General features: G+C 39.5%; 1 protein-coding gene across 2 annotated transcripts; it reads left to right on the forward strand.

The window, feature by feature from the left end:
• Positions 1 to 1922: 1922 nt before the first annotated feature.
• fstl5 (follistatin-like 5) lies at positions 1923 to 197622 on the forward strand. 2 transcript variants are annotated; one of them, XM_022202159.2, is made up of 17 exons: positions 1923 to 2526; positions 35420 to 35561; positions 44300 to 44330; positions 69656 to 69904; positions 101163 to 101359; positions 107189 to 107309; positions 127218 to 127384; positions 131202 to 131213; positions 136367 to 136487; positions 153783 to 153944; positions 155106 to 155240; positions 173685 to 173711; positions 173932 to 174050; positions 180389 to 180538; positions 185546 to 185653; positions 187706 to 187830; positions 195162 to 197622. In XM_022202159.2, exons 1-17 carry the CDS (start codon positions 2504 to 2506, stop codon positions 195862 to 195864), a joined length of 2592 nt encoding a protein of 863 aa, XP_022057851.1. In that variant the 5' UTR covers positions 1923 to 2503; the 3' UTR covers positions 195865 to 197622. The 2 variants fall into 2 exon arrangements, with proteins under 2 accessions (XP_022057851.1, XP_022057853.1); XM_022202161.2 differs by lacking the exon at positions 131202 to 131213 and having other exon boundaries at positions 1924 to 2526.
• Positions 197623 to 288358: the final 90736 nt, after the last annotated feature.

Genomic DNA, 288358 nt, shown 5'->3' on the forward strand with positions numbered 1-288358 from the left:
CAGGATGGTGCAAAAATATAAGACTATGATGTCTTGAAGTGTAAATAGAAAAAGAAAGTAAAAAAGAAATTAGGTTAAACAATGGGCTAAACAGGAATACATGCATGAATAAATAATAGTAAAATACATTAAAAAATGCATTTGCATATGAGACAAATACAAATAAATGTGGCACATGTTTATGCATCACAGAGAGTATGGACCTAAGGGAAACACGACTACAAGTCATAGTCAAAGATCTCTGTGTGTTCAATTGCTGTTTGTTCACTTATAGTCTCAGCAGCCATGATGGGATTTAATGGTCTTGCTGTATAGAGGAAAGGCTTTGTTCGCAGTGCGTAGGACTAAAGTCCATTTTATGTTCTATTGCTCATTATATGAAGATTTATGGGCTCTATTTTGAGGTAAATGTAATTTCTCACTCCACGCTTATGCTGTTTGGATGATTATAAAACACTTGAGTTGTTTTAGGGAAATGGTGCGATTTTTCCAGCTGACTTTGTTCATAAGAAGGTTCTGTGTTTTGTAATGCAATGTTACATGCAAATGAGTTATATCTAGCCAGCATTTAAAGCAGAAGGAGGATGTCACAAAGCACAATCAACACACTCATACTGCAATATTTAGGAACTTTCTGATTTAATTCCTTCCAGAGGGAGGTATTGTAATTTTTACTCCACTACATTTATCTTGCTGCTGTACTTATTTACATTATAGATGATAATCACTCATTAAAAAGCTGAAGGATATGATAAAATATCTAGGTTAAAATAGCCAGTTGTATAGCTAAACGTTCCTCAGATATGACATTAACATGCTGCTTACATGGAAATGCATCAGTCATAATAGAAATTCTAAAATAACATCTAAAGAACCCGAACTACATAATGAATACTTTAACTGTCAATATTGTAATTATGTTTTGTGAAAAAAAAAATCCTTCTTGAAAAACTTAACAGTACAATTTTGGATTGCTGGATTTAAATTGCAACTGAAAGGTCATGAAGGCCGGACATTTGTGTGCATCTACTAACTACTGCTATAATAATATATAACAATAACAATAATAACAATAACAGCAAGTTTAATGACTAACCATATTAGAAGGAGATTTTAGGTAGTGGAGGAAGTTTTTGTTTACCTTAAACTACAGAAATAGCATCAGAAAAATGTAAAAGTGCTCATTATGTGGAATTATTATTATTGTTATTGATAATATTATTGTTGATGAATGGAGAGCGAACAGTGTTTCAGTACAGAAGTGGAGCAGATTTTGAGCACTTAAATTAACAGTTGCTTAGTTGAATCTCACCAATGCATCATATTTTATGAAGTGAATATATCCTGTATATGTAAGATGTAAAAAAGAAAAAAGTAATTTGCTAAAATTACTATCAAGAGTAAATTGTAGTGACACGTAATGGAGTTGAAAGACAGAGAAGCACGAAATGAAATATTCAAAGAAAGTGTATGTACCTTAAACATGCACTAAGGTGCAATACTTTAGGAAATCCACTCTCCTCCACTGACCAAAACTAATGATAATGAATTATCGCCTCTAAAAATGTTGCCCACACTTTTCTTATCTGGAGCTGGTTTTCCTTCTATTCAGTGACCAGTGAGGCATGTAAAAAAAAAAAGAAAGAAAGAAAAGGAATAAATCTTTCTCTTCGAAAATATGCAATCATTCTCCCTACGTTTAAATCAGCTGGAGGTCACACAGTAACAGTAAGCTGTGGGGATGCAGGGCTGAATAAATGGAGGATACAGCACCTTTTTATTCACCACTCCATCACTGGAGTACGCACGAGTTGGTGTGTGTGACTGTGTGTGTGTGAGAGAGTGAGAGAGTGAGCAGGGTAGCCATAAAGAAACCCAACTCCCTCCCTCTCTTTCTCTCTCCCCCTCTCTCTCGCTTCCCTTTTTCTCCCGTCTTAGTCAAGGACAGTTTCGCTTTGGCACGCTGGGACCGAGGCGCGTCTGTCAGTCCGTCCTGTTTTTTTTGTTGTTGTTGCCTGCGCCGCCTTACTACACGGGATATTTCTGATTGGCTCGTCCCCCTTCCTCTCCTCTTCTCTCCTCTCCTCTTCTCCCTCCTCCCCCATCTGTGATTGTATGTAAATCCGGTCGGGACTGAGCCAGTAGGTGAGGTTGGGGCTGGTGGCTCCTACCTCGGTGGCGCACACGAGACCCGAGAGCGGCCGAGGTGAGATCGCTGCGCGGTCGGTCGGAGCTGTCCACTGTGTCCGTGGTGCTGAACTCTGCTCTGCGTTATTCTGGGAAACGGATTAACAACCTCCCCGTTCGGCTGCTCGTAGGCGCAAACTTCTCCCGAGGACAGATCCCTCTCTCTGTCTCTCTCTTTCTTTTTCTCTCCCCTCCTCTCCATCACATCGGGAAATACTCTACACCCGCCGTGGATCTGACCGGAGATTATCATTAATTACACTTTGTTGAGAAGTGTTGCTTCAATCGACTACTCTTGTTTGGATTATCCATCTGGATGCTTTACATTTGGACACACAGGTAGGCACCCTTGTGTGTGTTTTGTTTGCTGTTTGTGGAGTAAATGTTAAACCCCCCAGTCCGAGCAGAGAAGTCCCCCCGTTTTCTTTCCTTTTTTTCTTCCCTCCTGCTATCAGACACCGAATGTTATCATGGGTTCGGCGCCACAACTCTTTTCCTAATAATCCAGCAGGTCACTCTCCTCAGAGAATATCTCCTAATCTACTGCCTTAAGCTTTTACCATTTCAATTTAGCGGGCGCCAGGTTCCCGGAGGCTCACATCAACTGATATCAGCACATCTGAAGTTGAGATTACAGTTATTCTGCCAGGGCGCTCACACTGAGGCGCAAACGCTCCCCACTGTAACACAATTACTGTTTTATTTTGAAACGACTGGAGGCACGCCACATTGCCCAGAGCTTTTAATTTATCCGCGTAGTACTTAGTGTGTTATTTTTTCCTTGGCACACTAATCCTTGAGTGACACCGTTAGCAGCAGAGGGATTATACTTTTGTTTTTCATCCTCAGCTTTGCGTCCTGACTCATTTGGCAGTATGTTACAGGCTGGCCATGGCCATTAGCTGCGTTGTTAGCTGGTTTGGGAAGGAAATTTCGGGTCATTTGTGTGGTTATTATTGTTACTATTTGGCTTTTAATCTCCCCTATGGTGCAGCAGATGGAGTTAAAGTGACCACAAAACCAGATTAAATGCTGTTATCGATATACGACTTAGATTTGCAGCTTAAACCCTTTGACATTCATGATTATATATTATAATGTAGAATAGTGGTGTAACTGTGCATTGACGACTATTTCTTTCCACCCAAAGCATTAGCTGACAATCCTTTGACTTAAGCCACATTTTCAGTGCTGCTTTCACAGTGTGGCATTCCTTCTTTTACGCAAGTTACTTGTCTGAATACCTCCCGGACCTTGCATTGCAAGAACATCATGGTGGCTTTTTATCCTTTACTTTGAAAATGAATCGGAGTGATTTTGTGGTCAAGGCTGAGTCGCCTTTTGACAATTTTCTTTATTCACACGAAGTGCAAAAAAGAAAGAATGTGCTCTGATACATACTTTAAGTCTTTAGCGGACTGTGTATTGTACAATTTTGGGATTCCTTGTAACTCATGAGGCTCACAGACACAAGCAGACCCAGCACATTCCTTAACTAATTGAAAGAGTAATTAAAATTCCTGCCGAGAAGGAAGTTTGAATGCTACAGAAAGCATGCAGTTTGAACGATCAGCCATCTGTAGGCCTCTACGATCCAACTTCAATCCCTTTATTCCTGCAATGCATTCACTTTATCTTTCAAAACCCTGTGAAACCACATGATAGAATCTATTTCCAATGGTGCATTAGATAGATCTGTGGCTCTGGTTTTCAAGGCAGCACTCACTAATTGATTCTCCACTTGAATACGAACTAGGGACTAAGAAACGTATAGTTGATAAGAGCTATAAATTGAATATATATTGTACAGAGCAAAGGGGACACTCTTGATAAACACGCTAGTTTTAACAAATAAGAGCCTTGGTAGAAGTACTGATATATGACTGTTCATTTTCACAATGACTCTGGAATGATACCATTCTCAGTTCACAGTCAGTTTCAAACCCACGACAAGGCAGACAAAGCCAAGCAGCAGCCTTCAGAAAACCTCCACAAACATTTTGCTCCTGTACACCAAGAATAGAACAAGTCTTTGAAGTTATTAGTTTTTTTTTTTATCCAATTAAGCCATTTAACAACAGGTAGGAGGTACTTGCCAGCTGAGCAAGTATGGTGTTAATGGATCTGCTCTGCTTTTTATTACAATGGCTTTCTTTCAGCACCACGGGGAGGCAAAGACTTTTGAGTCAATAATGCTTTTCACTGGAAAGAAGGGAAAGGGGGGAAAAAAATGCTGGGAAACCAATCAAAGCATTTTGGATCTGAGAAGAAAAACACTCAAGGGTGTGGGCACCCGAGTAACGGCTACAGGTAGTGGGGGGCAGATTTGGATGATATGACAATAAAGCTGCACGTTGTGGGGAGGGGGAAATTGCCCTGCTGCTGAAAATGGCAGCGTTTTAGAGTCGTCACAGTGATCTCAGGTGTCCTGACATCACAGCGGGCTCAGAAATCTTTGCCAATTACCCTCTGAGTTGTCTTTATGGTCTGTATTAGAGAGCAAACTCATTTGAAAAAGTATATCCTCTCCATATTCCTCATGTGGATTTCTGTACATGATGCAGCCACAAAGGCTGCGGCTCACTTCTCCATGCCAAGGATCAAAAGGTTTTTCCGTTCCATCACTAATATTCAGTATTGCCCTCTTATGACCACTCTGCTGCCTATTATAGCAGCTACGATTTGCAACAGGGACACTGAACAAATGTAGTGGATGAAACTACAACCCTGACAGCTTCCATTTAAAGAACAGACTTCCAAAACCCATTATGTATGTGTGTGTGCTATCTCCGCATGCCCCTACTGAACTACATATTGACAAGATGCTCTACTATCGCATTACAGAAGTTTTTGAAATAGATTTTCAAATTAACACATTACTTAGCATGACAGCATTGACAGAGAATTGGACGACAGACATAAATTAGAACAAATTTACATGGATTTGCAAGCAACACAATGAGATAAACACTGCAGAGTGGTATGTTTACAAATACTGGGGGCTCCATTGCAAAGTTCATTAACTCCTTAGAATCAGGCCAACACTGACTGTCAGCATAGATGTAGATTTTGGAGGGTGAATATGTCACAATCAATATTTAGGATGCCTGTATTTGTCCACCCATATATATATATATATATATATATATATATATAAACAATCTTTTAATCATTTATGGCTTAAAAGTGTTTTATTCTTGCTTTCAGTCAGACTCTGTAATGCGTGTGATTCCTAAAAACCATCCCAAAGCAACTATCAAGACTGGGACAGGTTCTAAATGTGCAGCAGGTTTTTGGAAGTGAACAGAAATGTTGCTGAAACACGCATTCCTTTTTAAAGTCCACAAATTCATGTGTTAATTGAAATTCCTCATTGACGCCACATGCACATTTAACGAGGTTACTTCCCCAAACAAAACACACAAAAGAGGACACAAGAGTAAATTATGCCTATATGTGTGCTGGCAAAGCAGAGATAATATTAAATGAGAAAAGCTGATGTACAGAAGAATACACACTTGAGCACAATATGGGATGTCTGAGAGCCTTACTGTATTATATTCTGTTATTTATTGAGTTGTCCCCGGCTCCCTTTACATAAATAAAGACTTTTTCACCATAGTTTGAGGTAGGAAAGGCACTAATTGGTGCATAAAAATTCAACCAGAATGCAGGAAATTAAGTAAAAATGTCCTGTGGAAAGTCTCCAGACACTCCACTTCATTTATCCACACCAGTGCTTAAATGAAACCTACACTGATGGTTGTCAGACATTATATAGACATATATAAATTGTCATTTCTCTTCAAGGTACCAGAGAGATGTTCCACTGGGAGAATAGCCAGCATAGGTGTTGCATGTGTGGTAATGGATTCCAGTAGTGAAACAGCTGAGTGACATAAAAAAACAGAGTCTCATTTGTGCCTCCATCACATTAAAATAAACATAAAAGAAATCTCGTTTGCAGTAGTAAAAGCCTTAATGGGGACTATTTCTTTCGTAGAAGGTTCGTCTAAAGTGCAGGACTTCGTTCCTTCAAAGACACATCACTGTTGATTTCAACTCTTCAGCTCTGTGAGCTTCACAAAGTGTCTTCAATTCCCCTCTTTTGTATTGAGGAGTGGAAGTAATTTCAAAGATGAACATCTCAAGACTTAGGCAAACAAAACAAAACCGCTCGAGCTACATTAAAAAAATAACTTCTTTTGCAAGTAAAAGAAATAGCCTCTGTATGAACCCAGGGCTGGTTAATATAGAAAAAAAAAAAACACTGTTTCCAAAGTTTCTGTCGACACCTGCAAAGCTCACTAATTATCAGGTTGTATCTCATTTGTTTGTCATTTGTGGTTTGAGATGTAATTTAACAAACAATGTTTTGTCTTCAGTGCAGCATCTTTACTGTCGGCCTGGCAACCAGATAGTGCCAACGAGACTCTAGGAACCACAAACTGTACACTACCAGTATCAAAAAGTGGTTTTGCTTTTAGTTTTTACATGGTGGTGGTTATACAATGTTCATTTGTGAGCTATGGAGTTGCTAACAGATGTATTTTTGAACTTTTTAAAAGAACCAGCTGCTGCAGCCCCAACTCAATGTCTATCATACAGACTTAGTCGTGGCAACAATCCTCTCATTTCACACTTGACAAGAAAATAAGCAGAAAATAAGTCCCCAAATATGCAACAATTCCTTCGGTTTGAATTCTGTTTTTTTTTTTTTTTTTTTTTAGAGAACCCACCGGTGCTGACTGTGAATTTTATCCTGAGTACTTTCTCAGCTCTTACAAAGTGACGCCTGGTTTCAGTCACAGTTCTATTCACACCTGAGAGTTGCCCATTACAGCCACCGTGACTCCACTGGAGCAATTTTGAGAGTAAAGCACTTGTATAATGGTCCCAGTGCTGTTTGTAGAGTGTTTACGTCTTGAAATCTCTCCCAGTATTTTGCTTGGTTGGTTAGTCTGGGTTTGACCAGCAACTCATGGTATGAAACGCTGCTGTCCACCTTTCTGGCCATCACACTGAGGCCATTTTCCACAACAGGAGTCACACACAATACAAGAAATCGACTGTATATATACAATTAACATTGAAACAGTTTTTAAAAAACAGAAAAGGCTCCTTGAGCACACGGAAAAATAAAAGTTAACCCAATGAAAATCTAAATTTCAAATGTCTTGTTTTGATACGCCAAGTGTTTGCTTTCATGTTTCATCCCTCAATAGCACAACCCACCTCAAAAATGACACTTGTAACATTGCTTTCCCCTTTTTCATCTCCCTTCTTCCCACTCCGTGCCGAGCTTTAACTGCTGCCAACTCCCATCTGTACGTCTCTGTGTCTGTCTTTGTTGTTCTACTCTTCAATACGTGGAATCTTTATTGTGCAGTAGACCCACACACACTGAGATATGTTATTCTGCTGCCACGTTTAGGAGACACTACCTCCTGACACTCTTTTCTCCTGGCAAGCAGAGGCTTGTTTGATGATGTGAAAAACATTTTTTTCTCCCCCTCTATTGTGCACATTGCATTTTTCTTTTATAGGACTTCACTGTTGCTTGAAAAGATGTACACAAATGGAAAACCTCCTTTCATCGCTGTGCTCTATTTTTTAAGATGTGGCAGTTATGGATGAGAACAGCTAGGATGTAATTTAGATTATTAGTACAATTTGCTGTCATGTGCAGGATTGTGCAGTCTGTGTACAGCCACATCAAACTGGTAACATTTCCACCGGATCATATTTCTTCTTCTTTTCTTCGCGGATCGGTAGCAGATAACAGTATGAGCCTCTATCTCAAACAGCTCTGGATTTCTGAAGCATGACCTCCTCCAATCCATGTCCTGATTGAACTCCAAGTGGATTGTTAAATTGTTATTGTCATCACCCATTTCATACAGTGCAGCTGAACAAGGCTTTTGTGGCTTCTTTTAAAGATGTAGCTGGGTGAAATATTGACACTGCTCCTTGGCCGCTGGTTAAACCAGAGGAGGAGAAGCACAAACAGTAGCGGCATGGGCTTCTGTTGAGCACGCTGATGGCGAATGTGGCTTGAGGTGTTTTGAAATATGTTTGAGTGGGTTGGGATGTTGGCGGCATCAGCCAGAAGCAGGTAGGAGACATAACAGACTGCCTCCGAGATAATAATGCTGTTGTTTGCTGTTTGTTGGAAGCGCATGACACTTTGGGAGGCGGGCGTCAGGGTGGTCTGACCATGCGTTGCATTTTAATGATATCGCAGGTTACAGTTCACTGTTCACCGCTGCTGTGGCCAAGTGTGACGGCATTGTCCCGGGCACAGTGCAGTTGATCAGATCAGGGTGATTATGTAATGATAGTTAACAATGGCAGAGCCGTGTGCCTCTGCCAGACTTTTCTCTGCAGTGTTGTAGCGACAGCCTGTACGTCTCCACTTTCGAGACGGTCCATAAATTAGAAGCCGATAATAGAAAAGTCAAGGTCTTTCCTGCTTCTACCTCGTATGGAGGGACTCCTGCGATCATAAATGATTGTAATGTGCACCATATAACGTCCAAGTTTCTGTCACACGTTTGTCACACAGAACTTACAGGTGCACTCTGAAGTCGGTGCACATGAAGGTTCTCTTGGAAGTATTTTGCGATGCTCACTCATGCTCTTAATTGGTAATAATGGCATTTTTTTTGGATGAATTTGACGGGAAAGTTGAAAGTGCACAGTCGGCTGTTTATAATTCTCAGATGCTGAAGTCGACGGAAATCCCGTGCGTGACAAAAGACGTATTAGAATCACTCTATTTTCTCACTGCCTGCTTTTTCAGAGCTGTGATGACACACACACTGTGCACACACACTCCGGGGATGAATTAGTTCAAATTTTCATACAGTACAAGCTGGCAGCATGGAAATGGTCACAGTGTGCTATCTGGCATTTCTCGGACTGCCTGGGTGGATCAAAGACACACGATACACTGTGAGAAAACCTCGAGCCTCTTTACAAAGCCGGGAATACTCCTACTAGGAGATAAAGCTCTTCTAGTTTACACTTATTTTCTAATCGGAATGAGCATTTAAAAACTTCAAGCACATTCTGATCACACTAACTTTGATTCTGACTCTAATTTCAACAACAAAAACTTTGATTATTGTCTTCCTCAGCAGGTAAAGCTGTGATGAAGTCATAGATGTTGATTTTGTTTAATCCACACGAGCAATTTGAGGGAATAGGTTTGACATTTTAGGGGAATGTTTTTAGTTTGCTTGATCGACTCTCGTGTGAACGATAAATACAAGCGGCTGCCAGAGCCACACTAGTGTAAGTAAGCAGACTGAAGGTTCACTCCTGACAGTCCAACCAATGTCATAATTTTAACAAAGTAATTAATTAGCTCGGTAAAACCCTTAAATCATTCACGTCCAGCAATTTTGCACAGGGGACGAGAGGGGATGAATCTGGTCTATTTAGCATGCAAAACATGTCTTTTCTCTCAAAATGTTTCCACCTTGTCTAGACAGAAATATTACACATCCCGTTTGCAAAGTTCAGGAAGTAATGTTGAGCGCCTGCGGGGTCCCTCAGTCAGTCTGAATGAAAGCCCACGGCCCATAACGGCAAACATCTACAGTCCTGCTGAGAACAAAGCAGGCTGCAAAGTTAGAAAGACATCAGAGGCTCATTAATGTTCGAGTGATTGGACGGCTGAACTCTGGTTACCCTCACAACTTTCTGTATGTTTAGTCTCCCCTAATTCCCTTCCCTTATGTACCTGTCTCATATCACTGTGATTCCAACCGAAATTCTTACATACACCACGTTCAGTGTAAGACTCAAGTCTGACTTAAATGAGATGCTGATGTTCCCCGAGAAGGGAAATACCTGGCTTGTTTTGTTCCCGCCGTTGTTGTTGAATTCCAGTGAAGCACCTACTTTCTGAGTGCGAGGATCATTGAAATTCCACATTTGATTTCAAAAGTTTCTCTGCCTAGATTTGGACTGCCTGCCAGGATTTATAGCAGATTAACTTTGAAAGTGATTTAGCTCCCAGGCTCTGCAGTCGCTACCAGGGCAGAAAAATAACTCTTTCTCCTCCTCTATTTCCATCCTTACTGGCTCATATATTCCCACGTTCACTGAATATTCCCTCCCCCTCAAAAAAATGCAAAATGGGATCTGTTTGTGTGCCCATAATCGTGGCAGACTGAGTGTGTCAAAAGTTAATTAGTGGCTTGGGTGTGAGAACAGATAATTGACAGCCGTGTAGGCATAAATATAGAGGAGACAGAGTGCTATATAGGCATTATCCAATCACACACACACACACACACACACACACACTGCTCGGTAAGCACAGACGCATCTGTGACGTCTCTCCTTCGGTGGTGAAATGTAACCCTGGTGCTCAGGGGATTTAGTGGGGAGGCACAATACGCCAGCGTCAGTTCAAAGCTCGGTGTTATCACATTTTATGCGTATGGATAATATCTGAATGAAATAGATAACAGCCTCATAAAATGGATGGGGGATAATGAATTATGTCATCACAACATGCAGCCAACAAATTTACACAGGGGCCTATCGCCTTCTTTATCCGTCATCTGGTGGCACAGGGATGCACTGCTGTTATCCACTTGGCATTTGGAGCCATCAGCCTGTCTAATGAGTCGGAGATATTGGAGCAGTGCTATCCTGAAGGGTTCCGGACAAAAAAAAAAAAAACTGCAGAAGCTCTTGAAATATTCCCTCTTGTTATCATTAATTCATATGATAACCACAATATTTAAATCAACTGAAACTGATGGAAAGGAAACATCTCTGAAACTAACAGATAGTGTAATTTTGGGGGGAAAAAAATTAAATGCAGCTCAAAATAAAGACATACATCTTGTCTTGAATGAATCTAATGGTAAAAATATGTCATGAATAAGATTTAACAACCATGGAAAAGCATTAATTAACACTTGATTTATTCCACATTTGTATAATTTGAGAGAATATAGAGTTGAATGTATAGAAATGACTAATATATGAACAAACAATCTAAATAATCATAAATTCATCAAACATATGTCACAACATATACTATTATCGCTTCAGTAAAATAAACTCTTGAAAGTAAATGAAAACACATTAGAAAAAAACTTAAAACTTAAATCTCTCTATGATTAAAAACAGGCTTATTTCCATTACTTAATTGGCATGGAGACGCACATACAAATTTTTGTCCTGTCTGTGGGTTCATCTATCTTTATATACAGGCAAGGCAACTCCCTATTGCCTCCACTGAAAAATCCATCAAATTTCATTGATATTTTGATGATGGAACACTGAAATGCTGTCTCACATTAACTATGCAATAACCTGCCTTTAGTCAGCTAGCCTGCCTCTATGCCCTTTGTTACATCTTTGATACATTTGTTTTAGGATGCTTTTATGTTTTGGGGATTTTTGTTCATGTTTTTGATGTTTCCATCTATCTATCTATCTATCTAGAAATTTAAAGCTCTATTATTGAAAAGGGACAATGTTCAATAATCAACACTGAAATAAATATAAATGTATTTGAGTTGGCCACGAGGTTAATAAAGACTCTAAAATTAATACTCATAGTACAGTATATACAATGGTTAAATCAAACTAACTGCTGATAAAAGCAATTACGATGCAGACATAAAGCAGATACAGTTAATAAATATACAGCCTGAAATCGAAATGAGGAGCCCGCTAACAACGGAGCAGCACCTATATTCTGGCCCTCCTCGTATTTATGAGCAGCATACTGTGGATTTGCCAAACTCTTCCGTGAGCAATAAATGTGTAGCAAAAAAAGATGGATCCCTTCTACTCATTTACAATTAACTTTTTGTCCTGCTGCCAAGTCAACACACAAACTAATCTCACATAAGCATCTGGAAATGTGACTGACTTAGCTGGAAATATGAACATTTTTATTCATTCTTCCACCTCCTGTAGAAGACGTTTCAGTGGTGGAGGCACCGGGGGATTCTGCTCCTCACTCTGGGAAGTGTCTCCTCCTCAGACAGTGGAGCAAGTCGAAAGTTATTTTATTTTGTGTACACTTACACTCCAACCACAGACACATTCCAAACAAGTAGCTCTATTAAATCATATAAGAGAATTTTGTAAGAATCCTCAAAAGAGTCACTCTGTGGCCATGTGGAGCAAAATCACTTGATCACAAAATAGCATCATGCAATAACCTGTACTAGTATTTCAGCAACTAAAGCTGTAGGTTTTTTCATTTCATGTAGAGATAATTCAGGTTTTTTTTTTTATTTGACTTCAGCTAAATCCATATAAAACTAAATTTTATGGCACAAAGTTGGAATAGGCATTGCAATCATGTTTTAGATCTGGCTACTCAACCAAATATTATGTATATACAAGCAATTAAATCTTAGAATAAAGTCTCTCTCCTTTGAATATGTCTATTTTAGACCACACATCTTTCTATCTCGTTCTCCGTTTCCACACTCACCCCTCAGGCTGTTCTCAACACATCACCTGGGATGTATCTAACACACACAACCCTCAGCTCTAGAAATCCTGCTCACACATCCAAACATGCACAGAAATGAGGAGAGAGTAGCGGCTTCTAAATCCCACAAAAACTCACACATACTTTTAGATCAGTTAACCCTCACACACACCAAAGACCAAAAGTCACAATCTGTCAAAGATCAAAGTTCTTACGCAGGCGAGAAGCCTGGCGTGAGTCCAACTCACGATTTTCATGCCTTATTGGAGATCTACTCTCCCTGAGTACTCTCGGAAAGGGACCCCAGGGCGAAGTACTTCCTTTCCCATCAGCTCTCTACCAAATTTTCTGTCCTACTTTACTGTGGAGCTTTACCAGCAGTCTGCAAGCGGACAACTGCTTCAGAGGAAGATTTGCACTAAAAACAGCAACAACAGCTGACTACAACTAACAAATAACCGACAACAATCATGCTTCAGCCCCTTGTAATCAAATTTGGAAGACACAAAGTCAAATCAATTTTGCTAAATATGATCATTTGTATTTAATAAATCATCAGAAATACAAGGAATAAATTAATGCCTTTTAGCTTGTAGAAGAAAACAGCCTGAGGCTTTCTGGAAAAAAAAAAAAATCTCTACATGTCCTCTGGATGTTCTCTAATCACTGATAGATTGGCCAAGGTTTGACCTGTTTTTCTTCAAAAAAGCAGAGACAGGGTAGGCATCCCGGATGAGCCCCCAAATATATCCAAATACTGGCCACACATTCGTTTTTTGCTAACCATTGGTAAAATGAATGTTACTGTTAAATCAGAAGACATTCTAAACATTTTCAGTAATATCTAAAGAATTACAAGGTTATTGCTCTTAAAGTCAACTAGAAAAAGAAGCTCTTTACTTTGTCCTTCAAAAAGTTAAGCATGCAGAAGAACACGAGTTCTGAAATCATTTACATCAATCCCATGACCACAGATCATCCCGAAAACTAATGTTGTTCCACAATTCCATACAATTTTACATATGTCCCATCTACAAGGCTGCTATTGTCTTCTGTAGTTGCCACACACATAGGCTATAATACATAGTCGATGAGCATCTAATTCGGAAAGAAAAAATAAGTTAAATAAACAACAAATAACAAGACTAAACTTTGAAATAGAGTTTGCTTTCCCAGTTCAGAATGAGGATTGTCGCTGTCTTGAAGCTCCTTATATGAGACACTGAACTGTGGCTGGTTAACATCGTGGTTGCGAACGATGAAGTCAGTTTCTTGATTTGTGCTTATACTACACAATATTCTTCCATTTTTGGTCACATGAAGGCGTTATGACCAGATGTAAAGATAACAATCACTTATTACATACCCTACATTCATGAAACAATACAGGGGGTCCTCGGTTTACGACATCCTCACCTACGGCGTTTCATCATTACGTCGGAACTGATTACGTGGAATTTGTTGGCGAGTGGAGCAGATGAATACCTCATCAGGCGGTGCTATAAGACAGCTTTGTTTACATTTGCCGGTTGTACGCCACCTTAGATTGTGCTATATTTGCTAACTTTTTGCCCTAGCTGCAGGTTTCCAACTAGTTAAACTCGTGTTTGCAAAATGAATCATGAATCGTAGTAAACTTGACTTCTTTACTGTGGCTCTTGATACACATTCCAGAGTGAAAACTGCAACAAAAACAGAATAAAACAACAATTATGCATGTCAATAAATCCTTTCGACTTAACCAGTAAGTCCAAAAATTAGGTTAAGTACTTATGACATTGCCTCTGTGGCATTTACACTGTACAGAGCCGTGCATCCAGAAAGGCGCGTACGTGTGTGAAGCTAAACATCAAAATAGCAGACAGGTAGCGGCAATTGTTCACCGTCAACTTAAAAAAAGGCTTTTTCAAAATAAAAGTACGTTGATAATTCTGCCTTAAGGGCAACACACCAAAGAAGTGAAATTAGATTTAATAAAATGCTCGGGGATAAGACGAAACACCAACGCACATCAGCATTATTAGATCAAGTTGTATAAACGGTGCAATACATTCTGGTATTTTCTTGGAAAATGACTCATACATGTTGGAAAGTTATTGGTATTGATGACTTTTATGAAGAACTGATCAATATCGTGATGCACGTAACGTCATTGTTTACATTTTGACTACATTCTGACTTGCAGCAAAAATAGACTTAGACCTATCTGTAGGAATGGAACTTCAACGTAAGTCGAGGACCCCCTGTATACCTTTAATTTGGAGAAGAAGCAAGTCCAGTGTTCACTTCCTTTTCGCTTCGTTTTGGTCTCCACCGCCTCTCACACAAATAGCTGCAGGGATAAATGTTCTACTGTGTTCTACAGCTAGTTACTAACTTTGTCTGTCTGCTGTTTGGTGCTGAGGAGGGAGTAGATGCTGAGTTTGTTGAGAACAACTGCCTGCTGCTGCTGGAAACAACACTGATTGCAGCAGTGACAATGAACCAAAAGGGGAAGGTTGTAGAGAGTAAGTCCAAAAGAAAGATGCTAAAATGTTTTGTAGCAACTATGAGCAACATCTATAGGATGATTATTATTAGTCAATAAACTTGGGGGCACGCCGCTAATTAGTCGAGCTGTTGATTATGATTTTCACAAGTCAGTGTAGTTTGACAGTTGAAAACTCTCAGCTAAAAGTCCACTTAGCAGTAGTTTCGGGCATTTCAGATGTTCATTTTAATTGCTGCTCGTAAATACTTTGTGGTCGCTGCCATTCCACCTTTGCCACCCCACTGTCCCACTCTTGATTCAAGCTATCTGAAGTTTCAAGCAGCAAGGCACACAATAGGTAAACACTGTTTGCCAATTTGATAATTTAGCAGAGCCTTGTAGTAAACTTTTTAAAGCTAGGTTCATTGGGCATGAAATCAACGGCATGCTTCATAACACACAGTCACACCTGAGAGCTGCCCTGAACAAGCACAGTTTTATCGACTTCTCGCTGAGCAGCCCAACTCGAGCAAATGGAAGCTAAGTGCACCTCAGTGATGGGCAATAAGGAGGCAGCAAGTCACTAACCTAATCCCTTTTACATGTATCTTTTATTATTTTTGGAAGCTTTTCAATTTTGACCTTATTTGCTAAATCATATTTGTTTATTATTGACAGTATCTGACAGTCTTTGTGGTTATTTTGCATGCATTTGTGGGTTTTTTTTGTGTCTGTGGTTGTTTTGGGTCTCTTTGTGGTTGATTTGTGTGTCTTTGTGGATGTTTTGTGTCTTTTTGTGTTTTTTGTGTGTTTTTGTGGTTGTTTTGTGTCTTTTTGTGGTTATTTTGTGTCTTTGTGGCTATTTTGTGTCTATTTGTGGTTATTTTGTGCATCTTTGTGGTTGTTTTGTGTGTTTTTGTGGTTATTTTGTATCTTTCTGTGGTTATTTAGTTTATTTTTGTGGTTGTTCTGTGTCTATTTGTTGTTGTTTTGTGCATCTTTGTGGTTATTTTGTGTATAACTGTGGTTATTTTGTGTGTTTTGTGGTTGTTTTGTGTGTGTTTGTGGTTGTTTTGTGCATATTTGTGGTTATTTTGTGCATATTTGTGGTTATTTTGTGCATCTTTGTGGTTATTTTGTGTGTCTTTGTGTTATTTTGTGCATCTTTGTGGTTATTTTGCATGTTTGTTTGGTTGTTTGTATGTCTTTGTGGTTATACTGTTAAACGCTAAAACATAGTAGGCATAAGAGGCAAAATAATAAGTTTGACAAAAATAAAAAGGTTTACTGTGGTGATCGATTTTTTTAAGTAAATTGCAAGTTGTTTTTAAAGTTTGTTTATGAATTATGTTTATTTTCAGTGACACAGCAGCTTTGTGATGTGCTCCAATGAGTCCCATAACTGCCAGCTATTTGTTTGGTGCTGCTCAGTGGCCCACAGAAGACTGTGATTGTAATGGACAGCTTCCAGGTGGGATTGTGTGTAAAAATGAAATAAAGCTCATTGTTGCATTCACAGAAGACGATCGCACGGATAGTTAAAGGTGAGAACACTTTCTAATGCCTCCATAAGCCAGAGAATAGTGTTTACATCAGTCAGTTATCGCTGATCACAAACAAATCCAGGGAGAAGTCTGCATCAGTGAAAATATCCATGTCGCTTAACCGTATTAGTGGGAGTTAACCACTGTTGCTGAATGCCAGAACTAAAGCAGGGTTTTGTTTTCTGCTCTCGTCTCCCATGTAAGTTAATTCTGCTTGTTTACCAGCCCCTTGAAGGATGTACAGTGTCATAAAAGGAGAATGTTTTTAGTATCTTCTACACATCTTAGACTGTAAAGAAACATGCAGATGTATGATAAAGATAAAACGTACGAATAAAAAAACTGAACCTGTTCTAAATGAAACCAAACAAGTACCTACCAGACCCAGCACTGACTAAAGTATACAAGTCAAATGCATGAAAAATTAAGGCTTTATGTAAAGTCCCAGTAGGTGTTGTTAATTATTTGATGCAGTGCAGATGACCCATCTCACTTCAAGGACTCCCACTTCTTCACTCTGCACTTTTAGGACGATGTTACACTTCCTCCTCATCAGGGTGTTTTGACCTCCTGCCAACACATGCTGCATAATCACGCTGCCGTCCGTCTGTCATACTTCATACTCCTACAGATTATTAGATGAAATGATTGGATTTTTGGACACATAAGTGAATGTATTTGCATATTAATGTGGAAAAAACATATTTTCTTCAAATTGGTGAAATTCCTTACTGCCTCACAGTACCTTACAGAGCTGACCCTAACACCCACACATCATCAGAAAACTATCACGCTGAGGTGGAACATACACAAATTAGTGCATTAATTGAGCGTAATGAATTGCACCATTAGCATAGCTGGACATTTTGATATCATCTCGGGTATAGTGGGAGCTGAATTCCTCCTTTTTGGACAGTATCCTAACAAAACCAATAAATGATGGAGGCCATGCCAGATTTGGGCTTCAACTAAACGGACTAATTTTAAGCTTCGCAAACAAATCAGCCCTCAGATGAAAAGAGACAAAGAAACCAGAGACATTCTTTTCCAATCCTTTTCTATTCTTGTGTAAACTGGGGCCACCAAGTCTGTGAGGATTCTGAGTGATTCAGTATATCTAAGTAAAACTAATCTACAACAGGTTGAAGGCCAGTCAGTTAGAATTGAAGAAACCTTTGGATGAGGTGTGAAATATCTTTAAGATTCTCAAGCAAGTCCAGCTGCTTTGGTTTTCACACTTTTAGTTATTATAGCTACTATTACTGCTCATTGTTGTGCTGTGAATAACACAACTCAGGGTGCAGTTAATGAAGTCCATTTGCATTTTAACATTAGAACAGTAGTCTGCTGTTTGAGGTACGTTGATTAATCTATCACGAAGTTCTGAAGCAAATCAAAATGAACTGATTGCACCTATTTCTCACTGTTCAAGCCAGAGTCAGGCAAAAATTGAGAGACTACTGCAGCACAACCAAAGGTCACATGTGAGCGGGTCTGTGTAGAAACATGAGCTAAATATATTGAATGCAAATGTGACTTCCAAATATGGAGATCACAGGAAAATTAGAGGCTGCGCACAAAGCAGAAACCGTGTTAGCTGTCAGCAGATACAGCTGCCAGCACAGCTGGGAATCTGCAGAGGAAGTGCTCTCACAGCAAAAAGACAGCGTACATCCTCTCACCAAAACATCTGTCACCATGTCATTTTAGATGAATGGCCGGTGATTACACAATGATGGTTTTGTCAGAAGGTGGCATCTCACCACCAAATTTCTGGATAGATGACAAGACTGCTCATGTTGATGCATTCTTCTGAGACAAGGCTGCAAAGATGAGATGTCAGAATTTGAAATCTTTTTTTTTTTTTTAAAAGCTGTCTTTTCATTTCAGACTAAAATTGATACGACCAAATAATTTCAGGATTTCAGGTTCAAAAGAGAACATGGAGTAGCTCAAGGACTAAACATTTCTACAGAAAAAGTTAGTTTTTCTGAGCATCTCAAGACTGTTGAAACCAATTAGATAAACAGAAGAAGTGAGGAGAAGATTATAGATGCAGAGAGGAAATGTGTTTCTATACATAGTTTGTCTGCTTTCGAAACAATGTGTGAATTAATGGCTTCATTTAATTTGCAACGCTGACATTTCAACAACAAAGTAAATTCCCTGCACAGACCTACAGTGTTTGCTTGATGTCTGAATAAACATTGTGCGCAACTTGTAGCTGTCTCTAGACTTGTCTTGTATTCGTTACTTGTGACCTTTAGTCCTACAAGCTCCACCTGCTAGGTCCCGAACCAACACAAGGTACTACCCTGGGAACATAAACATTTCTAGGGGTCAGTTCCAACTGCAAGCAACCAAACATTCCTGCACACATTACACAGGGGAAAAAAATCTATATAACAGCTTTCATGGGTTCATGGAAAGGTTCCTGCTGAGAAGGGAAACTGTGTTACTCTGTGCTCCCTGTTGATATCACAGGATTGTGATTCAAAGAATATCACATTCATGACAGTTTTCACATTTGCAGTTCTAAGCACCTTGTTTATAGTAGTTTTCCTCTCGGAAAAATTCTCTGGCACATAGGAAGTAATGTGTTTTATGTTTCCAGCTGCTGCAACAGCTTGCAATAAACAGAAGGACTGGGCAGTTATCATGAGCAGCGACAGCCACGATGTCAGAACAGATAAAACAGCACAAAAGCACAGAAACCTCCAAGTTCATCAACAGAACATCAAAGGAGAAAAAAATGTGACCGTCTGGGCCAGAAACTTTGATGAACAAGTGATCTCTAGGAGCGCAGAGCCAAATTCTACACCAGTGGTAATGTAGCTCCCTGGTTGCTGCCAAAAAACAAAGCAGCTGTACTTATGCTTTACTGCACAGTGATAAAACACTGTGATAAACTACAGGGAGCAGCGCCGCAAAGTAGCACAGCACCAGCTATATTTGAAATCCTTTAGCTTATTACTACAAAAGCAATGTATTTTTACACATCAAAATTAATTATTGATCTCGGAAATAGCAGTTTGGCAAAACAATTCCTACGTGATATCCGCTTATTTGCTTTCGCTGGAGCTTTCAGCCATATCAGAAATTGTTTTTGTCATTCGTGGCATATAAAAGAAGTCCTGCCTGAACAAGATGTCCTGTAAGTGCCGTGGAGGAAACATCTATTGAGCCTGAATATCAAAATGGATGATTTTCTGTCTCCACTAAGACTGAGGAAACTCTAGTAACTGATGATGATCATGTCACAGAGCTGAAAATGATCAGTTTTTAGTTCTGAATCATGACCATGAACCTCAGATGTAAAATGTAGTAATAAAAGTTTAATAAACGATGATTCTAATTATGAATAGTTTTAAAAGATTTCAGACATTCTCTTAGTGAAATTTGACAACTGAGAATGGATAAATAAAATGTTAAGTTACTGTCTTGGTACACCTAATGATAAGATTCTTAAAGACTGAAATGAAATAAATCAGTGCCATTATGTGACTGTTAATTTTAACTCATTCATAGGACTTTGAAACAGTTACTCTCTTTTAATATCAGGAAAAAAAACACTAACAACTGGAAATTCACTCCTAACAGCCCCACATTTATCCTACACCATAAATGAATTGCCGGCACAGGCTTGTTATCGGTTTGGTAATTAACAGCTTTGATTTGTACCATCTGGAAGTGCACAGAAGATTTTTGGGACAAGTGAGCTGAGGAATGTTTGAAAGCTTTTGATTAATAAAGAAAAATCCGATCCTGAAGCTTTACAACACAAATATATCTCTGTTTTAATGAATGATTTACAGCCCGCACAGTTAATAGCATACAGTTATGAGGCCTGTGTTTGGAAATATGAGACTTGTGAAATGAAATGTGCGATTATACAAGCACAAATCTCTCCCCTCTCCCTATAAAGGGCAGGTCAAATATTAAACTGTCGTCTTTTCTGAAGGGACCGCTCTCTCTTGTGCTTCGGCCGTTGACCAGTTTGTAGTTTCACAGTAGAGATTTGGGGCTGAGCGCTTTGCCCAGGGGGAATCTGTGCAGTATTTTCTGAAGATTTTTGCCCCCTCCAACATCCTGTTTCTTTCAGCTGGTATGAGAATGTAAGCTTACAACCTAACATTCACCAGCTGGCTCCTCTAACCTCTAGGCAAGTGCTGCCACCTTTTTATGAACCCACTTTGACATTTATTAACTGACTCACTGACTGCAAGTCTTGCAGAGAGAAATGTAGTACGGTCTGTTTGAGTTGTTAGAGATTTCTACTCCTCTAGAACCACTAGAAAACCGTCAGAAAATGCCTTTTTTCCGGTGTCCTATGCAAAACTTTTCAGCATGTCCTCTTCAAACCTCAACTGTTTCATTTTCATGCGCATCCTAAATGCACGGACCACAGAGGCTGTAAACGTTTCTTTGATGCGGCGCAATATTACCAAAGCAGTCACGGTATGCAAGAAATTTTCTCAAACCCGAATTCATACAGACATCATGCAGAGGCATTACATGAATACTATATGAGAAGCTCATTTAGGCACGCAAGCCATTCAGAATCATCCCTCTGTTCTTTTGTTGTAAGGAACTGCTCCCTCTGAGAGACTGGCACAGTATTTCCAACATTTGTAAGAAGGAAGAGGGACCAAACGGAGGCACTACCCTAGGGGGAGAGTGTTGCCTGTGGTTCTGGACGTGCTTTGAACTTGAAGCAGTCCTTTATCAGTATACAGTGCTGCTGGTGATGTATGCGTGTGAGCATGGACTGTATGAGAAGTGCCGCGATAACTCTGCCAAATAAGACATGCTACGGCAGGGTGCTTGGGCAGCAAGCACTCAGCAGATGCTCCAGCGTTCTCCAGATATCGCAGAGGCAAACTGTAGTACTCCAACCGAAATTGATCTGTACATAGAAATACAGCTGAGCATGCTTAAAGAGATCAGCCCACAGGGGGTCAGGGATGCGTCAGCTGAAGCATATGGTGGGGGGTGAGAGGGGCTGAGCAGTTTATCTGCTGACTGAAGTTCCCCTCCAGTGACCTCACTGACAATTTGAATAATTTCAAACAGGCCTCTTTAGGAAATCATTGGTTTACGCAGCAAACTGGGAGCGACCGGCACATTCAGCAGCGAGCTGAACAGGCCCCCGTACTCCTGCTGCAATCCAATTTCTCAGCTGTACAGGCGGGCTTCATTTTGCCTGGAAATTGTCCTGGTGTAGATAGTAATTTTTGATGCAGGGGACCAACCACAGAAGCTTAGAATGCCAGTAAGGCCACACAAGTCTATGCACCTAGTCTGACTCTAACAATGTGTGATCGTCCTCACTGTGCAGATTTATAACTTCTGAAGTCAATATCAAGCCACACCCTGAGCAAATCCCATTAGTTCAACGACATTAATGTGTATTTACAACAAAGTAAAGCTCTTGGAAGTAGTTTTTCAGCAGCAGTGAACATTTCTAAAAGAGAACAGAGTGAGAATAGTTGTTTATATGGCACTAGGTATTTGTAGAAAAAGTGTGGATGTGACATCAAGCTGACAACAAGGAAGAAAATATTTAAAGTATGAAAAAATTAAAAATCCACTTCACAATTTCCCTCCAAGAAGTTTTATATTCTTAAATAAAGAAGAAGAAAATGTACCTCTTTGCAGTTTTACGTACAGGCGACAGAGCTGCACTGACTAAGTAAAGGTAACATGTCAATTGTCAAACATTCTGATAGTCAATGAGTTTCAGTTACTTTTTAAAGAAGCTTCTAAAATGTAAACACTTCCTGATCACTTTCCTCTGTGACAGCAAACTGGATATCTATGGGTTGAAGAGAAAACAAAAAATTTGAATCCATCATCTTGGACTTTAGGAAACACTGATGGACATTTTCCACCATTTTCACCAGAAAATGTAATATAAACCAAACAACTAAATAAGAAAAATATTGAACAGAATATGGAAATTATCATTAGTTGTAGCCCTAGAGGCAATGAATGGATGCATATTTCAGCAGGAAAGTTAAGAATATTGAATAAAACTTGAAAATATGAAATTAAACTTGAAAACACGAGATGACATTTTGAGAATATTAACTGTGTGCTCGATAACCTCGAAAGTTTTGAGGAGTTGGCTGTAAGTCATCCTTCATTTTATTGACAAACATTTCATATTCCAAATTAATTGCAATATTATCCAGTGTAAAAGAAAGGAAAAACAGAGTTAATCCCCTGCTTAAAATAAAAGCAATATCTGTGATTGAAAACTTGAAGAGTTTTACAACCTCGCTTGCAAATGAAACGGATTCAACATTAAATCAGGTGTTTATGGTAAAATAATGTCAAAAAGAACTTAGGCAGCTGGTTAAACAAAACTAACTGAAGCAAAATTCAAGATAAAAAAGAACTTTTCGGTGATGTTAAATCATAGACACAAATATAAGCATAAGAGGACTTTTCAAAACTTCAACATTTTGCTGAAAACAAACCAAAAATGAAACTAAAACCTCACTCCTGGACCTTATTGAAAACCCAGAGGAGAGTGGGACAGCACCCCTGCTCCTAATGTTGCTAAACAAATTGAATGCTGAGTGTGTGTAGATCAGGTTTAGTGTGTGGGCCTGGCCGAGGCCCCGAGTAGTTAAACAGGTACCTTTACAGTAATACAGCAGGGTTATCAGGAAAACTATACATCAAACCCATAACAAGAGGCAAGCTGCTTGTTTCTGCAATAAAATAGGCTGTAGGTCCTCATTTCTAGAACGATTGTTTTATTTTTTTGTGACAGTGTCTGGATATCTAAGGGAGCACCATATATTAGTGATTATTTATGCATAAGGGAGCATTTTGTGCACAATATAGCTTTTAAACCGTAGGTCGAGCACTGAAGCTGCCATACAATCTACATGTGGTGCCGCTCTAGAAATGCGGTTCTGAAACGCCATCCTCCCTCACTGCAGAAACATAATTGTTACGTGGAGCTGAGCAGGTTTTAAATTGTTCTGTTCCTCAGTTGCTTCCAGTAAATTGGAAGGTAGAGGCTCAGAGGATGGATTGACATTTTCTTCAGAAGAAGAGTGAAATGACATGGAGTCCGACACATCAGATGTAGACTTTGGGTATAAGGCTGCTTTTCGGCTGCATATTTTCATGTGACTTTCTTCTCCCCTTCCACTCTCTCTGTCTTGCTGTTCTGAAAATCTCCCTTGCTTTGGAAAAAACCTACCACTATAGCAAGTTCACCTCCTAGTGTTGAAACAATTCCCCCGTTGCTATTTTAAAGGGACACTGTCGCAGCATCCTGCGTTTAGCACTGCTCAAAATGACCGTAATTGATTTAAAGAAATACAAACAAAGCCAGAGCATTTATTTCTCCCTTAACCCTCCTGTTGTCCTCATTTACAGGCACCAAAAAATAATGTTTCCTTGTCTGAAAAAAATCCAAAAATTCAGCAAAAAACATTCCCCAAATTTCTGAAAACTTGCAAAACTCCAAAAATTCCAATAATTCCTTAAAAATTTCATTTAAAAGTTTGATTTTTAAAAATCCCCCAAATTTGGCAAGAAAATTCTTGTAAATATTTTCAAAAAATGAGCAATAATCTTCCCAAAAAAAAATCCTAAGAACATCTAGTGATGACATTTACATCAGTAAAACTTCTATTTTCTTTAAAAACATTCACATAAAAATCAACCAAAATCCAGTGAATGTTCTTAAAGAAACATTTTTAACATTTCTTTTTTCCACCAAAAAATGTTCAAAGATTTCCCAACAATGTTGAAAATGTGGACATCAGAAGTTTCACTGTGAAAATATTATTTTCACCCACATTTTTGAACTTTAAAACGGCTCAATTTTGACCAGCAGCACAACAGGAGGGTTAAAGCAGAATGATAACGAGGTGCAGTCAGACATTTCTCCAGCACTGACACATCACTGTGGCAATTGGATCTCACCAGGCGAAACTAAATGACATGTCCCTTTATATGGGAGCTTGATGAGAAAACCTGGGTTTACAAAGGAAATTGGTGGGCATCCCAGTAGCTAAACTGGTTGAACGGGCAGCCCATGAACAGGGGCTATAGTCCCCAATGCAGCAGCCATGGGTTTGAATCCCGTCCGTGACCACTTGCTGCATGTCCTTCCCCTACTCTCTTCTCCCCATTGTCTCTCTCTACTTACAACTATAACAACGACTGAAAAAAAAGAAAAATTGGGAGCCTCTGTCCTGTTATCTCTGACTGACGTCCTGTCGAAGCAGCTGGCACAAAACAAGCCTGGCTGTGATGAACTGACTTCATAATACACCCCTCAGCTCGACCTGCAGCAAGATCCTGTGAGCAATATTCAATGAACTGTTAGCACAAGGCGAATGCTCTTTAATTTATTGCTTTTCGAGGATAACATTAACCATCCAAGGTCACTCAATAGCACTCAGATCATATATTTTGCTCCACCTCCCAAAGCATTAAAGTTAATATTCACGTTTTAAAGAGTATTTTTTTATTTATTTATTCATGAGTACTTATGTGTTTAGCCACAGTGACATAAACAGCTCAATAAGAGTTTGATTTGCGGCATTTGTTCTGTTGAAACACGGTGTGGAGAAGTTTCGACTTTTCTCACAGCAGACAGACGTTTGACTTGTCATTGCTGAGGTGGAGCTGCTAACATGAACCATGGCTCTGGTCAAATCAGCGCATAAATGAGGTGGGATGTACAATACCAGCCCTGGAACTGGCTCACCTCAACGACACAGAGCCATCATTAATGTGCTTTTCCTGCTCTTAGTGACGGCTCAGGAAAGCTGCACTTGATTAAGCTTATTAGGCACTTTCCTGAAGGTGGAAGTCTCTTGCTTTTTCGTTGAGGCTAATTGGCACCAGTTTTAATCTAAGACTCAAAAGGTCAAAAGTGTGGTGCCACTCTTATAAACGGTCCCATATTTGAATTCTTTTTAATAAACATTACTGACATGCTGATTTCTAGTGAATACGAAACAATCGACAATCCACTCCTTGCCTAAAATATACCATAAAAAAATCACATTTTAAGTCATTTAAAGGCAGCAAAAACTGCTTAAAGCATCCTCTCCTCTAACTGTTGAGCAAGGCACTACAGCTTTGACAGGCAGCTCAGCTCTCATTTGCTGGACCTGTTAGTGGTTTAAATTTGCATGACTTGCTGACTTTGAAACAGAGTGATTGCAGGGAAAGAAACTTGTGCCTGCACAGCAAACTGGATAAATAAAAGTGAACAAATGAAAAAGCGGTTATTTTCCCTCCTTGGACTCAGAAGAAAAATAGGATACACCTGCCAAAATGCTGAGAAGTTGCTGCCACAGGAAAATGATGAATGAAGCTTCAAATGTCATTTCAACACTTGACAGGATCCAAACACAGTTTGCAAAAGTGGCATTCGCAGAAACTATTCAGAATAATGTTGGTGTAAAGAAAATTGTCAGTGCTGCAGAGTTTGATTTTTAAATTATCTTCAAGGCAAGCTCAAAGCATTTTCTGCAGTTTTCTTCTGTCGTGTCTGTCATCATTTCTGTTTTGGGTCTCATGAGGATAAAAATAAACTAATGTAGCAGGAGTATGATCTTATCTCTGTTTCATAAACTGGATATCTAAAAGATGTGACATGGCATCCATGAAGCGTAACAGCTCCCAAAGCATATTGTGTTAGTTTAACTTTTAACCCACTGACTAGTTGCAGCAGTTCAATTGTTGAATTACCACATGTCATGCTGGGCAAAACTGTTGTATATTTAGCGTTAAAATGTCAGAGGCCAGTGTGCTTCCCTTGTGTTTAGATGTGATGTGAGAAATCCAACCAGCACAGTGACCTTGAACTGGTCTTAACCCTCACATTGAGTGTTTTAGTGGTTGCTTGGCCACGGTCCATTGACTGAACGTGCATGTTTCTCTCAGCAATGCCCTGTTCCTTATTCATAGACATTTACTCCACCCACACTTGGGAGCTGTTCAGGACAACCACAGCGGGTTCCTGTTTCCAGTCGGAGAACTCAGTGAGATCTTAAGGGAGTTTAAAGGTGTTAAACACTGAAACCGTGCATGTTGTCAGCTTCGAATAGCAGAGAGTAGATAAACCTTTAGAAGTTGCAAACAGCAAGTTCATATTTCTACACCAAGAGGAACGAACGCTGTCAAACATCAGTGAGTTCAGCTTCGTCTGAGTTCTCTGTATCCGGCTGCTGTTTAAGACAACAGTTCCCTGCCTGGAGGCCAGCAAGCCAAAAAGGGCTCAGAAGATAAATCTTTGGGGTTGCAAAACAGACAACAGCAGGGCAGAAAAAAAAAGACATTTCTTCAGCTCAAGTTCATACTCATATCAGACATGTCTATATTATTTAGGTTTTTTTTTCTTTTTGAAAAAATCTCACTTGTTTTATATTATTCAAATAAAATGGTGAAAAAAATGATCTCACTTTAGCTGCTTACAACGAAATGTGAATGCAGTGATGAGGAACTGTGTGCAGACAAGCTGAATTCGTTAGGCTTCTGTTTGCATGGAAGCACTGTTTTCTTGCTGTTCTGTTGTACCACACTGTGACTTTGACTCAACAGGTGTTCATGACATAAACAATGTGCTAATAATAGTATTTTGTAAGGGTGTGGAGTGTGTTTGGGGTGTTTTCTACACTCAGTGGCCTCTTTAATATGTAGAACTGGTCCAAATAAATACTGTCAGATCAGTCTATTAATGTCTAGTACTTGCATTCCCTGAGTGGAAATTCAGCAGGAGTTCCTCCAATTTGGTTTTGTCCATTGACAGTTTCACCAAATTTTCTTGACTGTGTTCTTACTGTTATCAAAAAACAGCAAAAAGCAACAATACTTTGAGTAATTCTAAAGCTAAAATTGCACTGCTGACACTTAATTCAATTGTGAAAATAGTTGACATTTTTAAAAATTTGAATTATACTTGAAAGTAGTAGTTAGAATCTTACACTGGAGCAATAATAACATTTGAGTTATTCATCTTTTCAGATTGCCAGTGTGCCATCTTGTCTGGCATTAACTGTTACAGTCAGAAGTATGACCCATCATCTGTTGTAGGTGTACATCTTTCAAAATAAAGGATTTTTTTTTTTCATTATTCAGTATAACACCTCTTTTAACTGTTCCCTCAAAAATAAACATACAAGTAAACTGACAAACTTTTGACAGCAGCAATAACTATTCTAAACTGTGTAAAGGTTTAAATAATGACAGAGCTGTCAGGTTGTAAAGGTTACAAGTAAAATGGTCAATAAGTATAAAACTGAAATTGTGCACGAGCTCAGGGATTTAAAACTGTAATCTTCCGTCCTATACCTATGTTATTCATGATGTTATACTTTCTACTCCAGACCTTTTTTCAGCTGGCTGAGAAATAAGACAAACCCCTTAGTCGTTCTGGGAAATTTTAGAAAAGAAATGGTAGGTAGCACTGCAAAAGAGATGCTGGAGGAAAGCCTAGGATGTGACTTTTTTTTTAGTCTTCTAAATGATCTGCTAGAGGGTTCAGTGCCCTTTAGCAAAAGGTTTACATGTGTTAACTTGTACCATATGTTGTCTTAATTGCTTAAACTACACATTCTCTATCTTATTTTTTTAAAGTCATGAATGATTCTGTAATTCATACAGTACTATCTACCAAGAAACAGTGAGAGAAGACACTCAGGGATGGTCCCAGTGGACCGTCATCCATATTCAGAATTTCTCCTTTCTCAAGGGATTTGTTTAATTAAATTGGAGACAAGCTGACTGTAATTAGAAAGTTGTAAACTGAAGAGTTATCAGCAATAAGTCAGAATTAGTCGAAGATGACTTATGGTAGTTGTGTGTTTCTGAATGAGGGCCTTTTGGAAGAAAATCATGCACGGTGTCAAGAAAATGAATGGCATGTTTTAATTATGTATTCCTTTCTTTTCCAGAGTTATGACTTACCAAACATGCATGACAGCCGATAGTAAACTACAATGCATGCATTAATTCAAACCCAGCTAATGCCTAGTGTGATAAGGCCAGTGTGATGCATGTATAACAACGGACGACAAGTTACAGAAAAACCATGACTAAATAAGTTGGAAAACAAAGGGAATGCAGATACTTCAACACAGGTGCACTGCATGGTTGATAAAAAGAGGAAAAGATCGAACAAACTTTGAAATGGGGTTCATTGTTGAGACACAGCTGGCAGGAGCTTCAGTCGCAGATATCTATATCTTGCCTGTCTAGCTAGTGTTTCAAAAGGAACAGTGAGATCTGCATTGAGCTGCATGGGAAAGACATGAGTAAATACCATCAGGAATTGCTGTCAATAATGTGCGTTTGATGACTGTGATGCTTGTTTATTAGTGTGATGTGAAAGAACTCGATGATCAGAGTGTGTCAGAAAGATCAATACATCTAATGTCCTTTGACTATGTTCCATATAGAGGGATATTATAGTATATTTGCAGTACATGAAGCCCTTTATACAAAGGTGAATGCACAGATGAGATCTTTGTGGTGAAAAAAAAAACAACCCAGCTCTGGTTTACAAAGAGGTGGGAAAAAAACAATAAGGTCAGATGAGTCACCTGTTACCCTGTAGGTGGATTAGTGCAAGTGAGGCGTACACTAAGAGAACAGCACAGATCAGAGTGTTTGACCCCTACAGTAAGGGGATCTGTTATGCAGTGGGGGGGCATTTAGCTGGCATGGCTTGAGTCCACTTGTCTCCTTAAAGGGAAAGGTCACTGCAAACCAGTACACGTCTGTTCTGATTGATTGCCTCCATTGTTTGATGAAGTGTTTTCTATCTTGAAGTGTGTGTGGTCTGTTCCAGGAAGACCGTACCTAATCCATATGGTGCTGAATGATTTGATGAAAATGCCATGAATCAAATGTTCAATCCAGTTGAACACCTATGGGAGGTTTTTGGCCTATATGTTCTCTCCATCAGAGCACCTAAAGTGGGAATATCTTTTAGAAAATGAAGTTCTTCCATCCAGCAGGTTTCTGGAGACTTGTAGAATAAATGCATAAAAGCCACAAAGAAGCATTGTGGCACATAGTGGGAAACGCTATACTAAGACACTATGCTGGTTTTTCCTTTGGGTTGTCATCTGTCTGTATACACACCCACTGCATCTATACGAGGGGCTGTATGGACATTTCTGTTGTTAGCTCGCCCTGTGCATTGAATGGCAAAAATCTGCTGAATGAGATAGATGAGGGAGGTGGGGGAGAGCGGCTGAGAGCTTGTCAAGACATGATTCATTGTGTACATAGTGGGAAATAGGTAGTCTTCATTTGAAAGTCAATGACAAAGCTTAGACGTGCTCTGGGGGATTTAAAACCACACGCCAAAGTTATGATGACACTCCCTAGGGGGGTCCAAGAAAAACTTCCGGACTGTTCCTGTCTCCTGTGCTTCCGACACAGATAATATAAGGCTCAAAACATGCAGCGTTTACTCAGTCGTGCATATTTTCTGTCACATTCGAGGACTTGTTATACAGTATTATACACACACAGGAGTTGGTGTCAGCCAAAATTAGGACCGAAGCTATCACATGAAGTCATATTATTTTCAATATAAAACAGTATTTTGCTTCCACTATTAAAGAGCATTTTAGAGTTTATGATGTAATGTATACCTTTGTTTATCAAGCGAGTATGCAGGTCTAAAATCAAATCAAATAAACAGAGGGTAGCTTATGGCAACAAATGAAATACAAGAAAAGCACTCTGAGAGCACAGTACTCTGCCAAGGCTGCTCAGTCGTTGCATCATTTCCAATGGCTGAAATCTTGAAAAACGGTTGTTACACAAATCATCACCATGGAATGTGGCCATTTAATATAGATGAACATACAAACAAAATGATGTTACGCTGAGCACAGGCGTGTGCTATGCGTGTGTATGTTATGTATGGATACTGAATTGCATGACCTAAATATGTAGCAGTCAATGGGAATTGATGGGACTCAGAAACACTCCCACAATTGAATCAATTGTTCCTTGTATCATTTCCGATGGATAAGTCCCGATAACTCTGAAGCGGCGGGTTTTCAGTTGGATCACAATCATGTGATCGTCAGTAGTCAGATGACGTAGTGCCACAATCTCACAATACAGAAATCTTTAACAAGTCCAAGGATCCAGAATATAAGCCACATCACTGCCACAATCTAATCACTTGGTCCTTGTGTCATTTCTGACCTTCTCTGAAAATTTCATCCAAATCTGTCAGTCTGTTTTTGAGTAATGTTGCTAACAAACAGACAAACAAACACCGATTGTCACCTAACTCCACAGAGACTCTGCCTCCTTGACAGAATAAGAAGACCAGGCTTTCTTTGATGGTAGCAATTCTCTAAATACATTACAGCTTAATATGACTCACTTTTTGTTCTCTGTCAGGAGTGCTTATTGTGAGGAGCTGATGGTTAAAACATCAGAATCCTGTCGATACACCTACAGCAACACGACAAGCAGAGACAGTTAATAATTCCACATTATACTTTGCTAGCATGCAAGTTGCACTGACATCAGGATAAAAAAGTAAAATTTCCAAGGTTGCAGGAATGGCCAAGATGTTACTTCACACTTTTCAGGGGATTTGCCAAACTGGCAGATTTGTGCTGGCAAATCTGGTGTTTCCAAGTATTTCATCATTCCGACATGTTGCTACCATAGTTATAACTCGTGAGCCGCTCATCAGGTCACTTCGGTATCAGCGCTATTAATGTTAGATAAGACCTGAGAAGCCCAAAACTGCCACTGCGATTAAACGTGCTCGTCAGAGAATGACAAATAATTAATGCTGATGCATAATGAATGATGTTGGATTACTGTTACTTATTTCACAGGTCATTTGGGAGTTTTGTATGGCAATAATACTAATAAAAATTAAAACACATCATTCCAACACCGATTTGCCAATTATCATGGCATGGCAGATGCTTCAAGGCATTCTGGCCAGCCTTATATGCTGTGGAAAGGAAACCCTCAGTTTAATTTTGGGAAAATCATGTAAAGAAATAATGAACTCAGTTGGCAGTTAATTACCTAGCTAAAACTGTTTTAGTCTACGAGAACAGTTCTGCATTAACTCCTATCTCATAATGTTCAGGTTTGTAATGTTTAGGGCTTCTACTAATGACTATTTTTATTATCAATGACACTGAATTGATCAGTGGTCTTGTTTTTTTTCAACTAACTGTTCAAAGACATTCAGTGTGCAATTATATTATATAAATATTCACATTTTCAAACTTAAAGGCACTACTTATTTGGCATTTTGGCTCAATTTTTTGTTTGTGAATCAAATTTTAGTCATTTCATCATTTCATTTTCTCAGTTTAAGAAATATGTTCACCCAATATTTTAAACACTTTGGAAGTTAATATTTTTGTTGTTGTATTGACTGTTTCTAATGTTTACTTTGCCAAGGCTCCTTCTTATTGCTGGGCAGGTCAAAGACTTACATGGCAGTCATTGTTGTTTAATGTTAACAGGTGAATAAGAGTAAAACATTGTAAAGATTTTTATCCCATTCAGGTAGTCTAGTATTATATCAGTGCAGTCTGTTTACTATTTTTCGTCAATGATACAAAATATTACAGACACTTCTCAGTTCAGCAGCACCACAACATACTCTTTCCAAATGCTCTCTTTAGTTATTCATCATGCCAGATTTCTTCGATTAGGCTCTTCTAATGAAATGCGGCATAGCTCAGATGACAGTTAGAAAGCTGTTCGGAGCACTTATAGGGATTACGTATCATTCAACAGTCAGCAGAAAATGAACTAGAAAGTTACTTGTTTATGTTGCAGTTGTGACTGATCATAATGAGCTGAATGCCTCTGAGGAACTATGCTGTATGATGCAGTTAAACTTCTTAAAACTGTGCATATGTCTCTGCCTCTGACACAGCTTCCTGCAAAAGTTAGTCCATTAATAACCCATTTAACACTGGGACGCTGCAAAGAAGTTGATTGATTGTGCTAGCAGATATGGTAATCCACCCAGTGTGGCTAAAAGACTGTGTTAGCAGAGAAGTGGAGCAGCAGCAGCTGCAGGCATGGTTCCTACCTGGATCTGGAGAGCTTAGAAATGCATAGAGAATGAGTATGATCACATTAAAGAAGTTCCAAGTGAGACTTTGAATGCCCCACGGCCCAAAACGACCATAATGTGTCTGCTGGGGGTTGGTATGGCTGTTGATCATTTCCAGCTTTTTAATAATTATTTTTGCAAGTTTCAGAGATCTTTTGAATTTCTAGACTCATTCTTTTAAACCAGGGGTCGGCAACCTTTAACACTCAAAGAGCCATTTCGACCCGTTTCCCGCAGAAAAGATAACACCGGGAGCCGCAAAATCCTTTTGGCATTTAAAATGAAGACAACACTGCATATATCGCTTTTTTTTTTTTTTTTTTTTTACTTCTATGCCCTTGTTAATCAGTCGTGATTAATTAATTACAAAGCCTCTAATTAGATTCATTTTTTAAAATTGTGTCCTTCCACTAATATTTATCTTACTTGGTTAATGTCATTTTTTGCTCCTGGACCTCAAATGTTACATAATGTTAGCTGGAAATCAATATTTTGCGAATGTCTATTTGACTTGTAAAATCTATTTATCTATTTATCTTAAGCTAATAACTTTTCTCCGGTAAGTCGCTGCCCTGTTTTCCAAGACGTCACTCCTCTGACTCTCTGACCTGCTGCCGTGTTCTTGCGTGTAACGTGTATTACCCTACCATGAGTACTTTTGACTCAAAGACAAGACGTGTCTTTCTTGGAGTGGAGCTTTAATACACAGGCTTGCCATTCTTGAGTACAAAACGACGTGAAACTACAGGCGTTGCTTCTCCATCTCCTCCGCATCAACCTTGCGCTCTCATGTCCCAGCCAGGGGAAAACCCCAGCAGCCCCAACATCCGGTGAAGTGACACGTCAAAATAAGAGCGGTAATTTCACAATAATTTCACAATAAAACTCTATATTAAAATGCATTGAAACGCGCCTGAAAGGCAGAACAATTTATTTTCCAAAGTTACAGGGAGCCACAACAGAGGGCTGAAAGAGCCGCATGTGGCTCCGGAGCCGCGGGTTGCCGACCCCTGTTTTAAACAAAAACTTGCTGACCACTAGACTATCAAGGTTTCTTCCCAGTTATACTGACAGAAACAGAAAAACAGGGAATGCAATAAGACTTATCGTCTACAGATACAGATTTGTTTTCAATCAGGCTCAATACCGAGGCTTTAACAAACAAGATTATGCAAAAATGTTGCCCACTCCCTGTACATTACTTTCTTTTTGCATGTCTCCTTAGTTTAGCAGGTTTGTTTGTCTCAGTTGTGAAGAACAGTGCTTTTATAAATTCAGTGTGAGGAGCTTAATGGGTTTGTAGGTGTGCTGATGATGGGTCTATTTTGTGTAGGAAGAGATTCTATCAAGATTGTCTCAAAGTGTGATAAAGAACATAGCTTTTAAAATGTCTCTAAATGGTAAATGCACAGTTTAAAAAGACTCAAATCAAGAGACAGTTATACACACACTACAGGTTTAAAGTAAAGGAAAGCTGTTTAACGGAAAGGATGTGTAGAAAATCTGCAGGCGTCAGGCAGCTCAGGAACGCATCAGAAGTCACATAAAGTCATAAAAATAAAGTTTCAGAGTTCCCTCATCGTCCAGCACATCACAGTGACACGCCGCTCTGCTGGCTCGACCTCCTGACCTCCGATGCATAGCATGTGTGGGCCCACAGAGCTGCCACAACAGCTCCTCTGTTGTCTGACTCAGTGTCACTCCTAAGAACAAGGAAGCAGGGTCACCATCCTGCTGTCAGTCATCTCGCTCCGCTGGAGGATGATGAGCAGGCACTGGTGGCTTGAGACGGCTTAGAAAGTACAGCTCAGTGTTTGTCTGTGAAAATCAACAAGTCAAGTCGAGTCAAATTTCTAAAGTGCTTCTGACAAAGGGGATTTTTGCGGTGAGATGCACCAAAGAACTGAGGGCACAAATGCCGATAAAGACAAAAGATAAAAATAAGAAGCAGCAAACACATTGTGGGTAGGAACATAAAACTCTTGTGCGTGTGTTTGTGTATTTGTGTGTGTTAAACCTTGTGTTTGCCAATTTAAGAGTCCTGGCGAACACACATCCTCTCCTCTGTGTCTTTCCCTCATCCTTGCTTGAACATTGCTATTTCTGTGACACAGGCGTTTTCACAGGGCATGTTCTTTTCCTTCACAAACTCTGTTTTGTTTAATTCATGTCATGAAAAGGTCAGACTTGTTTTTACACTGCATAATAAATAATTTAAATGAATATTCTCCCTCCTTTCAATAAATATATTTGGGCTGCATCTCTGCACGGCTGCGAGGAAACTGTGTAAGATGTAATCTCTCCGCTACATCGCAGTTGCTTGACTTAGACACTCAGCCTAATTAATCCAAAGCCCTCACTTTAATTGCCTTAATATATTGGCTCTTTGTCTTCTTTATCTTGATTTTCTCATGACGTCTATTTGCCCATAATTGATTCAAAAGGAGATCTAATCTCCTCACCGTGCGTGGGGCACGTATTGATAGCTTTAGTTTAAACCAGCGACAGTTTTGCGGTTCCCATTGTCTACACTAATTACAGCGGACTTGATGTATTGTCTTGGCCAACCGGTGCTGAACCTCCAGAGTGTTGGTGGGGAGTACTCACAATTCTTGTTTGGTTTTTGACAGGAAAAGACCAATGAAGACAGCCAGATGGTGGTCGGCTGCAGTTTTACTGTTGGGGCTCGCTGCGCTTGGCGCCAACGGGAGACCCAACAAGGAGGGATTCGGGTCACCGCCCTATCGACCAGTCGTGAGATTCCGACACAAGGTATTGATTGCCTTCTTTTTTCATTTGCTGTCTATAACAAGAGGGACTGTGTGCTTTTGCCAAGTATGAAACTAATTACTGTGGGGCTTTCTTCCTGCATCAGATGACTCTCCTGTGGTTGTTGTTTTTCTGCCCACTGAAAAATACTTGATGAATCATTATCCCTCCCTCTGTGCCAGGAGACTGTCGTTTCAAAGACACCATCAGATTAATGTGAGGCACAGCTGAGCAAAGACGAGGACGAGCGCCGAATGAAGTGGAGATGTTGGCATGGCATTTTAGCTGAACAATTTAAGTAAAAGATGGAATTGAATGCTCATTGAGTGAGTGATACAGGGCAGGTCCCGCAAGCAGAATCTGCCACTTTTATTATCCTGTCTCGTTGCATCTCGAAGAACACGTTAAATACTTTCATCTTCCAAACTAGTCGCATAATCAGTTTTTTCTCTGATTTGGTTTCTTGGCATGAGAGTAGGAGACATGGATCAATTAGAGCCAGACTGGGTAAAAAATTGATCGTTTTGACAGATGGAAAGTTGAGGGAAACAAAGTGGTTTGTCAGGAGACATTAGTCAGATTGTGATCCTTCAGTACACATTTCCCATAAGCCCCTTCTTTCCCATAAACACTTCTCTCAATCTACGGAAACAAATGGTTGTATATTTACTTTTACTTTAAGGAAATCTGTCATCTCCGGAATAAATGTTGCTTTTTAACATTTGTTAAATTCAGCTTTAGTCACTTCAGCATGAAGTGAAATGCAAAGATGGTGGTATTAAAGGGTGAGAGGTAGTCAGAGGGAGCAGATGGCAGGAGCGTCACTGGACTGTATCAGAGTTGAGGAAGGAGCTGGAAGTGATGAAAAGCTGTTGAATCGACACAATGGTCAAACACATTCTGACCTTTTCAACAAGATGTATTCAGAGAGATGTTCTCTAAACATGGAGACCGGAGATAGCAACTATCCAAAAAGTCTGCTTCTTTTCTAGCAGCAGCTACTCTGAGAATTGAGTGTGATAAAGAAGTCAAGAGATTTAAACTTCAAGTACCCAAAAAAAACCTGCAATATGATGTCAATAACCTGCAGAGATAGCACCTCTGCCAGGCTGTGCTGCTCTATACCAAAGGGACGAGAAGCAAATGATCAATCATCCACCTCTGCCAGGACTGTGTTGGATTTCAGCCCTGAAAGACCGGCACACATTGTTTAAAACTCATTTTGGTTGTGTTTTACGTGCTTTGTACCTTCCCAGAACCCTCATATTCCGGGCTGTGTTGAAGTAAGAAAAAAAAATAGCCTCCAAGATTCCAGTGTTTCATCATGAAATGAGAATTCTTTGAAGCCTGTGGAGGATAAAATGTCTTTCCTTAGCCTGTGTTCACACTTTTAGGTGTAGGATTTCAGGGACAGAGCCTTTCCCTATCAGCAAGTGTAAATGATCTAGAGAGAGAAGCGTCCCAATGTGAGAATTTACAGAATCTGCTTTAGGAAAGACTGGGTGCCCTCATTAAACAGGACTGAAACTGAACGTGGAAAACGAAGTTCTCCTTAAATGTTAAAAGATGGAACAAAATTTGAACCGTAGGATCATTTTGCAGTAAAAGGACATTACTCCACAATGAAATGATTTAGGTAAGCTTGCCCATATCACCAAAAAAAGCAAAAATATCCGCTCTTATTGTACTTTATAGGCCTGTGATTTATCCTGAGGTATTTTGACTTTGCATTTAGAAAAGCATTCTGCTGTTTAGTTTTCAAAATGCATTTTTAAAAATATTTTGAGCAGCAAAAACACATTTTATTATATATGGTTTATCTAATCAAAGTCAATACAACATCTTTGCCATAAATTCGAATCAACATTATTTGTCAGACTTAACCAAACTATTATTTGTACAAAAGAGAATGTTTTTTTCATTGTTTGGCTGAACTGTCGACTTTAAATTGGACTATAGCTTCATATACTATCAAACTAACTGGTTGTGATCGTGACTAAAAGCTCCTCGTGAAAAAAATCCTTTTCTTAGTTTATTATTAAAATTAGTAGCTTTAGAGTTCCAGATGTAATTAAAAAACAAAAAACAACACTGAAGTTAACACAAGAAGAGCAGTGGCTTGTTGGTTTGTTTCTCCAACTTTGCATTTCCATTTTTTTTCTTTTTTTCTTTAATACCTTTCCTGGTTCTGCTTTAATCTCCTTCCTCCAATACAATCCTTTGTACTGTTGCTTTTCCATTATTCTCGGTTGAACTGTATGCTATTTTTTTAAGGCTATGCCATAGGAATAAAGCAGACATACCTTTTTTAAAAGAAGGTTTAATTCAACCAACAGCGTATTTTGAAGTGACACTGCACTTGTCTCTCCTTTGTATTAATTATCTCTGTTGGGCAGTGACTACTTTTGACTTTGTCTCTTTTTACTGCCCTGATTTGGAACCAGAGTGACTTTAGTAATTAACGTAATGTATGTCCACATGTAGCGGGGACTTGACGAGAAGCTACAAAAATGATGCATGTGCTTTTCCACTCCAATGAAGTTAATGTGCCAGGCGCTGTGATTACATCGCAGAGGAATGTCATTACAGCATCTGCATACCATTACAGTTCGTCTTTCGAGAGGACAGAGGTAAACTCCACTCATCTATCTGCCTGTCAAATGAGCCTGTGGAAATTTACAGCCTTTTTGTGTAAAAAAAAAAAAAAAAAAGCCACACTGTAAGACCTTTTTCAGCTTGTGTCATGGGCCTTTTTGTTGCTTGGAGAATTTTCTCCGCAGTTGGCGAGACTGCAGAGAGGCTCGGGTCATCACTTGTCAATACAGCTGAGTGAGCAGCGCTAACAGTTGTTTCAAAATGAGATGTTGTAGACAAGCAATACCAAGTTTTAGAACATGGCTGGCAGCTCAGTGCTGGAGCTTTTTGAGAGCATAGTAAATAATCAAAATCAAGTGGTGGCAAAATATCCATCAGTTCGAGTTTGCATAGTATTTTAATTACAGCCTTTTCACATAAATCATTCGTAAAAAAAACATGATGGTGTGAAATATTACTTCTAAATGCATAACTGCATTAGAATTCTCATCTACACATTTAGAGAAATGTGCTTTGCTTCGAGCTGGTGGTGTAATGATGTGCACTGAAGGACAGTGTTTGACAAGGGTAACAGGATCGGACACGACCTTATAAGCTTTCCTCACAAAGACTTCAATCACCAGGAGGCACTCAGCCATAAACAGCTGGTCACATGTTCTGCTTGTAATTCCCATGATATTGTTTCAGAAATTCACTGTGAAATCCTCCGCGCGGGGTCAGGTACGGGACACGGATCCCATCCAGCAGAATTCTGCACTAATTGTAATGGGTTTTAAAGTGCATACCGCTCAAAGTGATGGTTGCCTTTCTCAGTCCTCCTCTGGTAAACACTTCCCTCACGGTCTAACATGAGGAGTTTAACTGTAAGCATGATTGAGTGGGTTCATGTGTAATTTGTGAAATTTGTGGAAAAAGCGGCCAGACTTGCCCGACATGAGGGACAAAAGCAATTTCTGTGAGTTTGTCGCTTTGACATCAAGCTGTTATGTCAGGACAAACAAAATGGAGGCAAGGACAACTGTGTGCAAAGCCCCGTCCATCCAGCACTGGCTTGGCCACATGGCAAATCTAGATTAACAGAGGATAAGCAGGGAGGGAGATGAGGGAGGGAGGGAGAAAGAGAGGGAGGGGGGAGAAAGACAGAGAAAGAGGGGGCAGTGGGCAAATTAGATTGAGATAAAGAGGCAGGAAATAGGAGAAATAACATGAAATTAACTACAAAGTTTAAAAAAGAAAACCCTTTTGATGCACAGTAGCGTCGGTTAAAGCTGCAGCAGTCTACATTGGGCTTAAATGTGACTACTGACAGTAAAATATCCACCCTCCTCCTCCTCCTCCTCCTCAGCTGGTCAGTTTTAGCCCCAACCCCTGTCACTCATCCAGATGAGCTGTCTACTTTCAAATGGCAGCCAGCCTCGGGGTGAGGTAACCACCTTCTGTATCGTCTCCACGGGGGCTTAAGAAGCAGATACTGTATGGAGACAGTCAGCTATAGCAATAACAAGGTGTTGACGTCCGTGCTGGAGTTCTGCTGCATGGTTACGTGTGCTGTTCTTTGGCTCATTTTCCTTAGTCGTTGCTTGTTACGACTTTTAGCAGTGCGGCAGCTACCACATCCTCTGTCATAAATAGCTGCAACACAGCTAACCACAGGACACGTAAAGGTCACACATTGTGCCCCTTTTCAGCAAAATCATGAAAGTCTCACCAGAAGGTGTCTTTTAATCTGTCAGCTAAAAATACTGCAATGATGTTTTATTTCACCCTGACAGTATAACCCTGGTTTTAGTCATGTTGTAAATGTAGCTTTAAATACGACCCTGCTGCCCACGCCTCCTTCAGTAAGAACACTCTCTCTCTGTGTCAGTTGGCTGCATGGCAGTGGACAGACATGACTTTCTCTCTGAGCAATAATTTGACCTAGAAAAATGTTGTACGGCTGGTTTGAACTCATTTGTATGGAAGGTTTATGAGACAATCTTGTGGTTGTAAACTTTGTAATTTAATTGTGCGGCGCTGTAGCTTGGAAATAGCTCTGAAAGTGACTGCTTGTTAACATATAGTCTTAATGGGTTGCTTTTCAGTCATTATTATAAAGCTGTTTCATCGTCGAGTAACAAAAATATGAAAATATGTCAATGACAACTTTACTATGACTTCATGTGTATTAAAAATGTAGTATAAGCGAGCACAGAAAACAGTCGAGAAGCTAACAGATGCAAACACCAGCTGAGTTTCGGCTTAACTGAAGCACGAGAGTCAACATTAAAACACAGTAAAGCAGCCAGTCCTTGATTATTTAATTGAAAATTGCTCCTAAATTTCCATGCAATCAAAGCTAATGGTAACATTAGTCACAATGCATGAACACTACGATTTTTTTATTGTTGTGGAAATGTCGTCATCAAAAGTAAATCCACTGTTCAGCCTGAGGAGTGACAGAGACAAATGTCTTCACATCTAGACCGCTTTTACCGTACACCTTCAAGTTTATAGCAGCAACCAAACACATTTAAAATAGATTTTCACCATATGGGACCTTTTAACATATTCAGATGAAAATTACGAATAGACAAACACACAATACACTATATAGAAAAGTGATGGTGCAAAAAGGCACAGCTGCATTTTGCATTCCCATGATGTTCCTGCCTATGTAGCCAAACATACGAGGGCCTGCATTGGTATGGGCATATTGGTAAAGGTAAAGAAACTAGTGTGTATAATCCTAATGAGGTGCAGAACAAAAAAAAAAAAGCCAATAAAGGAAAAAGAAAGGTTGTTTGCACATTGGCCCTCTTTTTAAAATTGATGCAGGTAATCTCCTGGGAATATGCACTTCCCTGTATCTGGTCCGCCAATGCACATTGTTGTCGGATGACCTTACATCAGCCCTGGCAAAAGTTCAGCCAGATTCAGCTTTTTCACAGGGTGTCCTGCCTTTTTATAGAGCCCTCTGCATCAGCAAGTGCACCAGCCGTTCATGAACAGCGGTCATGTTTAGGTGAATGACAGAACTGCGTGTGAAACAGGCCCGGCCGATAAATCCAGCCTTGCTCGTGGTGCTCTACGCTGTACTCTGCTCACTTTTCAGAGATGTGTTGCAATTTGCAGTCATATGATGCAAGTGTAAGTGTATTTGGAAGTTGGTGATGTGGAGAGGTGAGGATCACAAGATCTGAAGCAGCAGCAGAGAGAGAGAACAAGGAGGAGGGTGGTGCTGGTGGAGCGAGGACGGCTGAGAGACAGCGAGAGACAAAGATAGAGAGAGAGAGGGAGATAGATGTGGGCGGTCAGCCAGCTAGCTGTGACAGGGGCAGATGAAGCACGAGTTGTACAGCTGGGTGCTTCACCGTCCCCAGACTCTCAGGGCAGAAGAGACAGGCCCGCCAGTGGCCCAAGGGAAATCACTCTCTTCAAACAAATGAAGTGTGAACACTGTCTGCCATATGCAAATAAGCCCCTTTTGATATCTTCCCTACCTGCAGTGCAACTCTAAATGTCACCTCCTCGAGAGGCGGGCGGTGAGGGCAGACAAAGAATGTCAAACAGCCACAGGTGTTTTCTGTGATTTGTGCCGACTTGGTGGTTGGTCAGCAATGTTTGTGAAACATACAGATTGTGATATTTAACTGGTCTTATGTTGATCCTTTGCGTGGCAGTTGTCTGGTGGATTATCACGAAAAGTTGGACGGACTTTTATGATTGTTTCAGGATGAATATGACAAACTTTGGTGGCGCCCTAACTTCACCAGGAGCTTGATGGTACAATTTGTATGCAACTTTCTACATTTGTGATCTTTATGAATTTTTGTGATTCTCTGTTTTTTTTGTCTAATGCCTCAATAAAAGTCAAATCTTATATTTGTTCAATACGGTGTTTACATTTCATAACTTTAACAGACTTATTTACATGTTTATAAAACAATTTAGTTTGACACAGTTAACCCTGTGATCCCAAGCACTTTCTGGCTGTTTTGTATTTGCTGTGGACTTATTTGCGAATTCCATTGCAATGTAAAGTCCTACACCTCTATGTAAACAGCAGTATCACTCAGTTATAATATTACAGTTCCATAAATCATTAAAAAAAAACTTGATTCATTTATTTTGAAAAAATAAAAACAACATTTTCAGGTGCCCACAGGTGGGACTGATACGGGGGTAAAACTAGTGTCACAGAATTGAAATGAACTGAATTGAATTTTTACTCTGTTTTGTTTTTGTCAGTATCTGGTATATGCATACAGTTTATTTCTATTTTTTTTAATTATTAAACTTTATTTAGAATAAAGTTCTTGGGATAAAACATCCACATTTTAGGCTTAGATTTGGTTAATTTTTCAAAGAGAACCACGTCACAGATGAGCAGCGTAAGGACTGTTGGAAAGTGGAAAATCCACAAGTTTTTGGTAAGGCTTAGATTAGATTCCGACAATGGTTCCGAGGGTAACGATGTCTCTCAATCACAAACTCAGCATATTTACTACTTCCAGTGTTTTTGTTTCTCTGGTTTTTAATGGAATATCTTTAAGTTTTGGACTGCTGTTGGGACTGACTGATTAAACGATCCTTAGTCGCAACCATACAGCATTACCAAAAGCGTTAATATTGTTTTCTAAAAAAGTGTTTTCCGGGGATTTGTTTCTTCAGAGGGTGCAACTTGTTTGTGATGATGAACAGCAGGTGCCATTATTCCTTGCGTGGTGATATTTCCTTCTGAGGTTTCGCTGCAGTTCATAAACACTAACGGTTACATTTAACAGCGGCCTGGTTGCCACAGAGTCTTCACACTCACCTGAAGACTTGTTTAAGAGAATATAATGGCTCATATGGGCGCTCTTTCCTCTGATAAGCTTTTCATTAGCTACTGCAATTTTAAATATGTACAGACTAAATACAGCACCATACACTATATATAGGAATGCAGAAAAACAGGTGAGCTGCAGTGCTGTTGCAGTCCAAATAAATGCTTAATCAGTGACATAATTATTATTAAATGCTTTAAATGCATTACTTCCACTATTAATTAACTTAAAATCAACTGACCATATGCTACGTACACAAATACAGTATGTAGATTTTCTGCACAAACCCAGAAATTGGGCAATCTGCTGTTTTCAGTTGGCAGTCAGGGACGACTCTTGGTTATTGACTGTAGACCTGTTGCATAATGCATCTGGTCCGTAACACCAGCCTGCTTGAGCTCATAGAAAGTGAGCCTGACTTTTCAGCACGAGCACGAGAAGGATGAGCTATGCAGATTTCACTGTGCAGACATCAAATATTTATGCCTCTTTCTTTGGCATTCATGGTTTGTGGAGAGCAGCTACTTAGAATAGTGGTTCTGATGTCGGCGTTTTCTGCAACCGCGATCACTATGCATGCTTTAAATGCAGCTGATTTTTAAGTGCAGCTACTCAGAGGGTCAGAGTGATTTGCTCTTCTTTATGCGTCCCTCCGCTGTGTGTGACGGGGAAAATCTGAGCTGCTTGGTAAGTGGCAAGTGATTAAAGACAGAATGCGCATACAAATTCTCATCCAAACTGAAAAAGTAAGAAAAAGTAAGAAAAACAGGAAGAAATTTGTGAATAGCTGAACAACAAAGAGATATATCCTTCTGGATTTCTGTCACTCTCAATAGAGTTAATAAACCGAGAAATAATTGCGATAAATCGAATGACTGAAAACAGCACGGGTCGAGTGAGGTCAGGAGAAATGTGATAAAATGAAAAAATTAAAATATCCGTTGTGCTCAGAATAGTACTAGGTGAAGTGACTATGGTAACCAATCCAAGGTTTTTCACTGTGAATATGAGTGAGGCAAATAACCATACAAAATAAAGGCACAGAACAGCGTGACTTCATATCGCAGCATTAATTGCCATTCAAACAATCAACAACACATTGAGTCAGAGTGAAAGAAATTCTCCAACCTGTATGTCATGCCTGTGTTGACATGTGAACTCAATGGGACATTATGCTACTTGCAGAGTGTCCTAAAGGGTCAATGAAATCATTTCTGTGAAAGAAAAACCAATGATTTCACTCATTCAGCTCAAGTGGTGATGAGTTTGTGATGATGCTGTCATCTCTCGGATTATTATAACTCTGATCTCTTCTCCTTTTTCTTTGCTTCCCGGCAGGATGGGATCCCGGAGAGCTTGAGAATAAAAGGTGAGTTTCCTTCCTTCCTCTCTAATGACATGCAATGTACAACCATCCTTAAACGTCACACAGGATAGGTGGAGGGTCTAATGGAGGCCGCAGTATGGGTTTAACCCTCTGAACCCGAAGCAGTTTCTGGGTGGTTATTTGCTGCCGTTATATTTTCACTCACCGTGGACTCATTTTTCACTGCAATATTTATAAGTCCTGCACCTCTACGGAAACAGCTCAGGCATGACTAGAAGTGGAGGGAACTCAATAACGTCTTCTGTGCTGTGTAGCAAAAATTAGAATACCAAATCATAAAATGGGATTAAAGTTGAATTTCTTTAATTATTTATTTTACAAAAAGGGGAAAAAAAGTGGAATCACCATTTTGGCTACATGTGTAGCCAATACTACAAAAATCAATAAATGAGTAAATAATTAAATAAATCAAAAAGAGGGTGACTTGGCACATTACAGATATGTTAGTATTTACTTTTTAATTTTTTTTTTTGTCAGACTTACTGCCTGTCTACTGTGTATAAACACAGCCTTCAGTAAAGCACAGTTCAAGTTGCACCTGAGACAGTCTGGTTAAACCAAACGGTTATTTTTAGCGAGTTTTTTAAAAGCAGACATTTATAATAAAGTAACTGAACTGCTCTAGTTTAGTGACCACTGGCAAGCTGACATTTTATCCTGTTTTTACAGTTTCTGGCTCTGATAAATGGTGTAACAGTTTCTCCAAGACAACACGCCTTTCAAGCCCATTCGGGGTTCAGCGGGTTAAACACATTGGATCTTTTCAGACCCACGGTGGAAAGGATTTATGTGTTTAATTTTTATTAAAGACACCAGACAGTGCGAGCACTAAGAAACTTAATAAGAGCTCAGCACTTTCCTGTCTCTTCCTTCGACCGGTTTCTCTGGATGAACAAAGAGATTTCACCTGATCTCGCCTCTCTGCCAGACACACTCAAGTTCAGACATTCGCTGTAGTGGTCTGTTCTATTATTCAGTTACCCAGGTGTGTGAAAGCCACAGATAGAAGACGCATAAAGCAAGTTTGGCATCTGTTGCTGCATGTGGACAAATGCAAATAGTTTCAAGTAGAAGCAGTGGGTTGAAGTGGGTTTGACACATCTGACTCATGATTGAACTTGTTCATATGTTGAAAAATCTTGAAGCTGCGTCACATTTTGGCAGTTAAACATGCTTTTCATGTTGCTATATGTCCATTTCTCTCGCCACAACATTTTTTCTTTGTATTTGTGATTGTTTCCTTGGATATATTTGTAAGAAACGTGTTTTAAGTGATGGCAGAGGTGCACAAGGTAAGCTCTTTATTCAGCACCAGAAGTGGGAAACGATCATTGATCTAATGTGTTTTCATGTTTCATCATCTCTGAAGTGAGTGAAGTTGTTTGGGATGTCTTCAATAGATGAAAAGAAAAAATAATTATATTTCGGCAGCAAGGTGGAAAGTCAAAACTTGTGTCGAGTTTTTACATACATTTATTTTAAAGAGAGAGGCTCATCAAGGCCACTGTAGAAAAAAAAGAAAACTAAATAAGAACTACAGGGACATCAAGAGGGTAATATTCTGAGGAACAGAAATGAATTTCTAAGATTAAACTTTCACATTTACACGAGGAAAGCATGGGAAAAAAGTGTTTTGGGTTGAGGTGAAAGTATCACAACACTTCACATCACAAGAGTCACAAAAATCACACCACTCAGCCTCCAATCTGGAAGACTCTATTTGTAGAATGCTTTTCGTACAAATAGAAAGGAACACAGAGCGCTTTACACAAGCAAAAGACAAGGCTCTGCCTCCCCATGTCCCCTGTTATAAATGAAAAACCCAATTAAAACAGGGACTGAAGAAGTGAGGAAACACTATCATAAATAACTGTCATATCATTTCCAATGTGGAAACAGCAGAAGCAGGAGAAATCAGAATAGCAAAATAGAAACAATGATTAAAACGTGAAGTGTTAAAAGATGGATGAAGCACATTAATGGGTATAAATAAGCAAACAAAGAAATAAAGTAAATTGAAATAATAAATAAAAATGAGTGATAATGAGTGAAAGCCAGAATAAAAAAGTAGGTCATGAGTTTGCTGATAAATACATAAACATTTTCTGAGTTACTTTTTTCCCCTCACAACTTTACGATTGCAATGTCAGAAGTTCAGATTTATTTTTAATAATATTACCCCTTCCAAGGCTCTGTAAGTTTATTTATTTTACCTGAAATGGCCCTAATACACCACTAGAAGTTCTACTCTCAGCATCGAGAACAACTCCTACGGTGAAGATCTGAGTATCAAGAAAGCTAAAGAACATTAATTTCACCCAAATCTTTTTAAAATGTAGTCAGGGAACAGCATATTAACCATTTATAGCACCAACAATGTACTTTTGAGTCTGTATTTTCTACAAAACTTCAACATAGTCAGCTGAATGTTGTAGAGGACACCAAAAGGAACTTTTCCTCACAGTCAAAAGTCAACAATTTCAGCTCTAACTGACATTTACTATATTTAAATTTGCACTACTTTTCAAGCACCTGTTTCCAGATTCAACAATATGAGGAATATTTTCATAGTCGTACATTATAAAACTGAATATTTTTCAGATTTTGACTGTGCTTAACAACCAAAAAGTGCCAGAATGTCAACCTGGGCAGTGACAAATTGTGAATTTTCTCTATTGTTAGTCATTTTCTAAACTGCTGGTTGATCACTTGATGGAAATAGTGAGAGACACCATTAGTTTCAGCTATAGTTGACATCGTTATCTCCAACTACCATTGAGGTACTGGACAGTTTGAATGCGTGAAAGCCTCGTAGTCTTCTTACTGGTTGACAGATGCATCTCATCTGTCAACCTGTCACCTTTCTAATATCTTCTGTGTCTCCTCTAAACAAGAGTCAATGTCAGTCAAAAGGTGGTCCTGCTGCCCAACATGTCTGCCACTAAGTGTCTGAACGGGCCGCTAAATGGACGTCTCCCCATTTTTCTTCACCGGGGAAGGTCGAAGCAGTAATTGTAGAGGGTGCATTACCATAAAGGGCGGCCCCAGCTGTCTGCTGTGATTCACTTTAATGCGCCATGTTCTGTAAGCCGAGAGGGGAGATCTCACTTTGGCCAGTTTTCAGCAAACTCATTTCCAGCCCCGATAACGAGAAGGCAAGCGAACTGAGGAGAAAATCATAAATAATTCAGGCATCAACACGCACATTTCGGGCTTCTCATTATTGCGCAACTGAGGTCAATTTAGCATTAAAACTCCAATTTTACAAGCTACGTCACTATCTACATTTTGAAGGGACGTCTGCCGAGTCGATATGAGAGGCGACACAGAAGCAGCTTGAGGGAGCACAATGCGGTGCAGTCTAATTCCTGGTGGACGATAAGTGAGGATTCGCTCAGTGTTTTACTCGCAGAATACATTCAATATGGCTCTCAGCTTTCTCCATAACCTAAAGCAATACCACAAGCCACATTTAATTTAAAATGATTTGCCTGTCTGAGCTTTTTAAAATGGTTTCTCCCTGAAAATAAATATCAGTTATTAGTCTGTTGCATTGTATTTTGGTGGATTCCCTCTCAGTCTTGTGTTCATTCATGCATACTTAAATATGTCTCAGCGTGTTATATTCCTACACTTATGATGGACCGGCGACCTGTCCAGGGTGTCCCAACCCAATGTGTTCTCCAGCCTCGAACAAGCTGAGAAGTTTGTAAGGATGGAAATTACATTCCTACATTTAGCGCAGATAAGAAAACAAAATAAATACTAATAATTACAGATGGAGAGAATGCAGTGCCCCATATACTAACTGAATGTCAGCGCGGAGGAGACAAAGACAGACAAATGCCAGCCGTTTTCCAGGAAGCTCTGTAATTGGAGTCCCAGAATGAGCAGGGGCCACACTAACTGAGCTTGTTATGCGGGCTGTAGCAAGACCTTGGGCTGCCGGCGAAATGCAATTTTACTGAATAAATTCTACACACTGATTAAGCCGTGTGAAAAACCTGATGGAAATTTTCTAAGATAATCTAACCATACCCATTAAATGTTTTTTTTAAAGGAATTGGTAGCCACACTGTTGAGAGGGATGATCAGTTCATGTATGATGTGCAAATGAGGGACAGTGAAACGATCATTGGCTTTAATAGAACACATTCAGAGCGTTGAAACCCTTTTATTTCAATTATCGTCTTGTGTCTGCTGCTATCAGGTTTAAAAAGGTGTTTTGCACAGGGTTCCTTGTAATTAGAGGTGTAACACTTTTCAAATATGGAAACATACAAAACTCCTTTCACATTTATCATTTGCTTTTTCATTTCAATTTTTTGGATTTGCATAAATAGCGCGGTCATTGAAAAATTAAACTTTATTTCATTATAAATCTGAAGTGAAAGTGTAATTATCTTTTTTTGAATGTCTTTTCAATTTAATATATCTTTTGTCATTCATCTTAACACCACTTCAGTGGTTTGGTAGCAACCAGTGTGCTCTTCACTTCTTTGTTGGTTCTGGAATGAAAATAGATAATTTTTAAAAGTGTTTTTGCATTGAAATTGAATAATTTCAGTGTGGACAGCTGAAAAATTAGTTTAATTTTAGTCGATACTGATCATTTTTATCATTTTAATAATTCATTTTTATTAGGGAGCAGGAAAAAAAAGTTTAATTTGGATTTAACCACTTTGGACTATCTATCAATTGAGGTTAACAGGAAATTATTTTAATGTTAAGAAAAAAAGTATAACACACAGCACTTCAGTTAAACACTTTTCTTCCTGCTGTTGATGAGGTGATTATCCGGTGCAATCATGTTCCTGTTTTGACACCTGCAAGTGTAAAAACCTCAGCACATATAATGAGGTAATGCTGCATTTTAATGACAGCAACACTTAATGACTTATTAATAGAGAAAGCAAGCATGTTTATCTGATCCCATACCTGCACAAATTGTATTCTACTTACAAGGCAAAGTGCATACATGTAAATATGTCCACAGAGAGAAACTGTAATATCAGCCGTAAATAATAATTGAACATTCTGGACTGTTCCCATCAGCATGTTACAGCCTTTCAGAGTTGAACTCTGCACAAGAGCAAACATCTTGTTTTGTCGCCTGGCACAAATGTTATGTTCCCCTAATCTACGTCGTCTCCCATTCTCTCATATACTGACATTAAATATTAATTTGTATGCATAGTAACTGCCTTACCCACACCAGACCCAAGCCCATAGCAGGAGTACATTTGAATAATTCAGAAGCTGCAAACACCAAGCTCTAAATTGTATATTAATTCTAAAATTACACACCGCCCCCTGGGACTGCGTTACACTTTTAATAACTCGTCACAGCTGTACTGAGGAGCAGGGAACGCCGCGTTGCCTTGCACTCTGCTCAGACGGAATTATAGGAGGACTCCCTGTTGTTCCATCCAGCTTCACTGTCTTGCCACAATTTAATTTGTAATGACTTTCATACAGTAAGCCTTAATCAAGTTATTGTAGATTCACTGGGCAGGGAAGGAAGCGGTTCTTTAATAGCGAGGCTGCTGGACTGCACTGCGCCATCTGCTTATGAGCACCAATGTCAGACTTAGACGAGCTTAAAAAGAAAAAAAAAGTCCTGCAGAATTTGCCTTTTGAATCCCCACAGGACTTCCTGGCTAGCTTTACAGGCCACTTATGCTCCTTGACCCACTAAGCCATAAGACGACAGTTACGTTTGGCCTAAATACTGCACGATGCAACTCTGACACCTCCTCAAGGGAAAAAGCCGGTTATACCTTTCATGGTCACACTGCTCTTCCAAAAGCATTAGGCTGTGTTGGCACTGCAGGTCTTCATGTTCAAGTTGAAATCACTGCCCATATCTTTTCTTTTCTATATTAATGTCCAAATCCTTGGATATAAGTTATCTGATAGCAACATGACCTGACAGCAGCATATTTAAAAAAAAAAAACACCCACAAAAAGATTAACATAATTTGACATTTAGTCGTCTATTCTCCATTTCTCCTCTTAAGCTAATCATCCACTGACTTGGAAAAAGTATTCCAGTTCAGATCAATGTACTTTCACTCAGTTTTTGTCTAAAATGTCACACTGTACTGTAATTTATTCACCATTTTATGATGTACTATCCTCATATACTACATAGTGATACGGTTGATGAATGTGTGTTTAGAATGCTAATGAGTTTAGTAAAGTATAGGAGGAAACTTGTGATGGATTTTTAATCCTCTCATACCCCTAAATTTATGCAGAATTTATTTGACTTCTACAGTGAAGGAACTGTTAAAGATGCTACGATGGAGAAAATGAGTTTCACTTTAGACTAGAGCTCAATACATTAACATATAATCATTCCTAGATTCTTAAAATCCTCTGTAATTTGCCTTCAATGTCCATTAAAAGTACACTTGTCTCTTTGCTCTTGATGTAAAGCATCTATTAAATTAATGTACGACTGTAACACAATATACAGGAAAGACATTGACGGTTCCTTTTGACGGTCCGTAAACGTGTCCCTGAAGATGAAATACAAAAAGTCCAGTTGTGGGACATTATGCATATTTTAAAGGCTTATCACAGGAGTTTATGTTAACTACGAGTTTGTAAATACAGAAAGTTATCCTATTGTAAACAGCAGAAACTAGATGGTGTGTTTTAAAGTATTCTACACCACATTCGTACATGAGTTCTCCTTTTTGATTGGCCAACGCTGCAACAGTCATATGAAATATTTTGCTGGGTGAGTCTGGGCTCCCTCAGGTACTTCGGGTCAGGACTTTTACCGTCCCAGTGTAGAGGTTGTAACAAAATGAATGTGGAGGAGGTATTTTTTTTATCGCAATGATGTTGCTGGTCTGACCCTAAAAGAGGAATATGGCATGGGAAGCTAAGAGGTGTGTCAGAAGCTGCTCCACAAGTGTATTCAGGGAAACTTTTTAATACTTTACCCATCTTATTAAAAAAACAAATAGGAAAACTGAGACAAAACTGTTGGAACTGCGAGATACCACCACTGAACAGTTAGGATTTTTCTTTTTGCCTGGAAATTTTAAGTTCTTCTACATTCAATAAATGAACAACACTGTTTTCACTGAACATAAAAGTGCACATTGTTTGTTCAGTTGTATACACATTTCCTAGTTATAAAACTGTCAAGCAAGGATTTTCTTTTCATCTGGAAGTACAAAATACATGATGACAGATATTTCTTTAGAAACAAATGCTTTCTTGTGTGGACTTTCAGTATCAGATTCTAAACATCAGTACAGATGTTCACTTTAACCATCCGAAAACCAGTGTGTCTAAAAGCATGTTATCTGTACAAAATTCCCCAAGTTGCACCATTTATCAGAACCAGAAACTATAAAAACACAAAGAATTGTTTGATTTTGAAGTGCTACTCAGTCAGGACACCAAATATCAGCTTATAATTGTGATCTGTCAAATAAAGACCACTTTATGCAACAAATCATATTTAAAGTAAAAGCCAATAATAAGCCATTTACACCAATCAGAGTCTGTAAGCTAAAAATTTAGTTCTTCTTAGTGCAACTGTAAAGTCATTTGTGTCGAAGCTGCAGCCAAAAGCAATGTGGCAAAAATGTAGGGACTTTTCAGCTAAATTAGGTTGAACTGCAGGACGTGTTTACACAGAGTATATTGGAAGCGAACAAAAAATGTACATATATATATATAAAAAATTGTATTTTGAATGAAAAAAAGTGTTTTCTCTCGTATTAATGACATTTTTGGACACTTTTTGATAGAAGTTCTTTGAATTTTGTAAAAAACAGAAGAAGAAATCAGCAGAATTCGTGTTTTTCTGATTAATGACAGCATGACACTGTACAAAGCACATTTTTATTTCTCTCTACTGCTTACATGTAGGTGCAGGACTTTATACTGCAGTGAAAAATGAGCTCACAGTTAACAAAAATGCGTGAGGAGCAAAAAAAAAATGCACCAGCCACTGCTTGAGGTTCAGGGAATTAATAATCACTTGGAGTGAAGACAGGAGAGAAACTGAAAAAGTTGTCCACTGATATAGTACACGAGCGTTGTTCTTGTTGACATCAGCTGTGATATCTGCAGACAGCTGGCTAGCCACCATTAGCCAAGTGGCTGGGGGATATTAAAAAACAGTCCACACACTGTTGACTCGACTTCCACTGCACTATATCTTGTAGCGAGTGGCACCTTGTCATTAACACAGATCAGATTGGAGTTTTTTTCAGTCCATCTCTCTGGCAAATGCTACCTCTTGATTAGTTGTGAGGAAGCCAGTGTCTGGTAACCATCCTGCTTCACAGCTGTCCCCCTAAACTGCTCTTCCACATTGACTATAAATGCTCACGTCACAGTTTATGGGATTTTTACTTTGTGAAGTAACAAATATACACATTTTAATAGCAGAGTTTCCTCAGAGTGCATATTTTATGCATCGTGTAGCACTAACTACACCTCGTACAACTAGTAGCGGCAGCATGCACTTAACATTTAACACAGATTTAATGATTATACAACTTTACTGCTTGAGAATGTGCAGATCTTTGCAGCCCGAGCACACCGGTTCACCTATGGCTCTGCTCGCTGTGAAACTACTCTAGCTAATAGAAGCTAATGGAACTATCTGTCTAGTGCTACTCCAACAGGTGGATTGTAGTAAGGCCAAAGCCTATGGCTATCCAGTGGCATCTGAAGAAAATATATCCACCAGAGATTCCACTTCACACTGAATTTGTTGGTCTTGCAGCGTACCACTAGCCTAGCCGCGCTAGACAACCCACGGCAACGAATTTAATTCTCTGCCAGGGTGGGTCTAGTTACCCTCCATAAGGCTCGAGGCTGGATGCTCCTAAAACTGGCCGGACGAATCACCATGAAGTGTAGAGTCAGAAGGCGGGCGTAACTAAGTGACGACAGAGGCGCGACGATTCTGACAGAAACAACCGGCGCACAATAAATTGTTATCTTTCAACTCGGCTTGGCCACAGCCCTTAAAGATTTGAAGCTAAAATTCAACTTGAAAGATAAACAAAGGACGGCACTGAAGTGTTTCATTGAGAAGAAAGACGTATTTGGACTTATGCCGACGGGATATGGCAAATCCTTAATATACCAGTTGGCTCCGCTGGTTGGGAAGCTAATGGGACTTAGCCACAATCCGCTGGCGCTCTAGGAACTCCGTCAGCCTATTCGTTGTGCTGATTGGTTGTATACCTACCCAATTGCTGCAGAGTGATTTGAAAGACAACCTTTTAGCCCGCCTCCCTCCCTGTCTAGCGGCCCTAGACCCTTGTGCCTTCAGAACATGGGTCTAGCGCGGCTAGGCTAGCGTACCACTCATTCAGGCTCAAATGAATTAAAATCTCATACATCAAAAACACAGAAACTCACATCTCAGGTAGTGACATACTAAACACCGAACTGACTTGGATTAGACGGGATAAAGGACTGGACTCTACGCTACACAATGGCAAGTTGTAATGTTGGAGTAATTTAGCCAACCCATGTCCAAATCAAACACTGCTTTTGAAGAAGAACGATGATACAGAAAGTTCCACGCTGCAGGTTGACAGCATTGGTTCATTAGGTTTGTTGAGTATGAAGCCACTCAAGCCGGAATCCAGATATCGACACGTTGCATCTTCAAGGGAGTAGAATTCAACTCCAGGGAAAGAAATACTCAGCCATGGCATTGACTGCTTATTTTGCTCATGATGTGTCCTCCAGCAAATAAAAAAACACGGCATGGAACTGCAAACCAGTTAAAAACAAATTGATTTTCACTGGAGGGGGAGTTTAAGAAACAATATTGAATCATATGAATAAAATTCACAGTTGATCAGAAAATGTATGCAGTGTTTATACCGAGCACCTGCCCTGATAGTCCTTCCTTTACAGTGAGTGATACAAACGCAGCCGGTGTAAGATGAAATTTAACCATTTTTTGTGATTTCATCTGAGAAAAATCAAGTTTTTTCAGAGCTATAAGAAGATTTATACTGAACAATCTTGATTTTTGAATGGCTCAATGCAGCCTGCAATGGCATTCCATCCAGCCGGCGTGCTGATTGGGCTCAACTTGTGTTACAAGTGGAAATAAGTCCCTAATTAGATGACTAGCAGGACTGAGGGTTGTGTGAAGCATAATTTGAAACACTCACATGCTTCCTGCCTGGACACAGACAGAATGAGCTACTTCTTGAGAGAATTGATGGTTCAAATTGCACTTCTTTAACTGGCGAATAAATTCGATCGCTCCCCTCCTCCCTCCCCCGGACACACAGTTTTAGTGGCGAGTTAGCTGTTTGACTGACTTTTCTCTCTGGTTTGAAGTCAAAGCACATTTTTCACTGGCAAAATCTATTTGCATCTGTTTGAGAAGCTTGGCATTGCTTTTTTGAAAATTAATGGGAGATTTGATTTCTTTGAAAACCAACTGAGCTTCACACTCGTCAATTCTGATGCAGGAGGTAATTCACTGCTACGTAGGAAACAGAATTATCTGGCTGCTTTACAAGCCACTTTCACCATCATTTCTTTTTATTTATTAGACTTTTCCTCCTCTAGATTTTGAATCCTGTTTATACAAACAGTTCAAATCACAGTTGCGTGTCTGTTGGCTTCAAGTATTATTGCTCATAGACGTGAAATGACTGGCTGTCCTGGAGTATGAGAACAACATTTATGAGCCATATCGTAGCACACCGTTGTGACAGACAATTTATTTTCAAGTCTTTGAATTGCTTAATGAACTTTCAAAGAACGTGGAACTGCTTATTTGAAAATAATAACACGCACAAGGGTAAAAAGAGAGTGATGGGTGTCATGGCGATCATCAGCACTGCCAAAGGAAGCATAACGTGCTGCACACTTAGCAAGATCAACAATATTACCATCAACACTCATCTTCAGCGTATAAATGACTCCCAGGATGTTGATGCCCATTATTTTTGGCAAACCATATCCCGAATATGTAGAATTAAATGGAGCGAGACGAATCTAATTGAGATTCATCAATAATTCTTAGTGATATGCATGAACCCGTGCTACTTACAGTGGATAATGATGAAGGCTTGGCAATAGCGGTGCTTCTTTTTCCACGTGAAGGTCAACACAGTAATCACAGGAAGGAACATTATCCTGAAGGTCGGCTCTTGCTTTCAGCCAAGATTAACTTTAATGTCCTTTTTATCTGAATGGCAGGACCGCGTCAGTGTCCAAACATGAAATAAGTCCATAACAGATCCACTGGGGCTCATTCACATTACATTGTATTCTATTGTGCGTAATGGCCAAAATGAATGTGACTTCTTCGGCTTTTGTGGAACGTCCTTACATTTCATTTATAAGAAACAGGATTTCTTAGATGTCTTTATCCAACTTTTCCTCACGAGTCTGACAGTAATCACCTCACAGCAGCGACAACAGCTTTAACATCTAAGACGGCATTTGGAGTAAAATTCAGAAGCATGAATCGACCAAACGAACAAAACCAGCAAAGGTCTTAGTGTTTCTGCCACACTCAGATTCCATACTATGTTTCAAAGCTCCTTTTTCCTATTACCCTGTTAGTATCACTGTTTGCACGTAGAAAGAGATAAACCGTCTGTCTGAGTGACAGTAGACTCTTGTTGTATGTTCTTGTTCTCAGCAGGGGGTTTAGCTTATGGCAACAGTTTAAAAAAATACAGTTACAATTGTGTTTTCCTTCTGTTCCTTTCTAACTTCAAAACTTAGTTGGTCTTTTTTGTGTGTTTCATCATGAAAAACTGTTTTTTCTTTCTTTGTCAGACAAGAAACAATTTGTGCTTTAGTGTCTTTACTGTTTAGTTCCTGTGTTATTTTTGGTAAAAGATGTTTTGCCTTTTGAAAGAAAAATCCTCTTTTGAGTTTAAATGGATTAAGATTGAGACCTAAAAGCCTTGATGTTGAAACGGGGGCAACAAAAGCTTTTCATTAGCCTCCAAAATGAGTTTGGTTTCTGATTGAGAAGTTTCTTTGTGTAAAAATTATATCTCTTTTTGGTCAAATAGTCATAAGTGATTTGTTTTATGCCACTTATCCAGGTTGCTTTCTCCTGACTAGATCCTATTCTCAGATGGACATTGCTTTGAATAGAAGTGTCTGCTAAATGAAATTGCAGAATTGTAGAAACTTCACTGTTAATTTTTCTCTATTTTTCCCTTTATATGAAGCATTTTATCTGTTGATCTCCTCACAACACAGGCACTGCAGTGTTACCTTGAATCTGGAGAGAGCCCCTAATGCTCCCAACAGGAGCATTGTGAATGGAACATCACGATTATTCTGAGTGTTCGGATGAAACTTATAATTAAATAGGTCTCTGCTTTGATTTACGTTGAACGTATCCAACGAGCATTCAGAAGGAAAAGCAAACACTCACCCAACAGTACATCATCTGTCCACTGTTTCAACCATGTCAGTGAACCAATAGCCTGAACTCTTCCTTATTTTCACATTTGCATCGAAATATTTAATCCTAAAAACCTTCAGAGATACAGAAACACAGATTCATGAAATGACCCGAAAACAACTCTCACAACAGAAGTAAGCAAAATATCAGACGAGGAAAGAGAAGCCACTTTCTGCGGTTTGCCCACCAACCGGCCCACTGTGATGTGAAGGAGCAATGGGAGTAGCGTGGGGTGCTTACAATTAGCCGGCAATCTCTGATAAATGAGGTTGTTGGTAGAAACGCTCTCAGTGCTGCATCCTGATGTGGACAGAATGAGAGAGGAGCCGAGCCCACGTTCAGTCATTAGGCGAGGGAATGAAATGGGACGGAAAGTTGCCAAGTGGCTGCCAGGTGCTCTCATCCACTCTCACGCATGCACTCAGCCAGGAAGCAGCACACACACACACACACACAAACACACTTACTGTAAGAGGCTGGAAGTAACACATTTCTTCTGGTCTTGTTGCTGAAATGGGATATTTTTACGTTTCCTTTTTTTTTCAAAACTGTCAAGAATTTTACATCACATCCATTACACAGTAAGTTACATAATGTCGATGGAGGCTATTGCAAAAATGGAATAAATGGGAAAATTGTGCCGAAGCACATGAGCGTCGACTTCATCGTCTGCGGAACAGTCTATTGTGCAGCCTAAAAGGGGAAAGTTACAAGGATAGTAACACAATAAAAGCAGGTGCAGATTACAAAGATAGATTTTCAGTGTAGATTGATTTCTTGGTGCAATTATGCCTTCTAAAGCATAAAGGCTAGAAAGTACAAACTGTGAAAATGGATGAACAGCATTATTGAATCAAAAGCCAAAATTGTGCTATCCGCTAATATTTGGCAGATCTTAATTTTGAAGTCCAGTCTTCATTATCATGACAATAATAACATCAATACGGTTACTGTAAAAGTTCAACATGGAAATTCCATCTTCTAAAACACTTTTCTTTTTTTCCATTTTTGAAAGGCAGACAGGAAAAATAGAGGGAGAAAAGAAATAGGGAGAAGATTGAGCTGCAATTGAACCAAGGTCACTGTATTGGGGAATGTAGCCCGTTTATGAGTCGTCTGCTCAACCAGTTCAGCTATCTGGGTACCCCCTTCTAAAACAGTTTTACTTGAAGAGGTCGAATATGCTTTTCTGCAAAAAAGTCAATCCACTCACAGTTGTAGAGTTGCTACAGAGTGATGTGAGTTCACTTCAGGGTATAAATACCAAGTAAATGTTGCAGTCACCTGCAGTTGCTGGCTCTGTTGGCTAGCCTGTCAATCTCTCTGCCTAATCCATCACAGGCACACAGGGGTGGGAGCAGCATTCAGCGCAGCGGCAGAGTAGAGGGGAACTTGCGCTCTCTTAATGGATCAAACCATTATCCAAAGGGGGGGGGGGGGGGGGGGGGTCAAATTAGGGAGAACTTTGCCAGATTTTACATTTGGTTTGAAACGGTAAAATAAATAACACTGTTAATAATTATTTCAGCATTTATTATAAACATAAATCAATAACGCCCAATAATTCTAGGGGTGCTTAAAAAAAATTAAGGGGTGCTCAAGCACCCCTGAAAATGGTCTAGCTCCACCCCTGGTCTCGAACTAATTTTTGGTGAGTGCAGCTCATGACTTTACTGTTGCTCAAGTTGCAGATAGCAAAATAATGTGAATTAGTTTGAGCAAATCCAATCTGCTGTGTGACTCCAGTGATTTCAACCAATGAAAGTTATGGTCAACATTCTGCAAAAAAGTGCAAATGTTGTCTATGTTGCCCACTCTTTGCTAAGAAAAAATATCAAGCAAGGAAAGAAAGTTTAAAGTTGTTTTTTTTCTTGATAAAATGACCCATATAACTCAATGCTCCTCAATGCTTTCTGATGAAGAGTAAAATTTGGAAAACACAAACTATAGGTTTGACAAAATAACCCTATTTATGTCAATTTATTACTCCGCCAAAGAACAGCAGAGTTATGTGATGATCAGCACGTTTGTCTCTCCGTTTGTATGTCTGTCCATTTGTACATCTGTCTGTCTGTCTGTTAGTAACATTACTCTAAAACAGATACACAGATTTCAGTGCTTTTCTTGTTGGCTTTTTGTTGAGCTTATAATGGTCGCAGGTTTATTTTTCTACCAACTGAAACAAAGTTGGATCACATTGTTTACAGTAGTATGCATTCATTGTCACATGATATTGTCATAGTAATTTGTGCTGCAGCCTTTTTTTAGCTCAATGTGAAGATAATTCATTCAGGGAGAGATTGAGAGATTCTTATGTGGACAACTAAAAAAAAAAGTCTTTGTTGCATACAATAATCTCCACAAATCTGTCACCATGTTTAAAAGACGTGTGATTAGTATGACTAGAACAACAACATCAGAGAGCATCAGAAATCACAATTAAAATGGATGTAATTTCTGAAATAGAACAAGCGTGTTTACAGAAAGAACAAACCTTATCTTCTGCATACATTGAAAACCTTGTGGGAAAACAAGGATTTGATGTTTTCATTCTAAAAGAGATTCTTCGACACATTAAAGAGTCTCTTTTTTGCTGTAGATCAGTGCCAGAGTAGGCTGATTAATTCACTGTGATACAAAGATGTAAAGCATTAAACATTCCATTGTTGTGGGGATAGTTTTATTAGCCACTCTGCAGGACGACTCTTGCTATCCCTCTGAACCAGCGACCAGCCAAAGAATGTTTAGCATGCAGTTTATTTATACACTGTTAATGTGTATTTACACTGTGCCCTTTGTACTGCAAAGTGGTTTGTGATGAATGTGTCAGACGGCATTTTATCAATAAATTGGATGTGACTTGATTGGGCTGTTCTGTTAGATTTCTCAGACACCAACCGCCGTCTATTCATGGGCTGTCAGATGTGTTTGCAGAGAGCTTCAAGATGGATGTTCAGTAGTAAACACCCCCTACCTCATACCTGTCTGCTATACGTGCCCTGAAAATGTTCCCGTCTTGCTGTATTTCTTTAACAAGTTTCAGAAGGCACACAGGCGTATTTCTTGCTGCTTCCTCTGTCAGCATGTAGTGGCTTTGACCCTTACACTTTTTCATTCTGGCTGCTTTGACTGTTAAAGAGAAAATTGCATTTCACTGCTCAGTCGTCTCGTATAAGAGTTAAATGTCTAAAACGTCTCCTCTTGACCATGAATATTATATCTTTATATAAAGTAGTTGGAGACACAGCGGCTGTCATGGTTTACGATCAGCAAGATGCAGACCTCAGCTTTCATTAAAATAGAACAGGATTTCCACTTTATTAATGATACCAAGGACTCGTCCTCTGTTCACTAAGAGATAGACTGGATTGAAATCAGTAAGCACATCAAAAACAGCAAATGATGAAATTAAAATGTGCAGTCCAACCATACAACAGTAGAAATCTAATGTCATATTTTGATCATTTCTGTGGCTTTTAATTCCTTAAATGGCCGTTATCATTGCTGATCATTCGATACGTATGGGCTGATAGGACCCCCTCTACCTTCTATTACCCCCAGTAGCCATGCTATGACACACATTTATTGGTGGCGACACAACACTGATAAACAAAAGTCCCCATTTGGAGGTTGGAGTGGATGGTGAACACTCTAATCACCTAAATCTTGTTTTGAATTTCACTTTTAATAGCAGCTGTAGTCAGTGGTTGGTTAAGTGTATGCACCAAAACTACTTGGTGTGTAGAAAGCATCATGCTGCGGGTTAAAATACACCTACTAGAAGGTAGAGGAGGTTCCTAATGGGCCATGCGTATGGGAACAAACAGCAATAATTACAGTCCTATAATGGTCCAAACTGAGTAGCTGCTGTCACGGGATGAGCCATGATTGCCTAAAAATGGAAGAATAAGAAGTAACATCACATCTTTTTTTAAAGGACTTGTTCTTTGCATTTTAGTGGAAGCACTATGGGATAGACTCATTGAGGTGGAAGGAAAGCCATCAATGTTTTAAACATAGTGTGTTACTGTGCTCCAAAGGGTTGAAAAAGCTCTTATGCCTCAAATAGATTCTCATAAAATGTTCAAGAGTTGTTTATGCCACCAGGAGTAAAACTGTTGTTGCGGTGCTGCAATTAGCATACGTTGGAGGAAAAGAAGTGCATTTCAGCAGGTGATAACACAACACCTGTGCAACTGTGCTGGTGGATGCAGGCCTTTCAGCAGATCTGCACCTTGCGGGCAGAAAGAAATGGGTGCTTGACTAGACATAGGTAAAGTTGGAGATAACAACACTATAACTGGCTGCTTTTCCAACAACTTTGCCACCAGACAGAATTTCTTAAGCAAATGAGGGTCTTGATCTTTGCCAAGTATTTTCCGAGTAAAGTTGTTGCATATATCTCCATATTTCAGCACATAGGACAGTGACAGTTCACTGTGAAAAAGGGAAAATTACGCACATTTACACTTTTATATATGGAAGAAAGTTAAGCTGTACAAACTTTCCATGAGACACCGGAGCTGAGGTTTAAACATGTTGGAATAAACTCTCAGAAAAACAGCTTCAAGCCAAATGTTCCTTATAGAGCACTTGTCTGGGCCCAACTCAAATTGCTAGTTTCAAATTATAGAATCTGCTGTGTTTTTTGGGGGCACATGTGCTGTGCGAATAGTTAGAGGGTTCTTGAGGTGTCCGTAGGCAGAAAAAATCCACCACTTATTCCCTTAAAACAGGTCTAAAATGAAATCTGCAAGATTTTGCCTTCGGCTCAAGGTGGCTGAAAATAATGTTTTTCAGGGCCATTACATTTCTTTCTCCATGAATATGTCACAAATAATTCATTGTCAACAAATTGGTGACATTGAGAAGGTTCCTGTTCCTGATTTGCCACTAATGGTCACAGTTTAATTCAGTTATTGTGGGTGGAACACCATGAGTGATGGCAGACTGAATGACGTCAGACCTGTAACCACGAATACATTAAACCCTTTTGTTTTGCATGACAACAGGTTGACTAAAAATACACTTAACTGCTACAGTAAATGCTTGTCTTCCAGCGCCTGCAGCTCTCCAAACAGCCTTATATACCTGCTCAATGTCTGCTGAGACTTCCAAAGACCTTAATCGAGCAAAATGTCAGCTGGTGTGAGAGAAAGTGACGTGGTTTATGTGCCATGTAAAGTTTTAACATCAGTCTCGTCATGGTTTACTCTGATTTGCATCTCCTTGTTCTCATTCGTGGACCTTGTGGGCCGACATAACGTGGTGCACTGAGGGAGCTCAGAGCCTCTGACTGTTGTTTACAACACTCTGCTCTCTCCCTCAGGACTCTGAGCTGATGTAATGGAAAACATCAGATAGGTACCGGACCAACACTCATAGTTTAGGATGAAAGGAGAAAAGCCACGGCAGAAATGGAAAACGCAATATGGAGGTGCATGTCCAAGAGTAAATCTGTTTCAAAACACTGAGGCATATTGCTTAAGTGGATGTGAGCATTTAGATTCCGCCTGAGATGAGGAGGAAGCTCGGACGGCTTTGCAAAGGGAGCAGTTTGTTACACATCTCTGGTGTAGATTTCCTTTACCATGTTTATTTTCGCTCTCTCTCTCTTTTAAAGCCGGTCTTTTGCTGTGATAGTGCGGCTCTGATCCATCTGCAAAGACAATCTGATTATGTTGGCCATGTCCAAGTACGTCTGTTATCCCTTTGCACAGTACTCAGCTCATTATGCATGCATGATGAGCTGGGATGATGCCCTTCAAATAACGCACACTGGACTCACATCTGTCAGGACCTCTGTGTTTCCTACACGCCCTGACGGAAAAGGTTAGCATTTCACTTGTATAGGGCATATTTTCTTTATGCTTCTAATGAGATAATTCCGACTTATTGTCTTTGCATCCAAAGCCATTTTCCACAGCCTCTAAAGCCAGTGTCCTCACTGAGTTTTCACTGATTTCAAAATGCAGGAATTTAGCAGACATTACAGGCTTCCCACAAGGACATGGACGACCCAACCAGTGGGAGAAAAGTAGCCAGAACTCTCAGAGAATAATATTGGCCATAAATGAGCCAAATTAGTGGGGTCTGGCATGTTCTAATGCAAAACTTTTCCACCACATATGCTGATCTTAATTACTCCATATTGTAATGAGTTTGCTTACTCAATTGTAAAGATGCAGTGAATTATTGTATTTTAGCCTATAAAGTCTGTAAATATCCACTAATATTTCACACTATGCCTATTCCTGACTAATCTGAACATTAGTAATTAAAAATTAGTAATTAAAAATTCACTAGACTTCATTTATTATTAATTTACTGAGACCTTTAAGGTTTATCAAAACATGCCACAATGACAGTTGTTTGACAAGCAAGAATGAAAAGCACTCTTATTCAGTGAGTGAAAATAAAATACAAGTTTTCTTTCGGGGAGCATATGTTTTTAACTGCATATCTTATTTCCTGTATTGGTTTATAAATGGAATTATTTCCAGAATAAGGCTATTGAGACAATAATTTATAAATAACAAATTACGTGAACCTGCTGATTTCGCTAAATGCGTTTGTTGTTTATTCTAAAAGCACATAAATGTCTGTGTGCACTGTAAAAAATGTTCTTTTTTAAGGAATAATTATTTTTATTTATTTGCTTCATTTTGCTGTTTATTAACAGTCAAACTTTGGCAGTAAGGTTACCAGAAAAAAAACACATCAGGCCAGGAAATTGTTTTAAATAACGGTCATAATGACATCATAATGACAATGGCCTCTTTTATTGTACAATCAATGTGCAAATTAATACATTATTTTGTAAATTTTATTAGATTTTCTGTGTAATTTAACAAAACTGGGTAAATCTGTAAAAACACAATAAAATAATTTAGTTTCAAACAATAATATACTTTACAAATATCCAGAAAATTTAATTTTTTTTTCGCTGATGTAAATAATTTTCACAGTCAAATTTAGATTTGTATATATATTCTTTTACTGTCCGTTGTTGTTGCTTGTTGCTAAGATCTGCAACTCTGTACACCACATCAAATTCCTTGTGTGTGTGAATTCACTTCTGATTCAGATTCTGTGTGTGTTGCATGTATTCATATTTGTTTCATTTGATTTGATTTATGTTACTTATGTTTAATTTCTTTTTTCCTACTCACTTTCTTTCATCATTGTTGCACTGCCTGCTCGGCCCCTGGGGACAAATAAAGTTTTCTGGTGGATATGAATCTGTAAAATCTAATTTCTGCCACATTTTAAAATGAAACATGTAGAACAAAGTAATTTTGATGAAATATTGAAATTCTAAGCTTCGATTCAGTTCATTTTTCAGAGAATGGCCCGTCAGAGATGAATAATTCCAAGTAACTGAAAATCTGCCAATTCTTTCTATTGTCAGGTTGTCGTGTTGTTGCACTGACGCAAATGCAACTCTGTTAAACTCCATAAAAGTCTCTAAATTTATAGCAGAAGTATCACCAGTGGGAAATATCGTTTCTTTAATTTTACTTTGGGGCAATGTCAACAAACATGCAGTTTCTATGCCAGTGATTATTAAAATTGCAGCTATGGCTCTCTCCCCATTCATTTAGAGAGGATAATAGAGGATTTGCTTTCAGTTGGGATGAAAAAACTTACAAAAGTTACAAATTTTGCAATCTTATTGTGTCTTAGTCTGTTTCGTATGATCACTGAAAACATCAAAATTAACTAATGTAACTGAAATGTAACAGCATCTGCAGTGCTGAAGTGTTTTACTGACCATAATCTGTGCTCTTTGTTGGTGTTTACAAGTGCACAACAGCAGCTCAGAGGGGGTCACATTGAACACCAGGCGTTATGGATTTCTGCCCATGCTTTGAAAAGTAATACAGTGGGTCATCAATAAGTGAAGAGCTGTGCACGACTCCCCATTTGTCTCTGATGTCAGCTGATGACCAGACAGTTGGATGTGCATACTGATAACAAATGACTGCGCCCTTCGCTGACCCTGCTGGTGGTAGAGGATGCCTGGCTGTGGGACACAAATTCACTGAATAATCATTATGCCAGGGCATCGCCGGGAATTAATAAACTAGCAAATTGACTGGCTCCAGTCAGGTCACAGTGTATCTCATCTAAATCCTCTGTGACGTCCAGAGGATAATGCAGGACTATGTGTGGTGAGATGTTCAGGGCGTGAATGAGATTTAACACTTTAAGTTGGTTTGTTTACTCCGACTGCTGAAACTCGGTTAAGATATTCATGAACACATTTTATCCATAGTCAAATACTTCTCAAAAGTGAAATTGTGGGTTTTATTACCTGGTTTTCCACTAGTGCCCAGGAAGGTTTGAAATTATGCAGCGTGTTTTTAAGTCCCATGGTGTTGAAATACTTTCATTTGAACAACAAAACCCTGCAATTACAAGGCTTTTAGCTGGCAACAGGATAAAAGGGTCTCTAGAAACACTTCAAACGTAAGAATTGCTTAATAATGGAATGGAAGACAGACACGGATGCGAACTACACAATGTGTAATGCGTCTGATCAAAGAAGCAACAGCATTTCTTTAATGCTTTATTATAAACGTCTGCTTATGCTGTCTGTGAACGCTGGGTGTTCATCTTGCAGTGCGTGCGATTTTATAGATTAGGAGGCCATCCAGCTCAAAGCTAAATGCATCATAGATTGTAATTAATGTAGTAAAGCGCCGCTCTTTAGTCAATATTTAGTAATGAAGGAGACTGTGTGCAGGGTGAGTAAAGTTCCTGCATGTCAGCCTGCCCACACCTTAATGAAGATATCTTTCTATTTTCTATGACAGTGTTACAGTTCAGTCGGGCATTCTTGTTTACAGTAAAGACAACCCAGTGATTCATTATGATTGTATTGAAACTGCTCTGCTGTGGTTAATATGTTGCTTACATTATGTCAGTGGAGTCGGTGTAGGTGTCCGTTAGCTCTAATCGAGCGCTCTGAGTGGCCTAAACACAGCTTTAAGTTCAAGGAGTAGACATTAGGGAGGGAAACAAAGACGCAATGATCCTGACCAATTGTAGATTTTCATCATCAGCGCTTTATAGTAGCATTTGAACTTAGGCAGATATATTCCATTTTACTTTTCTTCATGAAACAGTAATCTGGGAGGCTCTATGTTTCCACATAATGGTAATCAAGTAGTCCATCTGCAGTAAAAAGCAAAACTTGGTAACAAAATTTAGAACATAAAAAACATGACACTTCATTGAAATGTCTTTGTTCATTCAAAATTTTTAAATGAAAGAAGCGTTTCAACATTTATCCCTCAGTGTTAGTAGACAGAGGTGTACTGTAAAATAAAATAGCGTCTTTTACCTGTTTTGAACTAAATATATTTGGAACAATTTACTGTTATTCCACAGAATTTCTTCTTTTGTGGTTAAATAACAGATAACATGTAAAATGACAGAAAATATGAATAATTTATATGCTACCGGGAGTAAACAACAATGATAATTAAACAAAACAAACAAAAAAAAGGCATGTATTCATCAAAATTTGCATTTTTCCAATTGGAAATGAGTTGTTTTTACAACATGTGACTATGAAATAACAGTTTACTGTCTTTAAATGAGCTAAAAGTAATGCAATCAAAAAATACATGACATTTTCGTAAACTTCAAAATCATAAATGGAACAAATCAAAACAGAGGCAGCAACAGAAGGTCAATTTAACCATAATGCAACACCAAGACAAACAGTACATTTTCACATTTCAGAGTAGAAAGTGTTTTTAAAACTGTGTCTTCAATCACGGAAGACATTTCTTAAATAATTATCAAAGTAGCTTCCTGTTAATTTTCTGCTGAACTATTAATTGAGTAATCATCCAAGTTCTACATAAAAATACATTTCTGCACTTCACAACCTCCCTAAGGAAGCTGCGGTTTAAAGAAAAATTGGCAGGAAATGGCGATGTCACTTGCAGACACACAACATGTTTTCTGGTGTAAAGAGTTCAAGCTAAGTTCAGTGAGATCCCTAAAATCCTGGTCTGCTCAGACACACCTGTTTTAGATGTTATCAGCCCAGTAAGTGTCTGCCATCACTGCTGATCATTCCCATTCACACGGGCCAATAAGAACCTCCTCCACCTTCTGGTCGGGTCAGTGGGTGCATTTTTACCTCATTTAACAGCAGTAGAGCTGCAAGTTTGCATGTGTGAGGTAAAAGGAAGGCTTTTTCACTTCCATCTAATTTTGTTTACTTGCATTTTGAGGAACTAAAACAATTTTGTATAGGAAAGTATTGTAGTTTGGGCTATAATGCACGTTTACACGTGACAAAGCTCCATATTGTGTGCCGTTCGGTGTCCATACCACTGGAGATTTTTCATGCTCTTAATCACACATCTGCTACTTTCTGTTTATCAGTGAATGGAATAAACGATAGCGCGACTACGAGAAGGTGGAGAAACTTCCGACTGGGCCGTGAATGGGATGATCTGTGATGATAACGTCTGCACAAACCAGTGTCTGTCTGTGCATGTCTCCGCTGCATTATTCTTTCCTAGCGATGAAACAAATGCCACTCACTTAATATGCACGGGAGAAGTTATTTGATTTATATTGTATTCATTAAAAAGGAATTCATGACACTCATTCATGGGGCTGTTTCCTGTGGTGCTGCAGAGTCTGATGCCACAGTTTTCTTTCATCAACGCTGGCTGCCGGTCTGAATGTAAAATGCTGCACTTGTCATGTGAGCAAAAAGGAATGCTGAGACAGACTTTTATTGTAATCTTATTACTTTGGCAGATTTTAAAATGACCGTACACCAACACTCAGGAATACAGTGACCTTTTCACAAATGGAGTAAGTGGTGGACAAAGCTATAATCATTCTCTGTGTAGTTACTGCCAGTCTCCTCTTACATTCATAATCGTAGCGCGCAGCCTTGAGAGGCATTTGCCCTGATGATTAAACCACTTTTTTTTCTTTTTTCTGTGCTCAACACACCCCTCCACTCCTCGAGGACCATTCCAAAGGGCAATCTAAGAGTGAGCACGCTGCTATTAGAAAGCCAATATATTTGATGTGGTTCATGGGTTACTGTACAGACTGATCTGTGGCTTGTCAAGACTTGTTAGTGTTCATGCAGGTTGAAAAGGCAGACCACAACAGAATCCCGTCCTCAGAGAAGATCACACTAATTATTGCTTAAAAGAAAATCTTGCTCTCGTAAAACCTTTCGTAAATGAAGTCATCCTCACACATCCTGCAGGTTTATGATTTTTTTTCCACACATTTCTTCTCTCAACCGCAGCTTAATCACTATCCGAGCTACAATGTTTGGCTCTTTGATTCCTTCCTTTTCTGCTTTATTTTCCTCCATGTGATGGTTAGACGACAGTGTTCGCTGCAGAACGGCACCTCTACAGCCACACAGAAATAAGAGTCTTGCTCAAGGACAATTTCCACATTTCATTTTGCTTTTCTGTTCATTTCAAACCCTCAACTCCTCAACCCTCGAATTCAATGAATTCTCAGGGACATCATGTTCCTCGGCATTTTAAGGGTCACTTTGTTTGAAAAAGTATCGGCAAATGCAAATCCAAACCTGCCACTTCTCCTCTAGTCAATCACTGTGAAGTGCTATTTCACATGAAGTCACACTTACAGCGAGGTAGAGGGTACCGATGAATATGTAAACAGCTGCTAACATTTTCTGTTTGAATTGTTTTAGTGCATTAACTCTTTAAAGTGGAGCAGTGGCTAGTTGAGGTAGATTAGCTGTCATCAATGAGTTCAGCTGAGAACTGAAAACTTTCTTAAACTGCATTCCGACATTTTAAAATTTGAAAAAAGTAAGCTGTTTTTTATGAAGTAGGATTTCTTTTTCACAATGTTTAGATATCTTACTGGCCATCTTGTAACTTCTGAGATATATATATAGTCTATTATCAAATTAGTTGAGCTCTACAATTCATATTTTAAGTAATCTATCAAGCAGAATATTGTAATTCACATTTTTCTAAACCTTCTTTGATGTTTTATTGAGATTTAAATGACTGATTGAGAAAATATTTGGCAGATCAATCAATAATGAGACTGATCTTTAGTTGAAGCCTCAAGTTGTATATTACCTTTTGATTCCATGAAACCGAAATCCATTGCCTAAAGATCGAAAAATTGAAATATGGCGAGACAGTACTTGAAAAAGCAGCGGCAGAATTGTAAAACTTTCTGATGTTCCACTAAGACGTGCTCTTCTGACTCAGTGTCAGAAGGTTAAATAGTGCACTTCTTTTTGCCACTAACCACCACACTGAATGAGAATAGCTCTTAAACTAGTAAAACCTCGATGCAAATGCACAGCCGGAGATGGGATAAATATGCGTTGATTTATGGGCAGGAGTGGGATTTAGCCTGAATTCAGCCAACCTTGACCTTCACATCACATATTATACTTATATATGCCTGCATAAACAGCATATTTTCCTCTTAATGTAAAGCATTTTGATTAAAATATGCATATACTGTGCTTTTATATGACTTCTTTGCGGTCTTCACTTTGTGCATGCAGTTATTAAATGATAAAACAAAATGGATTTCTTCGCTCACTCCTACTGTGAAAGCTTAGTGGTGAACTTGACTTGCATAATTTATGGATCTGACTGACACTTGGTGAGCTGAGAAAAACACCCTCCAGTATCAATGGGGATTCCCTGAAGGCCAAAGGAAATGAAAAAGCCTAAATTAGATCCAGCTTGAAACAGGAGCTTAAATCCCGGCTTTCCATCCATTTTAGGAGAAACACATATAAATCGAAGGCTGAGGTCTGACAAAAGTGTAACACCGTTTCTCCCCTTTGTGTTCTCTCCAGGTTTTATGGGGCACAATGGCTATCCAGGGCCGTGTGAGCACAAGTACTGTGGCCTGGGACGCCATTGTGTGGTCAACTATGAGACTGATCAAGGGGAGTGTAAGTGCTTGGATCACTGTAAACCGCACTACAAACCGGTGTGCGGGTCAGATGGGAAGCTGTACCAGAACCACTGCGAGCTCCACCGGGCGTCCTGTCTCCGAGGACACAGGATTACCATCATGCACAGCGAGGAATGCTTCTACAAAGGTGAGAACTCACGTGACCTTTCTCTGATGATGGACGTGTGTGGTGCTGTCGATATTTCTTTGACTTCCATCAGACCCTTTGTAATGTATGTGAAGTCCTGGTGGTCATGTTACTTATGGGATTTTTTATTTAACTGAGTGCAATTCCTGCTGTGACAGGCACTAAAAATAGGAGAATATTATTGGATATACCCCCAGTGTGCAAATTTAAAGTAGTTTCTTTCTTTATTTTCAGCATAAACAATGACTGCATTTTGTGGACATGGACCGTGGGCTTGCTGAAATGGGCTAGTGGTGTGTTTGTACAGAAATAAGGGAAAATGACCTGCTTGCCTTCAAGATTCCCTGAGTAGACATGAATTTCCAATATTTTCTAATGGCAGAACACATTTCAGAAATGCAGAAATTGGTGTACACCTATCATTTGGTTATTGAGACATATGTGCACTTTATCTACAAGGTTCTGGTTGATTTGGCACAATGCATTGGGATTTTTGTGTCTGTGGAGATTCTCAGTCATCCGGGTCATGGTATTCATAGGAGCTTCAGTAGAAACCAGCTGGAACTCTCCTGTAGGTTCTTGAACCTACAGGAGAAGTCAAGTCGATTTCTACTAAAGCTCTGACGATTTATTGGGATTTTTGTCACATACAGGCACCCAGAAATATGACTTCTAAAAATCTTTATGCTGTGCTGTAACTAAATATAGCTTTGCTGCTTTTGGCATGGTTTCCAAAATGGAGAAAGACTGAGAAAATAGCGAGGGGTTCAGCTAAGAGGCAGACTGGAAAGTTTTAAAAAATAATTCTGACTAGTGTATTTATTGTTGAAATTAATTAGCCTTCGACAAAACCATGACGTCAGTGTCTTAGCATCGCAGCAAAGTCTGCTGAGTGGGTCTGACGCCAGGTCATTGGCATTTAACGTAACTCAGTATGATGCTCACTGAGATGAAGGGAGGAAAAGTGCAGATTCAAGTACAGAAATCTTCACATTCTGACAACAACAAGAAACACATTGACAGCTAAAGTTCATTTACCTACCAGCAATAATATAAACACAACACAGATCTGTCAGACTCACGGTCAAGGTTATCAACTCACTATCCAATCATTAAAATACCCATAACTTTAAAACCCCACAAATACCCTGTAAAGTTAGCTGTCAAATCAGCAAATTATTATTGCTTGGGCAATTTTTAACACTTTATGAGCAGTGGATGCATTCAATAATAAAAGAAAAAACACTCAAGCACTGTTACATTGTGTTTTTGCTAGTTTTGAGTAGCTGTATCTGACACAAATCCCCCAGAATCGTGTCAAATCTGGCAGAAGCTTGTACATGAAGTACATATCTGTCCCCTTTAGCAAAATGATGGAGATATACAGCTTTTCTCAGCAGCATTATGTACACCTCCATGCCTCCTTCTTCTGCAAATGTGGCTGTAATCAGATTTATAGCGGGATTTCTCTAACATACTAAATATGTCAGCCATTTAACAGGTACAACCACAATAAAAATAATGCTTGATTTGACATGTGATGTTCGCATTCCAAATTGCATGTGTTCAACAATACACGTCTCTTGTCAGAGAAACTGTACATAGTAAGAGGGGATTTACTGTACCATCTGCATTTTCATCCTGTCACAGTGAAAATAATGATGTTTGGTGAATCCATCTGGGAGCACTGTACAAGGTAAAACATGAAAAGCAGCGCCGTAAATAGGAGGGTATCTCCAGCGATGTCAACAAAACAATTACCATCCTGAGGTAGCTGCATTTTTTAACTGCACATCTAGATACTTAATGCCGAGCTCATACAGCAAATCAGGTGCCAAAATGCAAAAACATACGACTGCTGCTAAGAACAACATGCAGACAGCAATGACATTATTCATTGGTAAATACAGCAGTCTATTAATGCTGCAGAGTCAATGCAACATAAAGAACAAAGGACGTGATGTGAAACCAGTCATACAGCTCTTTGAGTCTGCTTTGGAGGCAGGAGCAGGTGGTAGTGCTGTGGCGCTCATATTTCCCCAGAGAAGGTTGACTGCTCTCTACCATTGATTGTATAAACACACCAATTATTCTTAGTCTCTGGAAACAAGGCTCTTCTCCCTTCTGTAATGCTAGACGTCGGTGAAGTGAGAGCTCCTGACACCCTGCACCTTTGTTCCACTCAGGGCAAGGGAATAAGTGCGAAATGCTCACAGACAGCATATGCATAATATTCATGAGCGATTGCCTCTGCATTGATTCGACAAGCATTCTCCGCGTCTTCTTAACTTTGAAAAGTAACTTCATAGGAGACTGGGAATGGTTCTTGGATCTCTACTGTTGCACATGAAACTCTCAGTGGTCCCCCTTGCAGAGAGTTTTGGGGCCAACATGCACGGATTGTAAAACCAAAATAAACAAATCAAACGCACGTCCTCCGCTCCAAGTACGTGCTTCTCCACAAGTGTAATGTTCAATTTTGGGACGAACAAAGCCTCACTGCAGGTAGGGAAACGTCTACAAGCTTTTTTCGACAATTCCCCACGCTATACAAGCATACAAAACCGTCTTAAAACTGCATTTTCATGACTTGGCATATGTTAAGAAGGCAAAAAAAACATCTCAGGTGGGCTCGTGTTAACAATCAAAGCATCTGTTTCATCCCAATCACAGAAAAAGCATTCAGATCAATGATACCCCGCTGAGTGACAGTTCTAATCAGCCTTTTTCATGCCCCTCATCCTGTCAGACCACCCCCTCCCACCTCCCCTGCACCCAATAAGCATCTATTCCAAATGCACAGTGGGATATTTGACCAATGTCAGGCAATCAAATAGCAGATCAACAGGAGCCAAAAGAAGGAATAAAAAAACCCCCCAAAAACACAAGTCCTCTTTTTTTCCCATCGCATCCCCTGCTCAGTCCAGGCGGTTTTTCTTTTGGCTGTGACTGATGTGTAATCAATTTCTCATTGGACGAGAGCTCCACGGAGAGGACACAAAAGCCTGCTGGAGCGATTAGTAATCTCTGCTATAGGCATTGTTTTCGTCTCAATATTTTCAAATATTTAAAAGCCAAACCATAAATTATAAATCAGTTGTTTACAGTTATAAGCTTTGCATAGGAAAAAACTGACTTACTGCCTAAATATTACCAAGCTGCAGGGAATTTGTTCTTTCTTGCAGCTACTGTGCAAAATGCGCCACGGCAGTCAGAGGAAATTAATAATTGAGCAAATGTAATAGAGCTTACAACCAAATCTAGATGTAATTATGATTCAGAGGTTATAAGTGGGTAGAATGGAATGTGCCTGAAATGGCATGTTAAATATGTCACTTAATTTTTGTCCTCCAGGTAATGGGTGCAATTTATGCAGCATTAAGGAGATATATAGTTCTTATGGTGGCATAATAAAGCATTTTCTCCACTTCTTTCAGTATTAGTTACCTCAAAAGCTTATTTTTTGGTCCCAGTTATTGCTCGGAATATCTTAGAGACTTAGATATCTATCTAGCAGCTTTCATTTAAATTTGGCAGACAGTTATCAGAGATGAATAAATTTCCATGAAACTAGAGACAGCCCTTGTCTCAGAGGGATGAAGCTGGTGACCCTCATGATGAATTGTAAATTGGAACTTGTCCAAAATTACACAACCAGATACCAAAAAGCTAACGTTATTCTTATCTGCCAGTTAGCAAACGTCAGTATGCTAACATGCTAAACTAGTAAAAGCTGCAAAACATCAGCATCATTGTCACTGTGAGCATATAAGCATGCTAATGCTAGCATGTAGTGTGTGAGTTACAAATTGCAGTGCTGCTCGTATAGTTATACTTGGATGTGTTGTTTCTCGGTATGCTTCCCATTCATTGTTGATGTAAGTAGCCATGCAATGCATTCTGATAGTGCTGTGATGCATTTCAAGGAATGAAGCATCTCACTAGCCATCCACGTTTGCCTAATATTGAGGTCTGAGCTACTTTATGTAAATCTGGGGTGTCTAACCACCTCTTGATGCTGCTAGAAAAACCTACAAACTAACCGTTAGTGATCTAAAACGAAGACAGACTTAGCAACTTTATGATTTTTTTTGGACCTCAAATGCATTCACAAACACACCTTGGTTAACTGTTTTCGTAATATTAGAGAAAGGTTCCAAACAAGCCGCCACGTTGGTCTGGTTTGAAGTCAAGCATTTGTCCAATCAGGTGCCGCCAGTGTTTGGACGGCTGTAGGAAGGTGAAGCCTGTGTTGGTTTGCGTCTAAAAAGCAGCTGTTAATCATTAATTGTGAGGTTAACTAGTCAAACGTCCATCAAGCCTCCAATAGAAGTGACACAAATGCTCACATCCACATATGCCCTAGTAGACACGTACTATCACCATAACTTGGTACTCACGGTGCTTTCATGTTAATTTTTTAAGCCGAGTGTGTCATTGTAAAGAGAATGGGGGAAAAAAAGTGTATTTATGTAGTTCACTGATCCAATTAATAGAACCAAACACAATGCTTTCAAACAGATTTTAATGGGTTTATACTGCCAGTTTTTTAATGGCATACGTGACCTGTTGATCACTGAATAAACCATTTCTCAGTAATATTCACAGTGACCCCTTTTAAGTGATACACTTGTCTTTCTCCACTGGATGTAAATCAGAGGAGTAAATCAGTATTATTCTGGCGATGTAATTACATGCTAGTGTGTCCTTGAGGACTGGGTTACTCATGCAGTCGTTGGGATCTGCTACTACGCAGTAAGTTTGTCATAACAACAGCATAATGCCCTTCTTCTGTCATTGATTTAACCACCTAAAACTCATTACTGTGCATCAGAGGTACACATTTCAAAGTTTTTTTCCTCTAAAATAGTCCACGACTGCATTAAATGACTAGCATGTAATTCTACATCATTGCTTTCTCTAGAGCAGAGGTGTCAAACTCATTTTAGTTCGGGGACCACATACAGCCCAATTTGATCTCAAGTTGGCCGGACCAGTAAAATTATAGCATAACAGCCTATAAATAACTAAAAATCAAATTTTCCTCTTTGCTCTAGCACCAAAAAGTACAATTCTGAAAATGTTCACACTTAATGAATTATCTTTTTACAAAACATTATGAACAACGTGAAATTTGTTAAGAAAAATAAGTGCATTTTCACCAATATAATGCTTCCGTTTATCATTTGCACATTACAATTTAAAGATAATAGTTTATCTACAAATGCACAAATCATTTAGTCACAGGTACCTGGAACTGAATGCTATATTAGATCTAGAAATTAATTTAAATTTCTAGTTTTACAAATTTACATCTTGCAATTAATGTCTTATCTGTAATTTTTACACTTTACAAAGTCGTCCCAAGGGCCAGACTAGACCCTTTGGCTGACCAGTTTCGACCCACGGGCCGTATGTTTGACACCCCTGCTTCAGAATGCATACATCTACTTACTCTCTGCCTCTTCCTCCACTCATTCCTCCCCACTAACAGCAGGTTGAGCACACCAGCTCTTCAAAAGCTCTTCCCAGACACTGTAAAGCTACTCCATGCTATACAATGGCAACTTGTAATGCTGAACTTATTTCGAAGAAGGATAATGACACAGAAAACCTTTTTTTACGAGGTGACAGGACTGCTACACTGCACTTTCATGAATTGCCATCGCATTTGCAGCTTATTTAGCTCATGACAGGTCGTCTCGGAGATACAAAAAACATCCATGCCATCAAGGTTAAAAAAAAACTTGATTTTCACCCAAAGGGTCTTTAAACTAGTTGTGTTCAATGACCATAGGCTGTTAAACTCAAAACACAATGCCATAAATGAACTGTCAGTGCCAGGTGGACGACATACCGGCTCCACTAATGCTCTGCTGACTGCCACAGATTGGGTCACACCTTCCTTGCTGCTAGATATACAGAAGCTAATAAAATGGCCATCAGTCAGTCACCGATAATCTATTTCCATCATTTATCAGCTGCTTATATTTGGTGGCTCTGAACAATCCGTGCAAACCAAGCTTTTATTCACACATTCAGCAGATGTAAAATCGAAGCAAAACCCTCCAGTTGTCTTTTGCACTGCTGCTGATCAAAAATAGAAGATTCTCTAGTGCACATATTGAGAAAACTATTTGTTAAAAGGATGCCAATACACATTTGTACAAGTAGAGTTATTCACACATTCTGATTTTGCTCAGGCACTGTATGAAATTGCTGCAAAGTTAGAATCTGTATGCCTTCAGCATGCTGCTTTCCAAAATAGCAGCAGAAAATGATCATGCTGTATCATTCTTTCATTCACTAACAGAAGCTGTGAGATTATACTATTATTTACTGTACTCAAATGCCACAGTGATGTCTTAATGAGACCACATATCACAAGCAGACAAGCTCAGGGCGTCTCTTGATCACTGAAGAGATTCTGCTTCATATTAATTTGACAGACAGACAATTAGTCCCCTGGGCAAACTTAAACTTGGAGCTATTGGAAACGATTGCTTTTGAAGTGACATCCATATGCAAAGAGGTTGAGTCACTATTGGTTCTGGTCCCAGCTGGATGGGTCTACGCTGGAAATGGACAGGCCTTGTCAACCAGACCTTCACTGTGCCTCTTATCTGTTATGGAAGACAGGATAAAAAATGACAGCCATGTGTTGACTGAAGCTTCTCATTAGCACCGGGGAGAGCATATGACCCCCATTTTCCCCTCACGCTGCATGGCAACTTAACCAGGATCGGATCTGATTGAAAATTAAGTGGTGCACAAAAGCCTGTCCAATCTGCGGAGGGCAATGTGCGCATGAAGGCGAGCAATCTCTGCAGCAAGCAATTGCCACAAGCGCAGGCAATTAGGGTTAAGGTTGCACCACATAAAGCGAGTGGTTTCAGTGCATTCACCACATCCAATTATGTGGGAGATCATACATTTAGAAAACCTTCAGACGTTTGGCTCCGAATAATACTTCCGTGCCCAAGCTTCTCAATTTTGTATTTACTACTTACTGTATCATTGCATCATTTACTTTGCTATTGCACCATGCCGTAAGATGGATCAAAGTTTTACTCGTCTTTGTTTTAACACGGTGATGAGCTAAGGTTATTGCGTTACATCATACCTGTATAAAGTGAAATGGCCTGCTGCAGGATTTTGATGGTTGCATAAAGCACCAGCTCGAACATCTCAGGGGGCGTTTGTCCTCCAACACTATCGAATAAAAAACTAAAGATGCAGCCCCAAGTGGAGATAAATGCTACTGCGATTCCAGTGTTTGTGTGCAAGATCATCTGGTGACATCAGGTAATTTTTCAGCTGTTTCAAAGGACGTTGGATTACAGTGAATGTAAAAATGCAGTCAAATGTGCTTTGAAAAACAAGCTTTGTGAGGCAAAGATTCCGGATCTTTTTCAACACAAACTACCATTCAAAAGTTTGGGGTCACCCAGGCAATGTCATGTTTTCCATGAAAATTCTCACTTTTATTCATGTGCTAACATACGACACAAGGGTTTCCTAATCATCAATTAGGCTTTCAACACCATTAGCTAACACAATGTAGCATTAGAACGCAGGAGTGATGGTTGCTGGAAATGTTCCTCTGCCCCCCTTTGTCGATATTCCATTAAAAATCAGCCTTTCCAGCTAGAATAGTCATTTACCACAATGTCTAGAGTGTATTTCTGATTAATTTAATGTTATCTTCACTGATTTTTTTTTTTGCTTTTCTCTAATTTTCTAGTGTAATTAGACAGCCAAATTAAAAAAAAAAAAAAAGACTATGTATAAAGTTGCTACTCTGTTTTCAGCAGGATAATCTCATTCTACATGTATGATGAGGGGCAGTAATACCACTGTGAACCATTATACTATATTCCGTGTAGTACAACAGCTGGTACATTTCACCCAAAGCACTGAACCTAATCCTTGAAGATTTTAACCATGTCTCTCTAACACAGCATTTGACAAACTTTTACCAATGTGCAACTTGTCCGTCCAGGCAGAATAAGATGTTATATGCTCCCTTAACTGTACAGAGATAACAGAGATCCAAGCCCAATCCCCCTGCCTCCCTTAGGTTCCTCTGACCACAACTGAATGCTCCATAAAAGAGGAAAATCAGACCAAAGAGGTAAAAATTCAGTGCTGCTTTGAGACTGGGAGACGTTCAAAGACTCTTGCAAGGACATCGATGAACTCACTGATGTAATCTGTTCTACTTTTTTGTGAGAATATGATTGTTCCTACTACAAACTTTAAGGTTCACCCCCGTACCAAACCTTGGATGTGTAAGGCAGTTAAACTTACTCTACAGAAGAAGAAGAGATTTGTCTGTTAGGGCGAAGCTTCTGAAATAATTCAGCCAAAAGGGAGGTGAAACTAAAAATTTAAAAGGGGTAGAAAGAAGTATAAAATTAAAAGGCAAACTGGCTTAGAGGAACCTTGCATCAGCTTGGTCTGGTGTGAAAACAGTTGCAGGCTTACAGCAACGCAAGAACCAAACTTACATTACTATGGATGGCTTCAGGTTAGATAGGGAATTTTCCAACTCCGTTAATAGAGTCTACTCGAGGTTTCATCAGTTTCACTTTAGTGATAAAGTGGCAAACTTGGCTGTAAAATCCAAGATAACCAGCACTAGAGCTTATGCAGTTGCCCTATAAATTACTAGAAAAAAAAGAGTAAAATTGTCCATTCCATTTCCACAAGAGCAAGCTAACAAACTGCCAAATCGGAGGCAAAATATGCTTGCATAGAAACCAGTGAAAAGCAGCAATTTTTCAAATGTGAAAGGCCAAAATCATCAGAGAGTAAGTTGAAAGGACCTCCCTCACTCCAGAGAAAAATAAGAGCCCTTATGATCTGGACAATATCGCTGGCAAATTGCTGACGTTTTGCAGAAGACAGTTAAACTCTGTCTTCTGTGATATTTTCAACATGTACCAAATCTATGGGAGCTGAGCACCTCTCTGTTCCTAAAGACAGAAGCTCCAAAACTTTTAATGACTACATGCCTGTCATTCTCGCTTTCATTCCCCATAAAAACCTTTGAAAAGCTTGTGAAGAGAGAGCAGGTAAGAGAAGCTGAGCATGCACTAGAGCTTATGCAATTTACCTATAGGCCACACAGAGGAATTGAGGATCCTACAATCACACTACTTAGCCTTTTCTTTAAACACCTAGACAGGAATAAAATCCATGCTAGATTTATATTTGCTCTTTTTTTTTCTCTCAGCTCCAGCACAACCCAACACCACATTTCAGCAATTAGGCTGACGGAGCATTTTGAGTTGACTCACACTCTGGTGGGTTGACTTTTGAATTTTTTTCATGAACAGACGTACAGAGAGTGAGAGAAAATGGCATTTGATTAGATCCATTATCTTCTCCTACTAGTGCATTCCAGGGCTGCGTACTCTCCCTTCTACTTTATATATTCCGTGCACAAATATGCGTAAAAGGGGACTGGAACATACTGAAATTTGCAGATGTTTCTGTAACTGTGAGTCTGCTACATAACATTGAGTCCATGGATCAGCCAGAGAAAAGTCTTTCTTGAAGATAAACATGTAAAACAAGCAACGTGATCATAAGATTAAGAACTTGTGGCTCAATCGATCAGACTGTGATCCTTAAAGATGGCTGTAGAAAGCTACATGTATCAGGGGATAGTCAAAGGCTCTTACTTTGCTTTTGAGAAGAATTTTGAGACAGCGGATAAAAGGGACACCAGTGTTTGCTATGTCTCAGAAAACTGTCCAGTTTTCTTACAGATAAAAACATCTTTCATTTGGCCTTTGTGTATCTATCTTGTGTCATGGTTTTGGTAATCTGTCTCTGGAAAGTAAAAAAATCCCTGAATCAAATTGTCAGATCTTCACCTCTCACTGCTGCAGGGTGAGGTGAGATCTATTCTTAAAGACTGTTGCAGCTTCTTCGCTACGGGTGTCAATTTGTGACCCTTATGTGGAAAACAAAACAGTACAGAAAAGCTTTTCTTCCTGTAGCCATTCCACTACAAAATGTACGTTTTATATAATTACAATACCAGTGCAGCTACTTGATCACCTAGAATCTGCCAATGTCTCTGTGCCTTCAGCCTGCGTCTGTTAAGTTAGATCACTACTCCCTGCAAGGATACACTTACTGCTTCTCTTTATTTCAGGTATTTCATTGATTAGCATTTAATCATAATATCATTTGCCCTATAATTTATCAGAAAAAAGCAAAATGGCCATTTACACCCGAGCAAGATAACAAACTGCAAAAATCAACAGGTAAACATGTTTAAATAGAAATACAAATTTTCAGATGTGAAAGGCTAAAATCTATATATGTATATATATATAATTTATATACGCAAGTCAACTGATTGATTTGATTAGTCTGACCTGTAATACTTTTAGCTTGGATTCATTGATTTTTAGCAACTGTATTATGAACAAAGAAAGGCTTAAGCTAAACTACTTTGCCATATTTGGCATATATTGTACAAAAAACAGCTGTACACTCCATGTACATTCACCTAAATGAAATGACATATAGTAGGTCTTACATCTGAAGTTATGCTAATGATGATAGTGCTGTTTTTGACAAATGTGTTTCCTGAGTTTTGCAGAGAAATCATGAGGGATGTGAAACTTACGATGACTGGCAGGATGCTGAAATACAATCCAGTGGAGAGAAAGAAAGACAGAAGGGGTCAGAAAATCCTTTGTGAATGAGAAAACGCTTCTGATATTAAATAATAATTAGGAGAGAAAACTTAATTCACATTTGACATTAATGAGGGCTTGTTCCTCACCAGTGAACCTTTGTGTTGGAGATTTATTAGCTGCTCGAGTTATTTATTTAGAATGTGAAAGCAGAGTCACTGTCTGTCATGTATCTTCTGTCTAACTTGGATGTCAAGCAGAAGAAATGTGGTTTCGGGGTTAGTCAGCATTTATATTATTCCAGGTATTACTTATATTAGTCAGTCATTGGCTGATTAGTGTGCAGCTATGCAGCCATCCATTGTGTCCTGCGTTTGCACTACAGAGGATGATGAATTTTTACAAGCATTTAGTGCAGCGCTAATTTTTCAGGGGCTTAGCTTATATTCAAAAATCAATTACAACCTCTACTTCCCAAACAACTCACAAATGGATCGTTTAAACTCTTATGCAGGCGCATAAAGTATTACAGTCTTCAAAATATCAGCTGTCTTTTCCAGTAACATTATTTTTTATGTGTGCTGTTGAAATTTAAAAAAGATTTATTTTATTCATCTCTTGCATCAATTTAGTGCCATCAGTTAATGTTGAAAAGTTGTGAATATGCATCACCAAACAGATGAGTTTTTTTTTTTTAATGTGTGCACTGCTTTTGTTTTGAGCATGTTGTTCTCTGCAAAACACAAACGCACCCTGCTGTTGCTCAGTTACTACTGAACCGCACAGTTACATCCTCAACTTTGCACCAAACTAAGCATCTAGGCTGTAATTAGGCTGTTTGTAAAAGTGGGGCTTGCTGAAGTACAGTGCTTTTGTTGTTAGCTGCTTCCCTGTCATTCTCAGTAGAACAAACTCTTTGTGGACGACTCCCCTGGGCTCTGCCAAGAAAAACATGCTCATGAAGCATCATAGCTTCCGGCCTCCAGAGACCTTCTACCTTAACGATGTGTCTGCGTCTTTCCCACCGGAGGACCACTCCACGGAGATCAGCTTGTGTACAGTAAAAGGGCTTCAGAACCTCCTGTGTGTTCCTGCTTTCTTTTAATGACTCTGCGGCGCCATCAATGCTGCGACCTCTGTATGAGACCTGGCACTGTCATCGGCAGCCGTGCCAAAGAACAAGCTCCTCATTAAAATCTAGACCTGTGAATCATTAAGTTTCCAAGGACGTCCAAACCATTGTCGGCTGCAGGGTCTTGGTGCCAGTCATCTCTGAAGCTACATCATGATGCGCTTTATTGATTAAAGGTTGTGATCTGAAATGAGACAGATGTTGAGACCAACTCAAAAAGCACATATGTAAAATTCTTCCTGTAGAAAAAAACATGCAGGGTATTTAATTATAGGTAAAAGCAGGCTCTATACTCTTTTATTTTGCAGATGTTGAAAAATATCCTTGAAATAAATTTCCTGAAGCATTATTCGGAGTATTGGACACGCCGTCTCAATGCTGCAGCAACTAAATGTTGAATTCTGCAGTACTCAGGGCAGAGGAGATTAATGTTCCAGTTCAATCTATCCAGATTATGTGCTCATCTGCTGTGTATCAGATCAGCTGATGCGGGATCAGATTGGGTTTTTTTGTAACTAAGAACAGCCACACACACAGAGGTACTACAGAGGCTGTCGACTATCTTGGGCGGGAGTAAACGTATACCACAGAGAGACAAGCTTACATGCTATCACACATTTTTGTGCTTTTGTTGCTCTGAAAATGGATATTTATGACAAAAAGCCTTATCACAGTCAAGGAAGTGACAAACTAAGGGCAAACAAGCCATTACCTAAAAGATAAAGATGCTAAGAGAGCAACATATCCTCTGCCTTGCAAACCCGCCGCTCAATCCCAGTTGTCATTTTCCATTTTAAATGGTCAGCAAGAGAATTAATGTTTGGCACAATCCAGAGAATGGAGAAATACAAGGCCAGGTTTGTGACTTAATACTTGAAAGAATGCACTGAAATTACTTTTTGGAACAGGAGCAAATGCTGCATCCATGGCTCCCTTCGCCACATATTAATAGGAGCTGTTTAAAGGGCTATTATCTGGAGCAATGACACTGCATATTCACGCGTGCCTTTCTAGTGGACAAATCAATGTTTCACAAAATTTGGCCATCGAGAGACTTTGAGAAACAGAAGACAGCCGTGCTAAATCAGCACCAGAGCAATAAATGAAACAAAGATGTCGCTTTTTTTCCTCCATTGATTTCTTTTAGCTTTTTCCTCTGACACGGGCATCTGCTAATGACAGTCATATCGCTGAATACATGACACCACTGGCCTCCGTTATTATGGCTGAATGAAGACAGATGCAGTGGAAAAACAGTTCAGAAGCATTGCATAGCTGTAGGGACTAGCACTGGCCCATTTGTTGAAAACTGATTTGGTAAGGGAAATTTCAGAGCACAACGGTCTCATGACTCCGTGTCTTGGTTTGCAGGAATAGCTCTTCACAGGCGGCAGTCAGAAAGATGCACTGGAGATAGAAAGAGTGTAGCAAACATTAATACTCATGAAATTAGGCCCACAAGTGGAAAAATGCAGCGAGGATGAAATGTTATGTCAAGGCGAATCTGTGATCTCATTGTTTTCTGATTAAAGGCATTTACTGTATATTTCACACTTAATTTGTGCTGTGTGACAAAACGTGATCAGTTTTCTGCCACAGTCACCAGCGGGACTCAGATGTATTGTAGATCAGAAGGCAACATTACTGACATCTGCAATTTTGGACTGTGTTGTACAAAACATGGATGTAAATCAAAGAGGGATTGGGATGTATGATACTGCAAGAATTGAAAAATGTGAAAACGAGGGTAAGAACTCACTGGAGATGGTGAGTTAATATTTACTGAAGGCCGGGGCCTGGAGCAGCTTTCCCTTGTGCTGTTTGACAAGGATGAGCAGCTACAGTAGTCTAATTTTAAAGGCGACAGGTTCAGCTAGTTTATTCGCAGCCCTGACTCCTGTCAAAGTGACAAAACACTGAACCCCGAGACTTACCAGCTAAATTAGCTGCTAAGTCATTGGCGATAGGTCTGTATGGCAGCTCCTGCCATAAATAGGTTTCATCACAAGCTCATACAGTCAGTATCAGCAGTAAATCACTCATTCCTGAGTTGCTCATATTCTTTATGTCGAAGGTCTATTTTCCAAAAGCAACTGAAAGTGAAAAGTCCATGATCCAAATGTGAACCATTAGTCCCAATGTCACTAAAAACAGTGACTGGCAGGTCATTTAATGTCGGGTTCAATGGAAGGAACTTTCACGTCACAGCAAGAAGGACCTGGAATACGGGTCTAGCCAGGGCCCTGTAGAGCCTCTGATGTATAAGACTTATGCTTGTGCAAGTTTTTTTCTCCCCTACAAACCAAGCAACATGCAGTTTAGTTGTTAGCAGTCTCAGATAGCCAGACCTGTGTCCACAACGCTGTGTCAGCACTGGAGAAGGGTCTGCCTGCACCTCATTATCATTCTGCTATGGGGGAGACAAATGCTGGTGTGTTTGTATTTCTTTAAACTAGTCACAGTCTGTGCCACGCCTAGTGCCACTGCAAAACAGTGGCATTTGCATGCATGGAAGGAAGCACTATTATTAAAACCACTAATGCTCTGAAGAAGAAAAAAACATCGTACAACCCAAAGTGTCAGCAAAGCTTGCCATTTTCAGCATGCAGGTCACTGTGTAGAAGTTATTGTTCATCAGAGCAAATTTTGAAAACAATAGCATCCAGATAGCAGAAAGAAATGAGAATGGCAAATGAAATGTGAGATGGAAACGGCAGGCTAATAACTGGAAGCTGACATTATGTGAATGGGATTGTGACAAATGTACATGTAAGTGCTACTTCATGAAGTAGTTATTTGGATTATTTGTAAGTTTTCAAACATAAAAGTACATAGAACAGCACTGCACACTTGAGTCTAAACAAATACAGCTATTAAAAGTAATTGAGGAAATGACTTTACCTTGCTGACCTGTTTTGCACTGGGCTGTTTCCATGCCATCCAACTTCCTCCTCTCGGTTATCGAGAGTCTCCATCAGCCGTCCAGCAGTAATCTGCAGCAGAGTCATCATGAAGCACTGTGATGAAGAGATGCGCAGGACACTAGACATTAGCGATGTCATCCCATACTTTAATTTGATCCATAATTGTCAGCGTGCCCTTGACTCCAGTAAACATGATGGGCTTTGCTGTCAGTCGTTTTTCTAATGCGGTTTTAATCTCATATGGCATAAATGCTTCTTTCCTTGATCTGTTGTCTTCAGTGACCATATATTGTGCTCATATATTTTTCCCTGACGTTTGGATGTAGTTGTTTTCCACGATGACTGAATGACAGCGAGTTTACTTTGCTATAAGCTGCTTACTTTATCTACATTATCAATATTATATATTATGCAACAACTGGAAGATCTGTGGTATATTGAGCTCTATGCATCTGTTTATTTAATATGTGCAACGTGCATTCTGTCTCTCCTTCTTCCTTCTTGTCTGTCCCTATTACAGCATTGATTAAATCACCTCATGTAGCTCTGTTTGTGTTTACAGCAGCCACATATATAGTGTATTGGAAAACACCATAACAAACTTTTTAAAAGCAGCTGTTTACATTTGGCTCACTGATCCATAAAAAAATCTGAGGTGGCTGGGGCTGAATGCAGACCATGTTCTCAAAATTATACAGTTTTGATTCAGTTTGTACCAGTTCCATGATCTCTCTGCCTATGTCCATAATAAATATGTATTAGGTTCTGTTTTTTTTTTTTTTTTAGTAAAGAACCTTTGATTTTTTTCCACAAAAAGACTTTTATTTATTTAGTGTGCATTTCACGTTTTACTTCCTTTTTTAAACGATCTGTATGTTCTTCGAGTACAATGTATCCGCTTTGCACCGTATCAGAGGAAAGACTAGACCGTGGTGGTTTGTGATAGAGTGTGTTGACTGTGTTTGTTTACAGGGCTTCATTATAAGCATGTCTCAGAGGCACTGTGAAAGAAATTACCATATCTAACTCGAAATCAAAGAAAAACTTATTTAACAACAGTGGATTGTCTAAATGCTTATCTATTACTGGAGAGAGGATTATTCAATACACAAATGAACAAAAAACAAAAAGAAAACCCACACAGGCTCAATAAATAAACAGTCTGAGGACAGTTCAAGAGGTCGAACCCGAAGAGGGATGTCCGTACGGGCTCGAACTGTAAATTGAACATGAACATGGATTTTGGCAAGAAGCTGAGTATGAAAGACAAAAAACCAAAAATACTAACGTGTTGGTGCACAGATGCCTTTTTTTTCTTGAACTAGCTGGATTTTTCATTGCATTAATCATTAATCATTAGAGTGAAAACAGATATTTATTTATATTCTTTTTTTTTGGCGAAACTCGGCAGTGAAGAGATAACGGCAACAACAAATAATAAATATTACATAAAAACTTCGAGCGGCATTGATTTGGCAAAACAAGAAGTTGGGTTTTCACATTAAAACATACCCTGTTACATTTGAAAGAAATGTTTTAAATACCGTGCCTCACACTGCCAGAGAAGAGTCTGAAATAATATCTACAATTATTTTTCGAATTCATTGCACCCCTGCCGTTTGACTACAGAAGCGTATCTATTTATACGCGGTACTAATAAATACTGTTTAATGCTGTTTCTGTAGAGTCCGGTTCCATGTGTACAACATGAGAACCCCTGCAGGTTTGTGCACCTCAAGACAAAGAACGGGTGTCTTTGATCGATGGATTTATTTATAGCTAGCTCAGCTTCAAAGCAACCTATATTCATCTGCATGTTCATTATGTGCCTAAAATGGCCAATTATTCCATCAAAGGCGTGTGCAGAGGACTGGGCCACGGATCCCAAACAATCATATGACAAATTAGCCAATTAAACATGTTTGATGTTTCTCTCCCCTGTAGTGCTGACTAAGAGGTTGACCATGCAGAAAAATTTCACTAATACTCACAAGAGGAGTTCCTCAAAAAGATAGCACTGGACGTATCTACAATTACAAAATACAATTTATTAAAAGGATGAGAAATTTAAGGACCAAATATCTGAGATCCACAGCAGGTTTTTATCACTGTTTTTGTCTTTAATTAATTTTTTTTTCATTAAATATAGAGTGTGAATTAAACTACATTTAATTCACATTTGGTTTGACCTCACTGTTTCCCTCTTACCCTCTAAAACTTTCCGACAGGTTTGCAATTCTATATAACTCCTTAAAAACTCTTTAGGCTGTTGATGAATTGGCCAATTGAATTCTGTTGCAGGTTTGTTGACTTTAAGTGATTGGACTCCAGTCTGCACAAGATGGCTTTCCATTAAAGTATTGGTTGAAAGCCCTTTTCCTGCGCAGGCCATCATCCTGAAAAGTTTTCATCTTATTATTGCTCCCTGCATTTTGTTCCTCCTTTGTTTCCACCTACTTTGTCCATCGTGGATATGAAGCCTTTGAACAATTTGGCGAAATAAAAGTGAACAATAGCTGCCAACATCGCTTGAAGCAATGTGCTGTGAGTAAGTCATAGATGCAGAGAAGGAGAGTGTGTGGATGGGAGAGGGTTGACTGGGTTGCAGTGTTGTGGGTGTCTTCTAATATCAAAGCAGCGACTTCGTTCTATGTTTAGTGCAACTCATCTGACCCAGTGACACGACAAAGGTGTTGGATATTCAGGTGCTGGACAATACAAAAGGAGCAAGGCATCGGTGTAGGGGAAGAAAAGAGAAACATTGCTGCGTAATACAAGCTGATGGCCATCTTTTCTCATTGGCCTCAGGAAGGAAATCTGCTCTAAACAATTAGCAGAACAGAATGCTGTCATTAACAAACTATGTTATCTCTGTGCTTTAGACTGGAAAATGTAATGTGAGTTGTTTGTTTTTTGCCAAGCAATCCACTGCAAACTAGCAGGATGGCTGTTATTAGAGACATAATTAATGGGGGTATTTTTGCTTTGACGTCAAACTTGATTTGCAAGATTGATTCTCTGTACCTTCACAATGAGATTTTTGAAACAGCTGAAGAACTAAACCTGGCAGTTCATTTATTTTTTACCTTTGAAAGAGCAGATGACAGAAGGAGTCTGACCATACACAACAATACACTACAGCATTAAAACCACTGACAGGTGAAATGGATGCCAATGATTATCTCAGTATGATGCCATGTTCTGCTGGGAAACCTTCGGTCCCGACATTAATGCAAATGTTACTTCGACACGTAGCACCGACCCCATGACAGTGTCTTCCCCCAGTAGGACAATGCATTCTCCCACACCTCAGGAATGGCTCAAGGATCATGACCAAGAGCTTCACGTGTTGACCTGCTCTCCCCACTACCTAAATCCCAATCTTATCGAGCCTCCATGGGATGTACCAGAGACCAATCAACCAACACACACAACCCACATAGCTTTAAGGAGACACCACCGACAACCCCAGCCAGACACACAGTACACCTTTAGAGGTTCAGTGTCAACATCCTGATGCGGCCTACAAAATGAGACATTTTACGCACTACAGGAACGTTTGGGCTGTTTTTGAGTTGAGCTATGCTGTTTTCTTCGGTGCAGGAAACAACAATAACCTGTAAGTAGCAACCTACCACTCGGAAAATTTCAAGCTTTTTGTGCGTTTTGTTGGGTGGATAATTCATTGTAATCACAGTTCTCGCCTCCCTGCATACAAACGTTCCACCAAAACAATTCCACCTGCCACTTTTTTGAGTGCACTCCGAACCCTAGTCCTTCATTTAGCCACAGCCCATGATGACTTTGGTTTAAAGAAAGTGTGTTTTTTCCCTTATAGCACCATGATAGTTGACTATTGTGGTCTGCGCTGGCAAAGTGAGACTAGATTGCACTACCTTCACACCGACTGCAAGAACTGTCCCTATAGAACTTCAGTCAGGGCAACATCGCCATCTTTAATGTAAAATTCCACATATAGGATAACATAACAAGCCCTGATTTGTTCTTAAAGAACTAGAGTTACGTCCAGTACTTATGTAGTTTTATGACACATCTGGAGTTAATGTTGCAGTCAAATTTGTCACATCTTACAGTGGAATAAAAAGAGAAAGGCTGATTTGGAAAGTTCAGGGGTTGTTCCTATAAACCTTTGCATTACCATCAGTTCCTGCTTTCAAAACCTGCCAAATATTAAGCAGGTGGTTTTCATGTTGCTGCTCAATGGTGTCTAATATGATCCCTTTCAGCAAATTTGCTCAGTTGTCAAGGAACTATAAGTGTTCAAAATGACCATCATTCGGTGCAAACTGCATTTGCTGGTCCAGCTCCTGAGTAAGTGGGCACTGAGTGGGGATTGTTTAATTAAATGAAAAACTGTAGTCCAAAATGACTGTAGAGTGTATATCCTCATAGAAATGAGCTTTAGGCTGTCTCGCAAGCAGTGAAATAATCTCCACAAACTCATCATGACATAACCAAATGTTTAATGAGAAAAAAGGATTCATTGCATCAGCTAAACGATGCCATATTTCGGTGGCCAAGAAGATATTATTAGATATTATTGATAGAGCTTTAAAATTCCTCTGCTGACTTGGTGTACTATATTATAGCTTTTTTGCCTCTTTATTGGGAAATTGGAGTGGTTGAATGCTGCAGTTAAATCAGTTAACTGCCCGGCACATATAGTGCGGTTCACATCAAGGCTGTTGATTTTAGTGAGGGATTTTTTTTTTTTTTTTTTAACTCACGGCTCTTTCAGTTTGAAGGAGGGTCTGTCAAAAGCAGAAATGACTGAGCTCACAGCCAATATGGCAGTTTACACCATACATCAGAAAACATTCTGGTTCCTGACAAACCTTCAGCAAGAAAAATGCATGTTGGGGACATAGATGAAATGCGTTACCGTTCGGCTGACCTGGATCCATTTGCTCCTCCCTACTGATGGTCAAAGTGAGCACTGTGTGAGAAAGAATGAAGCAAAGATTGATGAAAATGTACCAAAGTAATGGCATATGCTTCCTGCACATTAAGTTGAGGGTCTCGCAAGGCTGTTTTTTTTGTTTGTTTGTTTTTTTTGGGAGCACACTTTGTAATAGATTAGGAAGTTAATTTCAGCCATGACAGCAAAATGTGGCTTAATATTTGGCTGGAGTTCAATGGCACTGGAACAAAACCAGACAACATTTGGAGATGTCATGACACTCAGAAAAGATGTGTGTGGGTAGGTGAACGCTGTGACAAAACAGTCCAGTTTTCCATTCCTGCTTGTGAACCTGAATGTTTTATGACCCGATCAATAAAGGCTGCAGAGTATGCCATATGTAGGGCAGCAGATCTATTGGAATTCAACTCTTTATAGTTCCCAGCTATGAGTGGAGTGACTAGATAGATGATAATAGAGTCCTTTAACCTAATGCTGACCTCACTATGGGATGAAAAGCAGGACTCTAGAGGCATTGTGATAATCAGAGTGTTCCCGCCAGTCAGTATAAGGATCTGCTATACACTCTGAGTAGAAGTAGCAGATGGTGGGTGTGTGTTTGCTTCCATTAATGTCTCTAATATAATACTAGCCACTACACAAAGTGGAATAGAGCCCTGTACGTCTTTAGAGCACAAAACAGACTCATGGCACACTATTCATGAAATGTTTCTCGGGAGCCGAGCTTCACTGGGGAGTGAAATGAACCCGCTGGCAGAGATATACACTAATATGCTGAGTTAAGGAAGCAAACATTTTCTGAGTGCAATGGCTCTTAGTGGGTAAAATGTCAGTGTCATTATTCTGTAGTTGTCAGCAGATCAGCTCTCTAGTACTCTACGTTCAAACATGCTGTGCCAAAACAGCACATAATGAGAAAATTATTACTCACAGTTGGCAAAATACTTCCAACTCAAGGTCAGCCGAGTGACCATATTTCACCTCGTTTTTGGAATCAGCCAAAACTGTACTATGCTCAGTTTTACACATTGGAAGCAAAAACTGACTGCTATTATTGGGAAAAAAACTGACCATCAATTTTAAAGTATTTTTTCTTGTGTTTATGCCATTGAATTGTGGTGAGAGTGAGTAAAATGGAGAGAATAGTGAAGGGGAATGGAAGTCAGGAAATGGGAGAATTCTTCCAGCAGTAATCATCCATGACTCAGCGAGTTTACTAACCTGCCAGCACTGAAAGGCAGTCTGACTAGTTCAAACATGTAATAATACCTACATTTATCTAGTTAATTTGCTTACAGAGAGACAAACATGCACACTCGCATTCACACGTATGGTCAATTTAGAGTTACCAATTAACCTCAGCATGTTTTTAGACTGAGGAAGCCGGAGCATCCAGAGAAAACCCATGCATGCACAGGGAAAACATGCAAACTCCATGCAGAAAGATCCCTGGAAGGCGGGGATGCGAACCAGGGATCTTCTATAGCTGGAAGGAGAAAGTGCTAACCACCGAGCCCCATCTAACATTAAGTCTTGAAATCAACTAGAGATTCAACTCTACTTGAGGGATGTTCTTAACAAGTAATTTCCCTTTAAAAATTAGTACAATGTCATACAATTCATATTTAGGCTTGTTGGTTAGTCTTCAAGTAAGGAAACGCGATATATTGTGCACAATTTAATCAATGTTGTCTAAAAAAAATTATGTATGTGAAAACATTCATCACATTCCACAGTAACCAAACCATATAATTAATGCCCTTACACGATCCCAAAAAATATGACAACTCACTACATTTAAACTACTTTGCAGGCATTAATGTGGGCAGTTGTCTGCTAGAACTGCAGCCCTGACATGTGACACAACATCTAGCTGGCCTTATTGCACATCATCAAAATGAAAGTATTTCATTTACCCGACTAGTATCTCAGGTGGCGACTAGCATAACTAACAACCATTTAGTTAGTTATTTGCAGACATCCCCTCTCCAGATCTGGGACATGTTTCCATGCTTGCTGTAAAGCCCCTCATCAGAGTTCGGCCCTACCATGAAAACAGCCTATTCCCCCGTCTGTCTGCTGTAGGCCAAATATAGACCTGCAGCGGTGTTGATTTTATGTCTCGGCCTAGGTGTGTTCAGCCCCTGGGTCACTGTCCTCTATCATGTCATCAACAAGACCTGCCACCGAAGGAAGTAAGCTCTATGTAATCAACTCTACTGGGATCAGATTGAAAAGAACAACAAAGCCTCCTTATTTTCGCTATCTGCCCCTCTTCTCTTTTCTCTCTGTCCGGCTTGTGTGTCGGTCTACCTCCATCTCAGTGTCTTTGGGTGTGTGTTGGCATTAAATGTGTTGGAACAGCATCCTGGATCTTTAGGAACAAATCCATCCATTTTCTCTCAAAATGACTAAAAAAAACAAAAACAGTGATACTTTAAAATAAGTTTAGAAACTGGTTCTCGTGATTTAACAGGAGCTCCAGTTTGCCGTGCCTTAGACAATGCAGATGTCAAGATAAGTCTTGTGTTTCACATTCGCTGTTATTAAAAATGAATATGATCCATCAGAATGTGCCAAACAGCTACAGATCTAACAGTGTTAGATCAAAAGCTCAGTAAACTGGGAGTTCTCCAGTTTTGGGGGTAGTGTAGTATATAGCAGCAGATGGCAAAGAGGCAGAGAGTCTTTATCGAGGAGATTTCGAAGCCCTGAGCACCTCCTTAGGTTTCTGTAAGCCAAGTGAAGGAGAGGAAAGCGGGAAGGGCGAGCCGGGTGAATGGAGTAAAGTTTGAGTAAAGTCTCCTGGATGATAATGACTCCATTCAAGGTAAGGGAGGAGGGCAGGGGTGGCAATACATCAGAGATTAAGACATGAGGAAGATCAGCAGTCCCCGTGAAAGATGAGGGGGAGAGAATTACACCCGCATGCAGGGAGGAAACAGTGGTGACAGAGACTGAATGAAGGGAGGGAATCTGTCTTGAGCTGCAGCACAGACACAGAAAGTTAACAAGTGACACAGAAACAAAGTCAGATTCCCAAAGAAATCCCGTTGTACAGAGACTTTCCTTAACAGAAACATTACAACATTGAATTTATTATATCTCCCATCAACTTCATTCATCATTTGTTTCTTTAAGCCCCAATCAGAATATGTTCGGAATGTAATGATATCTTTGTTGCCGGAACTTAACAAGAAATATTAACACAAAGAAGCAACAAAAAAGGAAGAAAAACGCTGATTATGAATAATTTTGTTGCTTCCTGGACACTGACACTCACCCACTTGTTCTTAGGCATAATTAAAACCTTCACAAGCTTCATATTCACGATCTCAATAGAAATATTCAGTTGACTTATTGTTTTTTTATTATTATTTGTCCAGATATTGTTAGCTACTGTTTCAAATATTCAGCCACTGGCCAAACACTGCCAATCCGTTTATCACGTCCAGCAGCCACTTTGACATGAGACTAACCATCATTTAGAGACCCATTCCTTGTAGAAATTGGTTTGGCTAGTTTCCAAAAACTTGACTTCACTTTCACTGCAAGAGTTGGTGGAATTTATTTTTGGGTACAACGTGAAAAACGCTCAGTACACTGTGTCAGCGGCACATCAGACAGGCCGGCATAACAGAAAACAAATTGCAGCTTCATGATATCTACTCGAAAGATTACGATTCAAAGATCAAGAACGGCTAATAAACGCAACCTGTGGTCAGACTCTGTTTTCAATATTGGTTGAAGTCTCCTCTCTGTGCCTGGGGTCCGCTGTGAGTGTTTTGCATTCGTATCATCCTGGGCAGAGAAGCTGCGAGGGGGTTGCGACTCCACTGCCCAGATATCCATTTCGGATTCAGTCAGGTGTTGCGGCAGTGACACCTCTAGTTGCTCTTAAAGATTGCAATCAGTGACCTCTGATTTGGGTAACCCAGTTGTCACGCTGTGCTGTCTTGATGTATTGTGAGCCGTGGCGCTGCCCAGGACCCTGGAGACGGAGATGGAAAAGCCGGGAGAGGTGGTGGTGGGGGGGGGGCAGGTTCAGCTTGGCAGAGATGGGGCAGCTTCAGCAGGGTTGACTCTAGCTATTCCGCTGAGCCACCTTTTTCTCTATATAAATAAAACAGTAGTGCTTTTAAAGGGGCTGTGTAGGCGGCAGGGGGTGGGGGCTTCACTCACAGTTATGGCCTCAGAGGACAGGGTGGAGAGTTTCTTTTTTCTCCCTTATTCTACTGTGAATTCTAGGAAGATTGATCGTGTATTTGCAGCACTGTATAAGACCACAAACAGACCGGGACAGTGAAATAACATGAGCAGACTTTTGCATGTCGAAGAACTGTTTCTTTCTGAGCATTCTCCGTCATTGAAAAGTAACTTTTCACGAGTGCCACCTGGATTTATAGTGATAGCTCATGCAGCAGCTGTTCCTCCATGCTGTTAGGCACAGTGTTTGCACGAATGGCTCCAAACTCCCGGTGCACAGAGGAGCTCGACTCAGGTGCTTAGAGAGCAGAGTTTATCCTCTATGCAGTACTCAAGATATTTCCCTATATCCTGATGGCATCGCCGTTTCAATACTCACACGTCTGAAAAAGATGTGTGAAATAGTTACTTTGAAGCAAACATTGCTTTTAGGCTTCATGCTTCATCAAATTTGCTCATCTCGAGTGTACCAGCATTTCAATTCTGATGGGTGCCGTCGTACCCAGGAGAGTGCCATTATGTTCTGGTTTGAACGCAGAGTTTTGTTGTTCCTCTTGTGGTTTTCCACTGTGTGCTACACAGTCAGACTGATGAATTTGTGATAGAATGATAGAATCCTTCTATCATGGACTCAAGCGTAGGTGCAGCAGTGATATTAATCTGTAACCTAAAGAAAAAAGCAAGTAAAGTCTATGCATTTGAGTGATAGTTAAGGATTTTACATTATGTAAAATATATTGATATATTTTTAAGTGAACATTCAGCTTCTTTGGCATGATGCTGTTTTACTGCATTATTATATAACATCATGCTGTATGTATATTGTATGACATAAACAGGACACAAAAAGCACTGTATTTAGATGACATAACATATTTATAGTGCGTTTACTGAATATGGGAAGAAGAATGTTTGAAGGACACTGAAGTTGAAAACGTGAAAATATGTTCACAAAGAAAAGTGTCGGATTTCGCAAGATATACTAACATTTTTGTAGATCATGGTTGTAAATGTCTAATAGCCCGTTGGTTCATCAAGTTGTTCATTAACGTGCACATATTTGCTGAATATTTCCTCAAAGTATGAACTACTTTGAGTGAAAAAAATACTGAAAAGAGTCTGATGTAAACAGCCAGAAAATTCCAGCTTCCACCAAGACCTAACAGTTCTTTTCACCATGTCACTTCAGTCAAAGCCCCTTCTGTTTGTGCCTCTCTTCCAATAAAAACACCAAATGAATGGGGAAAAGGAATATCAAGGTCAAGAAAATACGTACTGCCATATCGCTGCTTGAACTAGATCTGGCACAGAATATAGATTCTTTCAATGGCACTCAAGTTCTCAGATCATTAAGCGTTTCTCTGCCATATTCATGACAGATAGTATAAAAAGCACCAGCACTCCTAGAAATGCAACATGACCGCTGACGGCTCAGTTGGGGATTTGGATGTGTGAGGCAAGTGATGGTTAGCAGCTCGCTGTGAGGAGCAAAACTCAAATAGTCCCGCAAACTGACTTCTTTCCAATGCCACAGAGAGTTTTTTTCATTTGTATAACTGTAACTGTAAAAAACTATAATAAGAAGCCTACAAGCAGCCCTTTCAACATTACATATTCCATAAACTGTAAAACAAAGAAAAACTGAATCTTCCAAGTTAAATTGTTATAGTAATAAAACAAGTTTACCATTAAAGTAAGATATGATAGCATCTGTAGCTGCAAAAGTTTTGATAACAAAACTGTACACTAACAAAACAGTAAAACCATACAACTGTGTTGCATGTATGGACAAGTTCTTCTTACATTTAAATTTCATTATAATTTACTGCATAATAATTATAACAAGAAATCACTCAGAGAGTGCAATACTCCACCAAGACTGCTCAGTTGTTGTATGATTTCTGACAGATAAGTCCCGATATGTCCACAGGAGTGGATTTGTAGTAAGATCGCAATCATATGATCGTCAGCAGGCAGCTGATGTAGCTGTGCTGCTATCTCGCAATGATACAGAAATCTTTAACAAATCTGTCGATCCAGACTATAAGCTGCATCACTGCCAAAATCTAATCACTTGGTCCTTGTGTCATTTCTGACCTTCCCTGAAAATTTCATCCAAATCTGTTTGTCCGTTTTTGAGTAACGTTGCTAACAGACGGACAAACGTACGCCGATCGTCACATAAATCCGCTGCGTTCCTTGGCAGAGTAATACTAATCAAAATAAATGAAATACATTTAATTCTAATAACCAAACGTATTTCATTTAAACAAATCATTTGGTCCCAATTAATAAAGAACATTTGAGTAGTTTTCAGGCTGGTGCATTTCCTCCATGTGGATATTTTATCCCCCACATCATATGAACAGTTTAAGGCAATTAAAAAGAGGCAGACGCTTTTCATGGTTGAATGTGGACGACCTCGTGCCTCATATGGAGCCAATATGACCATGAGAGACATGAGACATTTGTCGCATGCAAGGTCACTGAGCAGTCAAACAGTAAAGCAAACCATGACAGGTGATGTCCTTTATCTGCTGCTGCCAGAATCAAGTGTGAAGTTTTCCATGAAACTACCACCACATTTTCACAAAAAGCCACTCATTAAACAATAGCGGCAGATTAACAGTTGCTCTAAAAGGATACTATTAGTTTGTTGGGTTTTTTTTCACGAAATAATGAAAGGAATAGTGGCATATTGAGCATAAAAGCTCCTGTGACTAGATGAGAAACTTTAATAGCCTGACTCCTCATGACCCAAATTAGTAACATCAGCTGCTTCCCACAGAACCTTCTGTCCATGGAGAATGTCATTTGTTTCATCCATGAATAATATTGACGAAAGCAGCATCCTAGTAAAGTGTTCTATTCCAGCACAGTTACCTCTAATTCAACAGGGTTTACTCAGCTTGTAATGGGATGCTGCAAAAAATTAAAAATTAAAAAAAAAGACAGTGTTGTTAGTATGTTAATAATAAACAGACTTTAGATGACACTAAAAGAGTAAATTTTAGGATTGCAGCGACGGAAAAGGGAATATTGGGTCACACTTTGTCATCAAGCAGTAACAATTTCAAGCAAATAATATACTGTCCGTTGCTGCATGTAACTCCTCTTTCTAACATGAATTTAAATTTCAGCCAGTCCTCTTGAGGTTGTAACAGCCTGTAGAAAGTCTTCTTTTAGAGCGGCTTATATGAAGGTCACACTGTAGTGTTGAATGTGTGTGAAAACTAACAAGTGCAGAAAACACTTGCATCTAAGCGTGTTTTTTAGATATATATTCTTGTGAAAATCACACTATTCTGTTGTCTGTGCAGAGTCTATGTCCCATAAGTCATTTCACGTGTCATCAGGTAGAAGAAGCAAAGATGAGGAACTGCTGCTGATTTAATATCGTAAAGTAAAACAGAGTGCCAATTCTTGCTGTGTATATTTTTAATACTGAACATTTTTAGCATCAATAACATCAACACTGCTTACCTCAGACTATGAGAAATGCAAATTACAAAATATATTTTGTCTTCTCTGTGTTTAGCTGGGTCTCCCACACTAAACTCCAACAGCAGCTCATAAGTTAAGTCTTAAAGGTGCTATTGTGAGTGTCCTCTTTTCACTATGCTTTGTTACTGAAACATATTGTGTGCATCCTCGAGGTCTTTTATTCTTAAGCCCTTTTATATAATACCATTTTGTTTACTTCTGTATTTGCTTGCGATCTTTTTCTTCCCCACTTTTGTTGGCACAGTTGTATGGTCCCCCCCCCCCCCCCCCCCCCCCCCGCTGTTAACACCACCAACTGTTGATCACAAGAATAGCTTGAAGCTGGCAGGGAAACTCTGTGCCACGTTGACCTCTTGCTTGAACACTGTCCATGTTTGGTTTGTGTGATCTGTGTGCATGAATATGTAATGTGTGTGTGGTGCAAACAAAACAGGGATCCACAACATTTTTCTCCACAGTGGTCAGAAACTACAAAGGGCATCTTGTGTTTGGTGTGTAAGACTGCAGTTTTCCTTCACTGGTATCTGACCCGATCATGATCTGTCATCTAAAGAAATCAGAGATGCACACAGTCAAAGAAAGAGCATCTTTTACTGGTATTCAGCAGGAAAAAGCACAAGCTTCCGTCTGCTCTTCCCTCGTATTTCTATTACAGTTTGGTAATACTGAGTCTAGAGGCGGTTTGTAAAATCTCATAGCTGCCGTCCTGTTTTTCTGTGTCTCGCTGTACAATAGCACAGTGACAGAAAAAGGCTGATGATTCGACTGACAGCACAGAGTTGGAACTGGGAGCTTCTCAACTGGTGATTGATGATTTGAATCCTCAAAGTTTATAGGCAAGCCCGGGTTTGTAAAAGGAAAGGATGATGGATAAAATGACTAAATTAGTTTTTGCTAGCTGAGTGATTATCCTACCGCTTACATAGAGTAAGCAGACATTTTGCATTCTGATATGTCCTATTTAGCTCAAAAGCAATTTAGGCGGTTGAGACACTCACAGAAAAGTTTTACCAGACTGAGAATTTGTCTGGATTTGACTGAAAAACACACAATTTTGCTCAGTCATTCCTTGTTCACTCAAGTAAGGATTGCTGGCTTAGTCAGTTTAACAAATGATACTGGCTGTTGCCTACTTGTTGCCGATACTCCTCTGTGTAGACGTGTACTGTCTGAATAATTGGGGATGTGTACAAGCATGTGTGAGCATCGTATTTACACACATACACATATGTGTGCACACATGTGCTAGTGCGTGCTCCTTTGACGCAGGTGACCTTCATATATCCCTAGGGTACGCCAGCAGCCAGCTATCTTTTATTCATTTTGCCATTTGTGACCAAGGCAGCTTCTCTGGCACTGGCACTTGTCAAAACAGACCCTGTTCGGAGATATGCAGCTGGCTGCAGTCTGTGCTCCAACAGCTGAGGCAGTTTCCAGGGCAAGTATTAAACTTGCTGTTTTGACTCCCAAGAAATCACCACCCACTCTCACTGTTTTGACAGGCAAAGCAAATTTTGTAATTCAGTGGATTCTCTACTTGGTTTGTTACCTGCTGTGGCTGGTAGAAAAGTCCTTAGGAGCCACCACCGTTCCTGTTCACACCCTGCTAGTTGCAGGAAGCCTCAGACTGAGCGTGTAGCTCCAACATCTCAGTTTGTGTCTCACAGACAGGTGTACCTGCTAAAACAAACTGAAGCATTGTTCCAGAGCCTCTTGCTCATGTTTAATTCTCTCCACCTGGCAATGCAAGCTCTCCGTTATCTTGGGCTCCAAGTTAGCAGAAAACAAAGACGTACAAGAGTCTATTTCATTTTTAGATGACATTTCTACAGCCCAGAAAAAAATTTCAACCCCTTTAAAATATCACATATAGAGTTAGATGACAAATTTAAGGAAAAACAAACCTAAACATTTTTAGTAAGTTTTGAGAAGATTTTGGCAGCTTGTTGGCATTCCATCTCAATCTCTGAACTCTACTGGAAGACCAACATCCATACAAAAGATAATCCATCATTTAATGTTTTGATAATTGCAGTGCAGATCACAATCTCTTACATGTTGGTCTATAATCTCCCAAAGCTGGGCATTTGGAGACTGCAAAGTTAACAGTAGAGCATACATTCTTTTCTTACTCCTTACAGTCATTCATTTGGCCCTTGTGACCTGTGTGGAATAGGAATCCACAAACACTAACCTTATTAATCATCTTTTTATCGCTATGCAAGATGGACTGACAGATTAGAAATATGGGAAAATATTAATGGCAACTGCCCTGAGTTTAATGTATTGTAATCAGTATTTAGACAGAAAAAGTTCTGTGTGAAAGAATGCATGAAGGAATCAGCATTTGTTTAAATGTTTTCTTTGATTTATCATCCATTTGAAGCTGACAGCATTTGGCACCATTTAAGTTTTTTCCCCTCCAAGAAAAATAGCATTATTTACAGAAGCCTTAAAGCTCAGGGAATCTGTCTGTAATCATTTAAATTTACAGTGAATTGTACTGTTTGCACTCTTCCTTGGGAAAAGAATATTATACTGCCTCCAGTATTCTTTGAGTTCAAACCAAAAAGAGGCTCATAACTGTTTTCTCTGTCACAATACTAAATATTGCATAAATGCCAGGAATAAAGTTTCTACACCTTGGGGACGTTACAAGGTCACACAGAACTGAGATGAAAATGAAAATGTCTTCATAGTGTCTGAGCAAAGCCCCCTGATTTCCCGAGCAGAGTTAGCAGAACTTCTTCCGGCCTCTCATACCCAGATGATGGTTGGCGTCAGAATTACATCAAGGGTCTCATTTAAATGCGCTCTGATTGCTCAAGTTGTTCTGCTAAAGGAATGCTGGGAGACAAAAATGAGATCCCATCCATGTCATCATGATGCGTCATTGGATTGTGCTTAACCAGTCATCAGCTCTCAGTGAACATCCAGTTCCACCGAGCAGAGATCTCATTACCACGCTCATTCTTGCCCGATCATTTGCAACAAAGTTAATTTTTTCTTGCAGAATACTTCATGTAGAAGCTATTATTACATATTTTTCCTGAGTTGGTGATCACACCATATGTGGCAGAGATGTCAGCGTCCTCCCAGGAGATTTGAAAAGCATCCCAGCGAACACAAAGTTTTTCTTGTTAGCTGGTTGACATCAGTTAATATAACCGTTATTAGGGAGAAACACTTCCAGATCTAACAATGAGAACTTGATGTGACATATGTCAGCCTCCAGTTCTAGTCATTATTTTCTCTTTGGCTCCACTCTACTCCGCCGAACCTTTCATGTAGTGGAATTCTTTGATCTAGAGCCTTTGATGGTGGATTGTAAATACAACACCATCATGTTTTCTGTTGCTGTCACGGTTAGCTCTTGACACCTGTGTGATGGATTTGTTCGTCAGTTTCTTTGTGTTGACGAGGCTGCTGCTTTCTTAGTTTGAGGCAGTGAAATGCCGCGTGTCTGTCACTGCTTGCGCTTCCCTTGGGAAAATAATCCTTAGCATTTGTTATTGTGATGCAGACAATCATAGACATGCTCAGATTTGGGTTTTGCTGAATATAAACAGGAGCTTACTGTTTATTAATGTGAATCTTCTGGGGGATTCTAGTTTGAACAGGCGCTAATTGGCTGAGATATAAAACGCTGCATCCAGTGTTATGAATCACAACTTCAGTGTTTAATCATGGGCTTTTTGTAGCACCTTGGTGTCATTTCAAGTATTTACGTAATACCTGTTTTCAGGCATCTCGCTAACATTTAAATTATGTTTTTATTAATCCAAACAAGGTAAAAAACATTCCCTCTTCTCAGTAATTGCTCTAAGTTTGTGATAAACATTGTCTTTCTCTTGTAATCATGTCGCTTCTCTTTGTTCTCTGTATTTCCCAGATGACAACTGCAGACTGAGCGACTACCGCCGACTGAAAACCAAGGTGCTGGATTTGTACGACAAACGATACATGGGGTCAACCATCCATGGGACCCACAGAGACAACATGGTGGCCAAGAAGCAGCTGGTTGATATGATGTTCAAACGCTTTGATGCAGACAACAATGGTCAAATAGAAGCCAGTGAACTCTCACAGGTAAGGACCGAATGATGGGTTTAAACATTCCAAGAGATCCAAGAGATTTTAAACCTCTGGGCCCCAAATCCAGGTGAAGACATATTTAAAAAAAAACAGAATCACTGGAGTTCCAACTTTCTGACAGTCCTTGAACTTGTCAAATGTGTCTGTAGGTTACATTGAGAAAAAACAACCAAATCTTTGCTTTTAAATGATCTCATTTTAAAATTTACTGAAAATGAATAATTTACTTTAACCTGATTCTGAAAAAAGATAATAGTAAATACAATTCCACATCCTTGGCCCAACTGTCATTCACATAACCAAAATCCATGGACATGGCTGTTCATCCACACAGAGCAAGCAAAAATAAGTAGTTAATAAGTAGTATAGTGTGTCGTCACCATTTTTTCCCATTGTTGGTAAGATGTGTCGGCACTTGGAGAAATGTTGTACATGTTGATTTCAGGCTTTTGAATTTTGTTCAATGAATAATCATAGAAATGTAATTTTATCTCTGGAAGTACGGCTATGCAGAAGTTCAGAACTTTATATTACATTGAAAAATGAGCCCACGGTGAGTAAAAATGTGACAAGAATAGAAATTCTAGAAATATTGGGTGGTTCAGAGGATTAAAAACACTGCATGCTTCAGTCAGTCAGTTATCAACAAGATGGTGAGATGCAACCTGACCTTGACCCAAACTAACACTGATCTTCTGAGATTTTTAAAAGCTGGATTTAGAAGTATAATGGTGTTTACCATTTCGTAAAGATATATCACAGCATCTCTTGTGCCAAAACTGCCTTTGTTTTCCTTTAAATATCTAATCAAAAGGAGACTATAAATGAATAAACCATCTGTGTGCTCAGGTGTTCAAGCCAGTCGCTTTCATGTGTGCCATAATCGTGTTCATTTTCCTCCTCTTACCCTTCCCTGTGGTAGATGTGGTACGTGGCTCCAGGTAAATCTTTTGAAAAGCAATGTGGGTCAAAGGAGCCATGTGCTCCTGGGAGGCTGCAGCCTTTGACCAGAACTACCAAGGGGGATGTCGTGAGAAGAGCTTTTTGTGGCCGCTGTGAGGAAGGAAGGTGTTCTGTGCATAACAAATAAAGTCTCCCAGTACCTGAGGACTGATTTAATACAGAACATATTTGAATAATTGAAGGGGTAAGCAACCTGCAGTGGTTTTCAGAACTATGATAACAGCAGCTCCTTTTCTGAGGCTATCTTCCCAGCGATCCAGCAGGATATCCCATCTGTACAGAGGTCACCTTTGTTAGTTTTGTCTGTTTCCCTTGATGGAGGAGGACTGATCAGATTAATATGAATATTTTCTGGGATTTTGAGTTTTCATCTAAATACCACCTCAAAAATAGTGGTTTTTTTTGTGCCATATTTTCATATCATTTACATATATTTACATTAAGTGCTGCCCCATGCCACTACTAGAAATCAATGCTTAGTAAGTAAAATTCACAGTCAGCAGACCATGCTGTGCTGTGTTTTATGAAATAATATTTTCAGTCTTCTCCGAGTGTGAATATGAATGAGACCTTTCAACCCACTGAATATTACTTTGACAGATCCTCAAACCTCTCGGTGATGTCAGATGCCAGATTTTATCACACGATCTCCCCTGGATGTTTGAGTGACACAAGCGAATATTAATTAATATTCAGAGGGAGAAATGGTTTTCAGTGATTCCTCAAAGATCGCTTTTAGCAATCGTCCCCTATTCATCCTTTACATGTGACAGCTTCAGCATCACGAGAATAATTCTCAGAGAAAAGAGAAGAGGGCACTTACACAATAACAATAATAAAAATCTATCTGTGGAATGCATGTGGTCTTTATGATGATTTCAACTGAATTCAAATGATTCAAAGGTTTGTTTGTTTACAGTCCAAACCACAGCTCCGTTCTACTGCAGTGACTGTAAATTTTACAAATATTTATACACCTTTACAGCATCGGAATAAAGAGAAAACTTTCTCCGTGTTTTTACTGCACATCAAAATGACTGCATAATGATCACATGATATATATCAGAGCAAAAATAGCTTCATCAGTCTGATAAATCATGTAATAAACAAACAGTTGTGGGCTGACAGTGCCTCAACATAAGAGCGCCTGAATGCAATTATGGATTGGGGCTTTAATGAGTTTTTAAGCTTGTGTATTAAACGTTCCATCAGAATGTAATTTCAGAGTAATTTATCGCCCAACTTTTAGTTACTCTCTGAAAGATGCAAACTCTAAACATCATACACAGTCAACAAAGGCTCAGATTCCCTTTGACTGCATTGCCATGGCAACATGATTGTTTTCCTAGCTTCTGCCGCTTGAGGAGAGTTTTGCCGTATTAACAAAAGATAAGTTTGAAAGAAGACAAAAAGGTTAATGCAAATTAAATTTGGGCGTGAACAAGAGCACTGTGCAAGCAAATCACACACTCAACAGAATTTAGAAGTACAACACTAAGGCTGCTGTCCTTTGTGCCCTAAAGTGCCTTTTATAGTTGAAGCAGTCCGTGATCTCATTTGAAGCTCTGGGATGGAAATCCCTCACCCCGCTCAGCTGACGTGCCAGAGTGTACACATGAAGAGGCACAGGGAGCAATTGTTCCTGCCCTTTTAGTCTGCGGTGCCCTTTTAAAATGGCAAATCAAAACTTCTTTTTTCTTCATTCACTGTCCGTATCTATCATTTGACTAAAGACAGTCCCAGCCGGAAATTTTTTTTACCTTTTACCAGAAAAGAGATGAGAAGGCTGCCTGGCCCTCCACTGACCCTGATCCTGCCCTGTCCGCCCTGACTGCTGTAAATGCAACAGACACAAAAAGGATAAAAGATGGAACTTGGTTGGCAAAGCATATGTTATCTTGAAGCAAGAAGAGATTTCCTTTTATTATATTAACACAAATGCACATTTCAAGGTCATTGGTTTTGCAAAATCGCTCTTTTGAACCCTCCACAGACACTGACGTCAGGTAGGCAGTTTGAACTGAAGACTGAAGATCTAACTGAAGTAATAAAGTGAAAACGTTTGAGAACAGATAACCTTCTGTCATAGTGTTTTACAGGGCAGAATAGGTATGAAGAAAGTACAAATCTTGTGAAATACTCTACCATCTTTTATAACAGGAACAGTACTAAAGATGTTGACACAGACAGTGTCTAATCTTCACAATTCCTCAAAGAGTCAGATTGTTACAAATCGATGTACAGAGGTTTGAAGGTTACCCTCTGTACACCAGTATAATACAGAACTGTAGTTGGTGAAGTTGAAGGAGGAGGCAGACAAAGCTTGGATTTTGAATGAACAGAGTAAATGTGTAAATTGTTGTGGTTAGGAGGGAAGAGCACTGAGTGAAAGTGGCAAGAGCATAAATGTGGATTTAAAAAAAAAAAGTTTTGAAGGGTTGAACAGAAGGAATAAACTAGCTTAGTAACATTACCTGATCAGAGTCGTGTGGCTTTGTGTAGGAATAGTGGCGTTCTGCTGGTTGAGGGCAGCAGTGCACAGATGTGACCTTGCCCAAGGCATCTGAAAGCCGGCCAGTGTTCCATCCTGTATTTCTAAATGTGTATGTTCACATATAGCTGTGCTGCATACTGTCTGTATGAAACAATGGGCTGTGTGTAATTACTGGAATCTAGTCTATATTGACATGAAGTAGTAATAGCTTAGTGTAACTGCCAATTGTCAGATAGGTGTTCTGTGTGACTAACCAGCCAATGTTCCATCGGCTTTGTAAATTAGGGTTCGATTTGAAACAGGCAGAAGCTGCAATCTCAATAAACATTACATCTGGTTATTCCATCAATGATGTGCCTCAGATCATTGAGTTTACAGGGTCTGCTGAAAGCTACTGAGCATGTCCCGAGTGCTCTTTCGCTGTGTTCAAATAGTCCTTTACAGAGAAGCAGAACAATCTGAAAAACAGCAGGAATCCAAGTCTGTGTTTGCGGAGGAAGGCCATGTCAGACAAAAAAGTTTAGGTATTCAAAATTACAGCTTCAATACTGTTGAAGGTCGAAGGAAGGTTGAAGGAAGAAAGGACCACAATGACTGTTTCTGACATTCTCTTTCCTGTCAGAACTACTTTGCATTTTGAACAATTTCTTATATGATTGTTAGCTCAGCTATTCTTTAGTTTAAAATGAGAGCAGATGTAGCAGCTCTGTTATTGTGCCCACAACAGCAGTTTGTTACCTGTAGTGTTTCCAGGATGCACTAAGGATATGTCATTACAGGAGCCTCCTAAATTTTGGGTGAGTCATCTGGGTAGGGAAGTGCACTGATCCGATGGACAGTGTGTGATGTATAAAGCTGTCCCTTGTGATCAGCTTTTTGACAGCTGATCTAGTATGATGGATGTTTTACTGTCGAGGCCATGCAGAAGGTGTTGAATAGGATCATGTTTTAGCAGAATGATGATTTTAAAAAAAACAAAACAACAAAGTGCAGTGTTTGGCGCCTTTTCACCATCCTTTGTGATGAAACTTGAGTGAGTTTTCAGTTTAGCTACAATAAAAATAAGAAAACTAATACTAGTCAAAGTTTTATCCCAAATTAAATGTGTATTACATGTTTTACATTAATGTTTATTATGTTGTAAGTATCAATAGTTTGATATTGTAGACAAGCCTGCACGTGCATTCACACTGTGTGGATGAACATGAAGTGGTATCATGAAAAAACACAAAACTATTCACATTAGTTTTATTTATATAGAGCCATTCGTGATGTAATTTACCTCAGGCTACTTCACATACTAAGGTTGAGACCTCATATTATTATATTAATCTGCTGATGGAGTGAAAAGGAAGGGCCGCCATCTGCCTTGATCAGTTGGGGTGAGGATGAAGAGGAGGGACAAAGGAAAGGAGAGAAAAACAGAAACTGTGCCCTTCAGTGATAAGTGGTTCTATGTACTTTTTGTTTCGTTTTCAAATGAACTTATCAACTAGACAACAATGTCCACAGCAACAAGGTGTTCAAACATTATATTAACCCTGTAGAGCCCAGTGTATCACCAAGACACATTGAGAATGTGTATTTGGACAGCTATATGTATATTTTTCCTTCATGAGTTTATGATTTTAACATTGCTTTTATTTGAGTTCATCTATTATAGGCTCTTTTTTTTTGGATTTGATGGCTTGTGCAGTTATAGATCCACAAGTGCGATGTTTGCCATCTTATGTTGTATTTTTCTTTCCAGCTGAACTTTATTCTTCTCTGAATGCAGTCACATATCCTACAGTAATATTGTTATAGCATTCTTCAGCTTGCACTGAAAAAAAAAAAAAAAGGTCCGCAGGCATTAACCATAACAGACTACTTTCTCATGGTGGCAAGATACAGGCTAAACTCCCACAATGCTCTCTGTTTGCCTAAACAGAAGTGATTGTCTCCTCTGGTCACTTCATTACAGCTGCTACACAAAACATTTTCAGACATTCATGTTGTAATTAATTAATTACAATATAGTAATTAATACCCCTTATACTGGTGCATATCAGACAACATATGTGTTGATCCTGATCTACCTGTGATTGGCCAATAATATCAGCTGACTGAGACATTGGTTGGGCTCAGTAACTTGCAGATATAATATCACAAGGTCAAATATTTGGGTGAAAAACAGATGAAATATGTTGTCAAGCAGTGTTCTGCCGGTTTGTGAGACATTTCCTTTTTGTCCTAACATGAAATATAAAAACACATTTTGTTGTATCATGAAATTTTTGGGAGATAGTGCTCGATAAAAGGAAAATACTCAGTCCAGAAACGACTGTCCACCTTCTTTAACCAAACATCAATGCTTTTTCATTTAGGTCATCAAGCAAGAAGGTCTGTCCAAGGACATCTCTGAGTGCACTCTGTTCGACCTGCTGAAATACAACGACATCAATGACGACGAGCACCTGAACAGAGAGGAGTTTTACACCGCCTTTGGTGAGTTTCGGTCTCAAAACATTTTATATTTCTAAGTCTGAAAATGTGAGACTTTTAAACTCAAAGCAACCAATTACATTTCTAAAATAAACACAGTTTAGATGTGACAGAATTAAATCTATTATTCACTGTGTCTCAGTCAACACTTTTTATTAGCTTGTGATGTGTTTAATGACTTGTATTGAAGTAGATTTTTCAAACCATCCTGGTGTCTAAACATTGTGGCAAAGGTGTCTGCATCATTATCTTACCCATCAAGTATCAGTTATTTGGGCTGTCATGTAATAATTATTGATCAAGTCGCAGCAGAAACACAAATAATTTTCATTCATTTGCAGTTAAACCTTTGTTGATGCTCATGCTTCTTTCTCTTTTTTAATCTTTTCACAGCATACAATATGTGTCATCTGTGCATAAACCTTGCAGACTCCATAAAAGGAGAAAAAAAGTCTAATTATGTTTTGTTTGACTAACTAAAATTTGAACTTTCTGATTTTCATGACCTAGCTATGCTGGTGATACACTTGAATTGTTTCCAAAAGAAAGCAGGTCACAACTGCAGAGAGACAACAGCTCAAAGCCGCATCATTAGGTTAGATAATGATGACAGGTGCTCTGCCATATCCGAGTCACACAAACACATGTGTGCCAGTTTTCTGCTTTTGTTTCCTCCCCTTGTTTTCGCTCATGGTTCCTCCCCGTCTGACATTTTCAGTCAGCTCGATATCCTCTGACAGAATATCCTCTGACATTTGGCTGGCGTGACACATTTAACAATGGGAGAGAATTCATAATCAACCTTTATCTCATCAGTTCTTTGTATTTAAATCGTTTCTTAGTGCAGATGAAAAGAAGTCATGAGAGCAAAGTGAAAGAGTCTCATCTGGCCTACTGTTTTTCACACCATACGTGAATGAGTGGGAGCAAACCCCTTCTGGCAAGTCACAAAAAAGAAATGAACATGAGCCAATCTGGGGAGAGATTTCCTTGAAGAGTTGAGTTGCTCTAACTCCAACTACTTCCTTTCCAGTTTTCAGATCTTTTTTTTTCTTTCCAAGCTTCCAGCTTAACTGCTCACAAGGAAATGGGATATTTAATGTGAGTAAATCTCCCCCTCAGTGATGGAGCTGCCTCACTCCTCTCTTTGACCCATTTTTTTTTTTTACTCTTTATCCTTATGTGCCACTAAATGTTGTCATCTAGCAACAATAGAAAATTGCCTGACTGTATGGATTAATCACTGCATTGGCCATTTAATTAAAACTCATTGCTGGGAATTGCTTTTATATTCATGTCAATATTGGCGGCAGCAATCAACAATACTGTGCTTTGTACAACTGAAGGAGTGTCAACAACTCGGCTTGACTCAGGATTTCCGTGTGCACTACTGGAGCACTCAAAGCCATTCGGTCTCCATTCACCAAACACTGAATTTAGATGAGTGTTTTACATACTTGGAGGTCATTGTAGTTCTAAGCTGGTGTCTTCACTTTATTCAGCGCTAAACCTACTTCATTCTGCTGAATGCTTCGGTTCTTCAAAGACCGGCTCTCAGTGTGTCTTTGGAGCTGCTGAGAAAGAAAGGGTCGTAACAAGGCCACCTTCTCAAGATCATATTTTTTTGTTTATGTTATTTCAATAGAAATGTCTTCATCTAAGAAAGGAAGATTACAGTCGTGGTGGAAAGAAACCGACTCATTAAAAACTGTACTGATGTTTCTTTTGAACATCATCACCCTTAGAATAAAAATGGGGGAAAAAAATGAGTAGATAGTAAATCTGGGTTAGATAGGTTAACCATAAAAATTATCAAAAAAGCATCTGAATGCTGCACAGACCCAAGTGTCAAACCATTGCATGCAGCGCCTTCAGACTGCTGGAAGCATTTTAACCCTCAGAACCCTGAAGCAGCTTCTGGGTGGTTTTTCTCCCGTCACATTTTTGTTCACTGTGGGCTCATTTTTCACTGCAATATAAAGTTCTCTATGGAAACCGAAGACACACGGCTAGAGGTAGAGAGAATTCAATAAAGTGTTTTGTGCATTACAATAAAGGTATAACGCTATAAATCATTACAAGAAAGAAAAAAGCGAAAGTTGAAATCCTTTCATAATCTCTTCTACAAAAATTGAAAAAATGTGATCATCTTGCACGACATTTTTACCACAGTGCCCACAGGTGTAAGTAATACTGGGAAAAAAAAGTGTCTTTAAATACGATAGATATTTTATTGTTTTTGAATTTGTTCCCATACTTGTCTCCTACCTATGTTGTAGAAACACAGCCTGCAGTTCAACCCAGCTCTGCCGAATAGTTTCTGAATATTTTCACGACTATCAGAGCTGAGTCATTAACTGGCTTCTTAGTTGTTTTTTTGTAAAGACTTTAGTTAATGTGCATGGTCTATTTTTGGTGAATATTTAAACAAGACGTGTAGAATGAAGCACAATTTGAAGTTTAGATGTGGTTTAAATTCATAACTGAACAACATATTACTCATGTTTGGTTCAAGGACCGTTGGCAGGTTAAAAGAAAATCTATCAATTCTTTGTGTTTTTCCAGCCTCTGGCTCTGACAAACAATGTAATTTTGAAGTACAAAAACACAGATATATTTTTTAAACGTAGGTTTTTGGTTTCAGAGGGTTAAATCAGTGTTTTTGCCTTTTTTTTTTCCTTTGCTCAGAGGTTAAATCTTACAAAGCTGGAAAACTCTTCTCCTGCAGGTACATATCATAGCATCCAATCATAACTCAGCATGTCCTGCTGCTAGGGAGCTCTCACCAATTTGAAATATAACTTATTTTATCCAAAACAACTTGCATCTCTACAGGATCACAGCCGTGTATACAGTGTCCAGCCCTGATGCCTGTAATCATCTGACATTATCTCTAAGATTCACATCAGGAAATAAACGTTAATTGGAAAAGCATTACTTTTTATTGTGTTATTGGAAAAAAAAAAAAGTAGTCTATCAGATTTACTGAGCATGGCTAATCTATTTTATTACTCTTGGTGTTCTTCCATATACAGGTAGAAAGCAGCTATATAATGTAACATACTGAGCAGTTTTTTAATCTGAATGGGTGCCCAGCTGCTGATGTAATGCAGTAAAAGACACCTCCAGTAATTCGGCCTCAGCACTGAATATGCATTTCATATACAGGCTGCAGGTGTGACCGGTGGCCTCACAGACCACGGTCACACTGCCTGAGGCAAAAAGATACTGCAACGTTACAGTTTTTCAGTTCATTGCTGACATAATCTCTGAGTGGCAGCTATAAAAATCTATGCAAATTCCTTAAGCGTTGTCGTAAACTGAGCCCCATCGTAAAGTAAATCCGTTGATCCAGTGTGTCCAGAATTATGGAGGGGCTTAGAAACGAACAGCAGTAAATGCAGAATGACTCCCCATGAAAACGGCACCTGTCTGACTGCTCTGCTAATAAGGACCCTTTGCGCACCTTTCTGGAATATTCAAAGCATGGCAACATTGTTTGTCAGGACAGAAGATAAGACTTTAATGTCCATGCATTATTCATTCCCCCTTTGCATAGACTGGAAGGGGGTTGAGAATCAATTTGCTTCAGCTGGCTGTAAGGAAACTGTCTGGCAGAAGTGATGTCTTTTAATTAGATGATGTTACAGATATGAATGATGTCTGCCACGCCGCTGATAGTGAGCACCATGTCATCGTTGAGTAATTTGTTGAATGATGGCTCAGTGCATCATGGGTAAACAGATAAGGTGCCATCTATCATGAAGTGTCATTAACTTTTGGTGGGAGAGTGACAGAGCGCATGGGAGTATTGACTGTCAGACATTAAAATCAACTACATGCAGCATCAAGACAGATAAAAGGGGTGCTGCTGTTTTGTAGCACAACGTATATGAAGAAACCTATAGTACAGCAGTTCAACACAGGAACTGAATTTGTTATCTGTGGCAGTTTGCTATGGATTTATTTCCACCATGGCAGTAAAATACGTTACAGGACTCTTCACATCTTCCTGCAGATCAGCCGGGGCTTAACAAACCGTTCAACGAAACTAAACGCTAAATGCTGCTGGCAGATTCAAATGCATGTTATCTTTAAAACAAATTTAAACTGAAGCTGTAAAATCAGAGAGAATTGTTTGTTTTCAACTTTACGATGGTCCTTCAACTACTCCCTTGTAAAAGGCTTTCAAAATCAATTTAAAGGTTTGCTAAAATAACCCATTTGTGGTAACCGGATTCTATACAAAAAACAAAACAGAACACAAAAAATATGCTCTATTCAGTGCAGCCAAGAAGCCAGGAGTGACTCAGCTGCAACCAGTAGCACCATGACAAAAATGTAATGAATCTGCGTGAACTGCAGGCTGTGCTTAGACAGAGCAGAAATTGATGGATTGAGAGCGAAATAAAATGTCAGTATAATAATTGCAGCATGCCTCGAAGACTGTATACAGAGGAGCACGTTGTCTGTGAAATCTCTCTCTAGAATAATGTGCAACAAGAAGTAATACATTTATAATATGTAGAGGCACCATTGTTTTAGTACAGTGATTAATCAAAGAAACGGAACTTTTATTTTTTAAATGATTTATGACATTAAAGCACAAAAGACAAAATACACTAAAGCTACTAAAAACACACAGCCAATGCATTTTCTCCTGTGCAGCAGTTAGTCATTATAGCAGTACTACAATCACAGTTCCAACAAGTAGATGCGAGACTGTGCTGTATGTGACAGATATACTGTTACTTTGTAGAGTAATCTGCATCCATTCTGCATTAATGCTGCAGTCAATACTTTCCTCAATGTCACAGCACCAGTGAATATTTATTGGATATCTTGGAATAAATCCCTACTTCCACTCAACGTATAGCTATATTCCTTAATCACGCCAAACCTGCATGCTGTCCTGAATAGATACACCAAAGCACAATATAAGATGTACTTAATTGCATTCTCTTAAAGCTGCAAAGACAGCTAACATACTGCACCTTTCAGGGATTGAATAGCAAATGTAGGATTAGTTCAACAGGCACATAGGAAAAAGCACTAGGTCACAGCTGCTCTCATAAATACATTTTCTATGTTTTTACATGTGCTTCTTTTCTCTGGACATGTCAAAACAAGATAGTTGAAGCCACTTCTGTGCAGTCACTGATAGGAGGACGTTTGACATCCGCAGCACACCCGTCAACATCTGTGATCACCGCCAAATAAACCTCGGAAAAGGTCATGCTCATAGTTTGACACAAGTCAAGTCTAAACTGATGCATTCACACAAAAAAAAATAAAAAATAGACCTTTCTGAATTTCAGGTTACTTGCGAGTATATTTCCGCTACCAAATTCAGATGCTGAAAGAACAGACAGTTTCTAAAATGTTGTTTAATATTTGCTAAGTTGGGTGGCATTCAGACAGAGGCTTTCAAAAGCTGATACACGCAAGGCACACAGTGACTGCAGCGTGGTGTCAGCGCGGTTTTTAGGCGCTTTGAAGTTGGCTGAACAATCACAGGGTGCGCTGTGTGTGCACCTCACAGTTTAAATGGCATTAGTTTGGGTACACCTACTGAATGCATTCTCCATGCGTCTAGACGTGCTGCTTCACAAACAACAGTGAAAATGAATTTGCAAGTGTTTGGAGAGAATTCTCTGTCTGAATGCTCCCTCAGGCTACATTTTGGCTTGAAAGTCATCCCAAACAAAACCGTGCACATTCTTCACATTTGAAAAGGCTGCACCGCTTATTGTGGATGCATTTAAAGAGTAGTTGTCCTATTTTATGCTCTTCTGACTGTAGAAGAAAAACCTCATTTTAACTTGTCTCCAAAGCGTCTCAATGCAAATTGTGTTGGATATTATATTTACCTATTTGGCACACACTGATCAGCCACAACATTAAAACCACTGAGAAGTGAAATGAAAGGGACTGAACGTCTTGTTAGAATGAAGTGGGAAACCTTGGGCCATGTGGATGTCACTTTTATGCATCCAAACTGCAAACATTGTTGCAGATCAATCACACCCCCTCAATGGTACATCTGGACATCAGCAGCACTGCAAAAATGGTTCAGAAATGACTTAATGAACACAACAAAGAGCATAAAGTGTTCATCTGACCTCTAAACTCCACATATTTCAATCTGATCGAGCATTTCTGAGATGCAATGGAAAGAACCTGACCTTTGAAGGCCGACAACCCACATAATCCAAATAATACCAGATGTTTCAATACGAGAAGCTGCACATGAGGGACCTACATCATTTTTCACAGGCGGTTTTAATGTTTTGCATCTTAGCTGATTCGTAGTAATGAACTTAACAGTACATTTCCATCTAGTGGACTTGTTGTGCTGTTTGTGCTGCGCTGTGGGACGTATCTCACCTTTCTTGGGTGCCAAGATATTGATCTGAACTCTGACACCTCTTGAAAGAACGTAGCCAGGAGATAGAATTCTTCGATTTCTGCTGAGACAAGAGGCCCCTGGATTCCACTGGGACTGGTGGGAAACTCAGACGGGCTGTAATGTGATCCATCCTATTGTAATTTTGTTGTGCTCCTCACACCGAGGCATTGATAAAGTTTTCTGACTTAAAATAAATAAATAAATAAAAATCCAGGTTTGCCAATGCATTACAAAGAAGCCCCAAATTTAGTCAACTGGAACTATTTAATTCAGCTGAGGAACATTCCTATTTACTAGCTGTGGTAAATATTAGTCTTATCAAATTGATTTGTTTTTAATGAATTTCATTCGCTGAATCCATGATTGTGGCTGTATTATTGTCATTTTCCTCTGATTTTTTTTCCCCTGCATGCCATTTTGTAGTTTCTGTTTCATTTTATTTAGTTAACTTTATCTTCCCGCTCATTCCCTTTCATTTCAATGCAAGACAGCTCTCATCCTGTGTGTTTCCAAGTCTCGGCTAACACATACATTTACAGAAAGTTTGCCGAGCTTGAAAATGAGTTGACTTACTCTCTTTACTTCCGTGAAGATTATAATTAGACATCCAAACCAACAGCCAGACCTTCTCCAGGGATGGCTGCTTTCATTAAGTCAAGTTTGCTGTTATTCAGCACCCATGGCAAAGCGACAATTAATGGATACTCAAGCTTTTACTTGTCAAAACCCCTGCTGAGTTTTCCATTCACAGGCGGCGAGAAGTAGTGTTAAAATGGTTTCATAATTCATGGTTCATTTTTCAACATGTGCCTTTCATATCTTCAGAATGCATTCGAGAGATTTAAAAGAACTTGAGCTACTTTATAACTTTAAGTGATCCTTAACTGGAGTAGAAGGATGAGGATTTTCAACTATTTTCCTCCAAGGTTTGATTGTTATTTTTTAACTTGCTGATAAACAGGAAGCACTGTGTAATTTTGACAAATATGTAGAGTATTTTTTTTTAAAAATGTTCACATCTTTTTCTGTTTTTGTTTTGCATGAAAAAGATTAACTGACTAAAATTGTGTAATTATTGTCAAGGTCTTGACGTAGGTGAGCGCTGAGTCTTAACTTGGTTCCACTGAATTTGTTAGCTGACAAGGCCGCTGGTTTTGTGGACAGCGACGCTTTTAGAGGTCAGAGCACTGGAAAAAATGCCCCTCTCAAAACAAGAAAAAAAACTTAATTCAAGGAACTTTTACTTTGAAATAAGTGAAAAAAATCTGCCAATAGAAGAAGTGAAAAATGGCTTGGTAAGAATTCTTGGAATATGATATGATATTTAGAATATTGAGATCTTAAAATTACCTGGGAAAACGTATTTTAAGCTATATTTTACCAGGAATGGCAAGCTTAGGTGTCTTAAAATTAGTCCTATATGCAAAAAATTAAATAATAATTTTTAAAAAAGTAGTTTTTCACTCAAAAATAGATTTTAGCTTTCTTGTAACCTCCTGATTTGAGATGTATTAACCCTCCTGCTGCCTTCATTTATGAGCACTGAAAAATATTGTTTTCTTGTCTGAAAAAAAAAAATCTAAAAAATCAGCCAAAAAAAATCCCCAAATTTTTTGAAAATTTGCAGAACCTTCAGGAAGAACATTCCAATAATTGCTTAAAAGTTTCCCTTAAAAGTTTTATTTTTTTTAAAAATCCCCCAGACTTGACAACAAAATTCTTGTAAATATTTTCAAAAAATTAGCAAAAATCTTATAAAATAATCCTTAAAAATATCTAAAGTGATTACATATACGGTATATCAGGAAAACTTGTACTATTTTCTTTAAGAACATTCACATACAAAATCTACCAAATTCCAGTGAATTTCGCTGGATTTTGTTTGATTTTTTTTGTGAATGTTCTTAAGAAACACTTTTAGCATTTATTTTTTTCCACCAAAAAAATGTTCAAAAATTTCCCAAAAATGTTGAAAATGTGGACATCAGAAGTTTCACTGAGAATTTTTTATTTTTTTTTTCACATTTTCAAACTTTAAAAAGGGTCAATTTGACCCTCAGGACGACACAAAGGCTAAACTTATTTTGAGTTTTCCTGTAAAATACAACTGAAAGCAAGATAATTTCAAGATTGTTTGACTTAACAAGATATTTAAGATGCATTGTCCTAAAACAAATCTCTCCATCTTGCTGAAATGTCACTTAAGTGAATTTATCTTAAATGAAGTGAGATAACACATTCTGACTAAAAATAAGACAAACTGACTTGGTAGAGTTTTTGCAGTATGACTGTGTGGATTCAATGAATGAATTCTTCAGTAGGGTTCATGTGGCACTGACAGGTCAAGTGTAAATTCCCAGTGAGCAGAGACCTCTCAGAAAATATTTCAGAGCCCTCGGACTGAGCCAAGTTCAATGTGCTTTTCTGGCTGTCAGGACTGTTTAGCAGTTCAGGCTAAGCAGAGAGCTGCGTACATCCTCTTCTCTCAACACTAAACATCTCCTGTCATCCATTTGAAGGTGCTGGCATGCATTATTTGGAGTTTTGCAGCTATTTAACTTGGCTGCGGTGCTTGTGTAACACTAGCAGAAGGCCCGGCCGCTTGGGTGCAGGCTTACTGTAAGGCTTTAATTTACAGTATGGCAGGAAAAGCTGTTCAGTACAGTTACTCAATGTTCTGCCGTCCTATCACACACACAAGCACACAGTGAGGTGTCTGATGATGCTCAGAATAGAGAAGGAACCGGTGTCACTCAACACTAAAGCAGCGACCGGTTCCGGGTCGCTGCTCGTGTGGTTGACCGGCTGGCTCGTAGAGCAGTTTTTTATAGCGTTTACAGTGTTTTTTTTGTTTTTTATAGGGTTGTCCTGCTATTCGTGTCCTGTCTATGTGTGTCTATGTGTTCCCAACGTTCTATAACTTGGAAACTTTCTCTTTTTTTTTTTTTTTACTCTGGTAAACACGGCAAGTAGACACACTCGCCGCCGCGGTAGACCCGCTAGCGCTAGCGGTAGCCACCTTCGCTAACGGTACGACCGCGGATTCTACTTCTTCTACTTCTTCCCGGCACTTTCTCACCATGGACGCATTCCTCTGGGCACTACTTCTACCGCTCTTCCTCCTCCTGTGGGACTCTGTCCCCACGAACGGGTTAAGTTTCCCTGACGGCCAGCGGATCGTCTACTCCAAAGATCTCCTGCTGCAGCTCGGAGCCAATCCTCAACCCGCCACCATCACAGACTCAGTTCCAGAGGAATTACTCCGCCACCGTTCACACCACAAGCACAAGGTAACACGAAGAGGCAAGAAAAAAAGTGGAGTAAGAGCCAGATTAAAGCGGGAGACATGTAAACAGCGGCCGCTCCCCTCCATTATCCTAGCCAACGTGCGCTCGCTCCGTAACAAGCTAGACGAGCTACAGGCTAACATCAATTACCTGCACGAGTACAGAAGGGCTTCGATTCTAGCTTTCACGGAGACGTGGTTAAACAACAACGACTGTAACAGCCTGCTGCATATCGATGGCTTTGCCCCCACTCTGAGACTGGACAGGGACAGAGAGCTCACCGGTAAACAACATGGCGGAGGTGTCTGTCTGTACGTTAACACACGTTGGTGCTCCACCGTTGTTGTGAGGGAGAAACTGTGCTCTCCAGACATTGAACTCTTGGCTGTTTCGCTGCGCCCTTACTACCTACCTAGAGAGTTTCCACAGCTTTTTGTTATTCTGGTTTACATCCATCCCAAAGCTAATGCCGCCACTGCCACAGAACATATCATGAACTCACTGGACAACCTGGAACGCATCTCCCCCGACTCACCTAAGTTTATCCTCGGTGATTTCAATCACTGCTCCCCTGGGAAAGCCCTGAAAGGTTTTCAGCAGTACATAACATGCACCACACGCCTGGGGAAGACGTTGGACAAATGCTATGGGTCAGTTCCAGATGCATACAGGTCTGTTGCTCTCCCCCCTCTAGGCTCTGCTGACCACAGTACTGTTCTACTCATTCCAGCATACATCCCCATTATACGGAAAGCCAATAAAATCATCTGCAACATCAAGCAGTGGACCAAAGACAGCATTCTTGCCCTACAAGGATGCTTTGAGTCCACAGACTGGGATAACTTTTTAATCCCCTCCAATAACATCAGCGAACAGGTCGACACCATCTCTTCCTACATCTCTTTCTGTGTGGATAGCATTATCCCCTCCAAAACTGTCACAATATTTCCCAACAATAAACCATGGATCACCAAGGAGCTCAAAGAAACCATCAACAAGAAGAAAAGGGTCTTTTTCACTGGCTCTGAATTAGAGAAAAAAGAGGTCAACAGGGAAGTTAAGCGTGCCATAAAAGCAGCCAAGCTGAAGTATAAAAACAAAGTTGAGGAAAACTTCACACAGGGGAACCTCCGCTCAGCTTGGCAGGGCTTGAAGAACATGGCTGCTGTGAACACCACCACCAACTGCAGAAACACCATCCATGTGGACGGTAGCAGCCCTACATCTCTTCCCAACGACCTCAACTCTTTTTACACCAGGTTTGAAAGAGACAACACCGCACAGCTGGAGGAGATCAGGACCACACTCCAACCCACTGACTGCACACTGACCTTCAACAGAGAGGAGGTGACCAGAGCCCTGAGGAGGACTAAAGAGACCAGCTCCCCCGGCCCGGACAACATCTGCGGTCGTGTGCTCAGACACTGTGCAGAACAGCTGGGAGGTGTGTTTCAAACCGTCTTCCAAAACTCCCTGGACAGTAATAGAGTTCCTCAGTTGTGGAAACATTCCACAGTCATCCCCATCCCCAAGAAGAGTACAACCAAAGTACTCAATGACTTAAGACCTGTGGCCCTCACCTCTCTCGTGATGAAGGCAATGGAGAGAATCGTGAAACAACATGTCATCAGAGTAACTAACTCACAGATTGACCCTCTCCAATTCGCTTATCGTACGAGCAGAGGTGTTGATGATGCCAAAACATTCATTCTGGACACTGTACACCGTCACCTGGAACACCCAAACACTTCAGCAAGACTTCTGTTTGCTGACTTCTCCTCTGCATTTAACACCCTCCAGCCTCACATCCTGGCTCATAAACTCTCCTCCCGCTTCCACCTGGATAATCAGCTCATCCTGTGGATTCTGGACTTTTTAACCCACAGATCACAGAGGGTGCGGGTCAACAACACCTTCTCTGATGTACTTCACACCTCCACTGGTTCTCCTCAGGGCTGTGTCCTCTCTCCGCTTCTCTTCATCCTCTACACTGATGACTGCAGATCCACACAGCCCAACTCCCACCTGGTCAAGTATGCAGACGACACAGTCCTCCTGTCTCTGCTGTCAGGACCTTCTTGGTCTCACAGCTCAGTCCTCCAGGAGTTTGTGGACTGGTGTGATGACTCTTGTTTGGAGCTGAATGTTAAAAAAACCAAGGAGATGGTGGTGACCTTCTCCAACAAGCAGATGGCGCTGGCTACAGCCGTCACCACCACCATCCATGGACTGCCTGTTGAGCTTGTGGAGGAGTACAAATATCTGGGCACCATCTTTGACAGCCAGCTGAAATTCTCCTCTAACACAGAGGAGATAATCAGGAAATGTCACCAGAGGCAGTATCTCCTAAGGAAACTCAACTCATTTGGAGTAAATAAGAACATTCTCCAGACATTCTACTACTCCTTCATAGAGAGCACCATTACATTCTCCATCATCTGCTGGTTCTATTCTATCAGCCTCCAGAACAGAAACCGCCTGCAGAGGACTGTCACTGTCTGTTCCAAGATCATAGGACTTCCTCTGAGAACTCTATCTGCAGTGTATGAGCACTTAACATGCAGACTGGCGAACCGGATCATCAGTGACCCCTCACATGCTCTCTTCTCTGCATTTGAGTGGCTTCCTTCTGGTCGACGGCTTCGCTGCCCCGCATGTAGGACACAGAGGAGAAGGGCCACCTTTGTACCCAGGGCGATCCAACTACTCAACTCATAACCACAACACCCCCCACCCACTGCCACCACCTCCCACGGACTTTAACACGGACCTCGTGAACTTTTCCATTTGCATTTTGCACTCTGCATTTTACATCTGTACTGACTTATTACTGTACCTACCTCATTGCCATTGCAACTATTCTACTTGTACTACTGACATACACTTGTATATTTGCACTAGTAAATTGTTTACCGTATTGTCATTTTAATTTTTTAGTTTTTATTTCTGTACATAGTATTTTGCCTTTATTATTATTCCATTGCACTGACTGCTCTACGTGCCTTTGAATTGCCCCTTGGGGACAAATAAAGTTTTTTGAATTGAATTGAATTGAATTGAATTGGAATACAATTCAAAAAGCAACACAGCCTGATTTGGTCTAAAGCCTTGTGGGCTTATGTGAGAAATATGATGGAGCCGTTAAATCACAGCCTCTCTCATGCTATAGCTTAAGTGCTCCGTGGTTTACTTTTAACAGAAAGATAGAGGATTTTTTCATTAGTTGTTTTCCACAAGGTAGCTGTGATAAAATGAGTCCAATTAGAGCTCCTCTTAAGCTCCGTTGCATACTAATGCCGGCCGTCCCCCTGGATCTCTCCCAACAGCTGCTTTGGAAACAGACTTGAGGCTGATCAGGCAGAGGTAACGCACTCACCAAGGCCATTTGTTCATGTTTTACAGCTGTCTTGATGTTTATAATGTCTGTGGGAGGAGCAAGGAAGTGGGTAATAATCATCCGCTCACCCTTTACCTAATACCTGTAGCTTTTTCTTCTGAATAATGCTACAAAAAACATAATTACTTTCTTTGGTTTGCCAGAGAATGAGACTGGAGACGCTGGTAGATACCGACAGGCTGGTCGCTGTAGCAGTGCGTGTGGTATTTTCTCCGGAGTCTGGACTGTTCAGAGTATTATAAAAAATAATCTCATTTAAGTGGAAAAGCGCAGATTCAACATCAAAGGTAGCTTTACCCTGGAACGTTCTTTGACCTAAAGTTGAGCTGCAGAATTTTCCATGTAAACAACCACGAATTGATTGACAGAGCTTCTGTTTGTTTTTATCGCAGCAAATTACAAAGCATGATGCACAACTGTTATGAAGGAATGTCATAAGACGGTCAATGCAAACATAGATCGTTCTGGCTTTTTTTTTTTTTTTTTTTTTACTCTTTCTCTCCAGTTTCAGTGCTAATTGTTAAAGAGCCTCTATTAAGCTCATTTATGGTTTACAATGATATTTTGTGGATCTGCTAAAACAAGCTAATGTATGTGTAAGTCGTTGCTACCATCTCTTTGAGACCCAAACTGCTCTGATTGGTCAGCTGGCCCAACAAACTGAAGCATGGCCAGAATACCACAATTCTGAGATCTGTGGCTACAGGAATGTGATTCTAGTAGAGGCAGCTTTAACGAGGAAATAAATGCGATGAAAAGACGAACAAGCAGGTTATTTTTTGTTTGGCGGTGGGGCCAAATTAGTGAGTAGCAGTTATGCAAATGTGTTACTTGATGATGTAAATAAGTAATGGAGGAAATGTCCAGATGTTAAAACGAGGTATTTCAGGCATGTAATGATAAAAGTGTTTTCTGTGGGTGGGAATAACTGAATTTGGAGCTTTGCAGACCTTTTACATGCATGGAAAAAAATCTATAAAGCTCTAAATGAAAGTGTAAAAGCCACAAAAAAGCAAAAATATGGACTCTTTATCGTAGAAAACAGACAAACACAACAAGCATTCACAGCGGTCTGCTTCCATCAAAGACGGTAGATGACATCCTTTGGTGTTCTCTCACTCACTGGTACTGTCAGTTTATGCTCTTCAACCTCGGGTTGTATCTGCATTAAGGGCTGAGAGGAAATCTAAGCAAAGGTGTGCTCTGCCCCTGTATGTTGACTGGGATTTGTTTGTTTTCTTATTGTACAAGGATCCATTTTGTTCAGTAGTTTCACAGTCCAATGTGAAAAGCAAAACTAAGTATTTTCTTTGGGAAAACAAAGGGAACATGTGTGTTTTAGCGTTCAAAATATTTTCTGCCTCTGTCAAACATCCAAGTCCACTGAGCCACTCATCTGCAGTATCAAACACAGAGACTCCATTCTTCTTGGTTTGGGAGTGAGTCTGCACAAATCAACTCAGCCATCCGAGATCAGAGAATATCCACATGAATATCTACTCTGGTTTTGGTGTGTGTGTTTTTTTACCTTTGAGTTTCTGTGTATGGGCTATGAATACTCAGCATCAGGGAAAAATACTTTTATCTTTGCTTCAAAACGTCAAACTCAAAAGCGATTGGAGCTACACAACCGTTCAGCTTTAGTAATATTGAATGTCATTGAGGGAGAGAAAGGGAGTGTGTTAGAGAGGAATGAAAGGCTTGGTGAAGAGAGACAGCACGAGTGAGCATGTGTTTGAGAAAGAGGGTGACAGAGCATGATAGAGGATGGAGTAAGAGGGTTGGCTAAGCAACCTTGGTGCAATTTGTCTTCATGCAGCCGGCCCCTCGCAGCGTCCTCTAGGCCCAGGCTATTTTCCCTGACAAGCTTGTTGCCTCCAGTGCAATAGGTGATTTACCTCTCGCTGTGGCACTGACCAACATCCCTTTCGGGGAGCAGAGCAGAGTAAATCAAAAGTCTGGACTTTACCGTTAATCACTAATTACAGGTTGGACGGTGAAGGTTGATCCTTCCCGGGGGGCAGAGTCCCTCAGGCCTCAAATCAGACCAAAAAGAGGAGCCAATGCCACTTCCTCCTCTGATAAATCTCTCGCAGAGGAGGTGCCGGACTCAGAGTGTTTGAGTCGGCTCCAGCAGCCCAGACTCCCATCTCTCTGAGGAGTTTCTCATTCAGGTCGGATAGCAGCCCTTGCCTCTTCCTTCCCTCCCCTCTTTCCTCCATCCAGCAGCTAAAGCTATGATGGAGCCTACCTGGCCGTGTGTCTGCCCACTTTCTTCTTTAAATTCCCCCTGTAACTTCACACATTTCTATCCCCCGAGGGATCAGCGGCAAATCGAGTTTGTTGCTCGCAGCGTATTCCAAAAGCATTAAGATACAAGGGGGCTGTAATTGAATGGTTAGGGAGGACATTATTGAAGGAGATTTTTGTCAGCGTATCCACCCACCACCACCTCAGCTCCACGGAGAGCGCCAAGTGGCTGCATGGTGTGTTGATCTGCTGGCTATATTGTTATCAGTGTCAGGGGCGAAGGAGGATCATGAATTAGCCACGCGTGACTGATGGAAGATCCACTTTTCTTAATTCTTTACTCTTTGCATCGGGGCTGTTTTAATGTGTTTTATTTCACTTGTTTTCCCGGTTCTCATTCCTCCATTTATGTGCATCTTCTCACCATCATGCGTTTTTCGTTTGCTGTCGGACATTTCTGTTTGCCTGACATTTTGATTGGTTTGCTTGAACTGACTTTCATTTGGCAAGCCCACATTTAAACACAGCCCAGCATTTCCTTTGGCTGTTAATAACGGCTTTAGTTTAAATGTAAGAGCCAGGAAATCGGCACGGAACTTCACTAAATTTTCATGTTATTGTGAGGTGTGACAGTTTGAATTTCAAAAACAGACAAACCAGAACCAGCAAACACGAGTGGTCAGACTCAAACCTCTCATCTGTGAAATCTATTTGAATGAAATAACAAAGGTGAACGGTAAAATTGTAAACCCTCATTGCAGTTTATGCGCAACATTACAAGCCCATTTTCAGAAATATACTCCTTCTTGTTAATCTGATGGCAACCGAACAAGTCTGAATGACCACCCTGTTCATGTTTACAGAAAAGTTGTGAGAAGAGTTTTACTAGGTTGGATCCAGTAACATTTCTCTAAATCTTTCAACACAGACACGCACAAACAACATACTATGAGTTGTGTGAAGCCATTTGGGGAGGACTTTTTTCCATATTTAAGCACCAATATTTGTCCACAAACATCCCACAGAGCACCAAAGATACAATTCTCATTCACTCTGCCCCACGATTTACATATTTTACAAACTGAAATGTAAATAAAACTTTAACCAGAAGCTGTAATGAGATACATCAATAATAAATGGAAGAAAAGTCTAAAGGACTGAAGCTTATTTTGTTGCTTCCTGCTGATTTTAGGAGTCTTTCCTCTGAGTCTATCAAATACTTGCAGCATCAAACAGCACCACGAGCGTCTCTAAAGAGAGTTGTGCACATTTATTTACACACTTGTAACAATAAGCGACTTCATTAGTTATAATTCTAAAATTTCCCCGACAGTGAGATAAGATCAATCAGGATTTAACGGGAAGTCACACTGTCTCCTTTTCTTCACATCAGAGAGGTAAGCTGTCAGAGTTCATCAGCTGCAGTTCTTACATAGCAAATTTACTGTTCAATTCTGCGTATATGACAAATATACCACGAGTATGTTTCAATGAAGCCACGAGGAAGATTAACATTGAAGTATCCCAAGTCTGAATGACAAAATGTCATCACTTTACCAAATTAATGAAGCAGCAATTTTACATATCCCATCTCGAGAGATGGTTGTACTGTACTTGCTGCCGTTGTGTGCACTTGGTTTTCTTGATTATTAGTAGCACCATGGGGGCATTTCCCCATACTGTTAAAGTGACTGCATCCATTTACACTCCTCACTTCGAGTACTATCTGAACCGATTGAAGTGAGCTATAAAAATAAAAGCCAAGTGTAAGAAAGTGTCTGCTCATATTTGTCCCTTCAATGTTCCTGTGGTGTTAAACCAAAGAAACAGTAGAGCGAAAAGGTCTGATGCTGTTTACTTCAGCTTTCTTTGGAAGAAGTAGCTAATCATGTTAGTTCTGGACATATTGTACTTTTGCTCTGAAGTTTCAACATGTTTTATCCTACCACAAATTAATATTTAATAAGGAAGTTGAGTCTACAGTCTAAGTTCGTGCTATATATGCCATCCTCCACTTTGTTGAAATGTTAACAATGAGTGTGTTATTGCTTTGAAATCACCGCTAATGACAGCAGGATGTCTGGAAGGCTTGAAACAATCATTGCGTTGCTATTCTTTCTTTGAACTAAAGTTGCATCTCTGTAGCCACGCTGGATAAAATACACATTTAATGAGACCCTGTAAAACTCGTAAGATTCTGTTCGCTAACATTCTTCATTTCCTTGCAGTCATTACTATTTATTTCTGCCCACCATGGCTCTCATATCACCACCGCTGACTGCTGTTGTCATGTCTTCATTAAATACAAACAGCTCTTAACTGATCTAATGTGCCCCATCAAATGACTTCTGTCACATCATGATGTCCACCAGGGAGCTGTTCCCGTCGCTTTATGAAGCTGGGTATTGCTTTTCGTGTACCATTTAAACCCTGGCTTTTCTAGATCAGAACGAGTGATGGGTTGTGTTAACGACAAGACAAATTTCCCTCTTTTGCAGGCCATGACAAGACATTTTAGCATCATCCAATGAAAGAGACTGACTAATGACTGCATAACTCAAGTTTACTTTTTGGAAATGAGGGGCTGCTTGTTTCTTTTATGTCTGGTGTCTCGCTTTTTTCTGTGTATGTGTAAAAAATGGGTTTTCCAGAATGTAAAAAAAAAGAAAGAAAAAAGTTTAGACAAAAAAGTGCATCATGCAAACGGAGCAGAGTATTATATAAAGGTCACATACATATGCATTATTCACAAATACGGGATATTTAAATACACATGAGGTGGAAATTGCAGGGACACCTGTAAAAATAGTGCAATAAATAGGGCGATACATACTGGCTTGACTGGGCTGGTAATGCTCACTTCCTGTCAATTCTTTCACAGAGCAGTTGGCTTAACCCTATTGTTAGTTTTTCACCAGTGAAATGATACAACACGCAACAGAAAAAAACTTCCCACTAATAGCACAATCATTTAAATTTAGAGTTATTCTCCCGTCATAAGAAATGGCTGCTAATAATCCTCTAATTTTTATGTAATCCTGGGAGTGATTCGCCGGAGCTTAAGCAGGGTTTCACTGGGCCAAATGTGGGATTAGAAGTCTTAAGTCAGAGCTTCCCGCTGAAAACAAGTGTGAGTTGTCTCACGGCTCCAGTCTGATTGGCCTGGATCTAACAGAGCTCGCCAAGTTCACAGTTCAGAGATACAACAAGTGGACTGAGCACGGCAAACGAGTGAGAAGGTTAAAAAAGCATTCAGAAGCCATTGGTACAAGGGCCACTGGAGTCATGCTGTAATTGAAGGTGCTCTCATCCTTATTTTCTGGGCTGGGGCAAGCGAACACTGTCTGCTGGACCTGCTCTTTCATTAGGTTTTGTATTTCATGCCCTTAGGAGCAGAACAAATTGAGTCTCTGTTTCCTTTTGCTCCATTGCTCATTACCCAAGAGAAAGATTAAAAAGCATTCTCTCACAGGCCGCATTACATAACACCACCAAAGACCGGATGAGTGTACATTGTGCTCATTGTCCTCTCAAAATACTGGACACACAAAAGGCGTTAACCAACCATAGCCACGGCTGACCTCTCACAACCCACCTTAGTTTGTTGCCGTATTTGCTGTCAGTGTTGGAGAAAAATGTATTTCTCATCGTCATCAGAAAGAGGTTTTAAAAACTTACGAGTATTGCAGAAATAGTGAAGTGAACAAAGCACTTACTGCGGTTGAGGTGAGGGGTTGCGTTTCTATGGGGAGCCTCTCTGCCAGAGTCTTTTTTTTTTCTTTCCATGTTACTTTTATCAGAAAGGAAGCACTCCTGGGCTTTTACAAGAGTGTGGAGAGTCTGCCTTGTTTTAAACTCTCAGAACACTGAGCATGTTAAAAATATTCCAACTTCCAAGGCACAAAGCAGCGCGCTTCACATGAAATTTCAGCAGTCAGCAGAAGAGCAGTAGTGGTGCCTTCCCAAACGTGTCAGGTTTGTTCTTTTAGCTCAGAAAGAGGTATATGGTGGTGGACACAGGGTCCTTAGAGAGACCGAAAGACAAAGTAGAACTCCCATTATAGTATCATCACATAAATTATGCAAAGTATTTAGAGAGCATTAAATTTAATTCCATCCCATTACTTTGCAAATTGCAATAATTGTGCCACCTCAGTGCATATTTAACACAAAAAAAAACATCTGCTTCTGTAGCTCAACGGCGGCTAATTGAAACACTCTTGTACTGTGTATTCTTGTTTTCAGGCTTCGTTAAGAGCAAACTGTGAGAAAATCATGAATTCATAAATTCCCCGTGGGTTTATTCCTCTGAATTATGAGCTGTTACAAGAAACAGAAGTCCATCAAATTCCAGATATAAAGAGTAGGCAGACAGCCTTAAATGCCGTTTTCCACTTTGTTAGTTCTCTTGCCAAGTTATTCAAATTAAAAGTTTTGCTGAGAGCTGTAATTGTTGCCACTTTTGCTTGACAGTTTTGTTTTTTTTATAAATAACTTCTCTTCTGCCAATCTCCCTGAGACAATCTGTCAAACATTATGTTGTGTTTTTGTTCCCTTCTTGTCAACAGATGTGTATCAGCTCAACCTTCCAGATGACCAGAAAGTCATCGTCACAACGGTCACTGTCGGCCAGAGTGCCGTGTTGACTTGTGCCATCACAGGGGAGCACAGGCCTCCCATACTGTGGAAGAGAAACCATCAGTATCTGAACTCCTTGAACCTGGAAGACATCAATGTAAGTGGCTACCATTACTGCTAGCACAGATATGTAGATAGATGTGCGATCAGATCTGTGATCGCATGTCTCCAACATGTGCAGCGATGAGCTCTAATTACTGCAAAATGACACCAATGTGCCGTCTTTTGCAGTTCAAGTGCTGCCACCTCCCTTACAAGATGGTAAATTCCAGATTATTCAGACTAGATTTTTTTTCTCATCTTATTTCAACTCTATTTTCTTAGCAGTGGCTTGGATTGTCAGCACATTTTATTTGACTGTTGGCACTGGCTTTGTGTTGTAGGGCTGACAGTAATCCGTGATGTCAGGTTGCGTTCTTGGTGTCTGTGTTTGGAGACAGCTGGGAGGGACAGGGATTTCAGACAAAGAAAGAAGATGAAGGGGGATACCAAAGGGGTTCAGCCCTAGAGGAAGGACCTACTTTTACAACTCGGTGAATGGCTGTGTGTGAGTGTGTTAATCTGTATGCGCTACCCCAGACGGCCCCCCTGTGTCACTTTCATCCACATCAAAAGGAGCAGAGATACTTACGTGGCGAGGTACAGAAAGAGGCACAGAAGCAGACCTCCTTTTCCTTACCCTTTCCTCTCTGTGTGTCAAGACTGACCAAGATGAGTGTGATACTGCCATGCATAATTAAGTCAACACTGTCGCAGTAGATAAAGGGAAACCCAGCGAAGCCACTAATGTAACATTAAATGTTGATGACCCTTAAAATGAGTAAGAGGCACCCAGCTGTCGCCAGTCATCCTTGGCACCATCAACTGGCTCTAAACTAGCGCGCTGGTTCTGGTTGTTGGTGATGTGTGATTCCCATAAAGAGCAGAGCCAAAGCCGCGTATATGAGAGAAATCGCTTATCCGCCATTTGCCTTATTCAGTCATTTTCTATAATGTATTATTTCTGCTTTTAAGCAATTCACGGCCAAAAGATGTATGCAAGCGCTCGGCATAACAAAAGAGAAATGTCAAGTCGGATTATTTCTTGAAAACGCTCTGAATATCTTTGGGAGGATTTATGGGAGAGAAAAAAGTGAGATGCAAGGTCTAGTAAGGTCAGCACCGACTTTGATCTATCTTTCATATATTTTTTTCAAGAGCTGTTTTATTGCTCTCTTATTTTTTGGCAGATTCAATGGAACTAGTTTTTGGTTTCATCTCCTGATTTTGCCTGAAGACACACAGCAGAGTTTGGTGTCCCGACCGAGGGTGGTCTTTGTCTGTACTTTGCACACAGTCGTCTGTTTCCCCCTGTGACTAGTATCAGATCTTGCTCAGGTGTACTTTCCATTCAAATGTTAGCTCAGGGATGAAAGCTAGTGCCGTCAAATGATGTTCATTATATCCATTACAGCAAAAAAGCTTTGTCCTCAGTCCATCAATTACTGGAATAGAGACTTAAAACGACCTTAAAATTGTTAGACATTGCTATGATTAAAAACACACACACACACACACAAAAAAACATCTTTGCTCGGCTTTTGGAATCATACAGGCTTATTTTTTTCTCTCATTATTGATAGAGTGGAGCGAAGAACAGGGTTTGTTGGTAATCAATCAAAGCTTGGCCTTCTGTGGTTTGCAACCATCACACTCTTGGAGAAAGCATCAAAATTTAATGCCAGTCCACAGAACTCTCAGTCTGAGTTGTACATCACAGAGAAAACATAGCTGAAAGAAGGACAACGGTTTACATTTTAATTAACCCTGAACCACTCTGGTACCCCCGAGTCTTTATATTCCTTCTATTTAATGTTGATGCATAAATTACTCTTGTTATGTCTCCATGGTACATGTATTGGGTTGATGCCACGGCAGCTTCATGAAGTGAGACCGAGTTAAACTACTACAGAGACCAATCTTTCTCTCTCCAGACTGAGAGAACTTGATGTGCTTTGACCCTCTGGGTATGCGATTGTCAGATCTGATATTTTTGTAGTTGGTACCGAACAAAGTCTGAGCTCACGACTTCTGCTGCTGCACAGATTACCTCCAGAGCGGCTGCACCAACGCAGAGCACCACCAGCAAGTGAATCAGCACGAGTGCTAACGGTCTCCTGCGATTCAACAGAAAACTGTGTGCAAACCACGCAGCAGCAAGGGGAACTACCAATGGAACACGAGCGGCTTAATCCAGATTTATTTTTGGCTCTCAGACTTCCAGTCAATCATTGTTGTTCTTTCCAGAGAGGAGAATGGATTTTGTCTGCACCTGGCATCCACAGACCCATTCGAAATTGCCTTGCAGACAATTTCTGTATAATTGCTGGCTGTTAATATTTGTGAGCATCCTCTGCCAGCCTTAATGAGAGTCATATTCCTGTGAGTACACATGGGAGGTTTATGCAGTCTAATCTCGCAGGCCTTCCCAGTTTAGAAGGTGGCTATTTTAGAATTTTTTTGTCGACATTCAGACTTAGTGAATCGCACATTAATCCCAGTGGGGCGCTTGTATCCTGGAGTTCAATAGAGCCTCTCTAAATTTTGACAAAGCAGCTTACTGTAATTCCATGAAGTTGACAGTTGCTGGCTATTGCATCATCATCCAAGGCTGTCAGTATTTCAATCCTCCCTGAGTGGCCGAGCCAAAGACACAGTCGTGTACTGTGTTTGCGTGTGCGTGTGCGTGTGCGTGTGTGTGTGTGTGTGTGTGTGTGTGTGTGTGTGTGTGTGTGTGTGTGTGTGTGTTTGTGTACATTAATGCTCGCATCTAGGGATGGGGACTCTGGGGTTCCAGCAATGAAAAATGCATTTGATATTTGAAAATCCATCTATGTGAAAGTGTATGTTGGGGGGAAATGTTGAAGTTTATTTATGAACTTTTTAGGAGTCATACATCGTCGTTGGACAAGTGAACCTAACAAGAAAAAAAATATATATCTGATTTAGCAAAATCTGTGAATTGAATCATGGGAAAACATGAATTTGTTTAAAATAGAGCATCTGTTTTGAAGATAGACATGGCAGCTTCAAGAGGAGCAGATAAAACAAACGGTAAATCCGAGCTGAATCTTTCTTCTTCTCCTTATCTTGTCCATTGGAACAGGTGCTGTTCTCTACCATAATGCTCAGTGCAGTATTCACATTATTTCACCACGGTGAAAATATTAAATGTATGTGATTATTTATATCTGTGGCCAGCTTTGATCAGCATGGACCGCTATTTGTATTCCTCCCGTGCTGTTTCAGGTGGATGATTAAATCAAGCTGTGCAACAACATACTGCAGATAACACTCAGATCTTACTGGAATGCAGTGGCCGGTTTTACTACGTTTCCAACTTCTATCAAGATGGGTTTTTTGCTGAATTAATTATATGGTCAGGGAGGCCAGAATCTCGCTGCTGTGCTTGACAGTAAGCTATGTACTGGACTAACTTCAATGGGGCTGCAGCACACTATTATTTTCTAAAAAAAAAAAAAAAGTTTATCTGCTGATTATCTTCGTGTGCAGCTGTTTGCTTTACAAAACACCAGAAATCAGTGAAATACTCATCAGTTTATATCATCAAAAGGTTTTGTTTGTCCAACTGGAGCCATCCCTGAGTCAGAATTTTCAGATTTGGCAGCCTGGGTTGATGCATTGACTACAGGGAGGTGGGGGGCACTGAGTTGTTTAGCCTGATTCAAGATAAGAAAAGATGCAAATCTTCCATTTTTTTTTTAACCTGAGCAGTGACTTCTCTGCATTTTTATGAATGTAAAGTATGTTGATAGCTTGATAGTTGATTGCTTCACCTGGTTGCTTTACAGCCCATTTCTAATGCCTTCAGAACTGAACCTCTAAATGTTTGACTTCTGTTTCTTCCCCAACAGATCCCATCCCAGGTAGGGTGTTGTTTTTGGTCTCCACAAACTGGCATTGCATCACTCTTTTTCATTCCATTCACAAAAAGCCCACAAAGCTAGCAAAGTGCCTGCAACACATGCATGTTGTTGCAATCCAAATCAAACTTTTAGTTTCAAATAAGGAGCTGTAGACATCGACATTATGCTCTTTTACTGGAATCGGATTCTGCAGGAATTATCTTATGGACAGTTTGAAGAAATAAACCGGTAAGAATAAAGGCTTACATTTGTAAATGGTAAATCTAGAAAATATTTAGTGGCATAAATGGCACAAATTAGAGCTGAAAGAACACTTAACTTTTCAGTATTTGAAGGGGATATTCCATCAAAACACAGCAAAGACACATTTTTTCACCCCATACCAGACGGTGGGAATCAGCCATGTAGATAATTCTGGTTTTGTATGTGAAGGTTTTAAGACACCTGTCACACAGATTTAAACCTCGACCCATATGAGAGAGGTGATGGGAATTTCGTTTCTGATGTGCTCAGCATCAGAACAAATTAACTTCGACACCAACATGTCTTTCCCTAATGCCGGGCAGGGAGTGCTGTGAAATCATTAATTCACTTCAATTAAAAATATTTTTATCGTTCCCAAAGGGACCTTTGAGGTAGCGAGCCTGCAAACAAATCATATCCAGATAACTCACCTACACACCAACACACCTTTTAATGGGTTTAAAATGTATATGTATGTTTTATAGAAAGAAAGAAAGAAAGAAAGAAAGAAAGAAAGAAAGAAAGAAAGAAAGAAAGAAAGAAAGAAAGAAAGAAAGAAAGAAGGGTTTCTTGGTGTTTTTCAAAATGTTATTTACTTCCATAAATTACTTGCCTGGAAAATCCAGACTGACTTTATTTATGTATTAATATAAATACAAATAAAGGCAGTCTGGCATTGTGATGATAGGAGACGATTTCAAAAAGGAGGGGCTAACAAATGCAGCTTGAACGAGAAAGAACCAATCAGCGTAACACGGATGTGACGCACAAACAAATCAACCTTGAAGTCCATGTAGTCCAAACAACAATGGCATGCAGCCGAGAAAGCGTCGCGGTGAATGATTACTGCCGTTTTTGTCACAAAAATCTGCGAATACATGGGGTACTCTCAAGTACAACACTTATTTTTGAAAAGGCTACACAACAAAAGACTCCTTCCGAACGATTAGCGGTGTTAGGAATAACTTTGTTAATGTTTGTGTTTGGTTACGGGAGGTGCGCAGGTGTTTTATGGGTAATCCAGGCGCTGAAGATGACGCAGCATTAACTCCCGCCTCCCATGCTATGATTGGTCGTACCAAACTTTCCCGGGAGGGAAACGCGATTCAATTCGCCCAATGCCAAACTGATTCTCCTGTATCTCCTAACATGGAGATAGGAGATTACATGGAGATTTAGTTTGGATTTTCCAAGCTAATAAATTACAGCAGCAGAAATCTCATGTCTCATATACAGAGGCACATGAAACTGAAACTAACTGCATGAAGTAACTATAGTTAAGTAATAAAATGTCCCTTTAATGTCAAAAAACAACCATTTAAAGGTGTATTTCCTTAATAATAGCTATTCATTCTCGGAAAGCAATGCCACTCCCTGGATACACTGGAGGGTATTTTTTCTCATATACATATTGCATATCATCTTCCTCAGGCAAAGTTTCATAAGGACGGGCTGGAAACTTTCTCAAAGGCCATTTTCTGAAATGCCTCGTCACTACCGGAGGTTAGCCATCCGGTGAGGTGGCTCTTTGGTGTCCTTTCAGAGGTGACCCGTTAGTGACAGCTTTATTAATTATAGTTTCTTGAGGGCTATGGCCTATTTGTAAATCCACCTCTACCTGCCCTTGTCTCCCTTCCCTCTCAGTATCCCACCCATGCCTGCTTTGTCTGCAGAGAGCTGGGTGCTGGGTGCTGCTGATAGCTGAAGTGAGGGTGGTGAGGTGAGGTGGAGGAATCATGTCGACAGCCTCCGCCGTGGCTCGTTCCACCCCTCTGAGTTTCATTTCTCCCCCCATTCATTTTTCATTTAAGAAGGTGACACAATATGCTCTCAGCCCAAGGGGCCAAAACGCACCATCGATTTCCTCTCATATTGTGAAGCTCTGATGCTTCACTCAGCCCGAGCCGTTAGCGAGCTCGTAAGTTAGATCAGAGCACACCGGGACGAACTGATAAACACACTGTACGCCTGTAAACACGACGGCTGACTCTCCTTGCTTGTCTGTAGACATTTAAGGGTAAGCTTAATGCCAAGATGCAAAGCCTGCAAAGATGTGATCAAAATGTTAAAAGCCATTTAATGAGGAAACCACTTTTCTTCTTATGAACTCTTCTGAAAGAGGACTTTGTAATTAGGGCTGAACAAAAGAATGATGTGTTCAGTTCTCAGAAACGTGAAGCACGCAGGCGGACTCATGGACATTCTTGAGAGCAAAAGTTCACACTGTTAAAAGATATCTGGATGATTTTTTAATGCAAGGCAGCAATCAGGAATGAACACGTTTTGGCACTTGGCCTTCATCGAGTTAGGTGGTACTGATGAATGCTCTAATGAAGGCTGAGTGCCACAGCACGTTCTTTTTCTGAAAAACTGCTGTGCATGGCGAAGTGGTGAAGCCTATTATCGAGAGAAAAAGAAGTTCTTTTAGATCTAAATGGTCTCTAAAGACTTACAACACTTTCACATGATCAAGCTAATGTGCCAAAATAACTATTGTCATATAGTTTAATACAGATTAAATTTTTCTCAAATGAGGAAAGGCATGATAACGTGAGATTCAGGATTAAATTAAAACAAAACTTTTTTAAAGTGAAAACACTTCTCGTCTTCTTACAGTGAAGTGTAAGATCAAACCAAGAAAGATGTAATTTAAATATCATATATACTGTAATTGTAGTACAGAAAAAAAAACTTGCAGTATTAGTTTAGTAACATTGTATAGTTTTTTTACATATTTGTGTGAAATCTTCTATCTCCTACAGCAACTGATGTGTCAAATTAACGATGATCCAATATACACAACCGTTCAAAAGTTTGGGGTCACTCAGACAATTTCATGTTTTCCATGAAAACTCACACTTTTTCTCGTGCTAACGTAATTGCACAAGTGTTTTTTAATCATCAGTGATCCTTCTTTCAGCACCATTAGCTAACACAATGTTAGAACACAGGAGTGATGGTTGCTGGAAATGTTCCTCTGTACCCCTATGGAGATATTCCATTAAAAATCAGCTGTTTCCAGCTAGAACTGTAATTTTCCAGATTAACAATGTCTAGACTGTATTTCTGATTAATTTAATGTTATCTTCATTGAAGACCTGCTTTTCTTTCAAAATAAGGACATTTCTAATTGACCCCAAACTTTTGAACGGTAGTGTAAAAAAAATATAAGAATCTACAAACAGGGATTCAATATTAGAAAGTTGGATGGCTGTGTTGGAAACAGAATGAAAAACAAAATCAAGCAGGAAGAGATTCTTGCTGCAAGTCGACAAGATATATAAGTGAAAGCTGACAGTGCAGGGACGATGCATGTAAACAACGTCAGCACGACCTGATTCTGAAAACTGCAATACTTTATCTTTTATATATTGTTTATTCAAATAATTATATGTCACAACCAGTGCTATATTGCAATTCCCTAAAACAGGGGCTATGTTTAAGTGTAAAAACCTCTTGTCTGGTTATTATTATTATTTTTAGGCCCAAAAAATAATCTAAATTTGTAAAACTCCATTTCAATGGCACACATGGTTGGCCACGTATAACTGCTGGCAAATAACTGCAGGCCGTGTGGAAGTGGTAATGTCAAAATGTCAAAATCTAGGATAAATGCTTCAAGTCATCGATCTCACACTGAATCTAAATGCACAATATGGATTCTATTTTATATACTGCACCTCTTACTGTAGTTTGGGAGCGTTAGAGTCAAAATAAGAGATGATATTTGTCTCATTCTTTGGGATGCTTGCAGTCCAAACAGGCTGTTACTCTTAGGTTTACCATTAGGTGAAAAAGTGAAGGATTTCTTCACCAAATTTCATTCTTATTACTGTGAAAACACGAAGCAGGAAAGGAAGTTGATTTTCATTGGAAACCAATAAGCTCTTTATTGAAGCAATTACCTCCTTCTTTCTGAGAGCTGACATACTTTTTAAGAATATGATATTGCTCTGAGGATCTACATAATAGAAAAACTCATTACAATGTCCTGTGAAGATGACTTTTTATTGCAGTGTGGTTTTAACGAGGTGACAGACATCCACTCTTTAGCAGACGATTCATCACATCAGCACACCATCAATGGGCTTATTAGCTTTGGGGGCTTCTTTCTGTGCTACAGCTTGAACAGTTTATTCTTCTGTTTGCTCTTTTCCTTCTGCAGCACCATTTGTGTGTGTGTGTGTGTGTGTGTGTGTGTGTGTGTGTGTGTGTGTGTGTGTGTGTGTGTGTGTGTGTGTGTGTGTGTGTTAATAACCACAACACAGCATGAACTAATCATGTTTCAGTTGTCTCTCCACGGTCATGGCTAGGTTTTGGTTTCATTACAGATTTTGCTTTGCTTTAAATAGGCCACATGAGAACCGCATTTGTGGGATGTGCATGCTAACCAAACAGTGAACGCTCACATGCCGCCTTGCTCGGGGAAAATGACACTTTAAATGAGCAGCAGAAGTTATTCTGATTGTGTCTGCAACACTTCGTCTCCCCGTTTTTGTTTTGAAAGCAACTAACGCTTTGTAATTTCTACACTAATCAATTGCAGCCTCGGTCCCATTCCATGAGATCACTTCCCTCTGATTGGAAAAATGACACGGACAAGAAGGCAATTTTTCTTAACTGCGCCTTTGACAGTTATTTTCTGCAGTTGTTTTCTGTGGTGCTAAATGGCTTCAACTTTTGACACAGATTGATGGACATTTACTCCACACTGTGCATTTTCGGATGACATGTGATAGTTTTCATTTCCTCGTCTGAAAGAGATTCTCATCTGCACACCGCGGGCTTGTTGCATTTCCATTGAAACCGTTCATTTCCAGCTCGAAATGCCGTCAACCACACCTGCTGCTCCTAGATTGCAAATTGCTTCGCTAAACGATTAAAGCTCCTTTTTCCCGTATGTCTGACAGGACTTTGGGGATGACGGCTCCCTGTACATCACCAAGGTGACCACTACTCACATGGGCAACTACACCTGTCACGCTGACGGATACGAAAAACTGTTTCAGACCCACACTCTTCAAGTGAACGGTAAGCGCTTCTTATTTAATTAATTTTGTCCTACATCTGCTGTACAACATTAGCCACTCTTCTGGATCCGCAAACTGCTTTCTACCATTAAAGTTATATTAAGTGAGAGAACTGCTGGTGTAGTTTAAGAATTCATCTGCTGTTATGGTGGGCAGGAGGAAGATTTATAGTCTCACCGACTTAAAGACAGATTTGCACCTATTCTTAAGATTTAGTGTTTTGTTATGCTGTCAAAGTGACTGTATGCGATTTCTGTTATTACTGCTATGACATAGCGTTTTTTAAATATCTGACAGAGGTAGAGCCAGTATTTTTTATTTTTTTTTTAATTAACAAAACAAAGCAGAGAAGCAGAAATTCACTATTAAGCCCCTTTAAGACATGCATTCCTTTTGGTTAATCTGATGGCATCTGAATGTTTTGGTTTCTTGTCTAAATTGGAACAAGTATGAAGGATTAGAGACTAACAGAATAATGAGAATCACCAATAATGAATGCAATCTGAGCTTTCCACCTGTTTGTAGGAGTCTTTCCTCGGATTTCATTAAATACCTGCAGCATCAAACAACAGGAATAAGCTAATTAATTGCTATAATTGTAAATTATCCCCAACATGGAAGCAGGATTGATCAGAATCTAACAGTAGATCACTCTGTGTACTTTTCTTTACTTTTCCTCAGACAGGTGAGCTGTCACACATAGAGATACTGTTTAAAAGCTACAGTTGAACAATCTGTTACAGAGTGGATTCAGATCTGTTTATTAGTGGTGTATAATGCACTATTTTACTTGATATACTGTCCAATCTGTCATCTCTGACAAACATCAGAGGTGTAAAGTGATTCTCTCTGTCATGATTGTGGAAGCCAAGAACAACATCAACATAAAAGTGACTTATGTCTGAAGGACAGGATGTGGTCACTTCAACAAACCGATGAATCCAGAAATGTTACCATGCCTGAAAAGGGCTTTACCTCAAGTATTTATTCCTGGGATGCAACGGTCCTTTCCAAAAGGATCCCTCTCCAGCAGCACTTCAAAAGAGAGTGGCTCAGTGAATGATTGTGGAGGGCACTCCTTATTAATGGAGACTCACTGCAAATAAATGGGGAAGCTGAGTTACACCTCAGGAAAAAATGATAATACCTGCTGCTGCTGCTGCTGCAAAAAAACAAAACAAAAACAGAAACAGCCACTAACAATGTATATCTTACTACATGTGTTGTATATTTTAAAGTAGAAGCAGGGAAGTATTGTGAAAGTGTCTCTGTCATGGCAGCTGCATCTATGTGAAAACAATTATTATGACTCGAATCTGCACCTAATGTTAGCTTTATGGAGCTTTACTGTGAGTTTACACTGACTGTGAAGCTTCCACAACTTTACTTTTCCGGTTTCACCTCCACTGCACTTATAGGGTTTTGGTTGCTGCAGCTATTCTCTGAGTAAACCCAGTTTACACTCTGTTCAGCACCAAAAAGCCGTTAGCGACTATGTGGTGCAGCATTTGCCACCTAAAGAATTCAGATGTTTACCTTAGGAGCTGGTACAGACCAAAAAGAGAATGAGAAGGAGAGCGAATGGTAGGCTTTGATTCACCATCTGATCAAAAACATGACTCCAAATGAATGACGTTGCTGCTCCATAGACGATAAGTAATATGTGATAAAGTGTCATGATACGCCAGCGTTGTGCTCAGAACTTCTTTTCGCAGCTCCCAAGTGGCCACACAAATAAGTTATTTTTGTTTTTCATTGTCTCACTTTCAGTTCAGTTAAAGGCCAATAGACTGATGATTTCAATAATTCATTTTCTGCTCTAGTGAGATTTCTGTTTGTCTCAAGTCAACCTCGCCTCCACAGAATTATAAACCTATATAACTAAACTGCAATTCTCAATTACAGTTTTGGGGAAACACATTCTCTGTCAGATTGGGTTTGTTTGTAGTATATCTCAGGCATGTTACAAATTATCACATATTTGCCATTTAGTTTATCACTTTACCGTTCCTCCTTTTCCATTCAGTCGTATTATAATAGGGGGAAACTCGTCCAGTGGTTGGGTAATTTTGGTGTTTAAATTGAACCAGGCTTCTCATGTGTAGTTACTGATGTGAAGGTGATAACCAAAAAGTGATATTTACCAAAACTTAACCAACCCAACCATAGTATCGGTGCCTAAATCCAACCAAAAAGCCACTGAAAACCAAAAGCAAATGAGTGAAATTGAAACTTCAGCCTGAGAGTCATGGTTCTATATGGGACATGGGGTCTGGTCTACTGCAGAAAAGTCCTGTGCCATTTGTTCCAAAATTAAATTCTGCTTCTTTCAGAATATAAATGAGAATGCAGTTTAGTTGTACAGAAAGATAATTTGGTGGAGACGGTTTCTCTGGCAGCCTTGCAAGTCCTTCTTATTTTGCTCGATATTTAATTATCACGCCCCTTTTTCGATGCAGAGAGTGTTCCACGTTTGTTTGTGTGGTTGGTGAGAGCCCAACCTAATTTAGCAACAATGCCAGTTAAACTTTGATAAGTTTTACATTCTGCTCTTTGCTAATTGGTCGAGGGTAGTCAGTATGGTGAACAAAATGTGGTAACGCAAAAACAGAAAGACCGTGGAGAGGGCAAAGGTGAAGGGGGTCGAGCTTGCATGAATGAGACCGTTTTCTTCCACCCTTTTTCTAATGAGCTGAATGTAAATAAATCACAATGGGTAGCCAGTGTAGAAAGCCCTAGATCTTCATTACATTTGACAGACAGTTGGTTCATTATCATTCTTCTAAAAGATTACTCTGAGGTTAATTGCAGTGATATACAGGTCTTATTATAGCCAGTGCTGTGGATATGGAAACAGGGTGAATCCCACGGGACCGGTGACTTTTGGTTGTAATTAATACTGTAACTTCCAGATGACCTTTTTGCCGAAGACTATGAGTTTCACATTCTCAGTCTGGGTGAAGCCTCAGAGGACCTGCTATCACCCGGCCATGACGACTGAGCTTTTCTAAAACTCAATTAAGAAACAGCTGAAACAGGGTAATTCAGGGGAAGCAGATTCGGAACGCTGTCCATCACTCCGAAGCCACAAGAGAATGAAGAGATATACATTTGGAGTTTTATTCTGAGCAGCTGATGAAATTTCGACTGGAAGCGCATTTAGAGGAACTTTTTGATTTCCCTGTGAAGCAGGCTGAGAGCAGAGAGGCTTCCGTATTGTGAGTTATGTGCAGCTTGTGGAGGATCATTAGGGAGGTTTGGTTTTGATCCTTACTTTACCTACTTACCCACACAAACTGACTCATCAAAATGTCCCTCTTGGATTTTGCACAAGCATTTTGTGTATTGGCCGCGCGCTTTTATTGACAGCCTGCCTCCTTATAATGTCCACCTCATCTTAATGAAGACACTGGGATGCTATCTTCAGTGTACACTATTATCCTCAAGATGTTCATTTCGTTGCGATTATTTGTTATCCTCATTCTAGAGTGTCAGAGCTTTTTCCTTTCTTTCTTTTTTGTTGTTGTTGCAGTGAAACCACTATACCCACAGGAATCAATGAAGCTGCATCTAATTTGTACCGTAGCTACAAAGTTTGTCCACTCTCCCAGCCACTTGAGCAGAAAACAAATCGTTGTTTGGAATGAATTAATGAAAGTCTTGGTTGAGTCGTCTAATACACCAACCAGTTCTGCTGCTGCAAAAATGCATTCAATAGATTAACCTGGAAAGCTGCATTCAATTTGAAAACATCATTAGGAATGAAGTATTTGTGATGTATGTAGCACACCTGAAGTTGTCTTCTTGTGTCAGGCAAAGTTATCTTTCAAATGTTTGCTTTAGCTGTTTGCAGTTATTTGTGATAGAATAGAAGCAGTGTGCATGCACTGTGCTTTACAACAGTGTTTCAATATTGCCCTTTCTCTGCTTGTAAAACTGATTTGATTATACCCTTCCCATCTCATCCAGGCAGGAGCTATGTGCCCTGTGACCCTGGAAGTCATACTGGTGGGGGTTAACTGTCCTTGGTAGGGTGTGCTAAGTGAAGCAAGCACAATGAGACGGATTCAAAGAGCTAGTAGGCGAGCCTATACCCACGGGGCCTTGTTATGAGCCTTGAGGTTAGCTGTGGGAGGCAGCGGCACAGGCCCAGGTGTGCTGATCCTTTGCATCAAAATGGACCCTCGGGGCCTGGAATGTCATATTTCTTGTGGGAGAGGGCAACAGCTTGAGGTGCAGCCATACCAGCAAGAACTCACTTCAAAACACTGCAGCAGCCCCGTTGTAAGCAGAATCCTTGATTAGAACCGAATTGCCTTTTTTCCACACTTGCTGGATGTATGTGTGAATACTCACAAGCCCCTAGCTGGAAAGCTGCTGTGTTGTAGTTTTTTTTGTTTGTTTGTTTTTTTTTTACCTGAGAACCAGATGGTTTTTCGTGTTACTGGGTTTTGTGGAGGTAAAGTGTCTCGCTGTGTGTCGGTGCTGAAGATCAGTTCACACAGAGTGCACAAACTTGTGGATTTGGAGTGTCTGTAGGGGGTCATAGGAAGGGGGCCATCTGCGGAAGTCCTATCTGTGTTAAAGGGACATGACTAACTGCAATGAAACTGGGAAAGAGTGATGAGTGGAGTCTTTTGCACTCTGCATAAGCTGACTTTAATGAATGAGATTAAGGGAATTAAACAGTTTGTTTTAATGATAACCTAATCTGCAGTCAATGTGCAGCAGACAGTTAGAGAAGAGCCTTCAAACGCTCACGTTTTGAAACATACATACAGAAGGAAGACGAATTAAAGGAAAATCCTGAATGCTTCACCCCAACAGTGAGTGATCACTTTTATCCGATAATGAAACATTTCTGTCTTAATGGGAGCATTCTCATCCAGAATGGCAATGCCTTAATCCATTAGACACAAGGGGTCACTGAATGGTTTTAGTATGAAAATGATGTAAATTTATTTGCTACGATCTCAGGCCAGCTGAACATCTATGGGAGATTTTGGACAAGCAATTATCAACACCAAAGAAGGGTATATCTTTTGGAAGAATGGAGTCCCATCCCTCTAGTAGAGTTCCAGAGACTTGAGGATTCAATGTTGAGGCACACTGAAGTTGCTCTAGCAGCATTTGATGGACTAACATCTTACTAAGACACTAGATGCTGTTTTTCGTTTAATTTGTCACCAATCTGTGCTATGAGTATCATTTCTGAAATTGACAGCATTTTTTAACATTTACAATTAATTTCAAGCTTTATGTGTGGTTTTTGTTAATTTTTACTAAATAGTCGATACAAATGTCAGTCGGTCACCACTGAGAATAAATTAGTGGTAGCTGAAATACAGCTTTATGCACAAATGCAAGCCTCTGAAGGATCCTGCATCGAGAGGTTCTAGGGACTCCAGAGGAACCAGCCGCTGCAAATATATGTTTTTCTCTCTTAATACAGTGAATACGATGTAATCTTCCTCATTGCACTTTTATCTGAATGAACCTGTCTTAACTCTGAATCACACACGTCTTTTCACACTATGACGATGTCTCTTAAGTTTATGTGAAATTTCCAGTGTTTTCACACCTTTTGGAAGGCATTGCAATATTTCACACATTTCATCTGCAGAAAGGTCGTTCTTTCTCCCCACACTGCATGAAACCCGAACAACCTCCTTATGTAGTTTCCTTTTAATTAGGGTCATCCGCCAAATTAATTATCAAACCTGTATGAAATCAATGTCAGTGTTATTACCAGGAGAAACAACACAAGCAAAATGCTTCATTGAAAAACAAACAAAAAAATGTTTATTTCACTGAAATCCTACATGCACGATAATTTGGAACACGGCGTACCTCTTCCTGTTAGACAAATTAGTTTTAAATTCCCTCGTTAGTCTTAAACTCCTAAAAACTCATCTTCAGGTGTCAAAGTTGACAGGTCAAAATGATATGGCTGCTTATTTCGCTTGTCACAAATCTTCTAGCATTAAAAAAAATGTTATCAGGACCTTGATCTACTCTCTAATTACATTAAGAATCAAAGAAGTGCTAAAGATGTCATAGCTCCAGTTATGTTTTTCCACATTAGAAAAAACAAAAAAACATCTGTTCTATTCTGGTGCCTGTTGTTCAGCTCTCTATTGTTTTGTGCAACAGATACCCTATGGACCGAACTTCCCTGATTTAAATTTTATTATTTAGATTCCTTGTAGTAAATAATAAATCAAATAGAAAATACGCATTAAATGAGGAAAAGTTGCCCAGATCCTGTGCGCGCACTAACACACAGACAGCTTTACTGTTTTCAAGGTACAAATGAAAGCGCGTACAAACACGACGCAGAAGAATTCCCCATAGATCCATTATGCTCCATAATTTCTGTCCTAGATCTGTTTTTTTTTTTTTTTTTTTTTTTACCTCGAGCAGCTTTACGGTTTTTTACTTTTGTTTTACCCTTGAAAAGTACTTTTCCACTGGCTGTGTGATGTACGTGTGACACACTGGATTCAGGCTTTGGACAAAACAGTTGTCTGAGCAGGATTCCACCCTCATCTCCACGGGAGGCATGAAGCTCAGATGGGAGAAAAATCACAACGGAGACAGAAAGCAAAAATCATGGTGTGTGTTTGCGGATGTCAGTGTGTGCAGACAGTATTTCATTAGGTGCTTCTGGGTTTTTCTGGTTCAGAACGGGGCTACAGGGGCGACTACACTCAAACAGCATGATCAGTTTGCGTACAGTATGAGTAATAAATCTGTTTTAGTCTGTCTGTGCAGATTCTCTGTCATCCAGGTCATAGTAATTGTAGGAGCTTCACTAGAAATCAACTGTGCTTCTCTTTCGGTTCTTGGAGATGTTTCACCTCTATAGAAGCAGAGGCAGAGCTGAAGAAGCCACTTAGATGAGAGGTAAAATGTCTTCAAGAACTGACAAGAGAAGTCCAACTGATTCCTACTGAAGCTCCTACAAAATCTGTGTTGAAATGTAAGCATCTTCCTGTTATTTCTGGCCGTTTGATAAACCTAAATGTCCTACATTCTCGAGCAAACAAGATGGAAATGCACAAAACTAGCTCTGTAATTCTCACTTGGTTGTTTTCCTTTGATATTGGCTACAACCTTTATAGGGGGCCAACAAATATTCCTCCATGCAGAAAAAAAACCCAAACCCTGTGTGTGTTCTGAGCAGATGTGCACAGGATCATGTGTGTTCCCCTTTGAGTTTGTGTTGTTCATAGCACCTGGTCAGTCCTCACAATCCAATGGCTATGACCGGTCTGCTTTTATTTATTTTTTTTAGCAACGACCACGAGTTTGGTTTGATTGAAGAGCTGTAACACGTCTGGCAGGCTTAGTTGGAAATCTCCCAGTGGTGTGATGGTGAAGTGGTCTGCTGCCATGGTATTTGTGTGATCTGTGCTCTTGCATGCATGTGTGTGTCTGCACGCCTGCTCGTCTTCTGGAGCACCATGGCCGACGGGAGCCTCGCTGAGTGATTGACGACTGGCTGGGGAGCTTTATGATGGAGCTGTCAGTCCTGCTGTGTCGCATTCTCCTGGCAGTGGCTCTCCTGACACTCTCAGAAACCCATCAGAATGCAACTTCTCTCACATCTTGTCTGAATCAAGTTTTGAGTGGAAAAATCCCACTGCCCGGCTTGCTGCTTTCGTTTTTCACGACTGCCTGGGCAGAGGAAACGGTGATTTGCACGCAGGAATCAAGTGTACATGTGCACAATAATGGACTGTGAAAGCGAGGTACTTTCAAAAGGAACAGTTAGCACTTTTCCTGCTGAGATACTGCAGAGACTTGGTGAAACATGCCAATCTTCACCGAAAGAGAAGACAGACTATTTTTTCATGTTTTGAGGCAATACAGTAGGCAAAAGGTTCATCCATGCATTCATTTTATCTTTTATGAGGATGAAAAGTAAGCTGAACATGATAAGACACCAGTTATTTTTGGTCTCCAAAATAAGCACCCGCCTCAAAATGGAAAAATTAAAAACAAATGGGCAAAAGTTGTTGAGTTACTCCTAAGTAGGAATGTCCCAAGCCCACTGGAGAATTTCTAACTGATCAAAATCTGCATCAACCTCTGCCCAATTTGTCAGATACTCCCTGGGATAAAGTAATGTTGTTGTAGTTTATCCCAGCTTAAATTAACATTTATCAGCGAGATGAAGTCAAGAAGCCTTATGGAAGTATTTATCATGGTGCCCCTTTACCAGCTCAACTTCCACAGTGCTCTCTGTTTGGTAACCATAGTATTTAATGGTAAATTGTACTGCAAGGCACAACCAGGTACTACAGCTAATCTACAGTATGTGGAGTGTGTACTATGTGTGTACTAGCATAATGGAATTGGGTATTGGTATATACTAAATATTAATTAAGTCAGATTGTCTCAAGAGTATAACCAAAATTAAAAAAACAAAAAAACAAAACAATCCTGATCATTATCCTCCGTACTGCTAACAGTTAAGTAACACTGTTGATGCATCTAAGAATATATGAGGCATCAGAGTCAGGAATAACTCTTAAATGTTGTTGATGACGAAGTAACTGCAAATACACATGATTTTCTCAACATTCTTAGCTCCACAATTGGTCATCAAGACTGTGAAATGAAAAAATTGTCCTTTTCTGCAGTGTTTATCTTAATTATTTAGATTTCCATCACAAACCTTTGACTCCCTCTACTTGTTTACCACAAAACAGAGTTGCTTTTGATTTGTGCTCCATCTTTGAGCACCAGAACAAGATGGCTTCCACAAGAGACGAGCTCCGACAGGTGACAGGTGGCTTCTCTAACTTAATGTCTTTTTAATGTTTTGTCTTTTCCTCAAACAACAACAAGTTGTGTCACTTCTAAGATTGAATATCAGCGCACGGCAACACCCAGTGCTGTCAACATCGTGTAAACAACTTTAACTCCTTGAAGCTTTAAAACTGCCTAAACAAAACAGAATATTAAAACATAATATAAAAAAATACTAATGTGTGTCCTAAACCTGTGTCCCTGCGTTAAATATTCAGGGATCTCTTGGTTCTGGCCCAATACAAAATGCATTTAGAGCCCTGTAATTAATTCCGCTTTCCTGATCTAACAGCCAGGTATGAAGGAGGTGTGAGTGGAGGTCAGTTACTCCACTGCTCATTATCGCTCCATAACAATGAAGCAACAACAAGTTTTATCCAGTAGTAACTAAACTCTTGTAGCTACACCCAATCTACCAAATTCTGCTGTATTCTGAAATGTGTCACATTACGGAAGATGGTGATGCTGTGACGTCTGTTTCACTGTTATTTGGAGGCATGTCCACCTGCCTTTAATGGTCATATAGAAGCCAGAATCTTAAACCTGCTTATGCCCTTTTTTTGTTTCCTGGTTTCAGTTTTTGCAGTTTATATTTATTAAACAATCAGTGTTGAGATAGAAAATACACGCAGATAATGAGGCACAGCGCATAGCAATAGTTTTCTGGCCAGAGGAAAAACTGTGAACATATGTGGTTTTATTTTAGGGCTGCACCTAACGACGCGTCGACGAGTCGTCTCAGCATGATATGTCATCAAAAGCGGAAGTGAGCGTGCAATGCAACAGAAATTCCCTTCCGACCGGAGCGCGGAACATGGACGAAGGTCGGCGCTGCATCGTGCATGTATTATGTATGCACGATGCAGCGCGGACGTCCACGTTTAGATACAGCTGTATAGTAAACGCTGACATCCATGTTTATGATAGAACGCGGACATCCGTGCTGTTGCATTAATGCAGCTCATATATTAAAAATACTAATCTGCAGTTAACTGCTGTTAGTTGCAAACACTGTTTTTTCTGAAACCAACAACAATTATCCCAATTCTCTTGATAGTATCAGCTACGTTTGTTTTAGATGCAAATGCATACATCAATGCATGTAAGCAGTTACATACATTAAGCATTATTCTAACTCCACATTTTAATTTGTACTCAATCAAAGCTTTGCAGACCTTTCTCTTTTTTCCCCCTAATTAAATAGATTCACACTACTGGCTTTCCATATTTTAATTCTTTGATTCTGCCTTAGAGGGAAGTTAAATAATTTATGGCACTTTATCGATCTCTATCAGTTTGGACTCCAATAGCATCAATAGACGTCTACAGCAGGATGGACTTTCTCTCCTGCATTCACACTCACAGAAGGAAAGCAGTGACATGAGCTCAAATAATGGGCCTTTAACTAAGGAATGACCTTTACTGAGCTCTGTGGGGAGCCGGTGGGAACTGCAGCAACATTGATAGAACATTTCTCCTCCTACACCAGTTTCAGCCTTCTATGCTTTAATTGTAACTTACTGAGTAGCAGTCAAGGCTTCTAAGTGACAGACAACAGTCACGGTAGATAAAGTGGATATTAGCGTGAAAAACCTGTAAGAGTACAAGGTTGTGTCTACACTGCTTGCTGGATATTATCTCAGGAATGAGGTGAGATGTGAAGTGCTCCTTTGCTAAGCAGTCGTTATTAAAGGAAGAAATCAAGCGCTTATTCTCACTGATGTTCTCCTTTCATCGCAAAGACGCCGTGAGAGTTCAAACACCACAATGTGAGGTCCCATACAACATTAAAACTCTTTAAATACCAGACATCTTAGCAAATGCACTTTCAAATTCAAAAATCCTTTTAAAAGTAGACAAAGCAGTCAACACAAGGTCAAGACTTCAAAAGCCAAGAATGAATGTTAAATATCAGCTGTTGAAGTCTCTTTTTTAAATTTGTAAACATTCATCTCTTTATCAAAATTTGACACTTTTTAAATGTATTTCATTAAAATAATGCATTCCATAAATGCTTTAAATCCAACACAGTTCCATGCTTTTGCTGCTGCAGTTTTAAGGTGGAAATGCTCAGCCACGATGTTGACTGTCTTCTAGCATGTAAAGAAAATGCCATATGGACATGTCAATTACACTGGACACGCTCTTTAAGCCTATATGGACAACATGTTTTTATAATAATGCTCCGAAAAAAGGAATTTTGAACATCTGGCATCATATTTCTGGGCATATGATACGATTCGTTACACTTTTACTGTCAGTTTACACTGAAATGCATTTTGCATCCTTAAGGCCGCCTTTGTCGAAGAGGTAAACGCATAATTACTAACAGTTCATACAAAGAAAGGCTTTACGGACTTACAAACACAACATAGTCTTAACTCTCCTCTGACAACACACTGATCCTGGTTAAGCAGCAGAATGGGCTGATGTATAAAAGAGCCTTATAAGTCTAACTAAGAGATTTTAACTTTAAAGCAGAAGTTGATACTCTTGGTTTAAGACATGAGAAAATAAGTGATGCTCTTTGTGAGTGTTCAAAAGTTTGACCAAATGCATCTCTTGTACAAATACAAATGTGATGATACAGTTTGGTTTAAAGTTTCAATGATGGACTGGCAAACCAGCTGTACTGCAACACAGCACGACACTCTGAATCAGGGATTTATAAACGACAAATCAGGCTTTTTAGCTTCAAAAGGTGTAAGAAGAACTGAAATACTTATCTTCTTACATATAAAGTCTATATATCTATCACAACAACATTGTAATCCTTACAAGCGCCGACTTGTTTTATGTCTGCATTCTGAATTGTCACTGCAGCTAACAAATAATCGGAGGGACTGAAAGTAATTTCCTCTCTCTTTTTTGCATTAATAACAAGAGCATTTTTGTCACACCATTAAATTAACCACTTAGTTTACCCTGCTGCAGACCGGGGTCATCCACGGCAGTCAGCGGGGACAGAGAGGTGGAATCATTAGAGTGTTTTAAGACAAACTGATTGGGCATACTGGTGATGCAATCAGCGCTGAACAAAGTAAATAACAAAGGTGAACTAATGCAGCCTTGAGGCGCTCCTACGTCTGTTTGGAGGAGAAAGCATATTATTGCACACGCTGCACAGTATTGTATTAAATGCTAATGAGAAGTCCAGGAAAAGGGCCCTGTCATGTGTTCTAGGGTTTCTGGAAATGTTTGGAAATAATATGCACAACATGTAACTACTGCATTTTCTGTACTGAGACCTTTGTTGCGAGCACATTTGAAGGGATCCTGTAAGTCTCCAGTCGGTTTATTGAGCTTCTGAACCACATTGTTTTCCACAAATAACAAATACATCTCGTATTGGCCGATAATGATCGTACTTGTAAGGACTTTGTTTTTTGGGATATGGCTTAATAGGCGAGGATTTTAGAATACTATTTGCTTGACAATGACATTCCTGTCATCTTCCTAATAGAATCTTTGAGGTTTCTTGGCCTGAAAAACATCTTTTAGAGTTTTTTTTTATTTGATTTAAATTCTAAACAAATGAACACATTTGAATTTGTTAATTTTAATGTAGTCCATAATATTACTTCTTACTAACCCTTTGATTACTTAGAATCACTGGAAAAATCCACTCTGCTTTCTAAGTATTCCCACTTTTCATGAAAACATCATGGTGATTTTTCCCTAAAATAGTTCATTGCGTATTAACGCTGTGCTGATCTAGGGTGAATACCTGCACAGAAACCAGTTTCAGGAAACTAGGCTGGGTTATTAAAGCTTTGGCAGCCAGTGGACCCCTCCCATCACAGATGTTTGGTTGAACCGGGTCCATGAAGCCCACAGAGGTTTCAAATGCAGCTTCTGCTCTGCCTGAGCCAGTCGCTGCCATCCAGAGCAGTGATTAGCCCTGCTCTTACCTGCTCTGTAATTACACCCCTACACGACGCGCTCGCACTTTTACCGTCGCCTGTCTGACTCCTATAGTGGCGTTAGCGGCTGCGATTGTATCATGGCTCAGAGACCTTTAAAAGACAGCACCAACCAGTTCCACCGTCTGAAATCACACAGGCAATTTACCCAAAAACCGCATGAGATGAGATGTGAGCTCAATCTCACGCCATCTATTTTCTGTCGGCCTGAAGAGCATCAGAGGATATTTCTATACACTGTGTCGGCCGTAACAAAAGATCACCACCTGCCATCCTTTTCAGCACCTGTTTTCAGACACAGTTTGAAGGTTTAAAAAGCAGAAAGATGCTTGACATCTTTGAAATCCCACGTATGCATGCAAAAAGAAATCCATGCAAGCAAACTATACATGTTTTTACACACCAATTCAATGTGATTCTATTTCACCACCCAAAGAGTATTATAGCAGACTAAATTATAGCAGAAATGATGTCAAAATGTGTGGAAGTGCAGCAACACTATAACAGCATTAAAACACAAAGCAAAAAGAATATATACAAATAATTCTGAAGCAAATGACTTTCTAACTGAGATTTAAAAAGAGGAAGAAACAGCTAGTCTGCTTAAATCTAAGAATCTGACTCTAAAGGTTCGGTCTCAAAGGTCAAAGGAATTACAGATCTTATAAGAAATATTTGCCGGAGGATCTTGCACTGCGTACAGTCCCACAAGAGATTTGCATTTCAGAGGTATATAATAAAATAAATCATAAAATTTCCATACTACAACGTAGAGGTAACCAGCGTAGGTGTGTCAAAATGTGTTGTTATGTGGATTCTTTTATTGGATTGAGAGCGCGGTCTTGCTGCAGCAGTCTGGACCAGTTGGAGTTTAAATAGGCTGTAGTGGCTAAGGCAGGAATACAGCTTTATAACTCAGTATATTTGAATCTATCTGTGATGCAATTAAAGCATATCTGACAGTAATATTCAGCGGATTATTCGGTTAAACAATAATCAGCGATCTGGAAGCAGCAAGTGGCAAAACATTCAAGAATTACACTCGTGAAAATGCAGCGATAAAAATGTAAACAAATTTAGAGCCAGAAAAAACTTCATTCACATTCCTCCTTCTTTTGTGTACTTTTATACGGCAGTAGTGATGAAATGATGATTGCTTAAGAGAATGTCCTGCACTAACCTGACGTTAACTCTACCTGACCGCTGCATCACTAGATGTGATTCTTGAGGGGGAAAAAAAAACTCTCTGGAGGGTTTAATAAAGGTTTTCTGATTGAGATTTTTTCTAAATTAAAAACAAAAGGCTCGAGGATCTATTTTGTTTCAATTCCAACACACTAATTATTCCAACTTTGTGAGATTGCCTGAGAGGTTTTTATTAATGGGATGCTCGAGGGAAGCTGGTCGATCCATGCTCGTGCCATACGGCTGGTGATTAATAGGCTGTTGTTGTGTGCCAGAAACAAAGGTACGTGCCATGTTTGTCGTGACCCCGAAATCTTCACTTCACACCGACACACACATCCTGCCACTCAGCCTCTGATAAGTAAATACATCTCTAATCCAGTTCTACACTTCATATCTTAAATCTTCGACATCGCCACGGTTTATCTGTTTGATGTATTAAAGGAGATCTCTGTAAATTTACAATACGAGGCTCAATTCCGTTTTTTTCCCAAACAGATTGTCATGTCTAACTCCTTAACAACTCCGTTTAGGTGTTCTTTAATATCCTACTTTTGTTCACATTTGGGATGACATTTACTCTGAGCATAAAGAAATCTGGTTATTCATATTCCTGTCTTGATTCCAATTATCCAGGTTTTCCTTTTGTCTGCTAAAAAGCACGTTTTAAACTTCAGACATTCAGAAATTCTGCCATTACTTTCCTGACCAATTTACTCTAACAGCTGATGATCAATCAGGCTGTGTGGATTCAGCTTCTCCGTCTAATCAGTAATGGAAGAGGAGAACGATACAGTTTGTCTTCCGCTGAACTTTATCATCATTTGATGTGCGGATAACTTCAGCGGTCATGAGTTTTTTGTTCTGTCTACAAAATGATAGAAAAGAATGAAAAATGTTTCAGACAGTTTAAGTCACGGCATTATCTCTGTCGAACCAAAAGTCCAAACCCAAAAGGAATTCATGAGCAAGAAACACGACGTTCTGCCGCTATTTGGAATTATTGCTAGAAAAAGAAAGAATCAAATAGTTGCTGCTGATTTTTTTTCTCTCTATCGAGCCGACGCAAACATTCTGTATTACCAGTCCCAGTTCAATACAGCCTAGCATACCAATTTACCATCCTGCTGGCAATCAGAAGACAAATCTGATCCGGGATTTAGTCTGACCTTATGTTGGATCTACATTATTTGGTATATATGTGTACAGATTCAGTCTTAAACCTCCCAATCTGCTGGCAGACTGATCACGGCAGCCATGATAATGTCACACATGTTTGATATTTACAAGTCTGGATGCTCATGATTATCACGCTGCCTCCTGGAGCTGCAGTCGTAAACATGCTAGCCTTTAGGGCTAACATACACATCCTGATATTAAAATGACTCTCTGACTGGTCCTTCTGGCATTACAATCCTAATAATAGCCTCTAGTATGTGAGGAACCATTATTTTTCAACTCTTGTTGTGTCTGAGATTAGACAGAAGAGTATCTGTGAGGTTTCTCCTTGTATGGGGGATGCAACCCAATTTCAAAATTTGTTAAATTCTCATCATATGTTTCTCTAATGGGCAAAGCTTATCCACATTTCTGAAATCAGATATGATGCAAACATCATAACATTTCAAAAAGTCAATAGTCACCAGGGTATTAGTGTGCTTGTAAACAGGACAGGAGATTCAGATAACTTTTCCAGGATGGTAACTTCGGTTAAGTCACAGCACACATCACTTCATGTGCACACTGCTCGAAAGCTTTGTGCCTACTTAGAGCGCTGGCTTTATTGTTTGTGCTCTCAGGCAGATTGATATACGGCTGCAGCTTCGGAATCAAGCCTCCATTTTTAGCGGCATGCGTGTACGGAGCAATTTCAACAAACGAGGCACTCACAAAGTGATTTGCAGTAAATACACAACACAAAAGGAGAAAAACAAGATGGTAAAACGTGCCAAGAAAAGGGGACAGAGCTTTTGACTGTCTGTATGAGAGTTTGTGAGAGCAATAATCTTCACACAAAACATTGTCCAAGATAATTGTCTCCGTGGGCTCTATTCATTCAGCTTCGTTATTGCTGAGAGTCATCGGCATAACCGGAGTGTCTGTGTGGCTGTGATTGGTAAAGTAACCCGAGTGCCATAAGAACCCTTGTGGCCCACTGTGGACAGTGTGTTGGCAGTGAGGTTGACGTGAGCTCCAAAGCCCGGGAGTGTTGTGGTTACCAGATGGCCGTGGCAGCAATCTTCAGTCCTTTCACTCACCTGGCTGAGTAAAGACTTCCTCTAACTCAGTGCCCACAGGAAATGGTCTCTACAGCACGTCTGCCTTCTCTGCTTCTGCCAAGACTCTCGCTTCCATCCTCCGCTTGTGTCTCTGAAGTCTGTTTCAGAAAAGAGAGAGGGGAAAAATAAAAAAAAAAGAGGACACTGATTTGGGCCACAGAGGCTCAGAGGGGATTGCTCAAAACAAGATGGCGAGATAGAGAAATTTGATGTCCCCACTTAAAACTGCTGCCAGGTTGTCATCCTTATATGTGACAGGTTGTTGTGGAATGATTCACGCGTGTTTTTTACAGTCGCTCTGTAAACAGTTCATTGTTGCTGTCCAAATTTTACTCACCGTTTCAGTGAGAGAGTCTCTGGAGAGATGGTTTCGAGATTTTGTCACTGTTGTGCTATTCAGACAAGACTTCCTCCTTTAAAGGACTGTTCAAATTCATTTTTAAAAAAATATTATGTGCAGTGAGACTCTTAACAGGTTAGTACATGAATAGATATGATTAATGCATTTTTATGCTATATTGAGTTATGTTAATGTATGGTTCTTGGCAGTGCAATGTTTAGGATACTTATTGTTGTTTGTGTTTTGCTCTAGGGCAGGATAAACAAGTGAAGCTGCAGCAGGACACAATGGCACAATGTACAAAAATGTGTAAAGTCAGCTTTTGGAACACTTTGAGGACAAAAGTGACATTTACTTTGTGTTTTTTTCTTTCCTCACATATTTTGCTTTCTCTGCTTCCATCCTCTCATCTCCTCCTTGACAAAAGGTTACAGAAAATCAATGGCTACCAAGCGAAATCAATAGTGTCCGAACAGAGGTTCTCTCCTTTATTTATCTATCTGATTTGTTTGGCTTCATGGAGCACATTAACCTTATCTGAAGACATTCAGCAATGCTGCAAATACACTTGATCCTATTGATAGTGTATGCTAATGCAAACCCTTAAGTTCAGGTCTTGGCAGCTTCGCTTAAAACGTCTGGTTCAATAAGTTTGCCTAATGCTTCAAATGATACTAGTGTAAACAACCGCGTGAGACGGTGCAACTTTTATTCATTTCTCCTTCTCACCTGTCTTTTGCACCAACTTCCAGTTCCTCCAGTCATCCGAGTTTACCCAGAGAGCCAAGCCAGAGAGCCGGGTGTCACGGCCAGCCTGCGCTGCCACGCTGAGGGCATCCCCAGTCCACAGCTGGCCTGGCTGAAGAACGGCATGGACATCACCACCAAGCTGTCCAAACAGCTCACCCTGCAAGGTAGAGAGGAGACCCGAGCTCACTGATTACTGCATGCACCTGTTCTGTATTTTTATTGCCACTATTACTGACATTTTGTGATGTGCTTTATTTATTTTGTTCAAGGTCAGTCTTAATTAGTAACTAATAGGTGGAACCAATGCTCATTTGATTTCCATTTTCACTGATGCAAAAATGGAAATCTTGGTGTTCAGATCTAGAGTAACACAAACTCCAACACAGAATTTTGTTGAAATACTCTTTTTTTAATTAGTTTTACACATTTATTAAAAGACAGCGGATCAGATGGTGCTGTGGGAGGCAATGAGGTGACTGCAAATAAAAAGAGGCAACTGCTTACCAAAAACATTCATACTGATAATCTGAAACACGACACATTAAATGACTTTTAGATTCAATAACTGAATAAGCTGATAAATGGTCGATCACTGCTTCTGATATTATTTTATTTATCACTTTTACTGCTACACTTGCTCTTACAATTGCTACTATTACCACTAAATGTCACTTTTCTGCCAATGTGCGATCATGACACCTGTCACTCTTATTAATAATGCTTCTGCTCATAATAATTGACTTTGCATGCATAAAATATGTGTGTGTAAAAGACCATAGGTACATTAATGGGTGTATTTCTCATATTCTGATATCCTGGTTATTTCGTATCCGCTACAGGCCTGTTAGCGGATTGGTTGGTTAAACTTGGGTAGATGCCATTGTTTGGGTTGTTGAAACTATTCTGATGTCGTCTTGAAACTGAGACGTGACTCCAAATTATGGCATCAAGAGACTCACAATGTCAATATTGTGAACCACCGAGTGTTTTGTTCAACCTCAGCATCAAACGCTCAGAAGCAAAGTTTTCAAGTTTCTTATAATAAACAGTGAAAACAAATGCATTCCCTTTCAGGTTGTCTACAAAACCTCTAAACCAGAAACCTGTCCCACTGCTCACAGAAACACAGCGTGCACCATGTTCTTTCTTTGAACTCCTACCTTTTTGAATCCTCCCTGAAACAAACCTTTCACCCTTCTTCCTAACTTATTAGAGAACTATTATGTAATGGTAGAAAAAGATGGCAGCGTGGAAGTCACTTTTATCTCTTTCTGGAAGGCAAACTGTCTTTTTTTTGTGTCGTTTCCCTCTCTCGTTCCTCAAAGCTAATGGAAGCGAGGTGCACATCAGCAACGTGCACTTTGAAGACACCGGCGCCTACACCTGCATCGCCAGAAATGAGGCCGGCGTGGACGAGGACATCTCTTCGCTATTTGTGGAGGACTCTGCGCGCAAAACTCGTATGTATAAGTCATGATGTCAGCGTCGTTTTTTTTTTTTTTTATTATTCAAAGGAAAAATGGAGCCATCCAAATGGAGCTCTCAATCATTTATCCCGTCAGTTCTTAATAGTTTATATCCTGTGATGGGGGGGTCTGAAGGGGACGTAATAGTGATACTATCTTTACTCTCTATCTCCTGTTTTGGAAGCAGGAACAGTTGATCGTGTTTCCTTCAGGCTGCTTGGAGTTCATTTTGGTCTCTCATATTTAATCTTTCTTTGCTTTACTCAGAATACTGCTCATTTGTGCTAAAAAAAATTACACTTACTATTTCTTGCTTCTTGCAGCTTAACCTGTTTCTTATCATCATGAATTCAATATCTTTTTGTGATCAAAAGAAGGCATTTGAAGATGTCACCTTGGGTTTAAAAAGAATCCCATCATTCTTTTGACATTTGGCATCACAAATACTTTATTAATCAAAAAAAGTATTTCACAGATTAATTGATTATGAAAGCAATCATGAATGGTCGATGTAATTTTCTATCACGAATGTGTAGTAGTTGATTTTCTATTAATTCAATCATGTCTGAGTCTAAAAAATTCCAAAAAACTGAGAAAATCTGAAAAGCTTGCCCCAGCAGATGCCTTCAAAATACGTTCTTGTTATTGATATAAAATTTACATACATTTATATACATTGAGAGAAAACCCACAAATTCTCAGATGTGATGAGAAGAAACTCGTGAATGTTTGCTCTGCTTGCTTAGAAATGTAACTGATTATCAGAACTGTTGTAAATCACCGTTCCTGTCATTCGACTAATTGACTAATCATCCGCACCGTCGTTGATGTCATGCTCCACATCAGTGATTTTTAACACCGGTAATCACTGATTTGGGTGATATTCTGGGATTGATCGTCGTGTGTCGGCATGTAACTCGGTGACATCAGGTTTGTAACCTTCTTATTCATATTTGGAGGCATTTTTCAACACAAACAGTCTCCTCTTGTTCCCTCCTCGTGAGTAAAGTCACACTCGGTAATTAACTTTGACCTTCTCAGAAATGTCAGAATCTGTCTTTGGGGTCTGCGACCAGTTGTTAGCATGTTGTATCTTCCTGTGGGTAATTAGGCTTGCAAACAGTACACGCTCCAACTTTGCAGTCGGGTCACACACGTCACGCGTCCACTGTCCCACACCTCTGCCAGACCCGACGCGCTTAGATGTGATCCCTGCGGTACGACACTTCCTCCGCCGGGCCTGTCACATATCCCAAGATCATGCTCGGCTGGGTCAGAAGTCACTCCGGCGCTTTGAAGCTTTTGAAGCTCCACCGCAGGCCAAAACGGTGCTCGGAGTTAGATATGGAAGACCCTTTTTTTTGGCGTGAGCAACCCCACAGGACAGGGGTTCAAAGGGATGTCAGCCGACAGCCAGACATGGTCGCGCCGCTACATTACGAAAGAGAAAGAGAGCAAAAAAACTCCAGACTTTTCTACACATGCTGCTGTCTGTCCTGAACATCCGGCAGACTGCATGCTTGTTATTTTCCTGTGAGATTGCCTCTTTTATTCGGAACTGGTTAAGTGAGCAAATGGAAGCTGACTATCTATTTTCTCTGAATTGGCTGCCTCTGTGAGCCTGAGGCTAATGTGGGGTGTCAGCTCACAACGCCTGCAGCCCTCCACCGCTAAGCCCCTCACCTCTGCTCCTAAAAATATACACCGTGACATTTAGCTCAGCAGGGAGCCTTAGAATCCACGTCGTTGTGGAATTTTCAAATTTGTAGCTTGTTTCCATTGACAGTTAAGGTGTGCTGAAGGTATCATACTATTTTGGCATGAGTGGTTTTGTCTAAATGTTGCCACTATGTCCCAAAAAAACTCTTCAAGGATAAGGCTGGCATGACTCTGTGTTTTCATTGTCAATGAAGCCACTAATCTTTCGAGGTCGAAAACCAACTCGTTCCATTTTTCTTACAATGTAGAAACAGATGTGCAATGTAGTCCGTATTTACAGCAGCAATACTGTGTATATTAGTTTGAGGTTTTGTTACAGTGATCTTACAAAAAATGGCTATAATTCAGTGGTATAAACTATTGTCTTCATAAGCATTGAGGCAAATTATTGTTTGTAGAATCAAAGCAATGCAAATCTCAGTATTTTAACCACCATTTTTCATTGTAATATGAAGTCCTGTACCTCTAATGGAAACAGCACAAGCATGGGTAGAAGTAGAGAGAACTCAGTGATGTATTTTGTTTCGTTTTTCATTCATTTCATTCACCAAAAAGAAATACAACATAAATACAAATACAACAAAACACAGCCATCTTTCAAGAGATTCAGCAAAAACACACAGCCACACAGCAGTGCCATATTTTTTTTTTTTTTAGTAATGAAGCTTCTAGAGGTATCTTTAAAATAAAAATGGACTTGGAATTTTCAATTTTATCATCTAGATTGTTCCACAGACTGACTCCTTGAATTGAGATACATCAATTATTATACAAGTATGTTGTGATGTGTGACCTTAAATCATAAAGACTAACTAAACAAAAAGACAGGTTACTTTCTTTAACGTTTCAAAGACAGACATGAGAGTACTGTATTGTTCAGATTTACAAATGCAATTAGAATGGTTGCTAAATTCCAAGCCGTACATCTAAACAGGTCAACCTAATGTAAGTAGTTGATGAATACTTCAGATATGGTATGATCATGTTCTCCCTGGATCCATCATAATTTGGTTTGTTACATTCATCCAGTTTGCTACTGTAATTTACTTTGCAGATTGTGATTTTCCAAATTTAACATTTGGAATATTTTTCTTGCTTTTTTGGGGAGGAATGACACACCTCCAGTTTTGATCACAGGTGGTTTCCTTTCTCTGGGGATTTGCTCGAGTTGTCTCGTGTCGCTTTGAAATCCTCATATCAAAGAGTTGACGCTCAGGCTTCTTTTACAGACGAAAAATTTTGCTAATTGGTGTCAACTTTAATATAACTCACCACTGCTGCTGCACAAAGGTACAAACACCTTTGTTTTAGTTATTTCACATTTCAGACATTTGTAGAACATAATGGATACAGTTTCATTCTAGCAAACACTGAAGTCGTTAATACAGTGCAATCAAAACAAGAAACTTTTTATGGCAACATCCTCTTCTGTTTCGCACCGAAATCACAAAAGGTCTGGGATGAGAGCGGGACAGAAAGAGAACCACGGGATTGTTCAGCTTTACAAGTGTAATTAGTTTAATGGTCTCAGAAGGTCACGTCAAGTCAAACGTATTCCGAAAGTGCTTTTAACGCGGTTCCATCGCAGAGTACTTTACGGCTAACAACTGTGTGCGTGTCACACAGAAAGTAGATGGTAAACTATTAAACTAATTGTGTCCACTAAGTGTGTTGACTTTCCAGCTTGGAGAGAAATGCTCACAAATGTCAAATATTTAAACATTTATTCTTATTTATGTGTTAGAAAGCGCCACATTTACTCACCGATAACTGATAAAATCAACTTGAGCTATTAGATTAGTATTTCTTATGCCAGATAACAGATCATTTTATTCAAGTTCAGGCCTGTTTGTGGCTGAGCAGCTGCTAATAGAAGAAAGTGACACAAACAAAGAGAAAACTCATTAAGTCTGCAGGAGGGCTGCGGGTTTGAGTTTTGACCCTCTCTTGTCGTTTGCATTATCTTGGTATTTGATGATCCACTACAGATGGACAGATTTTCCTATTGGGCTCTCTAATAAGGAGGTGGCCCGTGATATTTTCTTGGAAAGCTGCCAGCTGTTGCCAATAAACCAGCGTTTAAGGGCAGAACAGAGCGACTGGGAGAGTCTGAGCTGCTCGTGTGCATTGTTGTGCTCAGCGTTCACACAACAAACTTAATCAGGCACAACAAGTGTCAGTTTGCTCCGCAGCTGCTTTTACCTGAGCGGTTGTCTTAGCGGGTATTAAAATGTTTAACAAGCAGCTGTTATGACAAAGATATTGCCACGGATTTGCACTGGATTCATTACGCAAACTGATGAATCACAGGGATGAATGTTGAGAGCATGCACAGCTTTTAAAGCTGTTGAATGTCTGTGTACATCGTCTCCAACCCTAGCACCTTATTTCACCACAATTTTGAACATTTCAATTCTGTATGATAAAACTTTCATAGAAATCTGTGTAGCTGTTAGTTAACACAGTTACTTAAGTACTTTATTAGTCGAATCCACAGCTGTGCACATTAATAAACCAGAGTTGGCCAAGAAACTATTTTTTTATCTGTAGTTTCGGGACAGATCTTACAAAGTCAACCTAAAAACAGATTATAGGAGTTGAGATCATTTATAGGCATCATGCAGAGCAATAATAAAAAATAGAAAGCAGTAGTAAAAAATTTAAAATGATGATTCATTTAAAAAGATGATTCACTAATCCACATCTGTTTTTTTTCTATGAGCTTGAATAAAGAAAACCATGTATCTTTTTTATCGTGGCCTTTTTTAACATTTAACAAACAGAATCAGATACAATCAAAAGAAACCTTCCAACAACCATGACCCTTAAGCCCAAGAGAAAAACACACAACATATCACGTTCTCCAATTACAAATAAATTCCATAATAAATTGAAGGAAATAATGAAAAAACAGAATGAATATAATACATTACAAATCCAGTTTATGTTTCTATATTTCAAGAAAGTGGTTCCCAGATATCATAACCTTTTATTTAATTATGTATTCATCAATTAATGGAATACCAGCTAATATCATTCAACAGGCATATTTCTTATGCAGCTAACCCAAGTAAAGATTTTGTTCCAGCTCCCTCTGTTTATTTCATTTCTACTTCTGTTCTACAAACACTGTCTCACAGCTGTGAACAATCTCTATGCATACTTATATCTTTTTCTTAAGTAAAGTACAGTCAACCTTTGGCAACACAGTCTGCTGCTTTTCCCATTATTTTCACCAGCCGAGCAACATTAGCGCTTAGACAAGCTGGCTAGACTTGACACCCAGACACCTGTTCTGCACATCGACCTTCTGTCTCGCTCCCAAACATCTTCTGCTTTGTCTCACTGTCTCCTATCTGAGCCTCAGTGGCTGGTGGCCTCTCACTGACCTTCATCTTCATCAACACCCTGCCAGTCTCACTAGTACATGAAATCTGGCACCAACTTTCATCTGAGAGCATCTCACCAGTCCGGCAGTCGATGCAAACTCCCTCCCTCTCCTTGCAGTAACTGTAAAATAGCAGCGAGAGCGAGAGTGAGTCACATACGCAGCACAGTTCAGCCCCGTCTTCAGCCAGGTCCACATAAGGAAAGCTATCACAAGCAGCGTTCACCTGAATGATGACTAGTGCTACTGTCAGCGACAAATTTTCACGCCAACTCTGTAGTTGATTTCAGGGTCAAACTGATATACTTTTCAAAAAATATCTAAACATAATAGTTTAAAGGAAACAAACCAATGATTTCTCAGTGTGTTGCTCTGTGTTTCACATGGGCAGCGGATCATTTTAGCTTCTTCAGAGTAAAAGTGTGTGATAAAATATATCAAAAACCCTAATAATATAATAAGGCTCAGGATAGCGTTGCTTTTTGCAAACCTGCATGTGTGGACATGCAGCTGCAGACTCAACAGCATTGTTGCTACTGCAAATGTACCTGCATTCTCCGAGTGTATTTGCAGATTACGGAACCTCCACCATGCAGCAGATAAAGGGTAAAATGTTTTTGGTCATTTCTTAGGGAGTATTCGTAGTGATTCAGATGAAAGTAACTTAATGACCTGAGTCTCTTTGACTTAAGTTGTAAAATGATTGTGAAGTTGCTGGGGGAAGGTCCTCATCCATCCTTTTGGAGGTGGCTAATACTGTTTTCTACTAAAGCGCTTAGAATCCACAAAGACACACTCTCAAGGAATATCTAAACATTTTCTAATTTTAACTTTTTTTTTTTTTTACTTCTACAAAATGCTTAGATCTGTACAACAACAGCTATCTCTTTCCATCTCTTTCCAAACATTATAAGTGTTACAGTTTGCTGAGAATTTGTTATTTAGTTTTGCCTAAAATACAAACCCTGAGGTTTACATGCTTAATGGGATTTTTTGCAGTCGTACATGTAGTATTTATTTATTACGAATCGCATAGCCAACCCTCTGACAGAAAGAGGGATTTTTTTTTTATTGTGGATTTGTGGTTTAGCCTTCAAATACACTAAAGCTGTTAATTAGTAATATTAGATTCCAATTTTCAGCACTTCAGTTTTCATTCAGTTTATATATGTAGAACACACTTGAGTCAGTGCTCAAAAAACTATTAATTAGCTTTCTTGCTGCCACGCTAAATGCCAAAGATAACTTTGTTAAAATCTCTCTCTGTTCACTGATTAAATCCCTAAAAACTTCAATCTGTGCATGAACACTGCGTATTTAGAGGTTTTTCCTTGAAAATAATACCTTTTTGCTTCCAAAAGGCAAAACCTGCATTATTGCTTCCTCTAGAATGTGCAGATGTAAAAACTTCTAGCTCTCTGTCTGCCCACCACTCTTCACTTGCTGCAGCTCAGCACACCAGCTCTCTGTTCTAACACTGTAAAATTACTTTGCACTCCACAATGGCAAGTAGTAATGTTCAGTCAAGTAAGAAAATCAGTCAATTTTGAACTAGAAACATCTTCTCAAGAACAATAGTAACAATTCAAAAAGCCCTATTTGGCGAGTTGACAGGAAAGGATCCTTAGATTTGTTATGTATAAAACCATTTAAGTTGGAATCTGTGTTTATTAATGGTTTTCACTGGTGTACTGCACTTTCAAGGTGAAAATGTTTAGCCAAGGCATTGACAGCTTATTTATCTCAATATATAACTTCTAGCATCTAAAAAACACCACATGAATGTGATAACAAGGAAAAGAATAATCCGATGAATCTTGTTAGATGTGTTCTCCTTATAAATTCCAACTGTGCACCTATAAGTGAGTACTTTCAACAAACATGAAGACATAAAGGTATGCACAGTTATCTATGTGCCAAGTCTCATTTATTAAAATGGAAGCTTCTGACCAAACAAGACTGCAAAAATGTAATCAGAGAGTCACATATTGAACATCTGTGTACCCCACTTGTGTCACAGTGGCGTCAGAATCCTCATTTAAACCCACATGCTCGAGTACACCTAGAGTGTGAGTCCAGATTAGCTCCATATGACATCATGCTGTGGCCAGAGAGGCTCCCTAAAGTCGTTGGCCCAGTTATAACCGATCCATAAAGCAGCAGCTGGCTTCACATCCTGGATTCAGGGACAGATTCTCACAACCATTCCCAAATCTAAAGTAAAACTAAAAATAAACTGCATTTCACTGTTTAAAAACTTCGAAATAAACCTTGTGGTGAGACTATTGTGGAAACATGTAATCTTTAAAAACTCGATTCACTAATCAAAACTTGCACCACCAACACCTAATACTGAAAAGCATTTGCATGTAACATTCAGACATTTTATATATGTAAAAGAAGCTTTGTCTCTGCACATATTCAAGCATTAATCCTTGGATGTCTAGCCTTTGCAGTAAGTATTTGATGTTCACAAGTCTTCACTTAATTGTGTTTCAGCTCAGGGATAAGATATGCACGTTATTAAAAGAAGTGGCATTCGCCTTTAAGTAGCAGAATCAAGGATGCTTTCAACCAGAAGCTTGATACTCTGATCCCACAGAAGATGAGATGCTGTTGGGCACGTTTTGGCACCAGACTACCCTTGATCTAATAGCACTGATCTGAACCAGACAGAGACTCAAATGACACATTTGTGATTATACTTGGAAATGTTTTAGAAATCTGACTTTGTGAAAAGTAATGATCTCATTCTGTGAAATCACTGTTTATGACCCGCCCTAGGCTTCCCATTCTCAACACTTCAATAAGAGAGGGAGAGCTGAATAACTAACTAAGCCAGTTGTCAAAGGGCCGAATAAGATATTAGGCTGGAGATGAAGTGAAAAACTTGATTTGATGAGAGAGGCATGAGCGATCTTCTTCAGATGAATTCACCACAGAGGAGCCTTGAAGGTCACAACCTTCTCTTCGCAGGCACGGCACTGAATTGTTTTTCTCTTAAATTTATCCAACCACTTCGTTGTTTGTGAAAACCTGAGCAGTGACTATTGTGAGATCTCTTTAACGGAGGCTGTCACCGGCAGGCAGAGCGCCATCCATCTCTGACAGTCTGCTGCTAAACTGGCATAAATATCTGCCCTTCACAATGTGCCAATTATTTCTGCAGTGTCAGAGGATCTGCGAGGCTCAAAGCAAGCGAGTGTTGCTTTCGTCTCTTCACTTTGCTATGTTTCGGCATTATGCTGCACTTTGACTCGTATAGTCCTGCACAGGGGCAGAAACTGGAGCTCCTTTACCCTCTTTGGCTGGAGTGCCCTGGTGAACTCATTAAAGAACTTTAAATCACATGGTTACTAATAGGATTATTAGTGAGAAAGGAAGTCTGCCATGTTCCAGTTGAAGGGGCGATTACATCCACTGAGTCACAGAGTTTTTGAGTTGAGGAAAAATTTCCAACCTTACTCTACGTGCACGAATGATTTCAGTATAACTTGTTAATCATGATAAGGTAGGCGATCTGCTCAGCAGTTAAGGTTTGTTTATATGATGCCCGAGAGTGAGCATTTACTGTTTGGTTATTTTGTTCTTAATTGGTTCTCATTAGAGATAATTAGCATGGAGGACGGAACATGGTGGCATTCTGTTTGTGGTCATTGTGCTGAAACAGATACCCTTGAACCCATTAAAGCCCCTCTCTAGTCATCAGCTGAACCTCATCTCTTGCTCATCAAAGTTACATATTTAGGAGGTTTTACCATAAAAATATTCCACCCATGCTTCAAAATGGCTTTGCTGTAACTCAGTCTTTCTTGCACCATGGACTGGTTTCAAGCAAGACGATTTGCTATGGTCATCGTTAGCATCGTGTATCTAACTCTTTTCAAAGAAGCTCTCCAGAGACGTTTGATCTTTATTAATTTTGGCAGGGGTTAGATTGACGGCTTTATTGAATGGCCGGGCATGAAAACTGACAGTCAAGTATGTGAAACAAGTACAGATGCAAGTGACAGGAAGACAATCTAGTCATTTTTCAAAATAAAACACCTTGCAGACTGTCGAAAATAAAATGGAAAACAAAACGTTTTTATTTTTTCGGTTCAGGACCCAGTGGCTGGGGAATGCTGCTCTAAAATGCATAAATCTCTGAAGTCTCTGTCTCTCTCACCACCTAACCCGCCACTACTTGCATCTTAAGCACATCAGCTCACCTCAGACTCTAGTCAAACTCAAACTACTCTACACTACACGGATACAGATTCAGAAAAAGTATGCAGAAAGTCCCAGCCTGCAAGCTGACAGGATTGTTTCTTTTGGTTTGTTGTGCACAAAACCATAGATGTCAGAATGTCTGTTTTTGAGACAGTTATTGGAACATTTCACTGTCAAAGTGGAAATACTCATGGCGCTCATTCCTTATTTCACTCGTGATACGTCCTCTAGCATGTAAAAAAAAAAAAAAAGCACCATATGGACATGTCAACAAGGTAAAATTTAAAAAAAAAAATGTAATTTTTATTAGAGAGGGTCTTCAAGGCTTCAAGCCTGACAGAAGCACTTCACATCCATTCCTCCTTACTGATTGAATTGCTCTTGGAGTATTTATTGCAGCGAGGTGTACCACTGCAAATAGGCAACTGTATGTGTAACACTTCAGGGAGTAAAATAATTACATTTCTTTCTGTCAGTGTCCCACCGTCATGGCTTTGATGTCACTCTATTCCAGCAAATCCCCCTAAATGTATTAAAATATATCTCTCCATTAATTTAAGCTGAGATGCATTTAAAAACACAAAAAACGCGACTTAATGTTTTCCCTTGATGCAAAGGTGTTGTTAATGTAACATGAGTAACGATCTTAAAGAGCCTAGACTGATCTGAGAAATAATTTAATAGAAAGGCACACATGTACTGCAGTAAAAGCTCAAGTTTCAGTGTTTATGCTGTTAATTAATGACTACATCACATTACTTTACCTGGCTTTTATTGCTCATACATGCTTACTGTAATCAGTGCTGCTGTTCATTTAGTTTACTGAAAAGTTTTTTTTTTTTTTGGTGACTGCACTAAAGGACTTGACAAAGGTAGTGAAACAAAAAGCTGGGGGATACTGCTGAGAGCTGATTAGTGTGAAATTGATTTCAAAGAAACAGCAGTTCAACAAGTGGAAAGACTGTTTAACTTCAACAGATTATTCTGACTGTCAATCTGTAGGAACTAAGTATGTTATTGTGTACTGTGAAGTCAATTATCATTCCACAATGAAGGCTGGATTGAAAGTAAAAAGGGTAAATTATATTTGGAAAATGCATTTTCCAATTACTTCTTTGTTAGTGTGAAGTGCATAGTTAAATCTGTGCAACTCTATTTACAGTCCAGCAGCAGCAACATGACCAGGAGTATGGACAGCGCTTCATACCGACTCTACTGTTATTTCTAGTGGTCTCTGCTTTATATTCCCTTTCCTCTGCTCCATACTTCATAACTCACTGTAAAGCTTCATTAATTAATGTATGACCTTTTAATACTTCAGCAGGAACAAGGAGTCTTGAAACATGAGTGGGCAGCAAAGTGAGTCACACTGTTACACTGCAAAAACATCCGCACTCACAGAGATGAATTCATCTGGCAAATTGTTTAGGGATTTCTAAAGTGTCATTTTCTTGATTGTAAATCTCAATCTGCTTGTTCTGCCTTGTGTCAAGATATTTAGGGCTTTTTCGAGTCGGTGAAGGGTGCAAAATCCACCATGTCAGACTGGCTGTATTTAACAATAATTTCTTCAACCGTGGTGCTGTGCCACAGTGGAAGGAGGAGGAGGAGGAGTGTGCAGGAGTGAACATAATCATACATTTTGGTGACTTTATTTGGGGACACGCCGCCTTGAAATCACAAAACCCTCTTTATTCTTATTGGGCTCATCTTTCGACTATTATTGTGTGCTTTCCAGCTAGCTAAAAACATTCTGAAAACAGACGTGGTGTCAGACGTACAGAATAAAGATTAATGAGTGATTCTCACCGCTTCTGTAATCCACAGCAGTTAATAGGCTGCATTTCACTCACTCTGATGACTCACTTCACAGTTGTATGAAGGCAGAAGGTTCCATCTGCAGTTTCTAACAAGACTGATGTTGCACCCTGTCAAACCACAATTAGCACCGCGGAGATGCTAGTTAAAATATGTGCATCAGGCAAGCAGACTGTTGCAAAATAAACACAGATACCTCCCTGCTTATGTGCACGACGCATTTGTTGTTTTGATAAATGATTCTACCGCATGTCAACAGGCATATTGGATACTGACATGTCATAAGAGGTCGCACAGTTCTATTAACAATCACAGATCATTTAAAGTTTCTCTTTCCATTAATAACTTTCTCATGACAGGCCGTTCTTGCTGGCTCTCCAACGGACCGACTGTACCAATTCCACAAATACCTCACAAATTCATATCTCCTCCCTGTACCGTAAGAAGTATTTTTCAAAGTAGACTGAATGAAAGTTGAAATTTCAGAAAGGTAGAAATACAATATGAAAAAAATGAAACCGCATTCTGCATTCTGTTTTCATTGTACATTTGACACAATGTGTGGTATTTACCTGGAGATAGCTGACGATCACTGCAACTGTGTGTACAAAAAAAGGGTGGAAAGCATGATGGCAAATGGATCTTCAAGGTTTCGAAAGTGGATTCAAATTTGGAATGACAATTGAAATATCAGTGACTGTCATGCCTCCCTTTTATATAAATCAAAGACATTTTATTCTAATAGGCTGTTTATTGCTCCTTTCATCAACCATTTATAGACTGCTGTGTTTGCGCCAAACTTTATTCTTTGCCCTTATTCCATGTGTACCGTGATGTGACAGCGATACCAAAGGTTAGTCACCTGTGAAACCGTGTAACATCAGTATCTAAATCTAGATTCATAAAGGAGGATTAATAAGTAAAACAAGGCCAGGATTTGTTTGAAATTGGGTGCATTTAATAACAAATGATGCCTCTCTTAGCACTGATTCACTCGTTACGCTCGGCTTTAACAGAAAGTAAATAAGAAAAAATAAAGTACAGTGCATCACAATCAGCAAGGAAATAAATTCATCTCTGTTCCTACAGAGATGTTTAAGCACATAAGAATAAAGATAAATAACAAAATTAAATTTACTGTACCCGGGTACAACTGTAATTTTTTTCCTCTTTACACAGTAGGTTTTATAAAAAAAAATAAACAAATTCCACAATTATATTTCCTTTCCCCAAAGAAGCTTCTTAAGTTGTTTAGTCAAGTCAAAAGAAATAAAAAGTCAGTCGGAATTCATTTCACAGTAGTTCAGTTTCAGTCATGTAGGCTTCTGTTTTCCCATATGTGTTTCTTTTCTTGTGGGGAAATCTTATCCTCCTGTCGAAGTTCAGATCCAGTCCACAGAGCGGCTCTTCCCGTAGCTATGGCAACGACCGGAACACCTCCAACGTGCCGAAAACCGCCCTGTCGCCGTTTCCTCCACATAGATATCAAGCACAAAAAAACAACCTACACGGCATATAATTAGGCTTGTTAAGTCCATATATTCCCTCAATACATTCATCATCAGTAAATTTTCGCTATCTTCTCTCCAGTAACACAATCATAACACAATGCACATGCTCTTACAAGAAGTACAACATAAAAGACATTTCGCTTATCATAACAGCATTTTAGATAAAAACAGTGATAAGCATTTTTCAACAACACTCATTTCTTATTTCTCCGATTGTTTTTTTTTTAATCCGTCAGTCACATCGTTGTAGTGAACAAAAGCTAGCAAAGTTTCAAGCTAACTCTGAAACAGAATTAACTCACCGGAGAATAGACACACAAACAACTAATATCCATCTGCTTCCGTCCTCTGATAACCTGGCGTAGCTTCAAAAAATGTCAACTTCCGAACCAAAAGAACAAAAAAATAATGAATTTCGGCAACTTATTCAGTTTCCCCACCCAGAAAACAATTAGCTTTTCGCGCTTCTTATAACGTTCGTCTCGTTTTTTTTCCTACTTCCTGTTTCTCTCTCGTCTGTCACAGTCCTCCCAGACTCATCAGAGAGCGACAGGTGCCACCTTGTGGTGGATATAACACCATTACAAGCAATGGGTGCTACACATATTTTTCCTGATGCTCTCTTCAACACACTTTGTCGTCTTTATTCCGTATTCTGACACAGTGTTTTCCTCGGCCATTTTTGGACTACTAACAGTTGGTAGGCCTTTGTCCCAATCAAACACAGATTCAGGCTGAGGGGAAGATCTAATCAGTGAAGTTGCTGGTGAAGTGATTGGTTGGAACAAAGCCCTGCAATCTTCTGGGCCTCGTTGCGACATGGACGAGAACCATGACTCCGCACCAAAGTCTTCACAAAGCTGTTTTATTCTGCGCCGTCCTCCATGCTGTCTGCTCCATATCCCCTGAATAGAGAAGATCAGCTCGTGCCAAAATAGCGTCCATGTTTCCATCAGTGGTGTCCTTCCCCATCACAGCAGGCTTTCACAGAGCGTTGGACACGCTGTCGGCAGCAAGGAGCTCTAACCAGGCAGTGACGCTATCCACGTTGTCAGCAGCCTACTGCCTGTCGACAGAGTTTCATGCTGAAGGCTTTGTGGAATGAATATTGTAAATCCAGTGGAAAGTTTAAACGCTTCTAAGCCCTTGTTACAACATGACAGCTTATAAATATTTCTGATGATTCTATAGAAGACTAATGCAATAATAATGCTAATGATAAAAATACTGATCTTTCTAAATACATAATCAAAGAGAAACATTAAGAGCAGAGGACAAAGCAAGAACAAAATTAATTGGTTATATTCATGTATTTTAAATAAGGTCAAATCAAGTATGTAGAAGTGAAATGTAAAAAAAGACGCTGTAAGTGTGCACCCTCGGGTATTATTAATCTGAGAGTTTCAAAAAGTAACTATTTAATGATATCCTTAAAAAAGAGGCAAGTTTCATCCACTTAGGTGTTTCACATCACTTACATAGCTCTGTATTTTCTTTTCCACGTCTCCGATTGCTGTCTTTGTTTGTGATGAAGCACAAACACTTGTGAGTGCAAGTTTTTCAAGTTTGGGTGTTTCAAGTTCTTTCCAGTAACTTGCTTTTTTTTTTTTTTTTTTTTTTGAAACGCTCAGGGATTTTTCTCCAAGGATTAAGTCTTTTGAATGCTTTCTTACTAAAGAGATGATACAGCCTTCAGTCCTCCACGGGCTCCCAGCTCTAATTCAAGTGCAGTCAGAGCTGTTATTTTGAAAGCTTGCTCACTCCACCTGACTTTTAAAAAGTACTGGCAGGGACTTGCTGTTGAAGTTAGCCCTCAATCTTCAAACGCAAATATATGCAGCACAGAGCTGCTAAAAGCAATGAAAAAAAGCTGTTAAAAAATCTAAAGAATTTGGTGACTGAAGAGTGGATGGGTTAAAAATAAAAGCTGAAAGACTTCTTGCTCCGTCTGAAGTAGGACTTGATCACTAGGTAACTGAGAACTGTTTGTAGTGCAGAGAGAAGAAGCCGGGTGAGAAGCACAAAGGCCTGAAAATGGTATATTTTTTTCATCAGTATTCACTTTAACACCAAACGGGCTCAAGTCACCATCAGTTGGTGGCCGCTTTGAATTAGACATGAAATATCTCAGCCTTTAATATGACCCTTGATGACTTTTCCTCAAACGTATAAACCGTCGTTTTTACAATTTGCAAATCATGTGAGAGAAAGATACCGAGTCATTCCACCTACCTTCAGAGAGTTACATTTTCATGACCTTCTCTGTGGCCCTCTAAAATTCCCAAAGGTGTCACAGGGCTTAATAATTCTGAATTCATAAAACCTGATGCTAAGCTTTCCAGCATAAGCCTCATAATATGAAAGTCATTCTCAAACAAAATGTACAATCTACCAACTGCCACCGCTAAATTACTGAATCTTTCATAAAATTGAAACTATTCTAACAATCGTTTGTTATTTAAAAAACAAAATAAAAATGTGTACATCTCGAGAAGAGCTTGGGGCTGAAACTGTTTCCCTTTTCTTCACGCCAAAGGGTAAACTCTGAGCGTAAAAAACTGAATCCGACACAAAATTCAAAACTTGCAGTTCTTCAAATGGTCACTTGAAGATGGCTCCAGAAGTAGATCAATCCCTATAGACCTCAATGTTAAAGTTTAAAGCTTTACAGAAGAAAAAAACATGTTTATAGCCTGGTACAATAAACTGTTTTGGCCTCTATAGCTTCTTTCCCCATTTATGCCAACTGTACAGCAGTTGAATTTTTATATTTCTCACCTGTTTAAATTGTACTAAGGTTTAACGTTATGGATAATTAAGGGTGTTGCTGCTTTACAATGCTTATTATAGTGGGGTTTTTTTTAACTGTGGGGGATGATATTAGCCTAGAAAAAAGCTGTATAGACATCTGGACAAGGTCTTTGTTGTTTTTGTGCAGACTTCAGTTTACAGTCAAACACAGTACAAAGCCGTTCAGTCTCTTCTTGTTCTCCCTCTTTCCAGCTGGTAAGCAGCAAAACTGTGCATCACAGCCAAAATCTATAAGGACTGAGACAGCTGCCTCAATCATAATTTCACGGTCACAGCGTCGTCTGACAACCTTTGCATTAATAAATGTTAATGACAACAGCCGTGCTGTATCAGCAATTATATCAATATATAAAATGTCTGATCCTAGAAAAGTTTAAAGACTTTGAAAACTTGTTTTCTCATTCAGTTGACAGCAGACGAGTAGTATAAGCAAAAAGGGTAACGGCTATTCTCTTAGTTCTGCTGTCATGAGTGCAGTGATGTTAATGACATCCCTGAACACTTCAACCAAGTGACACAACACAAAATACAGATCTTTCTTATGTGAAATAACCAGGTTCTCTTTAGAATTTGCCAAAAATACTGTTTGGTCATGTAGACACTACTGCTTATTGTGTGGAGAAAATTAACAACTTGTATATTGCCATATGTATTTCTATTTGAGTGTTTTTAGATGAGCCAACCTCAGACAACCAAACTCTAATTTGAAAAACAAAAAGGTGAAACCGTCATTCTTTATAGAAAATCAATACAAAGAAAATTAAAAAGGAGAACATTTGAGGCTGTAGATTTGGAGTTAGTGGTGAAGAAAAGGAAAATATATTAAAGAAGGAACACTGGAGAGAACAGTATCAGACGGTGTGGATACAGACTTATTTCTGCTGATATTCAGATTTACGAGCTCTGACTAAAACCCAAAGGAGGGGGTCCTGGGGCATCTTGAGCCAGGCTTCGATGTACTGTAAGTGGGAGTTGGCAGGTGCATCTAAAATCTTTTTGGCATAGCTTGGATATGTGTGGTACCTGCTCTGCATGTTAGCACTCGCTGCTCTCAAAGGATGTTTTTGTATCAGTGAAGATGAAGACAGAACGAAAGAAAAAGAGAACAAGAGTGCAAGAATTTCCCCTCCTTTTCTGCAGCATTACTGTTTCACTTCCTCATTATAAGTGGCTACAGCAGCGAGCAGGCTTTGCACTGCAGTCTGTCAACAAAAAAGTGTTTGCTTGGTGCTTATAATTAAAGCATAACTTAGGGCTCGGTTTTTCCTAGAAACTTCTGGGATAATCTCTGGAAAGAGCAGCGAAACCTGCAGACCCAAGGCAGTCATCTTGAGTTTTCAGCTTTGCATTTGCATCTACTATTACTTCACCTGTATTATGCATTTGCTGTCTGCTGCCATGCCGCCGTGATGAACACCACGGGCTGTTTGGCCCATTGTCGTCGCGCCGTGCTCTTGTAAACAAATTGAATTTATGTAACCTTGCTGACGGGTAGGAACTGCAGAGTCCAGACTGGCTGGTGAGCGTGGCGTCCCCGATGTTTGGAGCCCAGTGGAAACATAGTTATTACGAGCAGAAAGAGTGAACTCACCGCCTACAGTGGCAGCCAGCTTGTTTTGTTATATGGATGATGAAGTTGATGTATGGGCCCATTGTATGCGCAGAACAGCCACAGTCTTTCTGCCAAGTGATGAATAGCATCAATACTGTGGGCTATTGGAAAAGACCGGGGCACGCAAGATCTCATCTCAACTCCTCTTTTCCATTTTCTCCATTTTCCACTTTTGGCAGATCTCAAATAAATTGTATTGTTTTTCTTTTTGTTTTATCCTTGCCTTCCCTTCCTTGTTCCTCTATCTATAGAGCCTGCTCCTTTTGTGCAACTTTTAATGAGCTAAAAGGTATGCAAGAGTGCACAGGAAACACTTGACAAAGCACTTTTGAAAGATTACGGCTGACTAACGGCACAGTGGTGTCTCGTTGGCTTTGTCTCTTCCCCCCCTTTTCTTTCTCTGCATCTGTCCACCCGAGCAAGAGGCTGCGGGAATGAGCATTGCAATAGAGGCAAGATTAGAATCGGATGTGAATTGGGCTGGAGATTGGTTTGTAGACTGAAAATGGAAGATGGAATGGAAGCAGAGGGAAGACTGGGGGACAGATGAACAATGGGAGAAGGTCACAGTTAAAAAGCCGGTGCGAGAGGATAGTAGTGCCGCTGGTGTGTCGGAGGATAAGACTGATTGAGCAGCACAATTTGCTCTCATATTTGCATGGAAAGAAACCGCATACATTTTCTTCTCACCACATCAGCTATTTAGTCTTACAATGGCAGAGTTTCTCTCCGACTATCCAGCGGCTGCTTTGAAAGCCAACTGCCGGTCGGTGTTTCAGGTTCCCCATTAAAGCACTCAGGGTGTTATGTGGCTTTCATCCCACATTTCATGTCATTAGTCACCTCTAAGTGAATTTAATGAGAAATTACCTGCTACGGAAGCCAAAACAGGGTTTGCTGCTGAAGAAGGAGCACATTAATCCCTCCTAATGACTTATGATAATCATCTGAGCCTGAAACCTGTGGACTACTCATGGGTGTCTGAGGCAGCCTACCCATAAAGCTCGCATTGATGGATGCTGATCTGATGTCAAAGATTTTATATATATATATATATTTTCATTTTACATCTCTCTGCATTAGCTTGCAGAATCCCCCCCAAAAAAATCACAGACTGTTTTACAGTGCTTGTTGTTGACTGCACTCTATTCTCCAATGTTTGGTATCAAATTATTTCCAAGAAGAGAGCTCCATCGATTGTTTGCTGCACTGGGTGTCAGAGAGACAGTTTCCATAAAACTTTCATGTCGTCTGCTTTCCTCTTTGCCTCAACAGGAGCTAGTGTTTGTGTGTTAGCTCTCACAAAAGGACCCAATTGATTCTTGCATTTATTTTCAACCGTGATTTCCTCTTTTTCTCCCTCACAGTGGCAAACATTTTGTGGCGAGAAGAAGGTACGTCTAGACTGCTTCTGCTCCTCTATAGCATTCATTAAACAGAGTTAATTGAATTTCTGTAATAGGGTTACTGAACTGTGATGAGAAGGATTAAATGATTCGATGCTTCAAAAGTAGATAACAGTGTTGTAGGCTTATTTCTCTCCAAATGTTCACACTGTGCACTCTCTTCAGCTATTTTCAGGTGTGTAACAGGGCTCTTGTTGCTTCTCTGCAGGTCTCGGCATTGGCAACATGTTCTATGTGTTCTATGAGGACGGGATTAAAGTCATTCAGCCGGTGGCGTGTGAGATACAGCGACACATTAAGCCCAGCGAGAAGCTGCTGGCTCTGCAGGTGAGTGGCCAGACAAAAGAAACATTCGGCTGCTTTTTAACAATGACTCATGTATGTGAGCTGAAGCCTTTGAGGGGGAGGAGGAACGCCTGGGCCTTACTGTTGGAACAGATCATCTTTTACTGTGTGCTTCTGGAGCTATTAAGTAAAAGCAGCTGCTGGTTGTGAGGAGTTTTCCCCATTGGAAATCCCAATTTAAAGGTTTCCTTTCAGCAATTATCTATATTCTTATTGTTGTTGACGAATCCCATATAAAAGAAAGACTTTCCTCAATAATTGTATTGTGTTAACAGATGTCTGTGTATCCAAAGCCTGATTTTGTTTATTCCTCTGCACTACAGAGCACTACTGATGTTTAAAAAAATTTTGAAAACACACATCACTGAGAACCACCAATATCTGCGTGCCGACATGTCTGCAGTAAACCTTCATATGGTGCAGTTGACAGTGTGTATGATTAAAGCCTCAGACCTCCAATGTAGAAAATTAATGCTCCTCACTGTAGTTTACAATTAATTTAAGTATAATGTTAGCCTAGCCACGCTAGACAACCACGGCAACGAATTTAATTCTCTGCCAGGGTGGGTCTAGTTACCCTCCATAAGGCTCGAGGCTGGATTCTCCTAAAACTGGCCGGACGAATCACCATGAAGTGTAGAGTCAGAAGGCGGGCGTAACTAAGTGACGACAGAGGCACGACGATTCTGACAGAAACAACCGGAAACAACTAGCCTAGCCGCGCTAGACAACCCACGGCAACGAATTTAATTCTCTGCCAGGGTCGACAACAAAAACGACAACAGTCGTTGAGCTCCATTAGCACCCACTCTGAATAATCTTTCTGTTAACATGTCTGTAATATACTTGAGCTTCACCCATTGACTGTATAAATAAGGCTTCACCGAACTACCGCATCCTCTGATTTCCGGCGCTCTAGGAGCCTATTCGTTGCGCTGATTGGTTGTATACCTACCCAATTGCTGCAGAGTGATTTGATAGACAACCTTTTAGCCCGCCTCCCTCCCTGTCGAGCGTGCCTAGACCCTTGCGTCTTCAGAGCATGGGTCTAGTGCGGCTAGGCTAGTATAATGTTTCTTATTAATTCAATATGTCATTTTAATTATTCTGACCTGATCTAAGCTCTTTCCTTTCCAAACAATCAGTGTGCCAAACACATTCTTGTCCAGGAGTCCAACAAACTGTAATGATTTACGCCTGCCAGAGACTCACAACACTGTTGAATGCTCCCTGTAAAACCGATATTTTATTACATTAGAAAATCTTGTCAAAGAACCAGATAAAGCAATAAAACAGAAACATAAAAGAGAGTGTTGAACGGTGCTGTGAGCCCTTGGCAGGCATAAATCAAAAACTGTACATTTTCCAACATAAAATAAGAAACACAAAAGCGTGTATGATGAACATTGATTAGCCACAACAATAAAACCACTGACAGGTGAAGTGAATTATGCTGATTATCCTGTTACCGTGACACCTGTCGAGGGGTGGATATATTCGGCAGCAAGTGAGCAGTCAGTCCTTGACATTGATGTGTTGGAAGCAGGAAAAAGGGGCAAGTGTAAGAATCTGAGCAAGTCTGACGAGTATGAAACTGTGATGAGAGGTCACTGGTGGGAAGCATCTCCAAAACTAAACATCTCCAACAGTGTTCCTGCTGTGCAGAGTTTAGTACCTACCAAAAGAACGACAAAAGGTGAACTGCTGACAATCACGGGTACCGAAGGCTCACTGACATGCGGTGGGGGGGGGGCCTGGCTGGTGTCCAATCCCACAGAAGAGCTACGATCTCCTGGGAAACCTCGAATCCTGGCATTCATCCGGATGTTAGTTTGACATGTATCACAGAGGCGCTGGCTTCTTTCAGCAGGATAATAAGGCCTGCCACCCCGCAAACATTGTTCAGGAATACTTCTCAGAACAAGACAAAGGGTTGGAGGTGTTGACTTGGCCTTACAATTCCACAGATTGCAGTCTGATCATGCATTTCAAGTTCAATCAATGGACAACACATTAGGACTTAAAGAATCTGCTATAATGTCTTGGTTCAGCTTCAGAGGTGTCATGGAGTCCAGGTCGTAATGGGTCAGAACTATTCTGACAGCATGAATGGGAGCTACACCATGTTAGCCAGGTGTTTTTATTGTTGTGCATGATCGGTGTAAATGCTTGACAAATATAACTGTTGATGTTCCTAAATGGAAACAACAAGCATCCTGTTGTGATATCGGACGTGAGCAGTCAGTGTGATTTAGCTAAGATTCCTATTTAAATGCAGCTGAGCAAGTAAAAGTTCACTGTTCAAGAGTTTGCAGCTGTACATTTCAGTGCCTCAAACCACCGCACCATCAATATAGTTATGAGTGCACGGAGATATGATGTGAATGTAGATCTGTATGTCCTCAAGCGCCTGCATGATAAATAGCGATGTCATTGTCCTGCTCTGTCTGTGACAGGTCCAAAAGGAAATGTAGTGCTTTTATTTCGCTCCTGGTTTTCAAATTAATGGACGTGTGAGTCACTTGGAGTGTAGGTGATATGGTAAGTTTTTCTGTGAAATCCTAAAGACATGAGAGTTCAGACCACATTAGAGGAGCCCATGAATGTAAAGAATTAAACTATTAAAGAGGTAAATATTATGAACATTAAGGAAAAAAACAGTAACTAAGCTGCACAAAAAGGCAACACGTGTGAAAGTATAGTATAAATTGTGTTTAATTTTGGATATTATCTCATGAGCTTCACTTGACAAAAATGTTCCAAGCAAGCATCCAACAGACATAAAAACAACAAACAAAATTTGCGTTTGCTTAGAATCATCTTCCAGTATTAACTCTAAACTGGATCTAAATTCTCCACCATGTTCAGTAGCTCGTTCCTAACTATTCTCTGTCCCTTGTTTAATGATAGGCTACTCTGAGTATTTAGATCTTTTTCCATTGAAAGGAGTGAAAGAGTAATCGTGTGCTTAGTTAAAATGAGACACTGTGACCTGAAAGAGGCTAAAATCCCTCACTGAGCAATGGGGGACTGCAGTCAGATGACAATTCCCAGTGGTTTTAACACGATTAGAGACACCTTTCATATTAACCCGTCATTTGTTTCCTTTGTTAATATAAAAACATTGATTGGTGCAGCTTTAAAGCAGTTACTGATAGTCACATATTTTTCTGTTCGGTATTGCTTTCTACAGAAAACAATACTCAGTGGACACAGTCTCTTCTGCACGGTGTCAAGTCCGCCTGTTTAATTTAATTCATTGACAGACCCCAGGCAATCAGATGGGGGTTTCACCTCTCAGTGGACATTTTACACCCAGCCTCCCTCCGTGAATCACCGTTTATCACTAAAGCTTTCAAGCAGTAAAATATTCAAAGCAGCTAGCTGATAGATAGCCGTTAGATTTACATGTGTTCCCAAATACACGCCTTCCTCTGAGCTGCCTTTCATCCGGGAGCCCTATGCTGATTGGATGGCTGTTATACATAAAGCATGCCATGAATGCACAACAATCAGCCAAGCGTTCCTCCGAGAGGTGTGTTTGTATTAGGATATCAATCACGGCGGCTGCTGTAATGCCAGCTCAGGTGCTGTCTTGGTGGATTGCAGTAAGAACACATGAAGCTGTTCCCAGCATGGAGATCACGTTTTCTCCATCACAGAGGAGCATTGATAGATCTGTATATGGTAATCGCACAGCCAATCCATTACACTATCGTACCATATAGTGATCAGATATGATATAGGGGAGTACACTGCAAAGTCCAATTCGAGTAAAGTCAGTCTGTTAAGTGTCTTTATTCAGCTTCTCTCTGCAGCAGAGGACAATCTGAGGAGTGGCATTAGCATTTTGTTCTCGTGTTGAGAACCGCAGTGCTGTTGAATGTCGTTCTTTCACCACTGAAAAATGAGCGGAGGGATTATGCGTATGTAATGTCAAAGTGCTACATACACCGATCAGGCATAACATTATGACCACCTGCCTAATACTGTGTTGGCCCCCAAAGCCTAGACTCCACTAGACCCCTGAAGGTGTGCTGTGGTATCTGGCTCCAACATGTTAGCAGCAGATCCTTTAAGTGCTGTAAGTCGCGAGGTGGGGAATCTATAGATTGGACTTGTCTAGCACATCCCACAGATGCTAGATTGGACTGAGATCTGGGGAATTTGGAGGCCAAGCCACCACCTCAAACTCATTGTTGTGCTCCTCAAACCACTCCTGAACATTTTTACTTTGTGGCACAGCGCATTATCCTGCTGAAAGAGGCCACAGCCATCGGGGAATACGGTTTCCATGAAAGGGTGTACATGGTCTGCAGCAATGCTTTGGTAGGTGGTACGTGTAAAAGTAACATCCACAAGGATGTCAGGATCCCAGGTTTCCCAGCAGAAAATTGCCCAAAGCATCACACTGCCTCCATCGGCTTGCCTTCTTCCCATAGTGCATCCTGGTGCCATGTCTTCCCTACAACTGTATTGCTTAATGACTAAAACATAACCACAGGTTGTTCATACTGGGATTTAAACCTCATTTTCTTTAGGCTACAGTCCGACAAAGTAGAAAAAAATGTAAACAAAATAGAAATCATTCTCCTACTTTGCCGATTAAACCACGGAGAAGCACAAAAACCAACACTCCTGATGTGAAGCCATGCAGAGAATGGACAAAATCATGTGAAGTCATAGACCCACACTCAGCGGAGTACAGCAGTTTGGATTGAAACCTTAGAGAAACACCTTGACAGCATACATGGAGATCATGCGGCTACTTCACCTTAACATTTTTCTTTTTGACTCTGATGTCACTGCTTCACTGTTTTCCTCAGTTTTCCTCTCCACAAACACCACATGCATCACAAATATACTGGCGCTTACAAATCCTCCAGTGGCTTAACAGGGGACGATCAGAATGCCCATATTTCTCAAAGTTACATATCGCGTAAAGACAGCAGAAATCCTTACAATATAATTTTACAGTCGCATTTATTACAGTATATGTTTGAGGGATAAACACTGTATAGCTCCTGGCATGGTTCCAGTGCTGCATACTGCCATATGCAGGATTTTATTGGATCCATGAAAAAAAAAAAAATATATATATATATATATATACAGTGCAGGCATTTTAATAATAAAAGCAAACATATATCTGCATTCTTTAGAAGCTCTAGGCTACATAAATCGCACACATGGACTGCACCCACACACATACTGACATATGCAACACACATAAACACAGGGAGGATTACAGCCGCCTCCATTCACACCCTCAGCTGGGCATCAAATGTTCGATTTCTCACCTATTAAAGGTGCTATAAGTCAGATATTTACAGCCCCACAGCACAAAATGACCACGGTGTGGGTCTGCAAGGGTGTCACATTGTCCAATACCAATGACTCAACAAATATTTCAGCTGCTGCTGGGATTTCTTGCTTTTAAAACTGACTTCTCCAACCCTTTTTTGAATCAGAAACGCTGACAGATGGTGCTACACCTGGACATCGCAACCTATAAAGACACTGTAGTTAGAAAGAATTAAAAGACCCTGTTATGAAGCCAAGAAAAATTCAAAGCCCTGCCATAGCTTTAGTCTTTTGCACGCTGAAATAACCTCCGAGATGGATGTCTTTGTTTTATGTCTTCCCAAATTAACCTGTTTCTGCAGAGAAAACAAAGGGCACATGATGAGTGTGGGTCTGCAGTAGAGATTAGATTAATGCTGTCTCATCCTTGATATGAAGTTCAGTTAAGTTCATTCATTACCTAATGCCCTTCTAACTGAGAGGAGTTGGCCTGTGGGAAGGCACCTGTCATGAACTGCCTCTGCGGTTGTAAATACGAGAGAAAGAGTTCATTCCACCATGCTGGAGCCCTTCATTCATCCTTGCTGGCCAGCAGCTCTCTAAATTGTCCCACTGAGTCTGGAACAGACGACTGGGCACGGTGGGCTGGGGAGCGGCTGAAGGGGAGGGAAGCTCCAGAGACAGAAGGCTGGTTAAGGTTACTGTCGGCCAGGAAGGGGAGAGCTGCCAAAACTGGGAGCTGAACAGCCGCAGATCGTCTGCAGGCTTTGTTCTGTGGATTATGCGTGGACAAATGGGAGCGATTACAGAGATTTTGCAGGACCTCGCAAAGCTCATTTATCTAAGTTGCCAAGATAACACGACTCACATCAGCATAGGTGATAAGACTGCAAGTCGCAGGCGACACAGAGTAACGACTGCGTGGAGGTAATTGTTTTTTAATGAGAAGGTATTTCCTTGCAATATGAAAAAAAACAATTAGCTCACAATGCATGTGTGTATCTTTGTTTTTGCAGGAGGAGGTGTGTCCAACCTCACCAGGAGAGGCGGTTCAGAGGTGTGTGTGGTCATCGGCGGTCAACGTCAAGGACAAGTTTATTTATGTGACACAGCCAACCTTGGATCGAGTGCTCATAGTTGACATCCAGTCTCAGAAGGCTGTCCAGGTAATTTCGAGGCTAAATTGGAAAAGCAGGCCATGTCAGTTTTGCCAGCAACACCGAGAGACTTTGACAATTTTACAGGGACAAGGGGAAAAAATTAAGCAATCTTTCCTTGTTCGTGCCTTTGTAAAAGTGAAAAGTTCTTTCTTACAGAACTCTACCTCCATCTGTGCCAACAAATCTCAAGGTTGCTGCCGCCCCCCCCCAGCGTTCCCACATTGATTGAAAGCAGCATATTTCACAACAGCCTTCGATACATCATTACTCCATATGGGTAGTTTCTGTGATTGATTTTGAGGAACAAAGGACATTTTTTTCATCAAATCGTAACCTAAGAATTTGTTTTGATACAAAGAACCATCCTCCATCAAGAAACGCAATTATTCGAAAGCATTGAACTGTATGCCCTCACTGTTAACCAAACCTAATGTGAACTTTATCCAGACTTTTTGGAAACAACTTATATATGCTCAAACCTGAAATATTCTCCTTAAGTAATAATTTAGTAGGATGCTAATACACATGAGTCAATGCTATGATGTGCTGATACTGGTGCTGTTGAGTTTTGGGCGAGAAGTCATAAAAATTACAACACATCTGACTGCCTGCTGACCCAGTAATGTAAACTTTAAATCTGTTTCAGTACCCACTATCTTCAGATGATCACAGACCTTAGACCTTGTTACAGACAGCAGTGGGCTGAGCGTAAGTTTTGCTCCTGAACAAATATTAAATTGGATGACCTTGATAATCTTCTTGCTTGTTTTGTTACTGCTGAAGTTATCAGGTCAAATTACACAGACCCTCAGGCCATGGTTAACAGATGTCCCTCGGGGATCCAGAACAGCAACATTCGGTATCCCAATTGTGTGCACTGGGTTTCTGTTTCTAAAGCTGTAAACAAATCCAGTTAAATGTCAAGGTTGTATTGGGCTGAGAGAAAGATGTACGCAGTCAGCTCAGCATCGACAAGAAGCTGCATCTGTTCAAAGGTGAAGGTAAAAGTCACATTTCTGCTGAAGTATCCAGAATTAGCTAGCATTCATCAGAGTTACTTGCAGTTAGTGGCTAATTCTGGACTTTACACATTTGATTGCGACATAGCATCCGTAAAGACCGATTTAAAAAAATTAATATAGCATTAATATAAAAGCAAAAAATAGCTGTTAGTTATATAACTATATAGTAGTGTAATGACGTGCCTGAGTTGTGATTCAAGCTGCATATACATGCTACTGTGTGCAAGTACCTCCCTTTAAAACTACCAGCCCTTCCCATATTGATAAATGGAAAGACAGTGCAGTGCAAACCAAACAATTAATAGAGAGAGAGAAAAAAAGTTTTGTTCATGCTATGTAAGTAATTATTATGCACTCGTTCCAGTTCAGCTCTACTGCCGTTTTTCTGCTTTCCTCTGCTTTCCTTCACTTCACGGTGTTTCTTCTGCTCCAGTCCATGTGTGTCTGTTTCACCACAGACTAGACTGGAAACACCGGTTAAGTGAAGACAGCTCTGTCCTTGTTCAAGCCATTCAATGTATGATGCACTGTTAGAACAGACGAATGATTGTGGCTGGATTATTTTCTGCTGGTTCAGGTGGACATGACTTCACTTCTTGTAGATTACATGTGAGAGGAAAAGGCAGGTGTGGCAGATGCTGGTTCTCTAGCAGCATCCGACTGAAGGAGGTGCTTAGAGTCAGTCACTTAGCTGTTTGGCAACAGGTGTATAAAGTGGCATTCTGCCAGCCGATTGTAATGCAGGGTCCTATTTAAAGGATAATTCCGGTTTATTTCAGTTTGACATATTTCCTATGGGTTGTGCCAACGTGGCACTCTCCAACACTGTTGTAGAGATTTGGGGAAATGTGGAGTTGTACAAAATGGGATCACACATGTAAACAAACCTGTCAAAACCCTGACCCAGTTAGCAAAACAGTTCTTCCAGGCAGCTAATTTCTGTTTTTACTTTCAATCGGACTGTCTGTCAGGTGAATAGACTGAAACTGTTCTTTAATGAGGAACTAAATATGCATCAAATTACATTATTTGTGCTGTGCACATTATTACAGATGATTGTTGGGAGATTTTTCCTCTAAAATACAGGTTGTACACACAAAACAAGAATTTTTTAAAAACTTTCTCTCCAAGAGTATTGATACAAGCCAGACTCCAGGCTTTGTTAGGTCATTTGACTGTGAAGCCAAGTATAAATAGTGGTGTGCTGTGGCCCCGGTTTGTGCCTCTAATCCATTACAGCACAACAAGGACGGGGGCAAAAGTCAAACATTTGTTTGTTAGTACTTATTTTATCTAGGTTTATAGCTCACAAAAAAACAAAAAAAACAAAACAGCAATATCCGTGACTAAACTGTTAAAATGATAAGCTTCAGTGGTAACAGATTAGCTTTAGTTAATTCATCTTCATTTTGTAATTGTAAAACAAAAGTTGGCTGGTGTCTAAATTCATCAAGTGGGAATGGACTGTGAGCTTTATTTTTTGTTGGATTTGACCAACTGAGTGGCTTATCAGGTTCAACAGTTCTGAGTCAGGTCTCTCAGCATTGAATAGTATACACGACCGTTCAACAGTTCGGGGTTATCCAGACAATATCATGTTTTCCATAAAAACTCACACTTTTATTCATGTGCTAACATAATTGCACAAGGGTTTTCTAATCTTCAATTAGCTAACACAATGTAGCATTAGAACACAGGAGTGATGGTTGCTGGAAATGTTCCTCTGTACCCCTGTGGAGATATTCCATTAAAAATCAGCTGTTTCCAGCTAGAATAGTCATTTACCACATTAACACAGTCTAGACTGGATTTCTGATTAATGTGATGTTATCTTCATTGAAGAAAACTGCTTCAATTTAAAAAATAAGGACATTTTTAAGTGACACCAAAGCTTTGAACGGTTGTGTACATTTAGTTCACATTTCATATCTTTGACTCCTCATCTCAGTTTTGTCCAGCTAGATACACTCAAAATCGGTTCTGACTTCTCTGTCAGTGATAGGTGATTAAAGAACTCAGTGAATCTTTAGATTATTTTGGTCACTTTCATGAACTCAGAATCATACGATTTGATGAAAGGACCCAAAAGCCTTCAGGTTCAATAAAACGGAACCAAACACCAAACCTAGTTCTGACAACAGATTACAAGCTTTTCTCATATCTGTCCAAAGGTGTGATTTTTCAACAGGGCAAAGTCTTTTCGGTTTCTTTCTTGTCTGAAAGCTTGGCAATGCATCAGCACTGCTCTGTTCCACTTGAACCAACGATATAAAGTGCTCCTTTTTCAGCTTTAAGATCAGCCGTGTTGCCTTTTGTTTGACTGCTAACCTCTGACCTGACGTGTTTCAGAAAACCACAGCTGTCAAGACTTACACTTAACCTTCAGACTGATGTAGAGACCAAGCGAGCCCTTAGACCCACCTTTTCCCCGACGCTGTCCCTCGGCAACCTTTCATAGATACTGTAACGTGGCAACCTCTGCAGTTTTCCACACAGACGACATAAGGATCAGCCCCTCCCTAACACTCTGCCACCTTGCAGCTCCATTTATTTTCCTGAGAAAATTTCATTTGCGCGAGGTTTGCTCAGGAGATGGCACAGGCAGCATTCAGCACATTTACAGTGAGCGGTGTTGAGTTAAATCATCAGTGTCAGTGGGTTTCTGAGTGTGTCAGGACAATTCGGGGTTGCTCAGATCCCTGCAGATGTTCCTGACACCGTGATGGCTGTTTACAGCTTGGAGCCTCTCAGGACCTGCCAGTAAGCAGGTTGGTGTCCCAGAGTCTGTCACAAGCTCATTATTCAGCTGCCTGGAGGTTTAGCTTCATTGCATTATATTACCAGTTGTTAATTAACCACCTGAAGCTCTCACCCGTCTCAAATGGGAAGAGAGACACGGGTTCTGGTTTCTGGTTTCTCTTCTTTCCATTTTCTCATTGAATTATTAATATGATTGTTGCGTGCCACGTAATAATAACAAGCAAGTTGCACTTTGGAATTTGTAAATAATTCAATTCCCAGCGAACAGTTTTCAATGAATGAGTTGTATGTGGCGTGTTATGACTAATTACTTGCAAAGTGCGCACAGATACATGTTTGAAGTAGCTGTAATGCTCTACGTGCTTCATCTCCGACAGATTCGCAGTCTGTGCTCAAGTTAGCAGAGCATATTGGCTGAGGATCTTGATAATCTTCCTCAGCCAGAAAGGAGTTGTTAGTCAAGAGAAGAAGAACAACGTGAACACCTGTTTTCTCTGATGACTACATGCTCTGAGATTAGTTAGAATTCAGCAGATATTCTCTTCTTATTTGCAGTAACTCCCTTAGGAGCGGTTTAGTCTCTCAGTGATGCAGTATATATTTTGCCTAGGTAAACAATACTATTAGAACTCCATAGCAAAACAAATATTATAGAAAGTAAGCTGCTGTCAAAAGGGGCTGTGGGAATACAGGGTTGCAATAATTCTCTTGAAAAAAGATGATTGCTTTTTCGTGCTGTCGCTGAGAGTGAAGCTACTGCATGAATTCTTCTTCCCCGCGCTTTCCCTATTCCCTTTGAGCTGGCTGTCTATCTGCACTCAGGTGGACATAATGCATGAGGAGCGCTTCTCTGTCACATGCGACTCATCTATTGTTCTGACTTGGAATATTGCCGCCGTGTGTCAAGGAACGGATAAAGACTGAAAGCAATTACTTCAGTGTGGTAAAGCAATTGTGTCTGTCACCACTTGATTTGAAATGCAGCTCAACACCAAACACACCTTATACATAAAAAAACACACCTCCACTCTGCCTTGTTAAAAGAAGACTTGCTCCTGTCAACCCACAATGCATTAGTCTGCAGGAAAACTTTTCAAAAGCATTACCACTGCACATCAAAGAGCAGATCTCTTCAAAAGCAAAGTCTAGATTGCCTTGGATTGTTATTCTGTGGCCCTGCTGTCTCTAAAGGCTCAGTTGGGTTTGGTTTCGGCTGTGTGTCCCCTTTCAGACGGTCAGCACCGACCCGTATCCTGTGAAGCTCCACTACGACAAATCTCACGACCAGGTGTGGCTGCTCAGCTGGGGAGACATGGAGAAGAACTTCCCGACCCTGCAGGTAAAATCCCACAATTCACAGGCTATAATTCCACAACATTAGTTATTCCTCTGCAGAGTTTTGTTCTTCGTGAAAAGGCAGTGAGACACAGACAGTCAAAGCAGTGTCAGGATTGTTTGGGTGTCCTTTAAATGTCTGGTCAGAACACCAATTACATCCTTGATTAATGAAGTGTCACAGCATTGTAAATGATGCTAATCAAAATTTCCAACAGTCTGAGGTGATGCCTACATATATTTGTTCTATCAAAAGGTGCAAAAATTCAATTTCTGAGATGAAACAGATAATTCTCACGGTTAAGAAGCTCGTACTTGAAGACGCTTGACATTTTTACTTGAAGTGTCCCTAATTGGTTACAAACATAGATTAATCTTCTATGAATCAAAGGCTCCTTTTAGTTATAGATCAGACTGGTGTAAATAAAGCGAGCTGATGGAAGAACTTCACGCCTTCTTCTGGTTGATTATAATTAATACCGTGTGGAAATGTTTTCATAATATCAGCAACAGGGATTCAAAATTTGCATAATATTGTCCACAAAGCCAATCCGGGAAATTGAAGTTGATATAAACCACACTGATTTCCTCCAGCCTACAATGAATTCAGCAACTCTTGCTGCATTTTGTTATTTGACAGGTGTAAAATATAATTTTTCAGAGCAACACCAGCAGTGCGTTTTGTAAAGAACCACCTTATTAAATGTGAATTCCTCCAACGCCTCACGGTCTCCCAATATGACATGGATGCATTAGTCGCTCAGTCTCCCCAGGAGCTTCAATTTCTGATTTGTTTGTCTTGCTTGCCCAATTAATAGTCACTTAGAGTACAGTGTGTCAAGTATTTGGACTGTGACACATTTTCAGCACTTTGGGTTATGAACAGCACACAGGATTTGAAATAAAACATCAATAGTTTGATACTATATCAACTGATCAGTGTTTTGATTATCATTATTGTGAATACAGTCATTTCATTTTGACATATACAGCAACTAGATGCATCATGTGTTTTCATATAAAACAGCAAAAACATGTCACAGTCATAGACTATATATAAAGATGGACGTAGCATCTGGCTCCAAAATTGAAGCCCACCCGGAAGTGTCAAAAACTTGCAATATCACGCCGTCTGCTAGGGTTGGCTCCAAAAAGCTTTTTCTCCATAGACCCCAATTCATTTTTGGAAAAAATAAAATCTGATAGACTGATTTTCTACAGCTCAGGATTTTTTCCTGTTAGTTTTCATGGTCAAAATGAGAGATCAGGTGGCTGATCTTAAAATAAATCAATACTGAATTTTAAATAAATTGTTAAAGTTGGCGGAGCCAGGGGGCGTGGCTATACTTGATTGACAGTCCCATTGACTGGTCCTGCCCCTAGTTGCTCTCCGGTCCAGCCTGTTTGACGCTTTTTACGTCACTGGCTCCAAAAAATCAAAATGGCGACCAGGAAGTAGCAAAATCTGGGCTTCATTTTCTCGGCGTTGAAACCAACGAGTGATGTCACGGTTAGTTCACGCCTGGTCACAGTGCTAGATGTTACTATGACGCATGCTTGAAGATGGTGCCATACACAGAATCAACCAATACGCAGCAGAGACTGTTTTTCATTTGTTTTTTCTACGAGTCGTCTTGATCCAGCTTCAGTGCTTAGCGGTTTTACTTGTCATCGCTTGCACAGAAATTCATAACGTGGAGTTCGGTCTGTGGCAATTTGCTTTGTGCATTGTGGCATAATCAAATCAAGCCTTGCCTACACACAATTGCATGTCTGCATGCGTCCATGCATGCACAATTATTATTTAGACACCAAGAACAACAGTACGCATCACCTCCCACTGAGAAGCTCCAACATCTTAGTAATAAGAGGAAAAGCTGATGAGTGTTTTCCGCAAAAACGAAAAGCAGAACATCGTGGTTGTACAAGTGTTTTTCCTACTTGGTCGTAAGCTCCAAATGAGTATGAGTTAAAGGCTTAAATGAGGAGAAATCCACAGCATTATTCATCAAGCTCATGTTAAACACCCACCTGCTTCTCTGTCGGTATTCACCAGGTGATCAATCAGGCCAGTGGAAGAGTCTCCCACCACACCGTTCACACACAACCGGTCGGCAGGCGCTTCGACAGGGTGGACGACTTCTTCATTCCCGCCTCCAGCCTCATCATTAACCACATCAGGTACATCCAGCGTGATGCAACAGGACTCCTAATGCAAAGGGATTGGCAAATTAAATTCAGCCCAATGGCATTTTATTCACTTAAAATCTCTTCAGGACTCAATGCAACAACAGTAATGTGGATGAGCATTGTTTTTGTACGGTGTGAGAGCGAGAGAGTGTTTTTGGACAAAGGCCCGGTGGTCATCTGTGCAGCACACGAGACAGAGCATCACCTGAAGTAACTGTAAAAACCAAATGCTCCTCCATTAGCTATTCTGACTTATGTTAATTTTTTTTAAAAAAAGTTAACAAACATTGAGAATTTTTTAGTCACTGACAGTTTAGTCTTGTAATTCTAGGAGTATTGTAAAAATATATAAACATAATCGCATTAAGGGAAGGCAAAGCAAGTTTACTTGTATAGCACAATTCATACACAAGGCAATTAAAAGTGCCTTTCAGTGGCAGGGAAATACATTCAGAAACATGATTTAAAGGCAGACATACATAAAAAAACATAGAAATAAAACAGAAAAGTAGACATAAAGATCATAAAAGTGTACTAAAAGACAAGTAAATAGATTGAGAATCTGAGGAAACCTTCAGTCATGACAAAAAGCTGCAGCTCAACAGTTGGAATAAACTTTAAATGTAAAGCCTCCAGAATTCTGATCACCATCATTCGGCCCCAGCAGCCATAACTGAGCTTAACCTCATTTCAAATGCTACACAGGTAGGTAACCTTTGTTCTTTCAAAAAAGAGAAATTATTTTAAAACCTGAATCAGCTCGACTGTTTATTGCTGCTGGCATTTTCGCTTCAGCAGCGTCTGAGACAAATCAGAAAGAAAACAATTCAAACACAACTGCCTCCTCAAACCAGGCAGCAGTCTTATTCTCAAGTTAACACCACTCACTTAAGTCTTTAGCGTTTTGTGACTGGAATAATTAGTGTTTTCTTTGTTCTCATCCAGATAAAACAGCGAAAACATACTTGAAAAAGAAGGGGGGCGGGCAGTAGGGACCTCACCTGTTCTTTATCGCTTTAGTTCATCAACAATAACGCACAGACATGCTAATAGCTGAGCGTATCGAAACGCTACAGCAGTTTTCACATGTCATGAGCAGCTGTCACACCCGGGCTTAACGTGGATACAGAGAAGCTGCTCCCAAATGCTTGGCTAATGTCACGCAGAGGCCAGGAACAAGCAGGAGGTCTGGAGGATTTCAGGATGTTGACGGTCTCCTGGAGGGGAGGAGTAAGCCGTCCAGTGTGGATGTGGTGCGGGTGGGGTTGCTGGCTCAGCTGTAATTAGATCCACCAAGACCAGCGAGTAAGATTGCAGGAAAGTGTGACCGCACTTTTGCTATGTTGTGTTTCAAAACTGCTGCTTTTAACAGCTAGTTGCTCATCATATTTGCTGCTTCTAAAAATAAGCTCACTGTATGCTGCTGCCAGGTCGTCTTATTATAAAGGTTGTTCACATGGCAAAAGCTAACCCACAATACCTGAGCACAAACTAATGCACTTTTTAATTAATTAAAAATGGCTTACTGGTAATGGCATGCTGTATGACCATTATAATTAAATTGCTTCCTCAATGTAGAGCTGCAATCCTGTGCACAAGCTGCTAGCTATAACTGATATTAGGAGAATGCAATGTGGATAAAATCCTCTCTCGGTATACACCATGTGTAATTTGGGCTGCAACTACTAATTATTTAGTGCATGAAATGCCAGAAAATAGTGGAAAATGTCTGTCACTACTGAGACTAAGGTAAGCATTCAGTTCTGACATTTCTAAAGTTATATGAGGAAGACATTTGGAATTTTAGATTTGGTGTTGGTGACTCTAACCTATAACATACTTGATAAATCACTACATTTCAGGACAAGAATATACAAATTAATGAAAAAAAATGCAAGAAAGTAGATAAATGAATTATTACAAGAAAGATATTTTTTTAAAAATTGCTCAAATTTGATAAATAACATGCAAAAGTCACTGGAAGTTGACAGATTTATTTGCTGTAATGTATCCCAAGCTGAACCGACACGAACAGAGAGAGATTTTTACATTTAGTTAGGGCAGTGTTGTATTATACTGCATAGCACTTGTCTATACAATATTTATATTGTCTTCTTCGCGCCCTGCGTAGTCACTATTTTCAGACAAACTCATTACTTGATGCACTACATTTATCAGAAAACTGCTCGACATGGAGCACTAAGACAGAGAGAAAATATATGATTTTTTATGGCAAGCACAGAAAAAGCTTCAGATCTATACACATGCATGGATGTTGGTTTTGGGGGCAGCTGTTTTTATTGCAGCTATTAAGGAAGCCGAAATTACCTGCTGCCTTGTGGCTTAGATTTTTATTATTTTACATCAAGCAGCCGTACGGCCATTCATCTGTAGGCAGGAACGCATCGATTAGTCGATTTAGCGTCATGAGCAGTATGAGAACAGCTAACATAAATTAACAACTTCCGGGAATTATTTAATGACTGGGGATTCCCTCAGCGGCAACTACAAAGAGAACAGGAACTTCTGAAGACTGTCATTCATTAAAACCATCGACTTACAGTCAGGCAACTCTACATGTCAGCAAAAAAAAAGAAGGAAAAAAGCGCTGTTATTTCTTATTTATGCCCACATCTACAGTAGCCTGCAGCTCAGGTTGCCCACATCACTTTTTCACAAATTTCTAATCACTGCACAGACTGCCTCCTGGCCAAACAAGTCGAGCGCGATGTTGATTCGATGTTTTCGCACTCGAGGATGGGTGAACAAGAATTGCTGTGTTATAGATATATTTTACTGCACAGCGTTCATTGTTATGCTCTCTGTTCATGAGTTCTACCCTCAGGATCTTTAACTGAACTGCAGAGCAGACGCTACTGCGGGGTTAAGTGTTCAGACTCAGCCATTTCCAGACTGAAAATATTGACATGAAGATGAGATGATAACATGCGACGTAGCTTCAGATGAGCATAACCCTGTTGTGCAGAAGTGGGGGGGGGAATCTTTAATGCATTAATCATTGGTCCAAATGACAAACAGCAGCTGTCAGTTTGGCAGTGAACAATCTGGGTCTGCCAAGGAAGGAACCCAGCTGTGTTCACATCAGAGTGAGGCCAAACAATGTCTGATTATTAATTTATCACACATGACAAAAAATGCACTGTTGTAAAAAAAAGCAACAACAATGATTTCATTGCAAGAAAAATGCGCCACTGACCTTTAGCTTCCAAGCATGTTACCAAAATATCACGACATGTGTGCGCTGGCCATTGATCCGTCACAACAGCAACAATATTGAAAACAATCCATAGCAAAACAATTTCAGCGTTGCTTGACGGGCAGAGTTGTAATATTGGTCTGTAAATCATCCGCTGTGTCTGCCACCGGGTGAAAAAGGGTTTTCACTTTTAAACTGCACGAAGCATTTTTAAATGATTTTCTTCTACATTCTCACCTGGCCCGTCTTAGAGCTCATTTTTTATTACATGAAGGACACAGTTGGATCAAGAGCAGACTTGTTTAGCAACAGAGGGCTCCCATTGAATTTAATCTAACAAGTGCAGCTTTCTAAGTCACATAAAACCCATTTGGTTAGCTTAACAAGAAAGTAAAACACCTCCAGTCTTCTGACTGTTGAATTACAAATCCAACTTCAAGAGTCTTAATGTGAGTTATTTCTTCTGCCATGTTTAAAGTAATACCGAAAGACATAATACTCTGAAAAGTTGTTTTTATATTACTAGCTTTAAAATCATTTAATGGAATAGAAAATTCTCAAGAGCTGCTGCAAGATGAGTGTTACTCTGAATAACACACAATGATGGCCCTGTTAAGCAAATCACAATTGTTGAGTGGCAGGAGTGAGTAGGATAATGGAGGGCTTAACCATAAATTGCACTGTTAACACTTATTTTAAACGAGGCACAAATCCTACCATGTCTCCATCTTAACAGATTATCTGCAGTCAAAAAAACCCCCACAGCCACCCAGTTATAAAACAACTCCTTTACATTTGAGTGCCCTCAACTCTAAGTATTCAGATTTTCCTGCAGCAGCACTGACACATGTTGAGACAGGAAGTAAAGTTACAGGTTGCAGTGGCTACTTCAGTGGACAGAGAAGGCAGTAAAAAACACTGGGTTATCTTTCTGCCCTTCACTCTATGATTTTAATAAACATGCATGTTGCAATAACTTACACTATATGTTTTATTTGCCTTTCTGTATGGGAAAGACATAAGACGCCAACGTTCAGAATACAAATGAGACAACTGCTCATGTTAGATTTATCATTTGATATAAAAATTTCAATTAAAAAAGAGAAGAAAATATTAGGCACAAAAGAAAAAAATGGTGCAATTATGTTTTGATCATCAATTTCCGGAAAGATGTGGACAAATGTTTTGTAGCACGGTGCTTTTATCTCAGCACAGTCTCAAGAAAAACTGCAGTAGTCCCAAATTTGAAATACTACTCCACTACTAAGCAAAATGTCTGTGTAGGTTCTCATCCATCCAGGTCATGGTTATCCAAAGTAGTTTAAATCAATCCACTGGACTTTAAGAAAGTTCCTTGAAGATGTTTCACCTCTCATCCAAGAGGCTTCTGCAGTTCTGGTGGTGGTTGGTGTTGCCTCAGATTTACCCGTTGCGCTTTACCGGCCCGCCCACGGGACACTTTGAGATCTGCATAAGCATTTCCTTAAATGTCTGAAGCTGCAAACGCGATTATACAAACACTATACACCGATGGAAAGCTTAGATTCTCATGAATCCGCCGGTATAAACCACTTTCAGATGTGATTACCATAGCGGGTAATATAAACACATTTGTCCGACAAACAACGAATATCCATCCATCCATTCTCTATACACGGCTTTAACGTACACAGCGCGACTCACATTTCCGGGTTCATTATTACACACAGATGAAAATATTCCACAAAAAACGGCCATAATCCAACCTTTTACATCCAGACGAAACAAGCCAGTAAAATATTTTGTCCAAAACATGTCTTGAAGTCGGTATATAATCCACGAATAGGTTGTTTTCCAGGAAATGCACCTTGCGATGCGCGTCAAATATTCCCTGTATTTCTTGTCATATTTTTATTTACAAATAGAATATTAGCGATTTTTTTGTACTGAAAATGGCTGGAATTGACTGCACCTTATAGGGCTATAACTCTGTGAGGTGTGTCCAGGACTATTATTCCAACAACCGATACCAAAACTCATCTGACTACTCAACGATGGTCGTTGTGAGTATCGGTGGGGGTCATTTCAACGACCGATGAGTTTTTGTATCAGTCGTTGGAATAATAGCCCTGGACACACCTCACAGAGGTTTAAAAGCTGAGGCAACACCAACCACCACCAGAACTGAAGAAGCCTCTTGGATGAGAGGTGAAACGTCTTCAGGGAACGTTCGTAAACATATGTGCATTTCAACGACCACCACCGATACTCACAACGACCATTGTTGAGTAGTCAGATGAGTTTTGGTTTCGATCGTTGGAATAATAGCCCTGGACACACCACATAGAGGTTTAAAAGCTGAGGCAACACCAAACACCACCAGAACTGAAGAAGCCTCTTGGATGAGAGGTGAAACGTCTTCTAGGAACTTTCGTAAAGTCCAGTGGATATAAACAACTGCCAAAAATCCATGAACAACAATTCCAACAGAAATCTGACCTAAAGCTAAACCTTTTGTATGCTAAAGATTCAATGTCAATTGAATGTCAAATGCACAAATACTGCTTATAATTGTAGAAACACACACACAAAACCTTTGATTTTGTTATCTTTATGATCCAATGCGGTCTCCTACCCGAACCTAGTGGACAGAACAAAAGCTAAACCTTTAGTATAGTAAGGATTGTGGAACATTTTTGGTCAATTTGTGCATAAATATTGCTTAAAAATAGCAGAAACAAACAAAAAAATCATTAATTTTGGTATCTTTATGATGCAGTGCAGTCTCCTACCTGAATCCAGTGGACAGAACAATCTCTGGATCAATGATTCCTTTCACAGTGATGATAATGTGCTCCGTGGCTTTCAAACAGCCATTTTTCTGTCCACAGGTACAGACAACCTGGTGTTCAAATGGCATAAAAGATGACGAATGACAGCAAGATTGAAGTGCCTGTCAGCATCGATCAGCTGGCATTCACGTTTAATTGAGGCCCGTCTGCTCCTTGCATATTCCCCTCTACCCTGTTCAGCTGCTATAGCGCCATGTGCCATTAGGAGATTCTTTGGGTTTTTCTAATGAGCAGCATTTCCACTGATCCATGCCCACATACAGCATACCACTGCTATAACTCAATTATAAGGGAAATATGAAGATTATCAGGGGCTAGAATTTGGCTGTTGAAGTGTTTAAATGGACCTCTCAGCAACATTTAACTTTTACTCCTTTAAAAATATGCCAGTCCAACAGTTTTTAGAATTAGCCAGGATTAATCATTCAGCATTTCTTATTTCACGTTGACGTCATCTTAATCATGATTAAATTTCCTTCTAAAATTACCTTTACTATGAACCTACAATTCGTCCGACTTTCTTTGTCACACAAAACAGCTGGGAAGGTGGTTCTGAGAGCCAAAAAATATGTAGAATTCACTAGAAGTTTACTATCTTTATTTGGCTATTGCCCTGTATGCAAAACTAGAACTAAAATGGTGTAGTTGGTCAAAGACAAATAGGTTGAACTATTTAAAAATGTGATCTGATAACAGCACAGGATGAAAAAATAAGGTATCACTGAGTTTATTGCAAGTCTTCTTAAGGGCACTTAAAGTTTCATGAGGAATCACTGAGATATTTCATTTTAAACTAATCATGTTGGCATAAAAGGGAAATTCACAGGATCAACAAAGGCCATAGGTTACAACATCTGGAAAGCGTGAATGTTTGTGCCAATCCAACCAGTTGGTGAAGAGTTACTTCAGTGGATAACATGAAAAAGTTTGACACGATGGTGCAGCTATATAAAAGTAAGGAATCCTCTGGAAACCATGATATAACGATTCAAATTTCTCAACAATCTGTGCGGTATTTGTGGCAATATACCACGAATATTGACATTGTGAGTCTAAAAGAGCATGTGCATCATCAAAATCAACAGTAGAGGAGAATGAATGTCCAACATATCACAACTACTGGACGTATTTACATTCATTTTTGAACAAGGGGTGGACTAGTCAATAGGCATTGCCATTTGTAGAGAAATATATCCTAATTTGAGGTTTATAAGTGGAAAATGTGTTATTGATTGAATTTTCCTTTGTTTTTTTTTTCTTTACATTCTCAACAGATTTGGTCTCATCCTTCATCGAAATGAGCCTGTCCTCCACAAGATCAACTTGGAGACTACATCGTATGTCAAAAACATCAGTTTACGGGAGTATAATTGCATCCCCAAGTCTGTAGCCTACACCCATCTTGGTGGCTACTACTTTGTTAACTGCAGGCCAGACTCCACTGGTGCCACACAGCCCCAGCTTATCTTAGACAGTGTGACGGATAGCATTATCGGTCAAAACCGCGACGTCACCGGCACTCCCTACGTGTCTCCAGATGGCCACTACTTGGTCACTGTCGATGATGGCGATGGCCTGATGAGGATCCAGACAATTTCAGAGCGGGGAGAGATCCAGGAGCCCTTCGACATCCACACCAACCTGCATCTGTCTGACCTGGCCTTCCAGCGCTCCTTTACGGAGGTCCACCAGTACAACGTGTTCGGCAGCTCCGGCCGTCAAACTGACGCTCTGTTCGTGGAGCTGAGCACCGGCAAAGTCAAGATGATCAAGAGCTTGAAAGAGGCCACCAAGTCATTCGAGTGGCCATGGAGCAGTAGGAACAGGGTCATGGCGGGCAGTGGATTGTTTGGACAGTACCTCATGACACCGTCCAGAGAGTCCCTCTTCATCCTAGATGGACGCCTCAACAAGCTCAACTGCGAGATCACTGATGTCCTGAAAGGCAACGTGGTGGTGTGGGTTGGGGAGTCTTAAGTTGTGATGTAAAGAACCAGTGAGCTTTGTTTTCCTTCAAAGGTACTGTTGCACTGAATTCTGTTGCAGATTCTTTAATTTTGTGGGAGCGCAATTGTGAAAACCACAAATTCAGAAACCAAATTGATTCGTAAGTCCATTGGATAAGGGACTGTTATCCAGAAAAGAAAAAAACAACAACAAAAAACTACAACCCTGAGGGCATAATTGATCGATACTGTCTTAGAGCCAAGTCATTTTTTAAAATTTCACTTGATGGTTTGCCTCTCTCTCAAAAAAGTTGCTCGCTAGTAACATTTTTTCAGGAAAATTGGTATGAATCTGTAAATGTGTACAATTCTGCATTATGATTTGGTTGTATTCAATGTGTGGGAATGCTGTAGATAAACTCTCTGAAAACAAATTGAAGTAAATCGGCATATATACACATATAATTACATATATGTAGTATAAGTCCAGATTAATCCTTTCAATTTTAGTTTACCCATCCCCAACTTTTTCCTGTGCCTTCAAGGAAAATTCCCCTCCATCAGAGGAATTAGCGTAATTATTCCCAGTGTGACTGCAGACTACGCCTCTTTCTTTGTCCCCTTCATTCATGGTGAGTGTGGTTCCTCACAAATCTACCGCTCTCTTGTATCTGTCCGTTCAACGCAGCCAACTCAATCTAATTAAAATGAGCCCTTGCTGTGATCCCATCCTGTTTGAAGTGGAGACTGAGTGGTTCATTATGGTTGTGTGCTCTGTAACCTTTGATCTGAAATTATAACCGGCTTTGGAAGGTTTTGAATGATACAGTTTATTCTCTTTCCTTTATAGTCCAAAGCAGAAAACTGAAAGTCAGTGGTGATGTTAGTTAAATTGTACCAGCTTTATACACTACACATTGTGAAATTTTAAGTATTTCAAAATGTTCCTTAGTGAAGAGTCAATAGAGCACTCGTGTGTGAAGAAATTCTGTCATAACTTCAATATCCCTGGACCAAAACAAAAGAACAGAGAAGCATCTTGGAGTACAGTTAAAAATGGAAAACACACATTGTCTGCTCTGTTTGACAGCGAGTTTTAAGTGGATGTTTTAATGTGAAGTGATGATGAGGTAGCACACTGGGGAGTGTGGTAGCTGTGGTTGTATTGTGTAGAGGGTCTTTAAGGATAAGCTTCTGATGTGAGAAACAGCTCTTTCTAAATGCTCTTGCGGTAGATTTGTAGCTGGCGAGTCAATGAAACCGTTTCCTAGCTGGACACATTTCTATGCATTTTCACCCTAGCACTCTATGACTCAATCACAATGGGCAACTGTATCTCAAATTTAGTACAAACTTTTGATGTGTACAGATTATATAAAGTCATTCTGTCTTTCCTGTTGAGACTTACTCGTACATATTTTGGTTTTAATTTAATTTGAGCCTTTTCGTTGATCCTTTGAACCCGACTGTACTGCTGATGACGACTTTTCTCTCCGTTTGTGTCCTGTACATAGCGGCTGACTGTGACTCCATTAGTTTCTCATGAATGTACAGATTCATGCAGGTTCTGTTCATCATCTCAGAGCAAGTAATCAGCACACTCCTTTTTAAGAATGAAAACTAACACACAGCTGTCATTATCTACATCTTGTACACGAGCACATTGTGATCACAAACACCGCTTTCACCTCATATAGCCATGTCTTGTATGTTCCTTCATGTGATTGTTATTTATATAGAGAAAACACGCTTGTCATTTTACCCAACAATAAAAAACTATATCATGATACGCAAGTGTATTATTGACTCCTTTCCTCATTAAATTTACCTTCAATAGCTGCTGGTGCACAGACAATCACGCAGCGAAAACTTTCCTTTAGGAGCTGAATTGCCAATTACTATTCTACAAGAGACGCAACAAGAACAAGGTCGCAGACTCTGTTGTCCCTTCGGGAACATTTATCCTGCAGCCATGAATGTAGTATGACTCATAAGATGATTATAAGAAGGAAAGAAAGAAAATACAGCTCTAATACTTCAAGGTCTCTGCCAGGATATATGCAAACCGAATTAAAGGCTCTATGGGTGGCATCGTGTAACCTTTTTTTGTCAGCTAATATTTTAATTTGAACATCTATTAAAGACACCTTGTATACTATGAATAGTCATGTTTAAATTTTTTGGGGTCCCATAAAATAAGATAGCTTAAGAAATCTGATCATGAATGATGCAAAAAAAATGTGTTCAGTATAATCCAAAGCACTCAAAAGTACTCAGATACTTAATGTATAACAGCTTTACCGACATTTAAAAGTTTGCATGCAGATAAAATATTGATTTTAAAAAAATGCTTTCACTATTGAAAAGTAAGCGTTATTCAGACTGATGGATTTTCAGAACTGGATATTTATTACTATGCATGTAGGCAGAATTTTACATTTTGTCAAAGTGCAGGTCATTTCAGTTTAAATTGTGTTAAATAGTTTAGTTTATAACAACAGATCATATTCTATAAGCATTTGTTTTGGTTGAAAACTCCTAAACCTGTGAAATGACTGCATTTTTCAGTTAAAATACAAAGTTTCTATCTAAAATGTGCTGCTGGCAGCAGAAAAATAAAGAAGCATAAAATGGAAATTTTCAAATACAGTACCTGAAGATTGACTAAATGCACTTCACCACTGATGAGGAATGTTCTTCTCCAGCAGGCTACGATATACAGTCTGGTTGTGATGTATGAAAATGACAAGCAGGGCAGAAGCCGAAGAGCTTCTCCTCTCTTATATATTCGGCTAAAATATCTCAATTCCCTTCACCGGTTTCAGCTTCTCATATGTGCTTTCTTTGTATTGGTCCTTTGAAAGTAAACTGAAAATCTTGGGGTTTGGGCTGTTGAATGGGAGAAACCAGAAATGTGAAAGTCCTTCTGGCTCTAGAGGAGCATTGTGATGGGTTTTATCCATTATTATAAGTTGTAGAATTAAAGGAAAGTACAGTGGTTAAACTGGATGTTTGTTAAATGTGATCTATTACATTAAAAGAACAATTTCTGTGACCTGTTAGGTTTTACTGATGAGAATAGTTTAACTAGAAACTATAATATTGAATAGTTATCCATTTCGGTCTTTTTTTTTTTTTAAGGAACAGGCCAGTAATTCCAGATTCTGCAATGTGATAATTTTGGAATATCGTTGGGTTTGGACTGTTAAATGGACAAACAAGTCATTTTAAGAAGTCAGTCTTTCGGGAATTGTGAAGAAAAACACAATTATTAGGATGATGGGAGAAATAAATGACAATAAAGAAAATAAATATAATGTAATAATTACGTTTAGGTGCAGCATCGTCAGCCAATGTCTGGAAAAGAAGGTCAGATCTCTCAGACTGTCAGACTTGTGTTTCGTTGAAAGCCAGTTTTATTCACTGAGTTTTCATTCAGGTTCTACCCTTGAAAGAGAAACTCTTTTAGTGACTCATCAGTGAAATATTTTCTTTCCAGTGATCTGTGTTCAGAAAAAAACAACAACTATATCTTGCATGTTCGTATTTCACCACAGGTAACGCTTCCTGGCAATGTGTCATATTTTCCTCTCTATGCTTATTTATCTTTAAAATGTATGAGGCTGCAGGTTCTGTCGGGCCTTTTGGATAAAAGGATCCTCCAAATTGCATAAGGCTGTACACTTATCTTTGAAATCCATGTGGAGAGGTACTTCCATCTGAACAACCCCGACATCAGATAAGCCTCTTCCACCGATAATATGAAAACCCACCACATGCGTCTATGACAGAGGAGAGTGGAGTCTCTTCTTGTCAGTGTCTGGACTTTATGTACTGCCTCATTCACTGATGGGATAATATTTCTATTCTGTCGGAACATTTTACATATTTTTGGATAAGTTTTGTATTCAAGCTGCTTGTTTAGTCTAAAAAAAAAGTTTACACCCAAACAGAATGTTCTATACCATAATGCCAAACACTAAATAAGAACAAGTCCTCCAATTCATACGACCGCATCGGTCGTTTGCACCGTGCACCGGAATACGACCTATGCGGTCGTATGAACGTTTGCGCCCCTACGGGGAAAACGAACGCATTACGGGATTTAATTCGCGAAACGGCTTTTCCGTCGCAAAACGGCTTTTTTCTCACTTTCCCAACACGTTTTTAGGGTTATGGTTAAGGTTAGGGTTAGGGATAGGGACAGGGATAGTGTTAGATAAAAGTTTGTTCATGATGACGTTTCACCTGCGACTCCAGAGTGTCGATATTTACTCAACCGCCAGAGGTCGCATAGTCAAAACGTAACACTGGGTCGTAATACGGGCGTGTACAGACGACCTATGTGGTCGTTTTTGGTTTGAGGACAGGCTCCTAAATAACGACAGCAGGGAATGATTATGTCATTTAAAGTGAAAAATCAGAAACAGATCAATAAACTGTTCACAAAATATAGATAAGACAATTGTTCTTTACAAAATTCATTTGTAAATGACAAAAATTTACTCTGGACCCTGATTTCAAACTATCTAATAAGGAAAGTTATAGAAGAACCCAGTAAATTTATGGCATTTTGAACTAAAAACTAAGTCATCAGATCATTACAGCAAATAATCCATGAAGTCTACTGTGTTCTCACAATGAGATCACTTCAAATATGATGAAAAGGTCTGCAACTAATCTGCGCAATCTAAGATAGTCTTCTGATAAAACAGATGACATACTGAGTTTCTAAAATTTCAAAAAATAGTGAAAAATACCCTTCAGCATTTCCCACTGCTGAATGACATCTGCAAATTGCTTTTGGACTATAATTTGAGACGTTGAAAAGCTGCAAAATCAGTTCATAAATTCAATTTAGTTCACGCTTTACAGCAGGACATTATTTAAAAAGTGAAAAATGACTCAACAACTACTTTTCTGTTGAATCTTCACTCAGTATTAAAGTGCAAGAAGTCATTTATTGATACCTTGTTATAATCTAAAATCAGTTCAGAGACAGACTCATGATCATTTATAGTTCAGGGACATAACATGCAGCCCGGTGTCATAAAAAATGAGCCTGATGTTACTGAACGAAAAGTTATTCTAATTTTCATTTTCACTTTATCTGTCAACTTTTGGGATAACGGAGTTGCAATAAGCAATTTATTAATCAATTTGTTACATCATTGATCTGTTATGACCATCAACTAATAGGATTAAGAAGTCTGGTAACAAAAAAAACGAACTCTCTGTTTTCTGATAATATTTTTTGGTTTCTTCACTCCTTTGGACAATGAACTGAAGATCTCTGGGCTGTGGATAATACAATACATTTGCAGATGTTATCTTGGGCTTTGGAAATCATTGATGAAGATTTGTTTTCTTGGTTACCATTTTCTGACATTGTATGGACCAAACAACTAACTCAACATTTATAAGATTACGTGAAAAAACATCTAATAAAAGTTCTGATGCCATTTGGAGTTAAGTTTAGGCAATAGAAAAAGTCTTCAAACTTGTCAAATGTCAATATTTCACTTTCCTTAGACTTCTGTGATAGCTAATCATAAATCTTGTCATTTGTGGACAACTGGTCAGACATAAGATGAAATTTATTAATCCCACAGTGGGGAAAGTCCAGTAAGAGGACAAGAAAACAATATATTAAAAACAACACAAAAATTGCTAAAAAAAACAAAAAAACATTAGATACACAAGACTAAATTTTTCATAAACACTATATACAAGAGGATGAGGCTGTAACAGTTACTGCACATAATCAGTAGAATGAGACACAAAATATTTGGAAACTCCACTTTGGACCTAAAACTGCAATGGGGATTGGTCGCTACTTTCTGACACTCATATCCAGACACAAAAGAAAAATGATTTGCTTTGTCCAGCTAACAGGGCAAAACCCAAAGATTTTACATTTGCAACAAGAAAAGCACTCAGAGAGCGCAGTAGGCTGCTCAGTCTTATCATTTCCGACGGATGAAATCTAGAAAAAATTTGTGGCAGAAATCACAGCACCATAGATTGTGGCCATTTAATATAGATGAACCCACAAACAAAATGCCCTTGTGCTGAGAACAGGTGTGTGTAATGCATGTGCACGTTATGTACGGATATTGTATCGTATGACCTAAATACGTAGCGGGCAGTGGGAAATGATTCAATTCAATTCAATTCAATTTTATTTATATAGCGTCAATTACAGTCAACTCGTCTCAAGACGCTTTACAGAACCCAAATGCCTGACCCCCAGAGCAAGCCCAAAGGCGACAGTGGCAAGGAAAAACACCCTTTTAACAGGGAAGAAACCTCGAGCAGAACCCGGCTCTATATAGGGGGGACCCATCTGCCTGCTGGCCGGGCGGGTTGAGAAGGACAGAAGAGGGCAAGGGGGAGGGATGGGAGAAGAGGGAGGGGTGGGAAAGCAAGGAAAACACAACACACATTTGGATACATGCATGACAGGATATGTGACACAGACAAAGTATAAGCTAACATTGAAAACTGACTCATAATTTACTCTTATGATGTACGGCTCTGACATTAAACATACTCCATATATAGCTAGCAGTAAAATACAAACAGTATGTAAGTTTGCATAACAGTATAGTGAAGGCAATGCAGAGTTGACTGGTGGAAAAAGGAAGAAAGAAAGTGGTATTCCACTAATTCAGAGGAAGTGTATGTGGCTTGGAAAAATAGTCTAGTAATCTATAAAAAAGCTCTTCGTAATGCCAGGACAACTTATTATTCATCTTTAATAGATGAGAACAAGAACAACCCTAGGTTTCTCTTTAGCACTGTAGCCAGGCTGACAAAGAGTCAGAGCTCTGTTGAACCTTGTATTCCTTTAGCTTTAACCAGTAATGACTTCATGAGCTTCTTTACACATAAAATAGTTATGATTAGAGATAAAATTAATCTGGCCCTTCCTACAAATGTCACAGATGCTTTTGAATTGGCTGTTAGACCTGATGAATCTTTAGAATTCTTCACTCCTATATGTCTCTCTGAACTAATTTCAACAGTTTCTACATCCAAACCATCAACATGTCTTTTAGATCCTATCCCAACTAGACTCTTCAAGGAGATTTTACCTTTAATTAATTCTTCAATGTTAGATCTGATTAATCTCTCTCTAGTAACAGGCTATGTACCACAGGCTTTTAAGGTTGCTGTCATCAAACCTTTGCTTAAAAAGCCCACTTTAGATCCAGATGTGTTAGCTAACTATAGACCGATATCCAACCTACCATTTCTCTCTAAAATTCTGGAAAGAACAGTTGCAAATCAATTATGTGAACACTTACAAAGGAATAATTTGTTTGAAATGTTTCAGTCAGGCTTCAGAGTGCATTATAGCACAGAAACAGCTTTAGTGAAAGTTACTAATGACCTTCTCATAGCATCAGATAATGGACTAGTCTCTATACTTGTTTTGTTAGATCTTAGTGCAGCGTTTGACACAATCGACCACAACATTTTATTACAGCGTCTAGAACATTCAATTGGCATTAAAGGGACAGCACTGGACTGGTTTAAATCCTACTTATCAGATAGGTTCCAGTTTGTGCATGTCAACAATAACTCTTCTGAGCATACTAAAGTTAATCATGGAGTTCCTCAGGGTTCTGTCTTAGGACCGATACTTTTCACATTATACATGCTTCCTTTAGGCAATATTATTAGGAAGCATTGTATTAACTTCCATTGTTACGCAGATGACACACAATTGTATTTATCTATGAAGCCAGATGAAACTGATCAGTTAGCTAGACTGCAAGATTGTCTTAAGGACATTAAAACCTGGATGACTTTTAACTTCCTACTGCTAAATTCAGACAAAACTGAAGTCATTGTATTTGGCCCCAAACATCTTAGAAACTCGCTTTCAAAGCAAATAGTTACTCTGGATGGCATCACATTGGCCTCCAGCACTACTGTGAGGAATCTTGGAGTTATTTTTGACCAGGACATGTCCTTTAACTCACACATAAAGCAAGTCTGTAGGACTTCCTTTTTTCACCTGCGTAATATTGTAAAAATCAGAAACATTCTGTCTCAGAGTGATGCAGAAAAACTAGTTCATGCTTTTGTTACTTCCAGGCTTGACTATTGCAATTCCTTATTATCGGGTTGTCCAAATAGTTCTCTCAAACATCTACAGTTGATCCAAAACGCTGCTGCGAGAGTTGATGAGACTTGGGAAAAACTTCTATAATTTAATCAACTGTTCCTTGCATCTTTTCCGACAGATAAATCCTTATAAGTCCGCAACGGTCAATTTATAGTAGGATCGTAATCATGTGATCGTCCGCAGGCAGCTGATGTAGTGTTCACTTGTTCCCCTTGACTGACGTACGTCAGCGGGGTTACTGCATTCGGTGCGGTATCTGGCTGGGTAAGTATGTATGTGGGTATGTATGTATGTATGTATGTGTGTATGTCCGGTCTGATATCTCTGCAAGTGCTGAAGTCAGGATAATCAAACTTGGCACTGAAGATCAGTCTAAGGTCCCCTGCTCAGTTGTGGAGTTACAGGTCAGCAGATCAAGTAGGAAGGGATATACGTAGGATGATCAAAATTGATACAGAGTCATATGCAAGTATTTAATGCCATGTACTGAACCTCGCCAGTAGATGGCGTGGTTCTGCCATCTACTGAGGGCTCGTCTTGTTGTCATAGTTACAGCGACACCATGCTGCTATCTCATAGTGATACAGAACAAATCCGTGGATCCAGACCATAGGCTGCATCACTGTCAAAATTTAATCAGTTGGTCCTTGTGTCAATCCTGACCTTCCCTGAATATTTCATCCAAATCAGTTATTCCGTTTTTGAGGAATGTTGCAAACAGACTGACAGATGAAAGCCGATCATCACATAACTCCACTGCATTCCTTGGCAGAATAATGATCTGAGACAGAGGAAATCAGTAAATTATCACCTTTTAGAAGCAGGAACCAGCAAATATATGTCTGATGCCAATAATAAATCAGTTGCAGAATATGTTTAAAAAATACATTTCAGCTCCGAAAACATTGATTGCAGCACTAAAAATAAAAAGACTGCATTGACCAAAATGTAAAATTAATGTGCAGCATTTGGCTGGTAAGTTCAAAGAGACCGAGCATTCTGCAGAGAGGATAGAAGCGAATTTTTCATTTGTAACTATAGAAATATAAGTTGATATTACTATTTTTAAAAAAACAACAACTATAAAACTCATAACACAGCTTTAAAAGGTTGACAAAAAAGTCCTGAAATATGTTGGTGCGTCAACGACCAGGAGACTAATGTGCAAGCACTGCAGCTGTGTGATTTTTCTGCAGCACCAGTACAAATACGTGAACATGCAAACCTTTCAAAACACCGTTGCTGCTGCTGATGACATGCGTTTGTGTATTCGCCAGAGATCAGCAGAGCGTCGGTGCAAAAGTGTGGAGCCCACTTTCATGATCACCGAGCTCCCCTGCGCTCCTGATAAACACTCCCTAATGCATTCCTCCCCTCACCGGTGCCAATTTATATTCATCTCTGAGTCACACAGGCTGTAGTTTATATTAATATTCTTCCTTACTGAATCCCCTTTAATAAAACAGCCGTGTGAATAGAGAAGAGGTCCTGGCAGTTCCTTAATTATCTATTGTCAGTCCTTTATCTTCTCGCGGTCACATGGGAGGGCCTCGGACTCCTCCCCACCACACACTCATGTCTCACCTCCATCAGGAGAATTTAGCACCAGACCCTGCCTCCCTCTATTACTCCATTCATAAGGCGTGCGGCGTAATCATGCCGCTCGCTCCTTAATCATGCCGCCGGGGCCTGCCAGCAGTACAACCTTTCTGCTCCATCCGTGGCGAAGCACCTGATGACTGATTGAGGCCACTGGTGGTGCTGCACCTTGTGGCAGTTGTAGGTCCTCATCCCGCATTCTCCTACCTGCTCTCTCGCTCTCTGCCTCCAGAATAATCAGTGTACTTCTGTGTGGCGGTGGAAGCGTGCAGTAAGAAAATGGATTTTCTCTCACCAGAAGAAGCCCTCAGCCCCAGCTGCAAAATGGACTGATGGTGCTGGTGCAGTAAGCAAAATGTAAATATATAGATCTGGGTTTCATTACACTAACAAACACGCAGTTTGAATTAATTGCAGGATGCCTACACTTTGCTTTTCTGCGAGGTGATTATTTTCATTATCGATCAACCTGACAAATTTTTTTTTTAAGTTTATAAATTGCACACAAATACTGCAGCAGCTTCCCAGAGGCCAAGATGTCTTCAAACTGCTTTTAACGAACAGTGAAAAATCAAATTAAGCTACTTAATCTACAGGAACATGCAGTGGAAGAGTTCAACAAGTTCATCATCTTTGTGTAGCCCGTTAGTTTGCTATATACAAAGTTGATGCTAAAGGGACTGTGAAAAGGGATCTGGACAGTCCAACAGCCAAATGGTTAGGGCCCATACCACATGGGTGTGATGTCCATGTGGTCCTGAGCCAACCAAAGAGTCCAACAAGTTCACTATCTTTGTATAGCTTGTTAGTTAGCTAAATGCAAAGTTGATGCTAATTGGACTACAATAAAGGATCAGGATGGGCCTGACACATGGGTGTGACGTCCATAATTTCCTGAACCAAATGCATGATTTGCTGCATATCGATCCCACACTCTCAACGACCACAGTTCCTGTCTCTGTCCACTATTGTTCTTTCAATAAAACCACAAAAAATGCTCAAACAAGTCAAGTCAAAAGGACTATAAATACCTGACCATCTGATCCAAATTCCATGGCAATGCACTTAATAACTGCCAAGACATTTCACCCAAAGTCACCAAACCTCACAGCAGTGCTAAAGCAAAAATCAAGAAAGTAATATCATCAAAGTCAACAACATTTACGCTCTGGGGACTTTGGCTAAATCCCAGTCTCCACACTCTTGGACTCATGGACGTTGAGGCGCGTCCCTGCTAAGTGTGTGAGGGCTTCTGGCTGTGCTGCTGTCAAATTGTCAAGTGCATGAGAGGGCTCTGATATGGGCTTTTCAATGGCATTAGGCACCCTTTTTGTGAGTCCTCGTATCTGCAGACGTTCTTCAGGGGCTGTGGTTGTCCCACAAAATGTCCACAAGGAAAGTGCAGCTGGTGCAGGGAAGAAATCTGCGAGGAAGCTTGCATGTACATTTGGTGCTGTCATTATTTATTGCACATTTGTTGATTTGTTTGCATTTTCAGTGAAGCAGCTGCATTGGATTTACAGATGTTCACGGCTTTACCGACTTTTAGTGGCTCGGTAAAATGTACAGACGTTGTAATATCACAAACAGTGAGCTGAGCAGCTGATCAAACTGCAAATGAAACATAAGTCCAACGGCGACATGTTGTTTCCAAGCAGCATGTGCAGTCACAACAGTGTGTGCACCAGTTCGAGCCCTCACAAATCACACGCTCAAGCACTAAAGCTGTGACATCAGTTAAGTCTGTGAGGGTTTAGTGTTGAGGCCTGAGGGTGGAGACTGGGACTGTGAATGTCTCAACCAAACTTAAAATCCAACAAACGGCTGCAGAGACATTTCTGTCTCGACTGGAGTGGTGGACTGACGGATCACCATCTTGTGTCGCATGAGAAAAATCCCAGGGCCCACGGCGGTGTCTTCAAATCATATTTCTGATGATAAAAACATCAAAATGCAGGCAATCTTTGTGTTTCTGTTTGTGACACATTTTCTGATTAATGTTCTGTTAACGATCGTCTCCATTAAAGATTAATTTGACAATTATTTGCCCAATTAATTGATTAATTGTTTAGTCTATAAAATGCCAGCCAATTTTTCCCCTAGAGAAGCTGCAAATCTTTATGGTTTTCTGCTCAGGACAGGACAATTAATTCATTCTTTCAGCTCCACTGCAGTCCTTGTAGATGAAAATCAGCTCTTTGTCAGTCAAACATCTTTATGTTGATCCACCAGTTAATAATTTCATCACGTTCTTTTACAAAATGGCTTCATTAGTGATGAGTATAAATTTAAAACCCTTGGCATCCTGTCCTCCTCTCTCTCTTTAACAGATTGGCTTTTTGCTTGTTAAGCCAGTGTTTCCTTTAGGGAGTTCCAAGACCTGCACACCAGTGTCTGCAAATAACAGAACTTCCTAAAGGTCATGTGGCGAATCATTACCAAATGGACAAGTCTGGCTGGAGATTTTTTTGGAAAAATACATTCATGTCTGTGTGAGTTTAGCTTTTCGTATTTCAAATTTTGGACATATGGCGACGGCAGCAGAGCAGGATGTGGTTTAAATTGCTGACAGCAGACGGCTCATCCCCTGTAGTTGTCCTATTGTCATGCTGAGCTGGCTGTCATGACACCGAGCCTCTGGACGCCTCTGGACACTCAGCAGTGACGGAGACGCAGGCAGAGTCCTGTCATCCAGACACAGCCGACTGATCCCGCCTGATAGCGCCCAGGTCGACCATGACAGGAGCCACCACCTCCGCTTAACATGCACCTTGTCTGTTCTTTTGCTGCTCAGTGTGCTGCGAAAAGGCAGCAGAGGGAGAGCTCCTCGAGGATGACCCGAGACAGGGGAAAAAAAAAAAAAGAGAGACAAAAGGCCTAAAAGTCAAATTCAAAGGTTTCCCTCAAGATTTTTTTTTACACCTTTCCTAGCGTGTGATGTCCATGTATAATATCAATACTGCCAGAACAGAAACAGATATACATCAAACACATAAACGTAGGAGAACAGAGTATAACTGTATCATTATGTCAAATGATAACCATTGAGAGATTAAGTAGCAGCTCACAAATGTCACAGTTTGTCTGTGATGGTACTAAAGTTAGTTATCAGTCCAGCATTTTCTATGTACTTCAACACACATCAGCCTTTTAATCTCGTTACTGCTGTCTGTTATTAGTATTATTATCTCGTAAAAACCGAACTTCTTGTCAAGATGCAAGAGGTTCATGGAGAAAATCCGACTGGCTGATCATATTCGCTGCACATCTGTATATTCTAGGTCAGATGTGAAGCAGAATGCTTAAAAGCACATTTTTGAAAAGATCCACGCACAGATTTTACTAGATATGATCTGCTGCAGGGCTGGTACTTTTCCACTATGTGTCTGCACTGTGTGTGTGTGCAGCTCCTGCTCTTTGATCAGGTAATTCATTGATTAAATAGATTCGATTCTAAACTCTATTTAAACCAAAATCTTAAATGATTACTTTGAGTTATCACAATATAAACCCTCTTACATTAGAATTTTTCTTTTTTTGTGACATAAAATGCATATTTTGCTGAAAATGTGTTTTTCTCTCTGCTCTGTGGTGATGTGTGAATGCACCAGAGGTGTTTAGAGGTCCTGACTCCTCCAGAAACTTAATTTTGTTTGACTTAAACCTTTTCTTGCCCTCTCATAGCCATTTCACAGTGTAGCAGCATCTGGCTACTTGCTAAAATTTCAGCTCAGTCGGACATCTTCAGGTCAGATTCTCAGTGGGTGTAGCCACTGAGTTACTGCAGAGAGCTGATTCATTTCTAAATCATTTCCTTCGGCATCGTTTTCTCTGGTCGGTTTTGTCTTATTGAGCTCATCATCTGTGACAGCTGTTTGATGCATTTGTATTTTCTGTCTGCTTCACTTCAACAGTGAACGCATTGGGAGACACTATGACTTCGTTTTCAGTCTCATAAGTGCATTTCCTTGGTGGCAGCAAAGCACATTAGAGGAGCCTTTAGAAACTCCTCGAAATTAAACTGGAGAAATCAGACACCATAAGGGCTCGATGAGTCTCAAAGAATCACTATAAATGGACTTGAGAGCATTTGCTAGTTTAGCAACATTAAAAGGCTTCGACCACAGCAGTGTCAAAATTCTATTCTAAAACTGGATTGCACCACCCACTTCAGGAGAAACTTCACAGATATTTTTCTATCTGATCTGAGACATGGAAACACTGCATACAATACACAATATTATTAAGATTATTGTGCCAAACAGACCAATCACGGATCATCATCACACTTGATCTAATAGGAAAGCAGATGGGAAAAAAATGGAGACCATGGTGAAACAACTATAAATGCAGTGAAAACCCTAAAGCGAAAGGCTAAATGAGTCGAGATGAGAAATAGGGGGGAAGATGAGCTCAACACGGTTTGTCTATCAGCAAGAACTTTAGGTAAAATTTTTCAGTTTTAACATCGGTAGCCAACATTAGCCTCAAGGGTTCAGCACTGCTTGATTTGATCCAGATTTTCATTCCTAAATATCAATCATGTTTGATATTATCTGGCAGCTCCGGTGCGTCAGTGAGCAGTTGGAAAGATTTAAAACTACATCTGTAAACCCCTCACATTACCAAATAATCTGGGTTGAACATCGGGTCAGACCAAGATCCCCGAACAGACTCCTGCTCTGATTGTCAGTCTGGGTGAATCAAGGGTAAATGAGATCTGGTAGTCTGAGCGTAGCATTAGGCTACAGACAAGCCATAATGCAACACAATCACCATAATCAAAATGAACATTGTTTAGTCAATAAATATAACACAACACTCACTTTTCACTCTGGGCAAGTTTGAGTATAACTTTATTTACCCTATTCATTCTGCTTTGCTACAGAAAATGCTCGCGGCGTGACTGTGCAAAGTCTTACTGATTCTCAAAGGCACATCTGAAATCCAATAGCACTGAAAAGTTCAACAGTTCCTCTACTAAGGATAAGAGGAATCATGAACTCACAAAATATTTCTCTTTTGGTCCAAAAGCCAGACATATTTATTTAACTGGTGTATGAAGTGCAGAGATAAGATAAGAAAAAACTGCAAATAATTACACCTGAAATGCAGGAATGTTGGACTTTCTTCCTTGAAAATATTCAACTAACAGTGTAATTTATAAATTCTTACCTCTAAATCACTTACTTATTCATTCCTCTGCTCTGACATATCCAAGACAAACGCACAAAAGCTCCTTCAATCACCTCAAACCAATCATAGAAAGTCCTGCTACTCCTGCTCATTCTACTTGAAAACATTAACTGCAATAATTATGGCTCTATGTAATGCTGCACATATTGACAGACCACCTAAAGTCGAACATTTTCTGTCACTGAGCACCAGCCTAAACTTCCTACAACAGAGTTTCTGAACATAGTGTGTGAGTTTGCCCATATGTTCCATCTTAATTTCTCCCTAAACTACTCAAAATGTGACAAGGGTGTGGGCTCGAGGCCTAAGGACAGACATGAAATGACCATAATGCTACTTAAAGAAAACTCATATGAATGAGTGCACTGTGCTTCTGTATGTTATCATCACTGCAAATTTCTGACAAAAGCAGTTTTTCTTCAGGGTCAGTTACATGTCAGTGGGTAATAAAGTGATACATTAGCTTTCTATATGTTGGTACACTGCTAGCAATCTATTTAGCTGGATATTTTCAGTAATTACATTTTCTATTGGAAGTTAAAAACCTTCTCCAGATGCCACTCTATCCATAGAGAATACAACTGCTCATGTCAATTATCAGTCTCCTTATTTCTAAGTCTATAAACAAGAGAATGTTCAAACAAGATATTCTAATCTTAAACACATTTTTCAAAGAACACTTGACTTTTTCTCACCTTTTATATAAAAGCTGCAAAAAAAACAAACTGTACTTTTTAGTGTAGCATTTGTCCATAAATCTTTTTGTTGTTGTTTGAGAGGATAAAGCCGTTTATGGATGTCTTTATGGAAACAGAACCTAAGCCTTAAGTCTTTGGGTGGGTGTTTCCCAAACACCCATGGCAGTGTGTGATTGATATGTTCTGCTTTGCAAGGAGACATGTTGTCAATTTTTGACTGATCCACTTCCTCCTTTTTCAGCAAACAGCTATGCGTTGCTAGGAATTAAAACAATCTGTTCCTATGCAACTGTCAATTTTTGAGAGGACATATAACGACAGGCACAAGGACTATAAACAGAATGGCGGCTGCATATGCAGGTGCACCACAAATCATATATGTGAGCCATTAGCGTCGGAGTCAGATGATAAGGGACAAAAGCAAGAATGCAAATGGTGTCACACAGCATTTCAAAGTTAGCAAGTTTCAGCTGCTTTAATTTTATACTAACAAGCCATCAAACTGTTTTTATCCTGAAAAGTTATCATTACTTTTCATGAAGTGCAACGACTGCATGTGCTGTAGCAATGCTCCATAAACAGCAATCATACAGGTTAATTTAGCTTGTTTAGGCTAGCATAGTAATAGCTTCAGTGGCTAAAGCAAGCTCAAAAAGTTGCTAAATGCTTAAGTGGCATCATGCACTAATTAGCATATTAATGATATGATGCCTTCATTTTCAAAGTCCTTATAGGATTTCCACAATATCTACAGGGTGGGCCACAAGCTTCCATACATAGGAAAATGGATAAAGTATATTTTTTTATGTTTCAGATGCCTTAGAAGATGCATTTGACGCTATCTTTGGGGGCACTTAAAGGTCATTGTGCACCAGGTGAAGATACAAGACATAAATCATCACAAAGAACGGCTCACCAACGCCATTACAGGCATAACGTCAACTGTGCTAATGCAAGTTCATCAGCAGAGGAAAACATGTATTAATGTGTTTTCGAACCAATGGCAATCATATAGAGCTCATTATATAAATAAAAACGGTTGTCCAACAAAAAATGTTTATTTTTCCTATGTATGCAAATTTATGACTCACCTTGTATAGTTTCTAAACTGTCAAATTCTGCTTAGTATCAGCCAGTGTCTGTATTTTTAGTTTTCCCCTTTCATTGTTTTTCACACTGAATCCTGTTCAATTTCACTTGTCTATTTTTTTGAAGAATTTACAAATATGACTAATTTATGTAGAAATAAAACCTTATTTCTTAACAGTAATTCTAATCGATTTAAAACATAAAATGCAGAATAAGTATCCAACCCCGACAAGTCAGTATTTAGTAAATGCACCTTTGGCTGCAATGTCAGCATTGATCCTGTGTGGACAGGTATCAGCCGTTCATTTTTGGACACTGCAGCTTTACCCCATTCTTCTTTGCAAAACTGTCATGTTGCACAGGGGCTGTGAGTGAACATCACTTTTTCAAGTCCAGCTACAACTTCTCAGTGAATAGAGGTCTGGCCTTTGACTCGACCACTTTAAAACATTCACCCTGTTGTTTTTAAACCATTTCTGTGTATCTTTGGCTGTGTGGTTCGGGTTATTGTCTTCCTGGAAAACAAATCTTCTCCCAAGTCACGGCTCTGTTGTGGACTACATCAGGTTGTCCTCCAGGATTTCCCTACTCAGAATTTATTCTATCTTTTAACTTCACAAAATTCCCAGCGCCTACTGTTGAAAAGCATCCCAACACCATGATGCTGTCACCACCATGCTTTACAGTAAGGATGGTGTGTTTGTGATGATGTGCTGTGTTTGGTATCCACCCACTTTAGCATCTGATCTGGTTGCCAAAAAGGTTAAATCAGGCCTCATCAGACCAAAGAAGATTCTCCCATTTGACTTAAGAGTCTCTCATATCTCTTCTGTCAAAGTCCAGTCAAGACATAATACGAGTTTTTTCATTCATTACTTTCTCTTTGACTGGTGAAGAACCCAGGAAACAGTTGCTGTGTGCACAGTCTCTCCCATCTGAGCCACTGATGCTTGCAACTCCTTCAGAGGAGTCTTGGGTGTCTTGGTGGGCTCATTCACTCATCTCATTTTTACACAGTCACTCAGTTGTTTTTTTTAAGATTGCCTGCTTCAGATTTTTAAAAACCAATAGAAGCAATTTCATACAGCCAAACTCCCAATAAAGCTGCTCTCATTGACATGTTGTTCTATTTCTGTTGTCAGACAATGGAATGAGTGTGAACATTAACTAAGATGTAGCCCGTTAAGACTTTGTATTAACATGGAGTCACATCTAAGCTGCTCCTCTGGGTGCTCATCCAATTAACCGGGAAAGACAAGATGCACTATGTATGTAACATTGATATGTTACATTATTGTAAAATGCAAAACAATTTTGAAATATAACATTTTGTACTCATACAAACAATTATCATTATGTACATTTCCCTGCTTAAATTAGCGATGAGACTTAGCAGCAGCTAACAGCTCTGATCTGCAGCTGATTGGCTGTCTGGAGGGCCACTGTTGGAATTAAAGAGATATGATGAATGTGTACTTTTAATGACCACACAAATGGACTAATCAAATGACCAGTCTTGGCGTTGTCTCTCAGATTAACACCCTAAGGAGAACACTAACGTAGTGGGTACTGTCATCTTACAACTATTTTCATTTTATACACTTAAAAATAAGAAAAGACATTAAGCAAAGAGGTTAGGGGCATAACACATGGGCACAAATGTCATTAACAGTGAGTTCCTGGTTCTATTCCCAGCTTTACTGCATTTAATTTCCCTGTTCTATTAACCCACATTTCCTGTCTATCTAAAGAAAAATCTTTCTAAAGAAAAATGCTAAGAGAAAAACGATTCTTTAATTTTTTTAAAAAGACTGAACTTTAATTTCATCTAGAAACAGCAGATCCATGTCTGAACTGACCCTGAGCAGCATCCCTGTTGTCTTGTATCAATCATTAATGAAATCCAATATGAACATTCAGTATCTATCATCTACCCGGTCGACTGTCCAGCTGGACAAAACAGCTTTCAGAGCAAAGAGTGTGACCTTGGGAGAAAACAACCAGCAGAGTGCAACATGCCGCAAAACGTTCTGTTTCAGGCCTTCCTCATTTTCATTCATGCGCTGCATGAAAGCCCCTGAAATGTGTTCACCATTTCACTAATCATAAAAAGGTCCCAATCTTAGGATTACTCCCTCTACTAGAGCGGGAGGCCAGCATTACATCCAAGCTGGATCGGGCCGCTGGCCAGGCGGTCGTCATTAAGAGAGTTTACTTTTCACTGCCTGTTGTTGCCGAGCACACGACCAGATGTGATGCCCGTCTCCTGGGTTGCCAAACACAGCGAGACGCATCCTGCACCAAGGGACACCATTCTGGAGAGCAGCTCCATCACTGCCAGGAGGAAACATCACACAGCTCTCTCCAGCTTGATGGCTCTCAGCCAAACGCCAGCTGTTAAGAGAGGAAGTCTGAGTGCACGGAGAAGAAGAAGAAGAAGTCCTGTGGTTTTTGGTCCAGGAGGAACGCCTCCACAATGTAAAGCTCTCGAGTGAAGAGCAAGACCAGGACGTTCACAGGAATGTTGGGTTTTGCTATATCTACTGTATCTGTGATGTTTACTGTACTGCACCGTCCAACTCTCTGTCTGCACATTATCACCAGTCGAAGCTACAGACAAGTATAAGACTGGAAGTAAGACGTAAAGCTTCAGTATATTTTTGTTAATACCAAGTTGAACACAATTAACACTGAATTAGTTTTAAAAAATAGAAAAAAAACAACTTATCCACTCTTACTTTTGCTGTCTGTATACTTTAAAATATTGCATTGTAACAGCAACTTGATGAGAAAGACACTAAATGGAAGGTGTTGAAGTTCACGGGTGAGTTTATTCCGTTGCTGTTCAGTTAGCAGCAACACCTCAATGAACTGACGCAAAGGTGTTGTTAGCACATTCTAACGTGACGCAGGAGAAGTGGCAAAAGTTTGGAATGCTGTAATTATCTATGATCAGCAGACAAAATAATGTGAGAAAGGCACAGACTTTCAACGAGAAGTAGATCAAGATCAATAAAAGCAAAGTTTTGCACATACAAAGTTTCTAAACTTTAATTTTATGGAAAAAATACAATGTGGAAATGAACTAGTCTCACTGTTTCAGTCTAGGCTCACCAATGTTGTTATATTCTCAATTCTGTCACATTCTGCCCATTATTTTATTTATGGATGTTACGCCAGCAAAGAAATTTGTTAGTATCCTCTCACTGATGGGCATATAGACTTTATTTAACCTGTTCAGGCAGAGGTAGTTCCATTTATTTTCTAATAAAACTAGTCATCAACAACATCTGAAGATTCAGACAGTGTGGTTTTATTAGAAAATAGCACGATTGGATGTAAACATCTCTGTATTCTGGGCTTGCAGCCAACGAGAATATATCAGTGTTACTGGGCAAAAACCGTGCTGCAGTGGAAGGGAGATTTTTCATGGACCTAACGAAGAAAAGAACACATATTTTCTCACTGACACTGAAGTGTTTTTAAAAAATTCTACATGTTTTAAAACATACAGGTTTAATAAATCATAAATGTCAATGCTGTAATGTGGAGACAGAATGCTAAACAGCAAGGAGGTAAAAGAGCAACTTTGAGGAACGCAGCTTTTTCTGGATCAGCTGTTAGTTCAAGTTATCAAGACAGTTTGTATAGTGTAGTGTTGACTAAAGCCTACTGCATGTACACAATTACAACAGCCCAACAGCTACTAAATATGTGCTTTTTCTCATCTACAAATGCTTTGTTTAAGACACAAAAATGCAACAGTCCTTTTGTTATAATGAGAAACGTCTAGCACAGCATAGTTCTCACCTCTGGAAGAATTCATTTCTGCATTTTTGAGCTCAAGGCTCATTGGAATAGTTGTTTCTGCTGACACAACCAAGACAGAGCCAGCCTTTATTAACACAGCTGAAAATCAAGTCATGCTTGTGAAATTGAATATAGTGTTGAAGCAACTTCAGACTAATATTCTCCTTTTGTTGTAGTGTCAGTCGATATTCTAAAACAACCCAAAGGTGCCAGATTAATAATAACAGCTACTCCCAACAAGAGCACAGTTTACAATGTCTTTGGTTGCTTTTCAGCTTCCAAGATGTACATCTTTATTTGGGTTTAAGTACGCCTCATTGATGCAAAAACAAAAACAAACAAAATTTAAAAAAACCTATCAGCCTGATAATTACTGGTTAGTTATTACACTGCACTATTCATCCTTGCAGGCTTATTGAAAGAAAAAAGTGGAAATTGATCGTTTTCCACGTAGTGATTTAGGATCAGCAATACTGTGCTTTTCCTTATAACACTTTTAACACATATGCACCACTATGACTAGATTTCATCATCATTTTATAAAAATTTCATACAGGGAAATAAGTCACCAGAGCAACATGCCTTTATAGGGGGATAAATTACCATATGCAGGTTACGCAAAGTTAATGAGACAGGAAGTCATATCTTATCTGTGCTCATAAAATTTGCAATAACATCAAAAGTCTCCAGAGATTCTAATTATTTAAAAAAGAAGACCACAATGACATTAGCATGTTAGCATGCTGATATGGGACTGAATCGGTGCTGCAAAGGTTAATGCTAAATGGTCCACAGGTATGTGCTTAAAGTGTTTTACTCCTTCACCCATTCAGACACACACTAACACACCACCTCTGGAAGAGCTTTCATGTAAGCTGCTTGCCTGCCTTCAGGAGCAACTTGTGGTTCAGTGTCTTTCCCGAGGACACTTGGGAACGAACTGTTAAGCTTTCAATTAGTGGAAAACCCACTCTACCACCTGAGTTACAGCCGCCCAATGCTAGCACAGAGGTAAGAACAACTGTGCATCGAGTAAACAAAACTACGGCTTAGACTGAGCCAAATGCAGTAATGTATAGTTGATTCTAGCATGTTGAGATGTACAAAATGGCCACTTGAGCAAAATAAAACCTTTTAGCTACAGTAACATAAAGACTCTGGGGATGTATATGTATACTGACAGTCAATAGAAACTTTGAGGTAGAAATGTACGCAGAATTCTACTTGTAGGGGGGTTGTAATTATTCATTGTGGATTTACTGATGAACTAGTGCCCTGGTAGTTGAAATAATGATGAGTTGTCATTTTGTCATGATTCATTGCACATGGGTTGGTCACTTTGCAAAAGTGAACCAAATACACACCAAGCAATACTCAGTGAGTATCTGCACAATTTGAGAATGGGTTTTGAAGGCCTATATAAAGGCCCAAAAAGGCCACCAGTGAACAGCATCATGCTGCGTCTATCACAAGAACAACGTCTCCGGGCACTGGGTATGGTGGAGGCCGGTTTGAGCTACAGTGATGTAGCCAGGCATATGGGCTGTTCCCAACCCACAATCAGAAGCCTGGTCCAAAGCATGCGCCGACGGATTGCTGCCTGCATGGAAGCAAATGGAGGCCATACTCGGTATTGACTGTTGTGACTTTGTGTTTGACAGGTGCTGTTTTCTTTTGTGAAATTCTTTATTTTGAAATCATTCTTGACACTTCAGATTTTTGTTTCTGTATGCCAATATGCTAAACAAATGATTCATATGAAGAAAATCCAGTTTCGGGCTTCAAAATAAAAATGATGTTGAAAAATATGGTCTCAAAGTTTTTAATGACTGTCAGTGTATGTGTGTTTTTGGTTCACCACTTTGCCCCACAATTAAATTATTGAACTACTGGATAAATTGACATGAAATTTGATACAGACATTCACAAATCCAAACTTCATCTAGCACCATAATCAGTTTATGACCAAATATCTGCAAAACTGGAGCTATTCCAATCAGCCTCAGCTGGGTGTTCAGTGCAATTATGAAATATTAGCATACAAAATAACAATAGAATGTTCCTGACTTTGCATACTGACATTCCAATTGAGCTCAAATCACTTCAACAAATTCAATAAAAAGTGGATGTCCTCTTTTTAGCTCAAAATACTGCAGATGTTTAATTTTCCCATGACTGTATACCTGTAGAACTGGATCTTGTAGAATGTTTCAGTGTCTGAAGCTTTAAATGCACCTTTCAGGAAGAAGATGGTCTGTGATTGACAGCACAGAACACAATAGCTGACCAAACAACAGCTGGCACAAGTGCAAATGATGTTTGGCACCAGGACTTTCTATTGCTTTTTACTTTCTCTGAGTAATCACCTATGAAATCAGTAATTTTGCAGTGCAGAATGGAAGCATGGACATGTCCCTAAGGTGATTGCCAGTAAACATTTAGTTCTAATGGGCTGCATTTCATTCACCATTGCATAGCTACTTCACTGTTTCAGAACAGAAAAATACAGAAATGAATATGTAAGTGGGAACAGCTTCATATGGGAAATTAGATGAATTAAAGTGCAATATATATGCAGGAGAAAAGCAAATGGATGTAAACACAGGTTGAATTTAAGGTGCAATGAAGCACAAGAGGAAACTAAACACAGTAACACACCCAGTCTTTGTTTATGGGTTCAGAGAGTTGTCAAAGTTTCCATCATTTCTGAATGTCTATCAGCAAATACATTTTAAACAGATCTCTGACCTGTGGGCATACGACCAAGCCTAATGTAAAGTTAGCAACATTAGTGTTGGCACTAAGGATTTTCTATTGTTGTGGTGACATATGCCATTAAAAATATGTTATGACTATGATTGTATTCTGTTCGATCATTTAAAATCAGAAATAGCTGGATGGAAATTGCCTGCATTGCAGTTGCTCCCAGACAAAGTCTTCAAAACATAAAAAAGAATGAAATAAATAGATAAACATAAGCAGAAAAAATGTCCTAAAATATAAAGATAAGTAGAAACAGTATAAGCATACATTTAAAAATGTGCATTTTCTAAGAAAATAAACTGCATACAGCATAGTAGTGTGTTATTACACAGACATACGTTGTGCTAAGTCAAGAAGTGAACAGTTAACTGCTTGTGTTTACAAAATAATGAGTCCAGTCTGACTATTTGCTCAGACAGTCAGACCCTCAGAGTGAGGAGTTGTACTGCTTGATGGCCACAGGCAGGAATAATTTCCTGCAGCGCTCTGTTGTGCATCGTGGTGGGATGAGAGTATTACTGAATGAGCTCCTGTGGCTGACCAGCATGTCGTGGAGTGGGTGGGAGACATTGTCCAAGACGACTTGTGACTTAGACAGCATCTTCCTCCCAGACACCGCTGTCAGAGAGTCCAGCTCCACGGCCACAACGTCACTGGCCTTACGGATCAGTTTGTTCAGTCTGCTGGTGTCCGCTACCCTCATTCCGTGCTCTCTCTGCATTTAACAGCTGATGTATGGCGGGTGTGTGTATGTGTGCAGTTTAATATGCAAATTGACTGTGCAGGTGCCAGCTGCTGATTGGTGAAGCAGCTCAGGACCGATGATGGCTGACAACAAAAGGAGCCAAGGTGGTGATGTGTCAGCACAGAGAAAATGACTCAGCTACCTCACCTCCCAAACCCACACTACCATCCAGGCTCTGCCCCTGCAGCAGTAAGACATGTGGTAACTTTGATGATCTAATGGCATGGTAGGGATGGACCCGAATATTCGTCCTTTATCTGGGCTGAATATCCGGAGCCCAGACATTGCTATTCGGGCCAGCCCAGTGGCATGGTAGTGCTGGACAGCGTTTGTGTTGCTTTTTATATTAGGTAGGAAAGGAGGCTATTGTACTTTGGCTTGTGTATTTGGTTAGGCTATCTAGTTTGCTTTTGTTATTAGATATAATTGTTCAGCTGGTATTACAGCATGTCTAAATTCTTGACTCCATAACGCTGTGAATTTTGTAAATAAATATCACTTAAAAATTTGATCATATTGCTGCTTCATAAGGAAGATGAGTCTCATTTGTGTTATGTCTCGGCCAACCCTATGTGAGGCGTTACAAAAATAACTAATCCAGTGGTTCTTAGTTCCTCAAATGCTGAGTGCATGAAGACATTTGCGTTTACTCTTGCAGCCAACAGCAGAACAATAGATGTGCTGTGATAACAGCTGACATGTTTTAAAGTTAGCGGAAGCAGCTGCAGAAGGTAAATAAACTGGTGGACTGCGTGGCTCACCACAGAACCAGCAGCGAGTGAGGGGGAAGGAAAATATAACATTTTATGATGAGACCTATCGGTTTCTCCAGAGAAATCCAATAAAATTCTGAAATTCTGACTGGTTTGTAAAGCTCACAGGCTATGTAGTTAAAAGACGGCTGGAGAAAAGACAGCAGTATGCTTCTTCATATTTTTACAGTTTATATTTTACAGCTCCAAGTTTTTAGGACATGCAAAACACAATAAAAATGCATTTTTACCATATCAGACCTTTTAATGTCACTGGCATGGCTGCAGAATCTTAGATATTCTTACTTAGCAAATAACAACATGGCTTCTCTCTTTAGTCTTTAGAACAATACGTGTTTGTTCTATTAAATTATGTCTACGTGGTTCAGGGCACACACTTCACACCCATGCTAGACACCATCTTCATACTCCACAATGACAGGAATTTGCATAGACACAATGCGGAACAGAAGAACATTCATACTCGTGACCTTCTGCTTTATTGTGAGATCTAACATGCAGGCCCTGTGGCAAATGTACGTCCTCCTGCAGGCTGACAATCACAATGTTCTTGCTGGCGACAGCTGATGGAATAATATGCAGATTATAAATGTCTCACCGATATTAACAAAATGAGAAAATGTTAGCCTGACACTGTGATGATGTAACTAAAACAGAAAGTTATAATTTGGCATCAAGCTTGGACATACCAGGCTTGCCTCTGTCTGCCTTCCAGGAATAAGCCTGTTGCTACATATGTTGCAGTGTGCAATTCATTTCATTGCCTCACACATATAAATATAGATGACCATGACATGTTCATGCTTGTCACTTGTTTAAGAAATGATAAATAACTAAAACACATTTTTTGTGACACCTGACTCCTTCGGTCATGTCTACAGTTCCCTCTTAGCGCCTTTCCAGCCCTGTCCTGATTTAATCACATTTTACAAACCACCTTGTTGAACCAACTCTGTGCTGCATTTCAAATATAAACCATTATCATTTTTTAATTGTCCTACTTTGGTGTAATTATCATACATGGATGAGACTGTGATGAGTGCAATTAGGAATCTCTTGCCCATGTGAATTGCAGTGTTTCTGATTACATTCTCCCATTTCATAAATCCTGATGCTTCACTTTGCAATGATAATGTTTCTGCTTTGCTGAGACTTCATGTTCTTCACTTCTCCATTTTAGTTCACTGAAGAAGACCAAACATGCTAGAGGTTAACTTTCAGCCAGCCTCCATCTCTTTTATCATCCACCTTTGTAAAAAGCCCCAAATGCCGGCTGTGATAGAAAGGTTTCAGAACACACAGTACACTACAGTTTGCTGCGTATGAAGGTGCATGGCTGCAAACCAGGCAGAATGACAGCGCTGGCCCTTGTCCACCACTAACAGCAGCGACATTGTGCATTTGAGCATCAGAACTGGACCATGGTAGCCTAGCCACACTAGACAACCCACGGCAACAAATTTAATTCTCTGCCAGGGTGGGTCTAGTTACCCTCGGTAAGCCTCGAGGTTGGATGCTCCTAAAACTGGCCAACGAATCACCATGAAGTGTAGAGTCAGAAGGCGGGCGTAACTAAGTGACGACAGAGGCGCGACGATTCTGACAGAAACAACCGGAAACAACCATAGAAATAAACAGATAACTGTTTATTGGCTGCGCACAATAAACCGTTATCTTTTGACTCAGCTTTGGCCACAGCCCTTAAAGATTTGAAGCTAAAATTCAACTTGAAAGATAAACAAAGGATAAGATAAGAAAGATAAATAAGGCTTCACCGAACTCCTGCATCCTCTGATTTCAGGCGCTCTAGGAACTACGTCAGCCTATTCGTTGCGTTGATTGGTTGTATACCTACCCAACTGCTGCAGAGTGATTTGAAAGACAACCTTTTAGCCCGCCTCCCTCCCTGTTGAGAGTTCCTAGACCCTTGCGTCTTCAGACCTGGGTCTAGCGCGGCTAGGCTAGGACCATGGAGCAATGGAAGAAGGTGGACAGGTCTGGTGAATCACGTGGACGGCTGGGTGTGTGTTTGTTGTTTACCTGGGGAACAGATTGCAGCTAGAAGTATTAGCCAGTGGAGACAATGTGATGCTCTGGACAATGTACTACTATGGAACATTAGGTCCTGGCATTCACTACGATGTTACTTTGACATGTACCTTCTACCTAAACATTGTTGTACACTTCGTCATGGCAATGGTACAGCTAGAAAAGCACTCACTGAGCGCAGTACTCCGTCAAGACTGTTCATTCCCCCTTCTGGCATTATCAGAAATGCAGCATTTGCAGCACTGGATCCAGAATATAAGCCGCATCACTGCTAAAATCTAATCACTTGGTCCTTGTGTCATTTCTGACCTTTCCTAAAAATTTCATCTAAATCCATTACTCCATTTTTGAGTAATGTTGCGAACAGAAAGACAGACAAGCTAACGCCGATCGTTACATAACGCCACCGCATAATAATGTGCTCTGTTACAGTGCAAATATTATCCAAGGATCGACTGAGGAATGTGACACAGTCTGAGGTGTCAAAGTGGTCCCCAGATTTTAAAGTTTTCAGTTCCACTGTGCATCTATGGGATGTGTTGGAAAAATGATCAATCCATGTAGGCTCCAGCTCAGTACTTCCTGGCCTTAAAGGATGTGCTGCGGATGTCTTGGCTTATGATACCACAGGACACCGGCCAGAGGTCTGTGGAATCCATATTTCGATGGCTCAGAGCTGATCTATAATGTATATCCTGCAATATTATTGAAACTACTGAACAGACCTTTGGTCAAAAGTATTTACTCAGCTGCTGTTGAAACACAACTTTTAACCCCTTAACACTCACTGATCTAAATGTGGTCTCGGTGATAATTGTACATTGTATTTCAATGCTATTGGTACATTTCTGAAGGAAATTATACATAAAAGCGCAACAATTCAAAAGGTGTAAACCATTTTGAGATATTAATACCATTGCAACTATAGCAGCAGTTGCAACAGCTCTTACTTCATAATAAATGTGTGCACAGCAAAACAGCAGCGTTTGTATAAGCACATACTTGTTGAACTGCAATGTTTTCACTGTAAATGACAAATTAACAAAAAGCTTTAAGCTTTCAGCCTTTTTCAGAAAAAAAATGAAGTTATGTTAAGGCATTAAGTCAACATTAGAGAGAAGTCCCAAAAACGCTCTTTCGCCCGAGTCAGCTGAGATAGGCTCCAGCACCCCCCGCGACCCCAGTGAGGATAAAGTGGTGTATAGAGAATGGATGGATGGATGACATTACATAGCTACTGGGGAATCTCTATCACATGAAGATGATGTAATTTGATAAAAGGGCTCCAGAACAGCTACTAAACGGGCCTCATTGTGATTGTGTTCTTAAGCAAAAAGACAGTAATTTAGTGATCAGGGATAGAAAAGATACTCTTAACAAATAATCGACTTCAACTTTACCTCATGTTTAGCAGAAGACTGTTTTGCATCTGGTTACAATAAATTCAAAAAATGTTTTTGGTTAAGTTAAAAATATAGAGAGAAATCTAAATGTGCATATATCCAGTATGAATAGACAGTGAATTTGTTGCTCTGTGGTTTTATAAAACCCGCAGACTTCTTGTCTTGGTGACCACTGTGGGCAGCGCTGACTAATCTGGACCGGAGATGTATCTCACTGTGATACTGTCAATTTTCTTTGACGGTAGTTCAAATAATGAGCGTAACTCCACTTTTCAAAAATAGGATTTCTTATGACTGCCATGAATCCATTACTTTAAAAATACCTTCCCATCTCATTCCTCCCAGTACTTGATGTGTTATTCTCACAGCAACTGCAACTGTTTCCAGGCAACAACTGATCCCAGATTCCAAATATTAGTATCTAATATATTAAAAGAAAAGGCAAGTAAATTAAAAACAAGTTTAACACCTGACATTACAAATAAAAGACAGGAGTTGTGTGTACATCACACTTGACAGCTGTTGGGAATTTCCACATCTGTCTTTTCAAACCCACACAGGACCAAAGACTGAATGAATGAATAGCAGAAATTACACCGTTAAGTGTCTGGCCACTATGCAGGGAAGGGTCAAAGCAAGGACATCAGTTAACAATATCATTCCTTATTCATTCAAATTAAGTGGGGCATTGGTCAGTGGTACAATGAGCAAAAAAAAAAACTTCAACCATTTTGGACCCATATAGCACATATATTAGCGTTATTCTGAGTCAAGCTGGTAGAGCATGAGCGATCAAGACTAAACCACAGCTGCTAGGATCAAACACAAACAAAAGGCTAATCATTTTGTGGTATTTGTGACGTTCAGATGTTCCAATGACTATGTACTCAATAAAAATGGTATTGTCAGCCTGTGATGAAGCACTACCCAGCGCCATTCCTCTGCACACGGGAAAAAGGTTTATCACATCCAACGCCAAAACTTGTCTGAAAAAATGAGGCAATGTCTAGAGTCCTCTATACATACACGTCCATCCATGTTTTCCTGCTTATCGGTTGGACTCGTGGTGGCAGCAGACTGAACCGGGTATTCCAGATATCCCTCTCCCCAGCACTGCCATCCAGCTCCTCCTTCCAAGGTGTTCCCAAGCCATGTGATAAATGTAGTCCCTCCAACAATTTTTATATCTAGTCAGGACTACCTAGGTGGACGTGCCCAGAAAACCTCCAAAGGAAGTCACCCAGGAGGAATCCTAACCAGATGTCCAAACCACCTCACCCGTGTCCTTCCAGCATAAAGGAGCAGCAACTCTCCTCTAAACTCCCTTCAGATGTCCAAGCTCCTCACCCCATCTCTACGCACTTCCACTTTACTGCGGAGACTCATTTTAGCTGCTTCTATTTGCAATTATATTCTTTCGACAATACCTGAAGCTACGAGCTGTAGCTGAGGGTTTTCAGATAGACTAACTGGTACCTCAAGAGCTTCACCTTCTGGCTCCGCTTTCTTCTCATCACTCCATGAAAATGCTTACATTAGTGCTGATGCTGCCCCTAGACATACACGACTCCCATACTTTGACCACATGACGTCAACTAATAAGACTACAGAGCAAAACGTATCTGCCAATGAGATCTGTCAGCTAGTATGATCATTAGAGCATACAGTATTGGCCAGTCTTGACCATTTCAGTTTCTTTGTCAGTGTTCTTATAAAGTCACTTCTTGAGCAGCACATCCCTGTCTGAGCTTCTCTTGCCATATATTCAAGTTCCAGGCAGAGTGAAATACATATTTCAGCTTTACAAAAACGACAACACTGATTCGGGATCCGAAATTCTTTTTTTCTCCCAACTACATTTTCAAAAATGAGTATGAAATCTCAATAATGAAGTAAAATTTCAACACATCAGGGAACTCTGAGGCACATAGTATCTGTTAAAATACCTCTAGATCAGCTCTGGCTGCAGACCTTTACTGCATGCTATCCCCACTGCTCGCTTGTGTTTACATTCCTACTATCAACTCTCAAAATGACAAAGTGGCTACGATTAATTAATAATGGAAATAGTTTTCTGTTACAGAACAGAAACAGAGAGCAGCCGACTGCTAAGTAAACATGATTCGCTTGTTTAACTGATGGAATTAGAGCATCATAAATGATGGTGAATTTGACACAATGACAAGAACAGGGTGAGTTTCTAATACAAAGGTGTTCCAAATAAAGCCCCTCTTTTCTCCCTTATTGAGTAATACTCCTTGACAATTTCTGGTGATGATTTACTGAGAAACATCGCTCTTCATCACCTCTGTTTCTGGACACTTTCCTAAAATTATGGGGACATGTTTAATTTGGTTCAGTCTGACAGAGTACATGTAGTACATGAATAGTCAGTAGCTGATTACTGGGCAAAAGTGAGTTTAAAATCAAATTTCTCTGGTACACACATCTTCTGAGCTGCAAGTGGAGGCTTTAGATATTGTGTTCATGGTGGGTTGACATTTCTTTACTTTCATAAAATGAAGGACTAGCACTGGCGCAGGCATTGAGAACACAACTACAATCTATTATACGATAAAGTGGTGAAATTGAGTATGTCTGGCATTCATATCTGTGGGGACATTTGATTTACATTTTCAGCCACAAAGCTGTCAGATGTTTCACTGGTGTTTGACACTATAACAAGGTTTTAATCTTCTTTCTCGCACGTCCCCGACCAAAGTAATAGTTCTTAAACTAGAAAGAGAATATACAACGGCTTCATATGGTGCTTAATATAAATTTGTTTTTGTTATGACGAGGGAGAAAAAAAACACCACATATGGCACAAGCAAACAGTTATTCCCTCCAGGAGAACGCAATGCGCAGGTGAGTTGGAGGCAATTCAAATGCAATGGAGCACGCAGGCTTATATTTCCCAAAATAATATAGAGCCAGCCAATACTGGCAGCATTTCTCAGCAGTCTGCGACCTACAACAAGGCCCTCACTTGGGATTTTAAAGTTTTTCTTGGGAATATATTGAACACAGAAGTACCTTTCAGAAGGCTGCACGTTCATCATTTATTACTGAAAAGTCCTTCAGGTCTGTTCAGACCTCAGGAAATTATCTGGCGCTGCTCTAAAGGTCCCTGCAGTTTTGTACAGCTGCTCCGTAATGTCGAGCTGTGGCAGTGTGTTTTACAGATCAAAAACAAAGAATGCCATTCTTATGGGTACATGTATTTTTCTTTACTACGTAATATGTCAAGACCCATGCAAGGGACAGGAAACACAAACAGTTGTTTTTAAAATTAAGGTTGCAAAAGTACCATCAGAAAATAAATGAATGTAGCCTTAAACCTGCATTTATCTCTTTTATTTATTTTTACTTTCTCAGTCTCAAGGAAAGCATAACAGAAATTTCTATGTTTGTTTGACCTGAAAGTCTGGATGACCCTGACAGAACTCTTGGTCCTTTGGGTTCATCTAATCGATTTTCTGCGAAAAACCTCGGAGTGACCTCTGAAAGCTCCTTCAAATTTGAAAGACAGATCAGTTCAAAGGTCAAAACTGGATTTTTTAAAGCCCATTCTGTTAGACATGTTTAAGAACTCTCCCTCTTTCCCTTTCTCAAAGACTTTGAAAGAGTTATTCATGTCTTTATTACCACGTAGTTCACGTCATTCTGTGAATGTGGGCATAAAGCAGTCATCTCTTTGGCATATGCAGCATGAAAAGTATAACCACATAATGCCAGTGTTGGCCTACACTACCAGTCCAAGGTTTGGACACACCTTATTTAATGTTTATTTCTTTATTTTCACGACTATTTACATTGTAGAGTCTCACTGAAGGCATCAAAACTGTGAATGAACACGTTGAATTATGTAGTAAACAAAAAGGTGTAAAATGAGTCAAAACATGTTTTATATTTTAGATTCTTGGCATTCTGTCCATGAGCTTCATGAGGTAGTCACCTGAAACAGTTTTCACTTCACAGGTGTGCCTTGTCAAGGTTAATTTATGGAATTTCTTGCCTTTATAATGGGGTTGGGACCATCAGTTGTGTTGTGCAGACGTCAAGTTGGTACACAGTTGGCAGCCCTATTTGACAACTGTTAGAATCCATATTGTGGCAAGAACAAATCAGCTAAGTAAAGAGAAACAACAGTCAATCATTACTTTAAGAACTGAAGATCAGTCAGTCTGGGAAACTGCAAAAATTTTGTCTCCCTAAGTGCAGTCACAAAAAACATCAAGCACTACCATGAAACTGGCTCACATGAGGACCATCACAGGAAAGGAAGACAGAGAGTCACCTCTGCTGCTGAGGATAAGTTCATCAAAGTCACCAGCCTCAGAAAATGGAAAGTTAACAGCACCTCAGATTAGGGCCCAGATAAATGCCACACAGAGTTCTAGCAGCAGACACATCTCTACATCAACTGTTCAGAGGAGACTGAACCAATCAGGCCTTTATGGTCAAATAGCTGCTAAGAAACCACTACTAAGAAAAAGCAACAAGCAGAAGAGATTTGTTTGGGCCAAGAAACACAAGGAATGGACATTAGACCAGTGGAAATCTGTGCTTTGGTCTGATGAGTCCAAATCTGAGATCTTTAGTTCCACTCGCAGTGTCTTTGTGCAACACAGAAAAGGTGAACGGATGGTCTCTGCATGCATGGTTCCCACTGTGAAGCATGGAGGAGGAGGTGTCATGGTGTGGGGGTGCTTTGCTGGTGACACTGTTGGGGATTTATTCAAAACTAAAGGCACACTGAACCAGCATGGCTACCACGGCATACTACAGCGACATGCCATGTCATCCGGTTTGCATTTAGCTGAACCATCATTTATTTTTCAACAGGACAATGACCCCAAACACCTCCAGGCTGAGTAAGTGCTATCTGACCAAGAAGGAGAGTGATGGAGTGCTACGTCAGATAACCTGGTCTCCACAGTTACCTGACCTAAACCCAATCTCGATGGTTTGGGATGAGATGGACCACAGAGTGAAGGCAAAAGGGCCAACAAGTGCTCAGCATCTCTGGGAATTCCTTTAAGACCGTCAGAGAACCATTTCAGGTGACTACCTCATGAAGCTTACCGAGAGAATGCCAAGAGTGTGCAAAACAGGAATGAAAGCAAAGGGCGGTTATTTTGAAGAATCTAAAGCATAAAACATGTTTTGACTTATTTCACACTTTTTTGTTTACTACATAATTCCATGTGTGTTCATTCATAGTGCTGATGTCTTCAGAAAGAATCTACAATGTAAAAAGTCATGAAAATGAAGAAAAAACATTAAATGAGAAGGTGTATCCAAACTTTTGACTGATAGTGTACCTCCACTGGCTTCCTGTCCATGACATTTTAAGATTTTACTTTTAATTTTCTAAACTGGTTGGTGTGACCTCAGAGAGCAGAACTCTTGCGCCGTCATACCCCAGGTAGGGCAGATAGAGATCGACCTACCAGATGCTCCTGGATGTTCAGAGATTCCAGCGCAATAATAGAGGCAATCTTCTCAGTGGGTGCTGCTAATTTCTGCAACATGTTTTCATGTGAGCACTTTTATGTTCAATTCTTGCTGTTTATAAATCTTAAAAAAGACAAATGAGTGGAAATGAGTGCACACAATATTTAATGTCATTCTTAGTGTTTCCCGTCTCCATCAGCTCACAAGGGAAATCTGTCTTTTCAGCTGCTAAGAGCTCCACGATACTCACCTGCTGCTTACTAGTTCTGCAAATCTGCTGTTTGGCACGAGGCAAACCTTCTTCCTCTACAGAAGATGTTGTTGCTACGGCAGTGAGACTGTAACAAAGAAAGCTAAGTTGCAGTCTGAAAAACCAAAACACTGCATTAAATATGCTAAAAGACTCCAGAGAGCTCAGAGGAAGCGCTCTCTCATTTCACAAGCCTGTAATTTACTGAAATATGGTGAACAATAAGAATAATGTGGTTTCTTTCATCGCTACACGAGTAAAAAATACAAGTCAGACGAGGCCCAACCCTTTTCAGACCCAAACCAAGACAGACAGCAAACCCATGAGCAAGACAAGCTCTGTCATATTTTCTTTGCTTTCACTGACATGTCGGCTTGATGAGCTTCACGTCAAAATCTGTCCATCTTATTCTTCACATGCTGAGCTGTCAGAGGGATTTTTTAGGCTGTGCAGCTCTTAGGGAGGACTGTGGAAAGCAGAGCATGTTTGCTGTGACAGATTGCCATTATTTGCATGCACACTACGCTGTCTGTGTTTTTATTTTATTACTCCGACCTTGATTGTTATGGAAATATGAAAAATAATTTGGTGCAGCATTTGCCTGCATTACTGTGTCCAGTGTGCAAAGTAGCTTGGCAGAACTGGGTCTGATTAAAAGCAATCAGTCAAAACAGTCAGTCGTGAGACACTGTGCAAAATGTACGGCATTCACAAAATAGCACATTCAGATTCACATTCGCAGTCTGTCAGCAGAACAATTTTGCTTAATTTTGTTCTTAACAAGTGCAGGGATGTCCAAGGCCTGCACTGTACAAAACAAAGTGAAGTAATTCATTATGTACCACAGAGTGAAAAAACGAAATGCTCTTCTGCTATCACAATAGGGGCTGCTTCTTTTGTTGCCTCTGAATCACTTCCTGGCTTGGCATGTCCATGGGGAAGTACGGAGACTTGTTGCTCTGTTTGTCCCATTCATTTGCATTTTTTTCCACTGCAGAACTGCATTTAATTATCACACAGAGAGCCCATTTACGGAGATAATGAGAGGGAGACCAAAAGCAAGCAAAACTCCCCATTACACAGTTAAACACTATATTGAAGAAAAACAAATCCTGCACTACACACACATTCATTTTCCCTCCATATGGTCTCCTTAAAATGAGATAAAACTTCAGCAGTCATATCATTCATGACTTCGGCTATAGAAGTCTTAATTTGTCACTGTAGGGTAAAGATGCAGATTAAAGATGGCAAATAAAGATACCTGGCCCACATTAATTTCTCTTTCAGGCAGCATTCCTTGAAATATCTTGCTGGATGAAGGAAAAAAAAAACACATCCTTAAAGTACATGTACACTGTCAGATATCATTTTACAATTGGTGCCAGCACAATATTCAACTAACCATGACAGTGACATGGTACAAATTACAGTCTGTAAGCTGGAACAAATTGTTTAGCTGTATGCACTGTGGCTTTGGAATAATCTAATAAATATGACAGCAACACTGGTAGCCCGAACATTTCCTCTTCTCCTCTCCTTGCTTCAGCTGCGTGACACGGCTGTGTATTGTAAAACCCTGCTTCAGTCACCTTTTCTGCAGATAACACACAACTAAAGTGTGTCCACATCACATCGCTAGTTACCAATAGACGAAGCCTGATTCATGCAGAGACAAAATACACTCAGGTGGCAATAAAAATGTGTGGAATGTTAATAATGGCGACATCATTCTGCTGCTACCCAAAGACTCCACAGCGCTGTAAACGCTTTTACTGCCGTGACTGTTTGACAACAAGAATAAATATAAAGGAATAATGTGAGAGCAACTATTAAGGTTGTTCTTGCATTTGCCTGTTCCTCTCTTTGTCCCGTTTCATTATTTCACAGACGTTGCCTATCACCTTTTTGAAACAACAATATCTAACTTCACGGTTTATGTAAGAATTGTGGTTTGCTTCATCTCACCCAAGAGGCACTTGATAATATTCTTTTGTGGTTAATTTTTCTTTGTGTAGTGGTTGTTAACTCACATTGTTTTCTACGGATTTTTTGTGCCTTCAGTGCATTATTTCACATGTTCTAGGAATTGCACAGAGAGTTTAGCCCTTATATTTATGTCTTTTGGTCCTAAATGTCCAACATCAGGCAGCTTTCCACTGCAGGAACTCGGGGTAGGCACGAGGTGATGTGAATATTTGCATGAACACACCCTGAAATGACCCTTTCAGGCTTCCATAGCATTAGTAAAATCAAACGGCTTTGCAAAAACAACAACTTATAGTAGTTATTGGTGACAACTCTGGACCTATAAGTAGGAATTATAGAGGGATAGTTATGTTAGTCTTGCTATGTTAGCTGTGATCGTATAACTACATAAGGACACAGAAGCACATAGGACTGCCTCAATCATCAGAAGAACTGCAGAAACTTCTCCAACATGCTGGGAACAACTGACCCGCCAAGAACCTTGAGAAACTGGTTAAGTTTGAAAGAAATTTTCTTTTCACCACAAGGCTATACGAGACACTTAACCTTGAGATCTCGGAGAAGTGCCCTAGTATTGACAACTCATTATAATCACTTACAAAATCTCAGTGAAGTGCGGCTGTTGCTTCCTTCCAGTAGGTGTAGACACCAGCTGAATCAATATCAGAAGGCTGCAAAACTCCTGGCAGTATGCAGTGACTTTAAACAAAAACTTGCCTTGGCGGTTTTCTTAACTTTTTTAGGCATTTATCTAGACTTGTTCACTTCATTGAACTAATATGAAGTGGATAACCTTTGGTTGAAATGGCCCTACTCAGCCTTGAATGTAAAGCGGGACTTTGCCAACTCAGTCTCTCGACACCTTGCAGTGTACTGAGGCGTGAGATTCTGCTGCTGCCTTGGCTCGTTCAATTTCCTCAGCCAGTTTCAGCCCTTCACTGTGTCAGGGAATCTGCATAAAAACAGTGCATATCTGTACTTGTCATGTAGCATAACGCACATGCTTTGGATGACATCTGTCTCTGAATTCAACCTCTGGACTGATAAAGCAGATGACAATGTGAGCATAGTGCCAATATGAAAACTTCATGGCATAATTCTGATAATCAAAAATGATCACTGAACAAACCCCATGCCCCTTTGTTACTCTGTCAAGTTTTTCATCCATGCACAGCACATACGCAGTCCGGTGTGCAAAAATAAGTGGAAGAATTAGCACTTGCAATTCTTGTTAAAAGAGGAGGATAACATCATGCTTCTCATTTCCGAAGGTTGAAGGTCGACTGAAACATCTCAGCTGATCCCAGATTCATCAGCTATAGCTACTAAGCTAATATTAGCACCATGAGTTTGCTGAAAACACCATTTTTGGCTGACTTTTTAGTGTTTTCTGCTCATTCATTTTAAAACCAACCCTGTCTCCATTAGATTTATATTCCTCTGCAAGTAAACTGCATTCTAAAATATGATAAATCTTTCCTGTTTATTTTGTTGCTTTGCAGTTGCTCCTTTCCAGACAATTTATCATATATTTAATGGTGCTTGACTTGTCCCCCATTGTAACCTCAAAAAAGAGCAGAGGCTTCAAACATGGTGTGGAAGGTTATATTCTAAGCATGATATTGTTTTATCCTAATGAAGTAATGTTGGTGCCTAAATTTAACCAAGTTTTGAACATGGTGTTATTGTTGTGAAAGAGTCAACCAAAGTGTGATAGTTTCCTGAACTTTGACACAATGGATGCAAAACTAGTCTCCTGAGCAAAAACCCTGCTGCTGGCTTATGCTTTTGTAGTCCTTACATGTACTTTGTTACCTTTTGGAGAGAAAATATGCTTGTGTCAAACGGAATTTTTGTTACTTTCAAAAAATAAATGAGAATGCAGCTTAGCTGTATGGAAATGTAATTATTGGGAGACAGGGCCATAGGAAAAACAATCCTGTAAAGGAGCTCTTTAATAGATAGCTACAAGTAGAGCGTTGTGCTAAGAGGTTAAAGGTGCATAAAACAAGGAAAAAGTCATCATCCTCAGGGACTGTGGATCCACTTAGAGAACACGGAAATAAAGGAAAAGGAAAAGCATTGCTCTGCGTTAATCCTCTTATTTTAAGCACGATAAGGAAAAATGTAAGATCAGACTGATACAATGTTTTCATCTAATCCTGTTTGCAACTAGTCAACAGGCCTGCAGTTTTAGTATGCCATAATAATATTTCATCTTTTTACCTAAAATGACTGCAGTTTAAAATCCCAAGAAATAGCACGATGACTTGAATAAGAAAGAAGCAAGCAGGAAGATATGTATCCAAATGTGAAAATGACATTGTTTTTTGCAAAAACACACAAAAACAGACATTGCAGTTACCCTGATTGATGCTTTATTGTTCTGCGAGATGTGGAGTGATGTTAAATCACACACTGAGCCGACTAGAAAATGTCTAATGACTGATGCAAAAATGTTATTTTGTCTTTGAGAGATAGTTCAAGTTTTTGAAAAACGCAGAAAACAGGAAGGTCATTGCACACTCTTTTCAGCATTTATCAATTTGTTCTCGCCACTTAAAACCATGCTTCGGAAAGATAAATAATACCAACAATTTTAGGTATTAGTTTCCTTTGTGTGTAGCCTTTAAAAACACCAGAAATTGTTCTGTCGTCCGTTACAATGAATTTGTATAACACCTTCCTCCCAACTCACTCTGCTCTCCTGAAAAGGAAAGAGAAAAGTGAATCCTTCACTCAGTGGGACATTAATAGCCCTACTTCATACAGTACCTATTCATATGTGAGATTGGCTAGTACGAATGCCAGAGAGATGAATAAGGCATGAGAACTATGCACGATTTAAGAATACAAAATGAGCTACAAAGAGGCTGCAACCATCACTGATCGCTTAGCCTTCAGTTGCGGATTCTTTTTTTTCCCTAAAATCTTGTCAAAGAACAAAGGTGGATTGGTAATCATGCCTGCATCGTGTTAAAAAAAGAAAAGAAAAAAGCACACTTTCCAGTCTCACAAGAACAGCTGCAGCCGTATTAATGAGTTGGGAGAATATTACATTGCATTTGCTGAATGGTATTTGCAGAATTAATTGAATTTGAGGTTTATGAATTAAAGAGGAGCCATGTAAATTATAATCCTCAATTCACTTGACAACTTGGGCGTGAAATCCATTTTCATCTTTTTCTTTAACTTCCTAATTTCTGAGTGTGACGCCTGATCATGTCTCTGTATATTAAAGCAAGTGGATCTGACTGCAGATAAAATGGATTTCCAAGGAAGCAAAAAAGGCAGAGGAAGATGGTAGACCTTGTTCATTAACAGAACCGTACCAGCTCATACTAACACTAACCGATATACTAAATTGTATGCAAATGCAGAGATATGCTGAGGTGTAAGAACACACACACAGAATGTACTCTAAACTTGTTCTCCACATTGTAAACATTGCACTGCATACGAGCAACTCCAAATGTTTTTGTGATACCTTTTATTTTTGTGGATTCACCAGGCTCAGTAGGTGTTTGCTTGGTGCTCTCTTTGGTTAAGACATCACCATAAAACCCTCACACAGCTGACTATACAGACGCTGTCACAGAAACTATGAAAAAATTATCCTAAATCGCATAAGAAATAAGCCATGTAATTACAGACTGATGCATTTTTACAACTGCAGTGCAGAAGATAAGTTGAACAATTACTGAAACATCTTATACCACGCTAACTGGTGATCACCTTAAAAAGGCAGCCTTACATGCTTAAAAGAACATATGTTCACACTTTCTTTTTTCTTTGACAGGTGACCTTTTGCTGCAATGTCAGTAATTAGTATGGTCTCTGAATAGCAAAGGTGCTGAAGTGGCATTACGTGTCATATGGCAACCTGTTTTTGCGCGACTGCTATTTTGCTGCATGCAGATATAGAAGCACAAAATGCAAACAGTTTGCTGAAGTTCAGTGGAAACGAGGGGTTGTGGTGGATAATTAACATAATTAACAGAGGCAGTCACATCACTGGATTCCTAGCTTCCAAATTACAGTGACATGTGGTGACAACAGCTCAGAAAAGACCAAGACACTTCTCCAAGAAATCATACTGTTTGGATGTTGCACCCTGCAGCCAGCTGCAGATGGTGCAGATTTTCAACTCTTAGTAAGATATGGCAAATAAGTAATAATAAAATAGCCTGGTGAAGCAGTTTATGATCACAGACAGTCTTTTCTTCACAACACCTCTTAAGAATAAAACATGAACTGCCACTTTTTAAGTTGCAAAGGAGTCCATTATGCACAGGATTACGAAGATGCTGGAAATCCCACGTCTTTTGCTTAAACTAAATGCAAAACCTCTGATTTGGCAAAGGTACAGAGGGCTACTTTGGAGCAGCATGACGTCATTTCGACTGGATTTAAGGAAGCCAAACGCAGTGGAAAACCATGTGCAGTGGCACTGTGAATTCTGAATTCTGCCATCGGATGGCTGCAGGGTTTTAATGAAGTGAAATGGAAGCATTTTTTTCTTCTAGTATAAAGCAGCTGCAGATCACAGGTAATGTAAGAATCACCCATAGTTAAAGACTGCAGACTGAACTACTGACATTACTGCCTTTACCACATCAGTATTATTATCATATGCATCTCCTGGCTGGGGAGTGTTTAATTAGACTGTTTATAGGGTTGTTGTGATGCAGTTGGAGTGTTACTTCTTCTGGTTGTTGCAGCATCACAATATAGAGACCATAAGCAACATTAAAGGTTCACCTGGAGAGAGAAAAACATTGGGTCTGTCTGGAGTAATGAGGAGACTTTAATGTCCCGAACAGAAAGGGCATATTTCGCCTTTTCTACACTGTTTTGCTTGTTTGAGCGTAATTCTACCTGCTTCATTCTCTACATCCTAAATGTTTTAATGGCATTACACTGGAGGATTAGTGTCAGCAGTTGTTTATCTCAGTGTATCTAACAGTAGCGGATGAAAACATGCATTTCCTTTTGATGATTTTCTAGGAAATTTGGGTTCAATTGTGCTACGCTTGAAAGAAAACTTGACCACTTTTATATCACCACTCCAGAATGTTGGAGGGAGGTGGTTGAGGTGGATGGTTAGCTCAACAAAATCCTAACGTGTATTGCTTGTCAACACAGATTTCTTTTTGAACACTACTGCAAGTCGCATGTTTTATTGATTGCAAATTTCGTCTAGAGGCTGGATTCTCAGTAGATTGAGTCTTCCAACCAAAACTCTGTGTCACACCACAAAGCAGCTACACATCACTCTGGGTAGTTTGCAACAAGGTCAAACACAATATTCACAGTAGAAGGGGAAGTGAAGTTTCCACAAATAAAGAGGGTAATTAAAAATAATAGGCCATCCATGTACTAAATGCAGTCGCTGTGGATATCAGAAAACTTCATCATGATCACAATTTTACCTGAGATCAGTAAAGTTTCAGTTAACTGAGCCCACAAACAAAACAAATTACTTAAAGCGTATGTGCAGTCCGTGCTGGCAAGGTCTAATTGCACATGCTGTTCATTGTCCTAATCAACTGTCAACAGAGCAGCTCCTGAGAAAGACAGAACACTGGCTGTTAGGCAAAGTCTACGATGAATAAATTATGATTTAAACCTGCAAATGAGCTGGTATCATTTTCGTTTGTTGTTTTGCTTAAAATGTAAATGATTGATTCTTAGTGCCATATTACTTTAGTTCCCAGAGACTACAAACTGCAGTATATTATAACGTGCACAACAACACCTTTCATCATCAATATTTTGTGTCACAGAAAAGTACCTTTCTCCTTGTGCCGGTATGCATTCAAATTGACTTCACCTAAATCATAGTTTTACTCTTTCATTACAATTTAAAGTCCACGGTGAATAAAGTGAGAACGCATTTATTGAACTACATAGCAAACAAACAAACTATAATTAACCCGATTTACATATTTTCCAGCAGATTCTATAACAAGCGGGGCCATTTTGTGGTAGTGGTACTGGGGGATAGGTGGTGTCTGTGTTTTATCATCATCTACTCAAAATAAACCAGCAGAAATGGAAGTCAATTCTCTGTAAAGTGCATTACTCATTATGAGAAGTAGCAAAACAAAACAAAAACTGAACTCCACTTTCCTTTTCCCAAGACAATTCCTGTACACTTTGAGTTCTGCAAACTTTTATGTGTGTGCAGCTAATGAGAATATCGTCAGTGTTGTGGGTGACGTTCTGTGATGGCATCTAATTGCAGCTGCGTTTCCAGTCGGTATGTCCTTATTTAAAGTTATACCACATGCATGTTAGACATCTGATCACATTTTCTGGACAGATGGGCGAGCTAAAAAAGAGTAAATCTGATGGCCGCACATCTGTTTTTCAATTGGCCGATCTGGAAACCACTCTATCACTGAAACTCATTATACAGAGTGGAGGAGACGGTGACTGATAAACCTCCGCCGAGTCCATCTATTCTGCAAGCATATTCAATTAAAAAATTCATTTGTCTGAGGGACTTTACATTAATGTGTAATGATACTGTGATATTCATGAAACATCAGTGTCTGTGACCTTGTCCTTTATTAAAAGAAACTGTCAAAGGACCTGTACCCTGTACAAGTGACAATTTGTAGAAAAAAAATCCTCTGTGCATGTGCATTTTCAACTACTGTTCTCACTGAAAAGAACACAAAAGTGACAAGATTGTAAATGATGTAAAATCACAAAATGCTTCTAAAAACTTAACTTTTTAGTGCCAGTGATGGTCCACTTATTCAATATTTATTCCCTGTGACCACTCACACAAAGCAATGCGTATTTCCAAACCCTTATCAGAGGGAGAGCATCTGTGAAGAGTGACTGTATCCTTTTGGGTTGTTTCATTCAAAGGCATTTCAGGCACCATTTTTTCTTTTCCTGTTGTGGTAGGGTTTTCACTCTGTATATTCATCTGGTGTAAAGGGAAGCTGGATCAGACTGGGTTCATCCTGTATGACAAGAATGTAGAGGTTGGATGAGACTCCAGTTAAATCAACACTTTAGTGCTTTGTTGAGTCAATAGTCAGATTTTATACGCTCCAGGTGTGATGATGGCTGCGGCCGGTTGGATGAAGGTGGAGGGAACTGTGTGGTGGCCCAGTCAGACAGGTTGGTAGGCGGCGAGAACAAAGGCTGGAGTGCATGTCGTCAGCTTCAGACTTATTAACTGAGATGACTGGTAGCTGGGGTTCTGGAGAGGCTGTCAAACCAGCTACCCAGGCCATGTCCCTATAGAAAGGTCAAAAAAGAATCCACCACAGGAGCAAGACGGCACACAATCACCAGTGGCCGTAACGGTGATGGATGCTGCTCGCACATGTTGTAAACATGTGATCACACTGATGCATGTAATCAAGACATGCTCAGTGCACACGCACAATGAACAGTCCACTAACTTTTGAATCACACCATGTAGCTCGTGTGCTTTAAGTATTGGTTAGCATTGGGAATGAATTTCACTTGGGTGTGTTTGCTGGGTGACTACTTTTGGCAAACAGAGCGGCAACCATTCATCATTAGTTGTCATTTTAAGCTTTTATCATGCACTTCTCAGTGATGCTGCAGTCATAAAGAAATGCCGACTTGACAGTTGCACTGAGAGGCTGAAGTTTTAACTAAATCTCCTCAGATTGTTTTAATTTCATTCCTGTGCTATGTGCTGTGTAAAATGCATCATTTGTACAATAATCTAATAATAACCAGATAAAAAACGATAACCTGCCTCTTCATCATCACTGTAGAAGCATCCTTGCCCTTAGTTGAGATGAATCTCAGCATCCCAAAACCTCCCACAGTTGTCTCAGCTGCCTGAGCAGCTACCAAGTCCAAGAGGGGATTTGGCAGCATTACAATAGCAGGGCAGACATCCAAGATCTCTGAGCCTTCACTGTAGTTCCTCCTCTCCTCCCCTCACTACCATCCTTTACTCTCACCTCCTCTTCACTTTCTACCCCTTCACTTCTTTAGTCTTAATCCCTAGTCACGTCCTTCCTTTGGGGATGAACCAGTTGCACATTTTTCTTGCAATACCTGAAATCAGAGTTTCATCTGATGAAGAGTCTGGTCTGATGCAATGCTCACTTATCCCAAATATAAAGCAGCATACCTCCGTTTGTGCAGCTAATGTGAACAACTTTTACAGTGAGACAATAGACGGATTGTGTGAAACTCGCTGGCAGCACATCGTGATCACTGAATAAATGTAACAGATGGAAACAGTGACTTTTAAAATGAAGATTATCAAAAACCTATTTAATGCTTCTGCAGTGTGTTTAATTTAATTGGTCACATCCAAGCAGCGGCCTCCAGGGCTGAAAATGAAGTCAATGCATATGAGCTAAAAACTGCAGTTTCTCACATGGCCACTTGAGACTGGATCTAAAGTGAGTCAGTCCCAACAGACCCTAAAGTTATAACACTCAGTTTCACATCAGAAATAAAATTTGCTCACATCCTTGTAGAAAAACCTGTTTGGTCTCTATAGCCTATTTCTTTCTTCATGACAACAGGCACATGGGTTCTGTAAAGTGCCATGAGACAATTTCACCTGTAATTGGTGCTATATAAATAAAATTGAATTGAATTGAACTGTATGGAGAGTCGATTTTCATCTAACTCAACCATTTGAATTGTACTAAAGCTTATAATTACGCATAATTATGAACATGGACGATTTGAGTGACAGATGGGTGCCGTATGACAGTCCAAGGGTTTTTGCATTGAGTGCCTCGGCTCCACCTCTTTGCTCATTTTTGGATTAGTTGGGGGTTAAGAGGATCAGGGCAAAGCAAAGCAGCACGGCACTGAGCTTAAAAGAGTTCTTCAGGAAGCCTGTGAGTGACGTCCATCTTTGCATACAATCAATGGTCACAACAGTGCAATTACCTAAAAAATCCCGACAATGATTAAGTGTTTTCATGGACTAAGAGAATAACTGTTCCTAATGCTGACATTAACTTCGGGTACCTGATCAGTGAACCATTTTCCTTTTCTAACTTTTTCTGACTTCTAGCAAAATTAATTTGTTGTTTTTCTTTCACTATCCTGTTTCCTTTTTTTAAAAAAACTTTAATTACTTATCCTGTTGTCCAAGCTCATCCCTCTTCACTTGGTAAAGCACTGGCCCACTGAACACCTACGCTGTGATTTTAGTTGGCAAGGCCTAGCTTTGTTGGTCGGACGATAAAGAACAAAGAAATGACCGTTGTACTTTTTAAATTAATTAATTTGAGCTCATTTTATATATGGGTGTTCCTTTACCTTTCAGCAAAAGCTATTAGAAAGCAAAGGGAAAACTAATTATTAGTCCTTCTTCACCACCCTGCACAGTGCTTTGTTGACACTACAGCTTTCAGTTAAATTAATACAGATGCTGCCCTCACTAAATAAATGAAAGGTTCCTTTTTCAAAAGCCTGCCCATGTGGTAATCAGTGTTTAATTACAAAATAAAGCCACCACCTACAAAGTGCAACACCTCCTTCTAGCAAATGATTGGCTGCCTGCGTATTTTCTTGGTCTTCGTTCTTTTGAACAAATGGAATTTATTTTCGGATTTTGTTCATTTAGCTGTCCTCCAGGGAGCCTGGGGATCTGGAAGCCACACCAAGTTCAGATTTCCCAGCTTTGAAGCTCTCGACGATATAGTATATCTGTCATGCAGGTGAGCAGGATAGTGAAGAAAGATGAGGTGAAGAGAAAGGAGGGGTGATCTGGCTGCCCTGAACCCTCTGGCTCTTTCTTTTGTCTCTTTGCGGTGGCAAGTGAGCATCTGGCATAGCTAAGCTTTCCAGGTCTCCCTTTCCATATTTCTTTCATTCTCTCCATTGGTTTCTGTCGGGCTTCGACAAAGGCAAGCTGGCAGACGAATCCAGTCAAGCGGAACACCGCGCTCAGCTGTAAGACTATTCGCTTTAGCGGGAGAAAGTCAGGAAGCAGTCTCTCCTTTTCTGCTTCTATGGTCAATTTTGTAACGGGGTGTCAACATAATAGCTGCATCTCGGTAATGGAAAAGATGTTAACCTCAGAGAAAAAAGATTTGTGCTAATTTGAAAAGCACAAGGCACAAACAAATACCTCCATAACATCAGACCTGTCAGGTCAATACATTTCAAATTCAAGCTTTGTTAAAGAAATTACTTGCATAGTAGCACAGGATAAAAGGATGCGCCTTTTAAATATTCAAAGCATGCCAGTGGCTTGGTTCCATTTGCCTTGCCCCTTGAATCAGCTCTGAGTCTGACGGAAATGTTGCAGATGATTAGTGACACACATGACTCATCTATATTTCAAGGAGGCACATCAACAACCAAGGGCCGTCTGGTGACCGCGAGAACAATCGTGGCTGGATATTGGTTCACATTCAGGTTGGACACCTAATCACAAACTTGATAGGGCTGTGTCAGGTAACTGGAGCTGTAATTTTGCGCTCCGGTGGCTTCAGAAAAGCGCTTTGATATATATGTTTCAGAGCTAAAACAGACAGCTTATCTGATCAGCAGGCACTTTTTATGATGAATTCCATACAAGGTAAGGTCAAAATAATGGGACCACCCAAACGCCAACATTAAGTCTCCCCAGAGTGACGGATGGGATTTCTATTCTAGAGTGGCTCCATTTCCTGGCAAGTTATCAGCCCCCAGGGAGCTGAATTAATTGTAGTAATTTCTAATACAACACTTTGTGCTGAATGCTCTCGTTCTGGGATGTAGCTCCTTCACATGATGGCAGTTTTACTGTGATAATCAGGCAGTTGGAGGAGAACAAAAGAACAATAGAAAATGGGTCTAAATTTGCTTGTTAAATGTGGTGCACACTTTTATGTAAAAGTACAAAAAATTGTGGAAGAATCTTAAACAGATCAGTTCAGAATTTGGGGTCATTAGATTTTACAGATTACATTTTCAACATCCTAAAGAAGAGCAACCACCGTTCACTCAGTTTTCAGGAAACCACTGTGACATTATTGCTCATTTTTTCTTCTTTTCATATAACAGCACTATATGTCCGCCCTCTACTATCTGCAAAGCCTCGGTTTTTATTCAGACTGCTATTGTTGCTGCTACCACGACTGCTGATCAATTTTACAATGCTATGTCAAAGCACTTCAAATAAATGACACATCACTGAAGTGCACTGTGCATATGCCAGGAATATATACAAGGCTATATACAAGGCCATTGTGAATGGAGATATGTTCTTCAGTTCAATGACTAATTCAGCATTTCTGTCAATGGTGTTTATAAAAAATAAAGCAACTTTCTGCAATATTTACAACAACAGTTGCCAAAGAAACTAAAACCTGTGTGAAGTTAAAACTAGGGGGAAAAAAATAGAATTTTTTTTTTCCAGGAAAGAAATTACAAGTGCAGCAGCATATGTAGTTACAGCACCATAACTTGGGTTTACCCATCCATAAATCTGACCAAAACTCTATGCAGCCGTCTAAAAACTTGTCTACTGTTTCAACAAACTGAACTCTCAAATCCACTTATAAACTCTGGTTAAACAGTGATCTTATATCTGGGTATGTCTTGTAATAAAAGAAAAAGGAGTCAATAAAGGTTCCACAGGCTGAATAAAAAAAGCATGAAATCCTTACTTTCCAAACCATCCTTACCTAAACATATGACGACATACTGCTGGGAAAGGATTCGTTCTGAATTTTTTACAATTAGACATTGAGGGGAGGTTTTAATGTTCTCAAACAGAAGTATGGGCTTAACCTCACAACCAAAAAAATCAGTTCTTATGTTCAAAGTGAGTGGATCTGCTAATGTAAACCACTGGAATGCAGGACTCCATGAAATATCATTTCAGCATTGACAATGCAAGGTGTGCATGGAAATAGCCAGACATGATACAATGCATTTAAAAGAAAGGTTTGGTTGCAAAAAGAAATGCAGCATCAACTGGATGGTAAGGTTTCAGCTACAGAACGATGTTCACCAAAAAATGCATACTATGTGGACCGTCTACACGTGGCAATGTGACTATTTTCTTTGACTATTTAAACAGGCATCTTAAAGCCAGAAGTGAGTACTGTCGAAAAAAAAAGATTAATTATATTGTGGATGTCTTTGTTAGTGCCCCACCATATGAGAAAGGTTCCGAATAAAAAAAGAAACAAATAATCACTGCTGTGAAAAATCTTCCCCTCACAAAAGACATGACACCAGCCAGCAGAGTTACCAGAGAGCTTCAAAAACACAGTCTGGAGGCTTTACACAAAATATGTAATATCAACACCCACTTTTTTTTTTTTTTTTTACTAAAACTACCTTTGTGCTGTGTGAAAAATACAAAGCTTAAGTTGAATATGTCGATTTGCTTGTTTTCTGCGGTGCTTCTTCTCACAGTTGTCACATAAGGAACACACTAGAAAGCTGTGTCACTGTTTACCAAAAGGCTTCTAGTCCTGTTAGGTTGATTTCACGACAAAATCTTACCGGACCAAAACTGTCCGACAAAGAGTGACTGGATGTTGCAAGTTTAACAAGTATCCAAGCAGAAAAAAGTCCATCCTTAATGAATGTAAAAGAACTTAGCAACACTAACTTTCTCGCTTCATCCAGCTACGGCTCTTATGGGGAATTGTTATGTGTTGTCCCAGTGCAGTTTACATCTATGTCAGATTAAAGTGGTTGAAATTGTGACAGCAGCTAAAATATACCTCTCTACAAAACAGCAGTTGTAGAATGAAGTCCTACTACTGTACCGTTGAGACAATCTATGAATGTGTGGAAGACAGAAATGCTGTGGAAAGCTGTGACACAAAATATTACATTTTAAATAAAAGTTAGTGGGTAAAATTTCAACAAAGTACAAACTGTAGCAGGTGAAGCTAAGATGACAACAGTGGGACGTAGAAATGAACCTTTAAAACTGGTTGTTTCTTATCAGTATGTTGGGTATTATGTAGAAAGAGATATGCGTTTAATTTGATTAAATTGATTTTCAGCAAGATTTAACACAATTAAAGGGGGCTAAGCTGACTTGTTCCACATGAGGAAGAACTTTGAATGAATCTAAACACAAGGAATATATGTAAACTACCTAGGGACCATATAATGTGTGGGACACAGCTGGTTTAAATGACACCGTTTCTGTGGTATAAATATGTTGTTTGCTCGTCCACACTTGTTTTTGAAGACATCTCTGTTTAACTATACAGTTACTTTTCCCTCTATTTGCCACATTTATGTCACATAATTCACCTCACACACTTGAAAATGCATCAGACTGCAATTTTAACAAATCATTATAATTTGATCTAATGATAGTGTTTTCCTCCAATCAACAACAGTGTAATCAAGCAATTGGCAAGAAGCTGAGCACAGCAGCTTCTCATCATTGGCAGTTTTTCTGGTTCTCAATTTGTTTTTTCCCCTCAAAGTAAACAACAAACAACACCAACACAGCAATGCTTTCATGCAAGATGACACTGAATGTTTTTGCAATAATCAGAAAACTAAAATCATGTTGATCGTTTTCCCCCGCTGTTGCGTTCACATCTGCATTTTCACTTTCTTAACTGAACATTCGAACAACAATTGGACAAAGCATGCCAGTAACTGAATGACCTTCCAGGCAACGGCAGCCCAAGGTAGCATTAAGCCATCCAGCCAACACTTCACTGATGATTTCATCGCTGACTTAATTTCCATCCAACAAACTGTTGTGCACAGCAGAGTCAGATGCAAATGTGTATTCAGAGTAAAACATCAGTGGAGGTCAGACCCGGCACAGGCTGAGCATTCACAGCAGCACTGTTGCAGGAAAGAAAATGTTAAATGCACGGAGGAGGCAGGCTTCCTCTAAAAATACTGACAGGTCTCTCTCTTTCTGTTTGCAGGACGATTCTGCCACTTTATCTCGTCTGAGCCTCAGCGGAGACTAAGACTGACATATTCCAACTGGTTCTCTGCACTCGCTGCAGACAAAATAACAAACTGCCAACCAGCGAGGGATGTGTGAGGGGATGCATACTGTGCCCTTAAGGATTTATGCCCTGGTCTCTTTGAAGTCTTGCTGCAATCTCTGTAACTGTCTGGCCTTTGTGGACTAATTGCTTGTCTGCTGCACCGTGGCATGCTGCAATTGCTGAAAGGAGGTCTCACTCTAAAAATAAAGGGTTGCTGTCTTCAAGAGCTACTTGTTTGAAATAGAGATGTCCAGAGATAGAGATATCATTTGGCTGTGTGGTGCATTGGTCTCTTCAACATACCTGGGAAATGCTCAAAGAACATATAGCACCGCCACACTAGAGTGTAGTGAATAATGGAAAAGACAGAAACAAATCCAGACAGCATGAAATACAGTGCAACCACAAATACTACTAGTGCCATCATTACTACTAATATTGCCCTTAGTAGCACTGTGGCTATCCTAAGCAGAAAAAAACAACACTGTGGAAAGCTGCTGCTACAACACTGCACAGAGAAACAAACGGCAGACAGTATGAGAGACCACTAGAATTTATATTCCTGCTGCTGATATTGCTATTAATATAGTACTCGTGCTATTGTTTAATGCCACCACTGCCACCTTGTTACAAGAACCTACATCTATAATATCACTACAAAAATGAAAGTACTACTCCTTCTGTTTCCACCTATAGCATCCCCACTATAACAGGAGTGTCAAACTCATTTTAGTTCAGGGTCCACATTCACTTTCTGAAACATGTACTTTCTGAAAATGTTCACATTTAAGGAACTATCATTGTACAAAACATAATGATCAACCTGAAATTTTTTAAGAAAAATAAATTCAATTTCAACAACATTATGCCTTAGTTTATCATTTGCACATTATAACTTAAAGATTACAGTTTATCTACAAAGGTGCAAAATACACCCCCTGTCAAAAGTTTTGAGACACTTCCTTATTCAAATGAATTAGAACCCGTCTGAAAACTTTTGACAGGAGGTGTATTTAGTCACAGGTAACTGAACAACATAGCATTTCACTTTATGATCAAAATGACAACAGTCAGATGAAAAAAATGACAAAATAAAGCAAAAGAGAGACAAAAGGACAAAGACGAGAAACAAAATGACCAAAAATGAAACAAACGACACAAAACTAAACAAAAAAAGACAAAAAAGTTACAAAGCGACAAAAAATGCACAAAAACACCAATGAGACAAAAAATAGCAAAGGCGAGAAACAAAGTGGGAAAAAAAACAACACAAGACAGAAAGGAAACACAAAATGACAAAACTGAGAAACAAAACAACCAAAGTATGAGACAAATGACAAGTCAGAAAACAAAACCAACAAAAACAAGACAAAATGTCACAAAAATGAGACGCAAAGTGGCAAAAGCACAATGAGCAATCCAGTATTTTACTTTATGATCAGATCAACTTGTCATGGTCTAGAAATGATCTTAAACTTATAGTTTTACAAATTTACAATTTTCAGTTAATGTCTTCACCGTAATTTTTACAAAGTCATCCCACGGCCGCATTGGACCCTGTGGTGGGCCAATTCTGGCCTGCGGACCGCGTGTTTGACACCCCTGCACTAAAACCACGTTTACTTCTCCTACAGCTTCAGAACATTACTATTGTCACTTCTATTACTGATTTCTATTATCACTGCTATTACTATTCCTTGAATTAGTACTACTATCGCTGTTGCTACAACCACCACAATGAATACATCTACATGATAACTAGCGATCCTGTTGCTGCTTCCATTACTGACATTTTGATACCAGCAAATAAAGCAATTACTACTACCTCCGCTGGTGTTAATGCAACTCCTAAACCTACCACGATCTCTTCACTACTATTTCAGTGAGTATTATTTACTACCTCTGCCACCATCACGGACATCTGGACAAAGACGTCTTAACTCAAGGACCACTTACGGAGGACTTCCTCAATCAGTCATCAGCCTGGATGTGTACCGGACAAGATGTTAAGCATTTCTATGATTATAGGTATTTCTAACTGATTTCCAAATAAATATATTATTTTAAAAATGTGTTATTTTAGCTGCTCTGATGCAGCTGCTTCTCCTTATCTGCCACCCTGTAGTCACAAGCAATGTCCCTCCCACAGCATTATCTCATTAGTTTAATGTCGCTTGAAATAGCTTCTAAACATAAATGTGAAGAGTACATTTTTAATCAAACACGAAAAAAATGATTAAAGAGATTTAAAAAAAAAAAAAAAAAGATTATAACAGTGTTTTGGTGTACAGTTTGTGCATCAGTATCGGCCCTGAAAAAACAAACCAAAAAAACAACAAAAAAAGCATATCATTCAGCCAAAATAAAAAGGCACAAAATTCAACCAAACACATCCACAGCCATCCCTGGCCTGATATCTGCATTAGCACTCACAGCTTGTTACAGAACCAACTCAGTAAAATGGCAAAAGCCTGATTGGACCATATATGAAGTGACATGTCACATTATTTCCAACACTCTTCTCTCTGTCAGATGCCGACAGTCGGCGCTACAGCATGTGACTTTTGCGATAAGGTTGCCATGACATTTTCCAAATGGCGGCTGAAAAATGTCGGAAACAAAAGGCTGGTTAAATGGATTCTATCCTTTGCAGTGGGTTTGATGCGGGTTTCTTATCAACAGGCTAATTCCCTGAAGGAATGGGATGTGCCAAGGGAGGAGACTAATGAAACAAACGGAGACTTGTATTCCCCAGACATCCTCTCTGAATCCAACTCGCCTGCTTATGCAGTGCTGCCCAGCTCCAACCAGTTCCCTTTATCTCTTGCCGTGCATCGCTGGCCACCTTGAAGCCAGGTTGAAAGGTCGAATCCACATCAGCTTTGTCTTTATGATGCTTTTAAAGACGCAGCATTTTTCATACGTCCAAGCATACGTGATAGGAAACAATAAAGCTTTTTCTGCTGGTGTAAAATGTGCCAAGGCACAGCATGTAGAGCCGGACTGACAATGACACATGACAATGACAACTCTTTTGGTGCTCAGACTCCTGGTGAGAATGGATCCACAGTGACAATACAGCAGTATAAATAACTCCAGCAGTGGATTAGATGTGGGAGCTCATAAGAGGCCGCTCATACCATTTAGACTGAAGCAAATAAACACAGGCAGCAGGTGACATGTCCAACAGCTATTGTACCAATAAAATATAGGACTCCAGAGGCAAATTGTTGAAATTTCTGGATGAGAATTGCCCCTAAAAAGGAACCTGCTGCTGGATGGAAATGCTGAATATAAAAACAACTAGAATACATAAAAAAAAATTCACCACATCCTGTTGGCATGATACTTTTCTGACACAGTATATCTTTGATTCAACAACACACTAATGCACAGAAGATGTACGGACCAGCTGGTGCTGCTGCACACGGTGGGTACCTTTAGGCAGCTGGAGCAGTCTTAGCGTGTCATCTGGAAGACAACAGGGTGTGGTGCCTGCTGAGCTGTTCATTTGTGAAATGAGCAGTGCTGCAGTTATAATCAGGACTCACCAACACAAACCTAATCTAGGCCTCGTCATAAAACAACTAGGGCTGACACCACCACAATCAAAACCAAGGCAGCCGCGAAGATTTCCACCTACGATCATACTTACCTTTGATTTACTCACAGACACTGACCTATAAATCAAATCTTAATGTTTACCTCCTGTAAGGTTTAAATTGAGAGCACATAGTGGGTTACTGATTGGTTAAGGCATGTTTGGATTGACTTTAAGGACACTATCATTTTCTTAAATAGCTTTTTTTTTATTACTATTTTTTAAACAAACAAAATGCTTTTCCCATATGATTTTGGATAATTAATCAGAAACTTCAGAAAGCAATTTTGTGGTCACTGCTTCAGTAAATGAATTTATCTGTCCATCTTAATTTTAGACTTTTCCTTGGTTGCTTTTTAATTTGCACCATGTCAGTGATTCTAATTAAGATGTCTTCTCACTTAATGACTTTTGCCATGAACAATCTCTTTGGGATATTCCCTTTGTATTTAATATCATAATTAAAGTTTGCCAAGACTGATGGTGCTGTTTATATAATGTGAACCACCAGAAAGCATAAGCGGCCTCCGAACGTCACAGGCTTTATTTTTGAATTAACGTTTCACGTGCTGCTTTGCTCAGGAAGCGATTTGTCTGCGTGATAAAATGAAAAGTGAAACCCGCTGAAAGATAATCTGTAAACACAGTAGAGCTGATGAGGACGTCTTTGTGTGGAGGAAACAAAGATGTCCTGTAGGACACTGCGGCGTGCGGAAACATGGAAGTACTGAGGATCGAGTAATCTCAATCAATAACTTCCGACTGAGAAGTGCGCCTGAGAAAAAAAAAGGTACACATGAAGAGCTAGAGAGTGAGGAAGAAAGAGAGAGAAACACAGCAAAAAGCATTTGTTCTCATAAGTACGTGCATGTGGAAGCGTGAACATTTCATTGCCTACATCACTACAATAATGAACTGTCAGGAAAACACACAACACATCTTCCCTGAAACACCAATACACATAATGTGTTGAGTCTAGTCAGTGTCTCAGCAAACCTCCTCGTGATAAGTTAAAGAATAAGGGCGGTTTGATGTTGTATTTCTCTAATGGTCAGTAATTCAGTGAAAAGTCCAAAACAAAATGCTGGACAATAGTGTCGCTACTTTCCTGCTGTTTTGCAGCACTCAGTCCTGAGCTAACTGAAAATGTAAGTCTTTAAAAGCACATCAGAAGTATTGAAGATCATTTTATCAAGGCACAGTAGTTCAGCAAGAAAAGCTGGCCCGTGTAGCTTTTCAGCAAACATTTGTCAAACATTTCAGGATGAATTTACCAATTAGCATTGTTTGTTGATAAAAAGATATAATGGTATTATAATATAAATAAAGTATTGCCTCATGGTTGCGGCCCTCACCAAGCAGTCATGTTTATGTCGATGCCGGTCCAGACTCATTAAATATGTACTGTTATAGCCCTGGGCTGTTGAGCTCCTTGTCCTTTCTGTGGGATTGATTATTTGGTGGGTTTTGTATGCAAATGTGTCTCTACAAGTCCCTGCTATGGATTGCTGCCTGCGTCGTCCCAAATCCTCCTCCTCCTCCAGAAGCTCTTCTGATTGGACCAACAATCAATTTGACCTCCACTCAAACCTCTTCAGCTGCTTTGAATGTGGTGTACAGCTCAGCAACGCGTCTTCCTGTTTGTGGTGAGAACTGTTTGAATTTGAGGAGTTTGGGGCAAGTTTAAGGACTTCGTCTCGGGTCAAACATGTTAAACATTACACAAGGGCGCAACTTCATTTTGTACTTTTTGTTCTGGATTGTGTAGGCAAGATAAAGCAGGGTTTCATTTTGAACATTTATTTTTTTGTAAATGTAGGTAAACAAGTTCTGGTGAAAGTCCTCCTTTTGTCATATTAACTTCTTTGGTTCCGCCTTCATTTTCTCCTCTTGCACAATCTTTGTCACTAAATTTGTGTTACAAACCTGGTTTTTAATAAAAAGTGATATCAAGGTTGGTTAAACAGCTTTCACTTGGCTTTTTCTTTGTTACGTCTGCTTCCCTTAGCGAGATGAATTGTAACACATACAGTGAAGACTTGAAAGTGTTGAAGTTTACTGAAAGCAACAGAAAACCTGATGTTTGACTGAAATCGCTGATTCTGACAGAACACAAAGTTGCAGCCATGACAGCAGACGATGCCTCCAATATGGATGTTGCTCTAAAGAAGCTACAAATTGTAAAACTTGACTGCTTCACAAATCTTCCACCTGGCAGCACAGAAGACCTAGACAAATGCCACAGTTTCAAGGTGAAGATCCTCTAATTCTGAATATGACCCCGGTTCATTTCTGAGCTATGGCTCTGAATAATGGCAGAAAAGTGTTTTTTTCCTTATCTTTTTTTTTAGCCCTTATTATAGTTAAGAGTGAAGAAAGAGACAGGCAATGTGAGGAAAAGAATGGCAAAAAGACATGCAGCAAATAGCTGTGGGTCAGACTCAAACTCACAGCCATTTGCAAAATTTTGTCATGCATATATAGTGTGGGAATTTTTTAGTATTGGCAAAAAAAAATGTGTTTTGTGAGGTCACTGTAACATTTGAGCGCCAGAATCGAATCAATTCATCCTTCAGTCCGAGTGAGAGTTTGTGCCAAATTTAAAGAAACTCCCTCAAAGTGTTCAAAAGACATTGTGTTCATAAATGGGGCAGACAGATGGATGGACAACACAGAAACAGGATGCGTCCATATCAGCAACAGCTCAGTGTCCAGGGTGATCTCTTGAAATTGCTTTTTCTATTCAACCGGCAGTTCAAAAGCAACACATGTGAAGCTAACAATCATTTGCAGCAAAGAAAGCAGCAGCTTTTCACAGTAAAGAAGCTCAGGAAAGGGCTGACATGATTAATCACTTATTAAAACAACACACTATAAATGTTACAGCTCAAACAGAATTGAACTGAATTTTGTGTAGACCATTGCTATATGTGGAAAAATAAGAAATGAAAAACAACAAAAAATAGCAGTGAATCTGACAGTAACTTGGCGGATTTGTCATCTTCCTTTCATTATCATATTTTTCTTTTATGCTCTATATCATTATTTCATCCCACGGGGAGAAACCTTTAGCGCGTGGAAAAACTGCTGCTACCTAGCTCTTTGATGCACGATTGACTGGTCATTAAATACCTAGTTAGCCTTGAGAAAACGGCCAATTGCCAACTCCTCTGTGGAGATTGATGGTGCAAGAAACAGGATAAGACTGTCTCCGGGGGGGGGGGGGGACATGCACACATTATTCAACGTGTTAAAGAAGACGTTCCAAACTCAAATCATACTGATCATCCACAACATTAAAACCACTGAGAGGTGAAGTGAATAATATTGACAAACTTGTTGAATGGCACCTATTAAACGATGGAACATGTGAAGTGACAACTTCACAGTCAGATCTGAAAAGAGGAAATCTGGGCAAGCGTAAGGACATGAGCAACTTTATTAACTGTGATTAGAATAGAGGACTGGGTAAGAACATGTCTAACATAGCAGGTCTTGGGGGGTGTATCCAGAACCCAGGGGATGCTACCGACCATATGGTAAAAGTTAGAACACGACATGAACCTGCAACATGATTATGGTCCCTCAAGTCTAACCGGTGCATATGGGGAGGAGAGGACAGGAGGTCAGACGAAGGCAAGACGCCAGAGACAACGTGAAGCCGAGGCAATATGATGTCGGGAAACCTTGGTGGTCGGCATTCATGCGGATATTACTTTGACGCCTACCCAGACATTGCTGCAGACCATGTATAACATAGTCAACTGGACTCCCTGGTGGCTGTGGCCTCTTTCAGCAGAATAATGCTCTCTGCCACAATGCACAAACTGTTCAGGACTGGTTGGACTTCAACGTGTTGACTTGCCTTCCAATTCTCCAGATTTCTATTCGATCGAGCATCAGTGGAACGTGATGGAAAAACAAGTTCAGTCCACAGACACCCCACCGTGTATCTTAGAAGATTTTAAAGATCTGCTGCTAACGTCTTGGTGAGCGATATCACAGCACACCTTCAAAGGTCTGGAAGAGTTCTTACATGAAGGAGTCAGGTTTTTTTTTTTAGCATCAACAAAATATTAAGTAGGTGGCTTTAATGTTGTTGTTGATCGATGTATATATGTAGTGAGTCTGACTTTTACCTTTGACCACAAAATTCAAAGTATTTTATCCTTGAATCAAAGTGGCATCAGTGAAAGATGTGATGAACTTCCCCTCTGGCATTTCTGATATATTACATTCAAGAGCATCGAGCGTAAGTATGGACAGATAGAAAAACAGAATGCCTCCGGCCACAGCTGTTGACAGCATGGAGGCACAGAAAAAAAAACATTTTGAAGCGGCATGCATTCATCCAGGACTCAGTTGAGCACCAACTGAGGTGTATCAACAAGCTAAAAAATAGAAATCTATAAAACAGTAAAGGATTACTGTACCTCTTGTTTCCCAAATGAACTGAATTGGCAGTGATACTGTACAAGTTTCTGTTACATTGACTGTAAAACTAGAAGAGCACACATTTTACTGCTGTGATCTTGGGTGAAAGTGTACAATTAAGCAACGTTTCCGTCTACCTCTTTCTGCTGCACATTGGACACTGATTGTACAAAGCAAAAGACAGGTCTTGCTATGCACTTCAGTGGGGTGCTGAATCAATTTGGGACACGTACAGTTTTTTAAAAACTATATTTTCATGTACTTTTATTCACCATCAACATAAATCCATGCTTAAATGAAAATAATTTTTGTATTAGCATTGCAAAAAAAAAAAGACCTTCATTGACCTTTTCTTATATGAATGAGCACATTTTTGATTTTCTTTGAAATAATGGCTATTAAGTAAAGCGGTATAAACTAATGACACATAAAATATACCCTTTGAGATGTTTTTTACATTAATCATAAAGTCACTAAAATTGTAATCACAGGTCGAAGGTCATGCTTCAATGATTAGAACTTCCTTGGGGAGTTTAAACCTCTGACAGCTACGCTCTGATGTTTTCTTTGCTCTCCAAGTGTGTTGTGTCATCATGCCGAGACCCAAAGAGGTATTTATGGGCTTTAGTAAACAGGTCTGTTGATGCGTCTGAGTACAGCAAAGGATTTTAAAAATGTACAAAAGAGTTGAAATAAATTAGTCCACTGGAAAATCCTCTACATGCGATATCGATTTCATATGAACAATTTCACGCCCCAAAATTTCATCATAGGATCTGCAGGCAACTCTTACAGCTGCTGGTATCAAAGTGCATAATGTCTACAATCAGAAAGAGACTGCACAAATTTGACCTGCATGGGAAGTGTGCCAGGAAAAAGCCTTTGCTGTCCAAAAAGAACATTAGAGCAAAACCAGATTGCCAAGTACCATATCGGCAAAGACCCGGCTCTTTGGAAAATTGTGCTCTGGGCAGATGAATCAACGATGGAATAGTTTGGCCACAGTAACTGCAGACATGTTTGGCGCAGACCACAGACAGGTGGTGTTGTTCAACTATACCACTTTTATTTATAGGCACCGTTTGAGAGAGAACCAAATGCTTGCTTGTCTAAACATGTCAAACCTACAATTTTAATTGAACAGACTTATTTTTTCACATGACTATTACAAACTTGAAGTCAGTGTCTCTGCTTCTTCAGTTTGATATTAGAATATTCATTTATCCATTATCTATACACCATTTAATCTTCATTAGTACCCGGAGAAAACCCACGCATGCACAGGGTGAACATGCAAAGGCCATGCAGAAAGATCTCAGGCAGGCCGGGATGCTTGGTAACCACCAAGCCACTGTGTAGCCTGATATTAGAAAAGCATCTTACAAAAATTAGATATATCAATCTTGTAGTTTTAGCTCAAAATGCCTGACGTTTAATTAGAAATGTAAATATCCCTGGTCTAATGAAATCTCCAGTTAAATTCATGCATGTGTGTTTGAATGCACAAACGTTTCATGACTTATTTCTTTTCTGCCTTCAGTGTCACATATGATGGAGCTTCAACGGTTTCCAACTCGACAGAAAAACAAAATGCAGTTTTTTTGATGTGTATAATAATTTTAGCCATTAAACCAAATATTTGGTGGTTGGTTTCACTTTTTCACATGTGAAGATTCCATGGTTGTTGTTTGTCACACACGATAACCTGAAAATCATGAGGATTGTTGGAACGAGAAAACAAGGCATCTCTTCAGACTGTAAGGCTTTTTTTGTTTATTTATTAATATAACAGTTAATTGATTAAAAAAAACAATATTTTTTTAGTTAGTTGTGATAACTGGAAGAGCACCACTCAACCAGAGGTCTGGATGACTACTGTTGGAGGGGAAAAAGGGGTGCTGTGATTATTTTTTTTCCCCTGTTAAATTGTTTATTAGGTAAATCACAGTTTGGCTGTTCTACTTCTCATTTCCTCCACATTGATCAGGTCTCTGAAATCTCTGCTTTCCATACAATACAACGCAAATGACCACAGGATTCTTAGGGTACTTAGGCTATAATTAAGCCGTTGTCATAGTAACCTGGCAGCTATGTGCATAACTACATTACATATAGAGTTTGGAAATGTGAATCTATGTCAGTTTTTTTCTGTGGTACGACTTAAATCCAAACATCTATACAGCCTGGTGTTTATGATGGGTTGTCACTGTGCAGCGGACCCCTAACCTTGGCGGTGTCAGGTCGATGCCCTATCTATCGAACCACACGTGTAATAAAACCCTTAATCCCGGCAGTGTTAGTGCAGAGCTCTGCCCACTGAGCTCCAGAGGACATGGAATACCCAAAGATGGAAGTATTGAAACATCTCAGTAAGCAGGATGAGATGTAGCAAGAAGTCGGGCGACGCAGTGAAGGACAAGGACAAAAACATAAAATATGATACGAAGCATCCCTGTCACACACCAGAGGAAAAGCCTCTCTCTGAGTTTGATTTCCCCGGTGGAACAGCGACGCGGTGCCCTTGTGGTTTAAAGATACTGTGCTGCAATTAGAAAGTCACGCGTTTCATCCCATCAGCAGGCGACACATCCATCGACAGCATTTGTCTCGTTAAACCATCTTTACTACTCTCGTTTTGTACGTTTTGCATGCGCACAGCGCTCTGGCCATCGATCGTATCTAGTTAAGGTTTAATTTGGATTAAACTATTTTAAAAGAACCTAGCACACTCTGGTTGAGCATCCCAGAAAATGCTTAGCATAATATTGCACAAGTCTGTCACCTCCAGCCTCAATTTTTGACGAAGCAGATGGGTTTCAAGCAACAGAAATAATTATCCCTGGAGTAATTTGTGCAATCTTCTCTGAATAATCTGGCAAATAGGTTTGTTAATGCAGGACTCAAAGCACCAAATACCAGGAAATTTCCCTTTGATGGATAAATCAATAAAGTTCACCCACCGTTTTCGGTAAGCTTTGGTAAGGTTACTCAGGTTCTGGAGTTTTTCCCTCATTGAATGATTTGGACTGTCTTTTATCATGAGTCAGTTAAATGAAGGCAGAACAACAAATGTGTCAAACAGTCCCATGAATTTGCTGCTGCTAGTCTCGCTCTGCACACAACAACACGATCTAATCTTTGACACATTTTTTACGGAAAGTGTATTTAACAGTTTGGGCTGATTATTGTTTTTCTTGGCAGTTATTTTGAAGTTCCACAGATCCTGCAAGCTTTGCCAGAGAGGTAATTTCTGAACATGGCATCAGGCAGCTTTATTCTTCAAGTTGATATAATTATTACCCTGATAGGCATTCTAAGAAGTCCATTTTTTATTTTAAAAAAAAGCATTGTGACTAGTTTATGTAAAATAAAAATGTTGAAGCAAGAGCATCCATTTTATTTCCTTATGACTTACAATATATTTAGGGTATAAAGCAGTTAGATGCCAAGGAGGTATTTAGTTCTTAGACCATTGTCCGATTTGCAGATTCACATACTCTCCATTATTTAATTAAAGTGCAGAGTGATCCTGTTCTTGAAGGCTAAAAAATATTCTACTTTGGCTGAAAGTGAAATACACAAAAGCATTTATGTGTACAAATATTGAGGTCTTCGGTTTGCTGTATCCTTGCAAGTAACCAACGATTATTTTCATTATTAGTTAAGCTGACGACTATTCTCTCAGTTAATTGTTTAGTCTATAAAATGTCAGAAAACTGAAAACCGGTCATCACAATTTCTGAAAAAGCTTACTTTGAACAAAGGAATTTGTCTTGTCAACTAAAACTTACAGTGGTCACAAAAAGTTAGCTTGAAAACAAGATAGCAACAGAGTTAGTAATAGATCTAAAATCTGAAATCCTAATAAATATAACAACCTAGATCTACAGTTCCCGACAAATATAAAAAAATCTGAATTTAGATACGCTAAAGTGAGAAGTAATGTATGAAGACATAATTTGGAGCTCGAGCTAACATCATTATAATCTCCTTAAATTCCTTATTTTCAAAATGTTTGGAGGAAACACTTTCTACTTGACTGCTTTGTGACATTTTATAAATTTGTGTCTCGTCAACATATCTTGTCAAACGGAGCAGCAGCTTCAATCATGGTTGTGAAATGGTTGTATTTTACCCCCGCACATCATATTTTTCAAACCTCAACACTTACTTTTGGTGGCTAAACCAAACCCAGCAGCGAGAGAAAACTAAAAGTAAAAGAGTGACAAAAAATTTCAGTCTAGGAATAATGATTCCACTTTGGATGCAATTTTGTTTTAATAGAAATGCAATTTCTGCTAAGAATGCAGGTTATTTGTGCTAGAACAAAGTTTTTGCAATACAGTGTTAATAGACGTACGACAAAACTTGAAACCAATGAATGTTTGCTATTGTTGCCTGAAAAATACAATATATATATAATAGTTGATTAATCAACTAGTCATTGCTGCTACGAATCTGTAGCTAATTTTATAGCTTATTGCCTAATCAATAAAGATGTCAGACTTTAAGGAATGTCATCACAATTTTCCAAAGCACAAAGTGACCTCTTGAAACTACTCGTTACTTGCCTAAGGCTCTTTGTTTAGCTTTTTCACACTGGCAAAAAAAAGTTCTGTAAAAATAAAAAAGTAAAAATCTGACAGCAAGGGTGCCAAATAAAAAAACGAGAAAAACTGTGAAATACTATATTGTTCAAAAATGATAGAAGTAGACATTAACAGCAAGTACCTGTAAAATAGTGATATTTGTAGCTGACTTCAACACAGGGCAATTTCACAGTCAGACAGAAATATACATTTTTGATGTGGATATTATGTTCAGTTTTAGCTGTTTTACTGGTTAGTCAAAGTGAGATTTATTGTCAATTCTTCAATATGTACATGACATACCAAGAATCCAAATTACATTACTCTCTCTTCGTGCAACAGTAGACATTAAATAAACACTTAGAAGGTTCTGAGATAAAAGAAATAGTATAAATTTAGAAATGTAATCCACAAAATAAGATATAAAAAGGCAAAAACTATATAAATTAAGACTTAGAGAGCAATAGTATCTGTGATTTAACAAAACTGCTAAACAGTTTTTTTTTTTAAATCATTTGCCATTTTCAGTCACATATATACATGGCTTCAAAACTATTTTTTTTCTGATTTAAAGACTGAAAATATCATGTAATTTTATGGCGAAGCATTTCTAATCATACAGATTCCTGTGTTTAAAAGGACATTATTTACAGCTTTGGCTTGCTTTTTGTGTTTTTATTACCTACTGCAATACTGTTTTCTGTCATTTTACTTGATATCTAATTTTACAAAGCAGGCAAAATCTGTAAGATCAGAGTGAAGACATTAAAAAACCTTCGATCTCTTTTTTTTCTACAGTATTCCTGACTGAGAAAATTAACAGAATATTAAACATGTAACAAATCCAGTGTGAACATGAGCATAATATGGATATGAAACATCCTCATCCATTGGTTGCTGATTCTCAAATGGAACATTTGCTTTTTCTGAAATCCCTTAGATATATGACTGCTACTTCTAAATGCACATAATGATGAGGATTTCTGAGATGTTGGTATTAGTCACTAGACAAATCAAGTCATTTGTGCTGTTTTCTTTTTTTTTTTTAACATCACACTACAACCACATAACAGCAGAGGTCATCTGGTCTGAACATGAGAGAGGGCTCTGCTTTTTATAAGCTATGTGGTCTGATTGTCTGCTTTAACCAAAAATAGTTTGATGAGGCTGATTAATGTGCACAACTCTGGCACTGGCTTTTATAAAAATGGAAATCTGCAGCTCAGAGTTCAGGTGTTACGCAATCATGCAACTTTCATCTACCCACAAGGTCAGAAACGACACCTCACAAAGTCAATACATTCCTTCAAGAATTCAAACTTAAATGTTAATGTTTGTTAAACTCACAGCACACTCCAAAAGTTTCACAACGGTATTTTTAGTTTGGTTCAATGCATCAGCCAACGACACACACTTCGCTTACTTCACAGGATCTGAATTTCTCAGATGGCCCTGACAAGAGCGACAGACTGAGCAGCTCTAAAGAACCAAACAGTTCTGTCCTTCCTGCTTTCATTTAGATTGTTTTGTGATTCATTTATTTTTTGACTAAATGAATATTTTTTCTTCAATTTATTTTGTTTACTAGACATTAAACAGTGTGAGATAATTATAGGCAAAGCAGAGTTAAGAATAGCAAGTATTGGTTTTGTTTTCAGTCTTTAGATGAAATAGTCAAATATTAATAATTTAGTTTTAATTTAGTTGGTTTCAGTCACCAAAAATGTTGTCAGTCATATTTTAGTCTCGTTTTTGAGTTTTAATTTGGAGATTCAATTTTGTTAGTCTACAACCAGATGGCATTCTTCACATGATACAGGAACTATATAACAATGTTCAATAACATACAGAAAGTTACAAATGTGAAACATAATTAACTAATAATTAACTGCCAACTATAGCAGCAATCATAACTGTACTCCAACTTTGCTCACATTAAATGGATACATCACAATTTTTACAGTGTGCAGGACTCAGTTTAGAGCTAATTTTATATCTTCTAAGCATTTTCTGATCACAGCTGTCACAATCTTTGTGTGCAGTTGCCATGGATACAGGCATTATTTGTGTCTATAACAATTTTTAATTTAAAAGATATTTTGGGTGGTAAAAGAAGCTTCTTAATTAGGAGCTGCAATGTGTGATTCCACAGACACTGCAGATCACTGAAAAAGATTTTACATTACAACAGCAATTACTTTGTCTATTTAGCACCCCTGCATGTTATCAGAACAAAAACAAAAAAATCTTTGCCAGAGTTCTTTTTTGAAATATTGCAGATATTTGTCAACCAAATTAACATTTAAGAGAAGGAATTCTTTTTTGGCATCAGCTGACATCAGCTGGCCAGCCATCTATGAATGATGTTAATAATCAGGGTTGGATAATTCTAATAATTTCCGTTCTTGTCTCGGTTAGGACATCAATACTGCATTAAATATATTCAAACATATATATTAAATATTAAACGATAGCATTTTAAAGAAGCAGGAACAATAGATTTGCAATCATTTGCGTGAGGAGAAGAGGTGGGATTCGGTAAGTTTCGACTTCTCCCCACTCCTTTTTGAGGAAATTATTCATTGCCTTTTGATGCCGTTTTCCTTTTTTGTTGTTGTTGAAACACTCAAAATAAACTGTCAAAAATCTGATCAAATCAAATCATTACTCAGAAATGACTGGAAGAGATTTCTACTACATTCAACAGTGACAAACACAAAAGTGTAAAAAGTGCCACATTTATTGCTTATTAAACTGTTGACTAAAGATTTCAGTTTTTCTTGGACACAGTAATATTTTTTATCTCTAATATTGAGGCCAAACATGAGCATTAATTACAAAAGATGTCAATGCCTTGAGTGTCATACGATTCCATAAAGCTATACATGAACTGACAATACAAGATACTTCAGCTAAGTAAGTCCATACACTGTTCAGTCAAGTTCTATAGCTTCATATCTTAAAGTCAGTAATAATATAGAGTCAACCAACACAAATGAAGAGCTCAGATGAGTGTTAGAATAAGACTCATGTGATGAGTCTCATTCTAACTTTAAGAAATGCAACAAATTCTTTACCTGTCATTTAAGAGCTGAGGCAAACTCTCTGGAGTATTTTTAACGTATAAACTCACAGCAGCACCACACGATATTCTCACCAACAGTTAACGTCGTCATGACAACGACCAGTAAATGTGCTGCAGCACGCTTTCATGGATTATTGACAAACCTTGATCTGAACGACTCGCATACGTTCCTGAAGTTCCACTTAAATAAAAATATGTTTCAGTGTTCAGCAGTGGACAGGAAATGAACTTAGAAACCTTGTCAGAAAACACCTGAATCACTTCAACAGTGCAGGGATTTGAGCCTTTGTGTTGAATGTTAGTTATTTGTTGGTTTGTTTTCTCTTCTCAACACAGTGGGGTTGTGTAGATGAAAGTGTAAATGGCAACAAAGGGAAAACCCCAGTAGTGGTGATAAAAAACAATTAAAAAAGAGAAAATAAACAACCACAAAAGAAGCAGGAATGAGGTTGTGGGAACAAGAAGATTTTTGCATCACTAAATATGTGCAATATTTCAGACTAATTGCAGATGGTTGCACACTGGTGGTTGTAAAGTATTCATTTGGCCAGTGAGCATGAACACACTGCAGAGCATAAATCCAGTGGTGTTCTTTGGTTTCCTGGCAATCACCTTTATTTCATGCAAGCCTGCCAAAACTATTTTCTTCTGCAGAGAGATTACAGTGGTCATTAGTGTATATGGCAACACCAGCGGTGCTTCTGATAACAAAAGAAAGAAAAAGACACATTTAAGCATACAAGGTTCCACATAACTTGTTCCTTGTGATGACTTCATGGGTCTTTTCCCATTCAGATCCTTTCCTGACCCCATCAACCGGCCACCACACCATCATTCATCAATGTAGCCATGAAAAGTAATGACCTCTGTAGAGCTGCTTCATGATTTAATGAGCACGACTCCTCACAGAGAACTCGGTTAAAGGTATTGTTTACAGATGAAGGAAAAGACTGTCAGGGTAATGAATTTTTACACTATCGACTCCCTCTACTTTTTGTGTGTGGAGTACTATATAATGCTGATTTATGAATGCTGCAGCACCGGCGATGACATGAGGCACAACAGGCTTGCAATATTGTTGTGGTAAGTTATTGCCAATGTGCAGATAAAATAAACATGAATTATAAAACAAATTAGGAGCTCCATAACAATATGCAACTGAAGCTGATATGTCAGATTAAAAAAAAAAAAAAAAAAAAAAAAAACAAGGAGCAAATTACTACCTGCACCCAAAGTAAAACCTGTACAACAAACACCTAAGACAAAATATCTGCCTTCGCTATGTGGCTTAATGAGGCAAAACACCATTAGCATGAGAAACATACCGATAAATTACTCAAACACTGGCGACTTCATTACCAGTAAACTGATTGAGGTACCTATAGATAACACACAACCCTATCCACTGCAGGAATACTGCCGTCTACATAAAACACATAAATATGTGGTAATATGTGTGAAGGCACTTGGAAATCCATTTAGTCCTGCGATGCAATATTGCAGTGTGGAATTCTTCTCCCAGAGATGTGCCATGTAAATGAGATTTTTGCATCTTGACGAGATGAGAGTGCAGCTCGGTGATAATGATGCTGTAATGCTCAAGGTTACTAACCTGCTCATAGGGCAGAAAGAAAGTACACAAGCCTGAAGTCACTTCTGAGAAAAGTTAACTTTAAATGCCTGTTGTATCAGTATCTTATAAATGTTACATGTTTTTAATATATAAGAATAATTTTTATGCACCAAATGGTTCGTCTTTTATCTGACCATCATGGAGTTTTTCCAGTATTCATACAGCTAAAATCTGTTGGGTGGATTCCAAAAGACCATTACAATTTTGCTCTGTGTCTTAATCACACCTTCCTTCACCCAGTCACGGTTTCCCTAAACACACAGGATGAGATTTACAGAGGCTTTGCACCTGTTATGCATTCTGGTTCAAACACATAAATTGCATTTATCAAAGAGAACCACCAGGGTTGAGTCACAGTTTGTGTCTCTATCTTATTACATATGCATTTCAGCAAGAATTACATAAACAACAGGACACATACAAAAGAGTGTGATTATGCATACGACAGAATTAATAAGGTCCTGCAATTTCTGACTGCATCTGTGCCTCTGGAACAGAAGTGTAAACATTGTGCAGACAGAATCTACACAGGAACTCATGGAAGACCGTGGCGATAAAAGGAAAAACGCTTTAGAAAGGATTGCAGATAAGTGAAAACTAATTGCTACTGGGGAAGTCTACTTTATTGCAGGCATACTTTGGGTAGAAGTCTGCCATTTTTGAGTTTCTTCTCCCCTTCCACTGACAGTTTTCAAAATCTCCTTCACTATGAGAAACAATTCTACGAACAAAACTCAAAAATTCAGTTAGCAGACGCTTTTATCCAAAGTGATTTACATTGGAGGAGATACAACACAACAACAACAACAAGCTGCATGTTGAAAATGGAAAATTTTTAAGAAGGGATTGAACAAAAAGCCTTTTTAATGATAGTGCTTACAACAAAATTATTTCCAATATCACTCTTTTGCATCAACTTGGGCTTAGCACTGCCCAAGATCACAGTGACTGGCATAAGAAAAAACTAATACGCCAGAACACTTTTTCCCCACTACAGGTTAATTCCAATGAGGTGCAGCCAGACCATTCTCCAGGCGATCTCTGACGATAGTCTGTTTATGAAAACATATAGTAGGGATACTGATACCACTACCCTCCTGACACTCCAATACAACTGCACCCAAAACCACTTAATCTCTTGTGAATTCAGCAAGAAGCAATGTCAGCAGTTTGGAAATATTTTAAGATAAGCATTGAGAAATGTAGAGTAGACTGCAAAATATGTTCTGCTAAGCAATCAAGAACAAGTGTGAAAAGTAGCTCCTATATTTTAGATAATCTGATGTTACATTTGAAGAGCCATCTCAGCCCAGTTCAAAGAGGAAACAGCATCAGCCTTGCAGCAAACACTGGAGATGTGACAGAAAAAGTCCAAAGACTCAAACTCATGGTCTGTAAACGACAATCAGCCATTGTTTCTCATGATAATTTTGTCATCTTCTCACGCTACTGTAACCCAAGACTGAGATTCCCAGCCATCATCACCCAGAGCTGCAAGACTAAACCAAAAGGCACATCTGCTGCAGAATTTTGGCCTTCAGCTGCACCACTGATATTTGGGCAATCAGCGTCAGCCCGACGTCTCGACAGTTTAACCGCACGATGGATTAATGAGGGTTTCACTGTGGAAAGTCGATCTACATGCAAAGCAGTTTTGGGGTTCACAGACTAGACAAGCCATAGAGTGCATTTGGTAATACAACGCCTCATTGTTAGAGCTATAATGAAACGTCCTCATATCAGCTCTCAATATTAGCAGCTAAGCTAAATGTAAATACTTGAACTTTTAGAAAAATATTAAGGAATCAGAGTGTAACTAAAAAAAAAAATCCATAACTCAAATAGTGAGATGGAAATTTTATATTTTAATTTAACTTGAGTAGCACTGAACTGCAAAATACCAGCATTAAATGAAGTTTTCAGACCTTTACAAATTATTATTTAGTGGCATCACTGAGTGCAGAGTCGTGATAATGTAATTATGGGGGTTAGTTGACCAAAAAAAAAGTGTACAAGCACGTCTCCATTGTGGCCCTCACTGTCTTCAATTTGTGATGTATTTGTTGTTCAGTTTTTCTGCGGAGTAATTTTGCAGACAGTGAAGAAATAAACACATGGAGGACCTTCTGACCACCGTGCTCTATGCCAGTGTTTGTATTCAACAAAGGAATGAGCATCATTAAGAATCCACGGCACTTTTCTCAACAACCGTGAGAGACAGATGATTGGTTTGTAACCCACAGGTGGGCAGTAAGCAACAATTTCATCCCGCGTTCTCATTAACAATGTGTCAACAGGAATGTGACCTTATTCAGGGTAGTGCTTTGAGATCAAAACAAAGTAATCTTACACTGTGGTGAATGTGATTATGACCTCGGTTTAAAGCCATCTGTCTGCCACAGGCAATATTATCTTCCTATTGGTACCATTGCAGTTGTTTTAAGGTGCTCATAGGAAGGAAAACCATAATGATTTGTAATGTAATATGTGAATTCAAAGATGAGTATCGAGTTCCGCTGCACAGATCGCTCAGTATGTTGCGGCAGATATCGCAACAGATGGATGGAGCACTGCAAGGATTAAAGAAAGTCCCAGAGCTCAAAGTGAAGCTCAGTTTTACTAATGTTGATGTCATTGTTAACAGGGTGATTAAAATGAAAATGTATACCTATTCCTGCTTAAGTACATGTTATTTGTATACTTTGCTTTGCTCTGAGCGCGTCTTCAAAACATGGCAAACTTTCACATGTTGTCTAAAAATTCTTCTTTATGTCAAAGGTTTCCCAGTTTTCTTGGGATGCAACTTTACCTTTAGGTTCAATGGCCAACACATTCTAAATTCCAAATGCAAAGAAAGATATAGTGTGGTGGTTTTCAATTTCAAAAGTTTTTTTTTTGTCCTTTAATGATAATGTTGCAACTTGTCTTTGCCAACACTTTTAAACCTACATGTGTCATACGTTCGATGAACACAAATACAAGTACAGCAGGGTGTCTTTGGAGTCTAAAGAGCTAAATGTTTAAGACCTGTGCATTTTCTTTGCTCAGAAAATCGATATATCAATTTGGTTTTTTTAGATTTAGAAGAAAAGTCGTAGCTCCAGGCCCACTAGTATTTCAGCTTTCAACTGTAAACAACTTTTTCCAAGGTCAAGGATGAAATTTCATCTTTCAGTGCTGTCTAGAGATCAGCCACATAAGAGTGTTTGATTTAGTGGTCAGGCATTGGGGTACATGCTGGTTTACGTCAGGAGACAAATCACCGGTCTCCTCTGTACTTTATGTCCACATCTGCCTCTGTGCTGCCAGTCAATATAATGTAATGTGAATCAAGACACGAGGTAGAGCCAGAAAGCAGTAGCCACATTATCAGATATTCTATACACTGTGGATCCTCATATGTTGAAAACAAGACAGTGAAAGCAGAAAACTAGCCATATTGGGTCAATGAGTTGAGAGCGAGACAAGAAAAATAATCTGTCACAAAAGAAAAGGCTTGCAAATATGTCTGAAATTGCCCATTGCAAGTTAGTAAAATGCATTTAAACATGACAAAAACATGACCACTGTCTAGTATGCTGGCTAGTTTGCTAGTAAATGTATAAATGTGCAGGCCAATTCATGCTTTCCATGTTTGCTGCACGTCCAGTGAGACAAAACTACGTCATCTGACCAAGTCATCTGTGTGTAGGCCAAAATCTAAACACAAAGCGCACTGACTGTGACTGGGAAACAAATGGTGCTTCTTTAAAGACAGGCTATGTGAGGAGATTCTGTGTCATCCACACCTTTATCGCTCATTGTTTAGGAACTTGTGATTGAAGTGGTTGCTGCCAGACTTGGGAGGTGCTTTGATTTGTACATACCTTCCATCAATAGTGCACCAGCAAGCTCTAAATTCTCCAGAAATCCCGTGCTACAGCCAAGCACACCTCAGGAGTGATCACATTGACATGCTACTACAGCTCAATCTGTAACTAGCTGCTATATCCTGTAAAAACTAGTCAATCATTCAGAAACATCCACAACAACCCCATGTGTTTTATGTTTCGGTATGAGGTGTAAAGCAAGCGTTCACAACACGTACTGTCATGTAAATGTAATCACATGCACCCCCGCAGCCCATTTTTCACAAAGTCTCTATTTGAAGGACAGGAACAGGGATGCGGAAACCATGCACTGGCCTTAAGTCAGTTAGTTAATTAGAGCAGTGCTGTCTTTCCAGCTCCAATCTTTCCTAATCTATATTTAGAATGAGGACCACCAAACCTAAAATTACAGTACATTTGACCCAAAAATGTGACCCACTTATGACTTTCAAATAAGGAAGCTACTATTAAATACACTTGTATTACCAGTTTTCTAACAAGATGATAATGAGTGAAGAAAAAAAAAATCCAACAAGCACATGCAGCGTATTCCACATTTATTCTAAGATAATGGGTTAGCATTATTGCCACTGATTTTACATGACTAACTGAAGAATGATTTCATATTCCGTAGAGACTGTCTGATTACATTTTGTACGACTTGAAGAGAGTGAAACAGATTAAGAAATGAGGAAAGATTCAGAAGGGAGAAATAAAAAGACACTCCAGATAAGACGGACAACTCAGCTGAGTATGAAGGCAGTAATATACCAGAAATGAACTTGGACCTGCGTGAAATCAAACTGTTGTCAAAGGTCTGCTGAACACAGTGTTTGCCTCCTCGTCTGTATACTCGCTGTGACACATCTGTCATGTTCCCTGTCGGTCCCTGCCAGATGTGGAACTTTGCAATCCACAGGTCAACTTGGACAGAGACAGTGGAGAACCCAATCTCAATCTGTGTGACCTTCACTGACTTTAATTACTGTCACCTACATGCTCAGCATTAATGTTCGAGTGCAAGAAGCAGCAAGGGCTCAAAGTGCTGAATCAAAGGACAAACTATGCTGTGCTTGCTGTTAGATACAGTACGTACATGTGCTTTTTATGGCTGCTCCCTTCATATTTTTTTCTTGAGATGAGCCGGGCTTAATGTTTCAGCCCTGTGTTATGTTACAACCCAACAAATTCTTCGATCATATTCTTTCCTTAAAGTCAAGGAGATTTACAGAGAGAGAGGAAAATGAAAACAAACAAAATATTAGCAATAATTCAACAAATTTCTAGTGGTGATGCCCAGATCATGTCTCCCATGTGCCCAATTTACACGCTAGGCCTGGGGAATTAAACAAGAAAGTGATATGTACAATAGACACTCCAGAAACAGCAATAAGAAGCAGAAACTAACTGAAGTTGAACAAATTCCATGCATGCTCCTTTCCTGTCATCCAGCTCATCATTTCCCTTGATAATGCCGTACAACGCTCTTTTCTGACTTCCATGCAGAGCTCCTGAGGGCCACCGGTCCGTGGCTGGATGTTCCTCTCCTTACACCTGTCTGCACCCACAGACTTCCCACGGTTGAAGCAGCAGCTCATGGGAACCGGGCTTTGCAGTCTAAAAAAGCCACCTACAACCCTAGTCTTCCCCACCACCTGCAGCTCCACCAGCGATGCACTCCCAGCAGCAGCCTGCTCCAAGGGCTGACAGACGTGACATGAGGCTGGTGTAGGTTCACCGTCTAATGATGCCAAGTTTAGAGCAGCGATTGGAGATTTAACCTCAGAGTCGACAACAGCTTCACCCTGGTCACCCACCATGCGCCTCTGTGTTTAACTTGCTTTTTTGCTGAATGCATATCATGGTGAGACCATGCCTTTCTCACCATTTACATGTTTTTATCTCTAAGTTTGTTCTTGTGCGTTTTCATTGTGTTAAAATTGGGCATGGGCAAGTTAACACATTAATTAACGCCAACAATTATTTTATCACACGTAAGGCAGTTTTATATTATTATAGCGACCTATTCTGAAAGTCTGCTGCTTACTGGCTCTGAATACACAGACAAACTATGGGTCACAGAAGGGCTGGATGCTGATCAGTACTTGGGATGGGTGTCATCACGTCTCACCCATACGAACAGTGGAGGGAGGCTTCAGCAGACTACATTGGATGCAGCGTGTGGGAGAAGTTGAGATAAACAAAAACAAGACAAGGAAACAAATGCCACAGAAAAGTAGTTAGTTATAGACTGCATTCAGATTAGTACTGTGGAAAATGTCAGTCTGTGAAAGGGTGTGTGTGTGTGTGTGTGTGTGTGTGTGTGTGTGTGTGTGTGTGTGTGTGTGTGTGTGTGTGTGTGTGTGTGTGTGTGTGTGTGTGTGTGTGTGTGTGTCGATATAAACCGAGACTATGGTCCCCGATGCAATAGTCATGGGTTCTAGTCCAACTCACGGTCACTTGTTCTTCTCCCCACATTTCCTGTCACTCTCCACTGTCATTTACATTAAAGGCCAAAAATAAGCAGTACAAACATGGACAGGTAAAAAAAGTCTTCTTTCCAGTTAGTCCCAGCTGTGTGCTTTTTTGTGTTTGACCACTTCACCTCACTCTAAGAGGAACATAGACTGTTTCTGCTGCTCCCTGATAAAAGAAAAAAACGTCTCTGCTGGTACCTGTTCAGAGAAAAATAAGCATACAGATTTGTAAATGTTCACTTGCTGTTGCTGAGAAGGTTCCAGTTATGGTGTTTTAATAGTCACTCTGGACTCTGAGGGCAACTTTTGTTTTTCTGTAACAAACTAGATTTAAAGTTAATGCCCTGGCAGTGGCAAATAGCTTTGGTTTTATTTGATCTGATTACATTAATGTTTAGATTGAGATTTACACGACATATTTTAACTGCTGTTGTGTAAAGGGAATACTGCTGTTAAAAAGCACTTCATTTGTTTAAAGTGTTTGCAAAACAAATGTCATTGCATTTTTGGTTCTAAAAGCAGTACTTTTAAAAGAAAGGTCCGGAATACAATATTTTTAATTGATTTATTAAATTTTCCACAAAACACTCGCAATGAAAAAATGTAATTGTTGCCTAGCACTCGTTAAAATTAAAAATATCACTTGTACACCATGACAAACAGGCTAAAGTGTCTAAAAATCCAAAACAAGGTGGTTGAAATAGGTGGAGGAAACTGTCAGGTGTGATAAAAGAGTATCAGCAAGAATGAAAGGAAAGGTGTAGAAAACAGTGGCGAGACCAGTGATATTTTATGGTTTACAGACAGTAGCACTGTGGGAAAGACAGAAGGCAGTGCTGGAGGCAGCAGAGATAAAAATGTTGAGGTTCTCTTTTGGAGTGACCAGGATGGACAGGATCAGGAAGGAGTACATCAGAGGGACAGCACATGTTGGATGTTTTGGAGATAAAGCCAGAAAGGCCAGACTGAGATGGTCTGGACATGTACAGAGGAGAGAGAGTGAATATATTGGTAGAAGGATGCTCAGCTTTGAACTGCCAGGCTGGAGGCCTAGGGGAAGACCAAAGAGGAGGTTTATGGATGTAGTGAAAGAACACATGAAGTTAGTTAATGTGAGAGAAGAGGATGCAGAGGACAGGGTTAGATGGAAGCAGATGATTCGTGGCGGCGAGCCCTGAAGGGGAAAAATCGAAAGGAAAAAAGGATCAACTGAAGACAACTGATCCAGTTTTTAGGTGTACTGCACATACAATTTACATGCAATGAGCGCATTTACTTGCTCCTGATAAAACTGCTATGTCCAGTAAATTCATGTAAAATTTCCAGTGAATCGCTGGTGCACATCACTCCATTGCTGTCATGCTTCCACAAGCGATGCAAACTATCAGACAGAGAGGTAACTAATCAGTCAAATGACTAAATCTAGACTAGCTGTACAAGCTGGGTTTACTAAGAGAAACAAGAACATTATGACCACACATGAAGATGATTAAAGAAATAATCACTTAGCTCTCTGATATAGGTAAACACAAGACATCTCTCCTGTTAAACTCATCATTTATCATCATCCATATTATTGATTGTTGACTCAGCTGTGACCAATGGTCACTTTCTGTTAGTGATGTCGAACAACAAGCAAACTGATGAGTTGTATCGACTTGTAACAGCAGAACACAGCCTGGTGAATTGAGCATACATTTTATGAGTGCAAACTGTATTTGTTGATACAATAAACCTATTCTCATATTGAAGACAGTGATTTCCAACATGCCGTCCAGCCCTGCTGGCCACACATTACCACAGTGTGCAGTCGAGGTAGTAACTTTAAGCAGTAATTCTCAAAAATCCTCTGATCCACTCCAACACTCCACAGCTGAGTCAGAGTCCTTACTTAATTCAAACACAGTGCCGAGAAGGAGCAGACCAGCGGACCATAAAGCTCTGAGGGAGTGATGTAAGGAACAAGAAAATGCGAAAGGCTCGTCGAGAAAATGAAAATGGAGCACTGACACATCCGTAAATGAAAGCCCCTCCGGTCTTGTCTGGGGGTCTGCTGGTGCATTTGAGGGTCCTGGCCGGCACAGAGGTGTCTGGAGCCGGGCTTCAAAGGCATGAGAGAGAAGTCTGTTGCAGCAGTGCGCCCAAAAGAGCGACTTCAATATGAGCATCAAGCAGGCTAAGAAAAACCCATCAAAACAAAACAAAAGAGAGAGTACACAGAGAAGCACAATTTATATCCACGCTGCTCTGCTGGGTCACAAATTGAGTTAGTGAGTTGAAACCACAGAGACTCATACAACCCGTCTGTGGCTTGTGTGTTCTTTTCCGTCAGCAGTTCCTAAAAATCGATGGCATTATATAATGATGAGTCAATATATTCAGTGGGATAGAAGACAAAATGACTCCTGATTCCGGGATGCTTTTCCCCATCAGAGAGCAAAGATGAAGAAATCTAATAATTTAGAAGAATTGATAGAAAGCACTCTGAGAACTAAATGTATTTATTGCCTTTGTATCATTTAACTGGGGGATGCAGTGGTCTCCTAATACTATTGAATCACCATTCTTCAGACTGCGCTGTGCCAAAGTGTGTATTTGTTGAGCTGTACTGGGAATACTCCCATACACAGCGAAGAATACTTTCTGCCAGAGCTTTTCTGCCTTTAGTTTTCCTTCTCTCTTTTAATGGAGCGTGTAATTCTAAAACAGTTGTTCCAAGATGTGCATCGCCCAAGATAAGACATTAATCATTCGCTGGCACACAATACACTGATTTCACTATTTAATGATTTGCATTGAAAAAATTGTTAAAATGAGATTAGAGAGCCAACTGAGTGTACGGACCACAGGATAGTTATGAATGCTTGTATGTATGTGTGCATTCTTAAAAATTAGAAGGCAACGTGAAGTAGTAATTGCAGTTATACATCTCACCTCAAACAAGTGTGGTTACAAGAAAATCTGTGTTAACTGTTTCTTTTTGAAGACAAATCACGAAGAGGGAGACTTTGATCAGTTACTAAGTTTCCAAAAAATGGCATCGCCTACTTAATCATTACCTCCTTGTCTCCTTGTCCCCGCACATACTGTAAGAAGACGCACACTAACAAAAAGCTAAGTGGCAGACATGTCACAGAGAACAGCAGCAAGGTGCCTCAGGCGGTTCACTGCTCGGGTGAATACCAGGCAGAAAGGATGCACTTCAATTAAATAGTCCCCTCCCGAGCCCCATCATGTCAAAATGTACTTTTGCAAATATCCAAACTTGTAATAAAACTCCCTGTGAATCCAAATTATAACTGCTGAAAATTATCCTGAACAATATTAGAGCTTGTAAATGATATGAAAATATCGCAGCATGTAAAGGAATAATCAAAAGTTTCTGAGGAATTCTTAATCATTTCAGCAGATTCAGCAAAAAGAAAAAAAGTGAGTAGCTGTTTTAATTAGTAGTACTGGAAAAAGTATTTGTAGTGCTGTCCCATTTAACTAAGAAATACAAGGAGAGGTCTGTCTTTACACCTGTAGATACCATTGCATGTATTAAAAAAAACTGCTCTCTCGTTAAAATATTCCAAATACTATAAGGCTGATCTTTAATTCTGACAAATGATTCAGTACAGGATTTCTATAACATTGATCAGCCACACTGAAACAGAAACCTGTGAGGTCCTCGTGCCTGTGGATTTTTTTTTTTTTAACTGGAAAATTATAGCCATAAGAACGTGATTTATTTTCCAACCAAAGCCATCAGTTTGTTTCTCTATCAGCTGTCACTTTCCTCAACACAGACAATGCCACAATGCCATGGCCACAGAAACAGTGTGAGCAGCCTTTACCTTTACACTGGCATTCATTTGTGCTGGTTCACTGCAAAACTACCCACAAGTTTCTAAAAATTCCAGGACTCTGACCAGACTGCTGGAGCTAACACCTAATTATAAGCTCTGAGCAAACAGGCAGGTTTCCTTCTTGGGATAATTTCCGCTCATTACTTTCGTAGTTTGTACAGTTTTAGGCAAAAAAAGACAACTTTCCTCGTTGATCCCCTCACTAGTTCGCTGCGGTTTTCGGTGGTTTTCTGCCCCCTGCCTGCGTGTGAATCTCGCTGATGACGTCTGTTGGGAACTATTTATGCACTCGGGGCTGAAGTCAGAAGGCACAGAGAAATACACAAATGCATTGTTGGCTTTCAACCTTTTCATGGGATTTGTTGACAACAAAAGGATCACTGACTTTATCCTTGGAATGCAATTTAAAAAAGCACATGTTTTCAGCGTGGGCCAGCTTTAGCTTTCATATCTTCTCTAATAATGCATCAAACACTGGTTCGTCAAGGAGCTCGGTCTTCAAATGGACAATAAATTGCTATTAGTTGCAGAAATATAAGCAAGGTGAATGAGTGGTTGCAGAGATTTTATTTTTTCCATAAATGTCATAAATTCTTCACAGCCTTTGATATTTAATGTGAATTTATCAAACACTTGACGCGGCCATGGATGATCCTTCCACGGCCGTGTCTTATCTGTTCTTAATATGGACGAGTCATCCAAACACATCTTCTTGCCTTTTCTCCTCAGTGAGCACAAACCTTTGATATGGTTCTGTGGACAGGAACAGATAATTGGCAATGCCTCTGTAAACTCTGCTAAGTGCAGACATATTTTTCTGTGTGTTGATGTGGACTCTGCAAGCTAAAGAAAAAAAAGGTTCAGTGGAAGGAAGAATAATTAAAACTAAAAAAGCAGCTAAAGATGTATCAAGAGACTGCTGATGTGTTTTCTGTGGGGAAGTTATTATTTGCAAAATTCATTTAATTGTCATTTTAACTTTGAGAGTGTCAGAGGACTTGGAGTTTTTGTGCTAAATACAAAGATATTTAATGAAATTTACATCCTCTCATTTATGTAAACCCAAATCATGAGCAAACCACTAGTCCGGACAGTTTCAACAGTCTAACCAGTGAGTCAAGCAATAACTTCATTATTACAGATGATGTGCCCTAATGTATACCCTTTCTACGATTACTGCCATTTTTTATCATGTGTGACAGTGATTTTTCTTTTAAATCTTCAACAACAGGTTTCAAACTAATGATTTCTTCAACATAAACCTCTTGAAGCTGCCAGTTGGTCCCTCTGCATGGAAAAGAGAAACTTTCAGATTTTCCCTTCATTCTTCCACCCACCATTCACACCTCCATTAGTCAGACACTTTCATGTTTCCCTCAGTGAAGGATCCAGAGCAATAATGTACAGTTTCAGCAAGTTGTCAGCTGTCTGCTTCACTAAAGAACAGGCAAAAGGGAAGGAGCGCCTGAAGCCTTCAGGGGTCCTTCCTAACCTTTTCTCAGGAAACTAACGGTGCCTTTGGAGAGAGGGACTTTGATGCTGACTACAGTCTTTGGAGAATGTCATCTCTAATTACCTCTGAAATCCATCTCCACCCCCCCTCCATCCCCAATCCTGCCACCTGTATGGACCCCCGGTGTTTGTCAGCTAAAGTCCTGTCCTTGACTACTGGGAGTCACTTCTGTAGATTAAGCTGCCAGCTGTTTGTTTTATGAAAGCATCAGGTTAATCTGGGTTGTTTCAGAATTAACTAATAAGACTCCCTAGGGCCTCTAATGACTATTTTCCTACCGATTTATCAATTAATCCAAGCAATTAATTTTAACCATCTAATTTGTACAAACTGTATTTCATTCTATAATGCGGTATAGTAAAAAATCTGAACAAAAGTGCAAAACTGTTTAGATAAACTGGTAACTCCAACACGATAAAAATATAAAAAGTGCTCGGAAGTTATTTCACAAGCACAGAGAGGATAAAGCAACTTTTTTTCTACTCATTGTGTAATTGTTCTATGATTTTGGCTGATGCTTGAAACTGAAAATACAGCTCAACAGCCCTTCCGTCACCTTTAATTCCTGTTGATGAGTTTTTTGGGCGACTTTGCAGTTGTGAATTTAGGATTTTAGAAGTGCAGAGCAGCAGCTTGTTGGTCATCGTGTAGTCTTAATGAGCTGTGGTTCAGGCTCTATTTGATACTCATTCAGCTGTCTGGAAGCAGAAAAAAAAACATAAATGAGAACATTGGGAATTTGGCTGTATTAAAATAGAGTATATGCAAAGATAGAAAACAGGAGGGAAGCAAACAGATGTTAAGAACCCCCACGGCAAAAAAAAAGAAAAAAAAAAAACAGCTGTGTAGTTTTTTTTTTTCTGTGATCGTCTGAACTGCTCCCACACTTTGGGGTCTTTGAAAATACCAAAGTGCTGCAGCCATTGGTGTAAAACTGCAGCTGGCCAGTGACTGGAGTCAAAAGCAGCATAATGCAACAAATACATAATAATACTGAGGAAAAAGCATGTTATTATGACTTGAAATAAACAAAAGCCCACACTGTTTAAAAACACTGATGCTGACACAGTTTCAGCGCCCACGTCAGCAATAATGCCGACTAATTATGGGAGCTCTAATGCCTTCAAACCCTTACTGTCATACACCACATAACTACATGCTAAACACTCCTGTGCAGTCTACTGCTTATGTATTTCATACTGAATGTTGAATAAACTGGTAATTTACTTTCTTATTTAACTTACACCACCCTTCCAAAATATTTTCTTGGTTTTGATATTTGAAAATACCATCAAAATGTAAAGATGGACATGATATTTATCACCAGTTTGTATGAGCTTTCCAAGGCTTTTTATCATCTTTTAGTTCATTGTTTGGGTTTATTGCCCACAACCTCACTGTTATTTCTTTGTCTCACTGGGGCTGTTTTCAGCTGCAGCGAGCATCTGTCTTCACTGCGTATATAAGCTGACTGTGTATACGAGTGACAAAGTGATGAGCTAGTAAATAAAGTAAGTATTTAGCAGGTGTTTCCAGATTTTTCCCTCAGAGGTTGGTGGAGGCCAAAGGCAGAGCAAAAAGACCGACATTCAGTCAGGTGGGCAGACATGCAACACGTCACGTCTGCTGGTTGCAAAGGTTTGCTAATACAACTTTTCCAACATTGTGTCACAACTTTTGTAGTAGCAATACCAAAAAATACCAAAAAAGGTCAGTAGGTTGTGGTAGGTACTCCATCTGACTACAACATGGTGCAAATATATCGTTTAGCAACCAATCAGAAAAAGACACGGAAAAAGAACATTGATTTAAACTTTTAACAATATGTGCAACATTTGAACTATTTATTCTGAAATACAACTATGTAAACAGCTACAGTGCAAAAAAACCTAAATAATATAAAATACAGTATATAACAGCAAACTATAGTTCAGTTCAAACAGAAACAAAAACACATTAAAGTGCTTTAAGAACTGGTAACTTAAATAATCAGAAATGAAAAAAATAAGCAATTACTACAGACAACTACAGTTTAGTTCATTTAAAAAAAACATTTATGGTGTTACAAGAACTGGAAAGCGGAATCTTTATTTTTTCTATTTCTTCTTTCTGACTTCTTTAGTTTTGAGGCATTGGCAATTTTCACTTTTCTGCTTGTGGAGTAGTTACTCTAGCCGTATCATTATCAAACAACGAAGCACATTAAGAATTTTGTATGCAGCTCGATCCTAAAGTCTTTCTAAGATCCACCCCTACAGGACTTCCCATTGGCTACTGATAATAGTTTGGTGAGCGCAAAAGGTGCGTTCTCCTCATTCCATTGGTCGACAAACTCGATCTTTTCTTTCGAGCAAAACGCCGCAAATCCGGCACAGTGCCAGACTACTTTAAGCCATATGTACACAACGTACGACAGAGAAAAACATTAATAAAACCACTCAACCTCATCACTGCTTACTGTCACGATAACATATCAGTGAAGTTACTAGGAAATATGCAAAAGTGAAGATCAGCAGGGGAAATAAAGTTCTTGTATACGTGCCTCAATTTTCAATCAATCATTTTTGTTAAATTAAATATTTTTTCACGATGTGCAAGAACAGATGTGTGACAACCAATTAACATTTAATAAAAACGTTAATCTGTGAAGCCTGTCTTCATAATGAAATGCAATTATGACACCTCCACTTCCTGCTCCTCCTCCAGCACAATATCCAGCTGTACCTTAGGACTGTCTCACAAAAGCATCAGTTTAACGAGTTGACATTGTTCCGTACACTGCAGCCTTTCCACACAGCTCTGTAAGGAAGTTGTTTTCTTTGTTCTATTTCAATCTTTCTTCTAACTTAATTTACAGAATTTTATCGGTGTGTGAAGGGAGGAGGGAGTGACAAACTCTCACTAATACCTTTGTCTGTCAGTTGAATTTAATTTCCCATTAAATTGAGTAAGTGTGAATCGGCCTGCTATAGACCCCAACGGCTCATTGTTCGCAGCCAGTCTCATTAAATCTGTCAAATGGCCATTTCCGTGCACGGCTTCCTGCCCTCATATTTTAATGAATAGCGGGAAGATTACAATAGCTTACAGTCATAGAGGGCTGTGGGGTGGGGTGAAACCAAGGGTCTGTACAAATAACTTGATCATTACGGCAAGGTGGCGCCTGCATGGAGAAAATATAAGACTCACATGGGTAGTTTTTTGCCCTTTTTCTTACTTTTTTTTAAAGGTTTCCAAAACAGAAACTGCAAATGTTAAACTGTACACAGCAGCTTGTATGTCAGAACTTGACCTCATCTCTGTAATAATTAATCCCCATGTTTCACTTCAGACAATATTAAAGTGTGTCCTATAACTGGCTACAAGTTCATTTTGTGTTATACTACTACATTATCATGTACTGCATCAAGTCAAAAAGATCAAGTCATAATGGTATAGGATAATTATATTGTGTTAAAGCATATAGCTTTACAAAAATCACTAACATTCTACAATATGAACTAACTGCACACAGTCCCATCTGCCAAAAATGACATTCCTTTACAAATGAACTGCATTCTTATTTCTGGAAAGAAACTATTTTATTCTGAAGCACGCATATTTCCATGACAAAAGGTAACACTGTGACATAGGAGAAGATGAGTCCAATTGGAAAGCACCACAAAGTCCATGGAAGGAGGTAAGAGGGATCATCAGCAACAGAAATTTGACCCAGCAGACTGGAGGTTTGTGTCCGGTGTGGGACCATAATTATTATTTCTAGTTCACTTTCACTTGTTTGTTTTCCATTTTCCCTTGCCATTTGATTGAGTTTAGGCACCAAAACAGTGTGGTTAGATTTAGGAAATGATGACACTCAAGTAGGGACTGATAAATGATAAATACCCATTAGAAGCTTGATCAAGTTTAGGCACCAAAACTACATGATAACGTATAGCGGAATATCACAGACTGAGTTACAATCTGACCCTTTCACAACACGTTTGAAGCTCCTCCTTCAATTCCTGGGTAACTAGGCGTTCTTAGTTTTACCCCATCGAACATATGATTGAATGGCTGAAAATCTATATGCCGGCAGTGAAGCAGCAAAATCAAATTTAAAAAATATGTTGATTTGAAACACATTTGTGACACATTGTAAACAACTGGCAGAAAATACGTTATACCTGAAATGTAAATGAGGCCGCATTTTATTTGACTACAAATGTAAATTTTTTTTTTTTTTTTTTTTGGGGGGGGGGGGGTTTCAACACGTCCTCTAAACTAAACATCTTTGCCCTCCTACAAAGTCCAAGTAATAAGTTTCTGATCCGATGCTCATTTTGTCGGGACAATGTTTCCAAAAGATGGAAATTTTCAATGGTTTCCAAAATCCTAAAAAAATCATCAGAAAAATACTTATATCACTGCTTCTTAATCTGACAGTACTGCAATTAAGGTGTGAGAACGTTTATGGATTGGTTTAAGAGATCATGGGATGTATTTTTGTTTTATATACAATTTTATGATATAGATCCATTAAAGTGGCTCAAATTGTAACTCGCATATTTAGCTCATAGGACAAATTACATCTGATGACCTTGTCTGAGCTACAGCAACAGTGTGCCCCTTTTCTGCACTACATCACTATCTGAGGCTTCTGTGTCAATTTTATCAGTTCATAATTATACCCACGTGATATTTCTATGATCGACTGCTACAGTTATCTAAAAAAGTACCAGAATGCACTACAGACACAGCATAACCTTCAAGCTGTGACTGAAAACCAGCCAAAGTGGCAGGCGGAGCGGATAAACCAAACAATGAGTCTGAATATGACCAGAAGCTGGAGTTAATTTGCGCTCGGATCTGATGTTACACTTTTGTCATCCTTCACTAGACTTTATGTGAAGGTAGTTGCTGTAGCTGTCCTCTGTGACTGTAAAAAGGCCTCCACGTTTCACATTTTATACGGCTCCTCACCCTGCGTACAACTCTTCTGGGACTACTCGTGGAGCAGAGGATTGTTGCCGCTGGCTTCAGTTTTATTTAAGCTCAACGTTCAATTGCAAAACTAGAGGGCACACGTTTTCTTTTAAGCCATTAGAAAAGCAAATTCACTTCCTGTTTTCCTCCTCTCCATGCTCCATTAACTTTATATATACACAATGCTCCCAGCCTAAAGAATTCCATCTTACGACCTTAGGCACAGCATTCGAGATTTGCATTCTCCCTGTAATCTTCAAACATGGAAAATGCTAATAAATATTCTTACAGCCTGTGCAGGATCCTCGAAACTTATTCAGTGCCGTTGCCTCATAAATATATTTCTTCTTGAAGACACTCTTGGTTGAATGGCACTTTTTTGAAGCAGTATCAATAAACGACATTGGCCTTGTGAAGAGGGCAGAGTTACAGTTTATTTGTTGACTTCCCACAACAGATATGAGGTTTCACTTTTCTCCTTGAGCGGGACATAAATCCAAGAGACACAATAAGGTCACAAGTAGAGATCATTAACAGCTTGCACCGAGTGTCAAGTTTACCCTGGGAAATCTTTACCTCTAAGGGGGACTTGGCCACATTCAGCCGTTTTTTTGTTGAGGAGCATTTGTATCCTGTTGCAGCTAGCAGGGGACTAATATCTCGTTCCTGGCACCGCTGCTTCCAGATTTTTATGAGGTCTTCAGCCTGTGAAGGCAACATCCCGCTGAACCGACAATTACCTGCTAATGCACGCTGGCTAATTTGGATCTGGGGAGAGGGAAATTATGCAGCAATCAGCTTCAATCTACAACTGCGCTATGTGTGCAAAATGATTTTACAGTATGGGCTGCTAATGGCATTTTACAACACTGCCAGTATATATAGTAAATAATATCGTTTTGGGTTATAGCCCCCTTTTTATTCTAGCAGGAACAGATGCAGTGTCAAGCGTGTGAATGCTGATTTTGCAAGACCATCACTAAATGAAACCTAGTACTTACTGAATATTTAATATTTAAATCTGATGGAATATAAATCTTTAAAAGTAGAATACTTATGTAATATGCACATATTTGGTGCTAAATGTTCGCCAGATGTACTGAAAATATTTACTGTAACACACGGCGATTTAAACAAAAGGTGGAAATGTCAGGCGTTTTCAATCTGTTTACTGATGATATATGAAACTGAAATTAAAAGCTTCCTTCTGTGAAACATTCTGCTCCATACCTGGAGAGAATCAGTGTTTGTTTTCATCCTCAGAGGCTTTCAGACTTGTTGTTCTCGCCCTCACTGTGGCTCTTGAAAGAATGATTGTGCATGTGAAAAGCGACACAGATCTCTATAATTCACCGTAAGAGATTAAGATGTGAAACAGATAATCAGTGTAATTACTCTTAACTTGCAGCACATACAGTGTCAAACCTTTTCTTAAGAGCTCCAGCTGGCAAGAAACAAAATATTGCTTGAATCTTAAAGAGCTGATCTTTATGCAGCTTGGAGGCAGACGCATTCGGATGAGCGTGTTATGACCGAATCACACTGGCCCTGACTGATCACTAATGACTTGTGACGTGTTTTTAGAGATCTTATGATTCCGTATTGCATTATTAATTAGCATGTAGACCTTATTTAAATGATTTTATGTCCTGTAACCTGTCTTGGTCAAGACTCTAATGAAAGATTCTCAATATCACTTAGCCATTAATAAAACATAAAATGGTTAAAGTCTACCTCTATTCTAATGTAGATTACATTTATTATCATGTTATAATCTCTCATTGGAAAGAATTTAAGGTTAAAAAAGAAAGTGAGTCATATTAAATGAGAGGACAAGAAAATTTTCAATATTCACGACACCGTATTCTCTTTGAATGGAGACACTGACAAAGTCTCCACAGAGGGTTGCATTTGGTTGCTTGGAGCCTAAAGTTAGAACTGTGACCGCGTAGAAATAAACAAAAATCTCAATGCAAAGTCGAATTCAACAGTGTGCTGGGAGGTTTTCCAATGGGTAGTCCTAAAGCACAGCACTGTGAAAGGCCGTCCTCTTACCAAGCATGGAAAATTTATTTTCTTCAATTCAGAAAATATTGTTACCCATTTTGTGATTGTTCCATCAATTTAAGCTGATAAAATGCTTAAAGTTCTTTTACATATTATTTACAGCAGTACTACAGTGGCATTTATTTTCCTCCTGTCGATACACTGCACACAAATGTGATGGTATTAAAAACGATTTATACTCCGTAAGTTTAAAAGAAATTCTGAACAACAACGCTATAAGTTCACTTGTATGCAGCTGGGAGCAGCCCCGACTCACAAAATTACATTTCTATACAACTGAGTTGTATTCTTTATTACATTTTGGAAGAAAATGCTTTTTTCTGCCACATTACATTTATTTGACATCCCATAAATACATTTCAAATCAAAGTCACAACATTGCAGACTTTCCTTTTGATGAGAAAATACGCATCCTTCAAGAATGTAGATGAGAGTGCAGTTGTGTAGGAAGACAGTTTAGGGAGGACGGGGCTGCTTGCAAAAGTGTAAAAAGTGTAATTCTATAAAAGCTGATAGTCTGTTCTTGTCAACAATTACCAGTGTCATAAAACGCCATAAAGACTTTCAAGACATACAGTCTGATAAATGATAACTGCCAAAGAAAATTGTAACCTGACACGTGAGTGTGTGAGTACGTGACTGATGAGCTGAGCGAGCTGCAGGATCTTTTATAGAATTACTTCATGTTGCACTTTTACACCAGACGAAGTGAAGGCAAAAAAGGGTATAACTTCCTTATCCTTGGACAAAAGAAGGTATCTCAAAAACTCTCAAAAGTAGACGAGTCTGAAAGTGTTTTCCAAAAACAGGTGCTAAGAAAGCAAGGCCAGCTTTCATTGAAGTCCTTACTGTCACAGAGGAGATAGAGGGCGGGAAAAAAAAGTTTAAGCAAAGATTGTTCCTTTGAATATATCAATGCGTTTGTCTCTATGTAGGTTTGTCTTGAAGGGCTTTTAACCATGGGGAAGTCCATAGTGAGTGGAAAAAGCATTTAAATGGGTCAAGATACAGTATGAGTTCAATAGTATTGATCAACTGGCCTTATTAGCGCTTGAAGTTGTATTATGGAGGTTGTTTTCTGCTATAGAGCACACAAGAAAATCTAACTCGCTACCCTTTAATTAATTGATTAAGTTTTAGCTGTAAAAATCCACTGCAGTCAACCTCTTTGGTAATTCAATGCAAGCTAATACAGATACGTTTTGGCTTGTGATATGTTGATATATGATTAAAAATATATATCATATCGCACTTAATTACTTCAAATCATCAGTGGTAATTTGATTCAAAGCTGTGGGCTAAAGTTATTTAAGAAGCATTAATCAAAATAAATTGCCACATTTAAAGTTGTTTTTTTTTTCCATTCTCATCTGTCAAAGAGGAAAAGCAATTATCATAAAATCTCCTTCTTAATGAATTCTGTCACTGTCTCTTAGGTGCAGTCACTTTATATACAGATTTTATGCATGAGGGCCTGAATTTTGACAGCCATTAGCAGAGGTGATGTACATATTTTACCTTGTAACTAAAGACGACTTCTGGGAGTTCTCTTCATTAAAATGAGTCAGGGAGGGAAACGCTGCTCGGTGTGCGCCAGGAGAAGCTCCAAGTGAATGCTAAATATTATTGTTTTATCTGTTTATCTTGCCTCTTCATGATTTTGACACATTTCTTGTGGCAATACATCTGTTATTGCTGACATTTATACGAGTAAAAACATCTTCTAACTGGCTTAGATCGCTAATAATTCCTTGTGGGAAGTGAAACAGAGAGCAGAAGCGAACAGATGTGTTTTTTTTATAAGTAAAGGTGTGCCAGGGTATCTGCTGGGGGAGGGGTAGAGGGCTTCTAGATACTCAGAATTAACATTCATAGCACTGTCCAGATCAGATCTGCTAATTAAAGATCAAAGAGATGTCATCATGAACTATTTTCAGGTTTTCGGATGAGGTTGAAATGAGTAATGTAATGGATAATTTCATTGCGCTGGGCTTTACTTGCATCATCTGATATTATTTCCAAAGCGCTTTTTAAAATAAGGTGCGTTTTTTGCTGGAGGTTGGAGGGGACTTTAAGGAAGAGATGACTGTACTTTTTCCCTGCATTTACCAGAGGATATGATCTTTCTGAAAACGTTTGAAGTGCTGAAGCTTCTGTATGAGATACCGGCTGGATCTCCGGTTTAACAAATCCACCCACTAATCTGCGGCACCGAAGCGTCCTACATTCGTCCAAACACTGTATCTGGTGCAACTTCTGCTCAAGTGATTATGCTGTCTGACTCGAAGTCTGTGCTGCCTGGGAACGCCTTTCCTTGCATGCATGTTTTGACAAAGAAAAATTACTCAATTAAAATCCATGGTTTGTGCTCTATGGAGCTGTTAATGTCTGCTGACCTGAAATCCTCCACGGGGTTAAGTGAATGTTTGTTAGAGTGGGACACAGTTCAAAGCAGGAGTCATTGCCTTTGAAGAGACTAATTATAGTGCTTAACATTATTATGGTTTAAAAATACAGTTCGCCAGCCTGATCCCGTGTGGTCATTTTAAGCACTGAAGATGGTTCCAGCAACACTGTGACAATAACAAAAAGCCTATTAGTGGGATCTAAAATGTGACTTACAGACTGTGTGACATTGGTGACGACTGACGAGAAAATTATGCATCACTGTCAAACCGAGTCGTGGTTCAAATCCAGTCCTTTTCCACATCAGACACTTTGACACAGGTGTTAACTAATAAGCCGTAATGATGGCTGTGGTCCATTTAGGAAGCATGCTGATAGCGAGCGCACACAACGGCAGGGCCTCGGTGTTGGCACCTGTATGAAATGGAACGCAGCCACCTAAAACGTTAATGGTTACACCTGCGTTTGAGAAGCCAGACGGTCCATCTGTGAGAAAAGTAATTGGATGTGAGCATCAGACATCTGTCTACAAAAGCAGAAAACCCGCTTCAGAAGTCCATTTCAGGGAAATATTACAAAGAAAATAAATACCATAAATAAAGTTGTTTTCAAATCAGGAATGTTGGCTGTCAAAGTTTCCCACCTTTTGTCATCTGATGTTTTGTTTACATTATCACAAAGCAGTGAAATTCCTCATATGACCACTTGAAGCTGGCTCCAGAAAAGAGTCAATCAAAACTGCCCCCCACATATTACACAGCCTAGTACTAAAACAGTTTTGGTCTCTATAGCTAATTTCCCCACACATGACAACTGCACAGGAGTGAATTTGTATACAACTCATATGTTTAAATAATATTAAGGTGTAACGTAATGCATAATTAAGTGTGTGAGAGACAGTAGCAGCTTAACTCAGAATGAGAGTGTATTTCCATCTTTGCACACAGTCTGTGATGAACAGTGATTAGAAGTGAGTCATGAGAAATGAGTGCTCATCATGAAAAACTTTCAGATGATTATCACTGAATTCTGCCTCTGTACAGTTATTTTTATGTTCATTTTACATTTTATTGAAAAATCTGAAGGTCACAATTAAACCTAATTTCTGAATCAGGCAAATACTTCTGATAACCCTATGGGACAGTATATCCATCCATTCTCTATACAACACTTAATCCTCATTGGGGTCGCAGGGGGCTGGAGTCTATCCCAGCTGACTTAGGATGAAGGCAGGGGACACCCTGGACAGGTCACCAGTCAACAGCAGTGCTACATATGGAGACAAACAAGCACATTCACACCTACAGACAATTTAGAATTTAGCCCTAGTACAGTACATCCCAAATAATATATCACATACAACTAAAGTTGGCTGAAGACAAAGTTAGTGACTAGAAACAGTCCAAAAAAAAAAAAACAACAACAACATTGAGAGGCTAATGAAGCGAATATCAAACAAAAACAAAGAGGGAAGTGAACATTGCATTTACTTATGGTGATGATGACTAAAAGTTGATGTTATGTTACTCTATTTCACAGAAAGAGTACTATGCTTGCTTGCAATCACATTACATATAATACAGCGACAATATTTCAGAGGTATAGGTTCTAGGGCTGGACCCGAATATCCAAAAATTTGTTTTTGTTTTGGTGTCTAACATTGATGTTCTTTCATGTTTGTCCACCAGTTATAGAAAAAAAGCACCTTTTTCCAAGCATTTTTAACAAAAAAATAGCCAAGATGAGTGAGATTGGTTGTTGAAATACAAAGAAGCCAGAGTATTTTTTTTTTTATTCCTGTAGCCAGAAGATAACGGGCGCAGTCAGCAGTGTGGAGAAATGTCTGCCTATGAAAGACTACATCTAATATTGTAAGAGGCACAATGATTGCAGATTTCCTCCCCCAAAACTTTTCAAGAAAAAAATAAGAGAAGTGCATTTACGCAAAAGTCCATGCTGTTTGCCTTGAAAGAATTATCGTAGAAGTCAGAATTAGAGAAGTGAAGAACAGGGAACAGACTATAGAAGAAAAACAAATGGAAATAAGTTTCTATCCGTGAGCAGCCTCTTCAGCATACTAACTGCTCGCTGCTAATAGACGTGGTGTGTCATATATGGCCCTGGGTAATAGGCTTATGTTGAGAGAGACGGGAGAAAAAGTGAAAAGAGTTGACGTAAACAATGCAGTGCTGGAGTTTTAATTCAAGCAACAAAGCATGGTGGGTGAAGACAATAGAATACCCATTAGCCCTTACAGAAGCTCTGGAAATTAAACTCATAGCTATTTGGAGTGCTGTGTTGATTTGTCTCGTCTTCAAATTACCCTAATGCTGCTGTTAGTAAGAAAGTAAGTGTTTGATAAATTCACGCCATGACCGCAATGTTAGGTAAGTTTAATAACAAATTACTATGAAATAGCCTCATCTTTTGCTCAATGCATTTCAGCTTAAAATTAACAACCCAAATATCATCTGCAATAAGCTGTGTTTAGAGAGCCTTATGCTTTAGCTCTCCCCACAGTCCTCCTTTAAAAAAAAGTCCATCTACTTCCGATATTATTTGGAATCACATATAAAAAGCCAGTGCAGGAGCAGTTTGAACACAGCCAAAAGAGAAAGAGGATGTTACTGCTAAATCAATGGACAGGGCTTTACTGCTTCAACATATGGGAGTTTGGGAGTTAAATCTTGCTTGGTCGCTGATTGAATTTTACAGTTGGAGCCTTCAGGAGAGTGCTGAATGGTAATTACCCCAATGTAGGAACAACCAGAGTGGAAAGAAGTGCTAAAAAAGAGAATGAGAATGAATAGCAGTGGGCCAATCCTTGGGTGTAACCCATCTGCTTTGAAATGTGGCAAGTTTTAAAAAGGACAGGGGAAGCTATAAAAGATAAAATTGCAACAGAAGACACACTGCAGCTTTGGTTCTTAATGGGGTTTAGAGTCTTTGTAGGGGAGGAAGCTTAACTTTTTTGTTCACAGTTCATAGTAGCTGAGAGATTCCTAATTTCTTCAGCAATTTTAAGCGTTTAACCAGTCAGTTATAACTGTGGAATAAAGCCAGACCTCTAAATAATGTCATGAGGTGAAATTCTGCTACAGCAAAACCTGACACTCAACTTTCAACTTCACTAAACAGCCTTTAAATGGCCCCACACACTAATAAGCAAACAAATTCTCAGTGACTTCAGGACTTTCTTTGGGGTCTATTATGAGCGGAGAAAGACTTTTATCATCACATTTATGCATGTTCAACAGACAAAATACCATAAACAGTGAAATCATTATTATTTTAAAGAAAATGACTCCGCAATCATTTTTTTTTTGGCTTTTGTCAAGCAAAAATGGCAAGCATTTGCTTCTTCCAGCTGCTCAAATGTGAGGATTTGTTGTTCCACTTTGTCAAACATGACATCACACTGCAACTCTAGGTTTGTTTGTTTTTTTTTTTAATAATTTTTTTCTGGTTTGTAAGCAAGAAACTAAAAACTGATCTACCATCTTAGGATCTTAGAAAAAGCAAAGAGCAATTTCCACTCTTTACTGCCACAATGAGACCAGATTTATCCATAGCTTAAGTAATGACGAGTCATTTTCATTTCTCTTTAAAGTAACTGCAATTTTGTCACTGTGTAAAGCCATTTTAGTTTTCTTGTAGAAGTTTTACATGACGACATTTTAGGTTAAACTTTAACGTCTTGTGCCCAGCCCTTGATATGACCAGATTCCCATTTATAGTTGGGTGCAACATAAAAATCAAAAGCATGATTAGTCATGCAGCATTAAGAGTAGTAGGTACAGGATAACGCAAAGCAATTAAAAAAAAAATAATGTGAAATACGTATTTTTTTCTGTTTATCTTTTTAAAATAATAATTTAAATATCTCCTGTATTCTGCAGAGTGGATATGAAGCTCATAAGATGGACTAATATAGAAATGACACACAAAATAATAAATAATTTTTAAAAATTTAGGCTGATGAGCAGGCCCGGATTAAGGTGGGTCTGGGCCCCGGGGCAGGGAGTTTGAAAGTGCCCCCCTCCAACCCACTCTCCTCCCACCAGTCCCCCCTGCCCCGGCCCGAGCACAACCACCCAAGCCCCCCCTACAAAGGTCTCTTTC

This window comes from Acanthochromis polyacanthus, chromosome 10 (assembly GCF_021347895.1).
Source record: "Acanthochromis polyacanthus isolate Apoly-LR-REF ecotype Palm Island chromosome 10, KAUST_Apoly_ChrSc, whole genome shotgun sequence".
NCBI lineage: Eukaryota > Metazoa > Chordata > Actinopteri > Pomacentridae > Acanthochromis > Acanthochromis polyacanthus.

Excerpts from the sequence above, each read along its gene's own strand:
- fstl5 (XM_022202159.2), top strand. The coding sequence starts at position 2,504 with ATGCTTTACATTTGGACACACAG. Across the intron at positions 35,562-44,299 it reads TCGTGAGATTCCGACACAAG|GATGGGATCCCGGAGAGCTT; the intron begins GTATTGATTGCC and ends GCTTCCCGGCAG. Across the intron at positions 44,331-69,655 it reads GGAGAGCTTGAGAATAAAAG|GTTTTATGGGGCACAATGGC; the intron begins GTGAGTTTCCTT and ends TGTTCTCTCCAG.